The 251413-nt window shown below is 50.9% G+C and overlaps 15 protein-coding genes and 2 long non-coding RNA genes across 40 annotated transcripts in view; 8 read left to right on the forward strand and 9 right to left on the reverse strand.

Annotated features, from left to right (window-relative positions):
• Nucleotides 1-1254, forward strand: part of SPEG (striated muscle enriched protein kinase) — a 31046-nt gene extending 29792 nt beyond the window's left edge. For all 9 annotated transcript variants that reach the window (XM_015869133.2, XM_032445796.1, XM_015869132.2 and 6 more), the window contains one exon: nt 101-1254. In XM_015869133.2, the coding sequence (XP_015724619.1) occupies nt 101-308 (208 nt within the window). In that variant the 3' untranslated portion in view covers nt 309-1254. The remainder of the gene's footprint in view (nt 1-100) is intronic.
• A 131-nt stretch (nt 1255-1385) lies between these two features.
• On the forward strand, nt 1386-5784 carry GMPPA (GDP-mannose pyrophosphorylase A). Of its 2 annotated transcripts, XM_015869197.1 has the most exons (13): nt 1386-1513; nt 1585-1682; nt 1757-1860; nt 2192-2384; nt 2517-2576; nt 2654-2784; nt 2926-2940; nt 3454-3588; nt 3769-3866; nt 3995-4041; nt 4112-4204; nt 4285-4453; nt 4541-5784. In XM_015869197.1, the coding sequence occupies exons 1-13, from the start codon at nt 1471-1473 to the stop codon at nt 4639-4641; spliced, it is 1287 nt and encodes a 428-aa protein (XP_015724683.1). In that variant the 5' UTR covers nt 1386-1470; the 3' UTR covers nt 4642-5784. The 2 variants fall into 2 exon arrangements, with proteins under 2 accessions (XP_015724683.1, XP_015724684.1); XM_015869198.1 differs by lacking the exon at nt 2926-2940.
• Nucleotides 5439-10171, reverse strand: LOC107317009 (rac GTPase-activating protein 1-like). Of its 2 annotated transcripts, XM_015869196.2 has the most exons (16): nt 10028-10171; nt 9734-9936; nt 9533-9657; nt 9383-9461; nt 9224-9277; nt 8765-8842; nt 8564-8684; nt 8152-8312; nt 7891-8052; nt 7709-7804; nt 7450-7642; nt 7281-7386; nt 7062-7194; nt 6881-6983; nt 6692-6809; nt 5439-6620 (listed from the first exon to the last, which is right to left on the reverse strand). In XM_015869196.2, exons 1-16 carry the CDS (start codon nt 10110-10112, stop codon nt 6572-6574), a joined length of 1866 nt encoding a protein of 621 aa, XP_015724682.1. In that variant the 5' UTR covers nt 10113-10171; the 3' UTR covers nt 5439-6571. The 2 variants fall into 2 exon arrangements, with proteins under 2 accessions (XP_015724682.1, XP_032301773.1); XM_032445882.1 differs by having other exon boundaries at nt 6881-7194.
• Nucleotides 10172-33213: 23042 nt separating this feature from the next.
• ASIC4 (acid sensing ion channel subunit family member 4) lies at nt 33214-53513 on the forward strand. Of its 2 annotated transcripts, none has more exons than XM_015869216.2 (10): nt 33214-34365; nt 49036-49180; nt 49330-49457; nt 49666-49825; nt 50090-50146; nt 50230-50383; nt 50722-50813; nt 51062-51141; nt 51455-51559; nt 51706-53513. In XM_015869216.2, the coding sequence occupies exons 1-10, from the start codon at nt 33790-33792 to the stop codon at nt 51823-51825; spliced, it is 1617 nt and encodes a 538-aa protein (XP_015724702.1). In that variant the 5' UTR covers nt 33214-33789; the 3' UTR covers nt 51826-53513. The 2 variants fall into 2 exon arrangements, with proteins under 2 accessions (XP_015724702.1, XP_015724703.1); XM_015869217.2 differs by lacking the exon at nt 33214-34365 and adding an exon at nt 47491-48916.
• Nucleotides 53514-53632: 119 nt separating this feature from the next.
• On the forward strand, nt 53633-56050 carry LOC107316901. 3 transcript variants are annotated; one of them, XM_015868917.2, is made up of 3 exons: nt 53633-54017; nt 54166-54897; nt 54984-56050. In XM_015868917.2, the coding sequence occupies exons 2-3, from the start codon at nt 54167-54169 to the stop codon at nt 55747-55749; spliced, it is 1497 nt and encodes a 498-aa protein (XP_015724403.1). In that variant the 5' UTR covers nt 53633-54017; nt 54166; the 3' UTR covers nt 55750-56050. The 3 variants fall into 3 exon arrangements, with proteins under 3 accessions (XP_015724403.1, XP_015724404.1, XP_015724402.1); XM_015868918.2 differs by having other exon boundaries at nt 53633-54012; XM_015868916.2 differs by lacking the exon at nt 53633-54017 and having other exon boundaries at nt 54040-54897.
• Nucleotides 56051-56879: 829 nt separating this feature from the next.
• On the reverse strand, nt 56880-61179 carry CHPF (chondroitin polymerizing factor). Its single transcript, XM_015868915.2, has 4 exons — nt 60771-61179; nt 59700-60264; nt 59358-59540; nt 56880-59169 (listed from the first exon to the last, which is right to left on the reverse strand). The coding sequence occupies exons 1-4, from the start codon at nt 61082-61084 to the stop codon at nt 57907-57909; spliced, it is 2325 nt and encodes a 774-aa protein (XP_015724401.1). The 5' UTR covers nt 61085-61179; the 3' UTR covers nt 56880-57906.
• Nucleotides 61180-62185: 1006 nt separating this feature from the next.
• TMEM198 (transmembrane protein 198) lies at nt 62186-66789 on the forward strand. 6 transcript variants are annotated; one of them, XM_015868925.2, is made up of 5 exons: nt 62186-62306; nt 64063-64313; nt 64398-64973; nt 65094-65302; nt 65499-66789. In XM_015868925.2, the coding sequence occupies exons 2-5, from the start codon at nt 64124-64126 to the stop codon at nt 65643-65645; spliced, it is 1122 nt and encodes a 373-aa protein (XP_015724411.1). In that variant the 5' UTR covers nt 62186-62306; nt 64063-64123; the 3' UTR covers nt 65646-66789. The 6 variants fall into 6 exon arrangements, with proteins under 6 accessions (XP_015724411.1, XP_015724410.1, XP_015724405.1 ...); XM_015868924.1 differs by lacking the exon at nt 62186-62306 and adding an exon at nt 62623-62749; XM_015868919.1 differs by lacking the exon at nt 62186-62306 and adding an exon at nt 62756-63022.
• OBSL1 (obscurin like cytoskeletal adaptor 1) lies at nt 66550-79245 on the reverse strand. The gene is given in 28 exon segments (XM_015868908.2): nt 66550-66872; nt 67007-67273; nt 67346-67450; nt 67551-67712; nt 67795-67948; nt 68075-68187; nt 68428-68694; nt 68844-69110; nt 69179-69448; nt 69534-69800; nt 69873-70148; nt 70225-70500; nt 71027-71308; nt 71385-71537; nt 71540-71659; nt 71811-72086; nt 72173-72448; nt 72726-72998; nt 73078-73353; nt 73536-73808; nt 74865-75137; nt 75217-75492; nt 75579-75851; nt 75949-76254; nt 76373-76633; nt 76710-76979; nt 77258-78286; nt 79104-79245. Coding segments are annotated over 27 exon segments (7008 nt in total). The 5' UTR covers nt 78246-78286; nt 79104-79245; the 3' UTR covers nt 66550-66864.
• A 674-nt stretch (nt 79246-79919) lies between these two features.
• On the forward strand, nt 79920-82307 carry INHA (inhibin subunit alpha). The gene is made up of 2 exons (XM_015868933.2): nt 79920-80324; nt 81057-82307. The coding sequence occupies exons 1-2, from the start codon at nt 79976-79978 to the stop codon at nt 81788-81790; spliced, it is 1083 nt and encodes a 360-aa protein (XP_015724419.1). The 5' UTR covers nt 79920-79975; the 3' UTR covers nt 81791-82307.
• A 489-nt stretch (nt 82308-82796) lies between these two features.
• Nucleotides 82797-87256, reverse strand: LOC107316905 (gap junction gamma-1 protein-like). Of its 4 annotated transcripts, none has more exons than XM_015868928.2 (3): nt 85937-87256; nt 83765-84956; nt 82797-83678 (listed from the first exon to the last, which is right to left on the reverse strand). In XM_015868928.2, exons 2-3 carry the CDS (start codon nt 84930-84932, stop codon nt 83671-83673), a joined length of 1176 nt encoding a protein of 391 aa, XP_015724414.1. In that variant the 5' UTR covers nt 84933-84956; nt 85937-87256; the 3' UTR covers nt 82797-83670. The 4 variants fall into 4 exon arrangements, with proteins under 4 accessions (XP_015724414.1, XP_015724415.1, XP_015724416.1 ...); XM_015868929.2 differs by having other exon boundaries at nt 83765-84959; XM_015868930.2 differs by lacking the exon at nt 85937-87256 and adding an exon at nt 85805-85873 and having other exon boundaries at nt 83765-84959.
• Nucleotides 87257-87375: 119 nt separating this feature from the next.
• Nucleotides 87376-102336, reverse strand: STK11IP (serine/threonine kinase 11 interacting protein). The gene is made up of 24 exons (XM_015868913.2): nt 102153-102336; nt 101874-102076; nt 100511-100585; nt 100121-100216; nt 99512-99619; nt 99234-99305; nt 98231-98360; nt 97953-98056; nt 97586-97675; nt 96455-96496; nt 95791-95958; nt 95414-95495; nt 94943-95302; nt 94547-94737; nt 94061-94171; nt 93108-93303; nt 91661-92149; nt 91022-91137; nt 90720-90817; nt 90367-90545; nt 90033-90117; nt 89707-89789; nt 88686-88912; nt 87376-88361 (listed from the first exon to the last, which is right to left on the reverse strand). The coding sequence occupies exons 1-24, from the start codon at nt 102208-102210 to the stop codon at nt 88221-88223; spliced, it is 3504 nt and encodes a 1167-aa protein (XP_015724399.1). The 5' UTR covers nt 102211-102336; the 3' UTR covers nt 87376-88220.
• Nucleotides 102337-102394: 58 nt separating this feature from the next.
• Nucleotides 102395-130888, forward strand: SLC4A3 (solute carrier family 4 member 3). The gene is made up of 23 exons (XM_015868914.2): nt 102395-102595; nt 106004-106144; nt 106820-106976; nt 109540-109880; nt 110171-110313; nt 110881-111092; nt 115912-116063; nt 116718-116898; nt 117579-117714; nt 117892-118066; nt 118497-118593; nt 120321-120505; nt 122468-122681; nt 123010-123231; nt 123617-123765; nt 124280-124474; nt 124923-125129; nt 125690-125779; nt 127345-127511; nt 127909-128162; nt 128400-128569; nt 128712-128885; nt 129447-130888. The coding sequence occupies exons 2-23, from the start codon at nt 106091-106093 to the stop codon at nt 129522-129524; spliced, it is 3753 nt and encodes a 1250-aa protein (XP_015724400.1). The 5' UTR covers nt 102395-102595; nt 106004-106090; the 3' UTR covers nt 129525-130888.
• Nucleotides 113810-122383, reverse strand: LOC107316907. Of its 2 annotated transcripts, none has more exons than XR_004307861.1 (3): nt 121975-122383; nt 118090-118216; nt 113810-115811 (listed from the first exon to the last, which is right to left on the reverse strand). It is a non-coding gene; the product is annotated as an uncharacterized LOC107316907 (long non-coding RNA). The 2 variants fall into 2 exon arrangements; XR_001556638.2 differs by lacking the exon at nt 121975-122383 and adding an exon at nt 121831-121967.
• A 373-nt stretch (nt 130889-131261) lies between the features above and the next one.
• LOC107316904 lies at nt 131262-135152 on the reverse strand. Its single transcript, XM_015868926.2, has 2 exons — nt 131765-135152; nt 131262-131685 (listed from the first exon to the last, which is right to left on the reverse strand). The coding sequence occupies exons 1-2, from the start codon at nt 132782-132784 to the stop codon at nt 131518-131520; spliced, it is 1188 nt and encodes a 395-aa protein (XP_015724412.1). The 5' UTR covers nt 132785-135152; the 3' UTR covers nt 131262-131517.
• Nucleotides 135153-135222: 70 nt separating this feature from the next.
• LOC107316896 (unconventional myosin-X-like) lies at nt 135223-200221 on the forward strand. 2 transcript variants are annotated; one of them, XR_001556636.2, is made up of 42 exons: nt 135339-135359; nt 142694-142792; nt 145716-145874; nt 147758-147945; nt 148059-148193; nt 149660-149784; nt 150562-150575; nt 151220-151304; nt 152151-152254; nt 153006-153135; nt 154245-154363; nt 156997-157143; nt 157875-157975; nt 160058-160124; nt 160441-160533; nt 163042-163110; nt 163697-163779; nt 164743-164851; nt 165656-165736; nt 166715-166839; nt 167622-167736; nt 171111-171217; nt 174106-174411; nt 177202-177241; nt 178775-179566; nt 181250-181373; nt 181772-182015; nt 182769-182864; nt 184474-184567; nt 185150-185205; nt 186320-186462; nt 187357-187551; nt 188297-188454; nt 189696-189819; nt 192006-192303; nt 192992-193199; nt 193626-193762; nt 195133-195256; nt 195573-196022; nt 196780-196971; nt 198491-199231; nt 199736-200221. XR_001556636.2 is itself a non-coding variant. In XM_015868909.2 (41 exons), exons 1-41 carry the CDS (start codon nt 135339-135341, stop codon nt 198602-198604), a joined length of 6171 nt encoding a protein of 2056 aa, XP_015724395.1. In that variant the 5' UTR covers nt 135223-135338; the 3' UTR covers nt 198605-200221. The 2 variants fall into 2 exon arrangements, 1 of the variants encoding a protein (XP_015724395.1); XM_015868909.2 differs by having other exon boundaries at nt 135223-135359; nt 198491-200221.
• On the reverse strand, nt 144494-146520 carry LOC116653652. The gene is made up of 3 exons (XR_004307862.1): nt 146485-146520; nt 146256-146360; nt 144494-144580 (listed from the first exon to the last, which is right to left on the reverse strand). It is a non-coding gene; the product is annotated as an uncharacterized LOC116653652 (long non-coding RNA).
• Nucleotides 200222-201197: 976 nt separating the features above from the next.
• Nucleotides 201198-241996, reverse strand: LY75 (lymphocyte antigen 75). Its single transcript, XM_015868912.2, has 35 exons — nt 241704-241996; nt 240029-240403; nt 239456-239629; nt 239027-239191; nt 238397-238507; nt 237443-237583; nt 235985-236173; nt 235085-235242; nt 234599-234709; nt 233373-233461; nt 232844-233016; nt 232473-232669; nt 231534-231676; nt 225929-226010; nt 225272-225343; nt 223924-224047; nt 222779-222814; nt 222363-222538; nt 221245-221309; nt 220655-220731; nt 219399-219535; nt 218258-218363; nt 216922-217082; nt 216093-216222; nt 213450-213682; nt 211646-211814; nt 210479-210640; nt 209450-209572; nt 208811-209005; nt 208247-208467; nt 207238-207412; nt 206581-206748; nt 205212-205334; nt 204590-204757; nt 201198-203511 (listed from the first exon to the last, which is right to left on the reverse strand). The coding sequence occupies exons 1-35, from the start codon at nt 241786-241788 to the stop codon at nt 203327-203329; spliced, it is 5199 nt and encodes a 1732-aa protein (XP_015724398.1). The 5' UTR covers nt 241789-241996; the 3' UTR covers nt 201198-203326.
• Between the last annotated feature and the right edge of the window lie 9417 nt (nt 241997-251413).

The raw sequence follows: 251413 nt of genomic DNA on the forward strand, positions 1-251413 counted from the left end.
ACCCAGGGGGACCCCTAGGGGGTCTCGGAGGGAAGTGCTGGTGTTTAGCTTGGGGATGGTGTGGAAGTGGTGGGTGGTCTCTGACACTGAGCCTCTATAGGAGCCGCCCCACCGTGAAGGACTGCTTCGCCAACACCTGGCTCCAGGACGCCTACCTGATGAAGCTGCGCCGCCAGACTCTCACCTTCACCACCAACCGCCTCAAGGAGTTCCTGGTGGAGCATCAGCGGCGCCGCGGTGAGGCTGTCACCAAGCACAAGGTCTTACTCCGCTCCTACCAGGGCGGCCAGCCACCGGGGCCGCAGTAACCGTGAGGGGTGAGGAGCCAGAGGAACATTCCAGGGGCCGCGGGACAGGGCGGCCGAGGAGCCGGGATGAGCCCACGGACCCCACCTGCCAGGGATGGCGGCAGGGCAGCACAGGGAGAGAGACGAGCGGAGTCTTTCAGTGCAGTCAAAGGAGAGCTAATGGAAAATGGGGCCCCAGCCGGGGTCAGGCGGAGATGCTGGGATGGATGGAGAATGTGGCAGAGGGTTGGGGGAAGAATGCGATGGGGACGGGACGGGGGTGGAGATGGGGGTGTGGAAGATCTGCCAGCATGCCGGCCAGCCTGGGCCACGCGGTCAGTGGGGGACTGGCCCCAAAACGTGGCTGCCCCTGCAGCACCCAGCCCAGCCACGTGCCTTACCCGCAGCCCGTGGCTCCCACTGTCATGACACTGGGGGGGGATGACATGACATGACTGGGGATGCCCACGGTCAGCGTGCTTTGCACGGGAGTGCTGAACACAGAGGCTGCTCCGCTGTGCTGCGCAGAGGGGCCGGCAGCACGGCTCTGCTCCTGCTCCATAGGGCTGCAGCCCGGGCCCCACACCGGTGCCTTCCCCGGGCTACGCACGCTCTGCAGCTGCTCAGGCCCACGCTGCTCGTGCTCCTGGGGGCACCCCGAGCAGGAAGAGCCGCTTGTAGCCACCAGGACCCAGATCGCTCCCCGCGGCCCCCGCCATCCCACGTGCAACCCATGTGCCTTGCCGACCCACACGCTCCACGCACAGCACGCCCCCGCACACACGCGCGGACCCCATCGCCTCCCCTGGGCAGCACGGGGCAACTGCAGCGACTGGACTTATGGACCGCGGGGAGAAGCGCCGCCCCTGCTCCGTGCCCCCACCTCCCTGCCAGGCCCCAGAGCGGCTGCTGTCCCTGCGGGCTGAAGCAGCACCGTGCAGAGCAGCAATAAAAGCCCTGAGCAGCCCGAGCGTGTCTGTGCGCCTCTATGGGAGGGGGCTGCGTGGGGAGGGTGGGACAGCGTGGGGGGGGGTTCAGCTCAAGGTTCAACTCAATAGCGGCAGCGATACAGCGCCCCCTGGCGGCCGGCGGGCGCAGCGCAGCGGGGCGGTGCTGGCGGTGACGCTGCGGCGGAGCGTGCTGATGTGTCCCGGAAGCGTTGGTGCGGCCCGGCCGTGCCGTCATGGCGCTCAAGGCCGTGATCCTCATCGGGGGCCCGCAGAAGGGTAAGTACGTGGCCGGGTCCATAGGGGCGCTCAGCCCGTTCCCGGCCCCGCCGACCCGCTGTGCCCCGCAGGCACCCGCTTCCGACCGCTGTCGTTCGAGGTGCCCAAGCCGCTGTTCCCCGTGGCCGGTGTGCCCATGGTGCAGCATCACATCGAGGCGTGCGCCAAGGTACGAGGGGACCGGACCGAACCGAACCGGGTCGGGTGCCGTGCGGGAGCTGCAATCCCAATGCGTCCCCACAGGTGCCCGGCCTGAAGGAGATCCTGCTGATGGGCTTCTACCAGCCCCACGAGGCGCTCAGCCGCTTCCTGGCGGCGGCACAGCAGGAATTCAGGATCCCCATCAGGTGGGTGCGATGCCGGGTTCCCCCCGTGGCCCTGCCTTCCCCTCTCACCTGTCCCTAAGCACACCTATCCCTAAGCACACCTATCCCTAAGCACACCTATCCCTAAGCACACCTATCCCTGAGCACACCTATCCCTAAGCACAGCTATCCCTAAGCACAGCTATCCCTGAGCACACCTATCCCTGAGCACAGCTATCCCTAAGCACAGCTATCCCTGAGCACAGCTATCCCTGAGCACAGCTATCCCTAAGCACAGCTATCCCTAAGCACACCTATCCCTAAGCACACCTATCCCTAAGCACAGCTATCCCTAAGCCCTCCCTCCTTACAGGTACCTCCAGGAGTACGCGGCCCTGGGCACGGGTGGGGGCATCTACCACTTCCGTGACCAGATCCTGGCGGGTGGTGCCGACACCTTCTTCGTCCTCAATGCGGACGTGTGCTCCGAGTTCCCCTTGCAGGAGATGCTGGACTTCAGGCAGCGGCATGGGAACAAGGACAGCTTTGTCATCCTGGGCACCACGGTGCGTGGCGGGGATGGGGAGCAGCGCAGCCGTGGCACGGGCTGGGCAGAAGCTGTAGGATGAGGCTCAGGCTGTGAGCTCTGCTCGCACCCACCTGCTGCTCCCCATGCACTGATACACCCCGCTCTGCAGGCCAACAGGACGCAGGCTCTGAATTACGGCTGCATCGTGGCCAATGCGGACACGCAAGAGGTAGAGGAAGGGGCAGAAAGAACGGTTAACGTGGTGCTGAGGCTCTGCCCTGGCCCTCACATCTCTTCTTCACTCAGGTCCAGCACTACGTCGAGAAGCCCAGCACGTTTGTCAGTGAGATCATCAACTGTGGCATCTATCTGTTCACGTCAGCCATCTTCCAGCACATCGGCGAGGTCTTCCAAAGGAACCAGCAGGAGCTAGCGCTGTGAGAGCCCCTTTCTGCCCTGTGTCCCTCCCACCCCGCCCCACTGCTTCCCAGGCCTGCAGCAGCACACTCATCCTCCATTCTTTCTTGATCTTCTTTCCTCCTTTGCCATCACTCACTTGTTTCCTGGTCCTGCACCAGCTGCCCTTACCTTGGGTAAGTCAGTCCTTCTGTGTCTGCGATGGCTGCTCTCTGCTGGATTGTGCCTAGCGGTAACGCATGCTTTTCTCCCTGCTGCAGCCCTGCAAGGCTGTCCTATGCATCTCTTCCTGACGCCCTTTCCCTTCCTCTCCTCCCATCCCATTCTCATACAGCTCTGGACAAGGGGCTGAGCAAGCTTTTCAACTGGGAGCACTCATGCTTCCCCTTCCAGCTCTCTGCATGAGCAGCCTGTCACCTCTGCTACCACCCAGCATCAGTCCAGCTGTGCAGGGCTCTGGGCTAGGGGACAAGATCTTCCACACCTACACCAGCCTGGGTTGGGTGGAGCTCTTGCACCATCCACTTCTGGCACAGAACTTATTACAGCTGGCAGAGTAACTGTAGGCTTGGCAGGGCTGGCTGTGTCTCTGGAGAGGAGTTCACATTTAGGAAGGAGCCCCCAGATTGGAAGAGGGTCTGCCAGGGTCCCCTGCTGGGGCAGGGATCTAAGAGACCTCTTGCTTGCAGAGAGGAGAGCTCCAATGGCTGGCAGCGTGCTGAAGTGATCCGGCTGGAGCAGGATGTGTTTACAGCCCTGGCTGGGAGCGGTAAACTCTACGTCTACAAAACTGATGGCTTCTGGAGCCAGATCAAATCAGCTGGGTAAGGGCTGTGGCTGGTGCAGCAGGAGCTTTGAGTAAGTTGTGCCAGACGTGGGAGAGGCAGATGCCCAGACAGAGCCTGGTGGGTGGGGGGGTGGGATGGCAGGTACTGAATTCAGACTCTCCTCTGTCCTGGAGGCACCAGAGAGGCAATAACAATCTTCTGCTTTTCCTCCTCCAGCTCTGCTATCTATGCCAGCCGCCTCTACCTGAACCAGTACAGCCAAAGCCACCCAGAGAGGCTGGCTCAAAACAAGCCTGGAGGCCCCATCATCCGAGGTACCCCACTGACATCCCCCAGAGCCCTGGGAGCTGCTCCATGCAGCCAGGAGCCACAGGCAGATCTATGCTCAGAATCAGGTGCTCATCTGAGCTGTTTTCCATGACATAGCTGCCTTGTGTTGCAGGGAATGTGTACATCCATCCTACAGCCTCTGTGGACAGCACAGCAGTGGTGAGTGCAGGGAGACTGGGGGGTTGAGGACACCACTGTCCCCAACCTTATCACAATCTCATCTTCACAGCTAGGCCCCAATGTCTCCATTGGGGAAGGAGTGACAGTGGGAGCTGGTGTGCGCATACGTGAGTCTATCATCCTGCATGGGGCCTCACTGCATGTAAGTAGGGCTTGCCCTTGGACAGGGGTAGTCTCCTCTTCAGCCCCCGGCTGCACCTCTCATCCACCACTGTACTCCAGGACCACACCTGCGTCCTCAATACCATCGTGGGCTGGGACAGCACCATTGGGCGCTGGGCCCGTGTTGAAGGGACACCCAGTGACCCCAACCCCAATGATCCCTATGCCAAAATCGACAGCGAGACACTCTTCCGTGACGGCCGTCTCACACCTTCCATCACAATCCTGGGTAAGTTCGTCCCAGCCCTACACTGGGTCCTGCAATGTGAGCCAGGGTCCTCTCCCTCTTTTTAAAGGCCTCACGCACTCCCTACAGGCTGCAGTGTCACCATCCCTGCTGAGGTTGTTATTCTCAATTCCATCGTCCTTCCTCACAAGGAGCTGAGCCGCAGCTACAAGAACCAGATCATCCTGTGAGACAGCTGCTCGCTGGGGTGGGATGGCCTCTGCCAGCCCCCAGATAGGGCTTCACCTCCTGGGGGGTTCCCAGCACCCCAGAGGGCCAGGTGCAGGAGCCTTGCAAGTGCCTGAAGCCAGCTCCAGATAGACATTAAAGCTGGTGAGCTGTCAGCCTCACATGCTGCTTCTCTTGCAGCCCAGGGGTTTGGGTGAAGCTTTGAGACTACACAGGGCCCTCACTCCAGCTGCTGGCTGAGCAGAGCACTTGCTCCCTGCAGCATTTTGGGTCCTGAGCTCTGGGTGCTGCCATACCAAAGGGCACTGCCATCATGGCCCTTGCCCTGGAAAACTCAGTACCCCTGCCCCAGCTCCAGCTCCTCATAAGGTGTTGGCTCATCCTAGGGGAGCTTTGACTTTGCCTGTTCTGCCCGGACACCCCACCCAGCGTGAACCTGGTGGGAGGATTCAATAATGTGATTGCAACAACCTGGGCTGGGTTTCTGCCTACCATGGGGCAACGCCAGCAGAATCAGGCTGGCCTAACAGCACTGAATGGGACAGCTGGCCCTGGAGGTAGCTGTGAAAGTACCCACTCCCACAGGAGCACCTTCACACAAGGGCTCAGTGTGAGGCAAAGCCGTGTTCTCATCAGGCTGTAACCTGCACAGGTTGCATCAGGGCCCTGGCTCCCTGCCTTCCTGAGGGCCAACATGGGGGGCCTCACTGCACGCCTGCCCTTGCACCAGTGATGGCTACAAGGCACAAGAGAGATCATCTCACTTGTGTGCAGGGGGCAGAGAGATCTACTGCCTTGCTGCGGCTTGTAAAACCTGTTTTTATTGAAGGCAGCTCATTGCTGATCCTGGCACGCAGCAGAAAGCGGTGCTGCCCTTTATCCACTTATCTCCCTGCCTTCCCTCCATGTCATGCAGCTCTGTGCTAAAGCCCCGCGTGCTGCCGAGGGCACATCACGCCTCACTTCCCACCAGGCACTGCATTAGGGATTCTCCATCCATCCCGTACCACCCCAGCTGGATGGATTTGCAGCAAATCCTTGCTCCCAGCCTTGTGCATTCCTTTGCCAGTTCTGCTGCGGTCCTGGGTGGGGATTAGCTGTTCCCTGACTTTAAGCACATTAAACTCTTTCAGTTTTGCCTCTGCCTTGGATGTGCTAATTTCCTTGCCCTCTGGTGAACACCCCTGCATTGAGGGGGAGCTGAGCCAAAGTACTTGCTCACTTTGGAAGTTTTTCCTGTGTTCCATATTTGCCCTGGGTTTTAGTATGGACAAAGGTTTCTCAGCTGCCCTGTTGTGCAAGGATCCTTTTCCCCTAAGTTCTCCTTTACTGCTTGTTCCTTGTGCTACATTATAGGGGGCAGATGGGGGGAAAAAAAACAAGCCCTGCCTGGGCCATTGCCCATCTACCTGTTCTGCTGCGAGTAGAGCCTTGCACACCTTTGCTGCACGCTGCAGCTCTGCTGGAGGGGAGGAAGGAGTTAAAAGGGGCCAGGAAGGTGGGAAGTCCTGGGGCTGTCCTGCCCCTAGCAGCTGCTCTGATTACTGGGGCCCCTCAGTAGAGGGGCTGCAGGGGGCCCTGCCTTTCCCTCCCTGCCTACCCAGCCCAGGAGTGATGGCGGCTGCCTTACCCCTGCAGAAACAGAATGCTGAGGACCACTGTGTCCAGTGCTTTCAGCACAGCTCTTGCCCACTGAGTCCCCAGCCCCACACAATCCTGCCCACAAGCCCTGGAGCAATCCTGCTGTAATACCACTTATACCCAAGGCCAGTTTTGCTGCAAACATTTAATATAAACCAACCACCAGTATGGGGCATAATCTTTGTACTAACCCAAAGCTACAGGGAAGCTGAGCACCACAGGCCCACGCCATCTTCCTCTTTCTCTTCCCCCTCATTACTTGGGTGCCAGCTCCACCCCAGGGAGCCATGGCTACACTAGAGGGGGGAAGAACCGCACCTTCCCAGGGGCTGCCCTCTGCCTGCGGGGAAACACAGGAGATGAGTCAGGGTGCAAGGTGGGCCCCCCCAGCCTCCCTCCAGCAGCACTCACTGTGACTGGGCGGCTGTGCCCACGCAGCTCCGCAGGGCATCAGGCAGGCAGCACGTCCTGGTGGGGCTCAGCTGCCCTGCAAGTAGCTCTGGGATGGAAATGGGGCGAAACAGTGGCTCTGCAGGACACAGGGTGGGTCAGGGGGTCACACCCCAGCTCTGCTATGGTGTGAGAGTCCCACACACTCACCACATTTGCTGCTTGGTTCTGGTGTTGTCCCTGGTTTCTCTTGTTCTGACCCCACAAAGCCCCTCCAAAAGTCAGATGGCAGCGCCAGGAGCCGAGCCACCACCTGCACAGAGGGAAGAATGGAGGCTGGAGGAGGGGATGGTAGCACTGTGGCAGCACCTGCAGCCTGAGTCCTGCTCACCTTGCACTGCCGTGGTGCGTCCTCCAGGATGGTGAGTGGCGCGGGGTTGGCGGAGCTGTGCCCCACCAGAGTGGGGCCAAAGACACGGGACAGGTTGAGGACGTCCATCTTGCAGTGAGGGCTGCGTGACACCCTGCGAGGGGACAGGGTGGGCACAGGGCTTGGCTGTAGGGCACCCACCTCTATGTGGGCGATGGGCTGGAGCCCCACAGCCCTTACCTGAGCAGGTGCAGCATGAGGAAGGCCAGCGTGTCCCTGTTGGCGGCAGGCAGCTTGCCCACCAGGTGCTGCAGGGCCGTGCTGCAGGCAGCCTCATCGGGGATGTCTGTGGAGGCAGCGGGTGTTATGGCAGCAGAGCAGCCCCCGCCCCATCCAACCCCCCACTCACCAGCAGCCTGCAGGAAGGCTGCGTGCAGACTGAAGGTGACCAGCGGCTCCTTGAGGCCCCGCAGGAAGTCCTTGAGCACACCGCACACCACGTGGATGTCAGACACGCCGCTCGGGCTCTCCCCGCCGTGCAGCATCCGTCGCTTCCACTCTCGCACCAGCGGCTCTGCTCCCGGCACCCGGTACAGCCCGGCCTGTGGAGGTTGAGCAGCTCAGCCTGCGGGGAGCACGGCCTCACCCCATATCACCACATCCCCTACCTCGGCCAGGCCTCGCGTCTCCACCTCAGTCACACACTGCACCACCAGCGCAGGGACCAGCGGGGCGGTCTGGGGGGCAAAGTCAGCCAGCACACCCTGAAGGGAGCAACAAGAAGGGAGGTCAGCACTGAGCCCACTCAGCACCCAAACCATGGTGTCCAGGGACATGGCCACCCACTCGCCTCTCGGGGCCAGGGCTGTGGACGAGGCTGAGCAGTGCAGGGCCTGGGGCAGCGCTCCCGGCACTTGGGGTGCAGCAGCAGTTGGCACTGGCGGCACCTGAGCGCAGCCCTTCCAAAGCGCAGGCGGGAGCCACAGGCACCACAGGGCTCCATGCGGATGACCTGGGGAGGGGAGATGGGGTGAGGGCCCAGCACTGCTTTGGCCATGCTGGCTCCCCTTACCATAGGGCCCAATGAAAGGAGCGGGTGCTCGGCACGCACCATTTTGGAGGAGAAGTGGTGCTGGGGGGATGGGAGGCAAGGTGGAGGGGAGCGAGGGGGACACGGCGCTGGCTGCACCACAGAGCCACCCTCAGCCTGGCTCTCCTGTGCTAAAGCACGGCTGTCCTGGTTCTTGTTGGTGCTCTGTGCTGTAGTCAGCTCTGCAGAGAGAAGCAGTACAGTATCCCAAAGTCAAGGGATGCAGGAGGGTCCCTGCTTCCTGGGAACCCATCAGCCCCCCAGTGGAGATGGAGGCACACAACACACCCAGAGGACCTCAGTGCCACACAAGCATCCCCTACCTGATCTCCTCCCCTGCAATGGAAGCACTCCAGTTCCAGTCTCACTTTCCCCACACAAGCAGCCCGCCTGCACCCAAGGCCTGCCACCCCCTACTACCCCCCACCATGACCTGCATGCGTGGAGCTGCGACGTCCCTGGCGTGAGCAGCGGCGTGGCAACAGCACAGGAGGTGATGGGCTGCGGGCACAATCCAGGACCTCAGCAGGACGTGGTGCAAAGGGGATGCTCTCCTGTGAGGTGGGGGCAGTGAGGAGGTGCCTGGCTGCAGCCACGCTCAGCCCACTGCCCAGCCCTGAGGGTCTCCACTCACAGTGCTGGAGGGTGCCACAGAAGAACGGTGCCGTTTCGCCACAACCGCAGGGCCAACCTGAGGGGCCAGTGACAGGCGCTGGGAACAGAACAGAAGGATTGATGAAAAGGAGAGGGAACCTCTCTCTGACTGCCCATCAAACACCCCAATGCAGTGGTTTCAGCCCTGAAAAAGGTGGCTGTCTCCAAACCCCACAGCAGCCACAGAAGGATCCTGGCATCAGGAGCCCAAGCCAGGGCTGCAATGCAGAGCAGCACACGGGATGCCCACACGTGGGGATGAATTATTGAGGAGCCCGGCCGGGCCACAGCACAGCGTAATGGAGTTTCTATTGATTGCAGAGGTTTGCTGAGAGACGGCGCTCCCAGCCCAGCAGCAATACATTAACCCCCTGCTGGGTTTCTCACAGCCCTCTGTGCAGGGATGGCAGATACCATGCCCAGCATCCCTCCTCCATACCTGTCTCTCCTGGGCCTTGCGCTTCAGAGCCCGCACCACCGTCATGTCAACATCCTAAAGGCAGAAGAGGTTCTTGGCTCAGCCAGGCCAACAGCACCCCAGCACCCAATTGCCCACTGACATGGGCAGTCCCTGAGGCTCCCCCAGGTCACTCCTCACCACATCATCCTCAGTGTGGTCATAGCTGATGTCTGAGTGAGACAGGAGGGACTGGCACGACTCATCCACCACAGGTGACCTGCAGAAAGAGCACAGTGTCAGCATGGCTGTGGGACCCCAATCCTGCCCAGTGCCCCCAGCCCCGCTCACCTCCTGCCTGCTGCCAGGATTGACCTCTGACACCATCCAGCCAGGGCACGGAGAATGGAGCACTGCTCCCCACTGCCCCATGGCTCCTGCAGCAGCAGCTCAAAGACCAGCTGCACCCTGCGGTCCTGCGACCCAAACAAGGTGGCATGAGGCAAGCACTCCCAGCACCCCTGGTGAGTGCCAGCTGCCAGCCCAGCAGACCTGCTTCTCCAGCTCAGCCTCTGCACGGAGCCGCTTCTTCATCTCCACCTCCACCTGTTTGCGGGCGTGTTTCAGCTTCACCTCCAGCGCCTCCCGCTCGGCCTCAGAACGTGCCAGCTGCTCCCGTGCATGCTGCCCCTCTTTCTCCACCTGGCAGCACTGCTGGCGCATGGCCTCAAAGCTGTGCACAACGCGGATGAAGTCTGCAGGTAAGGGCAGTGGGCGTCGAACCGAGCTGGAGGCCGCTCGCAGCGTCCCCCACGAGCTCCACGCGATGATGCCCCACACACCCACCTTCCACCAGCCGGCCGTCCTGCTCCAGCAGCTGCTGTGCGCACTGCAGTTGGGCCAGCAGCCGATCGTAGTGCTGCCGCAGCATCGTGTCCCCATGGGCGGACAGACGGGACGGACACAGGGGACTCACCGCACACCTCCGACCCTCCCCCTCTACCTCCGCCGCCGCAACCGCGCTCCGTCCTCCGGCCCCGGGACAAAGCAGGCTCTAGGGGGTGAGGGGTCCTCCCTATGTAGGCCGGGGGCCGGGGTGGAGCCCTGTCCGGCCCCGCCTCCCGCAGCCCCGACGGCTCCCGGTGTGGGGTCCGGGGCTCACACGGCTTCGGGGCTCCCGGCGGGGCTGTGTCCTGCAGATGGAGCCACCTTCCTGCCGCAAAGCCCGGCTGCCCGTGCACGCTGGGATGCTCTACACCCCCAGGACCCCCGCACTGCGCACCCTCCCTGACAAAGCCCCCAGTCCCACTGGCCCTGAGCTCTCGCGGGGGCTTTGAGTGGGTTGGTGGGGCCCCCGGCGAATGGCAGCCACCCCTCCTTGATGCCTGTCCCGACCTGCTGTGGATGCCTGGAATAGCAGTGGGGCTGGCAGCAGGGCTGGGCGTGCAGGGGGGCCCCGCACACACGCACACACATGCACACACTGGCTGGGTCTTACCTGCCCTCACACCTCCCCAGCTACGTCTTTGCACCCCTAGCACCCCAGTGCCTCCTGGCACTGAAAAGGGAGGGAGGTGGGGGACAGGGCAGGTAGCACAGGATGACTTAGAGACCTAAAGGCAGCTACATGGGCTCGTTATGTAGGGTCCAGATGTGCAGGGCTTAGAGCAGAGCCCTGGGAGCAGGAGGAGTGGGGTGGGGTCCCCCCATGGGCACAGAGCTGTCCTGCAGCACAGCCACAGTGGGTGCTGAGCTGGCAGGTAGGGAGCAGAGAGTGCTTCTCCAAGGATCTCCTTTCTCCCAAGGTTGAATATGAGTCAGGGTTTGGAGCGACTTTAATTACTGCCAGATCGATAGGCTCAGCATGGCCGAGCAAAATCCAATTGCGGGCCCAGGAGCCTCTCTGCTCAGCCCTAGCAGGGGACGCAGGGGTGTTTGTTCCCTCAGGGTGGCTTTGCCACAGCCACCACTACCCCTGGGTTTGGGTGGCAGGCTGGGAAGCCTCCAGTTTGTCACACTGGGGAGCTGGGATCTCCACTGCTAAGCCCCTTCCTCACCCACGTGCCACGGCCCAATGCACTGAGCAGCAGGACCAGCCCTGAGGATACCTAAGCCCAATTACAAGGGACACATCAGGGAGACCTTCTGATGCTCATGGCTGGGCAGGGTGCACCCACCACCCACCCCTGCCTGCTCTGCGGCTCGGCCAGGCGCTGCATAAATAGCTGTTTGTGCCTCTGCTCGGCCCCTGCGTGGGAAATAATATCGGCTGATGGAACATAATGCCCTGCTTCACATGTTCAATTTTATCATTTTCCGAGGCAGGCAATCTTCGTTTAAAGCTGAATGGGCTGGGGAATGTTAATGAAGTGCCGGCGCTGCTCTGCACCGCGCTTTATCTCTTGGAGAATAATTTGGGTGAGCTCGGAAATAGAGTTCCCAGTCCCAATTCAAGCGGAGGCAGCGCCGCGTGCCGATAAAAGTGTAATTCCTGGCCAGCGCGTGGCCTTGAATACATGACAGCTTAACCCTTGGCGTCCCACGGGGACGGCACAGCCTGCCTGCAGCCTCCAGCCCAGCCACCAACCCTGGTGCAAGGTGAGGTTGCAGGAGGTGTTTTTTGGTGCGGGTGCACCTGGGCAATGCAGCGCTGCTGTGGTCCCTCTGAAGATGCTGAGATCTTTTGTCAGCAGCCACCAGCACAAGGGGTGAAGGGGCCCCTCTGCTGAGACAGCAGTGGGGTGCTGTGGATGGAGCTTTCCCCCATGGCTGAGCAGGGTGGGCAGGTTTCCAGCACCGTTAATCAGGGCTGTGAGAGCCAGGATTAATGTGCACTCCAAGCCTCTCCAGTCCCAGCTGTGATCCAGCCCTCTGCTCTCAGCCAGAGCCGCCTCCACGTGCTGAATTATCAGCCTGAGTAATTAAGTGGAGAGCTTTGTTTTAACGCAGACATCTGATGCCTTCACACCGAGGAGCACAACAACTGGTGCGGGTGTTTATGCTCTGTGCAACACATCTGGCTCATGGGAGAAAACCCATCGCTGTCTCCATGGCACAAAGCTAGAGGGACGGGGTGGTGTTGAGCAGTGAGCTTCACCCCATGGCATCACTTCTGCCCCTGACCCCTCCAATGTGACACTGTGGTCCAGGGCTGCCTGCAAAACAGGAGCTCTCCCTGCTGCACCCTGCACACAGCACAGCGTGTTGTGAGATGGGCGATAATTGCTGGCTTGGAGATAAAATGGAAATGGGACACAATAAAACATGGGTTTATCGGAGGTAGGTGGTGCCTGGCTCACCCGATACCTGCTGCTGATAAGGGAGCTGGCGTTCAGAAGGGGAGAAATGCAGATCTCAGCTGTCTGGGCCTGTGAGAGGCAGACACCGTGCCATGCAGGAAATTGTTGCTTTGCACAGATTAGGGGATTAGCACCAGCGGGAGGAGGGGGAAGAGCCTGGCGCTGGGAGAAGGCAGGCTGCAAGGAGAGAGGAGATAGCAGGACGGGCAGATGCTGCTCCTGGAACTGGATGTGCCTCACTGAATAGCTTCCTCTGCTCCCCCCAAACTGAGGACTGCTCCAGCACAGGGAAAGAAGCCTGCCCTGAGCAGCCCAGGTGACAGCAGGGGCACTGGCACATTCAGCAGTTGATACCACCACGCTCTCTGTGCACCTGCACTGTAGGGCTGCCCCGTCCCCCTGCTCCTGTGGGCGAGGGATGGCCATCCCTGCCAACTGGAACTGATTCCATGAGATGCTACATCAAACACTTTAATAAAAACCAGATATATCACACCTCTTGTCTCCTCTCCATCGATTCATTTAGCAATTTTACCCAAAAAAGGCAATCAAGTCAGACCGGGCAGATTTATTCTATGTGAGCTCTGAGAAGATCTTTATTGCTCCCCATTCCCCTGCCCTCGAGGTCCTCAGAAGCATTTTTCTCTCAATATTTGTTCTACTATTTTACTAGGGATGAAGCTCTGTTGATGGGCAGTAATTGCCTTGACTGCCCTGCCTTCCCATGATAAAGATTGGTACCTCCCTGGCTGCCACCTCCCCCTACTTTGCTCTCCCATCCTTCCTCGGCAACATTATTGACTTGGAAAGTTCATTAACAACCCCCATTAATGGCTGCAGCCCAGCCCACAAGGCAAACCTCTCCTGTGTTTTCTCTTGGCAGCTGGATGCAGGAGCTGGTGCAAGATGCTTTCTGCATCTCTGGAGCTACCTGGGTGCTCAGCCTCTTCTAGAACCATCACTAATAGATGCTGTCCCCATGTAGGCTCTCATTTTTTTGGGGTTGTTCTGCCTGTAGCATCTATCTCTCTATCCAGGCTGGCTGGTCCACACAGATGGGCAGACTTTGGGTTTTGGCACACGGGATGCTGGAGCATCCTGTAGGCTGCCTGCCCCGGCACAGCTCCCAGTGCTGCCGCGTGCCCATGTCGCTGCCATCCCTGCGCCCTTGTGAGCTGGGCTGGATCTGAGCCAGGCGTGATGCCGGGATTAGGCACTGCCTCCTCCAAATGAGCTGTTAATTATCATAATCTGGTAATTGAGAAAAATCTAATTATGCAAAGCTAATGGATTTAGAGCTGTGCAGGGGAGCACGGGCCATGGGAGCACAGCCGGGCAGGGCCGGCACCACAGGGCCATGGTTGAGCCAGCATGAACCCCACCACTCACAGGGCTGTTCTGCTGCTGGGTGCCAGGCCAGGGCTGAGCTGCTGCAGGAGAGAGACCAGCCCCATTCCTGGGCATCCTGGCCCCTATGGCTTTGGACAGGCTGTGGCCGAGCCTGAAGGTATAGAAGATGTGACAAGGGTGGCACTGGGTGATGCAGCCTGATGTCTTGGAGCTCTGCTCCGGTGAGGCTGGGGAAGAGCTGGAGCTCCTGAGGGCTACCTCCATGGGGAACACTGCACTTCCGTGCATCATCTTCACTCCAGAGTTGATGCAACCCCACCCAGGCACCTCTGTGCCTCCCTGCAGAGCCTGTGCAAAGTGCCCGGAGATGGGGGAAGGAAGCAGAGCTAATTGCTGGGCTCTCAGGGGAGTGCCGATGGTTTCCAGGGCTGCTTTAGTCTCTGGCTCCATCATTAAGTACGTCTGTGGTCTCAGTACTTAGAGAGCTTCCTGCTCTCTCCACTTTGTCAGGGCGCAGCACTATGCTGCCCAGCACTCCAACTCCTCCATTGCGCTCACAGCTCAGCATGTGGCTGGAGGAGTCTCGGGGGCCTCCTCTGCGCCCCTGGGCACCCCCTTGGTCCTCAGCACCCCTTCACCTGGAGGGCTGCCCTGCCAGGCTCCCGGTGCATAGTGCCCAGCTGAAGGATGATGCTGTGGTCCCGCAGCGGCGCCCATGGAGCCTGGAGGAGTTCTCCCGGCGCTCCACACTGCACGGCATCCAGCACATCTTCCGGCACCGCCGCTACACCGCCCGCAATCTGCTGTGGCTGCTGGCCTTCCTCAGCTCGCTCGCCCTCCTCATCCATGTCTACACCAAGTGCGTGGGCTTGTACTTCCAGTACCCACACAGCACCCAGCTGGAGGAGGAGATGTCACGCAACAAGACCTTCCCCGCCGTCACGCTCTGCAACCTCAACCCTGCACGCTTCTCACGGCTCTCCGGTCATGATCTGTACTGGGCAGGGGAGATGTTGGGGCTGCTGGATGGAGCAGGCCAGCCCCTAATGCATGAGAGCATGGAGCAGGATGTGCTGGCGGCCCTGCGGGACAAGCTGGACCTGAATGAGGAGGAGAAGAGCCGCCCCTTCGACTTTGTGGAGTTCGTGGAGCGCGTGAGCCACCAGCTGGAGCTGGGCGAGATGCTGGTGCGCTGCATGTTTGGAGGCAGGGAGTGCTCCAGCAATGATTTCCAAACTGTGAGTGCCATTGCGGGGGGCAGATGGGGACAGACATGGGGCACCTCTGGGTGATGAGGGACCCCTGGTTATCCAGAGCCAGGCTGGGGGAAGGGGATGGACTGGGGAGCATGGCTTGGGGTTACTCTGCATGGATCCAAGCCCAGCAGGGATGGGATGAGACTTGCAGCTGTCCCTTGACCACAACACCCATCACAGCCACTATTCCACACTCTCTGCCGCCAGCACAGCAGATGCAGCATTGCGTGGCGGGAGGGTCCCTAATTCACCATGACGGCTCCACTCGTCGCACTAATGAGAACAAAGTGGTGCTGCCGTGCAGGGCTCACCACCAGGTGCCAGGCAGCTGGCGGGCATCAGGAAGATTCTGCATGGCCCCATGCTCTTGTGCTGCAGTGCCCCCACCCATTCACGCTGCTCCATCTCCAGTGACCCAGTGGGTGCTGCAGAGCCTGGGCTGAGTTGGGGTGCAGGCAGGGCAGAGGGGATGCCATCTCCTCCCCTTCCTCCTCCTTGCTCCTGAGTCAACAGAGTGAGGATTACAGAGCTGTAAACAAGGGGATCAATTGTGCTGATAGGAACATTTCCCATTAATAGCTCCAGCCTGTAAAACACAGCGGTCAGGGAGCAGGGGGAGGCTCCGCTTTCAGAGCCATTAACCCTTCCCATTTGTGGTCATGACCTGGCGTTTTGGTGGTGAGGCCAGGCTGCTTGGCGGTGTGACACTGAGTACAGCACTGAGCTTCCAGCACGGGTGGGGGATGCTCGTGCTGTGCGGGATGCCAGCACTGGGCATCACCTGGCCATGCACAGCTGCACTACTGCATGCCACATGCTGTCCCTCTGCAGGCCATGTCCCATATCACCTGGTCACCTGACCTTCACTCCAACCTTCCTGCCTCAGTCAACGGCAGATATTTTAGTGTTCTATTAATAGTTTTACCCCCTTAAATTATTGATTCAAATTTACAGCCAGAGCTGCCTGCTTAACAACAGGATCCCTCAGCAATCAATTGTAGGTCCTGCGCAGGAGGCTGGGGGGAAGGAAGCAGGTGATAGTAAGTGCTGGCCAGGCTGGGAGCATGGCACAGGGATGGATGTGGGCATCCCTGCACCAAGTCCCACTTCTGCCTGTGCCTCCCCTGCAGCCGGAGGTGCTATCAGGCAGGGGGCAGCTCGGGCATGATGCGGGGTGCTGGCAGGGACGCACCGCTATCTCTGCCACCCAGGCGCTGCCTGTCTCCGTGCACCCGGTGCTTGCGGCAGCAGCTGTGCTGAAGCTCATGCTGGTGAATTATTTAAAGCGTCCCCGGGTGCCATGATAAAGTCAGACACAGAGATGGATAGGGAGCTGGGGCTGATCCCCCCAGCCCTGGTGCCAAGCCCTGCAGAGGAGACAGTGTGGGGCACCTGGAGATGAGGGGATGAGACCAATACCAGAGAGAAGCGTGTTTTCCTCCCATGGGTACTCATGGGTGTCCATCCCTGAGGGTGCAGCCAGGCAAGGAGCAGGCTGGGGGAGGCTGGATGAGATGCCCGGAGCAGGGCTGATGTGGGCGGTGGGGAGGCGGGGAGGGGGTGCAGGTGGGGGAGCCCCGGGCACTCTGGCACTGATTACGGATCCGCCTGGCAGGGGATGCGGAACCTGCCGAAATAGCAGATTTAATTATCTCCGTGGAGCAGCAGGAAACAAGCGTGTGGGGAGGGGTTGTAGGAAAAGGGGGGACAAGGTTTTTATCTAGCAGGGCTGTGCCCCCCAAACCTCCACCCTGGGGGTCCTCAAAGCAGTCACCAATGCTAAGAGCCCCTCTCCCACCTCCCCTTAAGGTGGGGCTCAGCCCCATGCTGCAGAGCAGTCCTCCTCCCTTCAGGGCCCCTATGCAGTGCAGAGGGGACCCTCTCACCGTGCACCCCGCTGTGCCTCCCCCCTCCCCAGCCCCAGCTCCTGCTCAGTATGCTGCTCGCTCCCTCTGGGCACTGGGCAGGAACTCTTCATTTCACACATCATTTCCTGCCGCTGCTGCAGAGGCACCCGCAGTCCCCATCCCCATCCCCTCCCCAGCCCACAGATCTGCCCCCGTCCCCAGCTCCATGGCACCAGCCTGTCCATTGGCCTGGGGGCTGCTCTCTGCTATCCCTGTGCCCATGGCTGCCCAAGGCCATCACGCTCTGTCCTCTGGTTTCATCCCTTTTTCACTACCTGCCATCCCTGTTTGCTCAGCACTGCTCCGGGTGCTGCACCATGGCACTGTGCCCCATCCCCTCCAGTCTGTGCCCTTATCACTGCCCACCATCCCCATCCCCTTGGCACCACAGGCCACTCCGTGCCCACATCCCTGCCGCTGCTTCTCGCTCCTCGCCAAGGGATGTCCTCACACCCAGCCCTGCCAACCTGCCCTTGCCTGGGGTGGCCCCCAGCCCCCAGGGCAGGAAGAGTTAATGGCAGGGCTGAGGCAGGAGGGGCTGCGAGGTGAGGGAGCAGCGGGAGCAACCAGGAGTGATCAATACCGTGTGCTTGAGCCGCGCACAAATCGCAGCTTGGAGCCATAAATCTCCCTCCCGTCACACACAATGAGGATGAGAGGGGAGCTTATCTCCCGGCTGCCGCTCTGCCAGCGCTCCTCCTACGCGCCCGCTGTACTGCCAGTGGGGCCATGCCAAGATGCACCCTGCAGTGGGAACCCACGGTGAGCACTCCACAACGGGCACTCTATGCTGGGCACCCTGCAGTGAGCACTCCATTAGGTATACCCCATGATGAGCACCTTATGATGAACACCCCATGATGAGCATCCTGCAATGGGCACTCCTTTATGGGTACCCCATGATGAGCACCCCATGATGGTGTCCATCTGCCGGGCCAGGTGGAAAGCTCCTGGAATATGGGTGCTGCCAGGGTGTAGGGAGCAGATTTTGGAGAGCAGGACTCAGCACATGTGGCTTGGCTGGGTAAATGGGTGTCTCCAAGCAAGATACTCAGCTCTCTGCTGCTCTGCTGGCTGCCTGGGGTGAAGGCTGAAGGCAGATTCAGACAGCCTGCTGCTGGCTGCTGGCCTGGGTGGGTGTCAGCTCTCCAGTGCTGGGGAGCACTGATGCGTGGAGCAGCAGCATGCACGCATGCTGGGTCAGCAACCCTGTGCCATGTCCCTCCCTTGCCAGCCACCAGCTCCCCCTGTTAAAGCATACCTCATTGCTCTGCTGAGTTGAGGTGAGACCAGTGCTGGGTTGGAAGCACCCAAGCTCTGCTTGCAAGCCACTGCTAAGAGCATCCTGGGACAGCACTAAAGCAGTCCAGCACTGGACATATGCAGGTGCTGGGTGCTGTTCCTCCCTGGGATCTCCCAAACAAGCAGTCCAGGAACATGGAGCTGTGCAGTCAGCAGCTGGGCAGGTCGATGGATCGATCCAGCATCAATACAGGGCGGGAGCAGGGAGGAGTGCTGCTTTGATCAGGCTGGCACCGATGGGCAAACAGCAGAGGTGGTGTGCAGGCAGTGCTGGCACTCGCTGGGATGCAGGGGAACCTGTCTGCTGGGAGGCAGGGGGTGACCTGTGCTGGGTGTCCCGGAGCAACACAGGGCACAGCCCAGGGCAGTGGGCTCTGCTCCAGGCAGGGGAGTGGGAGAGGTGCTGGGAGTGGGGCAGGTGTTAGCACAGCTGCTAAGCAGGGGTGACAGGTGGGATAAACGAGCCCGAGCTCTCCAGGGGCCAGTAAATTAGAATCAATAGGAAGCAGGAATAATTTATTTGTTTGATACCGCATGTTAATTAACTGGGCTGATGGGTGTGACAGGAATGGCACTGAGGGGTGCTGCCCACCCCTCACCCCTCCTCAAAGCTGGTGCCCCTCATGGAGCTGGGATGGATGCTGGTTGCACCATCCCCACTATGGCCCTGGCTGCGGGCCCGCGCTCACTCTGGAGCTCATTGCTCATGCACGTGCTGCCCACTCCTTCTACACGTGCCCTTGACACAACTGGCTGCAGATGTGTGCCACTGCCATGGGGACAGGCAGGACACAGCTACCCTGTAACAGTGATGGGCTGCAGCAGGACCCTGTACCCTGGCTTTGCCACCCCAGCTTGGCCCCCTGGCCCCAGGCAACACCATCACCTCCCTCTGTTTTTTTTTTAAAGAATAACATTTCTGCTAAATACTTTAATCAGATTAGTAGCAGTGTGTCTGCAGTGCTGTTAAATCAATGCTCCCCAACACATCTCGGCGGCTAGAAATCAATTACTGTTTAAGCCGTGCCTTGGTCCCTGGCCTGCGATCAATATGGGAGATGTATTACTCTCCCAGAGTCTTTCCCACTAAAAACCTTTCATTTGTATAACAGGAGCTGAGGCAAAGTGCCGCTGCCCTCCCATCTGAATGCTCTGCAGGGACCATGCAGCCCCAACTTGGACTCCATGCCTGCCCCATCCCCACCTCCATGTGTCCCAGCCCTGCATGCCCTACCAGAGCTGCACATGCCCGGGTACCCCTGTCACCACCACTGCCCAGGCCCCCATGATGGTACCTCTGCTCCCTGTGTGCTCCTATAACACAGCTGTGCCCCTCTGCAGCCCCACTGCATTCTTCCCCCCCAACCTCCTCCATCCGTGTCCCATAATTTGGAGTCAGAGCTCCATTATTCATGATAAGGATCTTTAATTAGCTGTGAATATTAATGACTTACTCTGTAATTAATCACGCTTTGCTTGCTGGGGAGGGGGTAGCTCCCACTGATACTGCAGCTGAGCACAATGGGTGGGGGGACTGCTGGGTTGGGGGGGCTCTCCATAACCCGGGTGGGATGTGGGGCTAGGGGGGGCTGCACACAGAGAGGAGCTGAGCCAATGCCTGTGGGGCACCATATGCACTGGGGTCAGCAGCCACTTGTCAGGGTAGGAGGAAGATGAGGGCAGCAGGAAGGAGCACCCGGAGCCCCCCAGCCAACAGCACAAGGCACCAAGCGCTCCCGCGAGGGCACAGTTTGCTTAAACAGAGACAGATTTAACTATTTCCATTACAGCTAAATGATGAGGCCCATAAACTTTATGGCTCCGTGCGCACGAGAGCGGCTCTAATGGCCTTCGCCATCTGGAGGAGACGGCTCCATGGGGGCCGTGCTGCCCGCCCTCCACCAGGCCCCACGCTCCCCGCCTGGCAGCCTGGCACTGGGCGTGCAGCCCATCACCCCATGCTGTGGCCAAGCACGGGGCACACGGCTCAGCACCCCGTGGCACCGGGTGTCATCTCGTGTCCTGAGCGGAGCTGCGTGGCCGCCAGCAGAACTCCCAGCTCAGCAAGGGCTGCTGGCAGGGCGCTGTACGGAGGATTAGGTTTGGTGCAGATGCTTTGAAGTCTCATGAATATGAAGCAGCAGCTCAGGGCGGCTCTAATCTCTCCCTTGTCATGGTGACAGGTGTGACAAACACCGGGACACCGGTGCAGGGGACAGACCGGGGACAGCAGAGCACCTCGGGGCTGTGCACACGTGGCTGTCCCCACCCCAGCACCCTCAGTGTGTTGGAGCCCAGCACGGCTCCCATCGATCTGGCTGGGTGCCATCTGCTCAGTGGCACCGTGTCCCTGCCTGCTGTACCCTGGGCTCCATGGAGATGTCATGTTTGGGGCCGCTCCTCCTGTGACAGCCTGAAGTCCCCAGAGCTCTCCTAGGAGACGGTAACTAGAGCGGACGCTTGCTCCTCACAGGACGTGACTGGGGCTTACAGGAGAGTCTCAGGGATCAATTCGGAGGTTGTTTTGATGCTCTCCTTGGCTGCAGGTTGGCGGTGGCAGCTGCTTGTTCAGCCCAGGGGGCCGTGCATGGACAAGCAGTGGCTGGTGATGCGTGGAGAGGAACGGAGGAGCTGCCCTAGGTGTGAGCCCCAGGGCAGGCTGTGGGTTCTGCAGCACTGCAAGGTGGGGTAAAGCTGCTGAGCCCAGGGAGCAAAGCCCAGGATGATGGCCTGCAGCACCCGTGGCCCTGCAGGTGGTGAGCAGGGGGACAATGAAGGGTAGGATGCCACGCACCCACAGCCGGGATGGAACGAGGCAGGCAGACAAATGCAGAACAGATGTTTAATTATCAGCGCAGTGTTCTCAGATCCCTGGAAATCTCCGCTTCCAAATGTAGATATTTTACTACAGCATACGCTTCTGATGAAAGCTGGAGCAGTGGCACAGCACCCACCATCCGGTGCCCCTGCCTTCCCCTGCCGTTTGTCACTGGGGCTGGCACCGCTCCGGGTGGGGGCACATGGCACATGGCAGCCCCAAAGGCACGCTGGGGTTCTCCATCCATCCCTGTTGGACCAGCACCACGGTCACCACGTCCCTGAGGGCTGTGTACACGGCAGATTCCTGCTCTGCCACTTTGCAGATTCAGGGCATGTTGCTGTCTTAAAACCTATCAGGCTTGCTGTCACCTCACGGGGCCCATGAATCTCAGTGCTGGCTGGCGGAGCTGTTACTGAAATGACCCTGCGGGGAATGGCTGTGTGCACCCCGACCAGGGAGCACCTCCATCTCACAGGCTGTCAGTCTATGGATTTCTCACCACCCTGAAACCTTGGGGAGCAGCTCAAGCACTATGTGGGGAGGAGCCTCCAGAGAGCCGCCTCCGGGTGGCATTGTATGGACATGGGGAGGGGGGATTCTGGTGCAGAGAGGGCAGACCAAGCGCCTATCACACGGCTATCCCAAGGAGCCAGGATGCAGAGGATAGTGTGCTTTTCTTGCTGCCATCACCCCAACCAGCACTTGGACACGAGGGGCTGCTCCCACCCTATAGAAGGCGTTTGGTGCTAGAACTACAGTGTTCGGTCAGCGGTGAACACCAGCAGCAGCCGACAGCCCAGACCCCTCATCAATCTCCCTCACACGGCCTGCGGCTCACCTAAGTACATCTGATTTGTCAAATATTACAATTAATTTAGGATTGAGCGGTAGCCCCGCATGCGTGACGTGCTCTCCCGCCTCCCCTCACCACCACCTCTGCCCCTGCCCCATGCATCATCTGCAGGCCCCCGCTCTAGCCTGGGATAAATCACCGCACCGCCGCACTGGGAGCTGCGCCGATTGCTTGCTGTACGTTATGGGATCACAGGGGAAATCACGGCACAGGGGCGGGGGAGACGCCGCACTCCGGCAGAGATTTATTTATTTGATTTCACTGGGCTCAGGGACTTTTTTTTTTTTTTAATATTTTTTTTTTCATCTCTCAAACGCCCGCTGGGGAATTGCAGCCCATGGAATATTAATGCTGCGCAGGATGCCGGCTCGTTAAAATGTCACCTGGCTGTAATTCCTCCTGCACTTATTATTCCCCGGGGAGCGCCAGCTCCCATCCCTCTCCGCCTATGGGGCAGCCCCACATCCCCACACCACAGCACCAGCACATTGTCACCTTGATGCTCCTCCATCATCACCTTCCACCACCGCTGTGGTGCGGTGGGATGCTCAGGCTCCAGCATGGCCCCGCTGCACTCAGGGCACAGGGTCGGCCGTCGGGCAGGGCTGGGGGTAGGGTGGCACCAGGAACAGCTGCCTTAAGGAAACTTTGGCTCAGTTCCTGCAAATTAATGTTTTTTTCCCAAACAGTTTCCCAGCGCTAAGCGCGACGCGGGGAGCAATTATCTTTAGTGTCGATGTTATTACCATAAAAATTGCATTGAGGACTTTTCTCCTCCGATTAGAAAGTTAACGATCATCACTGCCTTCATTGTTCCCCGCACCGTGCTCACTCTAATAAAGAGTCTGTGCACTTTACTTTTCACTTAGCATGAAAATTACCCAGCTGCTGCTGCGAGCGGCTGTGCAGCCCCCGCTCTCGGCTCCCGTCACGGGCCCTTGGCATCCTCTGGCAGGGCGCAGCCGCAGGCACACAGGGCAGCCCATGGCTTCCCCAGGACCTGGCACTGGGCTGAGTGTGGGCCAGGTGACAATTATGCTCTTCCAGGGATGTGCCACCAGCAGTCCCTGCTCCACCTTCAGCATCCCTGGCTCGCCAGCTCCAAATCTGCTAGCGTGGCCTCCTGCCTGTGCCAGTGGCTCCCAGCTCTCCCCTTGCCTGGTGTGAACCAGCAGCATGGCTCCCCACCACTCCCCTCCCTTCTACTCCAGGAACCCAAGGGTTCCTGCCCTGCTCTTCACCTGGACACCCAGGCTTCAACTCTCACTGCTGGTACAATTATCACGTGGAGTGTTTGTATCATCTTGCTCGATACCAGCATAGCTCTTTAAATTCTCAAAGTGCTGTAAAAATCTTAGCTCATCTTCAGAGAGCGCATTTTTTTTTTTTCTAAAGCTCTTCATTACTCCCTAATTGTTCAAACTTCTCTTCTTTTCCTTCTGATTAAAAGCAGATTTTAAAAGTGCAGCTCAGTTTCTCAGCTATTTTCAAGTCAAATGGATTCCATCCCCCTCTCCATGTATTAATAACCTGTTCTCGTGCATCCCCCAGTGAGCCAGTAAAAGCCCTTCTGAGCAGAGACAAGGTGACAGCAGCACTCCGGAGGGAGCGATTGGAAGGGGGTTACAGCTTGGAGGGAGAGCGATCCATCCATCCAGCTATCTATCATCCACCCCGCTATCATCCATCTACTGGAGAAATAACATTTGCAATTCCGCTTTAGCTCTTTGTAATAATCATTAATATATATATATTTTTTTTTACCTTCCCCAACCAGCAGCAGGAGGAGATGCGGCAGTTTGGGGCGCAGGCAGTGCCGCAGGGTGTGTGCAGAGGGGAAACGGGGCTGTGCTCGCATTGTGCTTTTGTGCAGGATGGCCCCGCTGCAGGGTGGCTGGGCAGCATAGGGACAAGGGAACACATGTCCTGTGGGGAAAGCAGCAGATCCATTTTGGGGGGGGGACTCCCAGACAACCCGGGTGCCTCTACCACCACTTGGATGTGTATTCTCTGTGTGGCATGCATGGCACAGCCCCTTGCTGCCCACACCCTCAGCACAGACCATGAGATGCCCCATGGTGGCAGGGCTGATCCATACTGGGCTCCCATGCCAGAAGACCCTTTGGTGATGCCCGTGGGCTCATGCCATTGGTGGCCTGGATGTGGGGGGAGCTGCCAGGCACCATGGTGCCAGTGTCCTGTCCCAGCAGATGGCAGCAGGGATGCACCACAGTCTGGCAGCATGGGGACCTGCCTGGTGCCCCGACCTTGGAATAATCTTCGGTAGGATTAAGAGCTTAAACGTATCCATGTAATTGCCAGGCCCCTGCTGAGCTGGAGAGACCGCGTGAGTGCCAGCACAGAGGGAGGCAGCGCCCAGGCATTCTCCCCCTACTGCCACCACAGGCACTGGGCTTGCTGGGTCCTCGGTGTGAGTTTCCAGCAGCCATCAGCACTCAGAACATGCTCTGGGTGCTCCGCATGCCCAGGGGTCTCAGGCACCCCAAGGTGAAGCTGGGCACTGGGCTCAGGGCACCCTGCTGCCAGCCATGAGGCCATGAAGTGCCTGGTCCCCAGGCGATGGTGGCCGTGTCCCATTGGGACTGTCCTGCCAGCTGTGAGGGGCTGGGCACTGAGTGGGGAGCTGCTATCCCAGCCCCCTCCCTGTCTGCCTAATGGTCCCTGACATTTAAATGAGATTTAGTGCTCAGCCCGATGCTGAATATTCATGAGCCCATGCGGCCCTGACAGCCCGGCTGGGGCTGCTCTCATGATTAATAATTTGTTTTTCCCGTTACTGTAAACCTCACCTGCACTTGCTGCTTGATCCAGCCCTGCCGGCGCTATGGGGGCACCCATGTCCTCACAGCGGGGCCAGCAGCTTTGTTCCACCCTGGACACCCCCTGGCAGGGGTCCAGAACAGCAGCCTCCAGTTTGGGAACCCCCACCACCATACATGGGGGGTGAATGTGTGACTAGGAGTGGGCAGAAGAAGAATGAGTGGGGAGATGTAAATCGTGGACACTTGCTGCTCACTGGGCATGTGGTGGTTTGCCACCAAATTGTGGCCTTATCCCACCCTGCCAATCACCAGAAAATGGGTCTATTGCTCCAGATAGGTTCTAGATAGGCTCCTAGAGTGATTCTATGCATCCCAAAATACTAGTGCCGTGGACAGATGCCACCAGGTCCTCCTTCTCCTTGCAGGCTGGGCTCCATTTCTGCACCAGGCATGATGGCTCTGCACAAATTGCATAAATATTCATGGCAAACACACAGAAATGTGCCTGTCCCGGCTGATTACACGCGCCCATCCTGAAGGCTGTGGCTGTTCCCTGGGTCTTGCTGGCCAAGCGCTCACTGTAGGGCAGTGTACTGTAGTAGCAGTAACAGCTGCAGCGCCCACCCCAGTGCAGCACAGTGGGAATAAGGAGCCCTTTCCACAAGCACAAGGTTGAGGTTTCTCCAGGGGAGGTCCCAGGACATCCAGTGCCACCCTGAGGTACCACCTGGGGACCCGCTTTGAAGTCCATGATGCTGCTCCTGGGGCTTTGGTGGAGGTGTGCGTCCAGTCCTTGTGATGCCCAGCAGTGTTCCCATTCGGATCCCTGCACACTGTAGAGATTAATCCCCTGCAGACCTGACCAAGGTGCTGGGCTAATAGCCTGATTTATTCCTTCCCATCTCTCTGGAGCATGCGAGGTTCCCCACTGTGTCCTGAACGACCTCATGCATAATACCATGCACAATCCTATTAACGCCGCCCTGCCACGCGCTCCCTGCTTAGCGCCACCACTCGCCGATGCAATTTCCCCATGATATATGGGAAAAATAATTGAACTATATTTGAAAATATATTGAGAGTTATGGCTCGCACCCAGTGGGATTTATAGGGGCCATATTTCACAAAACCACAGCCCTGCTCACCAAGGGGTGATCCCGAGGAGGCGAGGAAAGACCTGTGGCCAGAACAGTGGAGGAATGAGCACCACTGTAGTTGTGGACTTGGAGATGAATGGCACAGGGGCATTGCCCCCAGCCCATCCCCATCACATACTCCTCCCTGTTTCACCTGCTCTCTGATGGCTTCCAGACTAATCACCATGCCAGGCACATCTTTGGTATCATGGGGCTGTAAATGATGCCATAGCACAGGAGAGCAGCCATCTTTCATTCCATGGCTGTGATTTGGTGCTGCCTGGGGAGACCCAGGCCTCCACTGCACATCACCACGCCTCAAGGGGTACAGGAGACCAAATGTGCTCCAGATGTGCTCCTTGGGCTGGGGATGCCCCACTCCGTGCCTCAACCAGAGCAAAGCACTCATCTGGCTGCGGCCCAGAGAGCAGCCCTGAATGGAAACACGTGGGCATGGGGCAGCTGCAAGCACTTCCCAGGCACCCGGGGTGGCACGACCATGCCAGAGTTGTGTCTGTCTGCAGGAAACTCCCGGCGTGCCCTGGGGAAGGGAGCTATAAATAACATGGCGGGGACTGTTTGGGAGCCGCTTTGTGATCAGGACAAAGAGAGGCGGCTTTGCGCTCGCTCTTCATTAGCTGCCTTCCTCTGGCTGGCCGGGCCGGGATGCGCTCACATCGAGCGACAGCAGGATGTAGCTGCCGGTGTCAAGGACGTGAACAATAAGGGCTTTAAATAGCAGCACTGCCTTTGAAACCCGCTTGCCTGCTCCAGAGATGGAGCTGGGGAAAATTCCATGGTGCGAGAAGGCTGGGGATGGTGCACCCAGAAAATGTCCCCAAGGATGGGACTGTGGTGGCATGGGGTGAACAGGCAGTGCTGTGGATGGGACGCACAGAGCCCTCAGAGCCATCCCATTGCCAACATGGTGTCCCGTGGTGCAGGGCAGTGCCCCAGCAGAAGGGGCTATCGGTCAGGGTGGTTGGCACGGTGCTGGGAGCTGGGTGCTGCCCATCATGCTGATGGAAAAGGATCGGTGCTGGAGGGACACGTGCGCCCACGTGCATGTGTGCGGGGGGGCCCGGCTGTGCGTATTAGCAGGCCCTTAAATCAACACAGCACTTCAGACAGGAAGGAAATAGGCTTTGCCGACGGCAGGAGCGGCACTTGCTTTGTGCACATTACAGAACATCAGGAAAATGTCAAATTTACATAAAAATGATACAAACTCATTGGAAGAAACATGCATCCAATTATCGTCCCCAGCGCTGGCACGGCTCCGCAGCCAGAGGCTGGCCGGCCGGCCGCTGCGAGGTGCCCAGCCCCAGGGCACACATTTCATCTCCAAGTGTTTAACATCAAAGCAAAACACAGCCAGAGCTCTGCGGGATGCGGGCTGGGCATGGCTGGTGCCGATCCTGCTGTTTTGGGGTGCACCGGGGCCATGGCATGTGGATGAGGCTGTCCTCAGCTGCTGCCCGCCAGCTGTGCCCACTCCCCCCTGCCCAGGACTGATGGCCCATCCCGGCCCCCCAGCACGATGGATGCTCCGTTTCCACCCGAGCCGCCTGCTGGGATTGATGTCTCACTGTGTGCAGGCAGCGGCCGTAACTCACGTCCAGGAGCTGGGCTCCCGGCTCGTTACTCACCGGGCACCGACACACCATGAGTTACAGCTCTGCCTCACAGGGACAGCAGCAAGGCGCCAAGGGACATGGTATGGGGACAGGGACATTCCCGTCCTGTGACCCTGCTGTGTCCATGTACCAACCTCCAGCCACTGGGGTGGGCTTGGAGGTGACGCTGCTGCTGGGTGCCCATCTGGGGGTGGCACCCGCTGGGTTTCCCTCTATTGCACCTGCCAGAGGGTGCCCAAGCTGTGCTGTGTTGTGCCGGGGAGGCTGACGAGCTGTTAATTACAGGTGCTGCTTGGCTGCTGCAGCGCGTCTCTGCAGCTCGGCTGGCAGAGCCGTGCGGCGGGTGACACACTCCATGATAAATTGATATCCCGTTTAGCATCAATTTTCCCTTCTCTGGTGGCAGACAGCTGTGCTAATGGGATGGGACAAGTGAAAATGAAATAACAGGCCCTGAGCGCACCAGCACGCGTCGCACCGGCAGCCCTGCTGCATGGCTGTCAGTCCCATGGGGACAGGCAGGGACACACACCCATGGGGCCAGCACCCCAAGCCGACACACCGTACAGCTGTTTGCAGCACCCAGTGCTCTGCCCTGGCTGCACACAGGTTATCAGGCTCCTCTGTGTCAAATTGGTGCCTGCAGCATGTTCGTGGTCACGGTGTGCATGGCGCATGGTGCCCGGGGATGGCTGGTAATTGCAGTGCTCAGCGTTTACTACCTGTGGCATGTTTGTTATTTGCACAGCGCTAACCCTGTGTCTAAAGCGCTGGGTGGTGGCTGCTGAAACTCCTTCAGCAGCAGTGCCAGCTGTGGTTTTCCTGTTCACCGTGCACTCAGCCATCTCCGCAGGCAGCGCTGTGTTCCAGGTGTGCCCAGCGCCTGTTCCATTTGGCATTTCAGCATCTCATGCTCGTGCTGCTGCTATCTGCAGTGTGCTGGTTCTCCTGTTTGCACCCCGTGCTCAGGATGCAGCGCAGCTTGGCACTCAGTGCATGCAGCACACCCTATGCTTGGTGCCCAGGTTGCAGCACAGGGGAGCATGTGGGTGCCCATCCCCACAAAGGGAGCTGTGTGCTATGGGGTGCTGAGCCCACAGCCGTAGCTCTGGGCAAGAAGAGATAAGGGCACATATCTCCTGACAGCCCATAGGGCTTGGGGGTGCCCTCACTGCATTGATGGGGCCGTGGCACAGAGGTTGAGGCTTTAATCACACAGATGTCAGGGAATCAGGAGCAATGGTTCCCATGGTAACGTTAACTCTGCCCCTTGCCCGTGGCGCGGCGGCTGTGCACACGCGGGGCCATAATGGGCACCATGTGGCTGAGCTATGGCTGCTCGGGGACCCATAACTTTGAATTCCTGACTTGGGTGCATTTAAAACCTCAGCCATAATGCCGCGTCGAGGCAGTTTATAGCTCTGTTGTTTTAGGACAGATGAGCGGGAGGCAGGAGTTGCCGGTGGGGCGGTGGTCTGCACCCCAATGCTCCTCCTGTCCTCTGTCCAGGGATGCTGGATACTATCCCGATGGCAACAGCACGGACCTGGTGGCTGTAGGGCACAGGGCAGGGCCCGCCGGCGCAGCCAAGCGCGAAGGAGCAGCTGAGCAATGTCTCACGGAGCATGAAGAGCTGCTCCTCACGCTCTACTGCCTGGGCGTGCTCCCCCAGCAACCCACGGCCCCGAGGTGGGGGTGAGCAGGAGGAGTGTGTCCTGCGGGTACCAGCCCTGCTGGGACGCATCACTCCGCAGACATGCCCAAGGTCTGGAGCAATGGGCTCCGTGAGGCTCCAGCCCCGCTGTGCCCACCGCCCCCTGCTCCCCCAGCAGGGACAGCCGTGCTGAATAGGGTGTCATTGGGCTCTCAGCATCCCTGTGCACAGCTGTGCCCCTCTGCTGCCATACGGCTCCGGGGACGGCCCGTGGCTACAAGGTGCCTCACAGCTATGCCAGCTGTGCCCACGCAGCTGTGACAGAGCGGCAGCCGTGCACAGGGACTGGAGGACGGGGACGCACACCCGGCACCGGGAGCTGCCCATCGGCTCGTCCCAGGACGGCATCCCGGCGCTGAGCGGCACTGCTGGAGCATCTCCCAGCCCCGCTGCTGCCCTCCCTGCGCAACTGCCGCAGCTCCCGTAATGTATTCATCCCAGGGTGCCCCGGTGCAGCTGCAATATCATTATTGGCGTTTATTACACCATTAGCTTTAAAGTTTTATAAACCACCAGGCAGGTGACAAGTGGCTGGGGGGGACAGAGGGACTGTGTGGGGATGGCGTTGGGGCGGTCCCAGCTCAGTGCTGGCCCCAGCATTCTCACCGCCCTGGAGCTTTCTCCAGCAAACCGGTGGCACCCTGCACCGGGCACATTGCAGAGCCACTGGCAGACATTTTCTTCCCAGCCCACTCAAATCAGGCCCTCAGTCCCTACAGAAGCTCCCTGGTGCGTCCCCACATCCAGGACCCCAAAACTGCAGCATCCCAGCATTGGTTTGCAGGAGGAAGCAAAAGGTGTCCAGGGCACCTTGTGAGAACTCGTGCGCTCAGCTTACAAAAGAGACTTTGTAATTGAGGTTTTGCGCTTAATGAAGGAATAAATTGAATGGGAGTGCTGTCCCTAATTGGGGTGTTGCATTAATTAACGTATTGCACTTTGTTGGGGTAAAGTGTTTAATAAGGTATTGTGTTTAATGGGGGTTTTTATGCTGATGGGGTCAGTGCATTGATGGGGTGTTGCATTATGGATGCACGTGCTGTCCCTGGCAGATGCCACCCGTGGCTGCGAACAGGGGACTGGCTCCCCAAACGTGGGGGTTTTGACCATGCCCAGTCCCACAACCATAATGGGACCAGACATCCCATCATCACACATCTCCCCACAGCCACTGCCCACTCTGACCCGCCAGGCAGGCATGGGAGCACAGGAAGGATCCAAGTGGCACTGTGGCTCTGCAGCCACGTTTCCTCCAATTAGATCAAAATTAATGATTATCCTGCAGCAGCTCCTGCTCTGGTCCCACTGCCTTCCATGGCCAGGACTGCTGCTGACAGCTGGGGAGGGGACAGGGGGAGTGTTTGCATCATGATCTGTCCGGATGGAGGGGACACAGCCAATAACCGATCTGTCGGCTGGGTGGCAAGGCAGGAAAATCACAAACAAATATCTCCCAGATTGGCCCGAGAATAGAAAAGGACAGCGACTGTGTCTCAGAGGGGATGAATCATCGCCACGGTGCTGGAGGGCAGCAGGCAGGATCGGTCCCACGCACACGCTGCTGTGGGTCAGGGCCAGCCAAGGGGCACCTCTGCTTAGCTCCAACTGCCCCATACCCCACAAGGCCCCTCCTGCTGTGCTCACAGCATTTATATGGTCTAAGGCTGCTGCCTCCCTGCCTCCACTCTGCCTGCAGCCCACCTCTGTCACTGCTTTACTATTGCCATTCTCTGTGCTCTTTCAAATTAGTGGGGATTTTTCCTGACGGCTGATCGTGGACCGGGCATGGGGCAGCTGTGACCAGCAGTGAAAGCTTCAACTGCCCTGTGAGCAGCGCTGCTCCTCCTTTCCATATCAGAACCAATGAGGCTTCTCCTCCCCTTCCCTACCTCCTGGCTGCTTTTCCCAACAGCTGCCTGCCTGCTGGGCATCTGGAATCCTGGTTTCTGTGTGCACAGCCCCCTGCATGTCCTGTGTAGGTCCAGCTCTCACACTGTGTGCCCGGCCAGGGCTGCCCTGGGCACTGAGCACGGTGACGCTGCCCACTGCCCATCCACTCTCTCTGCCTGCTCACTGGGTGCTTCTGATCCCCGAGCCAGCCTGGCTCTTCTTGCTTGTCCTTTTGAATTGGATCCGATTGTTTTCAGGCCATTTCTCCGATTTGTCAACATCATTTCGAATTCCAGTCCTGGCTTTTACAGCCCTCACAGCCTCCCCCTGCCATCGGAGCGCAGTGCGTGGGCTCTGTGCCAGGACCCTGCTGCTCACCCAGCCCAGTGCAGCATGAGGGTGCACGATGAGCCAGGAGGAATCCAATTTCCTGACCCACCAGCGAGTCCCCCATCCTGCCTGCTCCTGGCACGCTGCAGTGCCCTCCTTGTCTCCTCCCACCAGCCCTGTGTGCATGTGCCATGCTTAGCCAGTCGCAGGTGGGAAGCTCCGGTGCAGAGCAGTTTGAAACCGGACATGCTGCCAAGCTGCAGCCGGGGCTGATCCCAGCTGGTGCCTCACTGGGTCCCAGGAGAAAGCAGCCTCCAAACACTGATCTCCCTGAGCCCTCCCATCTGCCTGTCCTTGTCGCAATAGCTGCCCCAGGAGCTGAGTTCCCAGCCGGACCCATCCCATTTGGGCATCTCTGCCAGCCTCTGCACCCACCTGCCAGCTCCATCCGCAGCACATCACCTGTGGTCCTGCTCACTGCCCTGCCCTGCCCCTGTCACAGCTGGGATGGGGCTTGTGTCACAGTGCCACCTTTATGGTAACACCCCGATTCCAGCTCACCCCTTGCACCCAGTGGGCACAGCAGAGAAGGAGCAGAGGGAGGACAGAGTGAGCCTCTTTGGCCACAGAAGGCCATGGGGAAGTCTGGCAACCACACAACATGTTTTGCCCAAAGAAGATGGGGTACAACCCCCACCCCACGGCCTTTCAGTGCTCCCTGCTGTGGGCCAGGGCTGGCACGTGTGCCCTGCACGCCCCGAGCAGGGTGATGCGGGCAGCTGGGCTGTGCGTGCTGCCTGCCGGAGGCAGCCCATCATGCCGTATTGACCTGCACAGAGGCAGGAACATGTGTGCCATGCACGGATCGATGGGAAGATTGAAGATGCGTGTGCGCTCGCCGGACGACCGGGGAAAGCTTTGCTGTTGGCATCGGCAGCGCAGTGAAGGTCACGCTGACCTGCGGCGGGCTCCCCGGGGGGGATGCGAGGTCTCGCCGCCGGTCCCCCTGCCGGGCACGTGCCTCCGGCGTCTCCCGGGGGCTGCCCGGTGCCGGGCTCGTGTCGGTGTTTCCCCCCGCGGTGCCACCCGAGGGTTGCGCGGCTCGTGGGTCTGAACGGAGCGAACCCTCCGCCTCCAGCTGGGGAAACTGAGGCGGGGGAGCCGGGGAGCGTCGCGGCCGGATCCGGGCAGCAGCGGGGACCGCGGGCAGAGCCCAGAGAGGGGCGCGGGATGGGGCTGGGGGCTGGGGATCCCGAGCCGCCACGCGAGCTGCGTCCCGCGAGGGGCGAGAACGGAGCCAGCAGGGCCGGGGGCTCGGGGGGAGGCACCGCCCGCAGCGCTGGCAGCCCGCGGTGACGCGCTCCGGGACCGCACCGGCGGGGGTTTCCCCGGCGGTCGCTGTAGCCGCCCGAGCCGGGGCGCGTCGGGCCGCGGCAGGGAGGCGGTTAACGGCCAGGGAGCCGCCGAGGCAGGAGGAGTCCGCGGGCGGGCGAGCAGGAGGGGGCAGCCGGGCGAGCTGCCCGCAGGCTGCCCGCCCCAACGCGCCGCGCCGAGCCGAGCCGCGCCGTGCCGAGCTGCCCCGGGGCGCACGGGCCGGGCCACGGCGGGGCGAGGCGGAGAGAGCGGCGGCGGCGGCGGGGGGCAGGCTGCGTGCCCCGCCCGCATCGGCACGGCACGGCACGGCACAGCTCGGCACAGCTCGGCACAGCTCGGCACGGCTCGGCACAGCTCGGCGCGGCGCGGCACGGCGTGGCGCTGCTCGGCTCGGCACGGCGGGTTCCGCTCGGCTCGGCGCGGCTCCGGCGGGTCCCGGCCATTCAAACAAGTGGCTCCGGCCGCACTTCGGAGCCAGGGCTGGAGAGCGGGCGCAGCGCGTTCCCTGCCCCGGAGACGCGGGGTCCTTCACACTGCCTCTTTCTCCGGCGCTCGCTCTTTATTTGACGATGAAATAATGTTGACACGTCTTGAATTATTAAGTATTCCCTGGATTTTATTAGCACATGATGCCTAAATGCTGCCTGTATCTGCTGGGGTCTTAACCAGAGAGGAGCGAAGGAGAGAGGCAGAGACACCGAGCGAGGGAGAGGAGAGAGAGGGGTTTTTGACAGCTGTATCCGTGCTGATAAGCGAAGGCACAAGGAGACGATCGACGAGTGAGACAAGAGGGGAGCGGCGGCTCGGAGCTGCGGAGCGGGGCCGCGCTCCCTCCCGACACGGCTCGGCCCTCCCGGCGCCGTGCCGGGCCGTGGGGGGGACCCGAGCCCCCTCCCAGCGCCTGGCCGGGCTCTCGGGCGCTGCCCGTGCCGGGGGGCAGCTCGCTGGCGGGGCAGATGCCGATTGAGATCGTGTGTAAAATCAAATTTGCCGAAGAGGATGAGAAGCAGAAGGAGAAAGAAGAAGGAGACAAGGAGAGCCTGATCGAGGAGCCGGCTCGGCCGCGCTCCCGGGACCTGGCCGCGTTCGCCAGCGCCAGCACGCTGCACGGCCTGGGGCACATCTGCGGCACGGGGCGGCCGGGCGTGCGGCAGACCCTTTGGGCGCTCGCCTTCCTGGCCTCGCTCGCCTTCTTCCTCTACCAGGCGGCCAAGTCGGCGCTGCTGTACCTGGAGCATCCCCACGTCGTGGCTCTGGACGAGGAGGCCATCCGTGAGATGGTCTTCCCCGCCATCACCATCTGCAACATCAACCGCTACCGCCACTCGGCTCTCACCGACGCCGACATCTTCCACTTGGCCAACATGACCGGGCTGCCCCCCAAGGACCGCGACGGCCACAAGGCCACCGACCTGCTCTACCCCGACCCCGACATGGCCGACATCGTCAACCGCACCGGCCACCAGCTCGACGACATGCTCAAGAGCTGCAACTTCAGTGGCGAGAACTGCTCCTCTCGGGATTTCACGGTGGTGAGTGCGCAGCTGGGTGCCCCCCTGGGGACCCCGTCGGTGCAAGGGGTCTGACCCTGTTGTGCCATGTCGGAGCGGGGCTCCCTGGCTCGCTCTGGCTGCTGAAGTTTGCATCTCTCGGTGTTTGAGTTTCCCTCCAAGTTTCACACGGAGAGAGAGAGAGAGAGGATGCTTGCTCCTTCCGTGGGAGCGCTCTGTGCTGCAGCACGGCACTGCCGCCAGCTCCAGGGCTGTAGGGGGGTTCAGGGGTGGCTGGGGAGCAGTCCCCGAGTGGGTGAACGGTGGGAAGGGGGAATGCAATGATGGGGAGCCCTGCTTTGGGTTCAGTTCACAAGTTGGGCTGCTCCATCGCAGGGTGTTCTGCACAGTGAGAGTGGAATGGGGGGGCAGAAACCTCTTGGAACCTAGCAGAGCCCCTCTGCCTGTGGGGCACGCACAAGGACATGTGCTGATCAGGTAGGCACATGCACGTGTGTGTGTGCAAACACATGTGCCCAGAGCCCTGAGTGGGTTCTGCTCTGGGCACGGCCGCATCCATGCACCCCAGGGTTGCCCTTTGTACCCAGGGGTCCCCGGCCAGCCCAGCACCGTGCTGCCACCTGCGAACCCGCCGCCAGGCACTGCAAGTGCATGGCTCTGCTAATATTGAGCCTGGAATCGCAAATCCCCGCTGTGATTTGGGAAAATAAATGTGCTGAACGGGCTGAATACCTGATGGGACCCTTTTCAGACCATAATGACTCTGGAAATGAGCCGGCTCTCTCCCACGGCTGCCAGGGGCTGCTCGGCTCAATGCGCTCCCAGAGCAGTGCTGTCAGCCAGAGCCGCTCGGTGCTGGGGAGCGGGATGTGATGCCGGGGGCTGTGGGGGGAGAGGAGGCTCCGTGGGGCTGGAAATGGCTGATGCAGCACGTCCTGCTTCACCACAAAGCCGGCTCTGTGGTGCTGTCCTAGACAAAGCAATGTCTCAGGGGGGTGCTCTGGGGGGCAGTGAGGGGTGGCATAGTGAGGAGTGGGGGGCAGCAGGGTCACCCCACAAGTGCTGGGGTTCTGCAGAGCTCCCTGCCTGCTGTAGCTGAGCAGCCTGGGTTTGGCTGCTGGAGATGAGTCCAGTGGGGTGAGTACAGGGAGCCTTGGTGCGGGACGTGTGTCATTTGGGGTTTGGCCAGGAGGAAAGCAGTGAGGCCACATTGTGTCAGGGGGCAGCATGGTGTGGCAGTGGGGTTTGGGCTGAGCATAAGCTTGCCAGCGTGCAGAGTGACCATGAGGACAGTCACCAGGACTGTCTCGTGTGCCATCTCTGTGCACCAGAGCAGGCTTCAGGCAGGAGGGTGGTGGGTGCCGGCTGAGCCCCAGCACAGGAACCCCAAGCTCAAGGCATTGGGAGCTGCCAGCACAAAGGGGGCATCCCCATCACCTCTCACTGGCTGCTTTCCTGATGCACCTGGAGCAAAGGGGAAACATTGGGGCAAAAGGTGCAGGGCATTGGCCTGGGAGGTCCCTTTGCTGGGTGCCACATCCCAAAGCCTTGCCAGGGGGACTTGCCAAGGCAGCAAGCTATTTACAGCCGGAGCTGCTGCTCCAGCTCCCTGAACCAAACCCATCCCTTGTGCTTCTTCCTGGGGGTGACCGAAGCACAGCACCAGCAGCATCCCAGGCACCAGTGGGTCCCGGCTGCTGCGTGTAGGTTAGAAGCTGCTGTGCCCACCAGCTGTGCCCTGGAACAGAGCACTCTCAGCCCAGCCCTGGGTACCACATCCCATTCAGAGGTCACTGATCTCTGTGTCCCCACTGTAGGGCATCCAGTGCCCAGAGCAGGAGGGAATGCAAGGAAGGGAAGTTGTTCTTGCAGCCCCCAGGGCTGTGTCACAGGGTGCTGGTGGCCACCCTCCCTTCTGCACACAGTGGCCACATGCATGACAGCCGTGGTGGCAGTGGTCTGCCCACCTGCTGTGGCTGGAGCATGCCCCCCAGCACTGCTGCTTGCGTGATAAATAACTCATGCGGATCCTTTAAGTAAGAGCCGTGAGTGGTAAATGATCTTCCCCTATTTAACGTCACAAATCCTCGTTCTTTATGGGATAGCAAATTAAGAAACTATGGGGAGAAAAATCCCCAGCGTAAGCATCTTCCATGCAATAAAGCCAGGCTGGGCTGTAAATCTCCCCGGGGCGGCGGGGACAGCACTGAGCCGCAGCGAGCTCCCCTGCAGCCTGCTGCCAGCTGGGCCCCATGTGCAGGCTAACGGCAGCCCTGGGATAAGCCTTTTCCTGCGCACCCCTTACTGGGATGTGCCCCGTTCCCCATGCTGCACAGCAGGCACAGCCAGAACCACACTTCTTAAATGTCATGTTTTCATTTGGTTTTTACACTGGTCTCGGTGCTCTGCCTGATGTGGTGCTGCTCAGCCATCGGGGCACTTGTCCATCCCATTATGCTCCAGCAGGACGTGCCGTGCCGGTGCATCCCCATTCCCACATCTCTGTGGCTCCCCGTGCTGCTGTCCAGAGCAGCCCTGCTGCTGTTAGACATGAGCCACCCAGGCACAGCTCGAGGCGCTGCTTGTGCCAGAAACCGGGGGACTTGAATGTAATTCGTTGCCATTTAATTTTACACAATTCCTGCTGCTTAATCCACTGAGAAATGCTAATTTATACAATTCACGTCTAAAAATAAATGTCAGTCCGGCAGCTCCCAGCAGTGGGTAGCTGCTCCCCCAAACCCCTGCATGGCATTGTGTGAGAGACCCCAGCTGGGGGAGCACCCCATTCCTGGCCCCCACATACCCAAGCACGAGGCAACCGTGTGCCTGAATACCCTTGTGCCCGTGCACCCAGGTCTCAGGGTGCAGCCATAGGGGTGGCAGATGCTGGGGGGGATGTGGGGTACTGTGGCATGACAGCAAGCGGCTCACAGGATGTGGGGGTGTCAGCGCAGCCCTCATCACAGCAGCTCTTGGGGCTCTGTGGGATGTTGGGTGTCCCTGCAGGGGACACGAGCAGGGTGGCTCCAGGCCTGGGGGCAGCGTGGGGATGGGATGCTGGGGCGCTGGGGTGGCAGCGAGGGTGGTGGGTGTCCACGGGATGGGAGGGGGAGCGGGGTGCGGGGGCAACGCAGTGGGGGAGCGGAGATGCTGGAGGAGCCGGCGGCTTTCCCACCGTCTCCCTGATTGAGATCGGATCACCGGGAGCATAAAAAAGCTCTCTTCATAATTATATTTAATGAATTGACTTTAAAAGCTCTTACACTCTTATCTGGCTAATTTAATATCGCACACTTAATAAGCCTGTCTCCGATACGGGGGGAGCCAGCGGCCACGACGCCCGCACCTACTGTGGCTCCCCGGGGATGTGCCACGTGTCCCATCCCGTGTGCAGGGTTGGGGACGCTGCTGTACCCTGGGGCTGGGGCACCCATGGGGTCCCGTAGGGCTGTGCCCGGGGCTCCCTTGGAGGAGGGAACAGAAGGTTTACAGAGATGCGCTAAGTGATGCCAGGGGTTTGGAGCCCATAAAGAGAGACGGTTTTATGTAAGACGACTATATAAAGCGCTGCTGTTCTGCCATTGATGAGATATAGGCCTTTATTTATAGAAGGCAATGTTTGCGGTGCGAGTGCTGAAAGCCAGCCAGGGACCCGCAGATAGGGCGTCGAGTCATTTCACATGCAGCTGCCGTCGACACTGTTCACACATTAAAGAAAAAAAATTAACAAGTTTGCAGCCAGTCAGGTGGAAAAAACAATAATTGTCGAAAACCGTATTTCCCCCTTTTTCCAATAACAAATAGCTGGAGCGCTGCTGGGGAGGTTTGGGCTCGTTCGGAGCCTGCAAAGAGTGCACTGAGGCTGCGACACGGATGGGTGGGAACAGGAGATGGGCACCGCGAGGGACCTGGGAGCAGGAGGAGGTGGCAGCGTTATCACCACTGCGTGGAAAGGGGCTGCACATCAGGTGCTACCCAGGGCACTGCGTTACCTCCCCGTGCACGCTGTGGGGCCGAGGATGCTCCGTGCGTGGCAGCCGCACACATGGGGACGATGTGGGGTTATCTCTGTGCCAGATGTGGCTGGGCTTTTCGCCGGCGAGCGAGCAGCACGTCCCCGTGGTCAGAGCGCCCTGCCAAAATTCGTTTCATGCACGAAAGGAGGGAAAACTTCTCATGATTAATTGTGCAATAGGGGAGAACATGCAGCTCTCGAACCTGCTCTGTGCTGATCACTGCCCTTTTTTCCCCTCGGTGCAAGTGCAGCCAGGGAGAAGGGGCGGCTCTACCCTGCGGCACCACCCGGCCATGCTCAGCGAGGGCAGGAGGGCATGAAAACCCACAAGGGCTGGGAAGGGGAGGAAAACTGGCCGGGGCTCGAGCTGCTTTCTCGCAGCTCCCTGCACACTGCTGCGGGCTGATGTCCGAGGCTGTCCCCTGCTTACGCTGCAAAACCTTCCCTGTGAGCGCTGATCTGTGCCCTCGCTGTGCTGCGCCAGCAGTGGCTGCAGGCAGGGCACTGCCAGCCCCTCCGCGTGCTGCTGCCTCGTGTGTAGCTGGCAGCAAGGAGAGGAGCGTGCAGCTGAGTGGGTGCATCTGGGGCCTGCGCCCTGAGAGATGCTGCTGGTGATGGGGCCAGTCCTCCTCCGACATTGGGCAAGAGTGGGGAAGGTCCTTGCGTGGGCACTTCAAACTTGCTGCTGCCCTGTCTGGGAGCAGGCAGCGTGCTGGGTGCTGAAGGGCCATTAAGTGCCGGCTCAGCTTGGATAGAGTCAACAGGTTTTATTCCAGCAGAACAAAAGGTTGCCTTCTTGATTACAAAGCTGGGAACACAAGCACAGGTGGAAAAGGGAGGGCAGCAAAGCAAGAGGCTGTGAGCACAGGGGATATATGGGGCCAGGGCCCTGGGTTGGGAGGGGAAAGTCAGCACCAAGCTCATCAGCCAGAGCTCCTGATTAATCACATGCTGCTGGCCCTCCAGCCTGCAGCTCATTAGCAGTTTAATTCCCGGTGCCCATCGCACTGGAGGGCTGCACAGCTCTGATTGCTGCCTGCTGCAATCAGACCGTGTCCCCCCGCCCCAATTGCAGGCACGTGTGGTGCTGAGGTTGGCCATGCCCCCTGGGATGGAACAGTGTGGGTGCTATGGGTGCTGTGGTCAGACATGGGTGCTGCACATTCATTACAGCCACTGCAGAGAGCTGGCAGCTATCCCTGGGGCCAGGACATGCCCATGTCCCCTCCTATGTCCAGCTAGACCCCACAGCCCAGTCAGCTCTGCGGTGATACTGGGCCAGGAGCGGCTGTCAGTGCTGTCAAGTGCTGCGCTCTGCTGCACTCATTCCTCCTGACACTCCTACATAGTGGTGGCCTTGCAACATGCACATCCCCATGCAGTTCCCCTCACGTCCCGCATACCACCATCCCACCCCTTCCACCTGCTGCAGCTCATTGGGGTCCTCCGGGACCCTTCCTGAGATGGGTATGGGGGGGGGGACGGACATGCAAGAAGCTGACCTGGGTGCACAGAGGTGGGTGCTCCAGGGCTGCAATCTGTGCTGTGTTGTCACAGCCCGAGGAGGGAGGGGACCACATGGAGACACAACCATGGAGAGGAGTGGGGAAGCATTTCCATCTGTCTGCAATGCCTCAGTGCCAGAGGTGGCCTCAGGAGTGGGGCCGTCCCCGGGCCACCTCTGCACAGTAGGCATCTGCTGCAGCCCCCGGCAGGGCAGGGAGCAGCCGCCTCCAGATCGGCATGGGGAGCGAAGATGTATGCAAAGCTGAGATTGATGCAAGTAGTAATTATGTCCTGGCTGCTCAGCCGCCACTGTGGCTGCAGAGAAAAGGGGCTGAGCCGGCAGCGTGTCCTCTGCGCCTGTCCCCATGTCCCCAGGCAGCTGTGGCCCCGCTGTGCCCCAGCTGCACCCTGCTGCCCAGCTCCCTCTGCTCAGCCCACAGGAGGTGGATGGAGCAAGCAGGAGTGGTGCAGCCAGCGTGCTTGGTGCTGAGGTCCTGCTCATCACAGAGCTCTGCAATTACGTGTGCTAATTATGGGCAGAGGTTCACAGGCGGTTCCTGCCCTGCCAGCACCGTGCTGCTATGCAAGGATAGGAACGGAAAACCAGGGCTGCTCAGCATCACTTCCTTCTACACTGGCCTTGGCACAGCGTAGAACAGCCAAACTCCTCGCAGCCTCACCCTATGACATGTCCTGCAATCCCATCCCACCCCATCCTATGCCATTCCATCCAAGCCCACAGCACCTCATCCTGTCCTATGCCAGGCATGTTTGCCCAGGCTGGTAGTGAACGATGGCATCCCCACTTCTCATGGCAGTGATGGCCACTCCATCCACGGTGCCTGGCAGATCTCATTGCAGTTGCTCTTCAGGAGGAGTTTTTCAGGCTCTAACCCCCTGCGCCGCCACCACTCTGACATCTTGTTTCCTTATCGCCTGACATGACCTTAATTAACTCCCCAGGCTGATAACACTCTGGGCTTCTCCTTCAGGATCTGGATCTGAGTGTTGCTGTGTCTCACCCATCAGGGGATGGCTGTGCACACAGGGGGGCAGCAGGGAAGGAACACCAGGTGGACACGAGTGGGACAGAGCAGCATGGGCAGGACACATTGCACGTGGGAATCACAGTGTGCCACAGTCCAGCAGAAGCCTGGACCCCACTTGCAGCCCCCTCCCCGATTCCTACAGTCCTGGTCCTATCTATCCCAGGTATTCAGCTTCCATCCCGGGGCTCCCAGCTGCTGAGCTCCCCCAGGTGTGAGCATCACTTGGAACATCTCTCTCAATGCTGGAGCTTGCAGCCAGGTTCCCTCCCCATGCGGCTTCTCTTGGGGGGGCCCTGGTTGTCACTTGAGCTCCTGGCCCCAAGGAGGGGTGTCCCAACCAGCGGTTCCCGCACCCAGCAGAGCGCAGGCTGGGGAGAGCCATCCCCTATCATGTTTGTTCCATTGATTTAGCGCCGCGGAGAGGGTTTAATCAGCCTTTAGCCTGCACGCTCCAGCATTAAGAACAAATCCATTAGCCACGAGATAACCACAAAGGGTTGCGCTGAGACTGGATGAGGTCCCAGCGCCTTCAAGATGCAAATTGGCAATCAAAGATCAAAGCTGTGCAGCTCCCTAATCTCTACTAAAAGGGCTCAGCTATTAACGAGCCCTTTACCGCTGGGCTGTGATCACCCCACTTCACTCCCATCCCGATGTGCTGGCAGTTGGCGCTGGCCCCTGCCACCCCATGACCCCTGTGCTGGCTCTGGGGATGAGGGTGCAGCAGGGGCTCGGACTGTTTGTTTGTGCCTTGCTTCCTTCAGCCTTGTCACACTGTGTTGGTGCAGCAAGCGAAGCCCCGGGAGCAGTGGGGTGATGGGCTGGCATGGAGTGGGGGAATGGGAGCCATACGGGACTCGTGCGGTGACTTTGGGGATGGGGGAGATGGTGCCAGGTTGCCTCCCTCCTTCTGTTCATGGATTTATCTCGGTTCAGCCTCAGTACAGCCCCACCAGGTGGCTCAGGTCAATCCCTGCCAGCCCCAGGGAAATCAGGGCTGGGGAGTGTGGTGTGGGGGTGGGTTGTGGGGCTTGAGGGGGGGGACTCTGGGGCTGTGTTCCCCTTTTTTGGATATCCTGCCTATGCACGAGGCATCAGCTCCAACACGGTGCTGAGGGCCAGCTGCAGGATGGGGGCTTTGCCCCACTTTCCTCCTGCGCAATGTCCCAGAGCACCAGAGAGCTGCAAAGCCACCAGGCTGTGACAGGAGCTGAGCTGCCAGCCCCATCAGCACATCTCCAGCAGCACAGATGGGCTGCCGGCACTGGGGCATGGCTCACTGGGACCCTGCTGGAGCGGCACGCACCACTGCCCAGCAGCCAGCACAGCACTTCTAGCCCGGTGGGCTGACAGCCCGATGTGCCTGGCCCACTCTGGGGAGCAGCATCCTGCCTTGCCCACTGGGGAGCTTGCTTTGGGCTGGGCTTGGTGTCCTCAGGCTGGTGGTATAGCCATGCCATCACTCAGTGAGAGGAACAGGCAGTGAGGCTCTGGCAGCATCCCAGCTGGGTTGACAATAAATCTTATCAGTGTAAACCCATCCGCAGGCAACAGGATAACCCCCGTGACAGCCCGGTGAGCACAGAGGCTTCATCTGCACGGTGGCAGTGCCTTAGATTCACAGATAACTGCCACGGCCGGAGGGACCGTGCCTTTGCCAACACCTGCAGGGTGGCAGTGGGGCAGCAGCGGGGCGGCCCAACGATGCCAGCCACGGGTGTGCCCAGTGGGATGGACAGATAGTGTGGAATCAGGGCAGCACGCACATCGCTGAGGGACAAAGAGCAGGGAATGTGTGGCAGTGGCAGCGCACCCCGTGCCCTCACCCCGCTCCGGCTGGGAAGGGGACAGTGCCAGCTGCGGTGCCATCCGCGGTGCCAGGCGGCGCAGGGACAGCGGGCTGGCAGGAGCTGCTGCCCCGGGCTGTGCACGCCGGCTCAGCGCCTGCATTTGCTGGCGGTGCGGCCGCGCAGCCGTGGGAACGGTAATGAGATGGAGCAGCAGAAGGACGGCGAGATAAGGCTGCCTGCGCTGCCCCAGCAGATTAAACGCTGGGATTAAGCAGGCGGTGCCAGCTCTGCTGCCTTTTTATCTCGCTGCTTCTCCCCTCTTATTCTCCCGCAGTCGATAGTGAACAGTCTCGGAGCTGTCAGCAAAGGAAATTGCTTGTTAACCCTTTGGGGACGGGCACAGCGCTGCTGCACATCTGCCTCCAAAGGGAGGGCTGGAGTCCCTGGGGCTGGTGTTGCCAGCACCGTGCTGGGCACTGATGTACTGCAAGGTGACAGCACACAGACAGCAGAGCCCGATCAGTGTCTGGCCCCAGGGTCCCCACGTACCCCACCTTGGGGCATTCCTGATGTCCCTGCTTCCTACAGCATGTGGGATGGATGGGCTCAGCACAGCATCTGGACACGAGACCACAAGGTGGGGACCATCCTTGGTCCTGCAGCCAAGTGGCACAGCCGTGCTGCGTCTGCACCGCACAGCACATGGCACCGCATCTCCGCCATTTGGAGCCCAGTACCCAAAACCACAATTATTGCTCTGTGCTCATGTTTTGTTCAGTCTGCAGCAGAGCGAGGCTGGGCTGCAGCCCATCACTGCGATTTTCTGGAGCATGATGTGCATTGCGTGCCTGGGGGCTGCATGCCCAGCATGTGTGTGTGTGTTGGGGGGGGTTCTGAGGATGCGGAGTTGGCAGGGGAGCAATGGGGGGATGTACAGAGATGGCAGGAGCACTGCTTGGCACGGGCCAAACCCATGCCAGGGAGCACTCTCTCCTGCTGCAGGTTCACCTTTCCCAGTCCATCTGGCTCCACGGTGCCTCTGGCTCTGTCCACATCAGCCTCCTGTACAGAGCCATGGGGCAGAACCTACAGCTCAGCACCCAGCCATGTGCTCAGCATCTTAGAGAGGTTTACTGGCTGCCACCAGGATGAGCTGAGCCCCCCAGCTCATGTCATTGCCCCTCTGCACCTCTGTGCTGTGCTGGACACCATCCCCCATTATCTGTCAGCAGCCCCAGCTCTTCATCTTCAGCGATTCCCTTTGCATTGGATCCTTCAAACCACCCAGGTGACCCTTTCTGTGTCAGCTTTAAAGTGCTCAGTGCAAGCAAATGGCACGAATGCATAAGCAGCTGCAGAGCAGCTGGGAGATCTGCAGGGAGCAGCTTAGCCCCACCAGCTATTGCCTGCCCTACGGCCAGGGCAGCGGTCCAACCCCGGTGGGATGCTGCCCCACAGCTGCTGTGGGATGCAGAGGGCACGTTCAGGGGCTTGCATAGCCTTGCAGGAGCAGCGTGGCTGCTGGGCAGCCAGGGCAGAGAGCTACAGGAGCTGGAGCAGATGCTGTGCAGGGCAGCGGGCTGTGCAGGCAAGCACAGCCTGAATTAGGAGAGGAAATGGGAGCAATTGGCACGTGTGGGCTGGCAGGAGAAAGGCTGTGAGGGGATGGAATTGCTGTTTATAAATACATCAAGGGAGTAAACACAAGGGAGGGAAGAGAGCTATTTGAGCTGAGGGACAATGCTGGCGTGAGAACAAATGGTACAAACTGGCCATGAATAAATTTAGGTTGGAAATGAGGAAATCAGTGAGGAGCTGGGACTGACACCCCCCCACCCCAGGAGGGGAAGGAGGGAAAGAACAACCCTGAGATGGCACTCGTTGCACTGATGAAGGCAGCTGTGTGCTGGCACTGAGGACCACTGATCCCAGCCCTTAGCCTCAGTGTCACATCCACCCTGGCACTGGTGGTGTGGTCCCTTGGAGTGTTGGTTTGTGGGAAGGGCTCCACACAAGTGCGGGTGCCCCAGCAGCTCTGCCAGCTGACAGCACAGCTGAGCACTTGGTATTCCGGCCACGAGCCCACTTGGCACCAGCGGGGCTGCACCAGCCCCAACTCCCACGTCTTCACATCGGCTCAGCTGGCCCTGCACAGAGCAGCACATCTGTGTGAGGAGGTGGCAGGAGGGGTCCTGGCCCCTCCAGGATGTGCCCTTGTTTCAGGGACATCTGACGCAATTTGAAATGCTGTGGGGGATGCTCCGGAGCCCAGCTTGGTGCTGGTGTGCCCTGCTTGGAGCCAGGTGGGCCCTGCTGTTGCAGCACTGTGGCTGCAGAGCCCAATGGAGGTGCCGGTCCCATCCCCAAATGGGGCTGAATCCAGCAGGAGCCATCCCTGCTGCCAGCACCAGCCCTGCGTGGGGAAGGTGCACATTGCAGAGGGCTGTGAGTGTAGGGGACGACTGCACCGGTGCTGAAGCTGGGATAAAGCCAAGCTGGCACTGGTCCCCATCCCTCCAGAGAGCGGGGAAGGCAAATGGTGCGACCATGCATGAGAGGGGACGTTTGCAAAGGCAAAAACATCCCACTGGCTCAGAAAATTGCTGCAGAATCGGGCTTGAAATGAGTTGAAATTGCTGAATCCAAGCGGATCTCATATCCTGGGCAGTTACAATGCTGGCGTCAGCTCTACGGCTTCCCTCTCTGGGCACCCAGGCGGGAACTGCCAGCTCTGTGCAGGGGGTGGGATGCTGGGGACACAGCTGAAGGCTCTGGGCAGTGGGGAGGGAGGGGGAGATGGTGAGGGGCTCCAGCAGGGTCGGTGCTGTGGTGTTTCAGGGGGGCAATAGAGGAGTGGGAGGCAGCATTTAAGGAGATGGCATCACCCCAGCTCTGCACATCATCCAGAGGACACCCCTGCATGGCCAACCCCTGATCACCAACCCCTCCATTCCCAGGGCAGCAGCACTCCGGTCTTCCATCCTCAACCCACTGTACCCTGGTGATCTCTGGGTTCAGCGGGTGCCATGCCTTGCATGTTCCAGCAGGGACACAGGACAGGGCTGTGTGTCCCGGGATGCAGGAGCAGGACCTGTGCCCGCACCACACATGCTGCAGCTCGTTTCCCTTGCATGCAAACATTTGGCTGGGAGCTTAGTGCGGCCTCTTGTCTCTGCAGAGCAATCAGGATTTGTCGCTGCTTGCAATGTTTAATGTCGTCTTCCAGAGGCTAAATACCATGGGGAGCCGTGTAAGCCGCAGAAATACCTGTGTGAGCTGGGATCAGCCAGAGGCAAGCACAATGGGTTTGTCACGGCGGGGATAGGGGGGTTTGGGGATGTGTGGGGGCAACCCTTGTGCTCCCCTGTTAGAAGAGACCTCAGTGCCAGCAGGTGAGCTGCTGTGAGAGTGTTGAGGGCCAGCATCCATGGGGTGCCCAACACCAGGGGAGCAGGACAGGGGACTCTGTGGGGTGGGATAAGGATGCTTCAGCACTGCTTGGGGTGGGAAACTTCAGCCCCTGAGCGGCAGTGATCTCCGGCTGGGATCTGCCTGCTGCGGCGCCAGCAGCTATTTTTGTCAAGGTCAAAGTGTCTCCACGGCAGAGAGCAGGGAAATGAGGAATCGTGTTGAGAAATTACCTCCCTAATGGGGTCTCCCCTGCGTGGGGATGCCGGTGTGTGGCAGCTGAGCGGGCAGACCATGAGATGATGCAGGAGCCCTGCTCTCAACCCTAAGGCCTGCAGCACCCATGGGTGCCCTGTGAGAGGAACAGGGTGCCTAAGGGGCCATGTCCCAGCAGAACACACACATTCCTGCCTGCAAGGCACTTTTCTGGGTTAGCTGCGGGGAGAAAATCATCTTCCCTGTGCATGCAGCCTCTGTCCTTCCTCTCCTCCTCCTCCTTCTCCTCCTCTCGCACTCCCTGTTATCTAATCGGGTTTGTCATGCTGGAAAGCCAAAGCCCTTCAGGACTGTGCTGTGCTCTCGCCAGCGAGATTTCACAGCTGTCCTCAGCACCCCGGCAGTCGACAAGTGAGTAACTCAGCTGTGAGCTGTGGGCATCCCTGCCTGCCCTGCACACCCGTGGCTGTGCCTGCCTGCCTGTGGCTGCAACGCACGGGGGACAAAGCCACTGCCACCTCCAGATCTTTTCTGCTCTGCCCAGCCCCATCCGTGTCCCTGGGGTCGGCTGTCCCCACGTGCCCTGCCTCTGCATCCTGCCGCATCCCTCACCCTGCTGCAGGGAAATGGTGATGCTGCTCGCAGATGTCTGAGCTGACACGAGATGGGAGCACTCAGAGAAATGACATTTCCTCTAGCCGGGGAAGCTCATCCTCCGTTTAAAGAAAACTAATATAAAAGCTGCCCTGGTGTGCGCAGGGCTGATGCTATCGGGCTGGCAGCCTCCAGCTCACAGAGCTGCAATCAATCTCACAGAGGAGCCGAGGTCTGGCAGCCCCACAAAGAGGCACTGGCACGAGTCCCAGGAGTGGGGGCACACGTGGGCACACACTGTGGGCTGGGGTGAGGCTGCAGACCATCGCATAGATGCCATGGTCAGGGAGCCTACAGCACGGAGCAACCCATGGCAGCACTGCGCTGTGCCAGAGGCCTCATGTGCTATGGGGCAGGCTGCTCTGCACTGCTGGCTGCGGGGCTGGGACAAGGCCCTTACACCCAGCCAGGCCTGGAGCTCACCCGAGGCCTGCCCCGGGCCTACTCCTGCCCTCCTCCCGGTCTGTCACTGCCCAAGCCCGGGCCTGCCCCTGCCCTACTCTGGGCCTTGCCTGCCCTACAACTAGTCTACTGCTGCCCTACAACTACTCTACTGCTGGGCCCGCTCCAGGCCGTGCCGTGCCCAGCCTTGCTCCGGCGTGGCCTGGCCTATCGCGGCGCCCTGCTGCCCCCTGGCGGAGCCCGGCCCCCCGGTCCCCGGTGCGGGCTGCCGGCAGAGCGGAGGCTTTGTGGAGCGCTTTGAAGCGGCCTGACGAGCTGTCGGGGCCCCGCCGACAGCCGCTGTGCCTCCCCCCGCCGCCACCGCGCTCTGATCACAGCCGCAGCCGTCACTTCAAAGCGCCCTCCATCCCACGCAGCATCGGGCCCACGGCGCAGCCCCGCGGGGATGGAGGGCGATGGGGCGCAGGGGGATCCGGGGGCCGCGGTGTGGAGTGGGGCCACACGCCGTGCTGGTGCCCTGGGGCCTGGCACCGTGCTGCCAGCTCAGCTCCCAGCCCCACAGCCGCTGTGCCACACGTTGGTTGGGGGCACTTGGGGGTCCGTGCAGGAGCCTGGGACACAGAGAGGGGTGCACTGGGCCGCAGCTTCTCTGGGCAGGGGGCTGGATGTGGCATCCATGTGCCCCTGTCTTAGGACGTGGGGGGCTGCCGGGACGCCCAGCGTGGGGTAGCACCACATCACCCCACCCCCCAGCCCGGCTTGGGGAGGAATTTTCCATTCCCAAATCGAGGTTGGGGAAGGCGTGCGTCGGCACCAGCCCCCTCCTCTCCCTCCCCTCGCCCGTCACAGCTCAGGAAGGCGCCTGCCACATTTGGCTCTGGGAAGGTGCCGAGCAAAAAGCTCCCGGGAGAGACAGACGGTGAGTGGGGCCGTAGGGTGGGCACGCAGGGTCAGCCATGCCGCTGCCCCTGTCCTGCTGCCCGGATGGAGAAGCCTTGACCCCAGCACAGGGTGGCTTCCTGCGTGCCACCCGCATCCCAGGCCTGCACTACATGGGCACACGACCGCAGTCCCGCCTGCGCCGCCTGCTCTGGGGCCTGGCCTTCTTGACCTCTGCAGGGCTGCTGGCCACCGGGGCCACCGACCTCCTGCACCACTTGCTCTCACACCCCGTTCACACACGGGCACGCCTGGCCCGAGCGCCCCAGCTCCGCTTCCCGGCTGTCACTCTCTGCAACCCGAACCGAGCGCGCTTCCTGCAGCTCACCAAGCCCGACCTGTACTCGGTGGGGCAGTGGCTGGGGCTGGCTCGTGAGGACCGCTCGCTGGTGCCGGAGCTCCTGGCCGTGCTGGGGGATGAGCAGCGCCGCTGGCTCACGCGCCTTGCCAACTACTCGCGCTTCCTGCCACCCCGTCGCTCCGAGCGCACCATGCAGAGCTTCTTCCACCGCCTGAGCCATCAGATAGAGGACATGCTGGTGGAGTGTCGCTTCCAGGGCGAGCGCTGTGGCCCGCAGCACTTCACCCCTGTGAGTCCCTGCCTCACACCAGCCTGCATCCCAGGGACTGCTCCATCCTGGAAAGAGGGCGATGGATGTTACCCTGCTTGCTGAGCGCTCTTCACCATCCCTCTTCTCTCCATCTCCAGGTCTATACGCGTTATGGCAAGTGCTACACCTTTAACGGGGACCGGAGGAACCCACGAGTGACCCGCCAGGGTGGCATGGGCAACGGGCTGGAGATCATGCTGGACATCCAGCAGGAGGAATACCTGCCCATCTGGAGGGAGACCAGTGAGTGGGGCTGCGGGTGAGCCGGACACTGGGGGTGCTGGGGCCGAGGCGTGGGTTCTGGGGTGTACAAGGGCACGGCTGAGGGTTATGCTGTGGGCAGGCATGCAGCTCTGGGACAGGGCTGGCTGCCCACTCTCCATCTCCCACAGATGAGACATCTTTCGAAGCTGGCATCCGTGTCCAGATCCACAGCCAGGATGAGCCACCCTACATCCATCAGCTGGGCTTTGGTGTCTCACCCGGCTTCCAGACGTTCGTGTCCTGCCAGGAGCAGCGGGTAAGTATTGCTCAGAGGGGTGGCATGAGGCTGAACTGGTGCAGAGCCAAGCGGGAGGGCAGCTGGGCAGTGCTATTCGTAGAGATGCCACTTCTCCCCATGAAACTCCAACTTCTGCCGGGTGGTGCATGATGTCCCACAGCCCCAGGGAAGCACCCCAGCTCCCAGCACCATGTGTTGCTGCAGTGGTACCCTTTCACCCTGGCAGCTCACCTACCTGCCGCAGCCATGGGGGAACTGCCGGGCCAGCGTGCAGGGAGAGCAGACACTGCCTGGCTACGATACCTACAGCATTGCTGCCTGCCGCCTGCAATGTGAGAAGGAGGCCGTGGTGCGGAGCTGCCACTGCCGCATGGTCCACATGCCAGGTGAGGGGTGTGCCTGCTGGTGGGGGGCTCCCCAACACCCCCATCCTCCTTCCCAGGGCTGCTTCTTCCAGCCTGCACTCAGTGGCCACCTGTACCTCATCCCGCTGCACCCAAGGGTCACTTCTTTCCCATCCTGCACCCAAGGGTCACCTCGTGTCTCTCTGCAACCCTTAGCTCCTTCCCAGTCTGCCTCATATCTTTAGGGGAGCGAGCCTAGGAGAGGGGGATCGAATTCCCAACCCCTGACCCGCTGCTTCTCCACAGGCAATGAATCCATCTGCTCACCCAATGTGTACATCGAGTGTGCTGACCACACGCTGGGTAGGTCTGGGGGATGGGCAGGAGATTGGGTGAGCCAGGGATGATCAAGGGGTGCAGCTGTGCCCAGCATTGCATGCCTCCAGATGCAGCGGTGGAGGACAGCCAGGAGCGTTGCAGCTGCCCCACACCGTGCAACCTGACCCGCTATGGCAAGGAGATCTCCATGGTGCGCATCCCCAACAAGGGCTCAGCACGCTACCTAGCCCGAAAGTACAACAAGAATGAGACCTACATTCGGTGAGCTGCTGGGGTGGGAAGGGGGCTGGGGTGACTCTCAGAGGCATGTGGGGACAGGGGATTCTAGGAATCTGGGATACCCCCACCCTGCTCCTTGCAGTTTGCGTAGGACAGGTTTTGGTACACACAGTCCCTCCAGCATCCTCTCCCCAGGGTCTTTGAGGTGTCCTCCCTGGTGTCCTCCCTGCCTGCATGTCCCCACCACACAGTTCTACCCAGTGTCCTGTAAATCCAGCTTAAATAACACACCAGGGAGCACTAAGGGGCAGGTTGGAGAGGGGCCTAGGGGAGGCTGGGTGGTGGTAGGTGAGCTGGTGACAGCCATGGTGTCCCCACAGGGAGAACTTCCTGGTGCTGGACATCTTCTTCGAGGCACTCAACTATGAGGCGATTGAGCAGAAGAAAGCCTACGACCTTGCTGGGCTTCTTGGTGACTCCCCAGCTTTTCCTCAGGACCCAGTTCATGGCTGGCCGTCCCTCATCCTGCACACCCCTGCTCCCTCCATCTTGCAGCCCCTGATCCCATCACCATGCTGTCCCGCTCCATCCTGCAGCCTTATCACCATGCCGTCCCCCTCCATCCTGCTGCTCTGACACTGCAGTCCAGCCTCAACCCCAATGACTTTGCTCAGGCCATGCAGCAGCTGCTGGTGACCAGTTCTCCTTCTTCCCCTCCAGGAGACATCGGGGGACAGATGGGCCTGTTCATTGGCGCTAGCATCCTTACCATCCTGGAGATCCTGGACTACATTTATGAGGTGCTCTGAATCCTCTAGGGAGCATCGTGCCAAGCAGGGTCGAGACTCCCTGGGGAGGAGTGCAATGCATGGACACCCCAGAGGCCTGTCCACCTACAGCTCCCAAACTGGGGAACTCCCAGTAGGAGGCGGTGGGAGGAGGATGGGTCCCCCAGTATTCCTCAGAGGGATGCAGGCAGACATGCTGTAGCCAGCATCACCCCATGTCCCTGGATCAGCAGTGAGCATGAGGCAGGCCCATCCAGACTGGGTTGCTCACACAGGGTCCCACCTGCCTGTGGGTGCCCCAAGGCTGATCCTCTTCTGCCCCCAGGTGATCCGCGACAGGGTGAGTCGTGTCCTGCGGCGCTCCAAGCCACCCCTGAAGAAGCCCTCGGGGAGCATTGCCACGCTGGGGCTGGAGGAGCTCAAGGACCAGGTACAGGGGACATGAGCAGCTTTGTGGGAAAGGGACATCACTCCCAGGAGACAGGGAGCTTGATGGCCTCAGGCTGCTGAGACTGGCTGGAAGGGGGGGAATTAACGGGACAGGCAGGATCCCCACTGATGCTGCCATCCCTGCAGAGCCCCTGTGAGACACTGGGCCGGCACGTGGAGGGCACCTACAATGCGGGCATCCTGCCCAACCACCACCACCGTCACCACTACCCTCACCAGGGCGTCTTCGAGGACTTCGCCTGCTAGGCCAGCTGGGGACAGGGGGTTCCAGCCCCCCACCCCTTGCAACCCCATCCTCGTGGAGAGGGATTGCAGCCTTGGGACCGGCACTGCCGCAGCCCCCAGCCCCTTCGTCCAGCCCCTCCGCTTGCCCCGTCTCAAGCACACAGAGTTCGGGGGCCGCCCCGCCAGCCAGCAGCAGAAGTGGCCTCACACCCTTGGCTTCCTGCAGGAGCAGACCAGCAAGGGGCAAGGATAGGCGCAGTAGGGGGGATTGGGGGAGCAGGGGCCCCCACAAGGCAGCGTGTGCAAGGGGTGAGCTAGATTTCCTGCAGACCCCTCCAAACCCCTCCCTGCTGACCTTCCTTGAGGGGGGGGGGGGTGTCTCTGCCCTGCACTGTCCCCCCAGGACCACTCATCCCTTCCCAGGGAGTCACCATCCTGCTGCAGGTCAGGCAGGGCTGGAGGACACCCACCTGCAGCTTCACCTGCATGGCACCAACCTGCCACCCATCTGGCCCTTGGCACCACCACCACTGTGACACCCCCCAGACATATCCTCACCTTGCCCCAGCCCCACATAGCCTGCCAGGGCTGAGGTTCCCTTCCCACTGCTGCTCCCAGCCAGACCCCTGCACTGTGACTTCCCACACTCCTGTGTTAAGCCCCTGTCATGCAAAATGACTGTCTACCCCAAATCCTCTCAGTGCCCCACATCCCAATGCATCGCCCAGAGCAGATTGTCCCAGGTGCAGTTCCCTGGCACTCCCTGGCAGTATGGAGGCACTTGTCCTTGCTGCCCAGCTGCTGCAGCTCTTCTGCACCATGCACGCACCCCCGCCACCGTCCTCCTCCCAGGTGCCGAGCACCCACTGTGCCTCTCCCAGCCTGTGTACAGATAGGAGGGTGCCCTGCACCCAGTCCTCCTGCTGCCGGGGGATGGCAGGGCCTCAGCAGGACCCCCGGCACCCCACTTCCCATAGGACATTGCCTCCCCCTCCACTGTAGCAAACACCAGCGCAGGGCAAACAGCCCCAAAATATCTCAGGAGGGGGGGGCGGGCTAACAAAGCCCCCCTCGAGACGCACATATGGCAGAGAGGGAACCCCATGCCAGGAACTGGTGACCTCAGGGGGAGGCTGGCTGGGACCGGTCCCTGTCCTCAGTACCCAGAGACCTGAGTGAGCACAGCCATGCCCTGGCCAAAGCCATAGTTGCAGGAGGAATCCTATATATGGAGGCATGGGACACAGTGTACAGGGACCAGAGCATCTGCGTGGCCCAGTGTCCCCACAAATACACCCACACTTGGAACTGTGTTCTCCAGCGGTGCAAACATTGTGGGTGCCCAACACTCCTGCAAAGGGGCACACAAAAACACCCCCTAAGTAGGGCATGCCCAGCGTGCATCTGGGGGGTCCTGGTGCCCACGGGGTTGTGGTATGTATGGTGTGTGTCCCCAGCCCCAGGGAATGCCCCCATCCCCCAAGCCTACCACCTCTATCTGGGCAGAAGCAGCAGCATCTCCATGGTGCCACACAGACAGGAGGGTGCCCAGTGCTGTGTGCAGGCTGCGGCCCCCTCCCTGCCAGTAGGACCAGGCCCTGGAAGGGGTGGGCATGGGCACCATGGTGGGAGGGGACCATTGGAGGTGTGCGTCATTGTTTTATAAATGTACAAAAGCTCCCTAATAAAGAGGCACAAGTAAGTCTGGAGCTGCCTGTATGACTGGAGGGCACAGAGGTGGGGGGAGGTGAATGTCACTGCCCAGTGCATCCCCAGAACGAGGAGCTGTGTGTGCCGGCATCCAAACTGTCTGGGCTGGGCAGGGCAGCACTCAGCTGGGCTCTATCAGCCTGACGCAGGCAGTGCTGGGGGCAGGAGGGGGCTGTGCTCTCCCTACTCCAGGAGCCGCCAAGAGCCCATAACAGAACCAGAAAGGGCAGAACTGAGGGCTGGGGTCTGCAGCAAGTGCTCCCCATGCTATCACTGCACCCTCTAACCCAACGCATGACCAGGGCTCCCCAATAGCCACTTGGCGTCAGGGTGCCCCAGCAGCAGTGTTGGTGGCCACTGGATCCCAGGCGTCTTATCAGCTCCAGACACAGTTCCTATCAGCGTGTCACTGCTGCCTGCTGTGCCACTGCCCTCACACCGCGCTGCTGGCTGCTGCTGCTTCTTCACCAACCATCCGCCGGCCGGGGCACTGCACAGGTCAGGTTGGTGTGACCCCCGTGTGCCGGTGGAATCTGGAGGTGGGAGGTGGAGGGTGAGGGCCGGAGGGTGAGAGTTGTGCTGGAGGGGGGCTGGTAAAGGGGGAGTCTGCATGCTCAGCACAGGGAGGTGCCCTGACCCACTGCCCCGCAGGATGTCCCAGCACAAAGCCGCCCTGATCCACACCAAGGTGGTGACGGGCAGCTGGTGCTGCGTGCTGCCCCGCGGCGAGGACGTGTCGGAGGAGCTGAGCGAGGAGGAGCGCAGCATTGCCCGGCGGGCACAGCGCGTGGCACTGGAGGTGCTGGAGGATGCGCTGCGCAAGGACCGCGTGCTGATGAAGAACCTGAAGGATGTGGTGGTGCTCACTGGGGAGGGAGGAGAGGGCTGGGTGGAGCGTTACGCCATGCTGACCGAGCGGCTGCTGCGGAGCCTCATTGCACAGCTGCAGCAGGCTGCCTTCCGCAAGAACCCGTGCAAGGCCGGCTCCTACGCCTACGTCAAGAAGAACGCGTGGGACCGCACCATCTACCTGTGCCCGCTGTTCTGGCAGGCGCCTGGTGAGCTGCAGAAGGACTCGCAGCCCGGCACGCTGATCCACGAGGCCTCGCACTTCCTGGGCCTGCACGACATCACTTACGCCACGGCCAGCTTCAGGGCGGGCGGCGGCGGCACGGCCATCTGTACAGACGGGCACATGCCCCTCTCGGAGACGCTGCGGAAGGCGCTGCTCAACGCCAACAGCATCGAGTATGAGTTCGAAATCGTGCTGAGGCACCGGCAGCCATATCGGGGTGGCTGCTATGGCTGCTGCGGGGAGACGGCACGTAACTCCATCTGCGAGAACGCACTGCCCTGGGCTGGGCCAGCATGCAGGCCCCAGAGGTGAGAATGGCCCAGGATCGGGGTGGTGGGGTGGGAAAGGCCTCAGGGCCGCGTCCACTAAACTAACAGCCCTCTGTCCTGCCCAGCGCGGCCGCCAGCACCATCGGGGACATTGTGCAGCTGGCCCTGCTGCCTGCCCGGGATGCCATGCGGAGGTGCCTGTGGGACATGAGAAGAGTGGCAGAGGCCCTGGGCCGGCAGCAGCGGGCAGTGCTGGTGGCCAATATTACCGGCGGGGTGGTGAGTGTGGCGGGGGGGGTGGCAGCCATGGCCGGGCTGCTGCTGGCCCCTGCCACACTGGGCAACGTGCTGCTGCTGGCGGCTGTGGGTTTTGGTGTCTCTACGGCTGGGAGCATTGCCAGCGCCGCCGGCACCGTCAGCAGCAGTGTGGGCTACCTGGTGAGGAAGGGTGAGGCTGAGAGGCTGCTGGAGAAGTTTGCAGCACAGGCACAGGCTTTCACAGGCTGCCAAGAGGCTGTGGGGAGGGCACGGAGGCTGCTGGAGGTGCTGGGGCAGGAGGAGAGCCTGGATGTCATCCTGGGGGTGTTTCGGGTGGTGGCAGGGCTTGGGCGCAGCGTCTTCAATGGCAGCAGTGCCCTCAGAGTCAGCATGGCTCTGGCAGGAGCCGGCCCTGCCACCAGCCTTGCTGGGACAGCCACCTATGTCCTGCTTGGCCTCTGCCTGGCCCTGGACATCTTCTTCATTACTAAGGACTCTGCACACCTGCACCGTGGTGCACGCTCAGAGCTGGCGGGGAGCATCCTTGTGGCCACAGCCGTGCTGGAGAGGGAGTTTAGTGCCATCGATGAGTTCTGTGAGAAAATCAGGCTGATTCTGGAGGAGGAGGAGTGAAAGCTGGCATCAGGCTGAATCCCACCCACACGTGGTATTCCTGCCCAGCTGCTGGTGATGATGGGAGCCCTCCAGCAGCTTTGTGTGTGCACAGATCTCCAGTAAAGCTATTGCACCTGCTGCCGTCAGCACTCATTTTTAATTCTGCTGGACTCCAAAGGGCACAGGGCAGGCATAGCAGCCCACCACCTGGACACCACCCCCTGCCACATGCCCGTCACCTGCTGCCTTTCCCACAGGCATTGCTGGCCCCTGTGCCACTCACACATGAGCAGGCAATTAAAAGACACTGTTTGCTTGAGGATCACAGCTCAGTGACAGCTCAGGGTTTATTTTTGCAGCTGATGTTGGCTTGCTGTATTAACATGGGACGTTCTCCTGTCGGCTGATCAGACTGGGCTCCTCTCAGAATGAATGTATCTGTAACGCACCTGCGCTGGCCTCGCTCCCTTCTGTCCCAGATTCAAATTTAAGGGGAATTAAGGATGTGCTCAGGGAAGATCAAAAATAGCAGTATTCAAAGCCTGCTGATCGTTAGCATCCAAACTGTAACAGCCGTGCACTTACACACACACTTCCTTACAGTGTGAATCCAAGGAGCAGAGCAGGAACACCTGTACAACTGAGATAGGTTTCTTTGGGAAAGAATTGCCATACAGCCCTGGGGGCTCCAGGGGTGTGCACAGCACTCATTCACTAAGAGCAAGTAGGTTTAGCTGATTTCCTCGGGGATTTCTTCTTTGATGTGGGAATTTTGTGACCAATTGCTGAAAGCAGCTACCCCAGAAAGTGCTATTGCTGCAGTAAGCGTGGCCAGGGGCCTCAGGTTGCCCTGCTCCCTGCCCCACAAGCTGTTGGAACACCTTGGGGAAGCAATGAAGCATAGAAGCAGCTCAGTGATGATGCTGATGTTGACGTCACAACTTCATCAGCACCCTGCTTTGGCACCAGCAGAGCTGACACAGTCAGCAGGGGCAGGAATTTAGAGCACTAGGGATGCCAAGGCACTGCCTGTGGGAGGAAAGCAAAGCCATGGCTGTCACCTTGCAGCCCTCACTCTACAGAGGAAGGTACACAGTACTCACACCCCTCACACAAGCAGTACCCCAGGCAAGAACCATGCAGAGACACTCATTCATCTCTTTTATTAGTGTAAACATCCCCCCCTCCTCTCCTCACTATTAAATACAAACCAGGAGCACGGAGCAGCTCCCTCAGTCGCTTTCTCCTTAGGAGATGCGTAGCCGAACCTCCCCTGGAGCCCAGCAGTCTGGGGAGGGATGGGAATGTTGGATACGTTTCCCCCCAACCCAGGCAAGCAGAGTCAGGGGGAACACAGGGGATCAGCAGGGCCTATAGGCCACATCCCCGAGGCAGGGACGGCTTTTGTCAGAGGGCTGCGACCTCCAGCGTCCTATCGATACTGCGAAGGCCAAGGCGGCCCGGGTCAGGGTTCCCATGGGGAGCAGCTCACAGTATGGAAACATGGCAGGAGCCCTCTAGCACTTCCTGCAGCCCTGGGGCTGCAGCCCACCTGCCAGCAGCCTGGAAGGCTCAGGCTTCTATCTCCTTGCCACGTGGCATATGCTAAATCCAACCTCATTATTGCTTTGTTAGGGGCCCACCCCGCTGCTCCAGGCTGCAGCGGCACAAGGACATAGCCCTGCCCATGGCACAGGGCTGATGCTCCCTTTTGCCACAGGATGCCTCGAGGGCCTGGCCAAGGGAGTTGAACGAGCACCAGGCACAGCCCTGTGTCATGGGGGAAAGAAGGAAGTGTGGGATCTGCCCCAGTCCCTGTCGGTCCCTAACGGCAGTCACAACTCTGCCACAGGGACTCAGTGTGGAGCAATTCATGGGACAAAGCGAGGGCCTCCTCCCCACTGGGCCAGCAGCGAGCAAAGTGGCAGTGGACAGTGCTGGGGTGAGGAGCTGGGGGTCCCAGCGTGCAGCTCGGCAGCTACAGCCCAGCTTCACCCCACACACTGCAGCATTGCAGCTGCCCTGGGACCAGCCCAGGCTGGCAGGCAGCCCTGCTCATGCAGCATCGGCAGCAATAGCGACCACCGTCCTGGAAGGAGGAAGACAGATTTTGGGCAGCAGATCAGGTGAGGTGGATGGTGAGCCAGGCAGGGCCAGCACCTCTGTGCCGCAGGTTCAGGTGCTGTTCCCCTGTTCCTGCTCAAAGAGGGCCATGGCTAAATGCGAGCGGGACCCAACACCCTCCAGGCTGCTCTGCACGCAGCGGTGGTAGATTTCCTCACTGAGCCGTGGGTTGCAGGCCTGGTGCCGGTAGTGCTGCAGCAGGGAGGGCTCCACAGCCCGGAAGACGTGAAGGTTGGAGTATTTGATGAACATGTCATAGATGTCCAGGGTCTCGAGGATGTCCTCATTCTCCTGCACGTCACTCGCCATGCGGGTGCGTGCTGCCATGTAGTCAGCATTGTAGAAGCAGGCCTCATGGAAAACATCCCGGTCAAAGCGTCCTGCATCCCGCAGGAGGTCCAGCGTGGCAGGCGGTGCCTGGTTGTGGTAGGCGACAGCAGGGTTGTAGCCCTGGAAGTGGATGGGGAAGAACACCTGCCAGTTGTTGATTGTGTTCATCCGGCAGCGGTTCAGGAAGTCAACGGTGACCTCTGTGCCCACGCCAGCCACAAAGAACAACGTGTCCACGGGATGCTTCTTGGAGATGATGTCCATGACCTTGATTTGGGAGGGGGCATCTGTCTTCACGCTGATCCACGGGATCTTCACCTCAGCATACTTGCGCTCATACTCTGTGATCTGGGCCTTCACAGGGGCAAAGATGTCATTCTGGGTCACCTGCTGGGCCTCGAATGGATCGTAGATGAATAGGAAGGTGAGCACCGCGTTCTCGCTGCTCTCAAAGGCAGCTGCTGCATAGGTCTCCAGGAAGTGTGCGGCGTAGTCCAGCTCATGAGCAGTGAGCGGCAAGATGACGTTGATGCGGCTGGCCTCTGTCACATAAGGCATAGGGATGATCTCCACCTCGCTGAGGGGCCGCACCAGGTGCACACGCTTGGTGACAGAGCGGCTGTGACCCTTCTGTGTGACCACCTCCACCTGCAGGTCCAGCGTGTACTCCATGCCACGTGTAGGGTCAAAGCGCCGATAGCCATTCACCAGCTGCTGCTTGTGGACGTGCAGCACCGGCTGGTACTTGCGGTTCAGCTCATCCATGGCTGTGGCCACCACATCAGCCACATCAGCTAGGTCTGCGCCCTGCAGCTCACATTTGGGGGAGCCATCCACGCAGGCGTAGACCTGATCTTCTGTGAAGTAGTCCCAGCGCAGCACCTCAAAGCGAGTTTTGGGCTGGAATGGAGGAGGGATGCCGACAGGCCACGTGGCGCTGTGGTCCCCGTCTGCAGACAGGCTGCTGACGTTCTGGATCTCGAGCTGCAAGCAAAGAAGTAGAGGAGACTGAGCCCAGGTCCACCTACCAGGTCCCGCCACAAACAGCTGATCCCACCCCAAAGCGACTGCAGGTCTGAAGGCCACAGTATCAAGGCAAAAAGGTGACCATGACTGGAAGGCCCACGAGTGATAGAAGAGCCCAGATCCTAACCAGCCAAGCCAGCTCTCACCTGGAGCTGCTGAATCTCCTCGTATGTCCTCTCCAGCTCCACCTGTGCAAAGTACTTATGCAGCCGGTACATCTGGACAGGATCCGACACAGGGTGGACAGTAAACGCACTCTGGAAATGGAGGTCAGTCTCCTGCTCAGGATTGACATTCTTCCCCAGCTCAAAATACTGGTAACGTAGGCCCTGAACAAGTAAGAGATGGGTTAGAGCTGACCCAGACCCACAACCCCATCCCTCTGCATAAAAGCACAACAGGCTTCAAGGTCCTGTGTCCCTGGCAATCTATGGGGAGACACTGCCGGGGGGGGCTTTGCTCTGTGCCAGCTCTGCTGCAGGACCTACCTCGTGCTCCTCGGTGCAGCTGACTGCCGTGTGGTCAATGATGCAGCGTCCCAGCCACTCGTCAGGCCGGGAGCTGAGGATGTCATTGCGGCAAGACTCCAGGTGCTGCTGCAGGCGCAGGAGGAGGCTGCGGGACAGCAGGTACCCAAAGCCACCATGGCAATAGCGAGCCTGCTCATCTCCACCAATGAACTCCTCTGCTCGTCCCAGGTAGAGATGGGTGTCGATGCTGAGGTGTGCCACCAGGCGGTTGATGCGATACGCCTCGGTGTAGGTGTCATCCTGCACCAGGAAGAACCAGTCGAAGTCATTGACGCAGTGCTCCAGCAGGTACCGGATGGTCTGGTACATGTTCCAGATGGGCCGCTCGTCGCCGTGGGTCACCACCGTCATGCCGTGGGGCACCTTGCGGCCCCGTGTGCCCGTGAAATACACCAGGCGCTCCAGGCGATGGGCCAGCGTGCGGTTCACGGCCACCGCCAACGTGCCCAGAGTGCTCTTGGAGGTCAGCACACCCACGAAAAGCCGCTGCCTCATTCCCAGCTCCGTGCTGATGTAGCGAGTCCTGCAGGAGGGACAGAACCTCTGAGCCCGCATTGCCAGCGCTGGGCCACATGTGAGAGCAGCCAGAACCCAGCTGCAGGAACCAGGGGGGCAAGGGGGGAGGAGGAGGGGGACAAAACCCCCATCCCACAGCCGCCCCCAGCTGCCGCTCTCACAATGCTTCCCAGGCTGAATCCTTCCAGCCGGCCCCCAGGCAGGAAGCGACCCCCCCCCGTGTCTCCCACGCTCACACAGTGGCCCCATTCAGCCCCACGGCTCCCCCTGCCCGCCCACCTCCCGGCAGGGACAAGGAGGGCCTTTCACAGCTCGCTCCGTGCCATCGGCGGGGCGAGGGCCGGGGACACCGGGGTGCAGGAGGGGATAAAGCGGGGACGGGATATAGCAACAGGAGGAAGCCCAACAGCGGGCACACGCCCCGCAGCAGCAGCGAGCAAAGGGCGGCCCGGCCCGGGGAAGGCAGGAGGGAGGCGGCCGCCCCACCCAGCCCCCGCCGCCCCCGCCCCGCACCTGACGGCCTTCTTGGCGGCCCTGCCGGGGCTGGGCGGCCGGTAGGGCACGACGCGCGGCTCCCAGCTGTCGGCTCCCAGCCCGCCGGGCACGGCGTTGGGCCTCCGCGCCGCGTTGCCGTTGTGCAGCGCTCCGGCCGGGGGAGCTCCCGGGGAGCCGTCGGACGGCGCCGGGCGGGCGGCGGGGCGAGGCGGCGGCCCGCAGGGCTCCTCGACCCAAGTGACGCTGAGCAGGCTGAGGGTGAAGCCCAGCGACACGCCGATGGCCACCGGGCCGGCGGGCCGCAGCACCGACAGCAGCAGCGACAGCCGCATGGCCGCCAGGCTCCGCGGCGGACGGGGCGGACGGCACGAGCGGCGGGGGCGGCTCCCGCTGCCCGATATCGGCGCCGCGTCCGACGTGTCACCCCCGGGCTCCGCCTCCTACGCCACGAGGGGAAGCCAATGGGAGGCAACGGTGTCAGTGACATCACGGCCGAGAGGGGGAAAGGGGCGGCGTGGGGGCGGAGCGAGGTTGCTAGGAGCTGCCGGCCGGAACAGGGCCCAATTAAGGAGCAATTAAGGCATCGAGCCTCTCGGAGCCACGCGAGGCCGAGCGTCGTGCTGGGCCTGGCTCAGCGCTCAGCGCTCAGTGCCGCCGGGCCCCACCGGCAGCACGGCGTGTCCCATCCCCTGTGCACACCAAGGCACATTGGGGTCACGTTCAGGATGCTGAGCGAGCAGCTGAACACGGGCCAGTTGTCCAAACCAGCCCATTCACAGGCTGTTCTCCTCCTGAATAGGCGAGGAAGCGGAACAGGCAGAGGCGGTCACATGGAGAGCGGCTTAATAGAGGTGCCAGGAGGGGGAACGATGGAAAAGAAAGAAACGAGCGGAGATTTTCCATGGAAAACGGCCAGGAAGCGAATGGGATCGTAAACAGCCAAAGCTGCTTTTGTTTTCTGTACGCACAGAAACACGATAGAAATAGATTTCCTCCCCAGATGCAAATATTTAACGTTGATCACCCTACACGAACCCAGATCATTCTATAGCAGCGATAGGAAGAGTCGCTTGGCTCTGAAACCGCTCTCATTGGTTTGGGCTTGGATTCAAACACAGGAAGGGACCAGAAACAGCTCCGTGACACGGGGCTCTGCCACCTCCCCCCCTCGCAGCCCATGGGGCGGCAGCCAAACCCTGCGGAGCCGTGAGCCAAAGCAGCCCCCCATGGTGTCACCGCTCGGCGGGCAGCTGCAGCTCTGGGCTTTGTCTTACGGTGCCGTGGGGCTGCTGGGGGAACGGAGCCGCTGCCAAGAGCCCGCAGCTGCCAGGAGGGGCCGTGCCAGGGGGTGGGGAGCTGCAGCACCGCCATCCGTACGGCTCAGCCCCGCAGCTCAGCCCCCCGCCCCCCGGCCCCGCCCCCGATCTCAGCAGGCCCCGCCCCGGCGCTGCGGTGCCGTCACTGGGAGCTGTCCGCTCAGCACCATGCGCGGGGGCCGGGGCCGGGCCCGGGATCGCCGCGCTGCGCGGGGCCGCCGCGTGGCCGGGAGCGCAGGTGCGGGGCGGGAGCGGAGCGGGGGGAAGCGGGGCGAAACGGCGCCGAACGCGGCGGAGGGAGGAGCCTGGGAGAACCGCCGGCTGCGGGCGGGAGGCGGGCGGGGCCGCGGGAGAGGCCGGGGATCGGGAGAGAGAGAGAGAGAGAGAGAGAGGGCCCCGCAGCCGCCGCGGGCCGGGGGGGAGCCCAGCCCCGCCGCCTCCGTGTCGAACAAAGAGCGAGGCGGAGCGGCCCGGCAGCACTTGCGGCCGTCGCGTAGCAACGCAGCGCCGAGCCCGCCCCGCCGGGGGCCGGGGAGCGGGACGGGGCGGGAGCGGGGAGGGGATGGGATGGGGATGGGGGGAGGGATCCGGTGGGTGCGGGGCGCGGGCAGCGCCGGGCAGGGTGACCCCCCTGTGCCGCTAATAGGATCGGAGCGAGAGCGGCTTTGTGCGGATCGCGGGGTAATTCGGGCCGGGACGTGGCGGTGAGGCCGCGGGGCCGCCCCGCTGCGGGGGTTCGGCGGTCGGTTCGGGCTGTAGGAGCGGTACCGGAATCCCTCGGCCCGGCCCGGCCCGGCGGGTGGCGGAGCGCCAATGAGCGGCTCGGCTCTCCCTTAGCAACACGGCCGCGCCAATGGGCGAACGCGGCCGCACGCTGCGCTGCCCGCGCCCCGCAGCTCGGTCCCGGCGTGGGCCGGGGGCAGCGCCGCTCACGTCCCGTCCGCTCCCCGGCGGGTAAAGTCCGACCCCGCTGAGCCTCCAACCGGGGCACTAGGAGGGCACCCGGGATTAGGGGCTAAGATCAGCCGGAGGGGCGGGGGGAGCGATGGGTCTGAGCCCGGTTTGTGCCGGGGATGGATGGATGGATGGATGGATGGATGGATGGATGGATGGATGGATGGATGGATGGACGGATGGATGGGGCACGGCACGGTGAAGTAATTCCAGCCCGGTAACGTTCGGGGGGTGGTTGCTTTGAGGCTGCTGTAACGTGGCACTCAGATGGATAAGCGGTGACATTATATACGGGTCCCAAACAAAAGTGAACCTGGGAACGTGTCCTAGGAACAAAGAGGGGTGGGAGCAGTCCGCAGGTGGGAGTGAGCAGACAGAGGGTTTAATTGGGCTTAAGCCGGAGCCGGATCCGTCTTTGCAAGGGATTATGATCCCTCCGTCTGTGCAGGCACTGCAGGAGCTGGGCACCCCCAGCCCCGTCCCGACCCCTGGGTCAGTGTGAGCAGGGCACGGGGTGGGGGCAGCAGCTCAGTCAGCGTCATGGGTCATTGTTGGGCCGGGTCTGGTGCACAGACCTGCTTTCCATAAGGACACCGCAAACTGGAACGGGAATGAAAAATAGCCAGAAATATGATTAGAGGATTGGCGAAAATGCCTTAGAGTACAAGCGTTAAGAGCTCAATCTGTTTAGCCTACAAAAATAGAAGACTGAGGGGTGACTTAATTACTGAACATAATTACTTCCCAGGCGGAAAATGCCAGGTAGTGGCAGGTTCTCCCATCCAGCAGGGAATAGCAGTGGGAGGGCCAGCAGCAGGACTTGGACGCTGTCCCCGTGTGCCTTTTGTCCCCAGCCCAGCAGTGATGGGGCCGTTTTCTCACGGGTGGGTGCTGGGATTTGGGGCAATTGTCTGAGCTCGGCACGGAGCCTGGCTGGTGGCTGGGCCAGCAGCATCCCGGGGATGGGGGGATGGAGGATAGAGCAGCCCCAGCCGGGTGGGCACCACCTGCATCCCCTCTCTCCCACCCTCTCTCTTCAGCTGGAGCTGGTGCCGGGGCGCAGCTTTGCCCGCAAGCGATGGGACAGGAGCGGAGCTTTTGATGCCTCTCCCAGGACTCCCCAGAGCCATGACTGCAACTGTGCAGACGCTGCGCTTCAAGCTGTTGCCGCACGACACGGGCCAGGAGTGGGTGCACAGCTGCCAGCAGGAGATTGAGCGCCGCTACCAGGTGGTGCCCTCGGTGGTGTGCGCCATGTGCTGCCTCTTCGGGATCATCTACTGCTTCTTTGGTGAGCCGGGCTGGGGCATAGCAGCTGGAGAGGGGGCAGTGGGGGCTCGTGATGACCGTGCTGACGGTGGTGGTCTCTCTGCAGGTTACCGCTGCTTCAAGGCTGTCATGTTCCTGACGGGACTGATGTTCGGCTCCATCATCATCTTCATGCTGTGCTACAAGGAGCGGGTGCTGGACACGCAGCTGAGCGTGGAGGCGTCGGTGGGCATTGGGCTGGGCATCGGGGTGCTGTGCGGGCTGGTCACCATGCTGGTGCGCAGCGTCGGCCTCTTCATGGTGGGGCTGCTGCTGGGGCTGTTGCTGGCGGTGGCCACGCTGGTGGTGATGGAGCAGTTCTACCACCCGCCCACAGTGTGGATCCCCATCGCGCTGCTGCTGGGCGTGGGGATGCTCTTTGCCGTGCTCACCCTGCAGTGGCAGCGTTTCTTCACCACCCTCTCCACCGCCGTCTTCGGCAGCGCCATTATGACCGTCACCGTCGATTACTTCATCGAGCTCTTCCTGCTGGTGCAGTACATCTACGAGCGCATCAAGGTGGCCCCCGCTCGCCCTGTGTGCTGGTACAGCTGGGTCATCCTGGGCGTCTGGCCACTGCTCACCGTGCTGGGCGTCCTGGTCCAGTGGAAGGTCACAGCCGAGGGTTACTCTCACACTGAAGGTGAGCAGAGGTTGGGGGAAAAGGAGAGGGGGTGATGTTGGACACAGTATTGGGGTGCCACCAGCAGGTGGTTGGGGTACGACAACACTTTGAGGTGCTGACCACCCTCCTGCCCCACAGTGATCATCAGCCGGCAGCAGCGCCGCGTGCAGCTGATGCGCATCAAGCAGCGGGAGGACCGCAAAGAGAAGAAGAAGAAGCGGAGGCCCCACCACCCACCTCCCCACCAGCACAAGGCCCACCCGCCTGAGCCCGCCTACCGCCGCAAGCCCAACCCTGTGCGCCGCTTCGATGGGGACGTGCTCTCCCCAGTGAGTCCCACGCCCAGGGTAGAGATCTCCCCAGGCCTTGGCCAGCTCTTCCTTCTGCAGGGGTGGGACGGGATGGGTTGGGACAGGATGGGATGGGACGGGATGGGATGGGATGGGATGGGATAGGATGGGATGGGATGGGATGGGATGGGATGGGATGGGACAGAGCGGGCCAGGAGCAGAGCTGCTCACCTTCTGCCCCTTTCTCACGCAGAGCTACATCCAGAGTTTCCGAGAGCGGCAGACGGGGCCATCCCTCAACAGCCTCATTGCCAGCTCCCATGCTGTGGTGGACCTGGACTATGACTGCAGCTCCACCGTGCCCCTCACCACAGGCTCCGGCCCCGCCATGCGGGTATAAGCCAACCCAGTGACCTCGAGTGACACCAGCACCCCAGCCTGCTCCCACAGACCTCTTTGGACACATGGGGCTGTTCCTTCAGCCTCGGGGCTGTGGAGGCTATGGATGGAGAACCTTCCTGGGGCAGCACGGGACTCGTCTCGGTGAGCCCAGGATGCCTGTGAGACCCAGCCATGCTGGGCATACACCCAGGCAGAAACTCAGCCCACGGACTGGGGCTATGAGCACCCATGGACTCACAGAGTGTGGTGTGAGCGGCTCTGCTGCACGTTTCCCCATGGCCTGGGCACACTCCTCCTGTACCCTGACTCCCCCCTCTCCATGTTCAAGCCCTCCCAGAGCAGTTTCCCGTGCCTGCTCCCTCCCCATCGCGCCCCACAGCAACTCCCCAAGTGCCTGTCCCCACGTTCCTTCTTCAGAGAGCAGCTCCCCAAGCCCCTGATCCCAGAGTGATTACCCTGAGCATGTGTGCCCCATCCCACCCCAGGCAGCACTCCCCAAACCCTGCCTTTAGGGGTTCCTGCCCTACACAACCTCCTTGCCCCCAGAGCAGCTTGCCTGCCCCCTTCCCCTGTTTTCCTGGGCTGAAGTGGGGCTGACTCGGGCAGAGGCTGCCAGGGCATGGGGCTACTGCTGCAGGGTAACGGCACCGGGGCTCTGTCCCACCCGGGCACTGTGCACACTCCCCTGAATGTTTTGACAGGAGCCAGGACGCAGCCTTCGGGAGGAGGCTGGGCTGCCCCAGGGACCCCCCAGCATCAGAGGCCATCGCTGTTTTGCTTGCGACTGGATTTTATAGCGGCTGGGGGGCCCTGAGGGCAGCACCTCTGTGGGGCAGGGCAGGAGCCCCTGCTCAGAGCACCGCTGCAGACAGAGGCTCCCTCCTTGTATATACTTCTCTTGCTGTGATTTGTATTAATTTATTACGGAGTGAGCCAGGACCTCCCCGCAGGCGGGATGTGGGGGGACCAGAGTGGGGTGCCCCCGGGTGCTTTCCCATCCCCGGCTGCCACCCCAGGAACTGCATGTTTCTGCCACGCCGTCTCTGCAGCGCCGTGCTGCCGCCGTCCCCCTTTTCAGCCTCTTTTGTAAATGTGCCAAACGCTGCTGAGGCCACGGCCACACAGTAAAGAGCCTTTCGGAACTGCTGTGCCAAGGTGGGGGCTGCGCTGGGGGGCTGGGGACCTGAGGTCCGTGCGCTCCGTGTGCACCCCAGATCCTAACTCCCTGCAGGGACAAAGTGTGTTGGGGAGCAGGAAGGGGGGTAAAGACCCCCAGCCAGGGATCAGATCCCCAGAGCAGGAATGGGTGGGACAGATGGATGTGGGTGCCGGTGCCACTGCATCCCTCTGCGTGCTCACCTTCCACCAGGAGCCGCGCGGTGGAGCGGTCATCAAAAGCATCACAGGTGTATGAGTCCTCATCCTCGGGCCCCACGCGGTGGATGATGAGCGTGCGGTAACAGTCCAGGTTGCAGATCTCATACTTGTCACCAGCAAAGATCTCGGTGTCCCCGCGCAGCCAGCGAACGCGACCCCGGGCGTGTGACACCGTGCACTCCAGCGTCGCCTTGTGCCGTGCCAGCACCGTCTTGTCCCGCAGAGGCTTCACGATGCGGATGGGCAACACTGGGGCATAGGGGGGGAGACATCAGCATCTGCCCCCCACAGCCCCACGGTGCCACCCTATGTGCCTGCTACCTTCCACCTGCAGGCTGGCCGCTGAGCTGGCCATCCTGGCCGCAAAACGGATGGTACCCGCATCCTCAGGGCGCACTGCGCAGAGCAGCAGGAAGTGCCGTGTGCCTGCAGAGGGGGGTGGAGATGGTTGAGCACGTTGAATTCTCACATCCCCAGCCCCAAAATGGAGTGCAGGGCACGCTGCCCAGTGTGGGAGGCACAGCACCTTCTTGCCGTATCTTCACCGTGCTGGACACCTTGATCTTCTCCCCATCACGGAACCACTCGCCCACCACATCACCATGGGACACCTCACACGTGAACACAGCATTGTCACCTTCCTGCACACGGGCATCTTGCAGCTCCTGCACAATGTGGACCTGGTGCTCTGCAGAACAGGGGCATGGTGCTGGGGCCAGCTGGGTGCCAACCCCCTCTGTGGCACGAGGGTGGGCAGCCAGCAACCATACCATGAACGTGCAGCGTGGCAGAGCTCTGGCAGTCACCTGCCTCACAGGTGTAGATGCCGGCATCGGGCAGCACACAGCGGCTGAGCTGCAGGAGGCGGCGCCGACCTGCAGAGTACATGCGGCAGTGGGGGCCTGGCCGCAGCTCCATCCCGTCCTGTGTGGGCAGCGTGGTCAAGGTCAGCTGGGTTGGTGCCCCCCCACCATGCGCACAGTCTGGCAGAGAAGGTGGCACCTGGGGGGTGAAGCCACCAGCCAGGATGGCGAGTGGAAGAGCTCTCACCTTGAGCCACTTCACCTCAGCGCTGGGACGGGACAGCTCACATTCAAAGGTGGCAGCCCCTGCCTCTGGGACCTCCAGGTCCTGCAGGAGCTTCACCATGCTGATGGGAGGCTCTGGGGAGAGGCAGTGTGATGGGAAGGCTCAGAGAGGGAAAGGCATTGGCACCGGGGCACAGGGACAGAGAGCAGTGCCCGAGGTATCTCAGCGCTGGGTAGGGGTGACCTTTCCCTGGGTACTGCTATAGGTGAGTTCCCCACTGCTAAGCATCCATCTCCTCAATGGGAATGTTGTGTGTCCTGCTCAGCCTTGGCACCACCCCCCCAGTACTGTGCCCCATTACCCCAGTGCCGTACCCCGCACAAGCAGGCGGGCGCTGCAGCGCAGAGTGTCAGCAGTGAAGGTGATGGTGCCCGAGTCCTCCAGTGCCAGCCCCTCCAGCGTCAGGCTGTGTGTACAGCCCTTGGCGCTGACCTGGCACGTGGCACTGGGCTTCACCCGCACGCCACCACGTGTCCAGACCCCAGGCACACCGGCGTGGGACAGCTCCAGCAGGAAGGTGGCCGTCTGCTTCTCAAAGGCCTCCACATCAGCCAGAGGCCGCCGGATTGACACTTTCTGGGCTGTGAGGAAAGGGGACAGTGCTGGTGAACGGTGCCCTGGCACACAGCCCTTTATCCCCAGTCCTTGCTGGAGCGATCCCCACATACAGGCCTTGTTTCTGGGAGCCCCATAGCATCCTTTCAGCAGGATGACCCTGCAGGGTACTCACGCTCCACACTGAGCTTGCCCTGCGTGCGGTCGTGCAGGCTCTCGCAGCGGTAGGTGCCACGGTCAGAGGGGCTGACATTGCGGATGGTGAGGGTGCGCCGGCGCCCTGACTCACACATCAGGTACTTGTCGCTGGGCTGGAGGAGCACGCCTTGCTTCAGCCACTGCACCTCGGCTGCCTCGTGGCTGACCTCCACCTCCAGGCACACATCCTGCTGCTCCTCTGCCACCACGTCCCGCAGCTTCTGCACAAACAGAACCTGCGCCTCTGCAGGGACAAGGGGACCAGTGCACAGCCCTTGAGATGCCCCATTGCCCCATCCCCATCCTGCTCACCCTGCACACTGAGCCGGGCTGTGCTCAGCAGCCCCTCGGCATTGGCTGTCACAGTAGCTGCATCACTTGGCTGGCAGCCGCGCACGGTGAGGCTATGGCACAGCCCACTCCTGGCCACCTGCAGCCGCTCGCTGGGTACCACTGGTCGCCCATCCAGCTGCCACGTCACTGCCACGTCCTCGGGGGACACCATGCACTTGAAGGTGGCATCGTCACCTTCCAGCACCGTCAGGCTCTGCAGCTCCACGATGATCTCTACCACTCTGCGCACTGAGCGTGGCCATCAGGGCACATGCCCATGGCACAGGGTTGGTACTGGGGTTCTGGGGTACCCGACCCTTGGGGCAACGCTTACCCTGCACTGTCAGCGTGGCCAACGTGCGGTCATCGTTGGACTCACAGCAGTACTCCCCAGCATCCTCAGGGCCCACACAGTTCAATACCAGCGAGCGCTCCCGGCCTTGCACCCGGACCTCGTGGCGTGCATCAGGCTCCAGCACCTGTCCATCCTTCAGCCACACCACATCACCACGGGCCTTGCACAACTCACACCACAGCACCACCGTCTCACCCTGCCGTGCCCGCACATCCGACAGCCCACGCAGGAACTTCACCTGCAGCTCTGCACGGACAGCCATCAGTGTGAGCATATCCCCGGCACCGCACTGTTCATCCCCCTGCCACCAGCACTCACCCCGCACGCTGATGTCGAACTGCATCTGGTCATCAGGGGACAGGCAGGTGTAGACTCCAGCATCCTCCTTGGCCACATTGCTGAGGACCAGGCTGTGCACACGGCCGTCACACCGCAGCTGGCAGCACTCGCTGGGCACCGTGAGCTGCGGGGGGCACAGCCAGGTGATGTCAGCTTGCTCCTTGGACACGACGGCTGAGAGCACGGCACTGCCACCCTCCAGCACCAGCAGCTTCTCCTGCACCTCCTGCTTGTTCACAAACAGCACTGGTGCTTCTGCACCAGGAGCAGCGGTCAGCCCAAGGTTGGGAATACGGGTCCTGCCCTGCAGGGGACATCTCCATAGGCTCACCTTTCACATGCAGAGTGAAGTACACCTCGTCATCCCCAGCATCACAGAGGAAGGTGCCGGCATCCCCCAGTTCCACTTGTTTGATGGTGAGGCTGCGTGCTGGGCCCTCACTGCACACCAGCAGCCGCCCGCCCGAGAGCAACATCTGCCCATCCTTCTGCCACTGTGCTTCTGCTGTCTCCAGGGACAGCTGGGCCACCAGCGTCACGCTATCCCCCTCCTGCACCTCCAGCGGGCTCTGCGCCTCCTCCTTGTTCACAATGCGCACAGACTGGGCTGGGGTATATGGACAGGGGTGTCAGGGTGATGGCAGGGATGGCCACGGTGCCCACTGGCATGACTTAGGGGCTTGAGTTGCTGTGGGGCTAATGGTGATCATGGTGGCGCAAGCTGGGGGTCTCTATGGGACAGGCTGACTGAGGCTGATGGCTAAGATCCCTCTGGGGAAGGGATCCCAGCAGGGATGCTGGCAGAGCCCCCTCCTTCATCCTTCCCAACTGCTGAGTTAAGGCCATTGATTTTTGCCCCTCACCAGCCCCAGGCCTTGCTGGGAGCTGGGATACCGGCACAGCCTGCTGTACAGCTGATAAAGGCTGTGCTGAGCTCAGCTCTTGGCAGCCGAAGCAGGAGGAGAGGCGCCTGGGAGCCTGCCAAGGATAAATTTAACCAGCCCCTGCCTGGGGGAGGCAGGAGACACGGGTCTGTTGGCCCTGACCCGCCTCTTCCAGGCTGGCAGCTCTTTGGGGACAGGGCTCTCACCCTCACCTGGTGCTGCCACCCTGCTCCTGCCACCCCTGCTCACCTGTCACCTCCACGCTTGTCACCATGCGGTCGGTGGCAGCATCACAGACGTAGCACCCCGAGTCCCCAGGCTGTGCCCCACGCACAGTGAGCTCCCGCAGCGCCCCACGGGCCACAATGCACACCCGCTCCCCTGGCTGCAGCTCCCGACCATCCCGCAGCCAGCGAACAGCAGCATCGGGCTGGGACAGCTCACAGGCCAGTACTAGGTCCTGCCCAGCCACCAGGCTGCGATGCTCTGTCGTGCCCGTGTTCCCCACGATGCTCACTGGTGGCTCTGGGGCTGGAGAAACACACCATGACAGCAAGTGCTTTCCCTGCCCATTCAACCCATCTCCACTTTATGTGCTCCCTGTTACCTTCCACGGTGACGCAGAAGATGATGCTGTCATCGTGGGTGTCACAGAGATACTCCCCTGCATCCCCGTCTGTGGCACCCAGGATGACAAGTGCCCGGCGCTGCCCATCCTCCTCCAGCCGCACATGCCCCGTGTCCTGCAGCTTCTCCCCTCCTTGTACCACTTCACCTCCCCATGGGCATGAGACAGCTGCACCTCCAGCACCAGATCCTCCATGGCCCGGCAGCGCCGGATGGTTGGCAGTGCATCCCTCTCCAGGATCCTGACAGGAGGGTCTGTGGCACCGCTCACCAACAGAGCAATGGTTAGCAATGGCCAGGAGCCCCCATGTGAGGGCAGACCCAGAGTGGGGATCCTAAGGTTGGGGGGGGGGGCTGCTGCCACCCTGTCCTATCCATGCACCCAGTGCCCCTGGTTCTCACTCACCTAACACCTGGACGGTGAACATCACTGCATCATCGGCTGCATCACAGAAGTATTTTCCAGCGTGCTCAGCTCGGGCAGCAGGGATGAGCAGGCGACGGTGGGCACCCTCCTCCTCCAGCACCCAGCTTCCCCCTGCCTCCAGCCGGACTCCATCCCTGGACCAGCACACGGGTGCATCGGGTCGGGACAGCTCACAGGACAGCATCACTGTCTCCCCTGGAGACACCTTCACAACAGGTGGAGGTCTCTGCGGCTGCAGGATTTTCACTGGGGGCTCTACAAGGACAGCATGGCACTGGTGCAATACAGGAGATGAGTGAGGCAGGGGGCACCCAGGATTGTACTGGGGCTTCCTCACTAACCTGTCACCTTGACATCAAATGAGACAGACTCATCCTTGCTCTCACAGATGTACTCCCCTGTGTCCTCAGCACTGCTCCTGGGGATGAGCAGGCAGCGCCAGGCGCCATCCACCAGCAGCTGCAGGTTGTCAGTCTCATCCACCTCCAGCCCATCTTTAAACCAGCGCACAGCAGCATCGGGCACAGACAGCTTGCAGCGCAGCTCCACACACCCCGGTGCCAGCACTGGCAGCTCCAGTGAGTGCTGCGCAGGGTGCAGGATCCGCACTCGTGGCTCTGCTGGTACACAAAGGAAAGATGTAAGGATGCATATACACTTGCTTACCCCCACTGCAACTCTAACTGCAGGGCTGTGCAGGTGCCAGGGCACTGCCTCTTGCCCCAGCACAGTGACACAACAGCTGGAGGGCAGGAGCAGAGGGATAATGTCCCATGCCAGCAGTGGTACCTGTGTGCTCATTGTGTGCAAGTGTTACAGCCAAGAACCCCCTCCAGGAGCGCACAGAGTAGCAGCAGCATATTCCCCACATGCTGTCCTGGCTGTGTCACCCACCTGACACCATGACATTATAGGAGACAGCAGTGTCTCCAGCGTCACAGATGAACTCCCCTGCGTCCTGTGGGTGGGCACAGGGCAGCACCAGGCGGCACCGCGGCCCCTCACGCTCCAGCACCAGGCTCTCGCTCTCCTCCACCTCCTCCCCATCCTTGTACCAGCGCACTGGGGCTTCGGCACGGGACAGCTGGCACCACAGCTCCACACGCTGCCCAGCCACATAGGTGTGTGGGGTCTCCTCATTGGAGCTGACAATCCTCACTGGTGCCTCTGCACAGGACAAAGGACTCAGTGAGGTGACATGGGGTGGGTGTGCATCACGCAAGGATGGGCAACCCCGGCAGCTCACCATTCACAGTCACCACAAAGCTCACGGTGTCATCCCCAGCATCACATGTGTATGTCCCCGAGTCCGATGGCACAGTGGTGGGGATGTGCAGCCTCCGCCAGCACCCCTCTGTCTGGATGCTCAGGGTCTCACTGGGCACCACAGCCTCGCCATCCTTCAGCCAGTGCACGGGGGCACCCGCCGGGTTCACCTCACACTCCAGCAGCAATGGCAGCCCTGCCAGCAGCTCCCGGTGCTGCTGAGCTTCAGGCACTGTGGTGATACGAGCCTGCGGGGCTGGGAGAACCAACAGGGCAGGGTATAGCACACTGCCAGACCCACACAGAGAGGCAGCAGGGGAACGGCTCTGTCACAGGAAGGATGGAGCAGACCGTCCAGCTGAGAAGCTGCATCCTGTGATGAGGCAGCTGGGCACACAGTCAGGGCAAAGGGGAGAAGAGGAAGAAATGGGTACCCACCTGCCACCGTGATGGTGTAGAAGACTGAGTCACCACCCACATCGCAGACAAACTCCCCTGCGTCCTGGGGGTGGGCACAGGGCAGCACCAGGCGGCACCGGAGCCCCTCACGCTCCAGCACCAGGCTCTCGCTCTCCTCCACCTCTTCCCCATCCTTATACCAGCGCACTGGGGCCTCGGCACGGGACAGCTGGCACCACAGCTCCACACGCTGCCCAGCCACATAGGTGTGCGGGGCCTCCTCATTGGAGCCCATGATCCTTACTGGTGACTCTGCACAGAGATGTGGAGCTCAGCATGTTGCATGGAGGAATACTGACCATAGGGCATGCAAAGCCCTGCATTGCACAATGGCTCCATTTGCTCCTTGTTTTTGGGTTGCAAGACACCACCTATCCCACATTCTGCATGGCACAAGTATTGGGGCTACCCTGCTGGCTCACACTGTGCTGCATGGCAAGGAACACCACAGTGTCCCCATCTCTGCTGCCAGCACTGTGCTGTGGGTGCTCTGCCTGATGCGGTGACCTGCCTTTTTCCCTGCCCTGTGCAGGGTTTCCACACTGTGACCATGCTGAGGTGTTTTGGTTGCCTCCAATGCTCAGTGCCAGCACACAGCAGTGCACTGTGGCACACAGCCAGCCTGCAGGGCCTGACCTGCCCCACACCAAGCCCACATCCGTCCCATTCCCTGATCAAACGCTGTGTCCAAGGGGGCTGCTAGAAGCAATCACATCGCGCCAGACACTGAACCTGAAACTCACCACCTCCCGTTGGGGTCTGCCATTTCCCCATGCCCTGAGAGACCCTCAGAGCAGCAAGTGGCTTTAATCCATTGAGAAGTGGGCAGTGAGCCCGCAGTATGGTCAGCCAGAGTGAGACTGGCTGGGAACTCCAGCATCTCCATCCCTGCCCTTAAATTCTGTGCTGGGCACCATCAGCTGTCAGGGAGAGGCAATATGCCTTCAGACCTGTTGCCTTTCACCAAGCTCAGCCTGCTCAGAGTTCTTGTTTGAGGGGCTGTGGATTTGGGGCTCTCTCCTTTTCACTTCTCATTATCTTTTCCCACCTGAGCTGCCAGCAGCCAGGGCAGCCACCACATGGTGCCGCTGCCAACAGCCGGTCACCGGGAGCCAGGCAACTGCTAATTTTTAGGGCAGCAATTACCCCTGTCTGTCAGAGTGGCATCCAGCTGTGAGTTGTCCCATGCCAGATGCCCCTACCTCTATTTTTAGGCACTGGGGTCATGTTTACTGGACAGCAAACACCATTTTTGCAGGGATTCACAGTGCCTGCTCTCATGCACCCCTCTCGGCCCTTGGGACTCACCTGCCACCGTGATGGTGTAGAAGACTGAGTCACCACCCACGTCGCAGACAAACTCCCCTGTGTCCTGTGGGTGGGCGCAGGGCAGCACCAGGCGGCACCGCGGCCCCTCACGCTCCAGCACCAGGCTCTCGCTCTCCTCCACCTCCTCCCCATCCTTGTACCAGCGCACTGGGGCCTCGGCACGGGACAGCTGGCACCACAGCTCCACACGCTGCCCAGCCACATAGGTGTGTGGGGTCTCCTCATTGGAGCTGACAATCCTCACTGGTGCCTCTGTACAGGACAAAGGACTCAGTGAGGTGACATGGGGTGGGTGTGCATCATGCAAGGATGGGCAACCCCGGCAGCTCACCATTCACAGTCACCACAAAGCTCACGGTGTCATCCCCAGCATCACATGTGTATGTCCCCGAGTCCGATGGCACAGTGGTGGGGATGTGCAGCCTCCGCCAGCACCCCTCTGTCTGGATGCTCAGGGTCTCACTGGGCACCACAGCCTCGCCATCCTTCAGCCAGTGCACAGGGGCACCCGCCGGGTTCACCTCACACTCCAGCAGCAATGGCAGCCCTGCCAACAGCTCCCGGAGCCGCCGTGCCTCAGGCACGGGGGCGATGTGGGCCTGAGGGGCTGGGAACCCACATGGAGGGGTAAGAAACATGGGAGGTGCTTCCCACCTGCTGCTCTTTGACTCATGGGGTGCTTGGTGAGCTCACCTTGCACATGCAGTGTGGCTGAGTCCCGCACACCGCTGGCCACAAAGGTGACACGTGCACCGCTCTCTTTCAGCCTTGCTGAGCGGATAAGCAGCGAGTGTTCTGTCCCGCAGTGCTGCACACTAAAACGCCCACTCCTCTCACCTTGCAGACTCGTATCATTCAGGAACCACTCGCCCTGCACCGAGGCTGACAGCTCCACAGAGAAGCGTGCATCCTCACCATCCTGCACCCGCGCATCCTGCAGACCCCTCTCCAGGCACACAGCTGGCACTGCAGCACAGCATGAGCTCAGCATCATGGTGTGTGAGCACCTGGTACCACACAGCTCCCACGCTCCCACCCACATGGAGGCCCTGTGTCCCCTCACCGAGATGCACGCAGCCAGGGAATTCCACAGGGTCACTGCGGCCGTACTTGTTGACAGCACAGACTCGGAAGCAGTAGTCGGCCTCGCGGGGCACGCTGTCGCCCAGCACCTGCACACGGCCGGGCAGCTCGGTGCTCAGGCACTGCACCCAGCTGCTGCCTGTTGCCTCGCGCCGCTCCAGAATGTAGGTGCTGGGCGGGCAGTGGTGAATATCAGTTGCAGGGCACCACATCAGCAGGGCCGCGTTGCTCTGCTCTGTGCTCAGCTGGGCTGCCATTGGTGCGCTGGGAGGGTCACGCTTCACACCTGGAACACATGGCACAGTGGGGATTGGAAGCTGCCATCCCACCTCTCCACCATTTCAGACCCTGGTCAATGAGGAGAACAGAGGGTGCAAGGAGGCCCCATGCAGCCCAGGGCTTACACTTGACACGGAGCTGGGAGGATGTCAGTGACTCCCCGACAGAGAAGCAGATGATGCCCGCGTCCTCACGGGTGACGTGCACCAGCACCAACAGGTGTGTCCTGCCAAAGTTCTTCAGCACAGTGCGTGGTGACTCGTGCAGCTGCAGCCCGTTGCGGCTCCAGCAGGTCCCCTCCATGGCCTCCCGCGTCTCCACGCAGAAAGCTGCGTTCTCGCCTTCCATCACATCCAGCTTCCGCGGCAGCCTTTTCACAATCAGCCCTAGGAAAGGAGACATGTGAGGGCAGGGGGATGCTGGGGCTGCATTATGGGATGGCAGAGCTGGGCACGGCCCCACCTCGTACGGAGACCTCAGCGACGCTGCGGCCCCGGTCCTTCATCTGGCAGAGGTAGATGCCGTCGTCATCGGTGCGGGCATCGCAGATGGTCAGACGCCGCACCACGCCGCACTCCTCCATCACGTACTTGTGGCTGGGCTGCAGCTCCCGGTCCTCCAGGAACCAGGTGGTGGGGATGTTCCCCAGTGGCACCTGGCACTCCAAGACTGCATCCTCCCGCTCCGCCACCTCCACGTCCTCCAGTGGCACCTGGAACCGCAGCCGGTGCTCTGCCAACAGGAGAGATGGGAGCTGAGGGTGCTCAATATCCTCCTTGCTCAGCACCCTCCCGGCCCCCTGAACACCACCCCTGGGGGTAACCATGCATGTGGTGCCCCCACATTCCTCCCACATCAGCAGCACAGCCGTGGGGAAGGAAGATGGCAGCCCCCTGTTCCCAGCAGCTATTTTGGGATGCAGCAGCTGGGCAGGAGGCATTTGGTATGGGGCCTCAGGGAGCACAGCCCCCAAGCAGGGGGTGCAACACAGCCCCGGGGCGCACACCTACCCTTCACCTGCAGCTGCACAGCACTCAGTGTCTGCCCAGCTGTGTTGGAGGCGGTGCAAACATACAGGCCCTGGTCCCGGGGCCGGCAGTACAGCACCTTCAGGATGAAGTAGCCCTCACGGTCCTCGTAGACCAGGTGCCGGCGGTCGGGGACCACGGCCTTGCCATCCTTTTGCCAAATGATCTCTGGCTTGGGCTTGCCAGTGACATAGCAGCGGAACTTGGCATGCTTCCCTGCGCTGACAGAGAACACCTTGGCTCTTGATGTGCCGTTGGGTGCCGGTGCCCAGGTGTCGGTGCTTGTGTGCCGCAGTCGCCTTGGCTGGGTGCTGTCAGAAGGGGAGCACCGGGGCTCCACCAGGAGCACAGCTGCAGCCAGGGCCTCCTTGGAGCCACTGCGTGCCCGGCACACATAGACTCCTGCATCTGGGGGCCGGACCCCAAACAGCTTGAGGTAATGCCAGTCCTCAGGCTGCTGGCCCAATGCAAAGTGGCTGCTCTCGAAGAGGTCACTCAGCTTGCGACCATCTTTCTCCCACTCAAGCAGCAGGCAGGGCTGCCCCAGCACTCGGCAAGAGAAGGTCACGTCCTCCCCACGGCACACCCGCGCCGATGAGGGCCCCACCAGGAAGGTGGGCACTCGGCAGCCAGCATGGCCTTCCTCCTCCTCCTCCTCCTGCTGATGCTCCCCAGCCTCCACTCGCAGTGTGGCAGCAGCATAGGTCTCACCAACGCAGTTCTTGGCCTTGCAAACATAGAGGCCGCCATCCTGCGGGGTGACGCAGGACACCCGTAGGCTGTACATGTCCCCCTCAGCCTCCATGCAGAAGCGGTCCGAGGGCTGGATTGGGGCTGTGTCCTTCTCCCAGAGAATGCTGGGCCGGGGGTCACCTGCGATCTGGCACCTCAGCATGGCGTCAGTGCCGCTTTGTGCTGTGAAGGCGCGTGGGTAGGCCAGGAACCGAGGGGCTGTCCCATGGCTCTCCATCACCTTGGGGTCAGGGCAGGAGGATGGCCAGGAGCTTCAGCCTGAGGACAGAGAATGGGGTCAGGCTGCGGTGCAGGGCATCTCACCAAGAGCAATGCCGCATCGAGCCCAGGCTGGGAGGTGGGAGCTGCCTGTGGGGCGTGGGGTTCACTGGGTCCCTGCAGTGCTGGGGATGGGGCTGGCTGAGGAAGAACGGGCCCCAGCACAGCCCTTCCCCACCCGCTGGGGCATTCCTGCAGTATCGGGTGGTGGCAGAGCCGCATTCCTGCCGCATCTGGGCTGGCTCAGTGCACAGGTGCTGATAAGGGGCTGTCATGGGGCTGGAGGCATCCGGACGCATCCGGGTGCTTCCTGCCTGGCTCAGCAGGGTGAATGGGAAGAGGGGCCCTGCCCAAGCGTGGTCCCAACCCCAGCCCCTGTGTGTCCAAGGCCAGGACTGGACATCACTGCAGGGTGCAGAGAGACAAACAGGAAACAACTCCTGCTTTTGGAGGGTACCACCTCCACGCACAGTGCTGTAGGTACCCGTGCCCACCACCACGTGCAGCAGAAGTGCTCCGTGCTTGGAGCCTTTCCTGGGCAAGCCTAAACCTCATCCCCTGCCCATGTTGCAGCCAGGGCTGTACAGAGGCATCTATACCTCCCTCAGGGATAGCAGGGACAAAGGGAAACCCAAACATTCCCTGGCTAGGCTGAAGGGGAATGTGGGACAGAGCTCATCCCCAGGGGCCAGGGCCAGGTTCCCCCCAAGCCCACACTCCAGGCTCCAGCACACAACAGCCCCACGGCTCAGCCCTCCCTTGCCCCCCCACCCCCTCCCATCACTACACAGCACTGTCTCCTGCCTCAGGCACCCACCTCGCACCAACACCTCTGTCCTGCAGCTCCCGGTGCCAGCACACTGCTCTGCTGCTCGCCCAGCTCTGCTCCCCAGTGTCAGCATGCAGGGATCGACCGTTAGGAATGTCTGCAGCTGCCGTCCCCAAAAATACCCTCTGATGACATGCCAGGGTGATAAGGCTGAGCCTGCTCCATGCAGCGCCTCAGCAGGGCAAGGCTGCCCTATGTATAGCACCGGCAGGCAGGCAGCACAGCAGCAGCCGGGTGCAGCAGACCTGCTCCTGATGGGTGTGTGTTCAGCCCATGGCACTGCACTGTGCATGGCATGCAGCATAGGGATGGGATGTGCTGCAGCCAGCCAGCCCAAGTGGCACTATGGGGCGCTTCTCCTGTCACTTCCACAGTGTCCCAAACTCTGTCCAATGCTGTCCCCAGCCATGGCCTGTCCCCAAGCAGAGGGTCCCTCTTCCCACTCATCCTCGTGTTCCCAGCACCCCAGTTGCTGTGGCAATGCCACTGCCCTGAGCCTTGTATCCTTGGGGTGTCCCATCCATACCCCATATGAGGGCACCCAACCTGCCACCCTCATGTGTCTCCCACGCTGTTGCTCTGCCTAAAGTGCACCCTCAGCCTCCTGCTGGACCCCAGACTCCAGCATGGAGGCACCCAGCTGCAGGCCCCCATGCCCCCTCCATCCCTGCCTGCCCCCAGCCCCACGCACTCACCACTCCAGCAGCATGCACCCCACCCACCCCCCTGCCCAGGCGCCGTCCCCCCCCCAGACCACACTGTCCTTGCAGTCCTCACATTCCAGACGTCTCAGTGCTTTCACTGCCCAGAGATAATATTCACGGCGAACAGACATTTGCGTCAGTGTCAGATACGTCTCAATGCCACCCTGCCCCAGGGTGAGAGCAGCGGGCAGACAGGCCGGGCTGGCAAGTAAAAGCACACGGCAGAGCCCCTCAAGCTGTCCCACGGCCATGCTGCTCCTCCTGCACCTGCTGCCTGCCGTGCTGCCTGCCAATGCCCTGGGAAGCTGCACTGGGGCTGGTGCTGACCGGCAGCTCGTCCTGGCCAAGGTGCGGGCACGGGTGCTGGAGCATCTGAGCCCCCCGGCCATGCAGGAGCCTCTAAAGGATGTGAGAAGGGTGTATCGCAGAGACGTCCTAGAAGAGGTAGAGGTGCCGCCCGAGGAGCAGGAGGACACATCCCAGGTGATTCTCTTCCCTTCCACAGGTGAGAACCCTGATGGGACGGAGAGGGTGCAGGGGGTGGGGTGGGTGCTACTTTGGGGCAATGGGGATGTGGCAGGGCCAGAGAGAGGGGCAGGTGGCAGGGAGGTGACATGGGAAAATGCCCAGAGGTGGAACAGGGGGACACAGGGAGATGGGGAGGGCCGAGGAGCAGGCAGGGCAGGATACTGAAGTGAGATGGTAGAGAATGGGGCGAGGTGCTAGGAATGGGATGGTAAGTGATGGGGCACAATGCTGAAGGGTGGAGTGGAATGCCCAGGGATGGGGCTGCAGTAGGATGCTCGGGGTTGCAGCTGGGTATTCAGGGTTGCAGCAGAGGTCAAAGCACAGTGGAATGGGTACACCATTACCAGACCATCACAGTGCATGGAGGGGCTTGGTGATCTCACAAGGCAGCTCAGCCAACCCTGGCCATATGAATCAAGTGGCTGAATCCCCCCACCCGAAGGCCACGGTGTGCCGGGTGCCGGAGCTGTGCCTGGCTGGCAGCACAAGCCAGGCACAGCCTTGCACAGGGCTGGATCTGCTGCAGGGCTTGGCTGCAGGACACAAAGCAGCAGGAGCTGCGTGGCACTTGATGCCATCAGCTCCTCTATTTCTGCAGCAGGACAACCTGCCTGCACCCATGGATACCCCCCATGGCACCTGCAGGTGCCCCCCATATCCTATATCCCCATGCTGGGGCATGGCACCCTGAACCACTCTTTCCCCACAGACGTGCCATGCGAGCCCACACAGCCGGACAAGCTGCTGGAGGAAGAAGGCATCTTCACGTACCTCTTCCAGCCCTCGACACACGCCCTGAGCCGCACACTGACATCCGCCCAGCTCTGGTTCTACAGCGGCCCCTCAGCAGCTCCCAACCACTCGGCCCCCACCGTGCTGACCCTCACACCTCAGGGCAGGGTGCCGGTGGCAGCCACAGCATCGCGGACACCAGAGCACTGGATGGTGTTTGACTTCAGCCCCGACGCGCTGCCCCAGCTGGCACAGCCGCTCTTTGTGCTCCTGGTGCGCTGCCCCGGCTGCCCCTGCCTGGCAGATGGGGACAAGATGCCCTTCCTTGTGGCCACCACCCGTGCCAAGGCAGCCGGGAGGGCTCGCCGCTCCACCGTGCCCTGGTCCCCGGCTGCACTCAGCCTGCTGCAGCGCCCATCGGAGGACGTGGCCACCCACACCAACTGCCGCCGGGCGTCTCTCAACATCTCCTTTGAGGAGCTGGGCTGGGACAATTGGATCGTGCATCCCAGCAGCTTCGTTTTCCATTACTGTCACGGGAGCTGCGCTGAAGGCCACGGGCTGAGCCACCGGCTGGGTGTGCAGCTGTGCTGCGCTGCACTGCCCGGCACCATGCGCTCACTGCGTGTCCGTACCACCTCTGACGGTGGCTACTCCTTCAAGTACGAGACGGTGCCCAACATCCTGGCACAGGACTGCACCTGTGTCTAGCAGCCAGCACAGCACGGCCGGATCCACCTGGGTCTCCCCACTCCCTCTGGACTGCCCCAGCGCCAGATGATGAGCCCATCTCAGGGATGGAGGAGTCACCTACACGGGCACCACGCAGCCCGGGGCAGGGAGAGGGATCCAGGTGGAAGTTCTGGCGGTGCCACCCTCCCTGTGACAGCCAGGGTTTCATGGTTCCAGGCTGTGTGGGTGCTGCAGCCCTGCCCCAGGGCTGTGCCTAACCTGCAGCATGCCAGCTGTTGCCCTGCAATGGCAGCCCAGTGCATGGAGCCAGCTCACCCACATCTCTCCTCCCACCAGAAAGACAAGCTGCAGAGCACGGCCACCTCCCCCTGCTCCCAGGGACAGGACAGGGACAGATGGATGTGCCAGGGCATGTCTACATTGGGGCTTACACAGGTGGCAAGGCTGGTGGCACGCAAACAGCAGCAGCAGAACCTGTTTGCAAGATCAGTGAGGCAAGAGAAATAAATCTGCTTTCTTTACAAAAGCAACCTTAGAACACTGGCTTCCATCAGGAAAGGCCTCAGAGGCAGTGTGGTTATGCAGCAGGGTTTTTGGGCTGGGGGAGGGAGGGGAAGGGTGAGCTGCAGGCACTCAGCAGCATAATGCAGTGCTCTGCAAGGGGCCCAGCTCTGCTCCATCATCCCAGGGAGCGGAATGGTGGAAGCACCGGGGCTGATCCAGCCCTGAGCGAGGGGACAGCCAGAGGGCAGCATCCATCCCTCCAGCTGCACTGGGATGGGGAGCATGGGGAAGCCCTACTGAATCCACAGCTGCACAGGAATGCGGCAATCAGAGCAGTGCCAGCAGAGGCTGCCTTTGGCCAAAGCCGCCTCCGCACAGTTGGAACAAGTGAGTCACCCCACGCCAAGTGGGGCGTCCCGTCCCAACACCGCCAGCCCCACGCAAGCAGCCGGCCCGCCCCAACCCATCTACGCAGGATCCCCTTCCCCACCCCTTCCTCCCAAAGGACCGGATGCAGAAGTTCAGTACAAAACGTCTCCAGGCTTTACTGAATATAGATATTACTAAAAAAAAAAAAAAGAAAAAAAAAAAAAGAAAAACAAAGTCACAATTAATTATCCCAGTACAAAACAACGCTACAAAATTCACCGCGTCACCCACGAGATGATCAGAATGCCCGAGTGTCTCCCTACTGACCCACTCTGGGCACTGCACTGACCCACACAGAGCTCCCAGCCCCACAACTATTGGCTTTGGTCCAAAGGCCAAGCAGAGCTGCTGGCGTGGAAGTGGAGGAGATGGGAAGGACAAATTCAAACCCCTGTGCTCCCTAAAAAGAGCAGCCAGGAGTGGGGGAAGCCAAAGAGGAGCTGAAAGGGGCCCTGCACAACCCATGTGTGCTCACTATATGGGCACCCCCCAGCAGCGGTGCCACTGGGATATGTCCCTCCCAGGTCCCTGCTGTCACCTCTACTTCAGGCTCAGTGCCAGCCAGTGGTACAGCCTGGCCAGCAGGACCTGGGTGTAGCATGAGCATCCTTAATGCTGCCTTGACCTGCATGTGGACTGACAACATGGGGGACACTGCAGGCACGGGGAGTGGGGAGGGAAGTGGGGATACAACAGGAGGCAGGGAAGGGAGGTGTGGGCCCAGAGTGGGATTTGGGAGGGGTGTATAAAAATGCCAGGGTGCGCGCTGCTGAGCTTATCAAAATGTACAAAAATAAGATATTCCCTTTTATAAAAAAAAAAACAAAATTAAGAACAGTGAAGGAAGGTTCCCCGAGCCCCTGTCCCCATCGCTGCCCAACGGGATGGAGACACCCCAGGCAGCCCCACCAGGCAGATACACGTCACCGTCCCACGCTGCGTCCCGCACCGTCTGTCCTCATCACTCACAGCCCTGTGGGAACAAGAAGCAGATCAGCGGCCATCCTGGGCTGCCCCACCGCCCTGCCCTGCCACCACAACCCGGTCCCCCCGGCTCACCTGTGCTGCGCTCGCAGCCGCTGCCCTTCTCATGCGCCAGGTTGAGGCGGTTCTGCTCGGCAGCCATGCCGTTGGCCTCGGGGCTGCTGCTGCGCGAGGGGCTGGGAGCCCGTAGGGGTGGCTGCAGGTGGAAGGCCATCTCCAGGTGCTCCTGGGCCAAGCGCAGGTGCTCACGCAGCCGCTCCAGCTCGTGCTCACGGGGAGCACCAGCCAGGGCAAAGCGCTCGGCCGCCGAGTTGGCCAGGTTCTCCCTGTAGTCCAGCTTGCCACTGGGCAGCGGGGCCTTCAGCGGCTCCTTCTTCAGGGAGTGGTAGGTGGGCGGTGCGCTGGGGGGCTTCTTGGTGTAGTGTGGCGCGGGGCTGCTGGCAGGTGGGCTGCTGGGTTGGCTCAGCGCATCGCGGATGCGCCCCACACCCAGATGCAGGAGCTCGCAGATGTTGAGGAAGAGGCAGAGCCCGCTGACGGCGTACATGAAGAGCATGAAGATGGTCTTCTCGGTGGGGCGGGAGACGAAGCAGTCGACCATGTGCGGGCAGGGGCTGTGGCTGCACACGTAGGAGGGACTGACCTTAAAGCGGAACAGCAGGTACTGCCCAAAGAGGAAGGCCGACTCCAGCAGCATGCGGCACAACAGCTGCAGCACGTAGGCACGCATCAGCCCGTCCTGCTTGATGCGGCGCCGACCATCGTGCTTCTCACCGCCCTCCGTGCCCTTCTCCTTCTCCACCTCGATCTCCTCAAAGATCATGGGGTCCTCTTCGTTATCATCCTCTGCCTCCTCGTAGTCACGTCCGGCTCCGCGCCGCACCACCGGCATGCGGCCGCGCTGAGCTGCCGGCGCCCGGCGCCGTGAGGACTCGGGCATGCGGGCGATGCGGTGCATGGCAAAGCCCAGGTAGAGCACTGACGGGGTGGCCACCATGATGATGTGGAAGATCCAGAAGCGGACGTGGGACAGCGGCGCAAAGGCGTTGTAACAGACATTCTCGCAGCCCGGTTGCTGCGTGTTGCAGACAAACTTGCTCTGCTCGTCGTAGTAGATGGACTCGCCCCCCACAGCCGTCAGCACGATCCTGAAGATGATGAGGACGCTGAGCCAGATCTTGCCCACGAAGGTTGAGTGGTTGTTGATCTCCTCCAGGAGCCGCGTCAGGAAGCTCCAGCTCATCCTGGCCAGGCAGTCGGCTCAGCCCTGCTGGAAGGCAGACGATGAGCTGCAGGGCAGGCAGTAATGCATCTCACCTGGCCTCCCCCAAAGGCAGAAGCCCCCACCCAGGGCTTACATCCCACCCCTTACCCACCGGTGTCTCCTAGGCTCTGTATAGCATAAAGGTGAGGGCACCAGCAGTCCGCAGCACCTCCTCCCCTACTGGCACCAGCCAGGATGTGGGGAGTAGGGGAAAAGTCGGGACACTCACCAGTCCCAAACAGGATGTATGTGGGGGAAGAGTCACCGTGACAAGGGTAAACACGGGAGCAGGGCAGTGCCCGCTCTGGTGGGCGAGGGGACAGCCCAGCACAGCCCAGCATCGCCTGCCAGCTGGTCCCTGGGCCGTGCCACGCCCCGTGCCATGGGCACGGCGAGGGAAGTGGAGCACGAGGGACCGGGGTGACGGCAACGGGCGGCACGAGGCAGGCAGGGAATCGCACAGACTTGCAGCTGACGCCAGATGTCGGGAAGGAAACCGCCAGGAAAGCACAGCAGCTGCTGCCCAAAGCCGCGTGGACACGGCTAACGGCCCGGCCCCGGCGGGGAGGGCAGCAGAGGGGACGCGTCCCGGCCTCCCTCGTGCCGCGCTGCCGTCGGGTCAGCTCCGTCCCCATCCCTCCGGCCGGGACACGGCTTCGCAGCCCGCTCGTGGCGAGCTCCAGCGCCGCTATTGTTCTGCTCCGAGCCCCGCCACGGCTCGGGCGGGCACGCGGCGGCACCGGGGCTCCGCCACCCCCGGCACCGAGGATCCGAACCGGCACCTCGGATCCGAACCCGCCCCCCGGTCGCCCCGCTCCCCGGCCGAACCCCCCGCATGGTGCCGCCGACACCTGCTCGGCCGCCGGGCCCCGCCGCGGGGTCGGCGCTTTGTGTCCGCGGTCGCTCCGATCCCGCCCCGCAACCTTTGTGCCCCTCGCTCCCCCCGCGGCCCGCAGCCCCGCCGCTCCCCCCGCCCCACTCACCCCACGCCGGGACGAGCGGCTCCCGCCGGCGGACAAAGCGGCGGGGCGTTACGCCGCCACCGCCCGCCGAACAAAGGGGCCCGGGGCCGCCCCGCCCCGCCCGCCGGTACGGACGGACCTACGGGCCCGCCGCGAGCAGCGCCGCTTCCCCGCCGGTTGACGCCGCCCGCCCGCGGTGATTCACGGCCCGCGGGGCGGGACGGGGTCTGTGCTCCCTGGGGATCCCCGCTATGGCAGCCCGGCACAGCGCCGTGTCCTTCCGGCACTGCTGGGAGAGCTGCCTTGTGCAACAAGGGGAAGCTGGTGCCGTGTAAGGACGGGCTGGAGGGAAGCTCCATTAGAAATAGGGCTCCCCCAGGAGCTGCTCCCAGCTCGGGAGCACGCTATGTCTCTGAGCACACTGCATTGGCACAATGAGAACAGTTACCCCATCACTAGTTCCAGCACAAGGTCAGAGAACTACAAAGGGAGCGGGGCTATGCCCCAGCTGTTATCAGATTAAGGGAAAACAAAGCAAGTGCTTGATGAAGAGGCAGCACCTGTGAGCTTCCTCTGGCCAAGGAGCGGGTGAGAAGCAAAGTGCTGGGGATGGACCTGCAGGGAAAAGGCTGAGAGCAGAAGCAAGGATGAGTGGTAAAACAATAAGTAAAACAGCGTGAGAAAGACATGGGCAAACAGCTGAAGCCTTTAGGTCTGTCAATCCAGGCTTTGTCAGGCACCTCAACACACACCCAGGTGCAGCAAAGCAGAAGCGTGGCTTGATTAGGGTGGAAAACATCAGCTGGGATGGAGCTGTGTTGGGATCAGAGACAGAGGCTGGTCTGGTAACTCCAGTTTTGACTCTTGCACTTTATGTAAAACACAGTTATGGAATGGGAAGATAACACTTAACACAAGCACCTTAAATGGCAAGACGAAGACAGAAAAACCTTCCTGGTCATTACTTGGTGCTGCTCTCTGAGCCTCCTTCCCCCAGACAAAGTGCTGTGCTCTGGCAGTGCTTCCACTGAGCTCACACAGGCTGAGATCACTGCAAAGGAACGGAGAGCAGCAGCCATCTGCCCATTTAGGAAGAGGGGACAAAGCGGAATGCATTGTGACATCTGCCTCAAGACGCTACAGATCTTGTCAATCCAGTCTATAGAAGGCCAGAGAAAAATCTTGGCCACTGTGGGCCATCAGCAATTGAAACTGCTTCTCAAAGTGACAAGAAAGTCTAAAAATAAACAGATCCCAATGGCGTGCTGTGAGGTGGCCTTTACACTACCATAAAGCTGAACTTCCCACTCTCCTAAGGCTCTGAGGATGGTATAGCCAGGTTGGTTGTGGCCTTGATCCTCTGCCAGCCCCAGAACTGGCTCCTGGAAACTGAGGAAGCTTGTATGCAAAGCCTTACTAGGACATCACAGCAATGCAAGAGGATGAGGAAGGAAAATATGGCAATTCAATAAATATAAGCTTTTTATTACAATAGAAAATAGTAAAACTCATGTTAAAATAGACTCTTAGCTCTTGGACTGCTCAGAAAAGCCTAAGCCTCACTTTTACCTGCCAGTGTCCATCCATGAGGGTCCTGACCCCCCTAAAGCAATGAGCAAAACACTTCTGTGGTCAGAGCCTCCCAGCTCTCCTCCCTCCCCTGTGACAGTGAAGGACTACAGCAGCAGACTGAGCCATGCCCTGCCAGGCAGGCAGGTAAGGGCTCTCTATGAGGTTAAGAATACAACATGTGCCTTATCCCTTTGTGCGGTCAGGCTCCTGTTTGAAACAGGGAGCTTTATGGGAAGCTGTGGGGAAAAGAAGTGGGAAAAAGGAAAAGAAAAGAAAGAATCATCAGCTGGTAGCTGATCTGAGACAGCCAGGAAGGCAGCAAATACATCTAGAATGACCACAGCATCCAACTGCCTCCGTCCTGCTGATCTGCCTGAGTCACACCATTGAACACTCTCTGGCTCAGCTCTCCTCTTCAGTAATACTCTGTTCTGTCCTGAAGGAGACTAGCAAACACCACCAAGTTAAAACTCTGTGTAGATTACACAGTGTTACAAGGAACATCCCCAACCACCTCCTTCCACGGCCAGCCCAGTGCAGGTGAGTGACTGTGCGATGTCTGGACCATTGTGTGCTCCCCTCCTCCTCACCATAAAAGGGTCAGGGGCAAGACTAGAGTAGAAAGCAAAGGCCACAGGACAGCGAGATCAGATGGGAGGGGACACATTTGTGCACTGCTGCCAGCACAGCAGCACTCATGACTCCAGGTCCTGCCTGCCCACAGCTGGCAAGCTCACTCCAGTCCCTCGTACACAGCTCTCCGTAGCTCGATAGAGAACATCTCCTCCCAGGGCCTGCGGATCCACTCCACCAGCTCCAGCAGGAGCTCAGGGCACTCTGTGCGGATGTGCCAAGTGCTCTCCACCTTCAGCACCTGTACGGGATGAAAGAGATAGAGGTGGATGAGCAGGGCCCCACCTCAAAGGCACCTATCAGCCCTGAGCTGCTACTCTACAGCACAGCTGCCAGCTCCTCCCAGTTTCTAAGTGATATCCTTCCCCTGCTTTGCTATCAGCCATGAAAGTGTCCCTGCATGACTTTTGCATAGCGGCATATTGTTGCACCTCCTCTCCTGTGCGGTGCAAGGCCCTGGGTTAGGATGGGAGATGACAGCCCCAAAAGGCTCTTGGCAGGAACAGGATTTGAGCACAATCCAGCCCTTAGCATCTTGTGTGCCCCACGACCTCCCCTTGGTTACCTCATCATAAAGCATCAGCTTGATGTCGCAAGGACAGAGGCGATAGGTTATGACATTGCTAATACTGCTGATCGGCTGCTTCTCCTTCAACTGGATGTTGCTCCTAGAAGGCATTTCTGCCTCATGATCTGCATCCAAGGGGGGTTGCACCTGCCACTGGTGATTTTCTTCCAGCAGAAACAGCGTGCTTCGTGTGCTCAGCAGGGTCACAGGGGAAGCAGATGCCCCTAAAAGGATATGAGGGAACAAGAGACTTTGCTTGGAGCCTGAGTCACCACAAAACCAGCTTTGCTTTCCACTCCTTCCCTAGGGAAATCTTTTCCAGCAACAGTAACTGGGTGAACAGCGGAATCCAGCTTCCAGACTAAAGAAGGGTAGATAAATGTACCTGGGCTTGACCAAACTCATTGCCAGAGTGTGCACACAAAGGACTGCCACCCCGCTAACCTTGTTCAGCCAACATCCTCACGTGGGGCAGGTAAAGGAACTTCAGTACTTTGACCTCTTCAACAACCTGCTATTCCTTATTTAAAAGTCAGCATCTCTAGCTAAAAGGCCACCTTTTTTTTTTGGCCTGAATTTGTCTGCCTGTAGATTGGATGGATGGAATATGGCGTAACTAAAGTTAAATACCAAGATGGGACATGTCATAAATACAGCAGGATACAGGACAGCTTTGGAGGGAGTATAAATATCACCTAGTTGCTTCCAGTGGATTCAAATAAAAATCACTAGAATCTGGGACTAAGTCAGATGCACAGAGCTGGCTGAGGTAACAGGGAATGCTCCCTAGAGTCTGGACTTCTGTGTAGAAAAGGGCTGGGAGATTCAGTGGATATATAGGAAGAAGCATACTACCATCCTATATCTCAGCACTAAAAAGCCCTCACCCACACCCCTGCCACAACTTGCTGTTGAAACCATGGCCCAGCTGCATTCCCACATGCTGAATACCAAAAACACGAGCACCTAAGAAGAAAACACAAGGTGTAGTACATCTAGCCACTGAGATCTCCTGTACCTTGAATCAGGTAGGCCAGCAGATAGAAGAAATAAGTGCCACCTGCAGCTGCAGAATCTCTGTTTCTGGAGTCCAGCAGAGGCCTGGAGGAGATACAACAGTACAAGACTCAAAGAGGCACTGCCTCACTCAGCAGCTCCCTTTGCCTGCACATCCCTGTGCAGCAGGCACCCAAGCCAGCTGCCCTAAGGCTATCGCACAGTCCTGGCAGCCATTCCTGCTGTGCCTCTGCTGCCCTGTTTTGAGTGCTCTGCTTCCCAGGCACTGCTGGATGAGTGGATGTCTTTTTCTACCCAAACTCCCAACCTCTCAGAGGCTGCTCTTACCAGAGCCGATGTTGAGGATTCATTTCCACAGTGGGGATTTCCTTCACCTTACTCCTATCCTTGGCAGGCAGATCTTGCATGAGATCTAAAGATGGGTAGAAGGTAGATATCTTTTACTGCAAGCCCAGGGCAGAATGTAACAGCTCAGGAGAGTTCTCTAGTCTGTAGAGAGACACTGGGATTCATGATACCAGTGTGGTTCTCTCCGAGACCTTTTTCTGAGCTGCCAAGATGTGAATTTCCAACATACATCCAACTTCAGATCTCCTCATAGCTCTGCTGGAGAAAATCCTCCAAATCCTCTCCCACCCCCCTGCTACAGATCCAATCTTACATGTCAGGGTCTGCAGGAACTGGTCACAGCAACTCTGGCTCCGGATCAGCAGATTGTAGGAGGCTTTTGGGTTTTCAAACTCCATTCGTAAGCTCTGGTGGCAAAGTCCCACTTCCAGATGGGAAATATCAGACAGGTAGTGAGAGTCATCCTTCTTCAGCCAGTCTGCAGGTTGTCCCCTAATCACAGAGCACAGCCCTCAGCAGCAGCAGGCTGCCCCATCTCCTCTCCCACACCAGACTGCAGCAGGGGGCTTTACCAGAAAAGCCTTTGCATGTCACCACACCTCTCGGGTAAGGCTGGCAGAGGTGGGCACTACCCAGCAAGGTCTCACTCGCCACCATTTTCCTCACCTGATAACCCCAGTAACTTCCAGCACGTAGATCCTGAGGTTAGAGGCAACCAGAACTGAGAGGAACTCTTCTTGTCGGCCAAACTTCACCATGTTCACCTAGAGCACAGGGAAGACAGGTGATAGTACTGGCCTGCCCCTTGCCAGTCTGCCCATGGGAAGAGCTGACCCAGATATACTCCAGCTCCCTTTACACCCTTCAGTCTCCAGAACACAACCTCAGAGCAGAACTTGGAGCGTACCTATGATAGCCTAGGAGCAGGGCTGCCCACAGGCTGTAGGAGAGGAGCTGCGGGAGCTCACCTTGAGGAAGCACTGGAACTCCTCATCGTTCTCCTCAAAAACCTCCATATCCAGGTACAGCTTCAGGCGATGATCCACAGAACGAAAGTCCCTTGTGTTCAGCACGCTGTTTGCAGCTGAGGAGAGCAAAGGATGAGATCAAGACGCTTCCCACCAACCAGAAGCTGTTCTACCATGCAGACCTGGCACTAGGGAGCAGCATTATCCTCTCAAGACATTCCCTCAAGTATCTTCTCAAAACAAGGTCAGAGCTAGGGCTTTCCAGGCTGTGGCCTGGAACATCAAATAAGAGGGGATTCCATCACTCTGACACTTGCACCTTCAGAGGTCTCATTCATCTTCAGCCTATGCTCACCTGTTTAATCAAAGGGGAACACTGCTTTGCTGACAGATTTGGCAGGAGAGCAATTCCACAGCTTGCCCATATCATTAGGGACCAATTGGGTGCCGACTTAATTTTCCCTTCCTTCAGGCATGAGGACTGAACAGAGGGATGTGAAGCACTCTGCCCACAAGAACCAGTCATCAAGGCTTGTGGTTGACAATCTCTTTCCACTTTAAACAGGAAGCAACACAGCCTGCAAGCACTAGAAACAGTAACCAACACCCCTAAACCCTGCGCAATTCTGACATACTCACAGGGACTGAGGTTCCACTTTTCCTCTGAGTCAAAGTTCATAGAGAGCTGTGAAGAAGTGAGTCCACGAGAAGCACTGTAATGGTAACTCCCCATCAAGCTGCCCAAACTGGTGTCTGCATGGCTGAGGGACAAGCATTGGCTCTTCATACCCAGCTCCTTCTTCCCATAGCCTCCATCTGTACCGAGGGAGCTGGAATGGATAGTGCTGTCATGCTCGCCACTCAGCTCTGGGGTCCTGGTGCTGTTGCTGGTATCCATCTCTGAGCTGTCTTCCCCACCGATATAGAACTTTCTACTCTCTCTGGCCAGAGCAGGCACTTCCTCAGGGCCCTCCTGCTGGCTGCCTCCCTCCAGGACTGACAGGTCCTCACTTATGCCATCATGACTGGGTGGCACAGGCGTGCTGGAGCTTACTTCTGAAGGCAGGATTACCACATGGTCACTGGAACAACTGGGACAGGCTACAGGTTCACCAGCTGCTGAAGCATCTATGGAAGATTTCAATAGGGATAAAAAAATAAATAAAAATGCAGGACAACATTTGTGCCCTCAATGCAGAGTTCTCTGATCCCAGGATACTTCCTCATACCAGCAGCATCTTCTGAGCTTAGGCAAGGCACAACTCTGACATTTCAAGTACAAGCTGAGCTTTGAAAAACTCAGCAATTAGAAACTGCTTATTCAGCACTGGTAACTCCTCAGCTAAAATACCACATCTTGTTTCAGACATCCAGAGAAAAATGTGGACAAGTCAAAAAGAGCACAGAGGAGATCAGCGAGAATAACTGGATTGTACAAGATATGACTGACAAGTAAATTATCTAGGGATTTGAGCTTATTTAGTCTAGTGGACAGAAGACAGGACTAGCTGTCCAGGTGGAGAACAACTCTCCAGCACAAAGAAACAAACAAATCACCCTCTGTAGAGGAAGCAAGAGTGGGCTTAAGATCACAGCCTGCAAGACCTGGGTTAGGGTTGTGGTTGTTTTTCTGATATTCAGCAGCCACAGCTTTATCAAAAAGACTGAAGCAGACTCCCTGGAGGCCTCTATTATCAAAGGCCTTTTAGAACAAATTAGTTTTTGTAATAGAACTGACCACAATTTCAACATGATAATACGCTACGTGACCTTTAAGACTTCTTTTAGATGTGAGATTTTTGTGGACCATTTGCCAGTTTCCAGCACCCCTAATGTTCTCCCAGGCCAGGAGCCACCCACAATAGAGGCAGTGTTTGCTTAACAGTAAGTGAGTGGCTTATTCCTGCTAGTGAAAAAGACAAGCTCTTCTCTACCAAGTGTGTACGTCCCATAACAAGTTTTAAATCCAGTACAGTCAAGGTATCACCCCCTTCTACACATTCTATGCTCTGCACCATGGCTGCCATTTTGGTACTCTGCCTATGCACTACAAGGCATCCTTTTTCTCCTTGAGATTACATCCTACCTTGATTTAAGGCAACTAGTGTCTCCAAAGTTTTGATGTCTTCAGACTCTGCAGAATAAGGGCCTTGCTGCCAGGAAGCCAGGGACTGCAAAAACTCGTGTTTGCATTTCAGACACTGGAGCCTCAGGGATTCCTTCTCCTGCTCCTGATTTCGCCGATTCTCTTCCACAGCTGGGGACAACACTTCAAGCACACACTGCAGGTAGCAGCAAAGGGAAAGAAAGTGTCAGCAGGCAGCTATAACTGTCCTAATAAAAGCAGGACACCTCATCACCTCACTTCAGAGCACAAGGGGAGCAGGACCACATCCTAGCTACATAAAGCACACCAGACAATCTGTGTTAAGCTTTGCTAAGGGCACAGAGCTGCACTGCTGAATACTAAGAGAACCTGTTTGCAGGTTCTTACAGCCCCCTCTTGGAACTCTATAGTCTTAAAGGTCCTCTATTTGTGTCTTCTCTGTGGCAGCTCGCATAACTGTGCTTAAACAAAGAAAAATGCTTGCATTTGAGTTCAGGGTCACTACAGCTATGGTACAGACCAGAGCTGCTGTAGCACTGAGGCTATGTATGAGCACCATACAGAGGGCTGAGCACAGGTTGGCCCATCATGCAGCATCTAGAAAACATTACGTTGCATGTTCACAACAAGTAGGGATCACTAACTGGACTACTAGAAGTCAGCACACCTATTCCCAATGGGAAGAAACTACAAGGCTTTTTCCTTGAGAGCACGTTTATGCTCCTGAGGCTCTGCTGTTCATGGCTATGCTCGAAGGGCCCTCCACAGGTCATCTGTGCAACAGCATCAATCCCGAGCTTACAAGTGAGACATTGTCTACCTGGAAAGTCACAGGACATCAAATGTATGTGTGCTCAGAAAACACAGGCTGTGTTCTTACAGAATCCAGCAAAACTGCCCCCTTCCCCACTCTTCTTCCCAACCTCCCCCACCTGCAGACACTGCTCCGGACAGTCATCCAGCACCACATATTTGCGCTTCTGCCGGTCCTTGCGAATGTAGGTGAAGTGCAACGTAAGGACAGGGAACACTCGCTCCAAATCCTGCAGGAGAAAGAAAACCCCAATTCCAGGAAGATGACACAACATCCAGCATTCAGGCTACATTTGTTTGCAACAAACGTCATAAACAATGACGTGCACAGACTTGATTCTCACTGAAAGATCCCGATAGCATCTGGCAGCTGGACCAACTCCAGCTTTGGAATAGAGCTGGTGTTGGCTTCTGCTGCTTTATCACAGGTACTCAAGCAGTTTCAATGCTGTTAGATACATATGCATAGAGTAGAAGAGACTCTCAGTCAGGCTTTGCAGGCATTAGGAAGACACCTGCAGGGTGCTCTGACAAAAGTCAAAATCCAGAATTCTGACCCATACAGGGAATAAGATGCCAAAGGCTCAGACAGAGGAAAAGCTCACCATCCTCTTCCAGGTCATGGCAGAAGTCTCTATCTTCTGCAGGCATTTCAGCTCTAGCTTGTGGAGGACTCTGGCAGCTTTCAGTTCCACCTCAATCACATGCCTAGCTGTGACTCGCAGGAAGATCCAGTCTGACTCTGGGTCCCCTTCACCTTCTATTTGGCTCACGAGCACTGGCTGGCAAAGATCCACTGCCAAATAAGACAACAGCACAAGTCAGTGCACCCAGCAGGCCTTTAGGCCTGTTTGTCCCAAGTTCCTAGAAGTCCCACAATGCTGAGTAGTATGATAAAGGATTAAGAACATCACATTTGATCCAACTATTCTACCATCATCCAAGCCCTCACATACAGCAGTGAAAAAAAAAAACCAAAAACGACCACAAAAAACATTTACCTTCTGGCTTCTCATTTTCTTCCTCTCCCAGCATTAGCTCATCTGCCTCCTCTTCTCTCTGTTCTCCTCCCAGAGTCTCACCTGGCTGTACTTCAGATTCTTTTTCTTCCTCAGCATTGTGGAAAGCAGGAGAGGATTCTTCTGGGGATACTTGGGGTTTTACTTGTTCTGGGTCAGAGCTCTCACTCTGCAAATCCATTGCTGCAGGCCTGCCTGTGATCTCATCAGCAGAACGGCTACGGCAGATGACAGGTACTTGGTCATGCTCCTCCAGTCTCTTGTATTGCAGCCAGTCAACACCAAAGCGATCTCTGAAGCTGTCCATGCGCTCCATCTCCTTCTGATGCTGTAGAACCAGACCTGTAGAGAGAAAACTTGGGAAGTATGATGGTAGTCACTATGCCACAAAACACTCATCTGACTGGAAGCAGCTCAGCTGCTGTATTGCTGATGAAGAAGTACAAGCCTTACCAGCAGAGAGAGATAAAGCCCGGGACTCATGTTCTGTGTCACTGGGCTCTGAAATGCTTGCTCTGCGTACTTTGACTTTTCCCTGGAACAAACAGGATAAGAATAGTTGGGAGGCACCAGAACAGCATCTGATCGCAGGCTCTGCCAAGCCAAAAGGCTCACTGCTGTTACAGCACAGAGGCACACTGTGAAGCATTTGTTACAGTATGTCAAGACTGACTTTAAGACAAGTCCCTTCCTAATGTAGAGCAGTGCAGAGGCTCAGTCACACCCAGCCAGTACAAAACCACATCCCACAGCATCAGGCTTTCATGGAGCAACAGCCCCCTCACTCAACACACCAGATACATGGTTAAGAAGTTGTCTCTGTTCCAGACCTTGCCTTTCTTTCGAGGGAGCCTGACGGCCACGTTCTCAGCTGGGGACTGGCTGTCACTGAAGTCAGCAGCACAGGAACTGTCCAATGCATTGCGGTCCAGTACGGTCCTCACTGAGGTAGAAGTGTGGATGGACTGTGAAACACTTGGCACTAATTTTGGAAGGTGCTGAATCCAAAAGAAGAGAAAGATGTTGCTGAGTGTCAAAGGGGGACAAGAGAACCAAACCACAACTCAAGTTAGTAGCCTCCCTGTCCCTCAACCTGAACTTCTACCATTTTGGTAGAAATGGTGCCAACAGCTCATGCCCAACTGACTGGACTGTTTATCAGGGCTGCTCCAATTTAACCCAACCTCCATGTCTCTTAAAAGCAGCAGATGAGATGCTGGGAAACATTTGTTTTGCTGAAATGTAATTAGAGTGTCAAGTATCAGATAGTGCCTGAAAGGGAAACAGGCAAGGCTCCAAGTTCTGCAAGGGCATGTAGGACAGAATAAGTTACGCTGGCCAGTCCCAACAATTACTTAAGATCATTGTGGACTGAGCCAAAATGAACAGGCTTAAAACAATCAAGACAGCTTACAGGATGCATGAGGAGGCAGAAACCTGTAACACTTCCCACTCCCAAAGCCAGCAGGATTAGTTTATAGCAATTACACTTACCATTAGGTCTGAGGAAGAGAGTGGCTCTCCATCCAAGAGGAACTGTAATTAGAGACCCATGTGCAGTCAGGTTCCACTTGGCTGGTACATACACAGGACAACATTTACTGACTCCTATTTCCCTTCAGGCCATCCAGAGTTGGGATCCTTGGCACAATGCTGCAAAGACTACCAGAAACAGCCCTGTTCCTGCCTATCCATCATGTCTTTAGTTGCAGCTACTTGACTCATCAGTATGTACGGCCAGAAGAGACCTGACCCTCCCCTGATGCAGCTCCATGCTGTTCCTTTGGGTCCTGTTGCTGTCACAAGAGAAATTGGCACTTGCCCCACTGCTCCCCTCATAAGGAAGCTGTAGCTTGCCATGAGGCCTCCCTTCGGTCTCATTTTCTCTGGGCTGAACAAACTAAGTGATACAGTGATATGATATACAGTGTTATCACAGAATACATTGGGTTGAAAGGGATCTTAAAGATCATCCAATTCCAACCTCTCTGCCTCAGGTAGGGCTGACTCCCACCAGCTCAGGCTTTCCAGGACTCCATCCAACCTGGCCTTGAGCACTGCCAAGGCACCTTCCCTGTGCAGCCTCTTCAGTGCTTTACCATCCTCTGAGTAATGTCTAACCTAAATTTCTCCTCTAGTTTAAAACTATTTATCCTTGTCCTATCACTATTGAGACTGTGTAAAAAGTTGGTCTCCATCTTTATTTGCCCACTGTAGGGAGCCTGCTTTGCAGGGGGGTGGACTCAGTGAACTCTAGAGGTCCCTTCCAGCCCCTACAATTCTGTGATTTTTATTTATTTATTTTTTTTAAAGATCCCTCTAATAAGCAATAGGGTACAACAGAACAAAGAGAAATCATGAAAGAGGAGATCCCTTCAAGCACATTCAACTTGTCTCAAAACCGATGAAGCAGAAGAGGAAGAACCTTTAAGATCTAAAGTCTTACAAACCTGAGATCAGCCAGTATACCTCATGAAAAATTAAAGATAAATTACTCCGCCTGAACCCCAGAACTACTGGATTCAATTTTCAGGTTTACAATATTATTTCTCCTCATTTATCTCTGAGCATCAGAATACCCAGGATACCTTCAGACTGGGGCAGGAGGCACATAGCAATACTCACATTGGAGGAGGCTGCCCTGGGAGATACATGTACAAGGGCTGCAGATCGGTGGTTTTGATGGAACCACAACGGGTTTCCCTCTAGATGCAGCTAGAGAAAGGAATTAAAGAAATAGTTACTAGAAGCAACATTCTATGCCTCAATTTAATCTATCTAGAGACTCCAGGATTTCTTTCTGCCTCAGGAAGCATTTTTGCAAAAGAATGGTGATCAATCCAGGAGACAACTAAGCTATTACAATGCTTCCTGGAAGTTGTTCAGCAAACAGAGAACTGTATTCAAGTATTCCCTATCAAGCCCCTAAATCATCAGGGGTCTTTTCAGTGCTGACTCTGAGAAATACTGAGATAAGTCCTTTCACACTTACCTTTTTTAAATAGTGTAGAGTGGACAGTGGTGCCAACTGGGCATGTTCCAGCAGCAGGTTATAGGCCACATCCAGGTGCTGGAGATTCACCAACTGTTCAACCCCTACAACAAAGTGAGAAGCCATCAGCATAATAGAATATACAACTTAGAAAGCCTGTCCCAGGCATTCTTCCCCAGAACTGAACACAAGCAAAAATAGCCGTGCCCAGGATTTCAGGTTCTGTTCCTCCTTGAGAAAATCTCAGACCCAAACGCTCCTCTCAGCTGCGGACTCACCATTAATGCTGTCAAGTTCATTGCTGCGCAAGATCAGAGTCACCAGCTTGGATCGGCTAAAGATGCCAAGGTTTGGCACTTTGGACAGGAAGTTATAAGCCAGATTGAGGTACTCAAGTTCTGAAAGGGTCTGTTAGGAGAGAAAAGCAGCACTGAGATCTTAGCTCAAAGTCCTGAATCCAAGACACTAATCCCTGTCATTCTCTCCATCCCACCAAAACCACTTAAAAAGCAAGTTTCTCAGACTACAGCAAGACCTCAGTGTTCATATTTGGAGTAGTTCACCTAGGGGTAGTCAGCACAATCTTTACAACTTTTACTAGGACTTTTCCTCTTGTACATCAGCTTTAATGGAGCAAAGGAACTGGACATCTTGCCTCAGCCAAAGGACTGAATTTGCTAACAAAAGCCCATTCCCACCTTTGGAAAGAAGGTAGTTAATGACATATTGTGAGCCTTAGCAACTCACTGAAAAGATATTTCACAGCTTCTGTGAAAAGCAGCATATCCAGTACAGCAGAGCCTGGATTTCAATACCTTTTCCCAGAGACACATGTGCTGCTATGACAAACTTCCATCCTTCTAAAGTAACTGACAGGAGATTTTGTACAGCAAGAAAGAAATGCTTCTGGCTGCCTGGAGAAACCAAACAGCAAATCTCAACAGCCCCACGCCTCGCTGCACAGATAACAGCAAAGCTTCAGCCACGCTGACTTGTGGCCAAGTGATAAATATGGTAATGCATACAGTAAAGGCTTCTATCAGAGCACATGAGGAACGCTGCCTTCTCTGCCTTAGTGGTGCATGGGCTGTACATAAAGGGGAACAGACTAAAGGCTGCAAGCACTGCCCCTACATCACACGCCAGTTGGACCATGTCTCCATCTCCTGTCTTACACTTCACTTAGCAAGCTGACATTGTCCTGTCAGGTTACTGATCACAGCACTTCAGCAATGTCCGCTTTGTACAAGGGAACACTGGTGCTCAGCCCCAGATACTCACCGTTAAATAGTGCTCACAATCTTGGACCTTGTTGTGACTCAAATCCAAGACTCTAAGCGCATTCAGTAATTGCTGAAGGATGAAAAGATACTAGATCAGATCCTATAAACGTCTCCAGCGCAGCATGCAAAGGCTGTCCTGCTAGGAGAGGCCAGCAGAATTAACACCACTCGCTCCCTCCCACCCAGAGGAAGCAGCACCAGCAATGAGTGGTCAATTTCTGGCCATGATCATCTGCACACTTACACTCACGCATGCAGGAAGGATGCCCAACTCACCAGTGAGTCATCCAAGGCAGTGATGGAGTTATAGCTGAAGTTGACCGTCTGCAGTTCCAACCAGGGGAGAGCACAGCTCAGATCTCCACCACATGCTGAAATGATTTCCTAGGAGGAAGCAAGGAGCCATTCCTTCGTTAGCACTAGCTGTTACTGTAACAGCAGATGAACACATGAGAACAGTAAGTCTAGAACAAGGGTGACAAACTGTGCCTTACAAATCGTGCCTTGCCCAGAATGGATTAGTGACTTATAAGTCATTGCCAAGTATTTGAAGGTGGTGGAAATTCCATAGTTAGTTGCTGAGGTACAACCAAATATGCCCTGACCAGCTACAGAACTTTGAATGGATAAATGGGCAGAGACAGTCTTAGCCAGTACAAATATTGGCCAGAACAAAAAATTCTTAAGCAGCTAAAAAGGAGACTGCAGAACACAGATGTAATTAACCAGGGAATACTTCTTCATTATTTGCAGGGTAGAACACCAGAATGGATAAGGGAGAAAAAGCTGTATATGAGATAGATTGATATGGTGCTTAACATTGCCCCCGTATTTCCCTATTTGATCTCCTGTGTAGCTCCCCGTGAGCTGCACAGAGACACTCACCTCCAGTGTACTGATACATTTGGAGCAGGTTAAAGATTCCAGTTGAGAATAGACGAATCGCAGACCCCGGAGGCAATGTGGAGGGACAGACCTCAACTGCAGCAGTAATAAGAAAGTAAGGACAACACACATCAAAATATCACAGTGCAAGAGGCTGCTGTTCCAGGCCCAACTGGACAAGGATTCTCCCATTTTCCTGCTGGAGCCTCCCTCCCCAGCACTCTAACCATTGTTCACACCCAAGCTAAACCCTAAGAAAGCACTGCAGTTTAGATGTAGCCCTGTAAAGCCAACCCAGTTTTGAGGAGTAGAGGCATTCTGCAACCACAAAACTAAGTAAAGAGCAGCCACAGCACAAAACTGAAAGCCAGTTCTGCCTCCTGTACTTACTTCCAAATGCCGGAGGGACTTGAAAGGGAATATCTTCACAGTAGATTGTAAAGCACAGTTTGGAACATGAATGAGCTAGAAAAATCAGGAAAGAAGCCTTATATAAACCTCAGTTTATTAAGCAATACTGTTGTGAAGTAATACTGTTGACATACCGTGAATGGGCCCCTTCTCCAGCTCAGGTGTTAAATAACACGCTCTGTTATTTAACATTATTTAGCGCCCTCCACGCTGGCAGCTACACTGTCTCATGGTCCCACATTTCAACAAAGATCTAAGAGAAATACAGACTAGCCAGCACAAGGCTGCCTGGCCATACAGCTCCATTTCTTTTCCCTTGCTCACATGGCTTCACCACTTTCAGAGCTGCAGGAAGGTCTGACAGATGGGATCCTCATCGACCAGCATTAACTAAATAAAAACCAATCTATGCTATGAGCTATTGTTATAAGTCAGCTGAGTGGAACTAGAGCACTGGTGGGAGACCTGCATGTACATTTCCCAAGAATGGGCCAATTAAGGCAAATCACGAGCAGGCAGATGGAATATAACACAGTTAACATCAGACTGAGGTGGCTGTAAACATCTCCTTTGCAGCCAGTTTTTTTTCCACTACAGGATAGTTAAGACCACGTTCATAAACCACAAAGGAGCTTATTAGACTCAGCTCCTTTTCATTCTGTGGACAGCACTTAAACAACCTCTCAGACAAAGGAAGCAGCGAAGCAGTTAACACTCCCACTGCAGACACCAGGGTACAACCAGTGAGACCATCTCTGCCAGCTACACGCACGCAGAAGTGACTCATCAGGTGCAGAACAGACTCTCAGGGCCTCCTCAGCATTATGGCTTTCACAGCTACAGCCATTGAGGCAATGAATCACCACCGGCTGCTGCCAGCACTCATACAGCACATTGAGCAGGATCCTTTGCAGGGAATGCTCATTCTGGGAAGCAAGCATGGCAGATTTTAACTAAGTTCTTGTCAGATGCCATCTCTGCTTTGTGTCCAGAGGGCTTAACCATGTCTTTAACCACGGACTTAGGAATCTGAACGAGTTGATGCTACAGGGAGCAGTTTGCCCTCTGCCCGGGGCCTGTTATTTGCTTAATACAAGCGCTGACCACAACATCCTCCTGACTTGCCCTTCCTTGCCCTGTTGGAGGAGCTGTATTTCTACACAGGCTCTGGGCCCCCACTCTGATCTCCAGTCAAACTTTCCCAGCAACATTCAAAGCGTTGTGTCCCATCTGCCTCACAGGGAAACACACAGCCACAGCACCTCTAAACTGTGGGATCCTATACATGCAATTCCCCTCTATTTCGGAGCCTATTTCACGTCTGCCCCCGGGCAGCACGGACCTTGAGGGAGTGCGTTTTCTGCAGCATGTCGAACAGGAACTGAGCCTGTAGGATGGCGGTGGTCTCGGCCGGGTGTGAGGGCAGGGCCACGAAGCCTCGGTGCTGATTGCGGGAACCCAGGTGCTGCTCGAAGACCCTCGTCAGGTGCTGCAGCGTTGGGGTGAGCAGCGTCAGCGTGCTGGAGCCGTCCAGGACCAGGTCTCCTAAGGAGAAGGCAGAGCGGGGCCTGAGCTCCGCAGCCGTTCGGGCCTTTCCACCCTCCGAGCTCCCTCCGCTCACCTGCGTCCTGCAGCAGCCGTGCCAGCCCGCTCACCAGCGGCTCCGCAGCCGCCGCCATCAGCGCTGGGTTGGCCGCTGCCGGTCCCGTAGCGGATCACAGGCCTCACCGGCTCAGCTCGGCTCAGCTCCCCCGGCGCACTTCCGCGTTACCACAGAGACTCACCGCATCGCAGTGACTAGAGCGCCTCCGCTTACATCCGGTTACCATGGAGCCCGCCCCAGCGTCCCCCTCCCGCCCGCCGGGGCCCGCGCCCCCCGCCCCGCAGCCCGTCCCCGGCGCCCGGGGGGGGGGAACCCGGCCGCTCCAACGCTGGGAGGGGGGAACTGCGAGCGGGGGCGGCACTAAGGGACCGACGGAGGACGGGGCCTCAGCGCCGCCTGACACCGGCACGGCACGGAGCGGAGCGAGGAGGAAGGCGGCTCTACTGACACGGAGGGGCGAGGTACGGAACGGTACCGGGGGGGGTGAGCAGGGACACGGGGCGGCACCTGCTGCATTGTGCCGTCCGTGTGTCTGTCCGTGTGTCTGGCTGCTCATCCTTTCGTTGAGGCTCTGTGTGTGTGTGTGTGTTGGTGTCTGTGTCTGTACCAGCCCCGGTGCCTGTGGGAGCTGTACCCCACACGTCATGGTCCTGTGTCCGTTTGTCTGCCTGTCCGATAGTCAGAGAAATACTTCAAGCTTATAAAATACTTTAGTTACGGTGTAGCCGCGTAGAAAGAAAGTCACCGGTTAAACACGCTGGTGTTTATAAAACTTAGTTGTGCTCGCTGCTTGAAGTGCTGCTGCTTTGCCTTGCCTCCCCGCAGGGTGCAGGATGCTGGGCTCGGTGCTTCTGCCTGGTTCAGCACCTTCTGCTCAGCCCTGGTGGAGCTCAGTCTGCACGGGGAAACCTTTCCAGCCCCCATCCTGCCTCTTCTGAGCATCTCCTGCCCTCCCGCATCCCAATGCCTGTGGGGCTTTATTCCTCTCCCCACAGTGCTCCGTTGTCTAGACACCCCACGGCTCCCAGCTGGATTGGCGGCGGATTAGGGAAGAGCTGAGGGAACCAGGGAGCTGCTTCTTTTGCCTCTGTATCAGTCAAACCTTCTGCCAAGGGGTAGCGAGGGCAGCGGGCCCCCGTGTGCTTCCTTGGCAAAGCAAGGCAGTCCCTGCCCTGGCAGAGTGAATTGGCCTTCGGGGACCAGGGAGCCACTCTGGAAGCTGTCAGCAACATGTGGCCCCCGGGAGCTATCAGCATTACGGGGACGTGCCGGCCTGTTTGCTTCCAGCCGAGACTGTCGGTGTGCAGCACAGCAGTGTGGGGGAGCCCATGCTATTGCTGCTGCTGCTGGCTGTGTTCTGAGGGGAGAGTCCCTGCAGGGTTTATTGCGAGCAGGGCTAATGCACTGGTGGAGAGAGAGGGAAGGTGTGAGAGCTTGCCAGCCGGCAGCCCGTGCATTTTGCTTTCTTCCTTTCCAATCTGGCCTGCTGGCATCACACTTCTATTACTGCAAATTACTTGTAGCAGGAATGCTGAATCACGTCCTCCCCACAAGCAGGAGATAGATGAGGATGGAGGTATCCTCCTTTCAGCTTTCTTTGCTGTTAGTCCCCCCTTTGTCTTGTATTCCTGGGCAGGGCTGGCAGCAGGTTGGGCGGCAGCACAATGCTCATTAGCAGAACCCTCCTTGCTATTCATTTCAAACTTCTCTTTTACACGTGAACTAATTTCAGAGTCTCTTTGTGTGGGATCACCCAAAAAAAACCCACCGCCACCAAAAACCCTTTATTCATGTTTCACATCCTTGAGATGCTTCCAGAGTGCTGGCATGTCCCCTCCCCATCTTAGTCATCCCATACTGCGCCAGCCAAATTTAGCTCCTAACCTTTCCTTAGAACCAATCCCTCTGGCCTGCTGGCAGATTCTGTTGCTCTTCTCTGAACTCCTCCTGTTGCAGGTGGTAGAAATGCCAGGGAGGATGCGAGGAGCATCTGTGACAGGTTGCAGCAGGCTGCAGAACAAGGGGCAGGTGGCCTCTAGCGGCCAGCAATGAGTGCACCCAACAGGAGCCATGTGCCGGGAGCTCTTCCTGCAGCCTTCAGTTTCAGATTTGCTGCTGTTGGGTTTTGTGCAATGATACTCTCTTCTTGAGTTAAAAGCAAAAGGAAATCAAAGACACGCATTACCCTTTTCTCCATCAGGTCTCCTGTGGAAAAATAAAAGTAGTCTCCTCTTACAGATCATTTCCAGATCTTTCTCCTTTTTTTTTTTTTGCTCACTCTCCAAACCCCTTTTCTTCCATTTCTCTTGGTAAACAGGGTGCAGACTTGAAGGTTACAGCTTAAGGAGGAGCCCTTGCAGACCTGCGGATCGAATTGGGTATTTTCATCCTGTTCCTTTTGGTTTGGATTCTCCCTTTGCTTTTTTGACTTCTGTCTTGGCACAGAGCTTCTCTCGAGCTGTTCAGGTCTGATAGAGGGGTTTAGTCACTGTGGAGTCCGATGAGGTATGTGTGAGGAATTTCTTCCATTAAGCCTTGTTCACAATAATGAGGAGGGTGAAATTCAAAGGGAGGTAAAGAATAGCAAAAATCTCAGGTTATTCAGCTAGCAGGCCTTACCTTACGTTTTAATTCTCTTTCTGTCCACGTAGCTGTGTTAGTTCCTCTGGTGTTCCTCGTTAAGGTTGGAAACGACCTCTTAAGATCACCTAGCCCAGTTGTCAGCCCATCACCACCACCATGCCGGCTGAACCATGTCTGTAGTGTTCTGTCCTTTCACATTCACTCCCTGTCATTAAGAAATACCCATCGTTTTAGTCTTTCCATCACTGCTCTGCTCTGAGCAAATACCTGAAAGACCTGGGTGTGCAGGCTCACTGTTGTGCTCTGCTGCTTGCAGCTGTATCACATTGCAGCATGCCTAGCTTCTAGCTGTAGTGCTTCTGGCACTGTTCAATAGCGTGTTCATTTGCATGACTGTATCCTGAGATAGCTGCTAAATCTATAGAAGCGGTGTGAGAGCTAAATGGCTTGAGAGAAGGTGGCTTGGACCTTCATCGGTGATGACATTCGCTCTTCAAAGTTGCCTTACGTATGGCCCCGTAATTCTTGGCTTCATAAACGCGTGCCTTCAGGTGGGCAGAATAAGCAGAGACTGTAGTTAACACCTGCTGGAGATCTTCAAAGGTAGAAGGAGGGATGGTGGAGTGAGTGTCCTTACTGGTGTCACCTTTAGACTATCTGTTTTAGTGTCACGTCTCAGACAGTGGCCCGTACCAGGTACTTCAGATGGGATGGTAAGAAATACCTGAGCAGATCTCTGGGATGTAGCCTGTAGTCCTATAATACTTCTTCCAAAGCTATCACAGCTAGGTGACAGCTTATTATGGAAGATGGGTTTTGTCATAAATAGGACAGCTTGTTATCCAGAGAGATAGCAAGCTATCCTCTAATTTTGCACTTTTTTCCCCCCCAGTGACATCACTGAAAAAAAAATGTTCCCTTTTGCCAATTTTGTAGTCATTTGTATTCTTCCCTTGTAGTGTTAACAAATGTCTCTTCTCTTGCTCAGCGAGATGAGAACACTTCACTTATCCATCCCTCTGCGCAAAGTGCTGAGGATGTGCTTACGGCTCCTGTCCTTCTCCACATGAGTTCAGATGGGTTTCCAGAGGCCTGAATCTTCCCAGTTCCACTCTGTGAGCCGTCTCAAGCTCACCTGGCAGGAGGCGATGCAGCTATGCCAGGCGTAGCCTGCCCTGTCACTGCAGCTTCCCTGAGGCGGCCCCTCTGGGTTAGGACCACAGGGACTGAAGGCAGTGGGGTGGCAGTGTCCCACGATATTCGCTTGTCCTGCCCTCTCTCCACAGGTTATGCCACTCTCCAGGTTTCCTGGGTGCCTGCCGGTGAAAGAGAAGGGTTGATATTTTGCCCAGGCCCTTAGGTCCTGAACCAAAATGGCAGCTGGCGAGTCCCCTCCCGTAGGAGATGCGTTCATCGATCTGCAGCAGGTGAGGTGGGAATCTGGCAGCAGCAGTGCCATGTCTGTCCCGGGAACTACCTTCAGGGCCAGATGCACTCTCCATACAGACAGCAAGCTGAGGTCCAGAGAAGGCTGAAGGTGTTGGCAAACAGCAGGAGCCTCTGAGAGCACGTGGTGTCTGTCGCTCTGGTGGGATGGGAGCTGTAGGGGCTTTGTGGTGCCAGGGACCAGCTGGGGGTGTTGCTGGGAGGCACAGCTCGGCTAAAGCCACCTTGCTCTCTCTTTGTGCCCAGCACAGACAGATTTGTCACCGTTGGGCCTCCTTCTGTTTCCATGGAAACTCGTGAGTCCATAGCAGCTCAGCACTGGCATTTTGGCTGTATTGACAGACAATTGTACCAGCTGCAGCTGCTCAGGAGGCAGAAAGGGCAGGTGGTGATTACCCACCAGCAAAAGGCAGAGGAGCACCCGTAGCCTGAAATGAGAGGAAACTGGGCAGAAAAGCCTGAGGAAGGCGTGCCACAGGAAATGGGAACCCCAGGATTGCAAAGGAGCTGAGCCCAGAGATGAGTAACTGTTCCCCCTGCCCCGTGGGATGCTGCCTGCTGCTCCTCAGAATCCCAGCTCCATCTGCAGGGCACAAGAACCTGGAGGATGGGAGGAGTCTGCAGTGTTTGATTGTTGTCTGGCGATTTCTGTGCAGGGCAGAGATCGTGCAGAAAAAGCCTCTCCTGGTGCCGAGGACGATGAGGACTTGGATAAGACTTTATCAATCGAGAGATTTGGGGACCTGATAAGCAAGTCAGCATCAAGCGATCTGGAGAAGCAGAGACGCAGCTACAGTGAGAGAGATTTTGAATGTATGTAGGTTTGAACCATTGTACCCACATCCGTTCCTAACCCTTGCTCAGCTCCACGTGTTCTGCAGCCTTTTACCCGGGACCTGCAAACCTTTCCTCCCTTTAGAGTGTTTCTAAAGTGATGCTTACACCCAGTGCCCACTGCCTTATGTCAGTCTGTACCAGCGTCCCAATTTCCTGGAGGTGTATCTCCTGCACGGCCCAGGTGACATGTAGCCCAGTTCACCTCCTCACCCGGTGTCAGGGACCTCTTCAGCCACCTCTGAAGTTTCCACTTTGAAACTAATTTTCTCCCATATGGCTGCAAAGAAACATCCAAATATGGCTAGAAGCCAGGCTGTCCTCCCCAATCTGAAAGCAGATGGTTCCAGTCAGATATGCCCATGTATTTCTAAATAGCAGCCATGAAACCATCAGGCTTATCTGCTCAGAAAAGGATTGCAAATTAGAAATGGGGCATGAGTTTAAAATGCTGCAGCTATTTCACCTGGAATCCTCTGGTCAGCACGTTCATTCCTCTAATTGCCCTTCCATGAAGAAGGCACCAGTCAGAGTCACTTTAGCTGTAGGATGAGAGTGTGCCCACAAGAGCAGTCATAAGCATTTGCCTGCTGTAAATGGTCACAGTAGATTCTAGTAATGTTGGTAACGGGCAGGAAGAACCCCCCAGCCAGCAGGCCTGTGTGTGGCAGACAAGTAGCAATGGTTGGGTGAGCTTTCCAGTTTCTGGCTCTCTGCAATCAGATACTGCTTATTTCCCAGCTTAGCTTTGATAGGATACAACCTTAGGAACATTTTGTTCTAAGTACATCACCAGGCTGTTTTCTGCTTGGCCACTCATTTCCAATTGGAGTTGCAAAAGTTTGCTAGCAACATTCAATTAGTATAATGCACTCCAGCTGCTACTTACTGCTTGTGCCATCTCTCAACAGAGGCTACATTCAAACAGAACTTTCCACCTGAGCACACAGTCACTCACACTTGTGGCTGCAGGGTGCTCCTTACTGTGCTGGCAGTACTTACCTGCTCAGAGCTCTGTGTGTGTGCACAGGTGTGTGAGTTGGTGCAGAGCATGCAGATAATCTGCTTCAGCGTGCATGGCAGAAGCTTCTTGGAAAATCTGCTTAGAGATTTGTGCTGTTTTGTTAGTTTTATGCACCATGTATTCCTGAAGCTGAAAGATCTGGTAGGTTATTAGACTTTGAAGGATATTCTCCAGGCTCATGGAGGTGAATGCTGTCTGGTTTTAGAAACGTTTCTTACCCCATTCACAACCACTACTGATATGTGGGTTCTTTCTTCTGGACTCCCTGTCCAATTTACTTAAGAGCCTAAACTTCCCATTTTGCATTTGTCTGACCATTCCCAACCTCTTCTAATTCTTGCCACAAGGCTGAACCAAGGGGGTGTGTGAAATATTCCTTCTGTTCCCAAGGGGGGAAACAAGGGAGAAAAGACTTGAGAAACCAAAGGAAAGGAAACATGACACCAGAACAATGAACCTGCTTGGCTCTCCCAGGGAGAAGGTTACAGCTTCCATTGAAAATGCCCTTTGAAGGTAGTTTTCACTATAAACAGATTTTGCTGCCATGTCACAGGAAAGCTGGGAAGGAACCAAATCAAAACAGGCTGGAAACAATTCCTCAGGAAGAGCTGCTGAGCAAAGCCCCCTTGCAAAGCGGCTGGTGCCCCCGGCATTTCAACTGCTCCGGGTGCTGCCCCAGGGGCCATGCATCCTGCAGGCTGCATCTGGAAAGCTTTGTGCCTGCAGATAGACCGAGCAGAAGTAGCTTTCCCATCTCTTGCTGGGAGATGCCGAGCTTACCCTGCTCCCTGCATGGTGCATTGACGTTGGTTTTGAGTGATGGTTCAGAAATGCCATTAATTTCATCTCGTTGTGTAATTCCCACGACACCCAGGTCAACTCCATATGAATTTCTCTTTGTGGATTAGTTTGAAGAAAAGTGCTTCTGCCCTGTTTTTTACCCTGGTTTTTAAAGAGAGCCTCCTAACTGAGCCTGCGTTTCAGATACCTCTGGTACCTCACAGAGCCTGAGATGTGAATTTATTTTGCATCTGCACTAAAAGTCTTGCTCTGTGATTCCTGTCCAAGCCTGCGAGTGAAATAAGGCACATCTATTTAAGTCTAACTAAAGAACACTATGCAGGAAAGAAATGTTTGTAAATGACCCAAACTCTGCTTGTTTGAGAATGTGAGAAGTATTTCCCCATGTTTAGGAAGGGGGTGTTATCTCTGGCAAGTCCCTGCAGCTCTGCACAGCTGTGTGAATGGTTTCAGCAGCCTCAGGAGAGCCCTGTCTTGCCCAGGGTGGCAAAGAATGTTGGGGTGGTTTGGCACTGCATGAGGGCTGCCTCCTTAGCCACTTGAGGCTGACCACAGCCTGCCACATCATTGGAAGAGCTTTGCTGTGTCCCTGCGGGCTGGTGGCTCTCCTTGCCCTTCCTGGCCCTTGATCTCCAGACCATGCTGTTTCCTGGAGGGGCGCCTGGCAGGTTCCTCCCAGCCTCTTCCTGCCCCTCTGACTCTCTTTTTCTCTCTCAGTCCACCGTCAAACCTCGCACCACATCCATCATCCCCTTTCCACTCACCTCCCTTCTGCCCTCAAGTTCCAAAAGAGGCCCCCCCGTGCCAGCAGGAGGAAAAAAAGAAGAAGGAAAAAGAAGAGAACCTCAGTACCCCCCTCAGAAGTCACCCCTACCATTCAAGAAGTGGACGAGGAAGGAGGAGAAGAGGAGGAAGAAGAGGAAGAAGAAGAGGAGGAGGAAGAAGAAGGAGAGTCTGAGGCAGAAGAAGCCCAGGAGAAGGAGGTCTTTACAGAGTCTGAGGGCGAAGCTCGTGGGAAGGACACATCTCCTAAGCTGGAGCCCCCAAGCAAACCAAAGGCAAGGCTGGAGCATCCCTGCCTGAGTGGGGCTTGGAGGCTGGGGCAAGCAGGGGGAAGTTTGGAGGAACAGTAACAAAGAAGTCATTGTCTTGAATGGATACTGAGGAAGGTGTATGCATGACCAGGTTTGGGGTGTAAGACATGAGGGAAGATCAATGTGACTGTTCTTAGAGGGTATCAGATATGAGGGGAAGAAGTTTGTGTAGCCTTTTCTAGGCTGTGGGGATGGTGGGAGATGGGACGTGTGCTTGGTCTGGCTCTTGCTTTCAAGGTTGTTTGTTTCTGCAGTTCACCATTGGCAGCGATGAGGATGAGTCTGGCAGCACTCTGGCCCCAGCACAGTTCCACGTGGAAGAGGAGTGTGGCATCCTGTCCTCCACACCACACCTCACTGACCTCCTACAGGACAAGGGCCCTGCCTCATTCCACAGGTAGGAGGGCAGGTTTTGAGATGCTGCCACTCTCCCGGGCTTGGGTCATTGCCCAGACCCAGCGCTTGACTGCCCAGTCTCACCTCTCCTGCTGAACTGGAGGGACTGTGGAGCCCAGTGACTGCAGCAACACTGCTGCTCTCCAGCAGGATGGTCGCTTTCTGGGACTCCTGGGACCTCTTTGTGTTTGTGGGTTCCTCAGGATGTGGGTTTGAGGGCACTGGGTGCACATTTGAGGTAAGCTTTCTCTCAGCTAGCTTGTGTTGTGCTGACCAGCAGGCTGGGAAGCCAAGAAGGCACAGCACAGTTGAAGGCCATGAGGTCCTCAGCTCAGAGATGTGTCCCTAACACATACCTCAAGCTGATCCTGCTCTGCGTTGTGGGGCAAGGAGGAGCAGAAGGGTTGGTAGGACAATCTCTAGGTGTTGGGACAGGTAACTTCTGACTCTGCTCCTTCTCAGGGAATTCTTTTTCTGGGCTGGGCCAAGGGATCTCATCCCCTGAGAAGAACCAGTGCCTACCCCCACTTATCTTGTTTTCTACCATCAGTCTCTTTGATCTCTACAGCCTCCCAGGACCTCGGGAACGTGTTTCTCAGGGCTGGGAGAAGCGCAGGCCCTGGGGCCAGGTGGCAAGTGGACAACGAGTTACCTATGACTTAAAGGAGAGGATGTGCATTGGCAGCATGACCACACTGGAGAGTGCAGCATATCAGCGTGTCCCCACGGATGAGGCTGAGGCCCAGATGCTGGCGTCTGCTGACTTGGATGGCATGAAAAGTGAGGTTTTACCACAGTATAGCGTGCATGCTTTGCATCTCCCTGCTTTGCTCTCTTTCCTGATAGTTCCACACACAATCTTCAGCCTCCCTCAACAGACCTGGTCCTCATCTCCCTGACCCTCAGCTCCTGCTTTTCTAGCTTTGACTCCTCTCTATCAGCTTTTTTGCATCCAGAGCTCTGGTCCCACATCTCCACATGAGCCCAGCACCACTCCTCCCACCCACCCCACAGGTGCCAGCCCTCCTCCACCCACCCCGCTGCCCTTTCCTTTTCAGGGCTCCTTGCCTTTCCCTGAGACCCAGCTCTCTCCTCTCCTGACACACTTTCCCAGTTAGCAGCCCTCTGTGTGACACGCCAGCTCTGGGATCGCAGCCACCTGATGTGAGAAGCCTTCCCCCTCCTACGTGCTTCTCATAGAGAGGCAGCTGCCCCTTCCAAAACGCATCTGAGGGGACTGCCCCTATGTGCTCGTAAGGGCAGACAGGAGAGACGTCATGGAAATGCACGCTCTGGGCCTGAGGACATGGAGAATTCAATAGGTTGCTTTGCATGCTGGAGAGGGAGGGAGACACCAGAGGGGAGTGAGGGAGAGAAGCGGTGCTGCATGCGGAGCCTGCCTGTCCCTGGGCATCCAGCAAAGAGCCTGCGGCACAGCGAGGATCCTGCTCCGAGGAGCTGGAGGAATATTTCTCCCCAGGAACATTCCCTGGCGCAGCCATCCTCTCCAGAACCTCACCAGGTCCCAGCAGCTGCATGCCCTGTGTCCTGGGGACCGAGGCACTGGGGCCTGCCCCAGGACTACGCTGAAACCCCCCCGGGGCACCCTGCTTTCTGCACTTCAGCCTGGCAGCCCCAGCTGCTCCTCGGAAGGTGAGCGGCTCATGGCACCTGACCCCTGACCTTCGCAAGGACAACATGAGCACCTTGCGGGAGAGCGAGGAGACGGTGAGGGAGTTGGAAGAGGGCAGCAGCCCTGAAGCAGCAGTAAGTGCCCGTGTTCGCAACTCGCTCGGCTATGAAGACTTTGATGAATTTGCCTTCAATTTTGAAGACTATGATTTATGGGAGGCCATCAGAAACCACCTGGGTTACCCGGGTGGGGAGACCACCTGTAAGTACCAGAGCCATGATCCCTGGGTGCAGCTGTAGAGAAAAGCCCCCAGCTGTAGTGATTAGCCCTGACCCTGTGTTTACTGTCTGTTGCTCTCTCTGTCTCAGGTTGGTCAGGTTTAGAGAAGGTACTGTCTGCCCCACTGCATGCAGCCCGGTGTCTTGGGGAGCTGGAGGAGCTGTCTGGTGTCTGTGTGTCAATACAAGGTCTTTGTACAGATCCATTTTGTAGTATTGAGGTGCTTTGCTGTGTGCTTCTTGCTTGAGCAGCCTTGGAGGCAGCTGCCCCTTGCTGTTTGTGCCCATTGGGATGTAACCCACATTGTGGCCAGAGGAAAAGTCTCTGCTCCCAGGCACATATAAGAATAGAGCAATGTCTCCTTCCATCTGTGACACAAGGTGACAGTGTGCTGTTGCTCTCTGTTTGCTGGAATCCGAGCAGGGCTGCGGATCTGACAGCAGTGTTGGGTATCAGGTTCTGAGCTTTGTGCTGTAGACTAATGCCTGGAGGAGAAAATAAACTAGTCCCAGTGTCTGCAGGATTAAGTGTTGTTTGTGAAAGTAGCTAATAGCAAGCTGGCAGCCTGGAATAGGGAAAGAGGCAGGAAGGAAGAATGGGAATCACAGGGAAGGAGAAATTAGGAATCCCAAGAGCACAGAGAGTCTATTCTCTGCATCTTTCCTTATCCGTGCACCCCTTGTGGAGAAGTAGCTCTATGAGCCATCCCAGAGGCTGCACAGAAAGCAGCGCCTCACTGCCACCTCATATGGGCAGCCTTTTCTCAGCAGCTGAAGGTGTCTGTGTGTCACCTTGGGAGGGATGCTGCTTGTGGTCATTGCTCCGTGGCAGCTGCCCAAATTTCCTCATCTGGATCACGTTCTACATGTTTCAAAGCCTTGTACAAGCGCACAAAAGCGGATGGCATGGCCCCAGAGCTATCCTAGGCTTTGCAAGCAGGTGTGGGGAAGCAGAGTGCAATGTGGGCTCAAGAGGCCTGGTGCAGTTTCTGGCTGTACCACAGCCTTCTGGTATGATCTTAGGTAAAACATTTAACTGCTGATTCCTCTCAGTCCCAGCAACATCATTTCTGTCTCAACTAGTCCATAAGCCTTGCAGCCTCTGGGGAATGAATGTCTGCCTATATGCTTGTACAGAGACCAGCAAGTGGGGATTTGCTTTTGGTTGGGTCTGATACTTGTTACTAAATTCTTAGACAACTTAATAGGAGCAAAGTTGAAACCACAACCTGGAGCTAATTGACCCCGTCAGCTCTCCCAGGCTGAGCAATTTGTGCATTGAGAGTGTGAGCAATAGCTGCAGGCTCACCTAGGAAAGGATGGCTGCTCTTGGGAGCGTGGAAGGGACAGTGTGCGATATGCACCACTTATACAGTGGGGACATTTGGCTTGCTGGCAGTTAACAGATTCATTGATCGCTACAGCTAATACTGCAGGTGCTTGAAATAGGATGTACTGTACAGTCAACTCTTAATTATTTCTGCACAATAAATCCACACTGTGGATTAATCCCGCAGAGATGCAGCAGACAGAGATGGCAGAGACAACAGCATCAGGTCTGTGCAGAGCCAGCTCACGTCCAGCCAGGGTCACTTACTCAGCTACTTGCTGCGTGTTCCTTTTCCAGGATCAGCTCGGATCCAGGAGGGATGTAATAGCTTTTCTGCAGAGCAGAGTCCTTGTTGGACCTGAGTGTGTCTCTTTAGATTTCTTTTAATGATCAGAGCATGGGGAGCACCATGCAGGGATAGCTGGGTGTCAGCAGGGATGAGCACAGAAAGCCTGCGTTTCTTCAGCTTCTCTCATACCTTCCCTCCTCTTCACGAATGCACTGTATAAACAACAGGCATAACCTGATCTCACTCTCAAATACTTGTGTGTGTCTGCATGGCTGTAGTTCTTTTTTTGTCTTCACCTTCCCAATTACACATGCTCTGCTGCATTCTGCACACACTTAGGTGCATGGTTATAGTACGTATTCCAAATGTATGCCTATATATATATATATATACATACACATTCACATTTACTCGCACACATACTATCCCACTCCAGCTAGAGCTGGGAAAGAAATTGAGGGGCAATAGCTTTTTCCAGAAGCCAGCATAGGGCCCTGACTTTTTATATGCTGCCTACCATTTTGTTTAGTCTAAATATCCCAAGAAATAGAGATTGTCTTCTTCCTAGAGGTAATGCTATAGCTTTACACTGGGGCAAATAGGAAGAGTGCACCATCCCTGTGATGCCGAGCTAACAAATTGCTTTCTAGTACCAGTACGGCTATTCTGATGCCTCTGTATGAACTTTCTGCTGGTGGATAAAGGGTAATAAATAGAGGAAACAGGAGCTAATGCATGAGTTGGAGGCATTTTCCTGCTGCATTGGACTGAATAGGACAGGTACTCTGGAGGAAGACCTTAATCAGTGTAAAGTAATGTTTGTCATCTTCAGACTTAAGGTGGAGGAAAATTGACTTAGGAAAACCAACAGTGGCAAGAACATTGTTTGGAAAAGACTGTAGGAGATACTCTGTGGGAGAGTAATGCACCAATTTGTTGTCTTGGAGCTGCCATAGGAATCATGCTGCATCCTCAGATGCTGTCACCATCTCATGCTGTGCTGGGGAGCTTGGCTTCAGGCAAGGAGAGAAGATCTGTTCTCTAGGCACATTACCCTTGGATCTTGGTCTGAGATCTGGTGCTGAGGAAGGACACTGGCTTCAGGTGCTGGCTTGAGCTTGATGTTCATTTGGGGCAAGCAGCTGTGGGGCATGAAAGAAATAAATCCATCCACAAGTCTGAGGAAGTTAGAAACACATGCATCAGTGGGCAGAGATTGGCTCCTATTGACATTGCAGTGCAGTAAGTAGAGCAGGGAGGAGTCCAGCTAACAGCAGGACTTTCATCAGCGTGGCAGCCAGTGGGTGAAAATCCCCTGAGGCTCAGTATTGATTCATGTTATATTTAATTTAGCAACCCAGATTTCCAAGAAGCAAGGCCATGGTATCTCTGGCCTGATGTTGGGCTGTTACTTTCCTTGCCAGAGATGCACAGATATTTTCCTGCAGTGAGCATCAGGGAGAGCACAAAGCCTTCAAGCCCAGTGCTTTTCACTGCTTTTCATGCCCAAAGAGCTGCAAGTCTTGAAGCCAACTGCAGAAAGATACACAGAGACATGAGTTTCACCCCAGAAGACTTTGGTGTTGCCTTCCAAGGAGATCAGCGAGCCTGCTTGGACCAAAGCTGAGTAAGACCACTGACTCTGTGATCTACCTGGGACAGCCCACTTATCCTGGAACCATGCTGAGGAAGATGCATTTCTGTGTCATACTGACAGGGTTTCAGGTTGCTTTTTGTCGTGGCAATATGGAGAAGGTTCATGCACTACTTACTCAGTTACTGTGAATAAAACCTAAGAGATTTTGCAGTGATGCTCCACTATACGCACAACCTGGGAGGAAACATTGTAAAGGAATTAACTCTCAGACATCAGGACCAGGTGGAAGTAGGCAGGTGAGGCAGGAAGGATCTCCAAGGGCCCAGAGGATGATGGTGAGTTCTCCAACTGCCAGGGCTTTGCCAGTATAATCTAGAGAAAAAAGAGGTGGGTTTGGATGTGTTCCCATTCCAGACAGCGCATTTCCACTAGACACACTGGTGGTCTTTTTTCTCCCTTCCTCTGTGTTCAGGCCACCGCTTTGAAGACAACCCTGGTGTAAGGAGGCATCTGATGAAGAAACCATCTAGGAGCCAGATCACCAGGACAAGCAAAAAATTAGCATCAACCCCATCAGTTAAGAAAAAGAAGAAGAAGAAGAAGTTGGATAGAAAACCCCATGAGGTATCTGTGTACGGTCCTCCTGCACTTGTTCAGAAGCCATAAATCAGGTTGAGAAACAGATGTTTTAAGAAGTGTAGTTTCAATATTAATATTTTACGTAGCCTCAGTAGGGACATTTCAATCTCTTATCCATTGTCAATGAAAGCTGAGAACACACTTCCAACAAAAGCTGAGGTTTCTCTGGAATTGCAGTGCTTCAACTCTGGGAAAGACATAAAAAAAAGCCACAGAAATTGTAGTGCTGTTTGGGAAACTGGCAGCACAGTGACATCACCACCTTCTGGTGAGAAGGTATGAAGGCCAAACCATGACAGAACATTAGCATAGGAAATCTGGGGAGAAACTTCTTATCGTAGCTGGGAAGTAGGCAGAGGATAAAGTTGTTAGTCTGGTAGAGAAGTGCCCAGCTTTGATTCACTCTGTTTCCTCTGCCTGCATTGCCTCACTTGTAGCTTTCTGCTGCTCCATGTGGTGGTGAAGGCTCCTGCCATACTTAGCTGTTTCTGTTCACTAAAACACTGTTAGCTAGGGCAAGTTTGCCCAAGCATTGCTTTACAGGTAGCACATTGTGAATAGACCTGAGGCTTTCCACGTATTGCTTATAGAACCGTACCCATCAGGGGAATTCTCACATCCTCACTGTGATTCACACAGGTGTTTGTGGAGCTGAACGAGCTGGTGGTGGATAAGAACCAGGAGATGCACTGGAAGGAAACAGCTCGCTGGATCAAGTTTGAGGAGGATGTGGAGGAGGATACAGCCAGGTGGGGGAAACCCCACGTGGCTTCACTGTCCTTCCGCAGCCTGCTGGAGCTCAGGAAGACAATTGCCCACGGTAAGTCAGAAATTGCTTTGTGCTGCTGGCCAGGATTTGTATATTACCCTGGGACAAGTTTTGCTGAACGACTCCTGTTGCTGTTTGGCTGCTCACTGAAGACATGCCAATGGTGTCTCTGTTCAGGCTTCTTGCTGGATGTGGGGAGTACACAGCATGTTTTCCAGGGTATTGTAACAGCTCAAGGATGTCTGACGTGGCTCCTTGCTCTGCTTTGCTGCCTTCAGGCACATGGCGCTGCAGCACCCAGCTGTTCCAGCAGGTCTTGGACCCATGAGCAGAAAGTGCTAGAGCTACTCATGCATTTGGGGTTGGGTGTCTTCAGTATCTTCTCACTGAGGGGGGGAGATGCTTTCTCACTGGACCCCCTCAGGGTGAGAGCCTGGAGTGCTCACATCCCACAGGTGATTGGATACCAAGTATTTCTTCAGCTCTCAGACTGCCTGCACAGCATCTTACGGTTTCTCTGCGACAAAGGTTTACGTAGAGGGCATGAGATACCTGGACTTGTGGCAGTTCTCAGCTGAGAGCGTTTAAGTTAAGAATTGCTGAGCGGTGCCTGCACTGGGAGGAGGGCCTGGTGCTTATGGGGCTGTTGCAGGACATCTGTGTTCCCAGAGAATATGTGCAGCAGGGAGTGCTGCACACTAGAAGCAGGGCTCTTCCTCTCCTCCTGACAGGTGCTGTTCTTCTTGACCTGGAGCAGACCACACTGCCTGGCATTGCTCACCTCATGGTGGAGACCATGATAATCTCTGACCAGATTAGAGCAGAAGACCGTGCCAATGTGATGCGTGCCCTGCTGCTGAAGCACAGGTGAGTGAGACACAGCTGAGGGAAGCTCGGAACTCTGCAAGCCCTAGGCAACAAGGGACTTGGCTATACCCTAGGTGATCAGATCACTGCTGTGGTGAGATAAAGGTGACTGAATGGTGGGAGAGGGCAAGGAGACTGTCTAGAGCAGTATACTGAGGCTACCTTTCCCTCCCCTAGCCACCCAAATGATGAGAAGGAGGGATTCTTTCCAAGGAACCACTCCAGCTCCAGCATGAATTCTATCGTGGGGAACCACCACCATAACCACACCACAGACACCTGTGTGCCCCTGATGGGTGAGGAGCGAATTGAGATGGCTGATCCCAAGGCACATGAGACTGAGTGCAAAGAGGTAAGGGTGATGCGGGGGGTTACCTTTCCTTTTTCCACTCCTCAGGGTCACTCCTTGGCCTGTGGCAGCACACAGCAATGCTTGATGTCCACACCTGGGCCCCTTCACAGGCAGGCTCATCCTCACAAAGGCTGAGATTGCCTGGATCACCTGGAACATTAGAAATCAGGTCATTGCATTACAGTTCTGGGACCTAGTTTTAGCCTCATGCTTTATGTGAGTGTCTGCTGGAGTGTGCAATGGCAGCAATAGCCCTGGAATCTGCAGCATGATCTTTCACTGTAAGGCTGCCTTTCTAGTGAAGCAGGGAGCCAGACCATCTGGTGTGGTCCAAGACAAGCCCAGATGCTGACATGCAGTCAGAGAGCAAGGCTGTGTATGGAAACAAAGGCACAAGGACAAGCTTCTTACTTTTACTCTTTCCTGGCAGAAAAATGTGCACGTCCATAACTCTGAGGGGCACCGTAAATACCTGAAGTTGATGGAGAAAATTCCTGAAGATGCAGAAGCCACCGTGGTCCTTGTGGGTAAGAGACAGCATATACAGACTACCCCAACACCAAAAAAGACCAATTTAGATCCTGGTCTGGGCCCAGCTGTGGGTAATCTCTCTCCTGAGAGATATTTGGACGTCTAGTGTGCATTTCCAAAGCTTAATTTGAGAGGGCGCTTTGAACATTCTCGTATGGTGACAACTCACATCTTATTTGTCTGTAATAAATGTGAAGCATAACTGGATAGGATTGTTGGGCTGTTGGTTTGTTTTTTTTTGTTTTTGGAGATTTAGAAGTACTGACCATAGGTAATGTTGGGAACTGGTGCCTAGCTTAGAGGTGAACGTTTAACCACAGTCACCAAGACATCCCATTTTGAAGTTCAGAAGTAGTTAAGTGCCCAATGCACTGATTGCCAGCACTGCTGTAAGGCATAGTGTTGTCCTCTTCCCAGCTTGGGAACACACCTTGCCAGGTCCTGCTCCTGGCTAGTTTTGGTTGCACGTGCCAAAGAGCTCTGAGTTTTAAGAATAAGAGCCCAGGAACCAGCAAAGCCTCTGGGATCAGCTATATCAGTACCAGGACATATTTCTCTTTACAAATGAGAGCCACAGGCAGGCAGGCTGAGCATCAGTGGTTTTAGTATCTTCTGACCACAAAAACAGTCCTCTTCAGCACATTGCTGGCATTGACTTCTAAGCAAACAACTGTGCTACAAGCAAAGTAAATGTCATTGCCTGTCTAGCAGAGAGAAAACTTGGGCAAAGAGTCTTGGCAGCTCAATCAAGCTTAACTACGATGAAGCCAGATTAGTTTCATAAATGCACTTTGAGTATTCAGATGTCTAAATACTGAGCATTTCTGTATCTTGGGATCCCCGTGGCCATTCAGATCACACAGATTTGCCAGTCTGGCAGAGCATATAGCTCATTGCTGGACACAGATGGCAGAAAGTTCAGTAATAATGTCAGAGAAATAGAAGTTCTCAAACATTTGTGTTCAGCATGGGAAGGAAGCAGCTGGTATGCTGGAGGATGCGGGAGTGTTTCCCAATCTGTTAGGAGCTGTGAAGGCTGCCAAACATTCATGAGATACAGACATCATAAAACAAACTGTGTAATTCATACCTATGAGTCTTTGGAGAACTGGCTTATTTTCATCTGAAAAAGGTTTAAGAACACAGGGAACATATGAGAAAACCAGAAGAAAACTAATTATGTCAATGCTCAAGAAAGGACATACAGCAGTCCAGCATGTATAGGCTGTTCAACCTGACATCCTTCCCAGCCAAAATAATGGCAGAACTAATGTGGCATTCAATTAATAAAGAGCTAATGGATAAGAATGTAATTATTGCTAAGCATTGGGGTTTATGGGAAATAGGTCATGTTGAGTAAACCTGATTTCATTCTTTGATGAGATTAGGAACTTCTTTGATAAAAGTAACTGCCAACATGTAGGAGACTTTCTTCCATAAGGCATTGGCTTAGTAGTAAACCACCTTCTGATTTAAAAATCAGCTCCTTATTGTGTAAGTAGAGCTTGTGTGTAAGAGATTGAGAAAGTAAACTGGGGAGTGATCAGTGACCAGGGAGACTTTGAGCAGACCTCAGCACGAAGCCTGAGTCTTTGTCAGTAGTCTAGAGACCAGCTTGGTACTGCAAGACTAAGGGAACCTCCTGAATTGCCATTTCCACAAAGGCAGCCCACTACAGCTCACCTCAGTGATTAACTCTGCTCAAAACATTGCCTCCTGGTAGGTTGTGTGCAGTTCCTGGAGCAGCCAACTATGGCCTTTGTCCGACTAAATGAGGCCGTCTTCCTGGAGTCTGTCTTGGAGGTCCCAATTCCTGTCAGATTCATCTTTGTGCTGCTGGGACCGAGCCAGGCCAATATGGACTACCATGAAATTGGTCGGTCAATCTCCACCCTCATGTCTGACAAGGTGAGGAGCTGACTAACAGCGATGAAGTATAGTTCCTTAGAAATCCATCCTGGGACAAGAGTGTTGAGACAAGGCTGTGCAAAGGCCCAGGTGGGAAAGATGAGCCTAAACAGCTAGAATTTTTAAGGGCAGCTTAGCAAGACCAAGGTAGGGTGCTCCATTGCAGAGGAATAAGCTGGACAGACGTTTGTCTGGAACAGAATTGGAGGTAAGGGGACGGGTTGGTATGTAAAAGCAGGAGTAAAGTACCACCCAAGATTAGAAGAGTTGTGTTCAGTTCACATTTCACAGACAGAGGTGAGGAGGTTGAGTGATGCCTGTGACTAAGAACATTGAGTGTGCCTGGCTAAGGACACACTGGCAAAACCACCTAGCAGTGCCTGGGGACTGTTCATCAAGAGTTATGCCTTCTAGCCAAGTCCTATGGCTGCAATGTAGAAGCACATCAGTGCAGGAGGAGAGATGAGGAATAGTTTTTCTTCCAGGCACATATAATGCTAGAAGTTCCCCATCTGGCTAGATGGCAGGAAAGTGAAATTCATTATTTTGGTAAGGAATTAAAGGTAAAGAAGAGATAATCTGAACATCTGTTGAATACATCCAAGACAGGAAAATCAAAAGTTCACAGGGTCTTCATGGCTAATGCCATGAAACTATAACTGAGTAACAAGCCTAGCTCTCTCTTCAGGACTATTAAAAAGTCCACTCAGAGCAAGTGGATTGTAGGCAACAAGAGCTGAACAATCTCTTCCTAGGAGCTGCACAGAGCTCAGTTGAGGCTGTTCTGAGTTAGAAGAGATGAGCTGCCGTATTTCAGCTCCAGTGCTGCATTTGTGGGCTGATCGTGCTCATCTGAGCCTCTGTTGCTCTCACTGGATTAGGGGAGTCAGCAGCAGCAGCTGAGGCTGTCTGTTGCAAGGTTACACGGTGACTGGCGCCAGGAAGAGAGGACAGTATCATTTACAGCTTGAAGTTGTGGCTCCAGGGAGTCTGTGTGCTGCAGAGACCTTAACTATCCCTACCTGCTTCACAGGCTGCTCACTTGTTCATCATCTTCTAGCCCTTTCAAGAAGTAATGCAACACTTCCACCTGTTTACCAGCCACCTCCCTTACCATTTTCAGTAGGGCTCTCCCCTCATGATCCCCATAGAACCCTTCTCTTGTCATCTTGCCCTTGTTGCTAGGAGCATCTCCAAAACTTTCTGCCTAGTTTCACCTGTACAGCTTATCTTCTGCTGTAGATACCTGTTTTCTCTTCCTCTACTACTGTAACAGCAGTGAAATCAGCACAACAATAAGGTGTTACAAAAAGAAGGATGCTCACCTGTCTCTGAAGATCTAGGCTCACAGAAAGACTCCACAAAGGAGGGACCTCCAGCAAGAGATCCTTCCTTGGTGGCTGTCAGCCTTTAAATGAGGTCTAAGCCATGCTCCACCCCTTCTACTCACACAAGTGAATTATCTTCACCTGTACATCCAGTGCTGACTAGGTCTTTTCTCCAGGTGCTCAATCAGTGGTTCAGGCTGTGACTCAACAGTTTCCATACAGACGTATTTTCTATATAGGCACCAGGATAGCTGGGAAGTATAGGGCTGAATTTGTTTATGGAGAGGTTTCACTGGGGGGAGCTGCATGGTCTCGTGGGATGCGTAGCCAGCAGAGTTGCTGTAGGAGCACAGTTTTGGGCTAGAGCAGTGGGACTGAGGGAGAAAAGCAAAGTCATTGGGAAGGATAGGCCAGGAAGGAAGGAGAGGTATGGCATTAGGTGAGGTATTGAGTAGAAGGGCAGGAAGGAAAGATTCAGGAGAGTGGGTCATGGAGTAGTGGTAGTGATACAAGCAGTGAGTGGAAGGAGTGGGCTGTTACTGAAGGGTCATAGTAAGTGATGGTTCTAGAATGTAGATGGCTGAGCACAGGCTTGGTCTGAGCCTTCTCTCTCCTTTTTCTCTGTTCCTCCCAGCATTTCCATGAGGCTGCATACATGGCTGATGACCGTCAAGATCTCCTCAATGCAATCAATGAGTTCTTGGACTGCAGTATTGTCATTCCTCCATCTGAGGTGGAGGGGAAAGACTTGCTCAAATCCATTGCCACCTTCCAGAAGATGCTGCTGAGGAAGAGGAAGGAGAGGGAGCAGAAACCCATGAAGGAAGGAGATGTCCAGGAAGCCAAAGGTCTCTCCACTCACATTTGGGCAAAAGAGTTTGTTCCTAGTGCCTTGCGTGCCCCAGTGGGCCCTCCCCTCACAGAGCCTGGCAGAGGGGTGAGCAGGGCCTGGCTCCAGCAGTGGGCAGTGGTGGTGGGGGGGTAAAAAGGCAGGGGTATAATGGAGGCAGGACAGAGGCTGTAAGCAGCTGGGGACACCCAGAGGCTGTGGGGTATGCAGTTCTGGGAGGCCAGATTAGCATGGCAGGAGGAACATCTCCATGGGATATGGAGAAGGGCAGCCCAAGGGTGGCCCAGAATTCTTTTGCTCAAGCCCTGCCCTCCATGCACCTCCAGAGCTGTGTGAAGTGAAGGCTGAGGAAGAAGAGGAGGAAGCTGAGGACGACCCTTTGAAGCGGACTGGAATATTTTTTGGAGGTCTGGTTCGGGACATAAAGCGCAGGTACCCCAAATACCTCAGTGACATCAGAGACGCCTTGCACAGCCAGTGTCTCGCAGCCGTTCTCTTCATCTACTTTGCTGCTCTCTCTCCTGCCATCACCTTCGGGGGACTCCTAGGTAATGGGCCTGCTTTCTGGTCTGCTCTTTGCACGCTGGAACACTGGCTGTGTCTGTGGGATGCTGTGCAGGGGTGGGCTTTGGTGTCGCTTACTTAAAGAGAGTGGAGGTGCTGCACTGTGGTCACTGCCTTGTCCTCTCCCTGCTGCTTGGCCTCTCTAGCCTCAGCCCACTGCTCCTTTCCAAGCAGAGCCCAGGGCTGGGGATGGGCCCTGGGAGCCATCTCCCTGGAGTTCCCCGGACTCCATCTATGCTCCCTGCCCAGTGCAGGGAATGTCTGACTCGTGGGACAGACCTGCCTCCTCCGTGTGGAGCTGTGTCTACAGACTGCAGTGATAGTGCCTGTGTCCAGAATGTAACACTTAGATGTTGTTCTCTTTCCCAGGAGAGAAAACTGAGGGTCTCATGGGGGTCTCCGAGCTGATAATCTCCACCTCAGTTTTAGGGATTCTGTTCTCCCTGCTTGGAGCCCAGCCACTTCTGGTCATTGGCTTCTCAGGGCCTCTGCTGGTGTTCGAAGAAGCTTTTTACAAGGTACTTGTGAAGCAGCATCCATTCGTGGCACCCATTCGCTCTGCTGATGCGCTGGAAAGGGCATTTCCTAGGTTTCCACAGGGACTGTGTTATTTGGATACTGTGGGTCCTGCCAGGCTGTTCTCAGCTCAGCCAGGGCTGGTTCTGTTTGTGCTGACCCTCTGTAGGTCAAACCACTAGGACTTCTGTCTCCCATTGCCATTTCCCATGGGCTGACACTGTTGAACTGTGACAGCGGTAACAGCACTCCTTATCTGCTGAGTGCAAGGGAAGCTTTGTCCCCCAGCCCTTCATGTCATCCTTCCTGACATAATAAGCACATGTAGCTGTATCCTAAAATACTGCTCTGGAATACTTTACCTATGACTCCAGCCCTGAATTTGCTGTCTCTGTGCTGGATGCCTGTGGAAAGAAGATTGCCTTTTTTTCCAGGAGAGTCTGTGGTGTTAATGGGGAGATGACAAGGGAGAAAACCTGAGGAGATATGAGTAATTTGTTATCCTTTCCATTTCAGTTCTGCCAGACACAAGGCATTGAGTACCTGACAGGTAGAGTGTGGATTGGTTTGTGGCTCATCGTATTCATCTTCATTATTGTGGCAGCTGAAGGAAGCTTCTTGGTGCGCTACATCTCTCCCTTTACCCAGGAGATCTTTGCCTTCCTCATCTCCCTCATCTTCATCTACGAGACCTTCTACAAGCTGTACAAGGTGAACCTTCCCCTGGAAGATGGGCTGCCACATTTCCTGGGGCCCCCAGGAACCTGCTCTTTCAGCATACAAGAGGCAGCAGGACGGGGCCGTCACAGCCATAGTTTCCCTAGGTGTTGTGCAGAGCAGCTCTCTGCTGGCCTCCCACAGCCCAGCACAGCTGGCCCCTGTGCCATCAGAGGCTGGCGGGGTGATCCCTAACATCTGCCTCCCCCTCTCTTCCTGCAGGAGGCATTAAAGAGAGGCCACTTTTCTCTCCCCAGTCCTTTCCAGCTGGATAGGTTGTGAGGCGAGGTGACAGATGCTGAGATTGTCTGCATCCACCATCTGACTACCCTTCCCTTTCTGCAGAGCAGGATGCCCTCCACATCCCCTTGCCCCCAATAATGACAGTACCCTCTGTCCCTCCTTGCAATGACTGTGCCTGCTACTTCTCTCGCCTGCCCAGGTGTTTGCAGAACATCCTCTGCTGAAGTTTTACCCACCAGATGTGCAGAGCGGCCTGAACGCCAGCATGCTCTCTGCAGATGCCATGTCACTGGGAATCAGGATGCAGCCCAATACTGCTCTCCTCTCCCTCATCCTCATGCTTGGCACCTTCTTCATTGCCTTCTTTATGCGCAAGTTCAAGAACAGCCGTTTCTTAGGAGGAAAGGTAAGAAGTTTGTGGGGCCAGATGATGAGGATGGAGGGATGTGTCAAACAAACAGTGCTTCTTGTTGCAGCCCTTTGTTCCTTGTTGAAGTTTGAACTCTGTCCCCTTCATGCCTTATCCAGCCCTATATAATCACAACTGCTTTGCTCCATGTAATGCTGGTACCGTCACCCAAAGAAACACAAACAATTGCTTAAATGCCATGCAGACAGGATGGTAATCTGTTGTAGGCTGTGGCTGAGAGCTGGCTATTAATCATAGCATCTGCACTGTCCTGCTCCAGTGAGCTTTCCTGAAAAGCCCCCCGGGCCTTGGGAAAGCTCCTTTGGCTGGATGCACATCTGATAAGCCAGAATAAAAGAGGACGAGCTTACAGTTTGTTCCTCTTTGACATTTCTGTACATGCAAGGCATCTGTGTGATACCTGGAGCACCAACAAAGTAGGCCAGTTGGAGCAATTGGCTGATCGCATAGGAGTGGCTGGAGGACTGTAGCCCTTGTTGTGGTGGGTGTGAGGAGCCAGCATGTGCTCTTTGACAGCGAGCGTGTTTGTTCCACAGGCTCGGCGGATCATTGGAGACTTTGGGATCCCCATCTCCATCCTAGTCATGGTGCTGGTGGATTACACCATCACAGACACGTACACACAGGTAGGTACCAGTGCTGCCCTGGAGCCTTTCCTCCTGCACAGGCAGCGATCTGTGCCATACCGTGTCCTGCTCTTGTGCAACTGGGGATTTACATTTCCTGCCTCATTAGTCATAACAGTGCAGAGCAAACAGAAATCTCAACCTTACTCCCACACTGAAGGGAGGCTCTGAGGGTCTGTCTTAAGATGGAAACCAGAGCTATAGGGGCTGGAGTGCTCCAGAACCCCTCTGATACTCCTGCTGTTAGTAGAGGAGGTTTTAGAGAACAGAGAGAACCAGAACAGTTAATTCCCTGTTTGTAACTCTGAAACCTTGTATTTGATCATCAAGACAGAGCCAGTTTATTCACACTGAAAAGAGTGCTATAGAATAGTTTCAGCAGTGTACTCAGTCACGTGTTTAGTACTTAGATGTGTATGCCCTCCTTGTCTATAGACTACTAAATATTTTGATCATTTCTTCTCAAACACAATGATATCTTTCCCATCTTATGCATGAACTTAAGTGTTATCAAACATACCCATCCCACAGATTTCCCCCCCTCTTTTTCAGTAGATGCACTGTTAAATTTTTTTTGTCTTGGTATTTATTACAGCTACCATTAGGGAGAAGGTGAAAGGCAGTTCCTGTTTGCCATGCAAGGTTTTATAAAGGCAGCCCAAGGCTTCATGGATTCCAAGTGTATTCTTAGTCATTTAAATCTCAATGTAAAATCTGGTTTTATCAGACAACAGTAAAATCATATGCTTTGTTACATCTTTTTCATACCCCTCTATGCTTCTACAGTTAATATCAAAAGCATTATCATTTCAGTATTAACTCAGCATATGTATAAAGCTTCCTGAGAAAACAGTACTTAGTTACACAGCTTAGCTCAAGTACAGGCATTCCAGAAATATTATTCATGCTTATGCTGATTAACATAAATGCAAATCATAAACTCTAGCTGCAGCATTCATGCAGACAGATAGCAAGAGCTGCTGTAGAGCTTTACAGAGACAAGAGTTTAAGTGCTACTGAACACAGGGTTGGGCCCACAGATAGATGGGAGTCTGTGTGGTCTCTAATGGGAGCACAAAGTTGATATGCCCTCTGGACATACTAAGAGTGAGGTCATTTCCAGAGAATGTGGCCAGTTCCGGGGCCCTCGCTGCAAAAATAATACTGAAAAATGTCTCAGAAAAGGCTTAGTGTTTGGAAAACCACCCCAGAGGGGAGTTGCTAGTCCAAGATGCTTGGTTTATCCAAGCAGAGGTCAAGGAGTATTTTAAACATGATCTGCATGCCCTGACGTGCGGGTGAGGTTCCTGAGAGAAGACAGATACTGGTCTCTTGGACAAAACCCAAGTGAATTCCAGAAGCTGAAAGAGGAAATGAGACAGGCAGCTGTTAGAAATAGGGGACATGGGAATTTTTACACTGAAGTGGATAACCCATGAGAAAACTTGAGTCAGGGGGGTGTCCCATCACTAGAGGTGTTCAGACCAGAGTGGCCAGGAGGATCAAGGCTAGTGGGCATGTATGTATTGATGAATAACTGTATGGTTTTGCGGCTACACCATCAGAAGCTGAATGTCCCATCTGGCCTGTCGGTCACATCTCCTCACAAACGTGGCTGGTTCATTCACCCCATGGGCAGCAGTGGGACCTTTCCATTGTGGATGATGTTTGCCTCTGCCATCCCTGCCCTTCTGGTCTTCATTCTTATCTTCATGGAGACACAGATCACTACGTGAGTACTTCCCCTGCCAACACGCACCGTCGCTAACCTTTGGGCAGGCAAGGGCTGGGTTGGCCACTGGTGCCACTGGCATAGAAACGCACCCAGCATCCCAGTGGGATAGCCAAGGCAGGGTCCTGCCTGTTTCAGGCTGTACCTTCTTGGGTTCTCCTATCATCTCTCAGCTGCCCCTGGGATATGATGTAGTAGAGATCTGCCTCAGCCAAGCACAGGAGGAAACCTCTAACTTGAGGTTGGCTTCTGCCATTCCTATGCCTGGCCATGTCCTTGTCCCCATGTGTGCCCTGTTCAGAGAGTAAACGTTGTCCCCAGCTTTAGTGCTGTCCATGGGCCCTGACGCTTCATGTGATGCAGTTGTGCCTGGCTGACACAGGCTCTTTTTCCTCAGGCTGATTGTGAGCAAGAAGGAGAGGAAGCTGTTGAAAGGCTCTGGCTTCCACCTGGACCTGCTGCTCATTGGCACTATGGGGGGGCTTTGTGCTCTCTTCGGGCTGCCCTGGCTCGCGGCCGCTACGGTGCGCTCCGTCACCCATGTCAATGCTCTGACGGTCATGAGCAAGGCCATCGCACCAGGAGAGAAGCCCAAAATTGAGGAGGTGAAGGAGCAGCGTGTGACAGGAGTGCTTATTGCTGCCCTTGTCGGTAAGTGTTTGTTTGTGTGAAGTGGGAGGGTCAGGGCTGCCCACTCAGCTCTCATCGTGCTGGTGTACCTACCCTACTTGCAGGGACTGCTCCCACATTCCCTCACTGCAGCTCTGCCAACATTGGTCTTTCTCCAGCCAGTGCCCTCTTGAACTTTTGCTCCCCAGGAGGTGGGAGGGGGCTGGGGGCAGAGAGGCTGGCATGGGATAAGCTGTGCTCTAAGCTCTGTTTCTGCAGGGCTGTCCATCGTCATGGGGAGCATGCTGCGGCAGATCCCGCTGGCTGTGCTCTTCGGGATCTTCCTCTACATGGGCGTCACGTCTCTCACGGGCATCCAGCTCTATGAGCGATTGCTCCTGATCTTCATGCCATCCAAGCATCACCCCGACCACATCTATGTTGTTAAGGTGAGTGAAGGCAAACTGCAAGAGGGCAGGGGAGGAAGAGGCAGGCGAGGGAGGATGGTGCCTTCTTGGTGATGCCAGCTTTGATGACCCCTTGGTGATCCATGTGGGAGGATGTGTTCTCAGACTGGATTTACCTCCCTAGGTAAAGACGTGGAGGATGAATCTCTTCACCTGCATTCAACTGGCCTGCATTGTGCTGCTCTGGGTGGTGAAATCTACGGTGGCATCTCTGGCCTTTCCCTTCGTTCTGATCATGACAGTGCCATTGCGACGCTTTGTGCTGCCCCGCTTCTTCCATGACAGGGAGCTCAAAGCCGTAAGCAGACAGCTGTCCTTACAGTCTAGCTCAAAGCGCTGTTGTGAGGTTGAAAAGATAGGGCAGTTCAAAAGGCTCGGAGATCCATGGCCACCAAAGCCTTGCCTTTCTCTGCTGTATCTGGTGATCTGAGATGGCTGGTGGCTTCCTGTGAGTTTGTAGCACTGAAAATAGAATATGGGATGGATGGGCAGCCTAGAAGGAGACAGAGAGTCCTGCCACACAGGTGCTGGCAGCTCCTCAGGTGTTGCCTCCTGAGCTCCTGTTGGAGAGCAGTCTGGAGCTGCAGCCAGAAGCATGGTGTGCCTGGGTGCTGCTGGCGGGAGGAGCTGCTGTGCTGAACCAATGCCCCAGTGCTCATGAGCTGTTAGAATAAGAGTGTGTTGGGTTGGGGAAGCATGGGTGGGCATGGGGGGCAATAAAAACAGGGCCTGCTGGGAGGGAAGGAACAAGAGCTTTGCTCTTCCTGGAGCTGGTGCAGCCACACTGTATAGCTTGCTGCACGCTGTTAGCACAGTGGGCTGCTGTGGCCTTCAGAACCTGCTCTTTGTCTCTCCCTAGTTGGACTCAGAGGATGCAGAACCGAACTTTGATGAGGATGGCCGGGACGAGTACAATGAGCTGCACATGCCTGTGTGAACTGGAGCCTGCCCTCCCTGCACTTGGAACAGGCTGCTCACACTTGCTCATCCCCTCAAGGACCAGCAGGAGAATCACAGAATCACAGAATGGTAGGGGTTGGAAGGGACCTCTAGAGATCATCGAGTCCAACCCCCCTGCCAAAGGAGGCTCCCTACACCATGTCACACAGGTAGGCGTCCAGACTTGCCACAAGTCAAGCAATCTTGTCTGGACCAACAAATGGCTGTTCCATAGCTCCACAGGAGGCAGCCCTATCACTCACTCAGCAGAGGCTGCTTGTCTCTCTCCTCTCGGACCTGGTGAGCTGAGAGGTGCCTGTCACATCCCAAGGCTGTGTGGGTCCAGTGTTCCCGTGGGTCAGGGGTCTGTCTGGTCCCTGCTGGAGGCAGCCTGTATTCAATCTCTGGGTGGTGAAGGGGAGTCATGCCAGCTGGTACCACTGTGTCCCAGTCCATTTTCATGAAGCTTGGGTGTCGCACCGTGATGCATTATTGGGCAGTCACAGGAACAAGCCCAATACTGCCTGTGTACAGACAGTGGGCTCCTCACAGGTTGGGTGAGGACACCAGCCTCTGTGCTCAGCTAACAGATGCCTTGCTCCTGCTCTCTGTGTTCTTGCAGCCTAACTGCCATTCTACACCTCCACAAAGGACAAGGGTCCTGATCTCCATTTCCCTGTCCTTGAACACAAACCAAATTTCAGAGCTATACAAGAGATGCAGTGTTGGAGCTTGAAATAGTCCTGTGGGTCCTCCCTCTTTCCCTGTGCAGTGATCACTGGTTCTGGCTCATTGCAGCCCTGCATTGAAGTCACAGAACCCCTTGGCCCCATTTCTCCTCCCGTGCTGGAGTGACAGTTCATGTCCATTCCAGCTGGGAAAAAGCAGCGTTCAATGTGCCCAGCACTTAGCCCTGGCCTCCTTGGGCCTAGCAGGGATGTGTCCTAAGATCTCCTGGACCAGCAGCCTCCATTCAGAGCAGGTGGCCACAGCTCTGATGTAGTGCCCTGATGGTAGGATCCAAAGTGGCCTTGTGGAGGAGGCTGGGATGCATGCTCCAACATTGATCAGCCATCAGATCTGGGACAAGTTGCTGCCCTGGTTCCCATTTATAAGCTTGGCTCCTGTGGGAGCAGGTGAGTCCCACACCTCCCCAAGAGGCTGCACAAACACCTGCAGAGAGCAAAGCCCCCCCAGCAGCAGGCTCCAGCCCCACCACCGTGCCCACGCAGGGTGTCTGTGTGTCTGTGGCCGTGTGCGTCCTGTCCTCCCTGTGTAGTGTAGGAGGCTGTTGTCGCTGTGCATTGTGACTCCTCTGACTGTAGTGGAAACAGCTACACCAATAAACTTCACAGGAACCACGTCTGGCTCCCTGCCCCCTGTATGAATGGGGGAGATGTAGCGGGCAGAGCTGGTGGGGTGGGTGGGCACCCAGCAGGGCTGGAGAGCAGGAAGCAGGGTCAGGAAATAAGGGTGTGTTAATTGGGGGTACATTGGTTAAAATTCCTTGATCCAAACCTGCTGCTTGCCCACAGCAGCAGCTGCTGAGGGAACAAGTCCATTGGGAATGAGGGCTGTCCCATCATCATCTGCTACCAGCACAGCTGTGGGCTCTGTCACCACTGTTAGTAGCTGCAGGAGGCTGAGCTGGCTGGGCTGGGGACCCCACGCTGCCTGCTGGACTAGCAGTCAGGAGCCCCATGTTTAACCAGGAACACGCACTTGCAGCCATATACACATTCATACATGCATGTTCAGCAACACATGAGCTGATCTCTTTACCCAGCCTGCAAAAACACACCAAGCAGCTGAGTACAGAGGAAACATCATTAAATACACTTTCCCTCCATGCTTTCTTCCCAGATGTGAGCCAATCTGGGCAGACAGCCTTCAGTCCTGCCCCAGCACTCTTCCAGGTCCCACTGAGCTGGCTCCAGCCTGGGGGTAGGTGCTGGTGCTGCTGTGGGGCACAGGATTATCACTTCCTACAGTCAGTGTTGCTGGCTGCTCCTGGGGCCGGGTTTGCCTGCTGGCATGGGGTAGGTGGCAGGGGGCTGAGCAGGGATGGTGGTCATCCTGCTCCGAGGCTGCTCCCTCTGTGGGACAGCCAACTCCCGGCCCCACAGCATCCTCTCCAGGTGCTGGCAGCGCTGCTGAACCTGCAAAAGGAGCACATGCAGCACGGTCAGACACAGCCAGGACAGGAGCATTGACACAGAGCCAGACCACACCACTTACCGCATCGATCCTGTGGACAAGGACGGGCCTGACCTCCAGCTCCAGCAGCCAGTCAGCCACCAGGATGCCGCGGTGGTACTCCTCCAGCTCCAGGTGCTTCTGCAGCTCCTCCACTGGGGCAGCTGGAGGTGCACACCCCCCACGTCCCACATACCCGGGTTCCATCCCTTGGCACTGCAGTTGCAGGCGCAGGGCACGGATGCGCTGGGTGACGCTGCGGATCTGGGTGTGCAGGGCGGCTGCTCGCTCAGCACGGGGCAGCAGGACCAGCAGCTCCTCCCGGCTCTCCCACAGCTGGGCTCGCAGTGCCCCAGTACTGCTCCCTGCTCCCCAAAGCTGCATTGGGATGGGAGAGTCTGGGGGCTGGGGGGTCTTACTGCTTGGCTTTATGGAGCCTGGAGTTGGGCAGAGCCTGTACCTGCTGCGGTGCAGATGGACCCACTGCCTGGCAAGCTCAGCTGTGGCCAGGCTCTGGTGGAAGATATCAGGGAGCAGCCGCAGGACCTTCACCACCGGCCCTGCATTGGCAAAGCCACGCAGGTCACACAGGCTGCAGGGGCTGAACACCCGCTCGTGGAGCGTCCCTCCACGCAGCAGCAGTGCCCAGTTGCGACGGTGGGTGAAGAGGAGCGTGGCCAGGTGTGGGATGGAGGCTGGGGGGTGCAGCTCCTCATGCACATACAGATGCTCACACAGCCGGAACACCACCCTCGTGTCAAACCTCTCCTTCATGGCTCGCAGGTGCTGCAGGTAAGAGCCCAGCCAGCTCACGTAGCCACACACATCAGGGCTTGGCGAGCCGGGCAGGTGCTTGGAAAACTGCTCCAGGTCCTCCCAGCTGTCCAGCCTCCCTGAGGGGCTGTGCGGCAGCACCAGCAGCAGCACTTTGTACAGGGAATGCAGGTCAAAGCCGTGCTGGCACTGCTGCACGTGCCCCACAAAGGCATCGATTTCACCTTCAAGGGCAGAGTAAAGGGCCTCCATAGGGGCGGAGGGCTGGCAGCCAGGATCAGAGCTCATCTGGAGGGCTGGAACCGCAGCGATACACCCTGCAGGGGGAGCAGTTGGGTGCCTGTGCCCCAGCCCAGCCCAGGGGGATGCTCTGGGATGGGACAGACGTCCTCCTGCTCCTTGCAAGTTGCTCAGTTATGTCTACATTCTGACTTGCAGCTTCTCCTGCCTCTGCTGCCTATACAAAAATAAGCTGCCAGCTTTGCTTGTCTGGAGAAATCCTAAAAATAGGAAGCCCGTTCCCCAAATTATCAGTCGTATTATTTTAAACCATTGTGTGTTTATAGAAACTATTTGGTTTTCTGTCTTTGCCACCTGTGTCCAAGTATGCTCAAGCTATTTTCTCAGTTAGCCATGTTTGCTCTCTGCAGCCAGGAGGGGCTGGCACATCTCTGCTGGGAGACAGCGCTGGCAATGCTCCCATGGCTACACAGATGGGAAGTTAAGAACATTGATGGCCAAGACCAGCTCCATGGCAAACCTGGGGGTCTATGCCACTGACAGGTTTCCCCTTCCTCTGTATCTCTGTCTGTTCTTGCCTGAGCCCAGCTGTCTGCTTTCCAGCCCCTCAAACTTTAGAAAAGTAAATTCAAACATCACAACAAGTGAATCACACTTCACTTGGACTCCATACATTCCTGCTGCAGCCCCAGCCCCCCCGCTCTGCCCCTTTCTGCCCTCCATGCACTGAAATAAGGCACTCACCAGCTCAGGGAAATGCTCTGAGGGAGGAGAAAGGGCCGAGCTGCAGGTACCTGGACACGGACACAAACCTCCCTCCCCATGGGAACAGCAGGCTCAGACCTGCCCCAGCCTTACAGAGCTGGTTGCCATCCCCCAGACCTCAGCCGTGACTTTGGGTGCTGGCAGGGTGACATCTCCCTTCTTGTGCAGCCAGGGACAAAGGCCAGATTGGTCTGGCCGGAGTGATGCCCGCAGCTGGCTGATACCCTTCTGAAGCACGAGCTACACTGCAGTGCTGTGTGTGAGCACAGCCCCGCTCACACGCGTGGTCTAGGCTGTTTGTAACGGAGCCATCTGTGAGCTCATGGCACACACACCATTAATAGCGAGGTCTGGGTCAAACAAAAGCAGGGCAGGCGTAATGGGAGAGGAAATTAGGTGGATGTGCTCGGCTGGCCTCATCCCTGCGTGCTCCTACTGTAATTACAGCCCTGAGCGGCTCAGCTCCTCCATTCAGTGATCTCATCAGCAGAGCTGCATTTCTCCTAGCCCAGCTGTGCAAACCACACTTTGGCCCCTCAGAAACATGCACCAGTGTGATGGGAGCAGGGGCAGGGACCTCAGCCGGGACATGCAAGAGAATATCAGGATGGGTGAATAGGACCGGGGGCCCTATCTGCAGGAAGGCAGCTGCTTAGGGACTCGGTCTGCCCAGCACCGCCATGGGAGCAGGAGAAGCACAGCTCACACTCCTTGGGTACAGCCAGGGGAGGTGCCCCTGACACCACTCTAGTGCTCTCTGGGGGAGCAGGTGCTGCACTGCTCCATGTTGCCCTGTGAGAGCCACTCTAGGCGGCCTTAATCACATTCCTCCGGAGCAGGGACACATCTGGCACGAACATGATCCTGTCCCCAGGGAGCCTGGGCTGATTCCTGATACGCAGCCCCCCTCCCCCGGCAGCTCTTTCATGAGGCTTTGATCACCACCATCCTCACCTTGCTGGGGACAGGGATGGTTCGTGGGAAGGAGGAACTGCCCGGCTCTGAGGAGCCGCCAGGGAGATGCTGCCAGCCGTGTGCCAGGCCCGTGGCAAAGGGAAGCAGGATGTGCCTGGTGTCCAGAAGGAATTCCTGCCCCTGTGTCCCCGCCGGCTGCCCAGCCAGCAGGAAGCTGACTCACAGCCTGCTGTGCATCCAGCCCTCCTGGTGAGCAGCACCTAGCAGAGACAGGAGTCTGCAGGGGGGCTGTATGGATGCAGGGAGACGGCTGGGGAGGAACAGCCGATGACAAACTCACGGCCACAGAGGGGACAGTCAAGGACAGCGCCGCGTTGATGTAATCCCCTCCGCTAGCAGGGTAATTGGCCTTGCGGATAGGAGCATTAGATGGGAGATAAGGACCGGAGCTGAGCGGCTGGCAAAGCCTTGTGCCATGTTTTCCTAAGACAGGGAATGAAGTGCTGACTAAGCTAATCCAGCACCGGTACGGAACTCAAACAATTTTGTGATTCCATGCTCACGCCTTGGGGGTGGGGGAGGCTCTACAGCGAACTGCTGTCGAAGTGAAAGGCGTCCTGACAGCCACTGACTCGTTGGGAAACCAGGTGGAGCAGAGTGGTGGGGGCGGTTGGCATTCCCATCAGCCTCACCACGTTCCCTATAACATCCGACATCTGTCTGCCCGCAGCGCTGTCCCCTCAATCCCCACGCCCCGCCGCCGTGCCCGCTGCCCATAGAGGGGGGCGGGGGGCCGGCCGGGCCGCTCCCAGCTGCTTGCGGGGCGGAGCCAGCAGCACGGCGCGGTGCCGGCGAGCGGTACCGGCGGAACGCGGCCAGCCCAGCCCGGCGATGCGGCGTTGAGAGCCTCTCCGTGCCGCCGATGGACGCCTCGCTCCGCCAGGTGGGGGCTCCGGGCGGGCAGGGCGGTGGTGGGGCCGGGGCTCGGCGGGGAGGAGGATGCTGCTCTGACCGTATCGAGGGAGCCCAAGTTTCACTTTTTCTCTGGCTCTCGGGTTTGGTCGCCCAGCGCCGCCCGGTCCCGGTGTGCCGAGGGCCGGCTGTGCGGAGAGAGCCGGAGCCCCAACGCGATGCGCTGTTACCGGCCGTTCTCGCCTAGGGCTCCTTGCAGGAGCGGGGAGAGGATTTGTCGCATGATAGTCATGGCTGCCCAGATACGCTCGCGTGCTGCTTTAATCCCCTGGAGCGACCGAAGGGTCCGGAGCCTGCCGCTGCCTGCGTGTGCGTGTCACGGCTCGGCTGCGGGTCAGAGCCCGCTGAGGGATCGGGAAGGCGTGAGAAGGGAGGGAGAGTCCGCCTCCATCCTCGACCTCGCTGTGCCGCTGCCGGTCACCGTGTTACGGCTGCTCTGCTGCCGCGCCGGTACCCGGCATCGCCGGGCTGCTCTGCTGTGCGTGGGGCATCGCGCCTTCTGCCCTAACGCACGTGTCCGGCGCCGTGTGTGCCCCAGGCCTCCCCGAATCCTCCCTCCTTCTCTCCTCGTTATGTTTCCAGCCCAGCCTGGTGCTGCTTTCGGTCGCGGCATCGTGCAGCCCATGCTGGTCCAGTGGTCCATGGGGTGATGGAACCATCCTGGGCTCTGCCGCTGAACCTCGCGTTAAGTCCGGGGCCCTCAGACACCCTCCTCCGGCTCCCGTTGGTTTGCAAGCCGTTAAACCCAGCGTCTGCCACCCCCCCCCTCCCCCTTCCTCTGGGTGCACGGGGAATGGGCAGCCCCTGGGGAGCAGCTAATGGACTGGGGCCGCCCCATCCCCCAGGAAGCAGCGCCCTTATCGGAGCAGCTGTTTGCCCAGATCGGGGATGGTAGGAGTGGCTGCTCCGGGCTGCACGGCGGGGACTGCCCCCGGGCCGGCACAGCAGTGCCCAGCTCATTGCAGCCATTAACTGATTAACCTGCTGCTCTGGCAGCCGGAGCTTCCTGCATCTAATCAGATGGAGGCCAGGTTTCCCAAAGGGCCATTTCACCAGATTCTTTATGCCCACCCCTCGGTCGTGGCCTTTTGCAGCAGGAATAGTCACTAAGGTGCCTGAACGTGCCTGATGGAAATGGGAGACAGGAGGGGGCCCAGGTGGCTGGGGCTGGAGAACCAGGACAAGCACGTGTGGGAGAGCCTCGAGCTTTGCTTTGCAGGAGGGGCAGTGAAGGCAGGGAATGCTCGGCATGCACTGCACCCCGGCTGCTCTTCCTTCTTCTCCATGGGGGGCTCTTGGTGGGAGGGCAATGCCTGAGCAGAAGGGAGTTGCTCCACCTCTTGCTGCTGCAGCAGGAGCCAAGATCATCCCAAGGGATGCATGTCATCCTTCACAGTGAGCAGCTTAAAGCCAGCATGCAGCTGGCCTTGCTTTAGCAGGCTCCCATCCTGCACTCACAGCATTAAGATAGCAGCTCAGCCACATGGTTGGGGGCCAGGGTTAGATGGGGATGCTCTAACTTCCCTATCTCCTTCCTCCCTTGGCATGGTGGAAACCAAGGGAACTCTTTTTCTCTGAAGTTTATCTATGATAATTGGCTCGATGTTGGCTCAGTCTGCTTCTCCTGGCTGTGCCTATGCAGGGGTCCATGCCCATGCCCCACTGGCTGTGTCCTGTCTGCTGCTGCCCATCCTATGCCAGACAGGGAGGGGCAGCCCCAGAGTCAAGGGCTGTGGCTGGCGGGTGGTGGTTTCCCTGCATGTCTGGCAGGATGTGGGTGACACAGAGGATGTGACTCGCTCTCCAGTATTCCCCGAGGAGCAGGAATGCCATGATTGGGGTTAGAGGGGACGCTGCTCCCATCCCATCTCTGCCTGTGCCTTGGCTGGAGGGACCAGAAGCATGGCCCTACATCCATCTGGGCTTCACAAGGTGGGGTTCCTGAAGGGGTAGTGGGTGCAGGCAACCTGGAGGATCCTTCCATAGACTCATGCAATGAGGAAAATGGTTTGTCTGCCTTTGGTGACACTGAGCACAAGCGATGTGCTGTCTTTCCAGATAACAGTGAGCTGAGTGCCCGTGTGTTAACTACTGTTGGCTTCAGAAAATGCCGGGTAGGAAAGGAGTGGTGCATAGGGCATCGTCTTCAGCAGGGGGCTGCTGCGTGGGGGGATTCCCACTGTTCTCCTCCGAGGACTGCAGGCTGCGCTGCTTTTCTCAATGGCCTCTGTGCGGTTCAGCGAGAAAGTTGTGATCTCCTAGAAAAGAGGATCTTGAGAGACTGGGAAGGGAAGGAGAAATGCTGACCATTATGTAGGTAATGTTCAAGGTCAATGAGAGAATGTGACACAGAGCAACCCCTCTCTGTTCAGTTGCTCTGAGTGGTTCAGCAAAGAGAAGTATTGCTGCCCAAGGGCAGTGACCCATGAGTGTTCCAGGCTCTTGAGATCCACTTTTCTAGGAGGCCTCTGTATTCCTGCTGAGCTACACAGAGAGGCCATCAGGGAAAGAAGTGCTGTACGGACCCTACATGCAGAATCCCCCCATCCCAGATGCATGTTCCCAACACATGCCAGAGCTACAGAGGTGGGTGAAAGGCCCCCTGCAGATACAGGGCTGGGGTCTTTGGTGAGGAGGTGGAAATCAGGGCTCTGGGGCTAGGACTGGGCTGTGTGTTAGCCCTGTTACCTTTGTATTGAGTCAGTGATGGGGATTTGGCTGAATCATGCTTTCTGGAAAGTCTTCTTTCTGAAGGATCCCCCGCTTTTTGCAGTGTCTCCAAGTGGTTACACAACCCTGCTTTAAAATAAATCCTGTTACATTTCTGAAGTGTCTGGCAGCCACATCCGCCTTTGGGTCCTGCTTTCCTTCTGCTGGGTGAGAGCTGTTCCATCCCAAGCAGCTGCCTGTGGGCGCTCCTTCCCTGCCCACCCAGGTGAGCAGCAGGCTGAGCACCAAGGGCTGCACCCATGCTGGGCCTATGCTGCTCTCCTCCCAGCACTATCGGTGTCTGGGCCAGATAGGGCAGCTCTGGCTAATCAACCTAACGAAGTTAGCATTTTCAGCAGTCCTTTTGCATTACAAGGGATCTTTCTGAATAGCAGAAATGACCAGGCTTTTTACATTTGCTCTGTAAGCCTTCTTTCTCACACCTCAAAGCATAAGTAAACAGGAAACTTCCTTGCTCCTGTTTATCCATCTGAGACACGCATCAGCTCTGGTTGCAACCAAATGTCCTGGGAGCTTCAGCTTCGCAGTCCTGTTGGGTCTGTGATTTCCAGAAGAAATTCCTCTCTTTGAAGTTTTCTTGCATTCCTGAATCTGACCTATCAGTTTGGCTGTATGTTAATCCCATTTTGTCCAAACAAGCCTGGAATCCATGGCCTCATCCTCATGGACACTCACTGCTCTACCAGATGTTGGCATTATCAGCACTGCTTTTGATTTTACATCCTTGTAGAGAACACAGAGTAGTACTGACCCCATCACTGCAGAGAGCTGCCAGAAACCCCTTCACTTAGTATCACTCCATCTGCCCCTTATGCTCATGCACTAATTGAAGAATGCAGCAGTCTGGTTGACTGGACATCTTTCCACACGTTGACCAGAGTTGTACAATGATTGAAGCTGGAGTACCTTGAAGTTCAAATGGCTGAGGGCAAAAAGCCCTCTTTATTTCTCCACAAGCTGTTATACTGAGCAGTGCGTGGTTGCTTGGGATAACCCTGGAGAGTCCTCAGTGAGGCTCTGACCCTTCCGTCTCTTGGAATTTCCTCTGCGCTTCCAGGCTTATCAAAAATGAGTATCAGCTGGTGACGGACTCGATGGGAACGCTCGGACCTGTTGATTTTTAAAATGCTTCACATCCTTTCCATTCATCAGTATATGAGAAAGTTCAGCAGCGTCTCAGTGTGATGCAAAGGGGATACTTTCCAGGAATGTTTATTAAAAACTTGTGCGTGCCTCCATTGTTATTCACAATGCTGCCATCCCCAGCTAGTAATAGGATGCTGCTAACAGCATGTCTTTTTCCCCACTGATTTGGAAAGAGAAAATAGTGAAGCATGAACTCCGCTGGCTTTACTGTTTTCCAGCCTATTAACTTTTGAGGGCTGTTTCCCCTTTTTCTTCTTTCACTATTGCTTCAGAAGGGCTGAGAGTGCACTCCAGTGCAGAGGTGCTCCACTTGTGTTCTTAGTGGTGTTTGAGGCAAGGACACTCAGGGTGAGCTAAAACCAGGAACGTGTCTCATGTGAAGAGTTTGAAACACTCAAGATTTCTTTATTAGTGACATGACAAATAGGGGGAGATGCAGCAAAAGAGCAGAAAGTAATGGATGAGACAGAGGGGGTGGATTGGAATTTTCTGTTCCTCCATTTCTGCCCAAGGAAAGGAGGGATTTTTTTGCTTCGTGTGAATGAGGGTGATTAAAAAGCGTGTTTTCCTATTTAATGTGGGACTAGAAGGTCCCAATTGCACTGTGCCGGCTGTTGCCATCTTTCTGTTCCCATTTCTCATTGCCCAAGGTCTCCTGAGCCACCAAGCCCCGCTCCTGCTGGTCAGCCCTAACATAGGGACTGACCCTGTGACTTCATCTCAAGCTGACACCAGAAACACCCCAGGGTTCCTTTGCTCCCTCCCATATGGATCTAGGGTATCACAGACTCCCCCTCCCCATTAATCTCATATCCATTAGCTAAGTCTCTCCATATCTATCCTATCACTTATTCATGATCATCCAGATCAATCTGTTGAGAAGTGCATTTATTGAAACCCGAGCTTGGCTTTCTCTGGATCACACAGGCCCTTAAGCCCCATTGCTGCTGCCTGGCGTACCACTATGAAGCCCATTGAGGCCAGGAAGAGAGCTGGCTTAGCACAATGCAGCTTCCAAGCCTGGGAGTGTATGGATTCACCATCCTCAAGACAGAGGTGTGTATATACACTGCAGTACATGTACAGCACCCACACTGACTTTGGGTCTCAATGTGGTGACTGGAGGTGGTTGCCCAAACCAGGGTGCTGCCAGGGTCTCTCATAGCGTTGTATTTGCAGGTGGGTCTGTTGTCTGAGTGACTTGCTTGTGGCACAGGAGCTCTGGCACATCAGGACTTTATTCTTTCAGTAGCAGCTGTTGCTTCATTTTTATTAATAAATAAATAAAAAAACTCAGAAAGGAACTGGGAAGAAATGAGCAATTCTTGTTATAGAAAGAACTCGAGGGCTTCTCCCATGGAAGCTCAGCCTTGCTGCCTGGCAATTCTTAAGTTTTCTGCTCAATTTAATCCTTTCAATGGATCAATGCGAGGCATGGTTGGTGTTGGTGTGAGGGCAGCCTCTCCAGTGTCACCATCTGCTTTTGTATTTAGTCAGGGCGCCTTGGGGAATGTCATGTTTAGGGGAAAAAAAAGGGCTGATTGCAGGAAATGGGGGCAATGCTGGGCCGAAGTTAGGATGATTTACTCCGTGTTCCTATTCTGAACGTCTCAGTTCTGTCTGGAAACAGCTCTTGGCAGCACACAGGAGAAGGGTCTCCAAAAGCACATGGTGAATGGTGCAGTACTGTAGTGCAGTACGGTGCATTAAAAGGCCTTCTTTCATTTTGCTTTCTGCTGGGAACTCCAGGAACAACTTCACAGTTTTCTGATGTCGGCTTCTTGCTCTTGACACTGCGATGATAGCTGAGAACTTTTGGTGCAAAAGGTCTCACTAACACTTGTTGCTGTTAACACATTGGTGCAGAATCTGTGTACAGTTTGGGAAATGGATGATTTCTGCCATGTCTTGCCCACGTGCCTTAGGGCATTTCAGTGGGAAATCTGCGGAACGCTGCAGCAAAGTTAGAATTAAGTCTGTTTGCTTCATGTCATTAAAATCAGCTTTTTTACTGGGAGGGCTGGAGGTTGTTGGCCAATACGTATGTCATCTACAGAAAGGAAAATCCAGGGTACCAAAATGAAGGACAATGAACTATTGTTCTATGTTCTGCCTAATGTAATATAGAAATACCGTATCAAATCTCTTCCAACATAACTAGCCTGTAAAAAGCTAATGGTGCTGACATGTGTAGGAAGAATGTAAGGGCTTTGACAATCAATATCTTAGGGATAGAAAACAAATCAGGAAGAATGTAGGTTTGTGAGTCGATGAAAAAGTCCTTAGTATTAGTGAACAGTTGAGCACAATGGCTTTTTTGGAATACCTAGCAAAGCAGAATTTGTGTTTTCTATGGGAAGACACAGGGCAGACTGGTTTGCAGTAACCAAAGAGCAGGTTGTTATGCTTAATTCTGTATGACACAGGCCATGGTTGGCAAGCAGGGTGAGCTGACCCAGCAGGCTGATCACCCCAATGCTTCTGTAGAAGTGCTGAGATCTGCTTGCTCCATCCCTCCCCTTTGGGATTCAACTGGTTTTTATTTTAGTAGAAGAGTGATGTGGGCAGGTCATGTTGCATCTGAAGGTCAGTGAGGATCTGCACCAGATGTTTCAGTAAGCCCACTTATTGCCTTTTTTAGGTGCTGACTGCTGCATCCTTGCGCAACACCATTGTGGCATGATTCTGGTGGAAGCTCTATCAAAAGCTAAACTAATTTTGGTCTGCATGACTTAGCCCAAGAACACAAAGTTTAAGACTATTTGCATGGTGATAGAGCGACTTGTGGCCACAGGGCACTGATGTTTAGCAGAAGGCCATGGATAGCTGCCTTGGCCATACTTCTGTGTAACTGGAAAGTCTGATTGCTGTTCACATCTTAACCCCTTTCCTTATCCCAGATAAGCCTGCTTGCACATCCTTCCCCGCGACACAGCTTGGGTTTCTGTATTGAGGTTTGGAAACACCTGACTGAGAATCACCCTCAGCTGGGCACAAGTATGTGTTGCCAGAGGTCTACTGCTGGGAGATGCTGAGCCACATAAGGACCATCACATATGTGTCTGGGAAACACTCACATCATGTCCCTTAATCAAGGAAACTCTTGCAAGAGAAGAAAGCAGAAAGCTCTGTGAAGTCTGCTTAGCGTTGGCTGATTTCTGAAAGCACTTTGACCTAAGTGGTGTGTGGGTGTATGAAACTGTAAACACGCTTTATTTACATTTTCTCTTATTATTATTATTATAGCATGACATTTGATGACTAGCTGTTCTAAGTTTGAAAATGTTTAGACAGTTTAACCCACTATTCTATTTCTATTTTTCCTAAAGATTGATGTTTCCTCCGGCTGCCCATGGGTGTTGGGCGCTCTGTGTGCGAATCCTGCCAGCTTCACTTCTTTCTAATGGGAGGTTTTCTGCTTTTCTGCAGGGTGCCAGGGTATGGCTGCGGGAGCAGGACCAGCTGCAGCCATGCACTGTTGGCCTGTGTGCCGATGGAAACGTGCGCTTCACCTCCGATTACGGCACCGTAAGTGGAAATTTGCACAAGGCTGTATGCTGTGCCTATGCAGGAATAGCAACTGGTGGCCATTCGTGGTGGCTTTCTTTATTCAGTGCCCTCTGTGAGAGCTGTCCTGTGTGCTTCCTTTGCCTGCCCTCTTCATTGCTTGGTAACTGACTGGGCTATCTTGTCCCTGGTGAAAGCTCAAATAAAAACATCTTCATTTTGGTTTGTATTGGATGGGCCAATTGATCCCTAAATGTCGTGTCCTTACTCTCTGGCCCTGCCTCACTGCAGCTCTGAGGTAGGATGTCCAGTATTATACCACTGAGCTTTTGCCATTTGTTGTTATTTCCTTAAAAACATCTCGAGCACCAAATCCATCAGAAATGTGACTTCCTGGAAGGAAAGGAGGAGCCGACGCTTATGAAACACAAGAGATTGGAAAACACATTTGAAAGGGACCAGCACAGTGCTTTATGGATAAACATAACTGAGATATTGAGAGGGATATTTGTTCGTGTACTCCTTGCACTTAATGGACAGATTTGGGGTTGAGGAGGAAACCCTCCTCTCCAGCTCAGCCTGGCCTGGTTGGCAGTGCTTACTTTGGGTTGTCTGCTGGCCAGGTTTTGCTTTATTCCTGATCACTGTGGGGACTTGGAGTGAGTCCTGGTCATTTTGTTTTGACTGTGGGCTCGAACTGAGACAAAATCAATTCATCACTGGAGAGAAAGTGGAAATCTTTGGCTGGGTTGTGAAGTGCTTGTGTAGTAATTTGATGGCTGGCTTGTAGTTAGAAAACAAAAAGCTGATATTTTCTTCCCAAATTAATAAAGATCTTGTTAATGCCTATAATGTTCCCTTTTAAACATCAGTTGCTGCTGGAAAAGGGGGATTCCAGAGGCATCTCTGCTGACAGATCAATTTGTCTGTGCTTTCTCTCTTGCTTCAGGCAAATTCAGCCAGAGGAGTCAACTCAGCCATGCAGACCACAAGCCAGTCCAGCCCCACCATGTACAGAGCTGGGGAGGGGGGAATGTCTGGGCTGCTGGAAGGGTCTGGAACTGAGCAGTGGGAAAATGAGGGTCTCCCCACTAGCATGGCTGGAGATGGGCAGGGGCTTGGATCAGATTCTTCTTTAGATGGGCATGATGTATAACACCAGCCAAGAGCCTCAGGACAGGGTTAATAGATGATGATCTAATCGTGCTAATCATTTAGCCTTGCGTTCAGGGCCACTTTCTCTTCAGGGTCCCATTTTCTCCTGTGTTGTCTACAGGAGGAAGTAAACAGGCTCTGACCCATCACACAGTTATTTTTCATACACAACAACCTTTTGGCACAGGTACTCTGAGTGCCCAGGGTCTTCTGGGACTCGTGCACTCAGCTTTTTTTCCCAGACATCTTTTTTATTGTTTCTTGTCTGGCCCAATGGCCACAATTGCTGACATTGTGGTGGTAAGTGGGTAATTGCCAGGAAGATGCAAGGAAAGATCACATCATGCAGTCTTGGGCTTGCTCCCTTCCAAGATTTGTCTGAGTCAGCAGAGAGAAGAGAGGCAGGGGTTTGCTGACTCATGGGTTGAGAGTGCTATGGTGGCTTTGCTCCTGATAGTCCAGTTCACATCGTACCTTTGCAGCTCATATTCTGAATTTAGGTCTTCTGTTCTCCCAGCCTGCTTCCTGGTGAGGTCCCTGCCCCTTGGGTACAGGCCCAGCTCCATGAGGATGATGCTGCGAGGGGGGAGGGTGACCTCATTCTGTCTGCAGCTTCCAGCTGCCTGGCTGCCCTTCTGCAGCAGCTGCAGCAGCCTGCAAGGAGCGGGTGGGAGAAAGCAGTTAGATCAATGCTATGGATGGTGTGCTTATTCTCTAGGGGATCTATACGGTTCTTTGGTGGCATCTGGGGAAGCTGACAAGCAGGGGTGAAGATAAAACAGTGCCCCAGAAGGGAAGGAAAAGCCCATTTTCTTTGCAAGGATTGCTGCAGCCTGCCTGTATGAAGCATCTCATTTGTCTATCTTGGGTTTTGCCATCTAATGCAGCCTAAGATGCTGGGTGGGAGATGGTACACAGCTGAATCTGAGAGTGGGAAGCAACTGAAATAGCATTTGTGAAATGCCAGCATCATGCCTGAAGAGGAGGAAAGGAGGACAGGGATTTGGCTATGATGGAGGGGAACAGCAGTTTCATCTAAGTTGTGTGCAGGGAGGTGAGGAGGATGACCCGATAGCTGAAGTATGGGCTACTGAGGAGGAGGAAGCTCCAGCGGGAAGATGGTTGCAGCAAATGAGGCAGGAAGAGTGTATAGATAGAGGAGAGGACACTTCAGAGCAGTGATAGAGGTTAATAAATGTCACTTTGAAGGCTGCATCAAATGCGTACATGCCAGCATGCGCACGGGAGATCTCTACTTTGGCTTCTCAACTGCTTTGACTTCCTTTACCCTTGACACAGCCACCAGACACCAGTCTGCTCCAGGGCAAAACCTGGAATGTGAACAAGCTTTGCTTGCACCATGCTGCAGTCAGAGATGTGATCCCACCTGTGCTTCTGTGCACGGCTACTCCTAGTCTGCTGGGAATAGCTGCCACCATTGCTCATACAGAGCACTGTGTACAATACCTGTCCAGGTGGTGCCCTGCTCTGGCCAAGGAGGCTTAATTGACAGCCAGGTAGCCCTGCATTGACCTGTTCTGGCAGTACTGAAGGTGAGGGGACAATTCTGTAGCAAAGGCAGGGAGTGTGCTATGTGGGTTGTGGCCAAGGAGCTCCGGTAGGTAGGAACAGGAATGGAGGAACTGCTATAAAAATAGGGAACGGATCTGTGCCTTATTCATTTCCTTTTCCAGTGCTGAATATAAAGAAAAGCACTTGTTTCTGTAGGAAATCAGACTTGTATGCCTAGGTGACATGTTCTTATTTGTCCTTATTCCTGTTCCTCCAGGTGTTCCAGTACCCCAAGTCCTCCCTTTCCAGAGAAAAAGTCTTGCCTATGCACCAGAGCAGCATCGATGGGGTAGAGGACATGTCCATGCTGGGAGACCTGCACGAAGCTGCCATCCTGCTCAACCTGCACCAGCGCTACCAGCAGGGTAACATCTATGTAAGTGCTGAGCTGGGCCATGGCTCTGCTGGCTGATAAGTGTTGTTTATCTCTGGGGCTGCTACTTTGCCTGGGAAGCACTGATTTAAGCATTGTTTCCTGAGCATTGTTTCATGTGGATAATAAGAGATGTTTTTTTCTGCTTTTGCCTTGCTAGCTCCATCAGCCCTATGAGATCCTTTTCCTACTATAGGGGCCTCTCTGCCTATGTAGAATGTAGCCTTCACCTATAGAATTTGTGTACTCACCACGAACATCTGTCACTTACTACCTGGTGCTCATGTTGCCCAGATTCCCTGCTTGCCCTGATGGCCAAGTAGACAGGATAGTACAACAGGCTGTTGCTGGGTATCACTCCTGAACTCAGCTAGGAAAGCACACCTGTTGCCTGCTTTCCTGCTTTTACAAGCGGTTGTGCCTTTTTGAGTTGCTCTGCTCCCCTTGCACAGCAGCATACCAGCACATCTCATGATTTCCCTCTTGGCTCTGAGGAAGGAGGCAGGCATCAGGGGAGGGAAGTAAGAGGGAGAGAGCTCTAGGATGAGGCTGCTGGGTGGCAGCATGCTCTGCTTAAGCTGAATGTTGTGATGACCGCCTTGGGCTGCTTTACCTTGTCTGTCCATCCTCTGTGTGTACTCAGAATTTTTCAGACTATGACAGGAAAAATGTAAATCTATGTTGCATAGCAACTGTTCCTAAGGCAACCGAACTGTATGCACCTGTATTCCAGGAAATGATCAATAAAGTGACCTGGTTTCTGAAGCATCTCTTGCACTGGGACGAGCAGGATGAAGTGCCCTTCTCACCCTGCCTGGCACCAGAAGTGGCACACTGCTGCCTCTGACTGTCACCACAGACCTGTCCCTCTGCTCCTCATTGGCACAAGCTCTGTGCCTCCTCCAGCCATATGGAAAGGTGTTAATGTTCGGACGTGGTGGCATTTCTTGCCTGCACACTGTGTGTATTTAGTATGTTCCTAGTTCACAATTAGAATGTAGTAGGCCAAGGTTGCAGGTGAATCTGTACTGAGAAAGAAAAAACAGATCAGGAAAGTGTGTGGTACAACTTTCTCAGTGCTTTCCCTTTGGCTCCCACTTGTCTTGCTAAAGGTCATCTGCTCTCTCATTGCTTCTGTCACCAGTGATCTGTATTTCTGCCTACAAGGCTCTGTATCAGAGGGTCTTCAGGTCTTGTTCCCTTGTTGCCCACTTATGAGGGTACTGCTGGTAATGCAATAAGACCCATGTCATGGTTTGTCCCTGGTGATCTGTGTTGCTGCTTTACTACGTAACTCTTAAATAGTTTGGTGACTACTGCAACTTATTAATCTGGCTTCTGGCTTCAAAGCTTACCATTACAGTATAACGGCGAGAAAGCACGTGTCTTTCTCATCACCAAATGTTCTACTTAGAGCTTCTCCAATGGATGCTTGCAAATCCTTATATCTGTATGTGATGACTGGTAGTTCATGGTTTGGCAGTAATACTAAGCAGCTCTCCAAGGGTTTCATCTGAAACCCTGCTGCAAATGGCTGCTCCTGGAGTATTTCAAATGAAATACTTTCAAAACAAAGTGTTTAGAAAATGTCACAATATTTTGACTTGAAATCTTGTCGTTCAGCTGTCAGTCTCGATTTGGTTTTACCATGTGATTTAAGCTGCTCAAACAGCATTTTTTTCAGCAGCAGCAGAATGATACACTTTAATATCTCTTATCTTCATGTCCCCTCTTTGTTCAGGAGCTGCTTGAACCCAGACAAACCCCCTGCATCTGGGGTGCAGCCATAGAGGTGTCCCCTGACCTTCCTTTAGTCCTAGGTTTGTTTGTTTGTTTTTTTTTTCTTGAAATTTATTTCCTTTCTGTGTTTTGTTTTCTCCCCTCAGACCAATATTGGCTCCATCCTGGCTTCAGTGAACCCCTACAAGCCCATCCCTGGTCTGTACAGTGTGGATGCCATAGAGCTGTACAGGCAGCACCGCCTGGGTGAGCTGCCTCCCCATATCTTTGCCACTGCTAATGAGTGCTACTGCTGCTTGTGGAAGCGTCACGACAGCCAGTGTGTTCTGATAAGGTCAGAAAGGGGGGAATTGGCTGCTCTCTGGCTGTATTATGTGCCGTGGATGGGAGGGCTGTTACTTTGATTTGTCCTGGAGCTGTGAGTGCAACACATCTCTTCCTCCACAGCGGAGAAAGTGGAGCTGGAAAGACTGAGAGCACCAAGCTGCTGCTGAAGTTCCTGTCAGCCATGAGCCAGACCTCCCTCGGGGCCCCAGCCTCTGAGAAGAGCACACACGTGGAGGAAGCCATCCTGGAGAGCAGGTGCATTTCACCTCCATACCTGCAACTATCACTTTGCAGGCACTACCTTCTGGGCATCACTTGTATTTGGGCTGGTGGGTCTGAGCAGAGGGTTAAGACTCCAGCAAGGCTGGGATTTCTACAGCCTTCAATAGCTCCCCTGCCATGTCCACCTCTGAGCTGGCCCACAAGTCAAGGCACACCCGTGGTTTCACATCTCCTGTGGCACAGTGCCCTATGGCCATGGATGGAGGGCACATGTGTAACATCCCTCCCTGTGGCAGCGCAGTGTGGGCAGCAGGAAACCTTTGGGAAAAAAAATAAAAGCTCTTAAGTACGGCACAGTCACGACTCAAGATTTGCTGTGATCAGTTGTTCTATAATCTGTTATAACGATTAACTTCTGAATAATCCCCTATCTGCGTCCGTATCAAGAGGAACCGCACAGCAGACAGATGGAGACATTTAAAAAGCCCATATTTCTCAGGGTAACAACTGCGGTTGTTTTTTTTTGTTCAAAGCTATGTATGTCTTAAAATCGAGCATGACGACACCCAGGCCGTGCTTGTAGGATCTCCGGGCTCTGTGCTTGTCAGGCCTTCAGGTTATTTTAAAATTGGCTGCATAGCAAAATGGAGTATTTTAATCCTGGATTCCGTGTGTCACTTTGAATGGTATTAAGTTTTTTCCCCCATGCAAGAACTAAACTTGCATGGTAACTCACCCCTTCCCATCTGTATGAGCTTCCTGAAGACGGGATGGTGACCAAGAGACAGAGCTTTCCAACTCATCACCATCCAAAGTTTGATAGATCCTTTCCCTTTTTTTGAGATACTTTTTTTTCTGAAGTGAATAATGTGACTCTCTTAGAATGAAGTTCCCTAATATGTAATTTGTATGTACTCCCTCAACTTGGAAATCATGTGACCTGTATCAACCTAATTGAGTTTTTAAGTAGCAGGACCAGGATCCAACCAATCAGTGTAGTACTGCTTGTTTGAAGATGTTTGCCTGTAAGTTTAAGAGATTACTGAAATCGGCTTCTCTTTCAAAAGAGGAAGCAGAAACAAGAAAAAAAACAGATGGTTTGAAGCTGCAATATTTGCCCTGACCATCATGAACAAAATACGAGCCCATTCTGTGGGGTGCTGCTGTACGAAGCACACGACCTGCTGACCTCTTACCATTTCTGAAGCCTTGCTGGTGGGGAATGCCCTCAACGGAACGAACACCAGCTGCTCACACTGATCAGGGTCTAATTTAATTAAGTCAATCCCAAAGGTTTAAAATTGCGTAGCGCATGGTGACAAATTGCTCTTGCCATCCTTCCTTGCCCTTGAGCTCTTCCTGCTTGTCCAGTCTGTGGCTTTAACAAACGGATCTCGCACAGCAGTGTGTGCTGTACAAGTGGCAGAAGGCTGGGCACAGGCTTTGTTGTAACGGTAATCACATCACCACTCCCTTCTTCATTGCCTTGTTTCTTGCAGCCCAATTCTGGAGGCCTTTGGAAACGCCAAGACGGTTTATAATAACAACTCTAGCCGCTTCGGCAAGTTCATCCAGCTGCACTTCTCTCAGCATGGGCACATCCAGGGTGGACGAGTCACTGACTGTATCCTTTTCTTTGGTGGACCAGGAATGGTTGGAGGGAGTGGAGAGAAGGAGGAGCTCAGGGTGGGTCTGGGAATGGCTCATCACCATTTATTGATTATTTACAAGGGTGAAACCAAAGCAAGTCAGTACGTCCTGCACAGTATTTGTATGCAGAGGACGACAGGAATTCACAGCACCAATTTCAGCTCCTCCTTTTGGGGTGCCCATCTCCAATGGACCTTGAGACCTTAATCAAGGACAGGAAAGGGTGGATGTAGTCCAGTTATGTTGTGCCATGACGGTTTTCTTCCTTGTTTGCCCACGTAGCCCTATCCCAAAGGCTGTGACACATCTTTTATCTACATGAGGCAGCTAAAGCTGCATTTATTGATGTTGGTGTTCAAAGCTGCCGATCACTGCAAACCACACCAATTTCCACTGGAGCAGCAACCAGATGAATTTACTACTGCTGTAAATAACAGGCTGGGATTGTTTAGTCTCTGCTCTTTGTGCTGTCGGTAGATGAAAGATAGCTGTCTCTTGCAGAAACCCAGAGAGCTGATGCAAGACTTATGTGAAATGCAGTCTCTCGGATTGGAGTGGCCCCTCTAATCTCTCGAGGTAGCCATGGTATGGCTCATCCTTTGTTAGGTTACCCCACTGTTATGCAGGTTCTGTGTTCTATGGGACCCTGCCCTTTTATATGTCTCTTTGGCACATTATACCTCTGTGGAAAGGGCGTAGTGAGAAATAGCCATATACCATTTGAATGCCTTCTCCTTGACACGTGGGTCAGATTTACTGGAAAAGGTAGGTGTCACCGCTATCATAGCCATGGTGAAGCAGTGCCAGTGCTGCTGCTGCCTTGTCATGGGTTAACCTATAAAACCATGACATGCCTCCACCCCTGAGAGCAGTGTGCAGACACCAGCTCTTCAGATGTTACTACTTCAGATGTTACACAACTGCCCCAAGTGAGGAAGAGGGTGGTGGAGGGACAGGAGGTTCTATATCCATTGGAGCCTGTTCCTCTGCCTTTGATAAACACCAGGAAGTCCAGAGAGGCTCTAAGAAAATGGGTTTACTGAGGGGAAAAGGAAAGAGCAAGTAGTTTGGTTCCATGGAGATGCTTATGGTGGTACATCTCCAAATGTCATAATCTGTGCTCTGATTCAATTTGCTTTGGACTCAGGAGGCTCACTGAGGGGCAGGACCAGAACCTGCAAGGTTCCATTTCCCTGTGGGCACGCTCTCAGTGACTTACATGCTTAGCAGCACAGCTGCACAAGAGAAGATCTTGATGTTCAGCTTGTTCAGGCAACATCATTGCTAAGCTGGAGGCAGCCTCTCTTGTGCATGGCCCTAGAGATTTACCTGTATTCCATCCTCCCTCCGCCTTTGCAACCACAAGTGCAGCCTCTTCCTGCTGGCTACGCCTGCATTCTTTGTTTCAGAACAGAGTGGTACACCAGAACCCTGGGGAGAGGAATTATCACATCTTCTATGCTCTGCTGGCTGGTGTGAGCGGCGAGCTGAAAGGTAACTCCATTTTCTGGGGTATTGCTTAGTCCCTTCTCTAGTCCAGCCTGTAAAGCCTTGGCAACAAAGGTGCCAAGTGAAATAGAAAACAGTGGGGACCATGGTTAGCATTACTCTTCTCTCTCCTTTTCTAAGCTGGTGTCCCAGACTGCTTCTCTTCCCTTGTGTATATTCCTACCTCTTGATCATCCTTTTCTTCTTTCTCCATAGATCTTTCAGTTCTCCTCTGTTCTTTTTGAAAAGGGGCATCAAATCTGCAGATAGTATTCAATATGTGGTTGTGTAACATATATGTGCAGAGACCTATTTCAGTTTTTTATGTTTTGCACTGTGTTCCTTCTGTGCAATTCTCAGTAACCAGTTTTTGATTGCTGCTCAGCACTGAGGCGTGTTCAGAAATCCTGCTGTGGCTCTCTGAACCGTCTCAAGTGGAAATACTTAATTTAGAGGTCATTGCTCATTGTGTATATAGTTAGGAGTACTTTTTTCTGTACACTTAACAAGATTGAATTTCTTTTTTCTTTTTTTTTCTTTTTTTTTCCCTTCTCTTTTTTCCAAGTCAGTTCATTACTAAAAGCTCCTTCTGTGCCTCTGCAGGGAGCCTGGGGTCTGACTGTTCTAAATCATTTTGCATACCACCGCCAGCTTTGCTCCTGCACACCCCCTCACTCAGTGCGGTCGCTGTCTAGGTGCACCCCCCGAGGCATTTGGAATCTGTTTAGATGAACATACCCATTGTGGTGTGGCCATACCCATTGTTTTAGGGTACCAAGACTGTGGGAGGAAAAGGCTATTTGCTAAATAAACTGTTGTCTCTTTCTTCCCTTGCTTCCTTTGCTGTTGTAGAGAGCCTCTCCCTCGCTGAGCCGGAGACTTATCGGTACTTGAGCCAGTCTGGCTGTGTGAGTGATGAGAACTTGAATGATGGAGAAATGTTCACTAAGGTCATGGTGAGTTCTGTTCTAATCCTCCTGAGCTTCCTGGGCACAATCTCATGGGCTAGGTGTGCTGCAGGATCTGGACATGACAGGCGGAGTTTGTCCTACTCTAAAACCTTCTGAACTCTTATACCTGCTCATGGTAAAAACAAGGCTCAGAGAATGTTTTTAGTGTACAGCAATGGGAGAGTCTGGGAAGCAGTCAAGGATGAATAATAATTTAGAACAATGGAGACTCTGGGGAATGTGATTCTCAGCCCTCTGCCCCATACTGGTTCCTGAGAGCTCTCTAGATGTCCTGGTACTGGAAACCTCACATTGACCATTTTAAAGGGAACACTTAAGCATTCTCCAGAGGTGTTTTAGTTGTATCACCCCTGCAAATGGCATATTCTGGAATACCACACAGTTTTCTGTCAACATCTGCAACTTTTCCAGAGTTCATGAGTTCATCAGGATGAATATGCAATCCACATTTTGTTTGATAAGTGGTGTGTTATCAGCCCAAGGGCTCTAGTAATGTAGGTGGAATGAGACAGGCTAGGTGACTGGATAAAAGGGGGAAAGAGAGAAGTTTAGGATTTCAATAGCTCCTGCTTAGATGTGATTTAAAGGAAAGCAATGTCTCTAATACAGGAGAGGTTTTCAATGACAACGTGGCATTTATACTTCAGCTGAGGAATGGGCTCGGGGTGTGAGCGTGGTGGTTCCATTGTACTTTGGCTGTATCTACAGCCAACACTGGCTGTGTGGTTTTGTGTAGACTGCCATGAAGGTGGTAGACTTCAGCAGTGAAGAGATCCGAGACATCTTCAAACTTCTTTCTGGCACTCTTCACCTGGGAAACGTTGAGTTCATGACAGCTGGTGGGGCCCAGGTTACAACCAAAGCAGGTAAGTAAAACCCTCGTGACTTGGTCAGTAATGCAAAACCCCATAAGACCTCCAGTGAAGTTCACTCTGCAGTTCTTTCTCCCTATCCTGGCCAGCAGTGCCTTTGCCAGAGGATTCCCTGCAGTTTAGCCTTGCCTCTGTTGCCACAGGAGGCATGGCCTCAAGCACCAATATGGTTTAGTTGGGCTTGAATACTTTCAAAGCAAGTTCACAATCTCATAGTTTATTTTTTGCTTTGAAAGAGCAAGGAGAAATGGGAGCAAGGAGGAGTTTTAGATTGTGGCAGAAATGCTAATTCAGGGCCTGAATCAGGGACTGAACACCTGGTAGGAAAGCAGGGCCAACCCAGGGGAGCTCAGGTGCGTGCAATGCACTGAGTGACTGCAAGGGGTGGAGGCAGGATCCATCCCTTCCCAGACCTCATTTAAGGGTTGGCAGTGGAGGTAAGGGTATCTCACTGGAGATTCTTGCATACCTGAGGCCTTCCAAAGGTAAGCAATTTTTTCCCCTTTATTTCTGTATCCATGGCTGCTGTGTTTGGGCTTGTCCTTGTTTGCTGCAGCCAAAGACTTTGTTACCCTGATATTATTGCTGTACTTTCCCTCACTTTATAGTGTTAAATAGATAAATCTATTTCAGATTTTCCTCTGAAGTGCCTGCTAGTTTGCACTATTACGGATAGCCAGCCTGAGCTGTGCTGATAAAGTGACTCCTTAGACAAATAGAAGTAATGAATATATATCATGAATGCTTGAAGTCTACAGTTAATTTCCTCTCTTCTGAACACAAGTTCAGCAATCCCACGCTGCACTATTGTGCCTTTAGGAAAATGTATCTTCCCACTTGCTGGTGCTGGGCTTTTCTTGATGTTCTGCCCTTCCTGTTGTGAGCAGAAGGGCTGTCTTTAGCTTGTGTCTAGTAGGTATGTGAGCACACAGCTTCAGGTGTGCCAAGGGGAATTAAGTAAGGGGGCTTCTCTTGCTGGGGCTTAGTTCCTTGCCTTAGAGGAGTCCCTGAGAATTCCATGCTGAGCTGCAGAATGTGGATTCCTCGCCCCAGTGGGGATCCATGCAGGGGGGAAAAAAAATGTGTCTTGTCTCTCTTGTTAGTGTTGAACATTGCCAGTGACCTCCTGGGCTTAGATGCCTTCCAGCTTTCTGAAGTCTTGACTCAGAGATCCATGATTCTGCGTGGGGAAGAGATCAGCTCCCCCCTCACTGTGGAGCAGGTAAGTATCTTAGTGTGTTCTGCTACTTCTGTGCTTCCTGGCCTTCTATCACCTGCCTGTTTGGGGTTAGAGTTTCCTGTTATACCCTTTCAGCTGTGTCCTTCAGTCTTTTGCCCTTAGCAGTCCATCAGGTCCCAGTGTTGCCACTTCTGCTTTTCAGCCTTTAAGGGCAGTTAGTGCACAATACCAGTTTTAGATGATCTTCAGCAACCAGGTTGCCCTCCTGTCATGCAGAGGATGCTTCAAGTGCTTTGTGGTCATTGCATGTGTGCATGCTTTTGCCTTGCAGAACTCCCAGGTTATCTGGTGTTTATTGGAAGGTAAAAACTGACACACAGTTACCACAAAACATCCAGTGGATGTTAGGCTGTTACCCCACAGTAGCGTGTTTGTGTATCCACATGTGCAGAAGAGCTCACCAAACTACAGTGTTCTTGTCTCCAAACCTGTACTGCCTGCTGGAGCCGGTCCTGCTCATCTGTTACATTTCTCTGTGGTTCATAGCAGTGTTGTTCCTACTGGCTGTAGCTCATGGTGCCACTGGTCACTTGAGGGCACTCTTGGTGCTTTAGGTCTATGCATAGATAACTGGAAAACCATCTTTTGTCATTAATAAATGGCAAGGCACTGGGAAATGAGGGCTACTGCTGTTAGGACAAAATAAGCATTGTGTTATAGCAAAGTAAAAATTTGTAATGGAAATCTTGGGCTAGCACAGACAGCAAAGGGTTATCTATCTGCCCTGTGCACTGGCAGAGAAGCCAGAGTTTCTGGGCTCCCTCTGACAGATGTCAGTCCAGCCTTGCTTCTCATTTCCTGCCAAAGGTGTTTCGTGGCCTCTTTTAAGCACGCTTGCTCCAGCTGCAGCAGAGACTGGAGCTGAAAAATAGCCCTCAGACAAGGCCAGCCTTTAGCATCCCAGCTCTTCACTTTACAATCTTCAGTTTATGTGAAGTTTCTCACTTTGCATTCATTTTTCTCTCAAGTAAACAATTGGATTACTTCAATGCTCACACATAAGTAATTTTCTAAACCTCTTTTCCTGCTACAAGTGGTTGGTACAGCTTAGGTGTCCTTGCTGGGTGAGCCTGTTGCATTGACCAGCAGGCCTATGGGGTTGTACAGGCTCTCAGTCCCCATGTTCTATGCTCACCTCTTCCCACTTGCTGTTGTGGTAATGTGATGATGATGCTGCCAAGCATTTCATCTTCTGTAACGGGCTTGCTGCCCATCTGAGCTTTGACATTTCAGTGGGTTGAATGGATGAACCCGCCTGAAGGCGGGCAGAGCTGGGAGGGTGAAAGGGGCCTTTGAAAAATCTCATGCCATGCTGTGGGGGTTGTGGTTTTGCTATACAGCTGGATGGGGGAGTCTGGCTCTACTTGGATTCTGCAGCTAGAGGGCTTGGGGTCCTTCCCTGTCTTGATGCGTGAGAGAGACCACCTGGTGGAGAGAAGAGATATGTGGAGAAGGCTTGCACGCCTGCACTTTGAGATATGGAGAAGGGAGGTTGCTGTGTGCCTTAGACCTCGTGTTGCTGGAGAACAGATGCTGCCCCAGAGGAAGAGAGGAGGAGAAAGTACCAGTGAGACTGGGAGGAAAGGAGGATCCAGCTGGTGAGCAAGCTGAGGGCTGAGAGGATTCAGGTTCATCCAGTCAGGATCTTCACCTTGGGTCTTTCTTGGATCCCTTCTTCTCTCTGAGACTGCTTTTTTTTGATAACCCTTTTGACCTCTTCTTCCCAGAACCATAAGCCTTGGTTTCTTGATCTGAATAGCCTGTGTGTGGAAACCCAGCGTATGATCAGCCTCTTATGTTGTGGTTCTGTCTCATGTCTCTCTGTTAATTGAAGGATTTGGGGCATGCCACTCATGTTTAGTCTAAGAAAAAGCTATCAAAAAGCACAACCATCCCATTCTGGTTCCTTTTGTTTGGGAGTTCAAAAGTTCAGTTTTGGACATTCACCTTTACACTTCAACACAATCATCCATTCCCTGTTAGCATTCACGGTTTAAGCTCTTTTCTCTTGGTTATGATCACTGCATGGGATGTAGGATCAGCTCCAGGAAGGTCTCTCCACCCACCCTCATCTGGGATGTCCTGGCTGATGGTTGACTTCTGGTGAGATGATGATGTTTTGGAGAGGCACCTGATAACTTGGTGGCAGAATGTTCTATGAGATTCTGCCCTGCCAGGTTTGAACAATTGAGCTGATGCCTGTCTGACTGCTCTACAAGGGTACTGAACTGAGGAATCAGGATGTTCTGTGATTTTTATGCTATTTTGTCTATCACTGCAAATACTGGCCTACTTGTGAGTTATTTTGCCACCTACCCTACTCCAGCACCTGTTCCAAAATACATCAGTGATTTATTTTATTTTATTTTTTGCTACTCCTTTCAGCCTCTCTTGCTCAGTAACCTAAAGGTCAAACATGGTACATGTGTGCATGTCTGGCCTATTTGCAATCCTGAATGTTGACTGTACATATAAATATTGCACCATGTATAATCAGTACAGAGGCCAAGACATTGAAAGATGAATGGAGGGACCTGAATTCCTGTAGAGATTCCTGATGCCACTCATGTCTTCTGTTCTCCCTGTGACTTGTTTTTTCCTCCCTGCATTTACAGGCAGCAGACTCCCGGGACTCCCTCTCCATGGCACTGTATTCCCAATGCTTCTCATGGCTCATTGGCAAGATTAATACGAAGATCAAAGGCAAGGAAAACTTTAAGTCTGTGGGCATCCTGGATATCTTTGGCTTCGAGAACTTCCAGGTCAGGATTTTGTTTTTCGCAGGTCGTGTTGTTTTTGGAGAGGTCAGGTGATGCAGGGAGGATGTTTTGTAGGTTTGTATCCTGTGTAAGATAGCATAGGGCATTTTGGGACTTGTCTGCTGTCTCCTCTCTCTGAAAGTGGCAAAGTCTGCTTAGCTGCCCACATTTGATACTTGTGTTTGTGCAGGCTTGATGTTCAAGATATGGTTTGTGACACAGACTCTAAGCAAGTATGATTCATACTACTTCAGTGCTACTTTAGTATTACTTATATCTGCTTGCTTTGTGCTTATATGCAAAGTAAATGTCCAGTTCTTACATGTACGTTATCTGGTTACATCCATTTCACCTTTTGCTGAGAATCTAGTGTGGAATGCTCCTGTTTGAAATTGAGAAATGTATGTTGAGCAACTATTTAGTGACTGGGCTTCCTCTTCTTTGAAATGTCTGAGCAGTGGCCTAACCTTTACAGAATGTTTCTTTCATCCTGAGAAGAAATGTGATTGCCTTATAGCATCCTTTACTACCATTTAGGCCTATTGTGTTAGCCAATGATGAGCCACAAAAATTCTTCTCCTGATGGGTCTCCCCATACTGTCTTTCTTGTGTCCATCTTGACCCCCTTGTCCCTGTGCTCTCTGGCTTTGTTCCAGGCCTGGCACCTTCCCTGTAGCTGTTGCAGGAGATAAAACTTAATGCAGGGATATTAAAATCTTTCTTTCTTCCCACAGGTGAATCGTTTTGAGCAGTTTAACATTAACTATGCAAATGAGAAGCTCCAGGAATATTTCAACAAGCATATCTTCTCCTTGGAGCAGCTGGAGTACAACAGGTGACAAACGGAGGAGCAGGGCCTTTATTGCTTTTGTGGGTGGTTGAAAAGAGGAATTAATTTCTCCTTTGTGTTGTCCAAGCAGGAAAGGCAGCTGAGCCTTGGTGCTGCCCTGACTTTTTCCATCTCCAAGTGCCATCCGTGAGCTCTTTGCCAACATAAGTCACTTGTCTCCAAGCAAAAGCTGTCTATCTTGCAGGGTTTTGAGCCCTCTCCTGTTATCAGATGGTGGCTCTCATGAGTCTGAGTCTGGCCCAGAAAGAACATGGCTTAAATGATGACTTTCTGTCGGGCTCTCAGTATAGCTATCGAGCCCTCCCCAGCACCTGAAAAACAGTCCAAATCAATTGCAACATGGTGTAGGTCTCCTGGGAATTCTGACCCTTTACATACTAGACTCTTCTATTAGACCTGTGCAAACTTCACCTTGATAGTATGTCTGAACACACTTCTTCCTGTTCTGTGCTTTTCCATTTGAGTTCATTGGTTATGGTCAGGTTGGTTGTTTCTGTCACTTGCTGAAGTGACAGAAGATCAGAAGAGTAGCTGCACTAGGTTAGTAAAAAACTTGCCCTCTCTCCAACATCCTCAGAAAGCGCATGATGTCTAAAGGAGAGTGGAAGGACAAAGAAATGCATCAGATACTTTTTCCAAGTGTTTTCCAATTTTCCTTCTATTTTTTCCTTAAGATGTACCATTGTTGGTTGTGGTTTCACATACCTGATGTCTGGCACACAGTACTGTCATCATCCATGAAATTCCACAGTCTATCCAGAAACCCATGTCAACTTACAGTGCTCACATATGGCGTGATGGCAACTCCCAAACTCACCGGCCTGTTGCTACCTATTGGTAGATAGGTAGATATCTGGCAACTCTTTCTGATCTAGAGTTTCCAGTTCTGTGAAAATGTCTTTTTTCCTCAACAAGGAGATTTTAATCAGACTTTTTCTAAAGAGCATGGGGCCCTTCTGCATGGTTGTTGTTCTTCTGTGATGTTCATGCTGGACTATACTTTATAAAGTACCTGGGATGCTCTAGATTACTGCAGCTTCTAGAGGAGCCTGCTAGAGAAGTGCTTTGGTTCTTGCTCTGAAACAGAAGCCTTTATGTTTGTGAATGAAGCAATTGAGTAGGGTCAGTGAGGGCAAGAGAGAGAAGCCATGTAAAAGGAGAAGCTGAATAGGCAATTCATGAAATTCTGAACATTACAAAACTGCAAGGTTATTTATATACTCACTTCTCAGACCAGCTCCACTCTTGCAGGAAGCTTGTGTTGGGAATGGCATTGAGACAAAAGATTTTTTTTTTCTGATGATCACATAGGAGTTTAAATTCCATGGCTGAACTTTGGGAAGGATGAGAGCATTTTATTATTGACTTCTATTGAAGTTGTTGTAGGATGATGTAATTAAAGCTCATCGTCCACAGTACCTGCTCTGCTTTTTTGGGTTTAGTAAGTAGCCTTATGTGTTATGTCATTCAATCAGACAAATGATCTGTGACACCTGAGACAACTTGACTCAATGGTGACTGCACTGATTTCAGGGATCTCTACTTCCTTCAGCTCTGGAAGGACTTTATGCTCTCAGAAGTAATCCAAGAGGCCTTTTGGTTAAAAATAATATAGTCTTCTGACACCTGTTATTGCAAACATTTAAAGCTGTGAGCTCGTATTTTTTTTTCATTAAAGTAATGAGATTATCTGCTCCATTTAGGGATAGGTAGTTTATTTTCCCAATCTTAAGAATCAAATTTAGTTTTCTGCTCCCAGCCATTGGCCACAGGTTTCTGAATGCTTTGGACCTGAAAGTATGACACCTGGGCTGAGGGCTTGTAGGGAACACCTTCACTGTCTTAATGTTAGTCTTTACCTGGAGGGACTCTGTATCAGCAAGTCAGTAAGTAGTTTCACCTTCTGCCTGTAGTCTTCCTTGCAAGTGTCTTTCTTGGGCATAGGACAGCTCAGCTCCTGCAATCTTCCTCAGCCCTGGGAAAGCCATTCTCAGCCACTTCTCTCCTGCAGCTCAGGGCATTAGTTCTTCCTTTTCACTTAATTTTCTGTTTGTTCTTGACTGTCAGGGAAGGGATAAACTGGGAAGCTATTGACTGGATGGATAATGCGGAGTGCCTGGACCTTATTGAGAAGGTGAGTGACTGTCTGGGACAGATTCCAGGGATCACAGTGGTGTTTGTTGATTGTCTCGGGGCCATCCATGGGGTCTCTTGGTTTTAAAAACGAGTAGTTGCTTAAATCCTCTTTCCTTTATGACTTGCCAGAAGCATGAGCTGTTTTAGCCCTAGTCCCAGCTTTAAGAAAGCATATCCATGCTTTCAGCTTGAGCTTTGCTGGGTATAACTTGCGGGTTATTGCTCACCACATCGTTCAGATCTGTTTCTTGGCTTGGTGCTGTGTAGTTCAAACCTTTGCTGTCTGTGAAAGCTTGTCTCTTGTTTGGCTGCAGAAACTGGGTCTACTGGCTTTGGTGAATGAAGAGAGTCGATTCCCCAAAGGCACAGACAACACCCTTCTGGAAAAACTTCACAGCCAGCATATGGTAAGTAAGAAAATAACCCGACAGGCAAATGATCAGTATGTTAGCCCCATCAGCATTTCAAAGCTGAAAGTGAAGGTTTTGCTGATGTAAAATATGTGCTTTGCACAGGAAATTTGCAATGCCCTAGGCTCTAGTCTGCAAGTGTTTAATAAGTCTGCACTGAACAACAGTAATAAAAGAAGGAACCTGCAGATGGTTTCTTGCACACAGTGAGGGAGCATGCATGCTGCAGGCTGCGGGTGGAGATCTGACTTTGTGGCATGGGATGGAGGTCAGGTTTTGCTGGTCTATGATGGGATGCGGAGCAGCACCGTGGGCACAGGAGGCGGCTGCATGGTGTGGGTGGCTTTCTTTTGCCAAGTGACTCACAGCAGCCTGCTCCAGAGCACGTCAAATCTATCTCCTGGGGCTGGGGATGGTTTTTGCTTCATGACTTTTAATGGAAACTCTCTTATTGTTCTTAATTAGTTACATTCTTTCCTCCTCTTTCTTGTGTTCTGGACGCAGGAGTAGGAGGGCTCTTTCCTGCAGGTCAGAAAGTTATCCTGGGGGCACAGCATCCACAGTGAGATCACTGTAGCAGTCCTGTACCCTGTCTCCAGTACAGCCAGCACTCTATTCATCATAGTAGATGAACAGAGTCCTAATAGACTGAAAACAAAACAAATCAAACACCATAGCAGGCGCTTACAGAGTAATTTGCTACTTTAGCAATAGCTGTGTTAGCCTGTAGGTTACCTGCTCCCCTAATTAAGGGTTTATCCCAGCCTGAGAACATACTAATTCATATCTTTTTTTGTTGGAGTAGGTCCTGATATTCTCATTTTTCTCATGAAATATTTTGTTGGAAATATTTCCTTTCTTTAGGCTTAAATGGATGCCTTCAATTCAGTCTGCTGTGGCTTTCCCTTATACTAAAGGTCGAGGTATATAAGAATGCCTGATTTAGCTTCTCATTGGTATTTTGTGTATTTTAATATCTCAGTAACATTTTAATATATCGCTTATTTTGTATTTTCTTTGTGAACTGTCCCTACCTCTTAAGTTTGTCTCCAGATGGAGAAATTTCAAAGCTCCTCTTTCTTTCTGCTGTTTGTCTCTGAACTCCTCTAGGTGTTTTCCCTAATCTTTTCTGAGATAAATAATCAAACCTGAAAGCAGTTCCCTTGGTAAGAAGGTGCCTCTTTATTGTACAGCAGCATGAGACTGTCAGCATTATTTTGCATTCTTTTATGCCCCTCAACATTTTGGTTGCTGTTTTTGGTGATTTCTGTACATTGAGTGGCCTTCTCATTAAGCTGTTCATAGTGTCACCTCTATCTGCTTTGAGGAGATAGCAGTTACCGTGGAACACCGGGGCCCATAGGGGAGAAAGAGAAGAACTATGTGAGGAGCTGGAGCATAGGAAGGAAAGTGAAGTAGACAGTAGTCTGGAGTTTGTATGTTTAGAAGGCTGAGTGTTCTTCATAGTGGTCAAGTGTCTCTGGTGGGCTGGAAGAGTTTTAGAAAGCATCAGCTTGCTTGCTGGAAAGCCTGATGGACCTTGTGGGAGAAAAAGCCATCTTCTGTGTTTTCTGTGGATTGCAGAAGGGTTAAGGAGGAAGAGTATAAATGCTGAGACTTAAGAGAATATGACCTCTGACTCTAGGTTGAATAGCTGTAGGAGAGCTGGGAGAAGGAACTTGGAGAACTGTAGGCATGGATGAAACTTATGGATCTAATAGCTGGGGGCTGGGCAAGCATTTGGCAGTGAAATCTACTTGGGGTTATTAATCAGACAGACCTTGTGGAAATAATCAGAGCTGTGGAGTGCGGGAGTATAGATACACCATGCACTTGCCTTTTTCTTACTCTACATAGCCACTCCTGGAGGCAGAATGCTCAGCTGGATGGATCACTGATCTCAAGTAATGTGGCTGTTCTTGTGTATCTAAGGGTTATCATGTAAAACAAAGACGGGGGGGGGGGGGGGGGGGGGGGGGGGGGGGGGGGGAAGAGGGGGAAAGGGATATTAGAAGAGCTAGTAAGAGAAAGGAAAATGGTTGTGGAAAAAAAGAGGAAGAGGGGTACAAAGAAAGATGAAAAATAGAGGAAAACAGGAGAGTGATATGTACCTCTTTTGACAAAGAAAAATATACAGGAGTTCTGCAAAGCTGCCATCTTCCCTGCATCCTGATCCCATGTACTGCACCACGTGGTTTGTGTGGAGCTGAGATTTCATGGGTGTCAGACATGCAAGAATTAACATTTCATCCATGGCATGCCTGCCCAACCTTGATTCTGCAAGCCCTTGCTCACATGAGGAATGCCTTGAAGGGCTGGATTTTTCCATCTTATGGGAATAACGTATTTGCAATGTAGATGCAGATAACTGCTGCACATGTGGTCAGGCTCTGCAACAACTAAGTCCTTACCCATCTCAGCATTGCCATAGTCACAGCTGAGCTCCTGACTGGCCCTATTTATTCCTACAGTGACATTAAGATGCCTTTTTCCCTTTCATTTCAGAGCAATCCTTACTATGTGAAGCCTCGAGTGACAGATCATCAGTTTGGCATAAGGCATTATGCTGGTGAGGTAGGTGTTCGTGGTGTATCTATACTTGAGCCTGGGTGTGAGGTCATGGAATATTTGGATTCCCAAAATGAAGAATCTCTCTGAGCTGTGGGTATGCCTCATATTAGAGCATGGGAGGTGCAATGGGCTTGAAACGGATTGTCATTTTCAATCACTGTATCCTCCAACTGCACACTAAGGAAGGGCTGAGATTCTCATAGGCTCTCATCTGCTGAGCAGTGGTAGGTGGGAGCACAGGGCACTACGTGGCACTGGTGATAGTTTCTGACACAAATGGAGTAGCTCACACCTTGCAGAGGATTTCCTCACTTGTTGACTGCGGGGCATGTCTCTGCAGCTGCTACACTTAGCTCCTGGCTTTGAGGTTGGCTTTTCTTGTTTGTTTAAACTGATGGCTACAAGCCACTTTCTTGCTAGTAACTGCTGAGCTCTGGAGCTCCTTCTTTGATCCTGAGAACTGAGCTCCCAACAGGTGCCTGCAGCATTACTGCGTAGATCTGCTGGAGGTTTTATATGTTGGCATGCTAATGCAGAAGCACTTAATGACTTGTACTGCCCTGTTCCAGCAGCTCTATCCTTGTTGCAGGTGCTTTATGATGTAAGAGGCTTTCTGGAGAAGAACAGAGACACCTTTCGAGATGACATCTTAAACATGCTGAAAGACAGCAGGTATGTATGTCCCCATTATGCTTGAGAGGAGCCCACATCTGTTGGACTGGACTAAGACATGTTCACCTAATAACCAGATCCAGGAAAAGAGTTTCTTGCCTTTGCATAGAGGCCACTTGGTTTCCACTCTGTTTGTTAGTGTGGGGCTCCCATGGTGTGTTTCATCCAACCTGAGCTGTTGCTGCGAGGTCAGGCACTGTCCTCAGTATTACACCCCAGTGCTGCAACGTGGCCTTAGAGAAATGAGCTGTCTTAGACCCCAGGCAAGGCCTGCAAGGCAGAGATGGGACCTAGAAGACAGGCATTAAGTAAGGTGGTAGACCCCATAAAAGTTTGTGCTGTGCCTCTGCCACATGCCTCTTATCAGGATCCATGTAATTATTGCCTTTGGTCTCCGAGCTGATGAGGCTGTTCCAGGATTGTGTCTGCTCTGCTGTGGAGTTTGCACTGTGAGCAGCCTTGGCACAACCTGAGGGAGCTGAGAGAATGAGCTGCTCTTGATTGCCTTACTCAGACAGCAGCATCTGGGTAACATTTTATATAGGGCTTTAAGCCAGAATTGTGGTCACTATTGTCCAGAACTGCAGAAGGACTTGGTATTTCAACAAACCAGAAAGGGAAATTCTGCTAGAAACAGTCAAAACAATCACAGTGCTTGTGCCATTTTGTAAGAACTCCTCTAAGGAGAGGTAAAATGGCACAAGAGAACCCACATAGATGACTTACACTGTAAGTAGCCCTAGAATCTCTCTGGTTCTGGAAGGGCTGTGCTTATGACAACATAAGCATCTCTTGGGCACCACAGGTATGGCCACAAGAGCTGTTCAGAAGGGGGAACAGCACAGTGTAGCTGGAATACTGTGCAAGATGCTTCGCAGTGGGAATGGAGCAGCACCCAAGAATGAGAGCCGTACACTCACAGATGGTGGGTGCCTTGTGACGTCTTTAATTCTTCACCCTTAGGCTGGACTTCATCTATGACCTTTTTGAAAGAGTCTGCAGCCGTTGCAATGAAGAGACTCTGAAGATGGGCACCCAGAGGCGCAGACCGACTGTCAGCTCCCAGTTCAGGGTAGGATGTTTTCCAAGAGAGCAGAAGGCTGCTGGGGAGGAGCAGATGGGTAAAGTGAAGCCTGCGGCCAAGAAGAGTCATTCATCCTTCTTTTGTGTCCAGCACTGGAAATGTGCAGGAATGTGGTAAAGCTAAAAAAAGACAGTGCCGCTGCCCCAAGGATTTCTCTGCATAGTGTAAAATGTGAGATGTTAAGACTGAGTGGAGTGGCAGAGGATAAGAATATCAATTATAGATATATATATTTTTTTTATCTGAAGCTCTTGAGGTTCTTTAATCTTTCATGTTGGTTTGGAGCTTCAGCTGAGTGTGTGTGTCCTGTTCAGGCTGCATCTTTCACAGTCAATCCCAGTAAGACCTTGTTGGGCAGACCTTGTATGAACCTACCCACCAAGACTGTCTGCACACTCACGTTAATTTCATGGTTTTAATTTTTTTTATTTGAAGTTTATTTAAAGTGTATTTAAAGCTTATTTAAAGTTGAAATGTATGTCTAAAAAAATAATTTGAGGTGGCTGTAAAGCTCAGAGTGGGGATGGCCATGTACGCAGTGTTATGGCAAGCTGTGCATATGTTTTGAGTGGGAAGGGACAGCCTGGGTTATTGAGGGCAGGCTCAGTAACATTACTGGTGGCACAGTAGAACAGTTTTACTCTTTCACTTGATAATATAAGGAAAAGCAGGTTTTGGTAGGCAAAGTCAATATCAGGAATGGGGGGCTGCTTGAAAAGTGTATTGCATCAAATGAACCCTTTTCTCTCCTGTAGTGACCCATCCTCTGGGTTTTTTCTTGCTGCTTTTTAGGATTCTCTCCATTCCCTGATGGCAACGCTTAGCACTTCCAACCCGTTCTTCATCCGCTGCATTAAGCCGAACACAGAAAAGGCAAGTCCTCCATCCAGCAGAATGCATGAGTGTGGTGTAGGCCCCTGTGAGCATTTGCAGCAACGCTTGCCCAAACCAAACAGGGAATCAAAGCAGTTCCCCCTTCTAGCTGTTCCATGGTTAAAGAAAAATCTGCCTTCCAACCGATCAGATTAAAAAACCTGCATGCTGAATAAACTAAAGCTTTTCCCATCTCCCCCTGTGCTTACAAATCCTGGAAGATGAACTGAGCTTGTGCAGAGCTCAGTGCTGTTGTAGAAGCAGCAGTGACTCCTGTTTGTGGTGCCTGCAAAACGTTTGTTCTGGAATGTACAGCTTGTGCGGTGGGAAGCATCTCCTGCAGCTCCCTGGCTCCAAGGCAGAGGAGGTGGATGCTACGTGAGCAAGTCACTGTGCACAGAGACAGGCTGGCTCCCGTTGTGCTGTGAACCGTGGCAGGAGGTTCTGCAGCTAAATAGGTTGGGTGGGGAGCCCCAAGCCGATAGTTTTCTTTGTGTGTTTTGAAACCATGTGTGATATGGCAGAGAAAAGCCTGCTGGGAGCTGCGTGCCAGAAGGAAATCTGCAGTTTGTCTTTGGTTTTGGCAGTAAAAGGCTGATGGGGTCTTCTGTGTGGCTGCAAAGGCAGCTGAGTCAGAGTTATGCATTTTGTATGTGTTAATATATTTTCTCATTGGTGTGCTGCCATGAGCTGACAGTGACTGCACTCTGCAGACCATTTTTTTTGCAGGATCTGCCCGATTCCCTTTTGTTGTCCCTTTTCCTGCATGTGCACTGCTGAGAGGTTGCTTTCCCAATAAGCCAAATCTCACCCTTTTCCCTTGGTCTGCTTAAATAAGCAGAGTTAACCATCTAGAAATGGGTATACGGGCTGCAGCTACCTGTGCTTAGAGGAACCATGCAGGTCAGCAAAGAAGCAATACCACGGTAACACTTTGTATCTCTTCTGTTGTGTTTTTCAATCTGGATCGCAATGCAGGCACCAAACCTCTTCAATCCAGATGTGGTTCTCAATCAGCTCCGCTACTCAGGGATGCTGGAGACAGTGAAAGTCCGGCGAGCAGGTTTCCCTATCCGGCGCCTTTTTCAGGACTTTCTCAGCAGGTAATTGCTGGCATTGTATCACAACTGGTAACATTGCCAAGGTATATGACTTCATATGTTTGTTCTCTTTGCCGTTACTGATATGGATCGTTTGTGTGATGTTTTTCTAACCAGGTCCCTATTGACCATACCCTAGATACTTATGGAGACTGCTAACCTTTAGGGGAAAACTAAGGATGTTCAGGTTGTGTGTAACTTTGCTACAGGTTTGGTGCTGTGATGCTGTTAGAACCAGCTGTTCACAGCATGTAAAGAGGCAGCATCAAGTCTAAGGCCTTTAATCTGTCAGGCTGGAGCAAATGTTAATGGCAATATTGTTGATGGTTAATATTGGAGAGAGTAAGTTTTTCTTCTGGTTGTTTGCACCCTAAGGGTTTCTTGAAGTTTAAATATGGAAGAGACAATCGAGCGTTGCTTCCTTTGTGTTTTAGAACATGAAAGGTGACCCTTACACCAAACAAAATAACTTCTGCATGATAAAAGCATGTGCTTTAGAAGTATAGTTGTTCTTTATTGAAAAATGCCATTGAGTTGGTCTTTTGTTACTGGGATTGCAGCAATAACTGCCAGTGTAGTTGGAACAGAAAAATGGATAGAGGGATGGAGGTTTCCAGATTAGAAGGGAGATTTCCAAAAGAAGAAATGAGGTTCCAGGTGAGATCCGTCTCCCAGAGGGAGAAGGGCTGAGGGGAAAAGGATCATAGGAATTATGTAAATAGATGGGGTGGAGGTGTGAGGGATAGTGTCACACATGGTCTCATGAGATTTTGCTTGCTTCCTAGGTACAAGATGCTTGTGAAGATACCAAGCTTCTCAGACAACAGCAAGGCTGTATGTGCGGGCTTTCTTCAGGCCTATGACAGCACCAAGAAAGAATGGCAGTTGGGTAAAACCAAGGTACTTCATCAGTGTGGGATAGGGCATGGCTTTGTTCAAGCTACAAGGGGATGTGTTTGCGTCCATTGAGATTTTTTTCTGGAAGAAGGCATTCAAATGCTTGTACCCACTTGCTTAAGTCAGATTTTCTCTCTTCTGGTGAATGCTTAATACTTCTGTCATAGCTTTTGGTGGTGGTGGTGTGTTTTCGTTCAGACAATCGCCTGGAAAGGTACCATTGTCTTTCATGTGATGGGGAGGGACCCGTGGGATTCTCTCGGAGGGTTTTTTTTCACGTTTTGAGACAGCTTCATAAAAAGGTGTGAGCCTTGGGAGGTACATTGCTGGGAGTGGGAAGCTGCCTCTAACACAACTCTACATATACTCCAGTAATTTATTTGAAGAGTATGCCAAGATAGGTGGTATCCAGTGCAGACAGCATGATGAGCAGTGGGTGTACGGTCCATATCCAGAGCAGATGGTGGTCCACTTTCTAAGGCCTTCCTTTGTGTGACTGCAGTAATATTCCAGAAAGAAGCTTTTCTCATTTTGGTGTATTCCCGGCCTGTGATTCAAGTGATTTCCATCTTTGATTTGGGAATCTGTTCTCTCCTCACTGGTCTCTGCAAACCAGGAACCATTTCAGTCATTCATGTCCCCAGATAATCCGTGCTGCTTGGGTAGCTGCCATTCTCCCAGGACTTGAGTGTTAAAGCCTGTGTGGCGTGTGTGTGCGCTGCAGAGCTGCTTTGCTCAAGGAAAGGAGCTGCTAGAGCAGGTAAACAAGGAGCTTGAACTTTCTTCCTAGTATGACAAGGGATAGAATATAGCTCAATGAAGAAAAGTGCCCTGTGGTTTTGGTTTTTTCCCAGAGGCTTTTGAGTAAGGGTGAAGTAAAGCTCCCAGCTATGGGCGTGCAGTAGAGGTTATCATTCTGGAGAGGAAGTCGTCCCCTGTGTGCTCTTGGTGCCTCTTTGCAGCTCCAGGTGCAGCTCTTGTACCCAGGTGAGATCCACCCTTGGTGTGGAGTTGGGAATAGTGCTGTAAAGAGATGTGACAGGCCAGTGGGGGCATAACCTAGGAAGGAGTATGAGAGGTGAGTGAAGAGCAAGGCTTCTAGAAGGGAGAATACTTCCTGCAGAATGAATGGAAGGATAATTATATCCCTTGCAATTGTTTGGAGGAGGAAGGAAAGGACTCTGTGAATTAGTACAGGGGATTGTGAAGCTTGGGAAAGGAAGTGGGGGAGGAAGGGCAGGATGATCTTTGTGTTTTTCATTAAGAATAGAGCAGCTGCTGTGCTGGCAATTGTCAAATTAATGTTTATGAAAGCTATTAATGCAGGTTCAATCCGGTGGCATGGCAGAGGTGAGGGCTGGGATGCAGGCATGATGATGGAAGGCCTTGTGCTGATGTACCCTCATCTCCACTGGGGTTGTGTTGGGCTCCCATGTTCCTTTCCTCTTTGCTCAGGAGTGCTGTGCTGGAAAACTTGGCCTGTGTGTGACGTGAGCAGATAACAGTAGCCTGTAACTTTGTCTAATTGTTCATTCCTCAGAAGAAAGTGGCTTCATGTTTTCAGAAAGTGCCTATGAATTATGACAAAGAAACAGCCACCTTACAGCTATTACCACAAAGCATCCAAAACATTTCTGGATTCAAATTCACTTCACTCCCATTATCTGCAGGAGGCTGAGGAAACACCCTCAACGTGCCATTAGCTTATAGACAGGCACTGTATTTATGCCACATGCTGTTTGAGATGTACCCTTCCATCTATGAACATATACAGAAAACTCTGCGGGATTAGGGTTGGGTCTTGAACTCTGCATGCTTCAAAGTTGTTTTTCCCCCCTCCTTACTGGCACGAAGAAGTCTGTTTGCTAGCAAAATCCTGCCAGACTTGAGTATTTTTGCAATTTGATGAAGATAATGGACTGAGACAATGTTTTGCTGGCTGCCTTCTTGAAATGGGTGACTGCTGCTCTGTTCTGGAATGTAATTGAAAGAGCAATCTCTGCCTCAAAGAAGTCTTTAAAAGATCATTGAGTTGACAGAGGGAGTGGATGTACAACTTGCAGGGAAGGGTGCCAGCTTCATGGTTGGCAGTACCCTGATAATGAACCTTCTTTTAAGGCTACCCACGGTTACTTAGTCATTACCAAACATCTCATTTCTTGGGGCCATCTTAACAGAAGTGGCTCCCCTGGGTAAGAGCTGAACGCAGGGCGATAACTCAGGGAGAGATTTCAGTATGTGGTGGGTGTGGTTGAGAAGGAGAATGAGCCTAAATAGGTGATGGGGGCCAAAAGCAAGGATGGAGAAGAAAGTGTTGTAGTTCATGGGCTAGTGTAGTTATGCAGAGTGATGAGTTCAGCTCCCAGCCCATGCTCATGGCTGTGCTTTGCAAGTGGGGCAGCACTGCCCTCCTGCAGCCTGCCCTGCTGCTGGTCCTGGCAGGGACTGAGCCCATGTCACTGTGTCCATATGGCGGTGGTGCTGTGCCTGCAGCCTGTGAGGACCAACAGTAGCCAACTTTAATCTAGGCTAACGCTGCTGACAGCCCTGTGCTAAGGTTGCAGACCTTCTCAACAGGCAAAGCGTGTATTTCGGCAACTTGTGCTGACCTCCTGCAAGTCAGCTGATTTAAAGTAGCTCAGATATGTCAGGCTGCTTCCTGCCAGCAAGCCCTTATCTTGCTTTGTCTCTAAGATAGCGCTTCATCCCTCGTGCAAGCGTTTAGCGCTGAGCAGAGGTTAGAAACAGAGGTAGTGGAAGATGCCAGAGTGGAAAGCCAAGTGCAGCCGCTGACATTTGGAGAGCTCTCCCGCGGGGCTCAGGTCCCGCAGTGCACGATGCAGAGCAGGACTTCAGCCCGAAGCCTCTCCCCGCTGCTGCTGGGGCTGAGCGGGGGGAACGGGGTACGCTCCGCTTCACCCCTCGAAGGGCCCTTCGACTCTCCTGATGCTGCTAGGACCTCTGCGGGGTTCCGGAGCCTGGAAATCGCAGCCTTCCTGGAAACGCGGCGGGGTTCCTTTGCAAAGCGCTCCCCCGCGGCAGCAGGTTGCTGCGGTGCGGCGCTCGGGGACAGCTGTCAGCCGGGAAAGGGTTAAAGCCAGGCGCAGAGACGGGCTCTCCTCCTCCCTTCTCTCCCTCCTTCCTCCGCTCCCTTTCAAGTCTTGACCGCAGAGGGCGGGAGGCGGGGGCTGACCGCGGGGCCGAGCTCCGACGCCGCCAAACTTTGTGCGGTGCCGCGAGCGAAGGGCGGCCGGGCCGGGGCGGCGGCTGCGGGCAGCCCTGGGCGCTGCGCTCCAGCGGCCGGGACCTCCCGGCTCCCCCGGGACTGACTTCTTTCCTCTCTTTGTGTTTCTCGAAACTCCTCCCCGCGGCGTCAGGTTTTCCTGAAGGAAGCTCTCGAGCAGAAGCTGGAGAAGGATCGGGAAGAGGAGTTGAGGAAAGCTGCTGTAGTTATCCGGGCCCACGTCTTGGGCTACATGGCAAGGTCAGTGCCGCGGGCTGCCCCGCAGTCCTTCTGCTTATGAGCTCGAACCCCCGCAGCCCTTCTCCCCTCACCGGCTGGGGACGTGTCCTGCTTCCTCCTCTTGAATCCTCGCTCCCTCCCTCCACGCTGCTCCTGCAGGATCCCGGTGCCCGCTGCTTGCCCCAGTACCACCTTCCCAGCCTTCGGGCTCTCCAGCCCCACCTGCACGTGGGTTCCTTCCTTTTCCTTACGCTGTCAGCTCTGGTTCCTGTTCTTCCTGCAAACTGCTTCATCCTCACTCGCAGTCTTTCTCTGCCTGCTCGCCTCGTGATCTCCCTCTCCTTTTAATGAACTCTTCAGCATTGGGCTTCAGCCAGCTTTACACCAGCGCTCTCCTCTTGCTGCTCCCCTCCGCACCTGACCATGGAGGGCTGGGGGAACCAACTGTGGTGGACGGCCCCTCCTCTGCCCCCTAAAGCCAGCCAGCAGCTGACTCCCTAATGGCTGTGGTATGCACGCTTAATCCCAGCAAGATGCACTTTCCTGACGGGTCTCAGCCCCTACACCTGTCAGTCAGGGCTGCGGGGATGTGGGATCCTGGGCTGCGCGGCTCTTGCAGGAGTGCTACCATAGAGCCCCAGGTGGCTCATTCTGTACTGGGAAATACATGTGAGGAGCTATGCCCTGCCTTGCCAACATGGGGGCTTCTATTCATTTATTCATTTCCCCTTAGGAAGACGACTGGGCTAGTACTATTGTTTGCATGGGAGATTGTAAGTTTTCAGCATCGGGGCCTCTGCTCTGCTTTACTTTGTGCCTAGCATTTGGACAGCGGGGCTGGGATTAGCACAGAAATTGATTTTTCTGGGAAACATCGCTGCAGGCACACAGGATTATTGCTTTGCTGAGTTCCTTGGCAGGTGGCTGCTGCCCAGCAGGGCTGTGACAGAGGCAGCGGTGCTCCTCTTGGCTGCAGATCCTGTGGTCTCACAGCCCGCATGGAGCTGGATTCATCTCCCATGTGTTGCTCCTCCTCAATTCTAGAATAAGCTGTGTTCCCCAGCTTGGGCTGCAGGTTGAATCTGTATGAGTTGGCAAGGGAATGAGGGGAAGGCAGAACAAGGGAAATGAAATTGGTGGTTTGCGTGCAGCAGCTCAGTCTGAAGGGTGTCTCTTGTGGTCTTGAGGGCTGAAGGGAGACTTTGGTGTGCCAAACCCTGCCCAGCTCCAGGCAGCTCTGCCTGCTTATCTGCCAGAGCTGCCTGAAGCTGGGCAGGGTTTGGCACACTGAGAAGAAATGCCAGCAGATGCGTTTTGTAGAAATCAAAGTGCCCTTTCTGATGCTGCCTTGGCAGAAGGTGCTGGTGCAGCTGTTTGCGCCCCATGTGTGGGACAGAGGGAGGACAGAGGGACTGGAGCTGAGGGGCTGCAACCCAGGAACATTCCATATACAACTTTCCAACTCTCATTGCCTCTTCCCTTTCCTCTGCTTTTCTCTGTGCTTCTTCCCTTTGACTTGATACTCATGGAAAAAGTGTGACCTCTGGGCACTTCTTCCATTAGCATACCTCCCTTGATTTTCTTGATGTATCTGATGTGCAGGGAGGTGGCAAGCTGACAACATGGGTCCCTGTTGCCATTTGAAGAAGGTTTGATTGCCAGGAAGGGGATTCTGAGGTGTGCCTTCCCCTCAGGGGGTTGCAGAAGGTCTGCGGGAAGGATATGTGAGAATACTGTGCTATTTCTAGCATGCTTTCGAGGACTATTAAGACAGTACAGGATTACTGTATCATGCTGGCCAGAGCTTCCATGTAACACGTTTTCCCTCTGTGAATTCCAGTTTGGAGTTAAGGAGATTATGATTTAAATAGTACTGACGATCATTTCCCTCAGCAAGATATGAAAGTGTCTGAATATCTTCAGTTGTTTTAAAAAAACATGGCAGCTTATTTCCAGCCTGAATAGACTTTGGTTTCAGGTCAATTAAATCTTGTTACATCCCTTGTCAAATAAATAGAAATGCTGCCCAAATGTGGTTCTCCTGTGGGTGCTTTGCTGGGATTAAGTCATTCTGTAGCCTTCTGTTTCCAAATGGAACAAGCTCCTGAAATCTCTCAGTAAGCCAGAAATTCTGGGTTCGGTCCTTCTTTGTTAGAAATCACTGCAGGGTCTTACATTGCTCTTGAAACAGAGCTGCTAACACTGAACACAGGATAAAAGCAGCAGCACTGTTCCCTTTGGCACAGCATTTCTGCCTGCAAGTATACAAATCCCAGTCTCGTTTTTCTCGAGCGCTGTGTTGGGAGCTGGCATCCAGCTGGCAATCCATGTGACCCCCAAATCCTTTTTTGACTTGCTGCTTCTTAACGTAGTCTCGCATCGGGTGTGTTTGGCTTTTGATTCCTCTATTTGTGACCTTATGGTTCGCTCTTATAGACTGTTGAATGTTTGCTTGGATTTAGCTTGCAAATGGGTCTGGATTCCCGTGTGTTGGTAACCCTTTTGTTATTTGCCTGGGTTCCATATTGTGTACAAACTTCCACCAGGGGCTGTCTTTTTCAGGTCTGTGATGAAAGCAGTCAGTAATGCAGAGGCATCACTCAAATACAAAACTACAGAGTAATGATTCTTTTGGGTCCTACCATGGACCTAGCTCCTCAGTAGGTCTTCATACAAGTAGGTACCCATAGAAGGGTACCCGTAGAAGCCCACAAGTGGTGGACTAGAACATGAAGGAAAATACAAGTTGCAGGTGAAAGCAGTTGAGGAACAACTTGTTTTTATTCTTGAGCAGTGCTGTTCCAAGTTCATTTATCCACAGATGTGATAAGATCAATCGTACTCTAGGGCATAAGAAACACGGAGTGTGTGTTGCTTCATGTTGCATTAAGTGTCTGGTTCTGTTTTAGGAAGAAGTACCGAAAGGTGATAGCCAGTGTTGTCACAATCCAAAAGAACTACCGAGCGCACTTCTGGAAGAAGAGCCTCCTGCGGCTGAAGGCCTCTGCCATCATCCTGCAGAAGCACTGGCGTGGGCACCTGGCTCGCAGCCTCTACCGACATCTGCAGCAGCAGGAGCTCCAGCGGCAGCAGGAAGCAGAGGAGAGGAGGAGGCGAGAGAAGGAAGAACGGATCAGAAGAGAGGAAGAGGAAAGACAATGGCAAGAAGAGGAGGAGCGTAGGAGGAAGCAGGAGGAGGAAGAGGTGAAAGAAAGGTACAAATGGTCTTTCATGCTCGTCGTTCCCTGGTACTGGAGATACTGAGGTGCTGCAGTGGGTCTGGGGCAATAGGTTTTACTGATCAGGCAGAGCACTTTGGTTAAGGAATTTGTTGGGCATCGCTGACAGCTCCATTTTATCATTGTGTCAGTTTTCAGCAGCAGCCTCATCACAACATAAAACCATATGAGTGGCAGTACCTGGTTTACAGGGATCAAATGCCACATACATACTCTTAGGCTTGAAGTCCTCTTCCTGCTGCATAGAGCTGCTCCCTACCTGGTTTTAGATTAAAGGATTTCTTTGGTTTATTATTTCTTCTGTATTTCTGCCCTTGCCTTCTAGCTTTCAGCCCATAAAAGATGTGTTGAGCCAGCATCATTACAAAGAAATGGCACTGTTCCTAGGGATTAGGAAAGCTTCTTGCTTTGCTTTCACTTCCTACTTGGTCTCAAATGGCTTCATTCAGTGAGTAGCTGAGAAAGGTACTAGGGGACAAAGTAGGGAAATCCTGAACTTCCATTTGACATGAAAAAAGAGGTGGGAGCCCACAGAAATTGCTAATTGGCTAATCTGGCCAAACTGGCAAATTTGGCTGAGCACAAAAAAAAGCCACCAGAAACAAAAACAACAAGAATTAAAACCACCAACCAAAAAAGAACAAGTCAAACAAAATACACATGTGGGGAGATAACCAGAAAGATCAGGATGCAAACTGACATATAACCAACTGAAAGGTGATATGAATGGTTATTGTGCACGCACTGTTAGTAGAAGGAAGACAAGGAGCAATTTGGGATAATGTTCAACAGGAAGAACAAATTAGGATGTTTAGGAAGGAAAGCACTTGATGCTATTTTTATTTGTCTTCCCAAAAGGCTTAGCTGCTGTACAATTAGCACAGATGTACAATTAGCAGGGAAAGAGGAGGTTAGAGAATGCTCATATAAATCAGATCACCGAGCCCAGGTGACTTCTTTGTAGAAATAATACTTGGAAACTTTGAGGAATACTGGCTGGGGAAGTTTGAATCAGTAGCTCCTCTTCTGCTTTGGAGTTTCCTTAAAACTGTGAAGAGCAAACAGCATTAAGTTATCTATTTTGTTCTGTAATAGTTTGTTGTATGTTATAGGTAGAGAAAAGCCCCAAAGAGTTGCAGCTAGGTATCTTGACTTAAGTAAGGGCTGTGACACTGACAGTGCTTGTAAGATGCCACAAGGAAGGTGGTTTAGTAGGTGAAAAAAGAGTAGGGTTTGTATTTTACCTGCATGGTATTATTGCATTTTAATTAGTAGAGAGCAGTAGTTATTTGTTAGGAGGCATCTATTGAATGAGATTCTTCCAGGGCATGCGTTGAATATGGTCTTACTACAATGTTTCCAAAATAAGTTGGATGAGGAAATAGGAGTATGTTTGTTACGCTTGTAGATACAATTGTCAACAAACAGGGTTGTTTCTGTAAGGTGTGGGGTGATTGCTCTGCTCTGTTTGGCCCTGGTAAGGATTCAGTGTGAGTGCTGTCCCTAACTTCAGCTGTCATAGTTTGGGAAGAGTATGGATCACCTGGAGATGGATGAAAAGCAGCAAAAAAATCAGAGCTCCAAAGTATGCAAGGGGCAGTTGAAGGAACTGGTGTGTAGACTGTTGGTGGTGTTGCCAATGTGCTTTGTAATGGCGCTGCTTCTTGCGCACTGACATCATTTCAGGCTACTGTTTAATTCCTGACTACTCCTAGAGATTTTCAGTTGGGAACCATCTGGATCCCACTTTTGTCAGCTTTCATCTGTAAATATTTCCTAGCTTATTTGTGTGTGTGAGAGTGCAAGGGCGGAAGCTCTTGTGACTTGCAGCTGCAATGTTGAATTTGGCTGGGAAAGACCTTAGGGCCTGGGAAGTAGATATTGTTGCCTTTCTGTTCTGCATGAGCCTGGATTACAGATTTGCAGGTGACTACTGCCAGTGTGGCTGTAGCTGCATGGGGTTGCTGGCAGCCTGCCTTTGGCTGCATCCCGTCCCTACACTGTTTGCGTGACCCTGGCACTGGTTGTGCTTCTAGTTCAGCTGCCTGTAGCATGATTGCTCTGGAAAATCTGGTCGTGGGGAGAGGTTTTTGCTCTTTGATCTGGATGGAGACACAGCAGCGTGGGATAGTCTTTTCCTCTGCCCCATGTTTACTAACAAACTGACTTACAGCCTTTACTAGTGAGCGAGGTTTTACTTGCTGCTGAGAAGTTCTGGGAGCTGGAGCACAGATCTTCAGAACAACAGCTTCCCAGCTTAGCTCCATAACCAAGTACAAACATTTAGTAGTTTTCTGCTGGATTTGATGCAGTAAATACTGAATGAAGTATGAGTTTAGCTCTGGGGTTGCCATCATTCTGTTTCACTTGAAAGCAGAGTTTCCTAAAAATCTGTCAATTGTTTGCAAAGCTTCTTTTAATATCCATGGCTGTGTAATGTGTCCTGTGATGTTCAGAGGATTCAGTTGACATTTATCATGAATCTAACTGATCTGCCACCGTTTCCAGTGTCCTTCTTCCTGTGTTTCAACTAATCCAGTTTCCTGATTGGTCTGCACGTTAATTGTGTGGTGACAATCTGTTATATCCATGAAGGTCATGCCAACCACAGAGAACTGGATTTATAATAAATTGTAAAAGCTGTTAAATGGGTCTTACAGTGGGTGCTTTACTTTAACCCTTATCCATGGAGGACGATGTGTCCATGTAATTCTAAAGCCTTCCCCAGGAGAACTGAAGCTGTCTTTATCTTCTTTCCTTCTTCAGAGAAAAGGAACAGCTGAATTCCCTGCTCCAGGTGGCTCCGGTAAGTTTAGCATTTATTCTTTAGATACAGCTTCTCTGAGTGTCTGTGAAGGGTCCTTCATTGCCTACGCTTTGCCTGGAGCTCATATCTTTATTGTGGCAGTGCTGCTTATGGAATGGGCTTTGTTCATACAAAACCCACAGGTGCTGGGCTTTGGCAGAGGTGCATAGAGGTAACAAGATGTGTTGGCTGTTTTTTTTCTTTCTAGGCTCATGTACCTGCTTGCATAATTCCTATTTAAAAATTTCAGTGTTGTACATGCAGCATCCCTTTTTATCTGTACTGCTTGGGCTTGTTACATGACCTTGTGCTGTGCTCTGCTGTGACACAATCTGCTTTTCTGGATTGGTGCCTGTAACAGCCAAAATAAGAGTGCAGACGGCTGCTACTGTGGCTAAAATAAACCCCTGGTAACTGATCTAATTGTTGGTACTTGATACATCAAAGAGCAGACCACCTACCCTGAGGTGTGTGAAAACAGCTGTGTATCTTCTTACTCCTCTTCCCAAAGCATTTGTTCCTGAGTTTCAGGCTGACTCTGCTCAGGGGAGGTGATGGATTAGAGTATAAAAGTTTATTTGTCCGCAAGTAAGAGTCAAGTAGAGAACAAGCAACAGAGCAATCATAAAGAAAATATGGATTGTGGCTTAATGGGACAATGTGTGGTCTGCCTTGCTGCCTTCCCATTGGGAAGTATATTAAAACCTTTTAGAGTTTTGTTTTGTTTATCCTGTGTCTGTTTTCAATATCTTCAGTTGAAGAGAGAGTAACTTCATTTTATTGCTAAACCTTGGTGAAAGCTACTAGTACATTCTGCCTTCCGGAATTTCCTCAGTTATTTCAGAGTGTAGGGTAGAAGATGATGGGGATGCCAAGTCTCCCAAGAAACTGAGGGTAGAGTTTGGGTGGGGTTGGCGAGGGCACAGTCCTATTTCATTGCAAATATTCCTTCCAGCCCCAAATCCTGATGGTGAAGCTCCAAACCAAGTAAACAACAAAATCTCTAAATCTTTTCATGATGTATTTGAGAAATGTTCAATTCTTTGGCCTATTATTCTTATGTATATTTGTATATAGTTCATAGAATCACAAGGTTGGAAAGGACCTACAAGATCATCTAGTCCAACTGTCTTCCCATTACCGTTGCTACCACTATTTTTTCTTATATATGTGTATCTGTTTGAGACAGGGAACTCAGAAAGAGGGGGTTGCTTCTAATGAAGTTTTAGACAGCAGTGACTTTAGCAGCTGACAAAGTGGCTCTTCTAAAAATTCACTGATCCCAGTGAGCTATAGAAAGGAGATAGGCTGCTGGTAGAAAGGAGGCACCTGAAGATCAGTAGTTCTGCTTTTAGCTTTTACACCATGGATGGATTGCAGGTGCCCGTCAGAAAAAGGAGAGGATGCCTCATGCCTTCCTTTTGCATACAGGAAGGACAAGGCAAGCACAGGAAATGGGAGAAATGAAAGATCCTGGCAAGGAATGCACATAGGTTAAAGAAGTTGCTTTAACGCTATTGTAAATTCTTTAAGGTGGAAACAGTAAAGACCGAAGAAGTAGATATTCCACTGCAAGAAGAAGAGAGACGTCAGATGGAGGAGATCTTAAGGCTGGAGAAGGAGATTGAGAAGTTGCAGCAACAGAAGGAGGATCACATGTCTATCATCTGTGAGAACACCAGGAATGAAATCAACCGGCAGCGGGAGGAAGAGATCCAGAGGCTAGAAAAGGAGGCATCTAGAGTTGCCCAGGAGTTCTTGGAGCTGCTAGATTTTGGCAATCTGGATGAAAGCGTGCAGAACTTGGAGCGCTCACTGTCAAGTGAGGGGACACTTAACATTGACTGCAGCCTCGTCGCACCGCTGGCAGAAGAAGAGGTGGATGAGGGTTTTCATGCTGACGATGAAGTACGGCCAGCTTCCAATTTGGTGGCTGTCACTCAGAAGGGCATGAAGAACAGTGATAACTGCCTGGAGGGAGATGTGGGTACAAGACTTTCGCATCTCCAAAGGGAAGTGGGAGAGGCTGCCTCTGCTCCAGCACAACCCATGGAAAGGACCAGTAGCCCCAGGGAACGGAGTGCCCTCTCTGACCCAGCAGAAAGCAGTTGCAGCACTGTCTCAGATACACTGAGGAGTAACAGTGGCGAGGTGGGAGAGACAATTTACAGTTCCCCTCAAGATATAGAGTCTGACTATGACCATGATGAGTTGGATGGCTGTGGGGATGCAGGCAGTGCCTCAGCTGAACCTCTGAATGGTGAGGAAAGTCTGAGGCACTCCCATGGCACCAGCCTGGACTCCAACCGTGGCAGCCTGGACTCGGTAAGAATCTCCTTCCATTCATTTTTCTGGACATCAGCATATGACTTTGTTGATATTTATAACATCCTTGCTTGCTTACTAATGCCTGCTTGCTGTAGATATACTTGCTAATATGTAACTCTCTTATGTCAGCAATCAGTTTGGAGGAAAAAGTGGGGAGAGAGGCTGAAGGCCAGAAGGCTTGTGGCTGTCCAGCCTCATTGATACACAAGTGAGGATGTGTACCTAGGCTAGTTTAGATTGCTTCCATCACCGGTTATCAGCATAAGACTAAAAGCAGGCAATTGACATCTTGGAGGTATATGTCTTGCCTCAGAGATCCTACAGAATGAGTCTGAGCTGCTGGTGGGCTGTCACAAGAGGAAATGGGAAAGGCTGAGGTTTGGTTTATTCCCATCACTTAAATAAATTCTGTTAGTGTTCAGAGTCAAGGGGTTCTTTTCAGCTGTCTTCCAACCTGGGTCATCTTAGATCCCTCACTGGGCTTTCTGAGTGCCTCCAGGCTATGGATGCTTAAAGTTGTCACAGCAAACCCACAATAAAAGGATGTCAGATGAGCCCACAAATGATAGTAAAGAGTTCAGGTGTGAAGCCAATATCAACCATAAAAACCCTTCAGATGCAATGTCTCTGAAAGCAGGGACTTGAATGACAAAACATCTTACAGAAAGTTACTTATTAAGACATTCAGTTTACTTCCTTTGTTTTTCATCTGCAGTGGCAGATTTTGACTTCTCTTGAAAAATTGCATGTTTTTTTCCTTCTTGCATTTCCCTAATGTCAGCTGCCAGCTGTCTGAATTTGTTATGATGTGATCTGCTTGAATAAAGGTACCTTCTCCGTGGGCAGGTACTCATGGATCACTGTCAAGTAGTCTTTCAAGACATGAATCATCCTGTCATGGCGCTCATCACAGCCTCACCTGGTTTCTATCATTCTTCTTAAAGTTTAAATAGAATTGGAGGATTTTTATCTTGCTCCTCAATGAGGAAGACCAGTGAAAAATCCAGTTGCACTGTGTCATGGCACGAGCCACAGGGAGAGGTAACTGCAGCTGGCTCAGGGTCCCATCAGCAGCTGCTGATCCAGAAGTACCTGCTTTTTGAAGCTTAATGGCAACAGGGAAAATGAATACATGAAAAAGGAATGAGATGAAGAGGAGGGCAAAGGGGTTCAATTTCAATCTTTGTTCTTTAGGATTCGGTTATTCTGGAATGTGCTTTTTTTTTTTAAAGGAAAAAACCTCACAAACCTCCTAGCAGGGCATTTCCATGCCGGGAATAGATCAGTGCTCTGTCCTGTCCAGCATGCTGACCTGTCTGCCAGGAAAATCTTCTAAAATGAAAAATTCTCTCTTAATCCCATTAAATTAGATTTTTGGACTGTGGGCAATGCCATGAAATAGGAAGGCTTGCTCCTTCAGGTAACTGGAGTTTTCTAACTGTGTCCACTGCTGAATGTCTCTCCTTTTCTGCTATGAAAATTCCATGTTCTCTGGAGACTCTTGCTTAAGGCATTAATGGGTAAGCTGTCAAGCTTTAGTTTTACAGTGTTGTTCTTTTTATAAAGAGTGTATGTGTTTTACACCCTTCTGATCATGTGGTTCCTCAGTCTCATTGCTTTGCTCCAGTCCTCCTGTGACTGGGAGGACCTGAGTAGAATGGATTCTGCTTTTCTTTTTAGTTTTTGGACAGTGAAGAGGAAGTGGATGTTTACATAGATACAGATGAAGAGTTTTGTAATGGACGTGTCACCATCTTCAATGGCTCAGGACCACCCTATTTTCACAGCTATCTCTACATGAAGGGTAAGCAGCTTCAGACAAAGAACTGTATTAGGAAACCTGCTTTTCCTCTTTTATTTACAGCCATTGTCTTCCTTTGCATATAGTATATAGAGCTAGGAGGTGTGTATCAAGGATTAGGCTGAATACCTTTGGCTCTGAGGTGGGCCACTCAGTGTGACTCATTCTGAACTACAAGACTGAAGACCATATAAAAATACTTTGGTAGTGTGTGTATTTTGTGTATGTCTCACAAATTCTGTATTCCCTCTGTTGAACTTCAGCATACTCTTCATTCTCTCCCTCAGCTCCTATGTTGACAGTGGAACTGCAGTGGCACTTAAGTGCTCGTGATACAAGAACCAAGAGGGGAAGTAGCTGCTGTTGCACATTTGATGAGATCTTGTTCCCTTGCTTTGCAGGAGGTCTCATGAACCCATGGAGAAGGCGCTGGTGTGTTCTGAAGAATGAGGCCTTCATGTGGTTCCGCACCAAGCAGGAGGCACTGAAGTCGGGCTGGCTCTATAAAAAGGGGGGAGGCATGTCGACGCTTTCACGACGCAACTGGAAACGTCGCTGGTTTGTGCTTCGGGAATCCAAGCTGATGTACTTTGAGAATGATAGCGAGGAAAAGCTGAAGGGGACAATTGATATCAGAAAGGCAAAGTGAGTGAGGAATTAATCCTTTTGATCCCTAGTATTTGCTGTCTAAATTGAAGGCTAATGAAGTGTCCAGTGCTGCCATTTCATCACTTTAAAGAAGAACTCCCATAGGGACTGAAGAATCAGAAACATAAGGGAAGGGGAAGACAATTAGGTCTTCTAGTTTTACTCTGTAGGGAGTCTGGAATTATTTGTTAGTCTCTTTCCCAGTCTTGTGTTTCATAATCTGGCAGAAGCTTTTTGAAAATCATGGATGAAGCCAGACCAGGAGGAGCTAATTAAGTACATACCCCATGCAACCTACCCTACCCTGTCTCCATCTGCTTCTTGGCTTCTCAGGCATTTCACAGAGATGGTATGAAGCTCACAGTGCGATTTGTGTTTGGCAGCTTATACTGTGCCTTTTCCTGAGCCTTCCATGTTCTTTTTGCCACAGTAGCCAGTTCCTCAGCTCCTGCACTCGGAAAGGAGAGACTAGTCATCTTTTAGCTTTGTATCCCTATGAAGTGCCAAGAAGAGTGGCACATCCCACTTTGTAAACGGCAATCTATACTGACTTCCCTGTTATCTCTTCTATCCAGTCTGTTGCTGGCTTGAAGAAAATTCATTTAACTCCTTAAGTTTTACTTTTATAGTAGATTAGTGTAGAAATCTATTTAAAAGGCTCCCAAAAGTCATAATGCGAACATGACTGAAACAGTTTATTCCTGTAAAAGATTTTTCAGCACGTGGCTCTTGTAATTTGCTGTGTTCCAGGGAGATTGTGGACATTCATGAAAAAGAGAATGCTTTGGACATCGTGACAGAAGACAGAGTTTATCACATTGTGGCAGAGTCACCTGAAGATGCCAGGTATAAGAGGGCTCTTTTGTTGGGCTTGTTCATTTGGTTCAGATCTGACCTAGCTGCTCATGGGAGAGCCTGGGAAACGCAATCCTGGGAGGAAAAATGTTGGGTCCTAGGAGTCATCTGCTGGGAATTGCCACCCCTACTCTGGGGTCTCCCTGTCTCAGCTACGAGGTGGTGGTTCAGCCTATCAGTTGCTCACAGAATTGACACCTTCTGCACGTGGCTCTGAGCTTGCTGTTTTCAAGGGTTACTTCAGGAGACACACAAAACCTTAACGTAAACTGGAACCCCTAATAGCTGATTTATTTATTAAATGGAGTCTTGAATCAAACAAAAAGTCTATTCATGTTGCCTGTAAATGATTGCGAGAGCAGCTGGGTTTTATCCAGGAGACAGAGAAAATGCTGCGGCTTATCAGAGTCTGTAGTGTCATCTGATAAAATCTTCCCAGTGCAAAGCAAACAAATGACTCATATCCTTCCTTCTTGGCGGCCAGGCAGTGGGAATCAGTTATTTGAGGGCAGGTTGGACAACCTGTTTGGGCTATAGAAAGCCAAGTTATGAGGTTGCTAAGCCTAGCTCCTTATGTCTTCCGCACCATTCTTCCACTCTCAGCAAGTCTTTGGCACTGTCAGCCTGGCTAGTGCAACTGTCTCCCTTTATCTACTTTCATCTGACTCTGTGACTTATTCAGGTTTGTTATTTTGTTTGGGTGCAGGGGGAGGAAGGGGTAAAGTGTTTGGACACAAATAAATGAACAGAAGTAGACTGAAGAGCAGCTATACAAATGAGAAACAAGCAAACTCAAGGGGCAGTAGCTGGAGAGATAGTTGTTTCTTAACTCAGAATCTTTACTACTGCAGTAACCATGCCCAGGGATTACAGAATGCCGTTACAGAATTGCTGGAACAAGTGACACTCAAATGTGGTCTCTGTGTCACGGCAGTCTCTGTCCTGACGGAGAGGGCACCGCCACTTGCAAGGAGCAGATCAGCAGATGTCATAGAGTATCCAGTTTGAGAACCCTCCATGAAGTGTAGACGTTTGCTGATCTCACTGAAAACTGCAGATAAGAATCTGATTGTTCTGCAGCAGAGATTCAGTCTCCAGATAGGTCTGTAATAAGAAGCCCTTTCACAGACAAATAGCTTCAGTCCAAACAAGCTTATAAAAACCTCGTGATTAATAGAGAGCCATATGACTTTCAAGTTTATGAGCAGATCAGAGAGTAGTTAAGAAGGCTCCAGGAGTCTGTAGGACTTGAGTCCCTGAAGATCCCAAGTGACCCTGTCTTTACACAGGCTGTATGCTGTTCTCATTTTGCTGCCATGTGCTGCTCCCTGGTGAGGCTGCTGCCTGCTTGAATAGCAAAACTGGGTTTTGTTGGAGCAGCTGTCAGTGAGTTGGAGAACACGCACTGGATTTTCATGGGTAAATAGGAAGGAAGACATTAGGGTATGGTATGATCAGCCCAAGAGATGTCATGCAGCATAGTCTGTAGGAAACTGTGAATGAAGCAGTGTTCCCACTGGCTGCTTTCCAGGTTCTTTGATGATATTCCAGACCTAGTTTCACTACCCCATCCTAACTTTGCGTCTGTTTTGATTGCCAGCGATTGGTTTAATGTCCTGAGCCGAGTACACAGTGCTACGGCACAGCAGCTGAGGGAAATGCAAGATGAACAGGCCAACCCAAAGAATGCTGTGGTGAGTTACTGTGCAACCAGTCCGTGGGCATGTCCAGAGCCATCTGCGTTTAACTATTTTGTGCGTGTTTTTCCAGCACGTGGCAGTGCAGTAGTTCATGAGATGTATAAGAAAACTGCACAAAGCTGGTAGAACTGAGGGTAAGCAGTGAGGAGCAGGGTGATTGTGCTGGCTATCAACTTCATCACCTGTGGATCTCCTCTTTGGTTCACCTCTTGTAAATGAAACGTTTTTGGGTGGGATTGTGGGCTTTTTGTCATGGTTTCTGAGACAGGAGATAAAGAGTTGAGAACAACAATGTGTCTTACTGGCACTGAGATGTGGAGGCAGAGGTTATTTCAGACCTTTGTAGTGCTGTCTGGAAACGTGCAGCTCTTTCCTCCTGTCCTCTGGTGTCCTTGCACACCTTCTCATGCTGTTAGATATCAAAGATGACTCACTCATGCCTTCCTCTTATGCTCATTTCTACTCAAGCTATCGGAATTCATAAGGGTGTTTTTAAGCCTAATCTTATTCACCAAGAATGATGCCTGTAACTTAAGATGCAAGCAATTCCTGTTGCCCGTCTCTTTTGCTGTACAGGGAACCCTGGATGTTGGGCTTATTGACTCTGTCTGTGCCTCAGACAACCCTGACAGGTAGGTACCACAACCTGACCACCTCTTAGATTGGAAACTCCCTCACTTATTTTTGTGGGTAGGCCCGGATTTTGTTTGTGTTTTGTATTTGTTTAAGCTTGTATGGGTTTGTCTCACACATAAACACTCAGCTGAAGTCCTTAGTGTTCTTCCAAGCTATCCTACTTTCTAGGCATGAAGGTTACAAGCGTGATATTGTCTTTGAGAGAAAATTTCTATACTCTCCCATCCAAAAAGTGAGAACAGCATAATCTTCTTGTAATTTTTGTATCACTTTGCATTTGCATTTGATCATTTCCTCTAGTGTTAACAGTTCAGCCAGAGCCCAGTTTCTCACTGCAGCACTGAAGTAAAATGTTAGCTATTAAGCCATTTACCTCTCTGCCCTGGTTTTGGTGTTCTCGTTTGCTTTCTCACACAGGTTGCAGAGACTTCATGGCTACTAGTTTAGATGATGTTTATCTTGGTAGCAAACTAAGATTTCTTTTCATTAAGAGCTTTTTGCTAGTATCCAGCCCAGACTCCTTATAGTTAATCTGTGTCCTACTGAAAAGAAAAAATAAGAGAACAAATAGTAAGCTGAGCAGTCAGAATTTCTTTGTGGATCTGCTGAGGTACACTCTTCTGGAGTGTCAGTGTTTGAATTATGTTAAACAAATTCTGAGGAGAATGCTTATTTTTTTGTGATTTTACGCAGCTTATTTTTATCTGCTGCTGCTGGGACCTGCTTTTGCTACTGCATCACTGCTTTTAATAAGAGCAAGCAGAGCAGCTGCACTAGCTCAGCCCAGTGGTACCAGCACGAGCTCAGCCCTAAGTCCTATGCTTATGAAACCAGGACGTTTTACATCTGGTCCTTAGCTAGTGAAGGTGTTATAGGTTTAGAAAAATGTTTAATTCTACCTGACACGTCTCCGCATTCATCAGTTTGCAGACAGGCTGCATAGGAGGAGATGCTTGTAATTGTTTTATTTTTTTATGCTTCCCTGTAACTTTGTATCCATAGGCTTTCTGCATTTCCTGCAGGACACTGGAGGATGTGGCTTTGAGTGTGTCATAACAGGAGATATTTGTATGGCTATGACTGATATTTACTGCTTATTTTTTCTTACAGACCAAACTCTTTTGTGATCATCACAGCAAATAGAGTGATTCATTGCAACAGTGACACCCCTGAGGAGATGCATCACTGGATCTCTCTGCTGCAGAAACCAAAAGGCGAATCTAAGGTGGATGGCCAGGAATTCCTTGTGAGAGGTAATAAGAAATGCATGCAATCATGCTATGTGAAACTCATCTGTTTGTGGTCCGAGCAGGAGGTTTGAGTGTAGCTAATCCAAGTGCTTAGCAGCGTTTAGCAGCAGCGTTTTGGTGCTCCCAAAGCACAGCCATTGCCTGCTCCCCCTGACTTTCTGCTGATTGCCTTCTGTGCTCTGCTAGCACTGGCTCTTCTCTGAGTCAACTTCAGTGAGTTCAGAAAGCTAGAAGTGGAAGAATAAGTATTTATTTGTATGTTTATTTTTCTGGTGTTAGTTCCACAGCCTATTTCAATACACTGTCCAGCAAATGCCAGCGGGGAATAGGAGGGAGCATTGCTGCTTTGGAGCAGCTGGCTTAGACTGACTATAACATGACACTGCAGCTTTTGTTCTCAGAAAACTCTGTTCCTTCTGACACCTGTCATGTTGAGGCAGAGGGGAGGGGGAGAGAGCTTTGTGAGATTGCTGCTGTATTCAGCTAAACAAACCAACCTGATTCTGATGGACGCAGTGAGAATAATGCTGTAAGGCTGAGCAAAAAATAAACTCTGTCTCTAGTTAGAGCTTGGCTGGAGATGGAGGCAGTCATCTCATGAGGACTTGTAAATGATTTATTCCTGTAGTCATGACTTGGGAGAGAAGATGCCCTGATGGCGGGGGCGAACTGTCACAGGTTGCTGAGAAGAAAATACATTGGGCTGAAGGATTGAACAGATCAATGGAAATCTGTCTGACTGCTTAGAGTTGCTGTGCAGGATGCTACTATAGCCAGTAAAGCAAGACTGGTAGTAGGAGCGTTTTGCAGGGTGTTTGCATTCTGATCCCAGAGCGAAGTGCAGGTTTGCTGTTGGGGTGGAAGACAACCACTGACATGTCTGTGTTCCTGTGCTAGGCTGGCTTCATAAAGAAGTTCAGAGCAGCAACAAGGTGTCCTCTCTGAAGATGAAGAAACGCTGGTTCGTGCTGACAAACACTGCCCTTGATTACTACAAGTCGTCTGAGCGCACAGCTGCCAAGCTTGGCACACTTGTGCTCAATAGCCTCTGCTCTGTAGTGCAGCCTGATGAGAGGGTCTTTAAAGACACAGGTAAGAAGAGGGAAGCAGTTCTCAGCAGGTGTTCAGTGTTTGGAGTGGCCTGAAGAGGGGAGGGTGCAGGAATATAATGTGTCATGCTGAGATGCAGTCTTGAGGATATCTGAGGCTCTGTAATTGCAGACATAATCCCCACACAAACCATAGGAGACTCACAAAGGGCTAGAGAACAGTGTGCAAGTGATGGTAATTCCTTCACACCTGATGGCAATGCATGGTGTAGATGTTTTATCACTAAGCAGCGTCATTATTTATCTAAACCTTTTCTAAATAGACCTGAGTTCTTAAAGCTCAAAGATTAATACCATTAACACTATAAATAATTGGGATCAGTGTGATTCTCTTAAATAACAGAAATGGTAAGCACCTGAGGTCTTTCATCACTTAGCTTGCTAGAAACAAAATATGGCAGGGATCTGTCCTGTTGGCTGGTCATTTTTCTGAGTGATAATCACACAGTGTAGCCCAGATCCAATGTGTGAATGTGAGCTGCCTGGTTGGTGGGGAAGTATGTATGTTATGATGTGATACTGCTCTCTTGGAAAGCTTTGTTGGGACCATCCTGCTGCTAAGCCCATTTTGGAAACTGGGAATGGTATTGCCTGCCCAGTCCATTTTGACCAGGCACGCCATGCTTCACTATCAAAGCAGCAAAGGTTTTCCTCTAACATGTTACAGGCAAAAAGGGAAGATGAAGTGGAAACAAGTTTCACCTTCCAGCTTCTTTGTGTCTCTACAGGCTATTGGAACATCATTGTTCATGGGCGAAAGCACTCGTACAGACTGTACACAAAGCTGCTGAATGAAGCTATGCGCTGGGCCTCTGCTATTCAAGGTGTCATTGACAGCAAAGTTCCCATAGAAACACCTACACAGCAACTCATTCGTGACATTAGGGTAGGTGGCATCATGCTGATTTCTGTGTGGCTACGAATGGGACTGCAGTCTTAGGATAACAAAACAAAAGAAACCAGAACAATTATCTGCCTAAATAATCAAATCTATTATAAATTTTTTTTTAACTGGAATTGTACTGTGAAACCCTGGGCTGTGTGGTCCTAGGACTGAAGTAGTGGAAGTCAGCTAATATCACTAAGCTTTAAAAAAAGATTCAAGAGGGATCTGGGGAAATATACTTGGCTCTCCTAAAGGTCTTTCAGGATGAGCAAGCATTTGGATGGTGGTGATTCTGGTTATAAAGTTTAATTTCTCAAAAGCTTTAAGTCTTTTTTGCAAAGGCACTGAAGAAGTTAAGCTGTAAAGAGGCAGGAGTAGAGTCCTCTCGTGGACGAAATAATATCAGTTAAAGGTTAAGCTACAGAGGTTTGCATTAATAGTTGGGTTCTGTATTGGAGAGAGCATTTCCAACTGCTTGTGTGCAGGCTGATGTGTCACTCTGCATTCAGGAGTGATCTCAAGAAATGAATAGCAAGCTGATGAAGCTTCTGGCAGTACTAAATTATAGCAGTCAAAACTAAAGTTGGTTGTGAGGATTTACTAAATGTCTTTTGACAAGTTATGTGGGGTAAAATTGTTGAATTTCAGAGCTGATAAATTTCAAGTAATGTGCATTGGAAAAAACATACATACTGTGATGAGCTATAAAAAATGATTCAAATAGAGAGTAAGCTGTGCTGGGAGTCATTGTGAAGTCATGTAGAAGACTGTGATACCAGTGTTGTGTGATAGTGACTGGTCTGTATTTTGAACACTGTGTGTGTTTGTAGACACATGTAGCGTCACCAGACAAATTCAGGGAGGGCAGGATCATTGTTAGATACTGAACATGATGGATCTGTGAACAGAACATCCATCAACCATTTATTATTGGAAGGATGTACCAGGATGGAATCATGCTATATGTTTCATATGTGACTACAGTAGGCATGAGCCACAAACCACATTTGGAGTCAAGACCCTGTGCTTGTTGACCTTTCATATTATCCAGTATGGCTATTCTCAATGTTTTATTTTCAGAAATAATGTACAGACTGATTTTAGATGTGAATTATGCTTTTGTCACATAGTCCCTGTGTGAAACTTCTGAAAGGTGAATAAAGGAGGTTAATTTGACCCTAAACATACAAGGACATCTTGGGAATGACTATGGCTATTTGAGGACTTGCTTTTTCTTCTAGGAAAACAGCACTAACCTTGAAGTAGTGGAGCAGACGTACAGGAGGAACCCAATCTTGCGGTACACTCAGCACCCTTTGCACTCCCCTTTGCTCCCACTACCGTATGGAGACGTTAGCGTCAACTGTAAGTATTTTAGCCATGTGACAGTCTCTTATTTTAATGATCATGAAGGAGCACCCCAAAGTTGTTTTATTAGCTCCCTCTGTGCAGGTGAAGTTCATTTGGAGCAGTGCATCTCGCAGGGTTCTGAGAGGAGGAATCGTGCCTTTCTCTTCCCAGATTGTGTTCTGCATCTGCAGTGTTCTGACTGAGGAACACTGATTCTTACAGTAAATGGTGGAGGTAGTTGATCTAGTTTACAGCCTGCCTTTTTGAGTTGCTGATGGTTCCACTGTAAGTCCTAGAACAGGATTACAACATGAATCTGGCAATGGGATAGTATTTGTGGAGAAACTGATACCGACTGCAAGTGAATCTTGCCCTCAAATGCTTTAGGAAAATAGACGGATAGCCTTCAAATAGCTGAACTGTGAGAGTGGCACTGAGTCATAGCATGAGCGTGATGAATTTTTGCCTGTGTGTATCAGCATAGAGAGACCTTATGTGGGGGCGGGGGGGGGGGGGGGAGGGGTGGCAATTTTATTTCTACTAGGAAACTCTTCCTTTGAGGGATTTGTCAAAGGATGGCAATTGAAATGTCATTAGTAGAGGTTACGGAGCAAGTCAATAGAAAGAGTAGAATAAGCTGCTGAGACCAACTGGTCACCTATGTAAGGGAACTTAGGAGGGCACTAGGTGAATTATTAATAGTAACAAGCAATATCTTCTTGCTTAAAAGTGCCCTGACACCAGAGGAATGGCATTTATCAAAAGAATGACATATAGGTAATTAATGCCTCTCTTATAAAAGCGCTTCAGGAGAGAGCTGGAGAATTTCAAATCAGTAAGTCTGACTTCAAGAATCAACACAGTCTGTAATAGACAGTAGCACTAGGGAAGGAGGCGATAAGGCCTTTGTAGAAGCAAATTATACCTCAAAAATGTCTCGAGCTCTTTGAAAGAGTTGCCAAGCCTTACTGGTACAGGTTATCCTCTGTTGTGGTGTAAGTGGGCAGATTCCTGGGGCGTATTTCGGCAAGCCTTTTAAACAAGTGTAATTGCTTCAAGATTATAAGGAAACTTTAATGAGTTAATTCCATATTTAAATGATTAAGAAATAGGAGTAAAAGGAGTTTTTAAAAGAGAATGGTCATCAGAGGATTTCAGTGCTAGCATTGGTAGTGTTTGATGTATTCGTAATTGAAGTAGAAAAGAGGATGAGGACTGAAGTGACAGTGTTTGGTGATGATCCCAGACTGCAACGTTAGAACTGAAAGCTGCTGATGTACAGGTGACATATAGAAGAATTTTTAATGCAGAATGAGTGAAGTACAGGGTGTTTTTTTCCCCAGAAATAAACTTCAATCTGGATAATGGAAAGCAATGCATTTGAGGAAGAACAGACTGACTCAAAACAGTGCTGGGTCTGCGTGATCTTGTTCTGCTTAGGGAAGCGAGCACCAATTCACATAGCTTTATGAAAATGTCAGCTTTTATGCTGAGCAGGGAAACAAAGCAGCTAATGCTAGGGTTTGAATGCTTAGAAAAGGAAGAAGAAAAAGGCTTTATACTGCTATATTGATGTGTTGTGCACTTGCGTGTTGAATACAGAATGTGTTTTGGACTTCAGTTACAAAGATGTGGGAGAAGTGGGGAAAAAATATTTTCAAAGGTTATCAAAGGCACAGAAAAATTTGCTTCCAAAAAAGAGATTAGTTGGAGGAAGACTCTTGAACATCTGGAAAAAAAAGGCTGGAGGAATGTCATGGAGAAAGAGGAGAACTGTTTGTTGCCTTTTGGGATGCAGGGATCAAACTAAATGACATATTAAAAGCACAGAAGCAAAGAAATAAGTATAACGTCTAAGAATAGACTGGCACTCGAGATCAGTTTATCACTTGTTTTGTATTGGTTTTTTTCTGTGAACTGAATTGGATTTCAACATTAATTACCTTTAAAAACATTATTCTTTTCTGTGTGGGATATTCAGAAATGAATTTGCAGTTGTGACAAGTTGAATATTGGCAAATATTACTTAAAGTTGTGTTTGCATGCAGAAAGTTAATGAATTGTAAGTTCAAGAGATAAGCCAGTGCAGCTCCTCAGGTTGCTCTTCCATCACAGACTATACTGTCATTGCTTGTCCTACTGCTGGAACAGTAGGAAGAGGGTGATACTCAACTCTTGTCACCTTTATGATTATTCCCCAGTGCAACAAGAAAAGGGTTACAGCAGCTTACAAGATGAAGCAGTGAAGATCTTTAACTCCCTTCAGGAGATTGAGACAGTGTCTGACCCCATACCAATTATCCAAGGCATTCTTCAGACCTGCCATGATCTGAAGCCCCTTCGTGATGAAGTGTATTGTCAGCTCATCAAGCAAACGAATCACATGCCACATCCCAACAGCACTGGGAACCTGCACCATTGGCAGCTGATGGCATGTATGAGCTGCACTTTCTTGCCCAGCAGAGGGATCCTTCGCTACCTCAAGTTCCACCTGAGGAGGTGAATGTCCTTTTCATTTGTGTTATTCCCTTTCTCTACTTAACTTGCACTGTCTGTTGTAGTTATGTGTCTCATCCTCCTCCTATGGTGAAGTGAACCTGTAGAAAGGCGAGGAACATGCTTGCATTCATTCAGTGAGGTATTCTACAGCACCCATAGGCAAAATGGCTATTCTGGAGTAGCAGATACAGTAAATTGGTTTTACAGGGGTTTTCACTTTTTTTTTTGCCTAACTAAGCACATGTAATGCTTACAATATTTATTTTTAATCTGCTTTATCCATCAATTTTTGTGAAATAAATTATTTACATTTCTTCCCAATTTATGCTCAGCATCCAATGCATCTTTCCAAAGCAGTCTGTACTGGGATGAATGATAGGAAAGGCCTGTAAAGTCTGTTCGATTCCTTCCGAGTTAGGAAAGAGTGAGTTGAAATTTGGGCAAATACACAAATAGTTGAACCTTTTGGATGCTTCAAAGTTCAGTCTGCTTTTTTCATATGCTCCTGAGGAATCCCACTGCAGTGACCAGTGAGAGCAGCATCTCTAATTCCAGGAATTAACTGGGCCTGTCTTCCTGCTGTTGTTTGACATTGATGTTTCTACCTGCAGTAGTCCAAGTTATTTGGTAATGTTCTTGCTTTCTGTTTTGCTGTGTAATGGCTTATTTTACTTCTTTTTCCAATTAGGGTAAAAGACCTTTTTCCAGGCTCAGAAATAGACAGATATGCACAATTCATCACTGATTCCCTGAAGAGAACAAAGACGAGGGAGTTTGTGCCCTCCCAGGAGGAAATACAGGCTCTTCTCACCCGTGAAGAAATGACCACAACGGTGTACTGCCATGGTGGGGGCTCCTGTAAAATCACCATCAATTCTCATACAAGTGCTGGGGAGGTAATGCATTCATAGCATCAACCAGGTCTAAGAAATCTTCTGTGTCTAGGTACAGAGTCTGTTGATGGGGCTCCTTTTCTATATTAATCTCCGATTTTTCAGGGCTTAGGAAAAGTGTTTTATACTTTCTTACCTGAGTATCTGAGTTGACTACTGTGAGAGATGGGCTGAGTACAGCTGTGTGTATTGATAGTTCCAATGACCTAAGTCCAGCTATGCCAGCTGCCATTACTCCATCCAGCTCTCACCATTCTATCTCCATTCTGTTCATGGCTGCTTGTGGTGGCATTCATCCATCTGCACAGTCATTCTGCTGGGAAAACAACATATATCTTTTTTTTTTCCCCCTGAGAAGCTCACTTCTGAAAGGGTGTGCAATGCCTACACTATAATCTGTATCTCTCTTGTTGTGTTTTTTTCTTGCAGGTGGTTGAAAAGCTGATCCGAGGTTTAGCAATGGAGGACAGCCGTAATATGTTTGCTCTCTTTGAGCACAATCAGCAGGTGGACCGTGCTGTTGAGAGCAGAGTGATTGTAGCTGATATCTTGGCCAAGTTTGAGAGGTAGAAGAATGTTCTGCAGAATCTTTGCTTTACCTCCCAGTTGGTCATAGTTAAGTGAGAGCATAGTCAGGTAGTTTTATCCAAAGGAGATGCAGTGTTTCTGAAATTCATTTTGATGTGAGCTCCCTTTTGGTGAGGTTCAAGTGCTCTTTCTCACTGTGGTGAAAACCATATTCATATCTGTTGCAGTGATGAAGAAGCATTACCTTTACAGGGCAGAATTAGTGGTGCTTTTATCAAAGAGTAATACTTTCCTAGCAGAGCTCAGAGAAAGGCTGGTTAAGTCACTGTGCTGTCTTGATCATTCCCTCCGTATGAAAGGGAAATACTGCCTCCTGGCAGTGAATTCTTACGGAATGCCTGTGCCCCTAGAAATACTGAGGGCTGTCAGCAGTTCAGAACAGCCATCAAAATGAGATTTCTTTGCAGAGTAAATTTATTATTGTGGTTAATGGAATGGGTTAGTGTTGGCCACACAAATGAATACCATCTGTGACCTCCTTCTCCAACGGAATGATATAGCATGAAAGCATTAAGCAGTGGAGATGGAGATGCTGCTTGTCAGATGTTTGGAACGGTACGGTCACAGCCATCAGAGGTTGCTTTGATGCCTATGTAGATATTTCTGAACTGCAAGGAGTAACCGTTCGCCTTGCTTATTACGAATGTATACAGTTCTTAGGGACCATCTCAACAATGTAGCTTCCAGTGCCATTTCCTTTGAAGTTCTTGGCTTCGTCTCTTCTAATTACAAGACACATGAAAGTTAATCTATTTGGATAAATGATTCAGGGTACTCAGCCCAGTGCCCTCTATGAAAATGTCTTGGTATCAATTAGCTCTGATAACATTCTTGTCAATTTATATCATAACAGCTATATCAGAAGAGACAGCCAAGATTTGAGTGGGCATAAATGGAGCTCTAATTTCTTACTGTGGACTGTGGTTTTTGCAGAGAAACTGTCGATGCCATTTTGTATTTTATGTCTATTCTAAAGAGAAAAATAAGTTGTTCCAAATGGTGACAATACTCTAGCTGTGAAAAGCATCGAGTTTAAATGGGAAGAGCACCCTGAGAATGGGGAATATTCAGTGTCCTCCCCCCAACTCCTTCAAATGTCTAGTTCCATTGATCCATTCTGTTGGAAGAACTTTGAGTTCTTTTGAGTAAACATTCAGTTTAACTAAGAGGAGTAAAATGGAAGCCATCAGAGAAGTCTGCTGTGCTGCCCTGAGATTGCCTTGGCACATTAGGTAGTTTTGTATGCTTTCTTCAGAAATCCAGGGGTACTTCTATAGCATGAGATGTACTGTGGATGTTCTGTGGTGCTTCAGGTTGTAGTTTTGTTTTTGTTTCTTTTTGCTTACAGACTTGCTGGTTCTGAGGAAGAGGAGGAGGAAGGACAATGGCAGCTATATTTTAAACTGTACTGCTTCCTGGATATAGAGAATGTTCCCAAAGATGGAGTGGAATTTGCTTTCATGTTTGAGCAGGTAAGCAAGCAGTGGGAGACTTTGTTTCCAAGGGTGGCAGGAGCACATTGGAGTATACAGAAAACTGGATTATCTTGGCTTTAGAAGTGGGAATGCTGATCTGAACAGAAGAATTTATTACCTTGAATTTTTGACTAGAGTCTACTCAGCAAACAGACAGAAGTTATCTAGGGAATATGAATATTAAAAGCAGGGTCTTTCCTTCTCAGATTGGCTTTGTCTCAGGGCATGTGCAACAGGAATCTGTACGTGGACCCAGCTGTGAATTATGTCTCTGCTTTCTAATGAGTCTGGGGGACTTTTTGCTCCTTTGTAGGCTCACGAAAGCCTCATAGATGGTCATTTTCCTGCACCAGAAGACACACTGCAGCGCCTGGCAGCACTCCGGCTGCAGTACCTTCATGGAGATTATTCTAAAATAAGTTGGAGTCTGGATGGAATCTACCCAGTTAACAGACTGAAATCCAAAATACTGCACTCCACAAAGAGCAGTGGTACCAGCAGTCACACTCTGGAGAGGCGACGGACCAGCTTCCTTGAAGGGACATTGAAACGTGGCTTCAAAACAGGCTCTGTAAAGAAGCAGAAGGTAGAAGAGGAGCAGATGATGGAGATGTGGGTGAAGGAAGAGCTGTCAGCTGCTCGTGCAAGCATAGCACAGAAATGGACCAAGCTGCAGGGACTCTCTCAGCATCAGGCCATGGTGAAATACATGTCCATTGTAAAGGAGTGGCCAGGTTATGGGTCAACCCTCTTTGACGTTGAGGTGAGAGATGTATAAATACATTTAACTGCTGCCAAGGAGAGGGGTCAGCCTGGAGAACAGATACAGCTCTGTGTATGATATGGCTTAGCAGCAGAAGGGAACTTCCAGAAGTCGCTATTCTGTCTGTGTAAGCTGAGAGAAAGCTTGTAGTACCACGTACTCAACAAGGTGTGATGCAGAGCTCAAGAAAACTGATGCATCCTGCTTAACTGGGGGAGATGATAAATTCCAGTTTCATTTTTGGACATTTTTTCTGGGCTTAGGAAGGCAGTAGCTAGCAGAGTGAAAGTAAAATGAGGCCATGTTGTAGTTGACAGCTAAAAATGCAAGCCTCCTCTGCAGCAGTGTTACAGAAACCTCTCAAACTGGGTCAGTTTGGCTGCTGGGATTAGCCTGCTACAGTAGGAATCTGCAGCTCCATTTTTTGTTGTTGTTTTTATGTTGTCTGGAAGGGTTCTGTGCCCTTACTGATTTTGCTGTAAAATAATATATCTGTAAAATGATGGGTTTTAAATATAATCAGAAGTGTTAGGTACTACAGTCAGTTATTACTCCATTACTATTTACTTACAGCTGTGTCATTTCTAAGTCTTTGTGGCTGGAGTATCTAGATGCTTCCTTCTGCAGGCTTTTTTTTTTTTTTTTTCCCCTACTGGGATAGAGAAACAAAATATCCAGCAGCAACCAGAAATCGATTCCTTGAATTAAAGGTGATTTAATTCTCCACTGTACTGATGCAAGATTTCTGTTCCTGCAGTGTAAGGAGGGAGGCTTTCCAAATGATCTTTGGCTTGGAGTCAGCACAGAGAATGTGTCTGTCTACAAACGTGGAGATCCTAAACCACTGGAGACTTTCCAGTACGAGCACATTGTTTTCTTTGGAGCACCACAGCCCAACACCTTCAAAATTACAGTGGATGAGAGGGAAATGTTCTTTGAAACTTCCCAGGTATGTGAAAGCATTTGTTGTACGTGTGCTATCACTAGCACTCCAGTAAAGCCCTAATTTGAGGATTAGACAGGGTTATATGTGAGATCTCTTGCTGAATGATCAGGACAGCCAAGGAAAAGGATGAAAGAAGCTTGAACCTGAAGTGTTGTGGTACCTGGTCCTGAATACAGAGATGTACAGAAAAAGGAATGATGCTGGTTAGAAAGTGAAGGAGTTTGAGTGGTCTTCCAGGGCATGTGGGATTTCAAATTTTGGGTGCTTAGTTCACAGAATCACAGAATCACACGCAGAATTACCCGGGTTGGAAGGGACCTCAAGGATCATGTAGTTCCAACCCCCCTGCCTGGCAGGGCCACCAAACATACGCTTTTACTAGATCAGGTTGCCCAGGGCCCCATCCAACCTGGTCTTGAACACCTCCAAGGACGGGGCATCCACAACCTCACTGGGCAGCCTGTTCCAGGACCTAACCACTCTTCTAGTAAAGAACTTTCCCCTAACATCCAACCTAAATCTTCCCTCCTTCACTTAAACCATTTCCCCTAGTCCTGCTATTATCAGCCCTTTCAAAGAGTTTACTCCCCTCCTGGGAGGGAGGCTGCAATGAGGTCACCCCGCAACCTTCTCTTCTCCAGGCTGAACAAACCCAACTCCCCCAGCCCTGTCCTCATAGGGGAGGTGCTCCAGCCCCCTGATGCATTCTTTGTGGCCCTCCTCTGGACCCTTTTCAAAATCTCCATATCTTTTTGTACTGAGGGCTCCACACCTGGACACAGTACTCGCAATGGGGCCTCAACAAGAGCAGAGTAGAGAGGGACGATCACCTCCCTATCCTCGCTGACAACCCTCTCCCTGAGATGGGAGCCCAGGATCCCATTTGCTTTCCGGGCTGCCAGAGCGCACTGCTGGTTTAACTCATGTTAAGTTTCTCATCTATCAGGACCCCTAGGTCTTTTTCTGCCGAGCAGAAAACAGTTACTTGTTTATAAGTTGGGACTTCACAAAATTACAAAAAATGAAAAGATGTTTGAAAGTGTTACACGTGCTTTTTGAGTTACAAGCTTTTAGATGTCGGTAAAACAGAGCATAAACTTGTTGAGGACTAACAGGTACTGCTGTGAGATCGTGGTGCTCTCCCAGCAGAATCTGTTGTGTTAACTCCCTATCAATGCATCTCAGAGGTGACATGGGTCTGTTCCTTTACAGTTTGTGCATTAAACAGCATTCTAGAATAACCTAGAGAGGCTTTTCCAGATAGAAATATCACAGTGATTTTAACATTTATTTGTAAATGCCTGTCATTATCCTTGTTTTCATTGCCCAGGTCATTTGGGTATACAACTGTCATGATCTCAGTTCCTTCTTGCTTATCCTTGCTGTGACGTACACATTTAATCTTGCATACCAAATTTATGATGCCACGACTTTGGACAAGGGGAGTCTTTCTGCAAAACAACTGATCTGATCAATGGAAATATGTCTTCAATGTGCTTATCTCATTGTGTTCCTTCTCCAGGTGGGTGAGATAATAAAGATCATGAAAGCATACATCAACATGATAGTGAAGAAACGCTGCAGCGTCAAATCGGCCACCAGTGTGGACAGTCGTGCCAGCATCTGGACTAGGTGATAAGAATGGACTGCCAGGAGAGAGAGGCAGATGTTTGATAATTGGTATTTGCAACTTGCCAGCACAAGTGTAGCGAAGATGTTTTTAAGAACTCCACTCGAGTGACTACTGTATTAACGAACTGAAGTGGCATCTGCAGTACCTGGGATTTGCACCTCTGCCCAAAGACATTAAACAGTAACAACTTGTTAAATATTAACAGCCCAAACCTTGTTTATCCTGGCTTGTCTGATGAACAGTGTACCTTTAAAGAAGCAAAGACAGAAGCATCCTCCTTCTGCCTGTCCTCTCTGCTGCTTTCACAACTACCTGCCATATGGGTGGAAACAAAACCACAGGAATCTGGACTGTACAGGAGGCAGGCTTTCAGCTTCATTAAGAATATTCAATATGCAAACATCTGGGATCGGGGACCATAGTATGGGCTGCAAAGAGAATATTTTGTTTTTATTTATTTTGTAGGCAACCCTAAAATAAGTCACGCGGGTTTTCTCTTCAGGATATCCTAATGATCTGATCTGGTTTAAAAGGAAAAAAGCCTTTTTTTGCAACTGAAGCCAGACCATCCAGCTCAGAGGTCAAACACTACGTGAAAGACCATTAAACAAACAACTAAAAACACATAAGGTGAGTTGTTACCTTCCAGTGGCGTGTTCACAGGTACATATATGTAAAAAAAGAAATGGCACCTTAAGTAAAAATTCTGACTACTCCATTGTAGAAGAAAATAGTGGGGTCCAGCACTGCTGAAATACCTTGTCAGCTGCCATTCTGGGTGCATTCCACAGGGCACCTGTTGCCTAAAAATGAATGACAGTCTTTTGCCTGGTACAGCTCAGAAGGTGAGACTGACTTAGTTGCATTTCCAGAAGATCTGTTATACACAAACTTGGGGTTTTGGATAGAAGTCAGAGATTGCAGTGTCTGCATTAGATCCCTTATTTCTCTAGATGGGGGTGGAGGGGGGAAGAAGGGATTTTTAAGGCCAGTTAGCTGTGCAGGAGAAGATTAACAGACCAGAAGATGAGGAGTCAGCATGCACCAGGTTTGGATCAAATTCACCTCTCCCAGAATAGTGCACTGCACGAAGATAAACCACGGTGTGTAATCCTGCTTCTCTCTCCTCCCAAGCCCACTGCAGCATGTGCAAACACTGCCTACCTGCCACACAAGCCAGCCTACAAGGACAGCCACCGCTGCGTATTGCACTTCCAACTGGAGTTTTGCCTTAAACAGCTTTTCTGAAGGACCTTACGGACATCCCCTTTGTATCACGAGGAACAAACAGACAGCCGGGGTCACAGTCAGTGCTGGGGCAACCTGAGACGTGAGACACATATGGCTCTGCATGCTGACTACATGGCTATCAGCACAGCCTTGGTTATCCCTGTCCTAGCTCTGCACTGTTCCTGTGTTCTGGCTGTGGGGTTGCTGCAGGCAGCTTGAACCCACTTGGGAATGTAACTCCCATTAGTATTTGTTGTAATTTTGCTCATTTCTATTACAGAATTCCTTCTGCTGTGTTTTTTGTTTTGTTTTTTTTTTTCTTCTTCATTTGTAACTGGCTTTACAAGATGAAACATTAATAAATTATTGGATTGCACAGGCTCTACTCACTGCTGGGCATGTTGTGCTGTTTATTGAGACATCTGAGGTTCACAGCTGAGCCGCCCACACTGCGCATGTGCAGGGCTTGTTCTTTCAGCTGCTTTCAACACCGCAGCCATTTTAATTTCCCTGCGGCTCCCAATCTGGTATTCCCCGGTCCAGCACTGCTCTATTAAAAGCCCACTTAGTAATTTGGTCAGTAATAAATTTGTTTTCTTGATAAAAGCTGGTCACATTCATTCTGTTTATGAGCATAACAGCATCATTTAAAGCCTTACGTTCAGCAGTGAACAAGTTGTAATGTTTTGGTATTTATTTGTAACCACCCCCAAAAATAATAATAATCTTTCTATATACATAAATATACACATAACTCTCATTTTATTATTTCCTTTCAATACTCTTTGGATGTTTAATATATGTCCAAAGCAATGAATAGATAGTGTATTTCATTTTCCAAGTGTATGTGTGTATATATATAAATACATATATATAAACATATACATATAAAAATACAATTATTTATATATATATATATATATACATATATATATACACACACACACAATTGAATACTAGATAACTATATGCTCTAAATAGATATAAAATAAATGCACTAGCCCCAGACAGCAGTTTGTGCATGCACTTGTGGTTAACAGCTGTATCAATTAAGTTAATTAAGAGCCAGGTGTACCTCAGCCTTTGTATTACTCAGACTTCAGAGCCTGGCAGGTCTGTGCAAACTACGCAAGCAGCTTAGTATAAATAATTATGCATAATAAATCATGTTTTAAGCTGGAAAGTTACTGATGCTCCTTTTCAATATATGAAAAAGATTTTGATGAGCTCTCCTATTTATTTTCTTATCGTGGCAGCATTAATAGTGATCACAGCCCCTTTACTTTGTGCTTTTTGATGCAGCGGTGAATGAGCTGTGCCATAGCTCTGATAACTGCTTCCCTGGAAATAAAACCAGTGTAAGCAGTTTAGTGTTTTATTTAGCTTTATTCTTTCAGTAATAATCTTGCTGTGCATTTCAATTGAAGTGGGTTACTCACCTGCACTAAGGCAGCTGTGCTTGTTCAAATGAGAGTTACCAGTGATGAGACAACTTGGGTGTGAGGAAACAAACATAGAAAAGGGGCCTTACAAAATTATTTACATCATTCATAAGAATAAAATATACATTTTTTTCCTTTAAATTATAAAAAGCATATATTTATATTTTGGAATTTAGGATTTTTATCACTAATTTCCACTTTCAACTTCAGCTTCTCAACTAAAAGCGTTCAAAAAGTATAAACACCTATAAAACCAGTAAATCTCCAAACAGGATTTTCAACATATTTTCCCACTTATTGTTGTGAGACAAGGACAACGACCAACACTTTTTGTTTCTAAAGCTCATTAATTTAGAAGTCATTCAGCAAAGCAACTACCCCATTAAGAAAGAAAAAGGAAACGTTCACAGCTGTGCCCAAGTACCAAATAAACAACAAAAGTGCTTGCTTCTTAACCAGCAAACTAACAAACACGACATTTCTTTGGCTAAGCTCCTTCACTGTGCTATTCAACAGGTACTGAAGTGATATCTACAAGAGGTTTCTATTATTAATGCAGATGATAAACAACACCTGCTTATCAAAATAGTGCAAACAGGAACAAAGGAAAGTGCTGTCCATTTCAGTAAACTGCAGGGAAATAAGGCAGCTGAACATTATTTATCACCTCGCAATGTTGCTCCAGAGAAATCAGTAGTAAACTTCTCAGCACATCAGACCAAATGTACTCCTGTCCATCATATCACACCATTATTACTGCACAGGGGGTGGATCTGGTCTTTTGCATATACTCCTTCATGAAAGTAAACACCTGCCCTTTGTACTGTGCTCTGAAGAAGTGTGAGGGCTTCTTCAAAACACTGATCAAATCATTAGAAGGTGTACAACAAGCTGTCTTCCCTTTTTCCCTTTATAGCTTTCTTTGGAGTGCATTCATCACATCACATACAAAAAACAAGTTTAAGTTTTATGTAAAATACTCAAGTTTTTAGCATTTACATACATAACTTAATTTACCATACATTCTTCCTCATTCCTTCCTTAGATATTCCTTCGTTATTTCTTGGACAGATAGCAGATATTCCACTTTATATATTTTAAGCATTTAACCATAATAAAAACCAACAGCATTACTGGAGGTAAAGTGTCAGAAGGATCTCATTAAAGGAGATAAAACACTGTAACACTCCCATCCTCAGGCATCACACTGCAACAGATTATAGAATGGAGGTGTTCTGTCATTACCATTTTATCCAGAAGGAAGTCAAAGAGGTCTATAATTTCAGAGTAGTTTGAAGGCATGGGATAGAATGGAGTAATTCTTCTTCTAAATGCTACTCTAAGTGCATTTGTTAAAATGTTTCAATTTTTCTCCTATGTCTAGATACTGATTCCAATATTTGTATCTCGACCAGTATAACTTGTTTATTATTATCATTAATCTGGGCGAGACAGTAACAACATTCTCTTCTTCCTTCCCTGAAACATGAAAACTTAAATTCTAGACGGACAGGAAAGAATGCTTCATTGTCTGATAACTCCTTTTGCTCCCACTGTATCAGAATTCATAACAACTCGTTACAAATATCGCTAAACCAAGCGCTTCCTTCTCCGTGCTAGCTAGATAATCCAACACTAGCAGCACAGTCCTCAACACATCAAAATGGCACATCATTGGCCTTAAGTTACTGAGTAGAAATTGTACAGAGTTAGAGAATTCATGCGTTCAAATAAGGTGACATTGCATGAAGTAAGTCATCATTAATTATTTAATTAAAAACATTTTCCAGTAAAGAGATGGAAAATAATACTCTAAATTCAAATACATTACACAACTCCAAAAGACCTTGTACCTTAAACAACTGAGGCCGAATGTAAATAATTACCGTGGGCTTGAATCAAAACTGCACACTTGTATAAAGGAACACAACTCAGCCCCTGTTAATAACCTTATCACTTTTTCAAAAAGAAGTAACAAAACATCAAGTAGTTCAGTCCTTACGGCTTCACACAGTGAAGTTCATGCTAAATCACCTAGAAGGAACAGTTCTTCTCAATAGCCATCTTTTGTGAATACATCATCAGCTTCATCATCATTTATCCCTCTTTGATAACGTACAGAAGAGAAGGCACTCCAGTGAAGACGCTTCTTTTTACAGATAAACCACACTAATCCGACAACAAGGACGAGGATAATTAGCAGGGCAAAAGCTACAGCCACCCCGGTGTGATTAGAACCTGTAACAGAACAAAGAAAAAACAGTTATTTTTAAGAGCCTCGGTACAAATATTTTCACAGGGTTAATGTTTAGGTAGCTGAACTCTACTACTGCTGCATTTATGCAGATATCATTTGGCTTCAGTCAAGGCAAACTGGTTCGCCAGGTTAGTAGCCTTCAGTAACTGGAAGTTAGTTTCCAGTATGAATTAGCATCTGTTTATTTTAATAACTCAGTTGTTAGTTTTCTAATTGTGATGTGTTGGAAGGGACCTGTGGAGGTTAAAAACCCTACTAGTTTGCTGCTCCAGAAATTCTGCACTCATTTCAAGCAAGAAATGTGATACATCCTCTCCTGTAAGTGGTGTGGTGAAAAAGAACGTGAACAGCTATTTCTTTTGATGAAGTCTGTGTGTTCTCTTCACCTGGAGGAAATTTATATCTCCCTTGGACTGAAAAAATCCTGTTGAGGTCTTCCTTCAAGTTAAATCTATTCCTGAACTTAATTTAAAATGCATACGAAAATCAGAAAGATTTCACTGCTTCTCAGGAATTTGCTTAATGCTCAGATGATTGTTTCCTTTCCCAGGCAGAGCAAAACGTGAGGCATTAACATACTCCCTGAGTATGGGAGTGGAGTATGGCTGTGGGACCAGTTTCAGAAGACTCCTCAAGACTGAAAACAAGTATTCACTACCTGTTTACTCAACATTGCTTAAATGCATAAGCCTTTCTGCTCATACCTACACAGATTCACCCACAAATGATACCCTGTGTTAAAAAGAAAAGTCACAGCAACTACTCTATATTGCCTTCTAAGTGCAAATTTCAACCCTCTCCTTTAAATGGACAGTGGAAGCAAATTCCTAGTCCCCTGGTTTCTCTGTATATCATATCTTAAGGGGAATGTCATTTCGTGGCAGAACGGTCACAGAAGGCTCTTGCTTAAGGCAGTTACCGAAAGGTTCTTTCATGAGTTGCACTTTTAGTTACTTAAAAAAGGCATCCACCAGCAAAAAAAAAAAAAAAAAAAAAAAAAAAAATCCTGAATACAGTCAGTGAAGCTTTTAACATCTGCTCGGATCAGTGCTCACGTACCTAAAGGAGCTTTGCAAACCACTCTGCTTTGACTATGACTGCAGTCAACCTTGGACCACTTGCCAGTTGTGGACATGATAACACTGCATTTTTCACTGAGTTCTGTGGTTCTGTTATCCCAGTTGGCGTAATTAACTGATGAGCCATCAAGCCAGTGCAGGGACTGACCTGTTGAGAAAAATTTGCTAAATTAGGTCACCAAAATTACAGTAAGGTAGCTCACAAACTACTGATTTCTTTACACTAAAAAAAGAAGCAAAGCTGATAATATAACCCATATATTAAAAGCACTAAGTACAAACACATCGCTTTTAGCCACACCTCCAGATCCTTAGGATCTGATTTATTGGGACAGATAAGACATCACCATTAGGTATCAATGACAGTGTCAAAGAAAAGCGATGCCACTTATTCCTGATTATCTCAAATGTATGGCAGGAAGAGATTTAATATATGGAGGAGTCCAGAGAGCTCTGCACTGCTCAATGAGGGATGCTAACCCCAGGCAGGTGTTAGTGTGGGGCTACCAATACTATACAACTACATTCTCATTTGAGGATTTATCCATTTTTTTTTTTTTAATTTACTACACAAAATACTCATAATCATTGCTGCTTCTTACCCTTAGAGCTCTGAGTCAGTCCAAGCCATACTTTCCTAGTAATTAGATCATTTTCCTTTATGTGCATGCTGACAAATGCATTCTCCTCAGCATCCCCTATGGACAGAAGGGCTGCTGAAGGATCTAAGGGGAACAGAAAAATGGTCAGAAGTGTAACATCAACAGTTTACATTGTGCTCATACATGAAGTTTTCTGCAGGAACAATTATAACAGGAAAAGATTTGCCAATTTGGGCTTACGACATCAATTTGAAGTAACCAGCAGAAGGAAGGCAGATATTCCCCCTCCCTCAAGTACAGTGTAATGGTATGCAAGACCATTTCAGGTGTCTGGTTATGTTGGCAGGTCACATGAAATAAAATGGTGTAAACATACGGCAGCTGTGGAATACTTACAAGGAACATACCAAAAGATACATCCCTGATTCAGAACTACCAGTCTTGTCCAAGTGACAAGCCTTTTTGAAGTATTTACTTGAACAAAAGCTCAGCGTTTGCAAGAACGGTTTAGCATTTTGCTGAGGGAAGTTAATTTCTATATCATTCCCCCACCATACCTCAGATTTTTATATACAGTGTAACAGTATTTAAGGAGCTAGAAGAGAAAAACTACAATGAGGACAGGCTCAGAGCATACCCGTTCTTTACCAGTATATACAAATACAAGCCAGAACCTTAATTTAGAGGAAGATTACTTTCTTTTTCAACCAGTAGGCCAGTCAGGACTGAACAGAAAGTTACATTCAGGACTGGGTCTATTAAGCACTTGTTTTTCTTCCTCCTCTACCTAGTGAGTTTAGCTTCACATCATGAAATGACAAAACATTATGACAGTCACTAGCTTCTAAAGAAAGAAGTTCAAAGACTCTGCACACAAGGCTGCTTAAACTTATCTTTTGCAATACAGTCCCCACATAGGAGAGAAAATCCTTTCGTTTGACGGAGTTAATATTTTTAGTGATATTGTGTGCCCTAATACCACCTACACTGTATGTGCTTTGGACTATTTGATAGGGATAACTTTGCAAGTAGCTAACGAAAGCCTCAAACAAAAAGCACTGCTGACAGCACTAATTTTATTTCAAAGAAACCTATCTGTATAGAAATGCAGGCTTTTCCTCCAAACCTTTAACCCTCACATTTCAAAATCCTCTGTCAACGGGCACCTGAATTTCCTTTGCAGATATGCAAGTATCAAGAACCTTAATGAGATGTTCAAAGCTAGAACTAGCTGTTATTTTTCCTAAATTAAGAAGTAGAGCTGAAAAGCCAAAGTCTAACTAGTATCAGTTCTTCAGTTTTGCCTTTTTAATTCTTTTTGTACAGAGGACTAATTGTAGGTTGTAATGTGATAAGAGTCTAAACATACTCAGTTTTTTGCAGACTTTCTTAGCGTCTTCCACGTTATATACTGAAAAATTGTAGAAAGCCATGTCAAATGCGTAACAGTGATCCTTATACTGTATCCACGGTAGTTCTCCACTAAGTTGGGAGCATCCTGAGGCTTGGCTCACTTGCTTTTGATCCGATTGTCTCTCTGGAAAAATAAAGATACTGGAATTATTCCTGCTGCAGGAGTTTGTGCAGTTTCTTTGTTGTAGTAAAAGGAAAGTAAAAATCAACAAGAACTACCTGTCCTACCAGCAGCCCCAATTCCATTAGCATACCTTCCTTCTTCACAAGCAGTGGATGAATCTACTTGAAAATGGACATGAGACAAGTCCCAGAGGCTTGGGAACTATTTTGTTTTTCCTTGCCTTACAGAGCGTTTCAAAGTTTGATGCGTTTCATACAGATTTTGGTTCAGAAAAAGACATATAAGAATTGATACAACACAGGTGACCAAGAGATGACCAGGACTTCAGTAGAATGGAGAGAATAAATATCATATTTAAAAGCATTCCATCATTCCTGATAGAAAATTCTTAAAGAAGCAACCCAGCATGGTCTTTCAGCTCTAACTAAAGCATGTAATGGGACAATACACAAGACAGCTACAGAAAATACTTTAAAACATTACACTTACCATTTGAAAAGCTATAGCAAATGGCTCCTTCAGCAACACTTGTACATTTTGCACGGTTCCAAGATCCTTTAGTATCCAGCAGAACACAGTTCTCAGTTGTATTTGAGTTTTCTAGCTCCCATGGATAATAGTCAAAACTGCTTCCATCTGACCATTCAAAATTAGCTTTACTTCCCTAAGTAAAGAAAAAAAACGAACAACTTTCAAGCTGCTGCAAATGGTTGTGGTTTAATGCTTGTCAGCCATTAGTAAGTCACGTAGCAACAGTTATCCATCAGCAAGAAATCAAAATGAAAGTGCCTTCCTCTCTCAATCCTCACTGAATAAATGTGTAAAACTGCATTTTCCAACCAATTCTTAACACTGAAATCATAGCTACTTCTTCCAACTGAAAAAATATGGTATCCTTTCAAGTTTAAACTTGCAATGTGTCTGTATTATTCTGCAGGGAACACCTTAATTTAGTCCTGCTGTTCCATTTGAGCAGTCTATCTTCCTTGATATGAACATTACTAGACTTGCTAACTGCTGGGCTGCAGTGAGTAGAGCTGGCCAGCTCTGGATCTGTTTGCAGCATCAGCTCACACTTCAGATACACTGCTGGAAACGCTAGAGAATGAAGACGGAGTTGTGAGAAGTGGAGGGACTCATTCAAAACCATAAAGGGGACACAGACAGCAAGGGTACATGTGGAAGTGATGCTTGTGCTCTCTATGCCAGCTACCTCCCACTACCAGTCCTAGAGGCAGCCCTGGGGAGCAGTACAGGAAGCAGGGCTGGGAACACACACAATCCTGGCTTCAAGGATAAAGCAGAGATGGAATAAGATCTGCAGCTGCCTCCTGGAGGAAGAGATGCACAACTTCCTAGAGAGCCTTGAAGTTATGACCATTACATGAAAATGGAGCTTCCACGAATCCAGAAGAAAAATATAGGAAAATATTTTATGTTCTGTGCAGAGAATTATTTACAAACTCTGCTACTGAGGTTACCAAAAGTACATACTTACATCATGAATGGACAACCCAAGCCACAGCGGGTAGCCATCCTGCTTGACGATATCTTCCAGAAATAACTGCTGTGATTCACTGTGTACACTTGCTAAATCACTCATGTTCTGCTTGCATTCTCTCACTGCATCATACCACGTTAACTTTTTCTGAAGGATTCTGTATCTTCTGTCTCCATGTGGAATGAACTCAGGCAGTGGGGGCTTGTGCTGCTGGGGTCCTATTTCAAAGAAAAAAGAAGAAATTCTGTGCATTTCAGTCACACAACTAGGAACACGTGGAAGTATTAAAATCAATCTCTAACGCGCAATTCAAGAGTCAGAAGCTGCTTATATCATGTAAGTTTTCTTCTGGTATTCTGAACACCATGAGGGAACACATTCATTCTGATCAGAATATCACAGCAGTTTGGCACAGACTGACCCTATGTCCACAAGAGCCCATGACAGCTGTTCTACGTGTTTCTGTGGGAATGAAAACCAAAGCCTTGTGTATGTATACATAGAAGGTGCTGCAGGACCAGGACTTAAATTACAACCCTCATCCAACACTCCACCACTTACCCCTTTCAATTTTGCAGGCGAGAATACTGTACACGTTATAGTGATGAGCTTGCCAACTTTGAGAATAATTATAAATATCCCAGAAACCATCAAGATTCACACCAGCAAAAAAGCTGTTCTTCTTTATGATCGGTCTTCCCAGCCTCCAGTTATTGTAAGTCAGATGTGTTTCATCATACCACTTCAGAACTTTATCTGTGGAAAATATTGTGTACTTATCAAAACATTGGCATTGTGTGTACAAATATCATTTAGCTTTTAAGGACATTAGCAGATATTCACTTCGGGGGGAGAGGAGGGGGGGAAAATCAGCAGTGCTCTAAATTACTGTAAATCGCTTCTGTATACAATGCTAAATATGTTAGCATTACTCATCCAGGCCCCACATCCTGCTTTCCAGGGAAATCAAATCTAGACAAAACAGCACATACTGGATTTAATTATGACTCAGACAGAAAGCCTGTCCAGTTATTTTCTTCTAGAAGATAAATATAAAGACAAATGATTATTGCATGTTTGCATGCAGCGTGACTTTGGTTGTATACTGAAGCACGCAAGAAGCACTCAATGCTGCAAACTGTCTTCAATCCAGTTATAACAAAAGAAAAAAACAGAAAAGAAAGAAAATGTAGAACTCACCACTATCATCGTAAATGACACCCAGCCAGACCCACACAGCCAGACCACTGAATGAATGAAGCTGCTCAGTAACAAAACTGTTTTCCTCTTCATCTCGAACACTTAGAACAAAGGCTTCTGGGTCTGTTGAAATTTTTTTGTTCACGTTACTTTCTTACAGATTCACTTATAACATAAATTACTTTTCGTTGCTGTTAGTAATTACTAAGATGGGTCAAAAAAAAGTGTAAAAGCAAGGAAAAAAAACCAAATGAAGAGAGGAAAAAACAATTCTCTAAGGTGTTGTCAGCAGTGCTTCCCTTGGTTTAGGTTGGTTCAAATAAGCAAATGACTCAGCCCTGGAGATTCTTATGGATTCTACCATCACAAAGAGTTTCCTGTAGTTACAAACTGTCTGTGTAGAACATAAAATTATCAGCAGTCTTTCACAATGTTCTTCATACTGTTTGCCTTAACACTGTTCAAGTAAGAGGAACAAACTGAAATCAACTCATGAAAGATCAGTTTATGGCAAGAAGCATGCACGTGCATGCCAGGAGTAATTATTTAACATAAGAGGGAAGCTTTATAAGTATCTGCTTCATTCAGGACAGTCAGGAAAAGCCCGCGTGCTTTCCTGAATTGGGCTGCTCTCAGCCTGTTTACTTTGTTCACTCCAGTGTTCCACAGAAGAAAGATGAAAGACAAAAGGAGATGTGACTGAAAATCCAGAATGCTGCAAAGGGCAAAAAAATTACTCAAACTATTTAAAAGTTGCTGATTTTACATAAAACAAGAATGGGCATTTTCTGTTTATTAAAGTTCTCAGAATTCAGTAATTCCCAATCAGTTCCCTCTCAAACGCTTCTAATCAGAGCAGCACGAGCACAAACAGCATCAGGCAGTGCAGCACTGGTACATGCTCTCGAATGCTGCAGCCTCCCTCATTGCTGACTTTGTTGTCCTTTTAAGACAGCAAACGAGATCTGTAACTCATCTCCCTTAAAAGCTGGTATGCCTTTAATACCCATAGTTTGAATAAATACTTACTCATTTTCTTGCATAAATGATGAGCTTCTTGAGACTTCATTTCTCGCCATCTATTTTTTGTTATCATAAAAGTGTAACAATTGTTTCTAAATGATATCCAGGGTGTATTTTTAATCTTATGCGGGCACTTAACTTGTGTTACTTGTTCTTTTTCATTCTTCTCTAAGGAAGGGAAGGAAAACAATGACAACATGGTGTTATTTTAACAGTTAATCAAACAAACAGCAATTTTCAGGCATCATTCACAAACATGCAGGAAAAACAGAAATACCGCCCTGTAAGTGTGTGATATGTTACTGTTCTCAGTTTCTTCATGGCAGCGAGGTGATTTGCTCGCTTGTGGTTTGATTTATTTCTTTATGTAACAAAAATGGCAGTGAGTGTTACAGGTGCCACAGCTGGCAACACACCCCGGTTCAACGGCTTTATCTAATACTTTGTAGGTGAGAATAATTCTTCTTGCAGCTGCTGAAAGTGAGAGCATCAATTAATTAGGGATGCCACGACACCAAGTATATTGCTGTGACTCAGGATGTACAACAGTGTCTTAACTGTGTCTTCTCCCTAAATAAACAGGAGTATATAATGGTTCCATAGGGAATAAATCTGTGACAATCTCTCTGAGATCTTTTCACTTTTGAGAAAGCGGCCATGCTACACACATATCCCACCCAAGGCTGTCCTATGATATGTACACGTTTAGAGCAGTTGTGAACTGAGGATGACTTTGATGTGTGCCTTTTAACTTGGCATCTACATGCCGCCTTTCTCCTCAATACAGCCATGGGTCTCCTTCCCTGTACAGACTTCAGTCAACTAAGAGATTTCTGGATTTCAATATTAAGATGTCGGAGCTCACAATATTAAGATGTTAACAGTACAGAGCTAGCAGAATCTTCTTATACTGTCTTATGGAAACAGTGCAGCTGTTGTAACCAGTCGATGATATAAAAGCTACAGTCTGGCCCAAACCAGTCACACTGAATTCATTTGTAAGTAACTTATGGATTAAGATCAATAGGTGCAAGTAACCCTATTTTAAACAAACCTGTCTCAGGGAGTGCAATAAAAAAAGTTTTCATTTTGAAGTGACAATCTGCAATTTCCAAATATATTTAACCATATGACAAAATGCAGCTTTTGGAAGTACAGTGCTCAGATACGTACTTTCTGGTGAGTAGCAAATAGCACCTCGATTTTCAGAGTAGCAGTCAGAAGTTTTCCAGAAGCCATCAGTATCCAAATACACACACTCCTCACTTGTCTCTTCATCGTCTTCAGACCAGCGACTGAAGCTTACATGTTTCCCATCCAACCAGCCATAATGTTTTCCACCCTAGCATTGTTGAGTGAAAGGGATGAGCTTACTTAGTAAATATATATATATATATATGTGGTACAGAAAACATGAAGTATTTACACTGTCCAGAAAGAGCTGAACAGATGGCACTCTCAGTGTCTGCCTCTGCTGTGAACTCCTCAAGGTTCAACTAATTTCACAACTTGATTGTTACTTCAATCATTATTTTAATCACAATTGTGAGAAAATAAATTAGTTGAATTAGACAGCAAACTTTTTGTTTAACTAAGTTATAGAAGGAAGCCTGACTAAGAGATGTCCAAATTATATCATATGCGCCTGTAAATCAATGGCAGATAATTTTATCTCATTTTGGAAAGCTGATAAAATCTGAAACCAAGGCCCAGTCTCAGTTTTCTCCACAGTGAGTTAAAAGTAATCTATTAGGTATTTAACTAATTTAATAAATGAGATGTGTTTCGACCCTGGAGGATGCAGGAGGAATAAGAACATGTACAACAATCACGCTATCCTTTAAGAACCCTACATTTAAAGTGTTCTGGAAATCCCCCCTCACACTTGGTAATTTAATTTCCCTTGTATTTTCCATGTGTAAGATTCCAGCGCTGGAATAACAAGCCCTGTTGACCAGTTTCATTAGAATTTCTTTTCATGTGACTTTTTAATTGTGCCCAAGCAACAGAGTGTTGCAATATTGAAAATCTACTGCATGTCTGAGCTGTACGCAGCAAAATGACTCATTTGATCTTTGCTTACAGATAAAGATTCAAAAGAGGAGGGTAAGTAAGTTGTTCTGGTCTCTTCATCAAGATAAAATGCTTGTTTCCTTTTAAAAAATATTCCCCATGAAGCATACACCCAAAGTTCTATCTTTCCCCTGCTTTGCCTAGAATATTCAGTAGCCCGTTACCGCCACAGGAAGATCACAACAGCACAGATGCCAAATGAGCACAATCAGCCTTTATCGTGAGGCACTCTTCAAACCACTTTTGCCATTTTTCTTGGAGTTATCTCAAGACAAAAGTGAGATAAAAAAAACCATACGACTTTGTAATCAAGTCCAACCCATTTCATGAACAGCAAAGGAGCTCTCTGTGCACACCGGAGACCTCCAGGAGGTTCTCTGGGTAAAAAACATTAAGCAATGAAGCAGAACCTAACAAAAATAACACTAAATAATGGACCAAGTTCAAGTTAAATGTCTCCAGAAGCATTCAGTGACTCATTTTGGAAACTGCCACTTCTAGATTCTCCCTTTTAAAGTGATTTTGAGTTATCTTTTTACAGTGGTACTGTAAACAGTGGTGATGATATCAAATGGCAGTATCAATTCCACTCCTTAACAAAAGAGACAAAGGCAATTCCACAACCTGTGTTACTGCTACCTACAGTATATCCTTTCATGGTATAATCTTTTAAAAGAAAGAGGCTCTTCTTCATCAACCCATTCAGCAAAGTCTGACAACTAACTTTGTAACTTGGAGAACTGAAGATTGGGAACATGAATCTCGAGACCCTCCAGGTCATTAGCACTAAACAGAAAGCTATTCCCAAAACTCATTTATTTCTGCATTTCTTTATCCCAGTTGCTATTTCATACAACTTTAGAAACTACCATAAGCCACAATACAAAGGGATAATAAAACTTACATCTCTGCTGAAGAGTCCAATCCACAGTGGGTAATCATGAAGGGCAGCCTGAACAGCGAGAGAAGCCTGCTGGAACTGATCTGTGATGCTAACTAGTTGCATCTTGTGATTTATGCATGCAGCCATTGCATCATTCCAGGTCAAATTCTTCAGAATTACTTTGTATTGAACATTCTGATAGCTAAATGCGTCATTGAGGACTTGCTCTGTCTGGTTATCAGCAGCACCTATACCTAATGAAGAAATCCAGTTAGTAGGTAGCTAAGCAATGGAACACATTCCAATTTCTCGGTAACAAACAGAAAAACCCATCTGTATTCCACCCTGGAAAAAAAGGTATCAAAAACTATTTTCCTAGGCAGCAGATTATACTCATGATTTTAGTTAGGAGAAAACACCTTTGACACTTCAGATAGAGAACATACACAAATCCAGGAGGGGTTATTTTCAGCCAATCTATTTTTAAATCTCCTTCAATCTGGCTACATGTATTTTCTATTTTTACATAACTGCTAAATAACTTTGGAAATTGTATTTACTGGAGGGAAAAAAAGCTCACACCTTTTGTAACTTTAGTTAAATACAGCAATGGAAAAATGACTGCTCTCTGCAGCAAGACAGCAACTGCTATACTTGATTCATTCATCTCTATGGAGCCCATGGATTTGTGTGTATGTGAATCCAATGGGCCATAAAACTCATCTGTGCAGATCTTGCAGCATACTGCAAAGTCCCAGAGTTCTTTATTGCCATCCGTAGATACAGAGAGAATTTATTCTGTCTCCACACGCACTGAACTAATTACAGAAAACCTATCTCGCACAGGGAGGAGTGTAACTCGCTGTTTGTGTTTTAAGTACTCAGCCTTATCGCAGTTATCAGCATCATACTGAAGGCAGACAGCTCAGAGATGCGTTGCAATAGCAGGTAATAAAAGATGCAAACATTTCCATGGGTGGTAAATTAAAGCATGCAAAGCTGGTAGCCCATCAAAATTGGTGCACAACCAAAAATAAGCCATCTCTCTCCAAAAGGCAGAAAAAGACTGACACCGAAGGTATGTCAAGCAGAAAAAGGCTCCCTGAGGCAAAAAAAGCTCCACTCATAATAGCATAAAAGTGGCTAATTGATAGGCTGACGAGGCCATTTTTCAAAACATAAGAACAGAGAAACATCATAGAAATCTGATATTTACGTACTATTTACAGCTTTCAATAAACCATAGAAGTGACAAGCTGAAACAGACTGTTTGCATGTTGTTTGTGTCTGCTGCCAAATGCTTTCGCTTCATATACAGCTTCCAAATAAGAATCACGGAACCAAAACTGTCACCACATATCAAGGGCCATCCAAAGTGGAAAACAAGTTAGTAGGGAAAATTTTCCTTTTTGAAAGAGAAAATAAGTAATTGCTGATTATGAGCATCTTGAGAAGTCGTGCAAATCATAATCACGCCAAGACTTCCATGGAACCCAAAGTTATTTTTCTCCCTACAGGATAAAGCTCAAGGCAACAGGGACTGGTCGCACAGCTGTCCCTGCAACATTCTGAGGTCCATTCCAATCTGAATCATCTTAAGATCTGAATCATCAGTGACCAGGACAGATATATTCCTTGGCAGTCCCAAACCTTCTCTCATTACAACTTCTGCAGTTCTGGCTAGGAGGAAGCGCATGATGCTTTGGTTAGACCAGGCTGACAACGTGCTGATCTACACAGATAAATCACCAACTTTCTTTTAATTAAAGATTCATTTTCCATTTTCTACATGACTACAACTCACCTCACAAAGCTCCAAATTTGGAAACTTGGTATTTCTAAACTATTTGGCACTGGAATAAAAAATATTTTTGTGGGATAGAAATCAATTTGCCTGTTTGAGAAATAAGAAGGTGGTTATTTTTTCTTGGGTGTTCATTTTGCACAACTTTTTTTCCCCCCTTTTTTAAAGGAAGTGTTAGTTATGTTAGTTATTTAAGAGGGTTATTTGCATAGCGGAACATTTTCAAAAGTAAGTATGCTGAATGTTAGACCATAGCAGTAATTAATGCAAGAGTAGGTACATATGTTTGATGCAGTACCAGTACACAGTGCCGACTGACCTACATGGCTGTACTAGAATATTATTCTAAGTTCAGATTTGCAAGGTTTGCTCTGGGGAGGCTGATCTTAGCTTCATGAATATATGATAGTTCTTATTCTGATAGTGCTAAAAAGCAGAGATGCTTAAGCTGGATGGAAGTATTGTGAGATTTTTCCCAAGATTTCAATTCTGCCAGTTTTACAGGGGAGGACGGAACCACTTGTTCCAATCCTTGATGCACATGGCATCAATACCCACAGAATCTTAAAGCTACGAAAGGCTTAAGTATGATTTCAGTCAAACCACACATTCAGAGTCTTTCAAGAAAATTGACAATTTCTGAACTGGGTGATGAAAAAGAAAAGAGAAAATTATACATAGTTGAAAAAAAAATTACCCCAGATCACCCTTCATGTTATCCTTTTCCAGAATTACCAGCTCATAATCTGTAAGCATCTTGCTCTTCAAGTGCAATGATTTAGACACACTAAAAGGTCTCCTGGCACACGTATCTTAACAGCAAGCTCTGGCTCCAATTTATTTTGACTCTCCAGACTTACCTATAGGACGCTGGCAGATACCCAAGAAGTGCCTGTCAGCGCAAGCAGTGAAATTCCATGTTCCAACATACTGAGACTTGGGATCATTGAGGATTACACCACACTGGTTGTTAAATTCTTCATCAAAAAGCTGAAAACCAGAGATACACTTATCAGACTATAATAAGGTATAAACACACTTGTGTAGAGAGCGTAAGGCTAGGAGAACGTGATCTGTCTGAACTTGTTTAAGAACTTTCAAAGGAGTGGTGTAATACAGTCTGCCTATTTTACAAACAGTACCAGGTGCTTGGACTCAAAAAGAATCTGTAAGCTAGATATGGGGGAAGAACATTAAAGTAATGCCTAAAAAAATAAAGCTTAAAATAAATCTTGTTTGCGGGTGTGATTCCATTACACTTATTATGTTCCACCACGGTAGAACAGCAAGCCAAATACCAACGTATGATGGTTACAGATACATTCTAAAGTGAACCAATAATTATTGATGGCATCTTTTTGATGATCGTATTTACATAGTCTATAAATCACAGATAGCAATTACAGATGAGTCATCAAACAGTTGTTTGGGTTTTCTTCCTTTACCTTTCAGTGTTCTGTATTTCAATTGAGAAGACATCATTCAAATAAAGGTCCAGACAAACAGAAGTACATTGCCATCAGTCATTCTGTTTGCCAATTTAAGTTACCATTTGGGGGAACTGGACTGGTTTTTGATTTATGTTTCTTTTGTTTTGTTTTGTTTTGTTTTTCTTTTGATACAACCAATATTCAAAATTTTATTACTCGATAGTCCAGAGAAATCTCATAGTCCAAAGTCAGAACTTACATCCAGTGGAATTTTCCTCAGTCTTCCTGTCAGGAGCGGGTGAAAGTTACTATACAACAGCCTGCTCTCATCTATCCACTTGTTTTCTCTTGTGCTGAACAAAAACTGCAAACCAATCCAAATATCTCTCGGCATTTGAGGAAGCAAGGATGTTATAAAATCTGTTGGGCAAAATAGTAAATGTACATACTGTAGTTCAGACAACAGCAGCAGACACTAGAAAAACACTCTGCATTAATGAGGAAATGCAACTCCACTTTAATTAGCTTCATTTTCCTAGACCTTTAATATTTTCAAAATGCTCAGCATCATTTTGGTGTTATCTTTTATCTGAATGGAGAAGACTACTGGCATTTGTCCTCCAAATCTTCAGATGAGGAGCAAATAATGTATTTAACTTGGCTTTGCATCCAGTACTTTCTATCCATGCAAAAAATTTCAGAATCTGCTTTTCCACAAGTCTGTAAGATCTTCTGTTGCCTCCCTGAGGAAGAATTTCCTCCTGTCCTCTCCAAACTGATGGAGAAAGTAATACCGTCCATCTAGAAAGATGGAGACATACCCTGTAAAGCAGAACCACTTCTTGGATTCTAGAAGTGTGCCCACCCCACCATCAAAAGTAAGTAGGATTGGACAACAGAGGCCAGGATTAGATGGAAAAAAAATTCAGCCAAGAAAACCTGAAAATTCAGACCCCACTTACTGAACATTTTGGAATGATACAATGGCCTTCAGTGAACCCCCAGGCACCAAAGGCATTCGCTGAGCTTGTCTAGATTAAGAAGACAAATTGAAGCTATGTAATTAGCTACTGCTGACATGTCTTACCTCCTGGCCAAATGCCAGGTTGGCCTTGGCCTATTTTCTGAACTACACAAACCCATGGAAGATTTACATGTCAGAACTAGCTACCTCCTAAGGCCACTGAAGAAACCCAGAGAAACAGGCATGCATCTTTTAGTCAGCGCCTCCATTTCACATATGTGGATTTTGCAATTGAGGGGTTGTTGACAGGACACAACAACAACTATGGCCTTCAGAGTACAAAGAGTACAGTGCAAGTTACATTTTTAACTTGCAAACAAAACATGGAGAGTTTTTCATCCTTTTTTTTTACTTTTTTTTACAACAGGTTAAGTTAAAATGCTTGCTGACCACATTGCCATCTTAGGTTTCTAGCAAACAATGGACAATGCATTTTTAATCCTGTCTTGGACTTTCAGAATCCTAGTGCACCTTAAAAGAAGCAAGAGATTTTATGCTCTAGCTCTTAAGCAGAGCTATACTGAGTTTGGAAGGGAAGCTGCATATCACAAGTGCCCCCAGCTCATCATACCTTGCTCAGCTTGACTTGAGATGCATGGAAGGGAGCCTCCAAAAGTTACACACTTCTCATTAGCTGCATTAAATGTTAAATACTCGGATTTCATCTTTAGGAAGCACTGCAAAAGAAACATAATACAATTTTCTTTCTGCTATTGCTTCCTAAGAAGTAACTGATAAGAAAACCAACCTTAAAATCTCACTTCATGTCCTGTAATAAAACATAGTTACTTTTTGTCAGAAACGGAAGGGATATCAGCTGCATGTCCTCCTGGTTATATTAACAGAATAACTAAATATAAAAATGACCCATAGTCTCACTGAATAGTCCCTCATTCATTGAGGATCAGAAATCAGTAATTTTTAATTGGCTGCATCATGATCATGTACTGCTTTAAGAAAGAGAACTTATACGTGTGTTAACATGAAAGTCAGTAGGGTTGGACCAAGTGTCTTTTATTGCAACGTACTATCTTTTGGAAAAACAACTTGGGAACTCCAAAGCTACACTCTGCAACAATATAAAGTGGCAAACCTTGGCACAGCATAATGTGCCAGTTTTAATGTGAGCTCCTTTTTATGTACACAGAACAGTAACAAGCCACAAAGGAGGAATCACAGTCTCACCAAGATTTCAAATGACTGCGTTGTAAAATAGAATTGAAATGTACTACAGTATGCCTTCTGACTTTTGGTTCATTCCTTATTAAAAAGCTTCTTCTAATTCCTAATCAAGTGAAATCCCTAAAGAGGCTTGCGAAGCAGACTGTCTGCCAGCTTGCTGGCTGCATATGATTATTCATCAAGAGAATCAAGATATTTCAGCCACAAAAATCTTATCCTTTTCTAATCCTTCGCTATCTTAAAAGCAGAGCTCAAGATTGATTAGGCAATAAAACCAAATTTCTTGGACCTCACCATGTGGTGAGGGGAATATGAAAATCCTGAAATTACTGCTTTGAAAATAAGAAGCAGCAATTCTGCATAGGCAATGGAGAACTGGAGGGGATGATTTCAAATCACTGCACATGGTTTCCAAAAGCAATCCCACAGCTCATTCCTAAACGCACTTCGTTTTCTCTTTCAGCAAGGCACTCCAACTTACTGATCTACTAAAGATAGGTTCTGATGATTGAACTGTATTATTTCTGTACCTTGTTCCGAAATCGAAGCCAACCCTTAGGGCAACCTCCTGTTACTGGGCGGTAGCTGGGATCGTGTTTCTCCAGCAAGGAGGCATTATTCTTCTCACAAATGAAGGGCAGCTTCATGTTACAGTTAACCGGGTAGTCTGCAAAAAAAGTAAGTTTTGAGAAACAGTCAAGATAATTTCTACCTTGCTGTTACTTCTTTACATACTTTGACATGAGAAAGACCATTCCAAAGCAAAGTCCTTTTCAGTACAACCACATTGAAATACAAAGCAGTATAAAACTTGAAAAGTAACAGCAGAGCAAAAGACAAATGTAAATGCTATACATATGAGACAATAACGTATTATTCTTACAGACCCAGATTCTGATCTCTTACTTTGAGTTGCAACACATCACATAATTGGAGGTAACTTCAACAGAAAAAAGCTGAATTTAAAAAAAGATTTTGAATGAGGACTAATAGCATTTTCTAGCATAGAAGATGTGTGCTCTAAAACATATTAAAGCAAAACAAAAACCAACAAACAACTTTTCTGAGAGTCTACCCGGCAGTATTGCTTTCCATTACTCCAAAATTAACTAGACTGGCCTCCTAGTCAATTGTATTTTTTTGGTTAGCAGAGATGAAAACAGGTCAGCAGTATACAACAGAAAAACATGCTTTGAAGTGGAAATGATAATAGATGGGGTAACTCATTCAGTATTCAGAGGTCACAGATTCTTCCCCAGTATGAAGCACTGCTGATAGCAAACAGCTTCAAGTACCTTCATGAGGTACTCATTTCCACTGCTTTGTTTACCTCTTCCAGCAGAGGTGGAAATGAAATTTACATCTCCAGCTGCAAATGCAGTTGCAGGTATTCAGTCAAGCTACTCTTAACACTCAATTTTCAGAACTCAGAATGCATCAAGAATACACAAAAATGAAAAAGCCACAAAAATAAAATAGTAATAATAATAACAACAAAAAATTTCACCTAATTAATTAATTTAGGCTACAAATGGAGTTAACAATCAATCGTTACCAACCAAAAAATACTGTTTTCTGAATTCACATTTCCCTCTGGTCATCAAAAATATTATCATGGCTTCTCCCAAGAACAACAAATAAAAGATTCAAAATTGAATCAGATTGTTGCCAAGAAGATATTTGCTCCTAATTCTGTATCAATCTGTATTCTGTATCAGAGTTCCAGCAGAGCAGTAATTGCTTCATAACAACAACTACAAGGGCAGAAGAACAAAACCAACCATACCTCTATACCAGCTCTTCCTAGAAACATACCAGCAGTCCCTCAGGGATCGATCATGGAAGCGTGGAAATAACTGTAAACTGGATACAAACATTTCAGAGTCAATCTCCAATCCGCTGTGATCTTCAAGGGGAAACTCTGCTAGCAACAGAGCCAGTGCTTACAAAAATCTGAGCTGAGAACTGTTTCTAGGAGATGCCCTACAACACTGGAAAGGACATGGGAAGAAACCAGACCAGGAACAAATATTTGGTAGCTTTCAGCAGTTACTTTGTAGTATCAACTCCCAAATAAAAGAGATGTGCAGAACAAGAGTAGATTATTCAGTACATGCTGCAATTGCTTGCATGCTTGCACCAAGACAAGATATGACAATGGACAAGAGCCTTTCTAAAGTATTTTTGAAGCAGTGTGTTGTCACAGTACTTTGGAAAGCTAAGATTTCACTCATAAGAAGCCCCCAGTCCTTTACTGCAGCCTTGCACAATGCAGACTTTGCTGTGAAGCATCCCATCTCTACAGGACTATAGCTTAAGTTCTCCACAACATTTCCTAACTGGGTCAAGCTTAAAATAAGGGAGTACTCTACATACGGTGAATGATAGCTGTAGCCATAATCGATAAACTTCAGCCACCACTTCTGTTCACTGTTTGATAACTGTGGAGGGAAAAAAAGGTAATTTTACAGATTACAGAAACAGATCTCCAGACTCCCATCATCAATAAACCAATGACAAAATTCACTTTGATTTAAAATATTTGTTTGTTTTTAAATGAACACAATTTATAACTCTTCAAGAATAAAGAACAATATATTTAGATATGAATGTGCCAAAATAACGGACATGGGCACCTCCTATTTAAAAAAAAAAAAAAAAAGCCCATGAGGAACAAATCAAAGACAGTGCTGCAAAGTTTCTCATGAGTATGTGCTGGAAACAAAATTCATGCAAAGTTCATGGCAGCAATGCTACCAAACAACCATGACATGGCTGCAAGCAGCCCAAAGCTGACGTGGTTTCATAGGACTTTACACAGAGTAAGTGCTTCCAACAGACGGTCTACCAATAAATAGATCGTGAGTAGGGTAGAGATTTAGAAGGTCAAATCTTCAGTCTCTCCTGCCTTGTAATCTCTACTTCTGGGTAGAGCTGTCAGGAGAAATTGTACTGACAGAGCTTAGAAACTGCTGATTTCAGAAAGTGCTGCTTCCTTACAAGCCTGAAGACAGGCACTCACAGAGGTGCTGAAACATGAAATGCTTTTGTAAAATTCCTTAGAAGAATGCACTTACGTGCAACGAACACCACAAACCCCTTTCCATAAAGGCTATCAGACCATCACAGCATTTTTAATTAAATCCTCTCCTCAGGTAAGAAATTATGTGCTATCCCGTGAGTAAAATTAATAGCTGGGGCAACTGTTAGTCAAGTAGTTGCAGAAAATGTGGTGCATACAGATGAAGAGAAATTTTCTCTTCATTCGGAGATTTTTCTTTCCAGTTGTTGAGGCTACTCTTAAATTTAATCATTCTTTTACAATATTGACACTGTATTCTTTCAACTCATCTTTTTCTTTTACATACAATTAAAAGCAATGAAGGTGAATAGAATAAGAAATTACGGACTAACATTATTTTAATATTGGAAAAGTTGGCAACAAAACCTCCCTGTAGTGAAAAGTATCTGTTAGATAGATTAAACTTCCTTACCTTTTCTATCTGAGATAATATTGTCCTGAGTTTTGGGTAAGACTCCACAGAGGCCAATTCACTATCATTCTTCTGACAGTAGGAAATAGCTTCTTGAAAGCTCAGGTTTTTATCTGGTACAAACCACAGCTCTGCTCCATCAACAACAAGTGGGACTCCATGAATTCCAATTTCATCTGTGCAGAAGAAGTATCGCACAAGAAATCAACTCTGAGAAACTCGTTATTTTTCTTCATATAATAAACTTAAGTTTGACACCAGGAATAGTCAACACTCATTCTCTTGCTTAAATGCTATCAGTCATGACATCTGCTGTTATCCAAAAGGTGTTACGGTAGTGATATACACAACTAGTAAAACATATATCAGCAGTAACTATACACACAAAGTTGAAGGGTATCTAAAAGTCCATTTACCTGGTATATACCACTCAGGTGTCTTTGGAGTGCTACCTGTTCAGAGAAAAAAATGGAACAGTCACTTCCAGTTCACCTTCTATTGAGACTATGCTCATACAGAACAGGAGTGATGTGTTACACTTGTGCTTCTCAGCATGCATGAGGAAGGGAGAAAAAATAAAAAGGAGGATGAAGTCTTGCTTAGGTTTAATAGTCTGAAACATGATGATTAAAAACAAATGGAATCTTTCCATACCTCTTAAATATGTTTGTGGGCATTTTTGTGCTCCCAAGAAAGATAATCAAAGTAATATTTTACCTAACTATGTTCCCCTAGGACAGGAATGTTTCATGCCCTAAAACACCTTTTAATGATCTACTAAAGCACAAAAGCCTCCTGGATTACAGCACTTCTCATACTGCATGAAAAATGCGGATCTGTGCAGAGATGCCATGCCATTCCTCTGCACTCCCACTCCTCTATCCCACTACAGTGAGGAGCTACTTCAACAGCTTTACCAGAATTAAAGAAAAGAGGTTCATTCACCACAGGAAGAAGTAAACTGTATACCCAAGATGTCTGTGGTCTTTTATTTACAAGTATCACCTGGCTTCTGTCATCTCACCTACTGAGAATTCTCTTTATGCTTCGTGGGACAAGAAGGAATATGGGATAATACATCTGATACATCACGATAACACATCCTTCCCCTCACAGCCATTTTCTGATATGTCTTTGAGCATCCTAAGTACGCTGCTTATGGCACAGGCAAGGCATCTCATGTACTGACCTCTAACGGTTCACAGAGGAAATACAATAAAACACTGAAAAGTTTCTTCTGCGGGGTAAGAACGATCACTCAGTAGCAGATAGCTTTTTGTTCTTATAGTATGGAAACACAGAAAATACCATGAATGATGCCTTTCTGAAGCTTATTACCCTAGTTCCTGCTTGTATTTCTCTGCTGCCTATATTATACCTTCCAATTTGATAATGAGCAGTATTTCAGACATGCTGACCTGCTCTCAGCTAGTTAGACCTAAACTAATTAATGCTCAATTTCAAATTCCACCAACTTTAATTCACAAAAACTGTTAACACAAAGGAACCGCAAACATGTAAACAAACTCTTTCATACAAAATGCATGCAAATGCAGTTTACCTTTAGTTATCTGGCAGACCCATTCAAGTTTAGCCTCACAATCAAAAGGCTTGAAATAAAACTCCAGGTCTCTGCCTTCATGGAAATAAAATCTCCAAAATGATCTCCGTGAAAACTGAAAGGTCTGTATAACATAGGAGCAGAGGACAGAATTAGCACAGTATGGACTGCGGAAATGTGAAATGAAATGTTGTTACAAAAGTACTTTGGCAAAGTGATCATATGCAACTCTTTAACTGTAACTCTTGATGCTAACCAAGCTCGCCAAGCAATTGGATAAAGTGTTTAAGGTTAGCCTATATACAGAAGCCCTGTCTTGCAGCATTGTTCCTTTATTTTTTTGTAGCACAGGGGTCTTGTCTCTGCTTATTATTGAATTCTCCGTTACAACTCCATGCCCTGAAAAATAAATCTCATTTCTCCTCAGAAGCAGCACCCATCTGAAATAGCATAGAAGCAATCTTTTAAGATAAGATTATTTCTTACAATCAAGCTTAAAATCTGACTTCAGTCTTGCTGATCACTCCAGTAAGGAGAATTTTGTTTCATTTAGTGAAAAGAGCATGTATCTAGGCCCAGCAGGTAAAGGAGTGAGGTTACTGTATTCACAGTGTCTCCTTCAAAGTGCTCTCCTTGTCTCATGCTTACATCAGCCTATCATTGAAGAGGGCAGCTTCTCAGCTTAGTGTCACAAACACGGGAAGAAAATGAGGGGAAATCACTGAGAACAGAAACAAAAGAATATAACTATTGTTTCCTACAATAAGTCAGAAAAGCAGAATTGGTTCTAAGAGACTGAAATAAGCCATGAAGAACATCTTGAATGAAGAACAAAAAGTACAGTCTATTGCACAAGTAAGCGAGGAAATACAGCAAACGAGCAAACATACTCCACACTGGCTACTGCATCCCACTATACTATTTCAATCATATTTTCTATTGTTAGTTCAGAAAAAAACTAATCAAGATGTTAGAAGTTACTTTAGAGCTCAGGTTGGTTTTGCTTCTCCTGCTTAAGATTCCATGCTACTTTCCTAAGTGCTATGTATAATATTTGACAGATATATAGTATGGCATTTTGAAACAGAAAATAGTGCTAAAATACTTTGTAGTTCAGAAGTCTTATGACAGGTCAGCGTTAGCAAAGCACTGAGTTCATTAAAACTGCTTGAGAAAGGGAAATGCAATACTAGGTATAGATTAACGAAGGGAACATTAGCAGCCTTTTACCATACAAAGATAATTCTTCAGCAGTCAACCTGAATTCAGTATACAGCTAGTAGGAGTACTTCTTCCAAGTACTTTTACCTATAAACATGCTGCTGTTATTATAAACCTTGGAACTGACCTTTAAAGCAACACAGTCCCTTGTGTCATACTCATCTTCCAGATAATCATGTGGCAAGACAAGACCAGTAACCTGCAAGAGGGACAGGATGAAAGAATGATAACTTCATGACTATTTTTGCTATGGTAGCCTCTTTAAACTTGCAATCCCATGAGGTTTTGCACTATTAGAATGTACACTAAAAGGCAATAATTGCATCAGAGGGTTAAAAAGTCCCTGTTACTATTGAAGGAAAAAATAAATTAAAAAAACTCACATTTTCAGGCAAATAAAATCAATTCCAGTTAAGAGGGTATTTTCTGGAGAGGTCTGTTCTATCAAGAAGATAAACTGATCAACTCTTCCCTCTGCTGTTGCATTAAGACACCTTCTTCCCTCCACCAGCTTTTAGATATTTACTACTGTATCTCCATTAAAATATTTTAATGTGATAGAGACAGATAACAGGTTAATTTTATTAAAGAAATCCCTTTAATTGGAAAAAGATATGGTTTTAATTGGAAAATTGCCTGGATAATAGCACTTAAGTGCATCATCCCCTGAATTATTCATCTGTTGAAAGATATGCCATAATTTTACTGAAGTATTTATAAATTTAGTTTTCAATCTAGTCCAACAAATCAGGACATGACATTTCCTGGTTAAAAGTTAACTTACGGGTTTATCATCACTCCATTGCCAGGTTCCCAAAGAATCTGGACTCCTCTTATTCATTCCAATCCATACCCATCTGTCATTGCTGTAAATAAACAAATTTTTAAGCCAACTACATGTATCAACATGTCTAATAGAAAGAATATGGAACTGCATTACTTTGTATCAAGCAAATACTTAGTATCAAGAGCCAGAAGTTTACCACTGTATGTTGCAGCAGGTAAAGCAGAAAATGGCCTAGAGGGTAGATGCTCTTTGCATTTCTGTTTAAGAGGATGTGTTGGTTAGTTTTCCTTGTGGTAGAAAGGGGAGAAAGGTAGGAGAAGTAGATCAGGTAATTCCTTCATACAGTAAATCACCACTTCAACAACTGTCACTTGAAATGGAGGTCTCTTTTCCATACTTTTCTCCCAGACTATCAGGGGTTATCTGGCTTGCTTCTCCTCATCCACCTCCAGGTGACCTCTCCCTTTCACCTGCTCAAACACACTCTTCCTCAAACCACATGAAAACTTCTACTCACACATAACAATAGACCTCTTTTCTCCCTTAGGTTTGTCAGCGAAACAAACAAACTGAGAGCAGGTACATATCTGAACTTTGCAACTTCATAAAAGGGGCACAGTCAGTAAAACTGCAAGTTCAGTTCTGTGCTGCAGCCTATACTTCTTGAAATACCATTTTTGTTCTAGATACTGAAGTTTAAGGCAATCCACTCCGATCCCCTAGTCTGCCCAAGAAAAGTAATAGCTTGCAACTGCTGAAAACAGCAGAGAGGAAAACCACAACTTTTTACTGACATCACAGCCAATGTGAAACCCAACTGCAGCGAAGTATCAGAGAAGACACACTCATTAATGTGTTCTGACAGAGATAATGAAGCAGCAGTGCCACAGTAGAGGGTTTCTGTATACATTTATCCGGACTACTGTTACCTGAACTGACGTTGTACCAAGTACAGAGAAGGAAGCAATGTTTTGAAATATTTGAAACAATGCAGAATATTTAAGATATTAGCTTACTAAAAAGAATTAAAGGCCTTCTTTTCTGGCTTTTAAAAATAAAGGAAAGGGATATAATTACTGTTACCAACAAATTAGGACACTGAGCCCCCAAGAGGAATAGCTTAATGATGAAAAAGTACACAGTGACTGAAGGAAGCACAGCTCAGAAACAAATCTGGACTCAGAATGGGAAAGAGATTTCTGGCCAGCAGAGGTCAGAGTTTGGAGAAGGCTTCTAGAAAAACCAGCGGACAAACTGTCAGACTGATTTTAAGATAGAACTTGGCAAGTTTGTGAACGTAAGTCTAGTATGTAGAGGGATGGACCTAAACCCAGCTTAACAGCACAAGAAATGTTGAGAAATAAGGCAACACAAAGAAACTCTTTGTTAAGACTGTGCCACTGTCTTCCCACACATGTCACAATAAAGATGCTAAACTCTGCCTGAAACACCTGACAGAGCAGCACCAAAAAACAAAGAAAAGCCTGCGAGATGTTGCAGGTGTGTTCTCAAGACCTGAACACTCTAGTGTGAAAAAAAAATCAAAATCAAATTTCAAGAGTGGCTTCATGAAAACAGGTCTTAAAGCTTGCCCTTGGGACTCAAACCTATGAGAAACAACAGCACAGGAGTACGCAGGTGAGGCACGTGAAATCCAGGAGGGACTATGGTGCTTTACTTGGTAGGGCTCCTGTTAGGAAGAAAAGCACCAACCACCAACAAATCATTATTTTCTGGGTTTTTTTTTATTTGTTTGTTTGTTTTGTTTTGTTTTTTCCTGCCTCTCAACTCCAGTGTTACATTCTAACATCAGTGTGATGGTGTGATCACGCTAATGTGATCTTACCATACTGAACAGTCTTAAGACTTTTAATATCAGCAAAAAGTCCTCAGTGACATCAGCTTAAATGCCCTGCATCACTCCAGACAGAAACTGAGCCATCCACCAGCTGTCAAGCAGCTAAGTGGCCTCTGGCAATTTGCCTTTAGGACTTATTTTGCTGTGATTGTTCTTTCCAACTATGAACCAGACAGCGCTTAACCCTCCCTTCCTAGTCCTCCCCAACAGGCAAAGTGCAATTCAAGTAGCTGATCATCACAGGGGAACATCTGCTAAAAAGAAAGTCCCAGACACTCATTTCACAAGTATCTGCTGTAATAAACCAAGGAACCAGAACGACTTTTCAGTCTTTCAACTTGCACAGGCTTCTATGTTACAAAGTAAACAAAGAAAAATTAAAAACAAAGCATGCCAGGTCAAGAATTTCTCCAGCCTATCCCATAGTTCACAACTATAAGCCTGTTATAACAAGGTTTTCCAGCTGATTGGGCACTTGCAGGTTAAGATACATTTTGGAATTCTTTAGAAATGAATGTAATTCAGTAATTGTTCCACTGCTCTTGACAACACTTCTAAGCTTACGTAAAGACTTCTGATAACCCCCTGAAATTATACTGTCACATCATCATGGAAAAGAATGCCATTAAGCATGTAAGACAAGTATAAATTAGCCTCTACTACAACTTGGCTAGCAGCAAGGGACCTGCTTGTACTTCACTTATCTGTGTTCTCACTGTAAAGCTTTTCAAACCCATCCTGCAGACTGCTATCAAAATGGATTTACGTCTGCCAGAGCATCCTTTCAGCTACATTCCTGGAACGACCTCTAAAATCTAGGTTATACTGAGCTTTAACCTAGAAAATAGGTGCAACGTGTGCTTTATAATGGACTTCCCACTGGCTAACAATAAAAGACCCTAAATCTCCAGTAATCCCTGCAGAATACCACTGGCTTATCTCTCATACAGAACTAGAACTTCATAAAAGCCAACCTTGTGCAGGAGTCGATAAATATTGTTTAGATTAGTGTGATTGTGATGTGAAACAGTATCTTTCCTGCTGTCCTATTCTAACTGCTGAAACAAAATAACACAAGATGAAGAGCCTAAGTGAATTGCCATGCTCTTCATAACTCTGGATAAAAGATAAAGTGTAACTAACACACATGCACCTGGGCCAACACAGGGCCTTCAAGGACTGATGCTTCTGACAGCAATATGCAAGAAGCCACTTGATCCCTGTTCGTCCCTCTCTAGCAGGCTGCTTCCACTGACTGAACCTCCCATCCAGCTCATTACCTACTCTGACAGAAGAACTTCATCTCAGTCACACTGCTGTTTTGTCAAGCATGCTAAGAATGAAGATCAGTCTTTTCCTGCAAACTCCCATGACAAAAGGGCTTTCTAGATTCTGTGTCATTACAGAAACAGCTGTGCATAAAGAAGGCAACTGGTTTTGCTTCAGTAAGGTGTCCTCACAGTGATAGTATTTGTAGCCAACCCAAGCTGTTACTCTCCTCATGTCCTGCACCGCTGCCAGCTATAAACCCAGAAAAAACAATCCTAGTAGAATGAAAGTAAGATAATATGATCTGCTCTGCCTGTATCGTGTCCCTTGAAGTAAAAAGAGGATATCTCATATTTCTTTCAGACAGGAAGGCTGGCAGGCAAAATTTATTTTCCTTTGCAATGGCAATTGCCTGACTTGGCTGAAGCTGTCCTAGTTCTTGTTTGCCTCTAAGGTGGAATCTGAGTAAAGAACAAAATGGACTAGGCAGGCTGCCCTTTTCCTGGTGAACCAAACTGACTCTTGCTAACATCTGAAAACAAACACTTCTCAATGACTCACTGGAGAACTGTGCAAGTGGGAAAAAAACGAAACCAAAAAAGCCAAGGTGTGGCTCCTTCCCTGAGCCGAAATAACCACACTGAGTGAATACCTCAGGTCAGAGTTTGAATTGAGTAAACACAGGACAAGCCCTGCTGGCTGATCACTCCTAACATTACCCTACAATGATTTCTTCCAGGTACCTAAACATACTGCTCTTGGTGAAATAATTCTTTTGTTTTTCCTCCCTCCTTTTTCAAATGAGCTTATTTTCAGACAAGCAACCCACTGCTCTTGATCTCTGAAATACTCCTTTTAATCTCCACCTCTGTGTAATTTAAAAGTGTGAATAACTAATAAGCACCTCATGACATTGTCTAAATAAACACTTAAAACGTCTTATACAACATCAAATTTGTTACATTTCTCTTCAGAAAGCTCTGCAATGTTTCAGAAGAGGTTAATCCAGACAAAAGTATAGCATTTGGGGGTTGCATTTGATGGGTATAAATCTGACTGCAAGCCAGTTTACTCTGGGCTCAAAATATCATCCCATATTTATATACTGGGTTCAGTGTATTATCCCTTAGAACATCAGAATTCTGGCAGAATAAAATACTGGAGTATTGGGACTGCCTTTCCTTCAGGCTGTTGTGTTTTCTGATATATGGGAACTGTTAGCATCATGAGTCAGGTGATTTTCTGGAATGACAAAAGCTTCCACCATTAAGTTTCTAACCAAAAAAATGAAAAAAGAAAAAGGCCATTAACTTAACAATAATCCTCCTGAGATGGTCTGTGAGCAGCAAAGTACTTCCAAATGTTTGTACTAAGTAAGAAAAGAAGTTAATTCCTTAATCATATCCCCTAGTAGATCAGGTATAACATTACAACAGCATTTGTTACTGGTTTAAGATGCATTGCTAAAAATAATCTGCACACCAACTTTTATTCCAGGGACTTCAGTCACTTTAGTAAGGGAGTCACAGTGGCTTTAAACAAGCAAAGCCATCTATTTATAGAGCATATGAATTTGGTTTTGTCTTTTAGCACAAACAGTGAGTAATTTTCATGACATGCACTTCTAAAAAAAGTTCACTGTTTTTTTTTTCAAGAAGGCATCTCTCCAGTCATCAAGTTTTAAAGTTTAATCACAGCATTGTACGTTGGCAGCTTCTAAAATAATTATGATTTTGCTTGTTGATGAAATCAATTTAGATCACATAACTGGCAGCACACGAGCTTAAGCTGGCAAAAGTTCTGAAAAAGCAGGCTGCCAATCAAAAAAACATATTACACAATGATCTGACATCACACCAGTGCCTAATAAAGCTTTGCAGTGACAGTTCCTTTGATTAAATAAAAAGCCTACGATTCATAAATTATGTAGCATTTAATTTGTTGATAGCAGAAAACTCAGCGCACCCATCTCACACGCATACAGCGTTAGCGCAGTTATGCCAAGCGGGATCTGTGCCAACCAGATTGCTGGACACTACATTATTCACGTTTTCAAAAGATAGCACTCAACTTAGTCGGGAAGCATTTCATGAATAAAGATGAGACCTATCTGGAAAGCTCAAATAACTCATCCCTGAAGAAAGTATCAGTTAAGAACAGATGCAACTAATTCAGCACGGCAAAGGAAACGCTTAAAACAACACAGATTTAGAAGAAGATGCTCCAAGTACATCTCTTCTCTTTTGTGTTCCCCTGAGTGCTGTGAAACATTTGCCCAAGCTGTACTCCCTTGACATTTTCCAGGAAGGCAGCGACACAACCAGCAGTTCAAATGCCACATCTAGCTGTTTTTACTGTGGGAAACACAGTCAACGTACACCATCTCATACTTGCCATTTGGGGTCAGCAGCAGCTTTACAATTTACAGCAGCGTGCGACTGAAATCAAAACTGTATCCCATGGCTGCTTTGTTACCTGATAATTTTTCTCAGGATGGAATGAAGCGCCTTGATTTCCTCTGTATGAGTGAAGCTGGGAAGATGGCCTCCGAGTGCTTCACAGAACCTTTCCGCCTCCTCCCAAGTTCTGGTTCGCAGCACTCTTTCACTGTGGAAGAACTTCACAACAACCAACCATCAGAGTAGAGAAATGACAGCATTTTTCCAGCAATAAGTGTTTCTATAGCTTCGCTGTACTGCTCAAATATGGACACCCCATATTGGAACTAATAATCAATATACCCAAAGGGAGAAAGCTTGATTTTAAATCAGACTTCTTAATTAATTTCTCAGTTTGTTTGACAACAGTCAGACTTTGAAGTTTAGCTGACAAAATTTGTTTCAAATGCAGCGTATTCCATATGGCAGAATTTCTCTGTTTTTCTTTACCAGAAAGATTTTAGAAACAACACCCAACTCATTCCAAAACTGCAAGCCAAATTATGTGTTTTAAGTGATGGCGTTCTTCAAAATGCAGGGTGAACTACAAAGCCCAATTTTTAGTGACCATTTGGGTGCTGCAGGAGCAGACATTTCTTTATTTCCTCCTTTGCTACCTATATGTATCAGAATTTAACGTATGGCTCATACACTTCAGCCACTTGATCCTCTTGACTTCAGTCCAAGCCAGTTCCCGTCAGCAGGATCTCCCTGCACAGGCATGTTGCACTTGGTCAACAAGAGATTTGGAGAAACTGCCAGAGCCAGCAGTCACACCCCATCGGCCGAGCAAGGACAGCTATGCTGCACAACACAAGAGCCACCCATTCAGGATCTGTGCTCACAGCTCTGTTATTTAAGCTAGATTTCCCACACCTTGCTACATGAGCTGTGTACTGATCACAGTTCACTGCAGACACAAAATGGTCGCAAGACAATAACAAACAATTAACATTCAATAGGAATAGCACTTTACCTTATAGCAGGCAAGGCCAGATCCATTATGCCACCCAGGGGGACAGGGATCAGATGGCTTTGGGAGCACTTCTGGTTCCTTGGGCAGCCCGATGTATTTTTTACAAACAGGGAATGCTTTTGTTGTTTTACAGTCCTTAGTTTCCCACTTTCCAAGAGATTTCCCACTGGACATGGCCACACATCCTCCTGAGAACTCTAAGATTTAAGCCACCAGATAAACACTTAACACTGTTGTCTAGTTTTCCAAAAATCCAAGGATTTCTGAATGACTATTTTGCTTCATCCTTGGAGTCCCATAACACTGTGCTCCAATGCTTGCTGGATGTAAAACAACAGCATTTTTTACTTATTTTGAACTGCTCTGTTTACCTGGTTGCAAGGAGTTCCAGTTAGTAAATGTCACAGCTTCACTTTTTTCCCCATCCACTTCAGCCCAGGAGTACATTCCAGACTGGCTAATGTCTTGCAAACCAGTCCAGAAGTATTTTTCTTCAACTTTGGTGTGTTTCCTAATCAGACTGTTTATAAATTCTTGCTCAAACCTGAAAATTCACAGATTAATCTGAGTCAGTATCTGAAAGACATCTGAAACTACTGTGTCAATCTGAAAACCAGGCACTGTATTATATTAGTTAGTTGAAATAGTTGCCCAGACAGTCCTGTATTCAACACAGGGTCACAGCAGGCTCTGTGAATTCACACACTTCTAAGAAGGCTTCGCACTGTAGGTTTGCTGTTGTCACATCTTAGAAAACAGTTTATCAGTTCTCTGTGGTAACAATTAGTCTATATATTTTTTTCCTGTTTGAAACCACTTCTTAGCAGATAGAGGTTTCACGACTGTATCTCCAGGATCCTATTATAAAACGCACATGTAAATTGCAGAGATTTGCTTCACCTGTTTGTAACTGTAAGATTGCACTGTGTTCCAAATGAAACTTCCGTCTTCAAAATCTTGTAGCAGTAGCTTCCATGCATCTCCCAACCCTGATTAAAGAAGAAAACACATGCTAACACATAACGGCTTCATTTAGGCATTATCTGCAGAACAGAAATCGCTAACACTGGTTGGTGCCTACAAGCTGGCACACCATATAAAAAAAAAGAATCACAGTGCATCACACACAGGGTCCAGTATTATCAACTCTCAGATTTACAGCCCTAAGAAATAATGTAACCACAGAAATAGAATACGGCACTGTTCTAGCTTGACTCTGCAGTGTCTTCTGACTGCTATGTGTATTTAGAGAGAGGAACACAAGGGAGACAGCCTCGTCCTGTTCAAAACAATGGGAGTTTTGATGCTGCTCCATAAACATCAGGATTCACGCAGAGGAAAGATACAAGGGTGTTATTGGTGTTTCTTTACTTAAAACATCTTTTCTCCTGTAAGCATTTGAACTTACAAAAATTCTCCCTTATTCAAATATTTTCACCTTAATTACACTGAAATCTCAAGGAATACTAAAGTGCTCTTTGCCAATGCACTGCCAACTGAACAGCACAGAAAGCTGTGCCTGGCAGACACTGAAGAGACCAGAGTATGAATACCCCCAGGATGTACAGAAAGATAAGGGGAAAACATATTTTCTGTTTCAGACAAAACAACACAGAGAACAAAATAACTCTGAAGTTACTAATAACGCCATCCCAAGATTGTTTAAGACGGAAAAGACTTCAGGACTTATTTGCACCGTAATATGTTATGCTAAGGAAAATAAAGAACCAACCTTAGTGGAGCCAAAGAAATGCGATGAGTCAAGTAAAACATAGATAAATGAGAAAGATGATGTTTCTGCTTTCTCTGCATACCCTTACACTGCAAATTGCTTAGCCTCAATTTTAGAAAGCGTATTTAAAGCAGAAACTACAAAACAAAGGGCACAAATGATAACATACCTACTAAAACACCCAGATTTTTTTTTCCCAACAAATGAATAAGATACACCTCCTGCACCCAACCTCAACACTTTTGCCCATAAACAGGGTGGTAATGATCCCTTTTCAGTTGAGATGTACCATAGGTTTTATTTTACAAATGTTACAAAAACACTAAGTAGAGAAAAATAAGTAACAATGCAAGCTTCTGAAGGGAAGGTAAAATATGTACAGACTCCCCATTACCTCATCCAATGAGCAATTTTTGTCCGATTTTGTTTCATTTAAAATCTCTCCTTTTTTCTTACACACATATTTCAAGTTTTCTTCACAAGGTTTGACTTTCCACTGCCCCAGCTGTCCAAAGGAAAGGAAAAAGAGCATTTAAAATCCTCCGATCTTTACACAGTGAAGGGGCTCAGTTTTCAGGAGTGGGAAAGCCAGAGTGCCTTTTGTTACTTGCAGTACCAAGCACACTATAAGTGGGATGTCCTGGGTTATACGCACAGGTGAAAGCTTTGAAGGGAAGAAAGAGAGCTGAAATGTGGAGATGGGAGAATACTGGATCATGTCTGAAACAGGAGCAGTTCAGGGTGGTGCCAAGTGCAGAAATTCTGGTTTATCTCCCTTGGATTTCACATACATCAATGTCAACTTGACTATGATGGAGAGAATGAAGGGGAGGGAAAGAGGAGATTAAAAATAAATAAGTAAAGACCATCATATTCTTACCTTGCCTGAATAGGACACACAGTTAGGAGTGGCATTAAAAGGAACATTTGGCTCATTCTGATCCCAGTATGTAAAAACCACATCTGTGAGATCTGACCATTTGAACAAGGTCGGTACATCTTCATTCCTCAGACCCATCCACACTTCTTCTTTAGCATCTGTAATTTAAAACAGGGACAGCACAGAGGTTTCAAAGAAATACTCAAACTGACTTGAAAGGACTGACAGAAACCTCATCTTACTAAATTCATATTCTACTTAAAATACTGTGGCATTTATGCTTTTATTATAATAAGAACTGGAATTTGAGACAAGCCCAGATTATTTTTTAAGCTCAATCAAAATCTATTTTAGAAAGCAGACAAAAACAGAAGACCACAAAGTACAAATCATGTTTATCAGTTCAATGACCCAGCAGCCAACAATCCAATCCAACTCTCTATGATTCTGTCTGAATGAGAAAAGTAAACAGGTATTAGACATTATAAATGAGACAAATAGGATAGCTCACTGGAACAGGTTGCCCAGAGAAGTGGTTGATGCTCCATCTCTGGAGACTTTGAAGGAGAAGCTGGTTCAGGCCCCGGGCAACCTGATGTAATGGTAGGTGTCCCTGTTCACTGCAAGGGAGTTGAGCTAGATGACCTTTAAAGATCCCTTCCAACTCTAAGGATTCTTTGATTAATTAAATAAATACATGAATATAATAGATCTAACTAAAACAAGAACAAATAGAGAGAGACCAGGGCTGAGCAGTGACACTCAGCACCATTCTGGGTACAAGCACGGCATTAACACTTTCATTTAGAGATGGAGATTCTCACAACCGTACACCGGATCACATAAAGAAGTTTGTAATTTAAGGTGCACAGCACTTGGTGCTCGACTTTCCCAACTCACCAATATGAAGCTTCGTAACAATGAGTTCCACATCTGCCAGTGAGTGTATGCTGATGAGGTGACTTTTATTTGCTTTGCACAACTGATCTGCTGTACTCCAAGATGCCTTGTTGTTTATCAGCATGTAGCAAAAACCATTGTAGGGAAGCCAGCCCACATCACAGCGAGTATCCAAGTGTCTCCAAAACTCTAATAGCAAAGAGAAACTGAATTAGAAGCTTTTATTTAACACTGACCAGTGTATTGTGTTGGGATTTTTTTTTTTATGTTTAAAATCTGGCAGTACCTTGAAGGCAGCTACCAGAATACATTCACAGATAAACAACACATCTCCCCCAGCTAACGTTTTAAGACAGGCTCACAATTCAGTTAAGCAAATAAGCTTGACCATGCAGTGTTATGGGGATTAGCAGCGTACTGGGGCCATGAGGTGAGCAAAAGGAGAAAGTAGTTAGTGGGAGCAGAAGTAACAAGATAACTCATACTAAGCTGGTCTTGCTATAAGCAAAAGGCTTAGAAGTAACTGTAAGCAAGATTTCAAAAGCAACTAAAGGCAAAACAAGTTACTTCACTGCAGGACAGCAGCTTCAACACAAAGTTGCTTGTTTTGATCTGGCAGGGGTTTGCACTTTCCTAGGGCATTATTTTATATATAAAAGCACACAGCAGTACCGTGCGAAAGACCAGTTCTTAGTAACTCACAAAGAAACAGATGCTTAGATTCAAGTATTTTTTCTTCTGCAAATTAAGATATTCGAGAATTCAAACTTCTTTTAAGCATGCTGAAAAAGTCATATGCTAAAAGCTTTTCTGTTCCAAAACGTAAAATCGTGGGTGTGTATGTGTGGAGGAGAGAACTTTTAAACTGTTCTGTTTTTCCCATTGTGTCATCACGTGCTCTTACAAGATAAAAGTAACAGATCCAATAAAGATTACACACCGGGCAAGTTACCAGCTCTTGCACTCTTGATTTCCACTCCTGGGATTGGTTTCAAAACATAGTAAGGCCATTTAATGACTTCTATTTGAATTAAACAGTTTGATCCAAGCCCCAGGCAAGTCCCATTTTATGTTCATAAACACCAACAGCGAGAGAAATAGGTTTAAAGCAGCAACTGAAAGGTCTGAGGTACAACTGTCTGTTCCAGACTTTCAGCTGCATATGAGAGAAGACACAAGCTATGGAGGTCTGAAAAAGGCATGGCACAAAGGGTGGGACTGAACTGGGAAATGCTTCGTGTATGAATGAGAAAGCTGCAAAGAATGAAAGCTGTTTGTGATGCATCATCTTGACACTGAAGACAGAGAATCTGATTCTGGTCTGCTAAAAGACCCAAAGCTGCTGTGAAGAGTTTTGGCAGTAATGCCTCAGAAGGCTTGGGGAGGAAAAAAACCAATTGCATAAGTGAGCACTGCTCTCACATTAACATACAAAAACAAACACAAAAGCTGTCCTACCTGTGAGGTTTGAAACCTCCTTGAATGACTTCTTGCAAACATATGGAAGCGGATTCCCACAGTGGTAACTCTGCCACTGACCTGAGGCAGCATTCATTGCCACACAGCTGGTCCCATCCAGAGGGGACAAATCCTGCATATCTATAGACAGAAAGAAAGAAAAATAGAAGAGTACAAGTTATCAAACAGCCAGGCAGTAACTGCTTTTCTTTTTTGCTTTTGCTTTTCAATACAATAATATGCTTTGCATATTAAAGCATCTCATTTGAAGAGCATTTTTGCTTTGAATGAAGGCACCCCTTCTCCACAGGTCCAGAGAAAATTTTTTCAAAGAGAGAAAGTTACAGAATCAAGGTATTGGGACTTCTATGCCAGTGTTCAATCATACCACCAGGAAAAATGTTCTGTTTACAATACAACAAACCCTTGGCTGAGAACTTTCCCAGACTAGAAATATCTCAAGGGAGAATTCTTTCTGCAGCCCTCAGTTTCCTTTGGCAGCTCCTTTACAGATCAACTCCAAACATAGCTCTGCACAGTTTCTCAACATAACCCTTACCTTAACAGACAAGGCCCCAGACTAAAAGTTCCGCAGTCCCCAGCTTCCCTTCTAAGTTCCCTTCCAATGGGACCTTTACTTCTTTTCTATGAAGCCTCACGCAAGCCCAACCTGTGCCCTGTTTCCCTGCATTGAACTTGTTCAGTCTCACGCAGGAAAAGACCTAAATTCCCCATGGGAGAGAACAGAGAAGACAGGGCCAGGGTCTTAACCTTTGTGTTCCTTACTATTACACCTCAAGGACTCTCACATACCAATATCCACATCATACTGAAGAGAAGAGAAGAGAAGAGAAGAGAAGAGAAGAGAAGAGAAGAGAAGAGAAGAGAAGAGAAGAGAAGAGAAGAGAAGAGAAGAAATAAAAGGCTGGTTCCTGTTCTAAATAGTGTCATTACCTGGATGCCAGTTGACAAAATTCAAAGGTTTGTGATCTGACCACTGCCAGCCTCTAGAAACATCCAGCTGATTTAAGCCAATCCAGAAGATCTCAGCGATGTCATCCTTAGCTGGGTATATACACATTTACACTGTTATTATTGTTTCATAAGAAAACAATTTGTATAAAATATTCATCTTCTATTGTTCTCCTCTAAAATAAAAACGTCCTCTGAAAGTGCCTCCAAGTATTTGACAGCTGATCGTAAGCACACTGACAGCCCCTCCAGGCTAACCCTGAACATTGGTGAAGACTTCTCCTGAAATCACTGCAGCATGCTGCTAACACACCAGTGCAATGGATGTGCTTACACCCCAGTAAACGCCACTCTGGCTTATATCTGAGATTCTGGGGATGACACTCGGTATACAAAGCACAGCTGACCAATGAAATCACACAGATAAATTAAAAACAAACAGCACTTGCAAAGTGAATCTCTAATCTCACTTTAGTACACAGATTATACAACAAGGCATTTAATGGTGAACAAGTTTTAACCAAGAATTTTAAGGCAGAAATTAGAATGCTGCCTTCACTGATGTTATTTACCAATATTACCTGATAAAAATATGCAAATAATTACATCTACCTTGTATGTAATTTAGCTCCGATGCATCTTGAATGCTAAGTAAGTCTCCACCTTGCCTTTGACATGAAATATAAGCTTCCTTCCAAGAAAGAGCGGACTGGGTATTGAACTGGTAGCAGTGCTGAGAGCCTGCATCGTGTTCCCAGATATCACGACAGCCATCCACTGTGCAAAGGAAGCAGAATATACTCCTAACTACAGGTATACTGAAACACCATGAATATTTCAAACAAACAAACAAACAAACACTCTATGGATTTTTACACTGAAATCACACATACTGCAGAGTAAATGTGTGCTGGTGTTCTGTCAGTGCTGTTAACCTCTGTTATTACCAGGCTTAACAGCAAGTTGTTGCACTGAGGCAGAACTGTATGTATGTGCAGTCACAGAATGTTCTCAGGATGCCTATTTAAAAACCCAGTATACCTGGCTGTAAGCAGATTCCCCATTTTCCATCACGAGTATAGTCTTCAGACGTGGCGCACCATTTCCCACCAGTGTGTGTCCCATCCTGAATGCAATCATGATGCCAGGTCGTGTTGTACAGAAAGGGGAATTCACAGGGCTTCCCATAGGAGTTCCCATCTCTGGTATAAACCTCTGGAATGTAAAAAAGAAGTAGAGAACTAGTCACAAGTTGTCTATGGGAGCAAAAGACACCAAGTAAAAGTCATTGCTTGTACTGACATAGTTAATTCAAAAGCATGCAAATCACACTAGTGGTCTTAAAACACAATAACGTGTTGTTACAGATAATATACAGCAATACCAGAACTGAAAAAAATGAGAGAAAATATTTTTTTGTACTTTTTCTTCTGTGTGCCGCAAAACACATCAGAAATGTGCTTCCCCCTTTCTGCTAAGGCAGGGACAAACACGCTGCCTTGTTAGAAGCCAGGTCATTTGCACAAAGCAGGAAGAAAGGCTCTCAGAATCTATAAGCAGGGGGAAATTTAACTCAAACAGAAAGCCCCGACCCAAACCCCTGCACGAACTCACCACGGTATGGATACTGGCATATATCACCCGAGGAGTCGCCGCTTCTCCATTGGTCTGACGCATTCATGCTCACTGTTACGTAGGCACTTTTGACGGTCACCTTGTACTGAGATGCACCAACCACAGAGCCATCAGCACACCGCCACCACAGCCGAAGGTCTGAGTTGCAGTCCACCATTCTCAGGCGGGATGGTGATTTGGTGAATATATCGAGTCCCAGGCACTGCTTGGTGCCCAGATGGAAAAGGCGGCTCTGGGACACCCATTTCCACAGAGCTTCACTTGTCTCTTTGCAGTCATCTATCACAAGCCGTGAGTTTTTAACTTGTATGCACTTGTTGAGCGTGTGGTGCCTAATGGTAAACGCATCGCTGCCTGTGTAAGAACAAGTGAATGGTCACGTATGGGTCTGACTCTGTATCGCTTCCAGAGGAGGCTCTTTGAAAAAACCTGGATCACATTCCGAGGTGCACTACCAGCAAATACAACAACAGCTGTCCTTACATTGCACTGTTCCTCGTATAAGCTGCAGCTTCCCAATAAGCAGATTTTCCTGTCCTTAGTAAGTATTCTTTACCTCAGGAACAAAAAATAAACAAATCTCTTCAGAAGTCAAAGGGATACAGTGAGGCTGTTTTCCATGCCTGATTCTGTCGATGAAAGTGACTCTAATTTTAACACGTACCGACTGGATCAATCCCTGTTTCAGCACAGCCCAGAGCACAACGAACATCAACGCGCACTTAGCAAGCAATTCCAACAGCGGCCCGGCAGCCGGAGCTGTGCCGTCCGGGCCCAGCAGTGCTGTCACTCGGGTGTTTAAGGGAGGAATCTGCTGAGTAGCGCTTCGTCCCTCACAACCATTCACCGACAATCGCATTCCTACTGCGTGGTTTTACTTTTTTTATTATTATTATTAATGTGAGTTAATAATAGGCTTGGCTGAACGGCAAGGAAAATACTCAACGCTGTTATTCAGTGAATTTTACCACTAACTTCCCAGTACACCGGGAATTTTCCACCGCAGCAGTGCCAAGCAGCTTGCGGAACCGGGCCGGCCGAGCGCACGGCAGAGCCCCGAGGCCTCCCTGGCCGGAGGTGCACGCTTTAACCGACCCTCCCCACTAATTCTCGGCCCCAGCCAACCAGCTCTGCCTTTGCGGGCCCTTTCTACCCTGCGCTTCCCCAACGCTCCCCTCCCTTTCGCTTTTCATTCTCCGCTCCGCTCCTACCGCTCCCCACGCCCCACCTCTGATTTTCCTTCTCTTCGCTCTTCTTTCACTTCTTCCCATCTAACTTTCATTCTTACATGCAGAAAAAAGCCACTTCGCTTTAAAATATCCCCACAGAACCTTCAGTTCCCACACCAGACCTCCCAGCACAGCAGCTCGCTCCGACGCGGACCGTCCCGAGCCGCGGTGCCCCCGCTCAGCACCAGCCGTCTGCTGCGGGTCAGCGCTCCGACCCGCTTTCGGGACGGCTCTGTAACCTTTCCTCCCTCCTGTACGTGCAAAACTCAGAGCTAAAAACACACTGACGATCTGCCACGACGTTCCTAGACGGCGCAGGGCAGCGATCCGCCGTCCCTCATTGCATTTCCCCTCTCCCAGCCGTCCAAACTTCTGCTCCTGCCCAGCACCGCGGCTCCCCCTCTCCCGGTGGGTTCCCTCCTTACCCGAGTCGTCCCGGCGTGCTGCGCAGCAGGCGAACAACCAGGCGAAGCAACAAGCGGCCGCGCAGCGTCCCGCAGCCCGTCCCATGGTCCCGCAGTGGGACGCGCACAGCGGGATTGTTAGAAGGGGAGAGTCGCCCCGCCGCCGGCTGCCCAACGATTGGACCGCCCCGTTAAGCGTCACTTGTTGTCAGCAGAACTGCAGATCAGAGTTTGGGGCGGGACGGAGCGGGGCTGACGCTGCGGGAACTGGGCAGAGGGTAGGGGAAGAGGAGTGGGGAGATGAGAGGGAAAATAAAGAGAAGATGGGAAAAACGAAGGGAATGAGGAGAAGAAAAAGAGGGAAGGTGAAAGGAAAAGAGGAGTGAGGAGAAAAGCTTTGCAAAATGGAGGGGAAAAAAAACAACGAAAAAGAAAAAGCTGACAGTTATCCCTATAGAATCCAAGAAAAGTAACAAAAAAAAAAAAAAAAAAAAAAAAAAAAAAAAAAGAAAAAAAAGAAAGAAAAAAAAGAAACTAAAAAGGAAATTAAGTGGAAATTCCAAGAGGACAAAGAGTGAAAAAGTGATGAACATGATCTAACTGGTGTACAGCAACAAGAGTTAAAAGTTTTTAAAAAGCAATAGAAGAAAAGGCAACACCAATAACAGCAGATGTCAAAGTAAAAAAATGGGAAGTGGGTTACATCACAAATTGCATATAGAACCCCTCAGCCCTCCCAGCAGCATGGCCATGGGCTGCGTTGTGGTGTGAGGGCTCTGCTGACAGCACCCACCGTGCCCACACCATCCCCATGGCATGTGCCAACACCCGCTGTGCCCACACGCCATGCCCATAGGGTGTGCCAAAAGGCCTTGCCCACAAACACTGCCTATACGTGATCCCCATAGGTCACAGTGGCTGCTGTGCTTTCTAAGAGTTGGCATTTTCAAGTCACTGGAAAGTAAAATTGCAGCAGGCTGATCTGGTTGTGCCAAGGAAGGGGGAGGAGGTGGGGATGGGAGCAGCTGAAGTAGCTGCTGCTGAGAAAGTGATGATGCTGAGGACAGGAAGTTGCAGAAACCAAAAATAAAAGCACAAAGAGACGGGCAACCAGTTGGCTCAAAGGAGGCAAAGAGAAAGGAGAGCTGACAGAAAGTATGTGAAATAAAATTGTGCCCGGCTGTAGCCTGTGATTCAGTGATTCATTGCTGACCTGGAAAGGCTACAACCCCAGCTGTGCAAGAAAGCGTTTGCAAAGTTGCAAGGAAAAAGCATTTTGGCTATGAAACATCTATTTTGATTAGGCTGAGAGGAGAAGTCGTTCAGGGAGAGAAACATTAGATTTTCACTGAGTTGGGCAGGGCAGCACGCAGCCTGCTTTATGTGTTTCAGATGTGCCCATCACGCAGGAATCTGGCCACCCGGGGAAGGCAGGAGTGAGGGTGTTGGGAACTGGGCTGAAAGAGGTGAACAAAACCAGGCATCTGTAAGTAAGTGAGTGCTCCATGCTGCTGGGAGCTGCAGAGCCAGACCTGGCTGCAGAGGCAGGGGCTATACTAGAAGTTGGTTTCAAGTAGAAAGAGGTTCCACAGCTGCAACAAAAGTGAGGCTCTCCTATGCAAAAGTGGTAGAGCAGAGCACTCATGTCTCCACACAGAGAGTAGGAGGCAGAAATTCCCCGCTGATAGAAAAGCAAGCTACTGAAAGTAAAACACGTTGGTGAGGTGGTGTGCCACTTCTTAAATAAAACATCACAATAAGAAGCACTGGGTGTGATCCCTGCATCCTCATGAACCCTCCCACCTGTATGCTATTTTGGATGTAATAACCAGCCACCCCAGTTTTATCACAGAGAGGAGTTTAGCTTCAAAACTAACAGAGTACAGCACATACTTACTGAACACGTAGCAGAAATGCATAGTTCCCTTCTTCCCCAGCCAAGCAACAGGCAGGAGAGGATATGCAGACTCAGATCCATACAAGTGCTTTACTGAACCAGCACAATTCAAGAAGGCTCTATTTTGATGACAGAAGTTTAAAAACTTAACTTAAAAAGTTACTGAAAACCATACACTGTATATTTAGTAGCTTTGCTATTTTTTTATATCAAGGACATACAAAAAACAAACAAACCCACATACTCTGTTTGGTTGTTTCTTTTTACTCTTCTACTAAGATTAAAGAAAAATTGCAGGACAATGTTCTGTGGAAACGATCAGCTAAAAGCTCATGGTTGTGAACCTGCTGGTGAACTTGTACTCTGTGCAGTTTGCCTAATCAGGTTCTATACATTCCGATGCCACTACAGCAAAGGACTGACAGTGCCCTGCTCCTGCACAACTCTTGCTAAGGAAGCCAGCTTTCAAAGGCATTAATTCAACAAGCCTTCTCTCTGCTGAACTCGCTGGCCCTCCCACCTAAATAATGTGCCTCTCCCTTACAGAAGAGATGTGTCTCCTGCTTTAATTACACCAGATTTTGCAAAGGAGAATGAGAAAGTAATTCCTCAGCGTAGATGGTTGTACCTGGGATGATTACTCTGCAAATGAAAATAAAACCAGTGAAGCAAACAAGGCCAATAAACCAACCAACAAACCAGTATAGAGGAGGAAATAGCACAGGAGATAACATCTGTGCATTTGTGTCATATGATAACCTTCAGAAGTCTTGTACAGTGTTCTGTACAAAGCTTATCAAAATTAAAGCAGTGTAAAGGACTATTTCTAAAAGGATAATGCTGGCATTATCAATGAGGTTTCTGCATTTGATGTGGACTGCTATGTGAATGTTACTCACAGCATAACAGGCAAAGTTTCTGTATTGCAAACCACAGATGCTTTCACATCCCCATCCATATCTACAGCTCACTGCAGAGCAGTACACACAGCAGAGCAGACTTCAAGCATGCCTAGAGAGAAACAAATAGAGAACTTCAGGTTCTGAGAGACTCTACAGCAGAGCTGACATAAACGCACAGCATCCTTTCCTTCTGCTTCCAAGCAGATGACTTTGCCTTTCCAGTCAAAAAGCCTTTGGAGGTGCCAACATCATGACTAAGAGCCTTTTATTTCTAGTAGTCTTTCTTGTTCATCAACAGACATCTTCTTTGCTTTTATACCCATATGTTTATAGCACCCATATGTTTATAACAATAGTATTAACTGCAGAAAGTGTCAGCACCTGTCTATACATAAATCTCCACCTCATCTCACTTCTGCTCACACACTAAATTGGTACTTTGCCTGAGCAGCCTTCCTCCCTCTTTTACAATCAACACTTTGTAATCTGGTTTTTCTGGCTGGGTTGAGAGCACCCACATGGCAGTGAGCACAAAGTGAATGCTGGAAAAGGGTTTGCTACCTCCAGCATCTCCGAAGAGTGGGAAGAGGCTTTGGAGATGGTAATTTCTTGCCTCCCCTCAGAAGTGACTTTGAAACTGGGACATCTAAACAAGGAACAAGAGTTGTTTATTACTTTTCTACCTTGCAACATCAGTGCCTGCAACATCCAGGCCTTCGCAGGAAACGTAACAAAGCAAAACAGATGAAGGCTTGAGAGATTTGCTGGAGGAGAAAATATTTTGTTCCTACCTAGATTCTGCTTATAAGTTCAGTATTAACACGTCTCTGGTTTTAGTAGAGAGCCTGCTAGCCCTTGAAGATACCAGCCCTGGGCACGTGTAAAGGTACTTTAACGAAACAGAAACTCAGAGAACTGCAACTAATACTCTAAGTATGGCCAAAAGACAAATGATTCTTTTTTGACACACAAAAACAGTTCAGCTTAGTTAATTTCGTAGGTGTTGGTGGAAAAATAAACAACAAAACTGAAAGGAGAGCTAACAGGCATCCATCCAGCTGCTGATCTGGGTGCAGAGAGATCAGAGAAAATCTTTAAGCAACACTCTGGTTATTTTTTTTGTTTTGTTGCATTAACTCCACCTGGATGGTCTTTTCTTTGTGGACACTTACCCTGTTTGCTGGTTTGCTATTTTATCTGGCTTTTGCAGGCTTAATTATTTTAAAATATTAATGAATATTTAGCTGTTAGCAAAATGGGAGCAGAAAGAAAAACAGTTTTTCTCTACTGTTTCTTTAGATTTCTTGTTGCAGCAGTCTACCCTTCTAGCATATTATGAAATGGTCACTGTTACAATCAGGTTATGACAAAACCACACAATCTGAACTTTTATATATTCTTTGCCTTTCATTAACAATCTACACGAACCTCTAGGATGAGTTCCAAGGTTTTGAGTTCTTAGTTGGGTTTGAAGGGTCTGTTATTGTTAGGAATCCTTACTCTCCTAAAGTTTCAGCGTTTAAAGAAAAATATACTTGATATTACTACAGCATTTTAGAGTGCTTTCTCCCAGCACACAGAAACACAGTAGGTAATTTCCAGGATTCATAAAAAGGAATTACAAACCTTTATTGTAATACGAGCCTTCTTTCAAAAGTGACTGCCAAGTTCTGTCCTGCTGCATATTCAGACTCAGATTAGGCTTCCTGAAATACTAGAAACAGGATTGAGAAACAGGACAAAGAAAGGATGTGGACACATCCACTCCTCTGCACCTTCCTCTCTTTATGGTGGGGAATGTCTTCTGCATGCATTGGTTTGGCTCTGACATTCTATGTGCACTTGGAACAACAACAAAACAATAGAAGCAGTGCTTTAACATTCTGAGAACTGCTAAAAACCCTAAAGTGAGTGTTGAATGATACATTTTTTGCAGCACTTTAAGTAAAGGTTTGTGACACCGCACTGTAGGTTGTTAATGGAAGCTCAGCATAGTAGTTCCACTGACAGTTAATACGTTCGCTATCTCCTCAAAACCTATTTTCTGTTGTAATGTAAGATCATTTTTCATAATATGTTTGTGGGATCTGGCTACTCAATATTTTGCAAGACAATAAACTTAATGCAAAGAAACAAAACAAAACACCTCAGTTTGGAGGGATGATTTAAAAGTTCATCAGTTTTGATTTGGGCAGTGTTCTTAAGGAAATAAAAACTCATTTGGGTAGAAGGGTTTTTGAAATTAAATGAAAGACTGATGGGGTTCTTTTTGTCCTTAACCATGCAAAGCACATCAGTTCTCTAAAAGAGGAAGGGACTCGACTACCTAAAAGGAGAAGGAAGTTGTGGTTTATCTTCTCTCACGCCCTTCTGGAGGCAAATTCACCTTGTTGGAGGACAACACGGATGGGACTTTCTCAGCAGAGCTATCCCCACTTCCCTGTGCATGTGACTAGCAAGGAGCAAATTTCCAAAGTGCCACGGAGAGGATGGTAAAAAGAGAAACATTTCAGACTGATGAGGAGCACATCTGGGATTAAAAGAGCTTGTGTGGAAAGGATGGACTTACTGGGGGTTACATGTCTGGCACTTGAAGTCATGAAGAATATGACTGACCTATAATTGAAAAGCAGCCTGCGTTGAGAATCAGCAATTTGCCATGAGCAAGGGCATAGAAATTCTGCTTTTGTTGAGTGCAGAAGAGACTAGAGAGCACAAATAGTGAGCAGGAAATGGACAGAGTGCCTTGTAAATAGCAATGAGGAAAGAAATAACACCAATGACAACAAAAATGTTGAAACTACAGGGAAAAAATTGAGGGAAATTTTAGAGGAAGACAGTGGCATACTAGGCACATTGGACATCACAGTACCAAAACATAAAATAAATGGAAAACATCAGAGTCACTTTGGCTCGTATAAAGTAGGGACTTTGCTGGTGATCGCTGAAATCAAAGCAACGTAGCAATAGCCCACCAGGTGACACGGGCTCTGCATGGACTGAAATGCTATCTTTAAGTGTACATAGTGCTGAATCTGCAGAAATTGTACTTTGGATAACAACCTTCACTCCACCAATATAATTTCACAGAGCAGTTGGACAAGGAAGTCATGGAAGAGTCTTTCATTTGGTCCTCATTAGTGTGCAAGATCTTATGCTAGATCTTCTGCTTACGGTTGGGGTTGCTGTTCTGGTGCATACATTCAGAATTCCCCAGGTTTAAGAAAGTCCAAGCATTACAGCAGCTACACCCAGCTTCAAAAAGAACAGAGACACAGACATGACAAAACTTGTGAAAAGGAAACAGAAAGGAGCAGCTCGAAATGTTATGGATATGCAGCACAGCTGCTAACGTCCTGAGAAGCACTAAAAGAAAGCAGACACAGGATAGCGTGACCACAAGACAGTCCATCAGAAACAAGAAACTGAATTCATCTCCAACTGAAAAACCACAGGCCAGAGTCACTGATACATTAAAAGGAAAACACAGTGACAGAGCAAGAAAAAGTGGGAACAGCAGCTAGCATGAGAAATCAGAACTAATATTTAAATCATTTTCAGATATATCAAGACCAAGACCACCGGAGTCTGATGGACCAAAGACATCTGCAGAGTAAAAGAGAAGAGAGGCCAAAATATTTGTTGAGAAAACCACATGTTTATGCATGCACACACTGCAATAAGCAGGTGATTCCTGTAGTTGAACACTTCTTTCTGAGGGAGTCAGAAGAGCCTTTGCCTGAAGCCGAGCTGATTGGGAACAGCTGTGACCTAAAACATGTGGAGTAAAAATCCCCAGGAGCTACGCTACACACCTGAGCTGAGCTTCCTATGGGAGTGCAACTAATAGCAGCACATAAACTTTCTCTGAGCATGGGGAGCAGTAGCATGACACCAATTTCTAAAATTATACTGGGGGCAAAAAGGAGTGAGACAAGGTGGGTGATGCTGAAAGCCATCAGGCCTTTGAACCAGACAAAGCTGCAGAAAGAGCAATAAGGGCCAGAGTTGGTGCACAGCTGGATAAATAGGACCTGTTTGGGCAGCGTCAACACAATCTCTAAACTTAGTATTTACCTTCCTCTTGAGAGCTTTTTGACAAGGTCAGCAAGCATGTGGACAAAAGTAATCTGGTTGATATGGTCCACCAGTGATTTCTTGAACAGGATGACAGCTACTGGGAGAACAGATCATCAGGCATTCCCAAAAGGAACTTGTTTGCTTCTTTCTGTTGATCTGAGGGGGGTTCTGCTGTAAAGAAATTATTTGTACCTTAGCTTTATCATTACTGAGAGTGAGATTGAAATATCTTTTATTATTACCCACAGCTTACATGAGGCTGCAACTTGAACAAGAACTACCTGTCTGTGACTCAGCACTCACAACAAGATAAAGTTTGTGGGTGGACAGTGCATACAAATGAGTTTAGAGAACTTCTACTTGTGCTCAACACTATGGGTAAACCAGGGAGAGACTATGAGAGCGTTGCTATCAGCTTTTCATCACTACACAGTAGTTCAGGTGAGCTGGTTTCATGTACCTGATGCAGAACATGAGAGAGAACATGCTGAAGATAGTACACAAGAGCATAGTCCCTTATGACACAGATCTGCAGTGCTCTGCCCATGTACTAACCACTAACGAGCTTCTAGACTCTTGGCTTTACAGCAGATGTTAAGCTATGAAGTCTAATTATACAACATTTGTTAACTCCAGATCTCTGGAGATTATCTAGTGCAACCACTTGCTTAGAGAGAAGGGTCGGTTACAGCAGGGTGCCCACAGCTGTGTTCAATCACATTTACAGTAACTCCAAGGACAGAGACTCCACAGCCTCCCTGGGCAGCCTCTTCCAGTGTCTGACCACCATCAAAGTAAGAAATCTTTTTAGTTTTAAAAAGAACTTCACTTAATCAGGACAGGCTAACATACATCTTGTACCCTCGTTGGAGACCACTGAGAAGAGTTTAGCTGCCTCTTCCCTCACTCACCCCAACTTTAGGTATTTAGATGAATTAATAGGATCTCCCTGAGCCTTCTCTCCTCTAGGATGAACAGTTCCAGCTGTTCATATGACAAATGTTCCAGTCCCTTAACCATCTTTATAGTTTTTGTTAGACTTGCTCCACTGAATCCCTATCTTCCTTGTACTGTGGAGTCCAGAGCAGAATCCAGAACTCCCGATGCATCTTTCCAATGCTGAGTGGGAGGGAGGGGGGAAGATCACCCTCCTTACTACCTGACAACACTGCATTGAAGCAGTCCAAAATGCTGCTGGGCCACACTGATAGTTCATGTTCAAGCCAGTGTTCTCCAGGACTCACAGGTTCTTTTCTGTAGTGTTACTTTCCAACTATTTAGTCCTCAGCTTAGGCAGAACTTATTTGCATTCATCAGGGTGTGGGGGTATTACTCCCAGGTGGAAGATTTTGCATTTCCCTTTGTCAAACTCTACGAGATTCATCTTGGCTGACTCATCCAGTCTGTTGAGATCTCTCTGAATGGTAGCCCAACCATCTCCACATACCAGCCCTCCTAGTTTGCAATTGTCAACAGACTTGCTGAGAGTGCACTCTGGCCCATCATCAAGGACTATTAATGAAGATGTTAAATGGCTCTGGCCCCAGTATTGACCTTGTGCCACTGATAATCATCTTTTGTGCCAGGCATTTCAATAAGTTTTCAGTTCACCTCTCTGTATGCTTGTCCTGTCATCTTGTTGTTAATGAAGATGCTATGACAGCACTGAAAGTCTTGCTAAAGCAAGATGATTAACATCCTCAACCATTAACCTAATCGCTTTGTCACAGAAGGCTATCAGGTCTGTCAGGCATGATTTTCACTTAATATGTCCACAGTGATGACTCCCACTCCTCTTCAGGTCCATTTTTTACAATAAAGGTGGCGAGGCACTGGCATAGGTTGCCCAGAGAGCTGGTGGTGCCCCATCCCCAGAGACACTCAAGGTGAGGCTGGAGGGGCTCTGAGCACCTGATAGAGCTGCAGGTGTTCCTCATCACTGCATGCAAGTCACACCTGATGACCTTTAAGAGTCCTTTCCAACTCAAATGGTTCCATGATTATTTACTCCACCACCTTCACAGGTGTTGAGGTGATGCTGACTGGCCTTGTAGTTGCTCACGTTCTCATTCTTCTTGATGTTAAGTCTGACGTTTACCCTCTTCCCATCCTCAGGAACCTCCTCTGGTTACTGTGACCTTTCAAAGCCACTTGAGATTGTCCTTGCAATGATGTCTGTCCTCAGCACATGTGGATGTAGCCCATTGGTTCCCATGGACTTGTTCATGTCCAGTTTCTTTAAATGTTCTGATATTCTCGACTGTGAGAAAGTCTTCATTGTTCCAGGTGCTTCCACTGGTCTCAGAGGTGTGGAATTCCTGGGATCAACTTTTACCAGTAAAGACAGAAGGGAAGAATACACTGAGTTCCTTTGCCTTTTCTGTGTCCTTTGCTACCACCATCCCGTTCGGCAGCAGGCTCACACTTTCCCTAGCCTTCCTTTTGCTGCTGGTAGGCTTGGGCAAGTCCTGACAGTGCAGCATTACTCAGTTCCTCACTTTTTGCTGAACTGTCTCAATGGAAAGTTCCCAGAAAGAGAGAGAAGATGCTGTTGTCTTCTTTTTAACAAATAGCTTACCCATTTGGATATATTTGCTATGAACACTTAAATGCAATCCCCCCTTTTAAGAGGAATCTAAACCTCTTATCATTCCAGGTGAATTCAGTAACTAAATCTAAAGCCATCTCTCATAGAAGTTGATCTTTCTTATTCAAAGTATGAAAAGAAAAAGCACACAGAGGAATCTAGGTCTTTCCCCACAAACGAGTATTATTACTAGTGGAGCAGCTTCTTTCTTAAATTCTCATTGCGACCTGCTGAACATTTACTCGTTTGTATAAAGTCCAACAGT

Source organism: Coturnix japonica, chromosome 7 (assembly GCF_001577835.2).
Source record: "Coturnix japonica isolate 7356 chromosome 7, Coturnix japonica 2.1, whole genome shotgun sequence".
Classification (NCBI taxonomy): Eukaryota; Metazoa; Chordata; class Aves; order Galliformes; family Phasianidae; genus Coturnix; species Coturnix japonica.

Bases quoted from the DNA above. Each gene is read 5' to 3' on its own strand.
- GMPPA (XM_015869197.1), top strand. From the start codon at position 1,471: ATGGCGCTCAAGGCCGTGATCCTCATCGGGGGCCCGCAGAAGG. The intron at 3,867-3,994 runs GTACCCCACTGA...CTTGTGTTGCAG, and splicing joins TGGAGGCCCCATCATCCGAG to GGAATGTGTACATCCATCCT. The intron at 4,205-4,284 runs GTAAGTAGGGCT...ACTGTACTCCAG, and splicing joins TGCATGGGGCCTCACTGCAT to GACCACACCTGCGTCCTCAA.
- LOC107317009 (XM_032445882.1), bottom strand. From the start codon at position 10,112: ATGCTGCGGCAGCACTACGATCGGCTGCTGGCCCAACTGCAGTGCGCA. The intron at 7,643-7,708 runs GTAGGGGATGTG...CAACCTCCACAG, and splicing joins AGACGCGAGGCCTGGCCGAG to GCCGGGCTGTACCGGGTGCC. The intron at 6,621-6,691 runs GTGAGTGCTGCT...GTTTCCCCGCAG, and splicing joins GGCACAGCCGCCCAGTCACA to GCAGAGGGCAGCCCCTGGGA.
- ASIC4 (XM_015869216.2), top strand. From the start codon at position 33,790: ATGCCGATTGAGATCGTGTGTAAAATCAAATTTGCCGAAGAGGATGAG. The intron at 34,366-49,035 runs GTGAGTGCGCAG...CTCCATCTCCAG, and splicing joins CCTCTCGGGATTTCACGGTG to GTCTATACGCGTTATGGCAA. The intron at 50,147-50,229 runs GTAGGTCTGGGG...GCATGCCTCCAG, and splicing joins GTGTGCTGACCACACGCTGG to ATGCAGCGGTGGAGGACAGC.
- LOC107316901 (XM_015868916.2), top strand. From the start codon at position 54,125: ATGCTCAGCACAGGGAGGTGCCCTGACCCACTGCCCCGCAGGATGTCC. The intron at 54,898-54,983 runs GTGAGAATGGCC...TGTCCTGCCCAG, and splicing joins CCAGCATGCAGGCCCCAGAG to CGCGGCCGCCAGCACCATCG.
- CHPF (XM_015868915.2), bottom strand. From the start codon at position 61,084: ATGCGGCTGTCGCTGCTGCTGTCGGTGCTGCGGCCCGCCGGCCCGGTG. The intron at 59,541-59,699 runs GTAGGTCCTGCA...TTACTTGTTCAG, and splicing joins GCTGCACCGAGGAGCACGAG to GGCCTACGTTACCAGTATTT. The intron at 59,170-59,357 runs GTGAGAGCTGGC...CTTTGCTTGCAG, and splicing joins AGGAGATTCAGCAGCTCCAG to CTCGAGATCCAGAACGTCAG.
- TMEM198 (XM_015868919.1), top strand. From the start codon at position 62,922: ATGGGCGAACGCGGCCGCACGCTGCGCTGCCCGCGCCCCGCAGCTCGG. The intron at 64,974-65,093 runs GTGAGCAGAGGT...CCTGCCCCACAG, and splicing joins GGGTTACTCTCACACTGAAG to TGATCATCAGCCGGCAGCAG. The intron at 65,303-65,498 runs GTAGAGATCTCC...TTTCTCACGCAG, and splicing joins CAGTGAGTCCCACGCCCAGG to AGCTACATCCAGAGTTTCCG.
- INHA (XM_015868933.2), top strand. From the start codon at position 79,976: ATGCCACCCTGCCCCAGGGTGAGAGCAGCGGGCAGACAGGCCGGGCTG. The intron at 80,325-81,056 runs GTGAGAACCCTG...CTTTCCCCACAG, and splicing joins GATTCTCTTCCCTTCCACAG to ACGTGCCATGCGAGCCCACA.
- LOC107316905 (XM_015868928.2), bottom strand. From the start codon at position 84,932: ATGAGCTGGAGCTTCCTGACGCGGCTCCTGGAGGAGATCAACAACCAC.
- STK11IP (XM_015868913.2), bottom strand. From the start codon at position 102,210: ATGGCGGCGGCTGCGGAGCCGCTGGTGAGCGGGCTGGCACGGCTGCTG. The intron at 95,303-95,413 runs GTAAGGCTTGTA...TTCTCTCTACAG, and splicing joins GGCTTTATCTCTCTCTGCTG to GTCTGGTTCTACAGCATCAG. The intron at 90,818-91,021 runs GTGAGCTCCCGC...CCTGTGCTCTAG, and splicing joins AGTTCCAGTGCTTCCTCAAG to GTGAACATGGTGAAGTTTGG.
- SLC4A3 (XM_015868914.2), top strand. From the start codon at position 106,091: ATGGCAGCTGGCGAGTCCCCTCCCGTAGGAGATGCGTTCATCGATCTG. The intron at 110,314-110,880 runs GTAGGAGGGCAG...TGATCTCTACAG, and splicing joins GGCCCTGCCTCATTCCACAG to CCTCCCAGGACCTCGGGAAC. The intron at 128,163-128,399 runs GTAAGTGTTTGT...CTGTTTCTGCAG, and splicing joins GCTTATTGCTGCCCTTGTCG to GGCTGTCCATCGTCATGGGG.
- LOC107316904 (XM_015868926.2), bottom strand. From the start codon at position 132,784: ATGAGCTCTGATCCTGGCTGCCAGCCCTCCGCCCCTATGGAGGCCCTT. The intron at 131,686-131,764 runs GTAAGTGGTGTG...CTCCTTTTGCAG, and splicing joins TTGTCCACAGGATCGATGCG to GTTCAGCAGCGCTGCCAGCA.
- LOC107316896 (XM_015868909.2), top strand. From the start codon at position 135,339: ATGGACGCCTCGCTCCGCCAG. The intron at 135,360-142,693 runs GTGGGGGCTCCG...GCTTTTCTGCAG, and splicing joins TGGACGCCTCGCTCCGCCAG to GGTGCCAGGGTATGGCTGCG. The intron at 179,567-181,249 runs GTAAGAATCTCC...TTTTCTTTTTAG, and splicing joins ACCGTGGCAGCCTGGACTCG to TTTTTGGACAGTGAAGAGGA.
- LY75 (XM_015868912.2), bottom strand. From the start codon at position 241,788: ATGGGACGGGCTGCGGGACGCTGCGCGGCCGCTTGTTGCTTCGCCTGG. The intron at 238,508-239,026 runs GTAGATGTAATT...GTATATACCCAG, and splicing joins GGAGCTAAATTACATACAAG to CTAAGGATGACATCGCTGAG. The intron at 207,413-208,246 runs GTAAGTATGTAC...TTCTTTACTTAG, and splicing joins TTGGGTTGTCCATTCATGAT to GGAAGTAAAGCTAATTTTGA.